Consider the following 288,358-nt stretch of genomic DNA (forward strand, 5'->3'; position numbering starts at 1 on the left):
ACAGATGTACCAGTCTGTTCGCTCTCTGCTTTATCCTGTTTAGGGTTTAAGTTTCTCAGATCTATGGGTTTGTATTTTTCATCAAACTTGGAAATTTTTATAGCCATTATTTCTTCACGTGTCTTTTCTGTTCTCTCATTCTGGTACTCCCATTACATTATGTTGGACAACTTGATATTGTCCCACAGGTAACCAAGTCATTGTTCTTTTTTTTTTCTTTTTTCAGTTTTTCTCTCTGCGCTTCATGAAGTAGTTTCTATTGCCCTCTTCAAATTCACTGGTCTTTTCTTACACAGTACCAAATTTGTTTTTAACCTTACACAGTCAATTCCTCTCTCCATATAGTATACGTTTCCTGTCTAGACCCCTCATTTGGCTCCTCTGCGTCATTTACGCCTCTCCTCTGGGAGTCATGTTTTCTTTACATTTCTGGAGCGTATTTATAACAGCTGTTTTGAAATCTTACCTGCTAACTTCATCATATCTACCATTTGTATCTGTTTTCATTGATAATTTTTTCTCCAAGTTATATTATTCCTGCTTCCTTGCATTTAACATGATTGGGTATTTCATATGTAAAATTTACATTGTTGGGTATAATTTACACTGTTTTATTTTAATAACGTTTACTATGACAGATAGTTACGTTACTTATGGATCAACTTTCAAGGCCTGTTTTTAACCCTTTTGAGGGCAAGTCTGGACTCCCCTTTATTCTAGGGCTAGTTCAGCTCTGCTGTAAGGCATGACTCTTCCAGAGTCTCCCATGAATGCCCTGGGCAGTTAACAAGGACCCTCCACTCCAGCTGACTGGAACTCTAGGATCTCCCAGCCCTGAGTGAATTCTGCAGGTTTTTTCAGTAAATTACTGAGTTTACACCATTCTGATCATTCTTTGCCTGGCTTCACAGAGTGTCATACTACACCTGGGGGCTCATTCAGCTAAAGACTAGGGGAACCCAAGGCTGAGTTCCGACATTCTTCCTCTGGGCAGCTTCTTCCTTTCAGATACTCTGCCGCTCAAATTAGTTGCATTAGCCTCTCCAAATTCCAAATTTTGTTTCCTCAACTCAGCGACACCGTCACACCCTGCTTGGATTCCTCCTCCCCACGCTGTGGTCCAGAAAGTGGCTCCAAGCAGTAAGTCAGCACAACCACTTCTCTCTTCTCAGGAGGCACAGCCTCGCACTGCCTGTCGTCCAACTGTCTTAGTCCATTCGTGCTACGATAACAAAAGGCCGGGCTAGGTGGCTGAGCAACAGCAGAAGTTTATCGCTCACGGTCTGGAAGCTGGGAGTCTGAGATCAGGGCAGCAGCGTGACCAGGTGGGGGCCTTCTTCCAGGTCATAGACTTCTTGGTGTACCCTCACGTGACAGGAGGGGCAAAAGATCTCTCTGGAGCCTTTTGTAAAAGCTCTAACCCCACCCATAAGGGTGCCCCCCTCATGACCTAATCACCTCCCTAAAGCCCTACTTCCGAATACCTTCCTAAGAATCATCATCTTTGGAAGTCTGGATTCAACATATGAATTTCGTGGGGGTCACAAACATTCAGACCGTAGCCGAATGTCTCAGAACCGTGGTCTCATATGTTTTGTTCACTTTCCTAGTTGTTTATGCTGGGAGTATAAATCTGGTCTCAGTTATTCCATCACTGTGTGAAGCGGAAGAACTCCCAATCTTGTTCGTCTGGAAGCAGACGCGCTCTAAAACTTGCACTCGTTGTGTTTTTTAAAATATACTTAAATCCTTTTTTATTTTTTCTGCATTAATTCCCCATTTCTAAGAGACCTACCTGCTATATATTTCCTTTGCAAAAACTGCTCTGGCTCCTCCTTTATGTTTGCTCTTCCACATAATCTTTAGGTCCATATGACCAACTTCCCCCAAGCTTGCCCTAGCATCTGATAGAGATGGAATTAAATATACAGATTAATTGGAGGAAACTGACATCCTGCCTAATACTGACCCTTCTCGTTTCTCTTACCCATATACGAAGTGTATCTCTCTGTTTACTGAAGTCTACTTAAGTAGCATTAATCAGTTTTCTTCAAACAAGTCCCATGTATCTTTTACATTTATTCCTCAACATTTTACATTCTTTTGTTTATTTTCTGAAAGGGAGCTTATTTTCCATGATCTCTTCTAACTAATTACAGTCCTTACAAAAGAAAGCTAGATATTTTTATGTTAATTTTGTACCCACCAAACTACTAGGCACTCTTATTAGTTCTAATGTGTTTTCGTGGATTCCCTTTGGTTTTCCCAGGTGGCAAATCATATTATCTGCAAATAATAATTTGGTCTCCTTTATAATATTTATATATTTTTTCATTATCTGGTCTGATTACAGGAAAATGTTAAATAATAGTAATGGTAGTGCACATACTGACTTTCTCTCCAACTTTAGAGAAAATACTCCAGTACTTCACCATTAAATAGGATTCTAACTCTTGATTTTAAGTTTTTTAATAATGTTAAGGAAATATACATCTGTATTATTAAGAGTCTTTATCAGGATGAATACTGAATTTCATAAAATCCTATTTCATCAAGTACTTTATCCTAACATATCATATGGCATATTAGTAGGCGTAGATATTATATTAATAGTTTTCTTAAAATTGAATTATCCCTATGTACCTAAATCCTATTTGGTAATTGGATTTTTTAATATATGACTGCATTTTATAAATTTATTATGATTTTATTTATGATTTTTGTATCTATACTCATTAGTAAGATTATAATTTACTTTCTTTTGGTATCTTTGTCAGAAATAGAATTATCCTAATTTAATAAAATGTATTACTTTTATAAACAGTAATAAAGTTATAAAAAATAAAGCCTAAAAATCACTAACAACTCTCCAAATGCCCACCACTTCTCTTTTAATTAAAAAAAATGTTTTTTAATGGGGTATAGTTGATTTAAACTGTGTTGCCACCACTTTTTAAACATTTATTTTTTCTTCCGATTCTGGAGCTGTCGTAATAAAATCTTGACAGGTCATTTTTCCACCCCACCCTACACTTTAGAGTACAGTTTAGATATATATTATACATACATTCCTGAACAGCTGCTTGTAAGACAAAATTCTATCTTTCAAATACCACTATCCCCAAAACTCACTTTGTAAAATCAGGAGACGTTTTAGATACTAGTGGCTTTTCTTTCTTGCAGGAATTCTCTTCCCCAAGTGTTTCTACAGCCCAATCCCTTAGGCTATTCAGGTCTAAACTAAAATGCCACCTCTTCAGAGAAGCCTTCCTTGTCCACCTAATTAAAATACCGCTACCAACTTTCCATCTCTCTCTAGCCCTGATTTATTCTTCATAACCACTCTGAAATACTTCATCCCCAGTGCCCAGAAAAGTAACTGACATTCAGTAAGTGGTCAACTAATGTTTGTTGAAGGAACAGATGAATGAAAGTAAGTGGGCACCCACTTACTTGGGTATAATTTGAAGAAAAAGTCCCCAAGAATAGTTTCCTCCTTTCTGGTGCCACACTTCCTAAAATGCCTATGACAACCTTATAAGGCTACTGCATAAATCATTAATCAATAATGCCCTGGTAAAATTATTTCATTTATCAGACTCTTTCTTCCATAATAATCAGTTCTTCAAGCCTTGAACACCTGGGGTTCCATGTAAATGAAGAAAAGTATAGAGTCTTCCAGAAACAAGCTCGTACTCTTTTTCTCATAATAGCAGTACCCAGTCAGCATATGGTAAATATATTCTGCCTACTGTTCTTAGCAGCTCCCCCCATAGAATTAAATACCAACGGAGTAAAACTATGGGGCAAAGAGAAAGTACTTGAAGAAGCAATAATTAGTCTGGGTGATAAAGGAGGGGACAGAAATCCCGAGTCCCTCATTTCTTTGGAGAATCATACCTGGAAGTAATCATACAGAAAGTGAATCTTTAAGAAAGAAGTAGAAATTGATTATGAGAATAAAACATGTTCTTTAGCTGTGGCTAAAGACTTTGAACCAGTTTTAGATTCAAATACAACACGAACATTTCAGTTACCAAGTCCACTGAAAACAAACCCACTGAATTTGCCCATAGCTATCCTGGAAGACTGCACAGACACCAAGCAAGCTAGAAGAAAAATCCAGATTCCAGAACACACAGCCTGACATCCTAACTTGTTTCTCAGTCATGGTACTAAGTACCAGTAAGAGCAGTATCTTCCACAGAATACAGAAAAAACGGATTTTTTAAATACAGTAAGCTCTCCATTTTCTCATCTTATCTCTGACCATTGTTGTGACATTGTTGTGACCATCTTATCTCTGACCAATATTTGTCCATTGTTGTGACGGCATTATTCCATTTTAATTTAGATACTTCCCAACAGTCGGTCTTTATTGAATGGTGGGAACAGAAGCCAGGCCCTGGAAGTCCATATATTTCTGGTACTGTTACTTTTCTACTCCCATCTCTTATTCTTTAATGTTATCAATAACAAAAAAAATAACCAAATATGCGAAAGTTGCAAAATTCTTCAAGTATAAAATTTCAAATACTGAACTTCCTTTCTGATTTACCAATTATCTAAATTCTTAAGTATAAATAACATGATTAAAACATGATGGATTCCCATTAGATGTAATTACTAATTACTGAATTAGATGTAATAACCAAAAGACAAAGGTAACAGCTAAAGGAGATACAAAATTCTAAATTAAGATGAATGTAACTTAGGTGTTTAGGTACAGTATATGCCTACACACTCTCAAATCCAAAACAATGGATTTTGTTAGGAATTTAAATCTCTCGACTAGTACTACAGTGTTCTTTCTTTCAATTTTTTCTCCCAGTTCATTCCAATATATGCAATGTTCCAACAACTCAGGCCCAGCAGTCCCTTCCTCAACCTTCTATTGCCTAATTACATGAGGACACATGACATACATACAGTCTCATGCATTGTACATTTCTCCTCTCAAATACCTGTTCCCCATTAAATTCAAAATCAGTTCATGCATTGATTTCTATGAACAAAACAGAAATGTAATACATTGGATGCCTAACCTCTTGATTTTCTACTCCACTGCTGGAAAGCTCCAAAACAGAACCTCCACTGTCAACTACTGCTGATGTCATTGTTTATTCCCTGAGGAAGCTTCAAACGCAATCAGTCGACGTAATTAAAGGTTCATGGGTGATTGCCAGGGTTACAGGTTTGCACTATCATGTTTTAAAAGTCAATAGAGAAGGAGTGGAGTAGATATCCAGAAATCCAGTCTTCTAAAGATGAATAACCAGAGAGCCTAAAAAGAGGAAGAATTGAAAAATTATTAAAAATACACAAAATGGATATAAAGCACAACCTACTTTGCATCTAATTTCTAACACTTTTGTAAACTAAAAGGAGATAGGCTTATACAGCCCTGTGTCAAAAGAGGGCAGTACTGAACATCCTGCTTAGAGCTGTCAAGTTCGTGAACAATCTGAAATAAGTTCTTACCAAGCTATTGCACATTGGTGACCTGATGACATTTACATTCTAAGAGATAAAATGTTATAACTTTCTCCCCTTATGAAGATGTACTATTATTCCTGAAATATTTTGGTAAAAATTCCTGAAATTAAAAAAAAATTTATGCACTGAAAACATAAAACGTGCTGGACCGAGACAACTTCCAAAATTATTCACCTATTTAACAAATTAAAAGATTTATTGGCTTGTAAATATTTCTTTTTTTTGACCGCGCCGCACACCGCGCAGCATGTAGGATCTTAGTTCACCGACCAGGGATCGAATCCGTGCCCGCCCCCTCCGCCCCGCCCCGCCGTTCAAAAGCACGGAGTCTGAACCACTGGACCACCAGGGAAGTCCCTGGTTTGTAAATGTTTCATTCGTCTTTGGCTCATTTGGTTTGTTTATATGAAAAATTAATTAGAATTATCTTTTTTTTGCTATGGTAGCAATCTCATTTTGTGTTCACATTTTGAATACTCATACAAGGTCTATAAAATAGATTAATTTGAGTAACTTATACTTTCAAACAAAGTAGTTTGAAAATAAGGTAGTGAAATGACTTGGAATGACTTTAATATACTTTATCATTCCTTCCTCAATAATTTTTTTGCTATTGGTTCAAAATGCAGTATAGCGAAGGGTTTCAAGAAAACATAATTAAAGTTTTTTTCCCCTACTAGAGATGAATATCGGTATGCACATCGCCTAGATTTATGCATTAGATTATTCTAATAATTCTAAAAAGTTACGTTTGATTTTGTGTATGTTAAATATTTCATAGAGAAATTACAGAATTTCTTTCTGACAGGATTTTTTCCCACAAAAATTTAAGAATGCAGAAAAATTAAGCATATTTAAAGAGAAAAGAATAACCGTTTCTAATTAATCATTCCATTAATATGTGGCCTATATTAAATTTGAACACTGGTACCATACAGATATGGAAATAAAATATTAAAGAATTTCCATAAACTTATACAATAAAAAGAAATACCTGAAAAAAAAGCAGAAATTTCACCTCACTACTTAAGACCCATTCAGTACTATTAGTCTCCTTTTTGATCTTATCAACAGAAAATGGGATAGAAAGTATTTGTATCTTAAGAATAAAAATTAAGAAAAATCCACAATCCCATCACACTAAAGCTTACTATTATCATACAAGGTAACAACTATTTTCAATTTCTGTTTTCTAATCATATAGATAGTAACAGCAGAAATAACTTTTACTTACAATTTGAATGTTAAGTAGTCTAAGCATCCTTCACTATTTTCACAAGTTGGCAAGAGTTAAAATATAAACCAGCAGTTCTCTGGAACTACTAGTGGGGGGAAAAAGACAGTATTAATATAATTCTATTAAAAAATATTTTGCCCAAAATAGGTGTGATTCTGACAGTAGGTACTTATTACAACAAACCATCTCCAAAGCCTGATGGTACACGTTTTATAATGAACATCATAAAGAAATTACTCCTGGGCTATTGAGGAATCAAAAGTTTTTATCAAACTGAAAATTTTAAGTCACCACTAGATACCAAGTATTGAGTAACGACAGATTCCAACATACATAGCCTAGACCCCACATCATGGGCTGCATTTCAATCAACCAACAGGATTTGAACACATGGCTGCAGGTATAACCCCAGATCCCCAGGAGTATAAAATCAAGTTTAAGAAGACTAACCCAATCAACTATACTTCAATAAAAAACAAATACGTTAGTTAATTAATTTTAAAGACCTAAAACATTTTAAAGTTTAGAAAAAAATGACTAACCCAGAAAACTACTGTTGAACGACGCTAATGATATATTATTGCTGATAACTTTCCTGCTATTCACTTTCTTGCTGCCTCACCCTCCAAACTTTGCACCCACACAAACCTAACACCCCGAGCCTCCTCAAGCAGCCCTCCTCCTCTCTGAAGCTCACCTGTGCACTGGGGCTTAGGCCGTGTTCCATCAACTATTCCCTCTTTTTCCTTAACCTTCTCTTCCTGAACATTGGGTTCTGTCCCTCAACGTCTAAACATTTATAAGACTCTCTCAACGTTTTTCTTTTTTTTTTTTAATTTCTTGGCCGTGCTGCGTGCAGCATGAGAGATCCTAATTCCCGGACCAGGGATGGAACCCGTGCCCCCTGCAGTGGAAACTGGAGTCTTAACCACCGGACCACCAGGGAAGTCCCAAGACTCTCTCATCGTAAACATGACTCCTCCATGACCCTGCATACCCCTCCAGCTACCACTCTAGTTCCTTCCTTTCTCAGATAAGGCTCTACCTAAAAAATCTTTTATACGCTGTCTCCACTTCCGGATTTCTCAGGTACTCCTTCTATGGGAGTTTGGCAGCCATCATCACCAACTGAAATTTTTACTAAATTCTGGTTATCGAATCCAATGGCTCCATTTCCGTCTTCACAGGACTTAATGTCTCTGAAGCATTTGACACTGTTGATCATTCCCTCCTTGAAACTCTATCTTGAATTTATCTTCTCCCTCTCTAGCACTTCCTTTTCAACTCCCTCTTGCAGGCCCACCCCTAGTTTTCAAGGAGCTTGAAGAGTACAAATGTCAGCCCGTATACCACATGCCTAAGTATTTTAAAGTTACAGACCAAACTAAAAAGCTAGTGAATTTTATTTTACTCTCCTATCTTGACACATACACTTTTATAACAACCTACAAGGCTAAGTTCTGATTTGGCATTCTCAGACTCAACATCTACGGCGGCGGGGGGGGGGGGCGGGTGGGAGGCCCGTGCTCCCCCATCTCCCTGCAGCCTGCCCCTTTTTCTCAGGCCACCTTTGGCTCCCCTCCAGCCTACAAGGAGCGTCACATGCACACACGTGGACATCCCAGACAACACGTCTAAGCTCTGGCCACACGCCTGCAAACAGCTGCCACTTGGCCATCCCTTAGGCCAAGGGAAGCCCATACATGTGGTATAGTTAACAGAGGAGAGAATCAGGGAAGAGACCTGTGAAGGGTTACATGGGCAGGGAATTCTGGGATTCAAATACTCTTAGCTTGATCTAGAAATGGGTACCAGATGGACTGGCCCCTCAAAATCCTCAACCTATCCTATCAGCAGGGGCTAGCTGCAGGAAGGCCAGATGAGGGAACCCAGAGCAGCGTTCCCGCTTGGATAACTAAGGACAGTGCAACTCTCTGGTCAATCCTGGTAGGTGTTTCCAGGACCCTATCCGAAGTCCTCTTCTGATTCTTCACTCTGTCTAAACCATCTCACGCACTGCCACGGCTTCACTCAAGTCTCTCTTCCAGTCTAAACCATTTTATGGGCTCCAGATTGTCTGCTAGATATTTTCTTGCCTGTACTTCCTTGTGAAATTAAATAGGGTATAAATAAATAGCAAGCATCTATTCCAGGATATCCCAAGGACTCCATTAATTAATTCAGTCATTCAACAAACACTAATTGAGCACCTTTTATATACGAGTAGTTTTCGGTCGCTAGAGGTACAGTGGTGAAAAAAGCAGAAGTCCTTGTTCTTATGTATCTTAAATCCCAGTGGGGAGAGATGAAAATAGCAAAATATGTTTAGCACCCATGTAGACGGTGATAAAGGCCAAGGAGGCAAATGAACCAAAAGGAGAAAATATTCGGCAAGGAAGAGGGCTGCAATTTCAAACTGGGTAATCAGAGAAGAATTCACTGAAAAAGTGACGTATGAGTGAAAACTCGGAAGTAGGAAGGAGCTGTGCCAGTGACGGGGGGCACGGGGAGAGCTCCCTCGTGAAAGGAAAGAGAACATTCAAGATCTTCAAGAGGGAATAAGCCTGAAAGTTCAAAGATCACCAAGGAGGCCAATACGGCTGGAGTGAAGTGAGCTAGAGGAAGGAAGAACAGACGCGATGACCAAGGGGTAAGGAAAGGGGTCACGTAAGCCCTCGATGAGGAGGACTCTGACCTTGACCCCGGGAGAAGGAGGGTATTGTGCAGAGAGATGATCTGATTATTCTAACAGTCATTCAGCTGCTGGGTTGAGAACAGACAAGGGGACAAGGCCAGAAGCAGGGAGATCAATTTGGAAGCCACTAGGATAACTAGGTGAGAAATGACACTGGCTAGGACTGAGTGGTGGGTTCTGGAGAGAGCGAACAGTGGTCAACTTTTAGAAATTTTTGTAGGTAAAATGGACAAAGTCTGATAGCAAACTGGACGCGGGGTGTAAATGAAAGAGAAGAGTCAAGAATGAATCCAGAGAAATCAGTCAGCGCACCTGGACTAGCCATGAAACGGGATGAATGACGGTGTGAAACAAGTCCCACATGTCCCAAACTCAACTGTTTCTCTGCTACCTCCCCCAAGGTATGAGCTCACCTACTGTGCTGAATTAGCCCCATAAGCTGCCCTGCCACCTACACAAGTTGCCTAAAGCAGCAGAGGCTGCAGTCGTCTGTGGCTCCTTCCCCATCAACACCATCATCCTCTCACTCCTGACTCGTGCCCAGTAATCTCATATCCTCTGCCTTAGTTGAGGCCCTTATTCTCATTTTTCTATAGTTGTAAGAGCCTCAGATTTTGCCTCCTGGCCTTTAATCTTCCCTCCCTTCCAGTCCATCTAACTGCACTGTCAGGGTGATCCAAGATGGGATAATGTCAGGCCCCTCTCAAAATTCTTCAGCAGTTCATCATCACCTGCAAGATGAAATTTCAACCTCTTTGCAAGCATACTGATTTAGTAGAAACGAGCAAGGGGTCTAGGTCTCTTTTTCAGAAGTTATGAAATGTTCATTCTGATATGCTCCGGTATGGAAGCCACAAATCTAATCCATGCTCACTGGCCCAGCCTCGTTCTCCTTTACTCCCTCCATCTTGGTTGTTTGCACCACAGCTGTTTACAGTTCTCTACATTCTTCTCTCTCTTGTCTTGACACCCTTCCCCTGTTTGCCCATTTGGCCAATTCCTAGCTGTCTCACAGGTCTCAGCTCTAAAGCAACCCCATCACTGAAGGGCTCAGTATCATTTTCTGTAATTCTCTTCCCCCAATCCACATTATATACTTCCCTCACAAAAACATCAGGGAAATAACAGCTTCCAGGTGCCCCCTCCCATCAACCACAGCAAGCCCAACACCTATGCCTTTCTTTAGTGCTCCCTAAAATCCTGCTTCACTTTACCTTCTTAATATTCTCACCTTCTTACCACTTTCTCAAAGCACCAAGTTTTAAACATCTGTGTATCCAGGTTTTAAAAATCTGCGGTTGATACCACCTAAACCACTGCCTTTCATATAGCAGATAAACAGTAAAGATGTGATGAATACGCGGATAAACAAACGTGTTCCGATCAGACAAATGTCTTCACTGTTCACTACACAGACCAGTGCTCATTCCCACCCCTCTCCCTCTGCTGGCTCCCTCCTCTCATCAGGGATGCCCTCGTCTTTGACTATTCAGATTCTATCCGCCCCTCACGGACAACTTTCCCCTATAATAACGTCACCTGTTTCCTCTCTCTTACTATACCAGTTCTTTCAATAACATTTATTAAGCACTTAACTGTATACCAAATACAGCACTATGCCAAGAACACAAAAACAAAGTTAGCACTCAGCCTGCAAACAGGTTAGAGTCCAGTAAGGAGAGGCACTTGAAGCAATTACCATAATGTAAACGCCATAAAGGAAACTACAAAGTACAGTGGAAACATTAAAAAAGGGAACACCCAGTCGGCCCGGGGCGGGGGGGGGGGGGGGGGGTGGATTTTAGGGGAAGATTCTAGAAAAGACTTCAGAAAGGAGCCACCGCTTGGTCTGGGGTTAGAAGAAGGGGTGGAAACTGGCATAACAATAAGTGAAACAATTCTGAATCATGAATACTAAGTGAACTGTCAGGACTGAAAAAAACTGCGAAATGAGAGCAAACCTAAGTATCAGTCAGAAGCAAATGCAGCTCAGACTATAACTTAGCTGCTTAGAATACAGACCACACTCTCATCAGAAACAGCTTACGTGTGTGACTTTATTTACATAAAGTACAAAACCAAGGAAAACTCAATCTGTGATACTCGAAATATGATACTACATTACAAAAGGCTGCTACCACTAATACATAAGGAATGCTTAAAATAGAGAATAAGGGACCAAAAAGGAAAACAAGAGAAAAATATGAAAAACTGTGGTACAAATAACTGTGGTATAAAAAATGTGAAAAACACGAACACACAATTCACAAAACCAGATACAAAAATAGCCCTTAAACATAAGAAAAGATGTTCAAATTCACTCGTAGAGAAAGGCAAGTTTTTAAAAATTGAAATACCATTTCTCTCATCTATCAGATTGGTGAAAATTAAAATGCATATAACATTATATTCTGTTGGTAAAACTGTGTACATTTATACACTGCTGGTGGGAAGCAAGGTGACCCAACACTTTGGGAGGAGAATTTGGCAATATCTAACAAAACTACATATGTACTTACCTCTTAAAACAGCTTTATTGAGATATAATTCACATATCACACAGTTCACCAACTTAAAGGGTTTAGTATATGAATGAAGTACCATCATCACCACAATCTAACTTTACAACATTCTCAGCACGTCACCCCCCAGAAAACCCTCACGTCCATCAGCGGTCACTCCCCACCCTCCCCCACCCTCACGTCCTCGGCGATGCTAATCTACTTCCTACCTCTAGAGATTTGCTGTTCCGGCCATTTCATATAAACAGAATTTTAAATACGTGGACTTTTGTGAAGGGTGTCTTTCACTCAGTACGTTTTCAGTATTCATCTATGTGTAACATGTATTAGTATTTCAATTCTGTTATTGCTGAATAATATTCCATTGCCTAGATATATTACATTTTATTTATCCATTCATCAGTCGGTGCAAAGTTGTTTCCACTTTTTGCCTATTATAAAATCATGCTGCTGGGGCTTCCCTGGTGGCGCGGTGGTTGAGAGTCCACCTGCCGATGCAGGGGACGCGGGTTCGTGCCCCGGTCTGGGAAGATCCCACGTGCCGCGGAGCGGCTGGGCCCGTGAGCCATGGCCGCTGAGCCTGTGCATCCGGAGCCTGTGCTCCGCAACGGGAGAGGTCACAACAGTGAGAGGCCCGTGTACCGCCAAAAAAAAATATATATATATATATATATATATGCTGCTATAAAAATTCATGTACAAGTTTTTGTGTAGACATATGTTTTCTTTTCTCTTAGTATATACTTAGGAATGGAATTGCTAGAACACATAGTAACTCTGTGCTTAATATTTTGAGAAAATGCCAAACTACATCATTTTATATTGTCATCAGCAGTGTATGAAGGTCCTAATTTCTCGACATCCCCATCAACCCATGTTGTAGGTAATCTGTTATGCAGCAATAGATAATTATTAACACATCATCTTGGTATATACAATAAAAATCACTTGATAAATTTTATAATTAAAAGAAAAAAGCAGAGCTTCCCTGGTGGCACAGTGGTTGAGAGTCCACCTGCTGATGCAGGGGACACGGGTTCGTGCCCCAGTCCGGGAAGATCCCACATGCCGCGGAGCGGCTGGGTCCGTGAGCCATGGCCGCTGCGCCTGTGCGTCCGGAGCCTGTGCTCCGCAATGGGAGAGGCCACAACAGTGAGAGGCCCACGTACCGCTAAAAAAAAAAAAAAAGAAAGGAAAAAGCAGCCAAGACTCAATGGCAAAATATTTAAAACTTTTCCCCAATACTGGGAACAGAGCAAATATACCTACAATTGCCACTTCAATTCAAAACCACACTGGCAATCCTGACCAGCAGAGTTTGATAAGGAAAAATTAAAAGGCATAAGAAACGGAAAGGAAGACGGACTTCCCTGGCAGCGCAGTGCTTAAGAATCCACCTGCCAATGCAGGGGACAGGGGTTCGATCTCTGGTCCAGGAAGATTCCCACATGCCGCAGAGCAACTAAGCCCGTGCACCACAACTACTGAGCCTGTGCTCTAGAGCCCATGAGCCACAACTATTGAGCCCACGCTCTGCAACTACTGAAGCCCACGCTCTCTAGGGCTCATATGCCACAACTACTGAGCCCACGTGCTGCAACTACTGAAGCCCACGCGCCTGGAGCCTATGCTCCGCAACAAGAGAAGCCACCGCAGTGAGAAGCCCGCGCACCACAACGAAGAGCAGCCCCTGCTCACTGTAACTAGAGAAAGCCCGCGTACAGCAACGAAGACGCAACGCAGCCAAAAAATAAGTAAAATTTAAAAAGAAAAAAGAAATGTAAAGGAAGAAATGAAGCTACCATTGTTTGTAGATGTTAAGACTCTCTACATAGAAAACCCAAAAGAACCTTCAGATATTAGAAGAAGAGGGTTTGCAAGATGTGTGGATACAGATGAATGCAGTAAGTCCCCTACATACGAAACTTCAAGCTGTGAACTTTCAAAGATGAGAAAGTGTGTTCACATGTCCAACCACATAAGTTAGTTCACGTGTCTGGCATACACTGTCACGTGCGTGCATCCTCTACAAGTGGCTGTGCTTTTGTGTACTTTACTGTACAGTGCTGCACAGAGTACAGTAGTACGGTATCTTTATTTCAAGCCCAGGACCCAAATGTAGAACGGTACACAAAGGTTGCAGCAGCCGTTCAGAACGCAATCCAGTGCTACCGTGTCATCTATGACGAGAAAAAAAGAGCTACCACCCAGACATCACTGGATCATTTTTTCAAGAGGGTAGATAGAATTGAATCTAGCAATGAACCGGAACCTGGGCCATCAGCGTCAGGCGTGAGTGGAATTGCAGCTTGCCCTCCGTCTCCTATTGCGGACGATCCTGATTCAGCTCTACCATCTCCCACCTCCTCTCCCTCCTCCAGTCCGGAACTCTCCTGGCCTGTTCACTCGATGCCAGCCCCTGGATGCCAGCTACTGTACTGTACTACTGTACTTTTCAGGGTACTGTACCGTAGGATTATAAAATGTTTTATTTTTTGTGTTTGTTTTTTATGTATTATTTATATGAAAAGTATTATAAACTATTACAGGAAAGTACTATACAGCCGATTGTGTTAGCTGAGTTCCTAGGCTAACTTTGCTGGACTAACGAACAAACTGGACTTACAAACGTGCGCTCGGAACGGAACTCGTTCGTATGTAGGGGACTTACCATATATAAAAATCAACTGTTTCTCTATGTACCCGCAACAAACAGAAAATGTAATTTTTTAAAAGGATATCGTTTACAATAACCACAAAAATATAAGACTCCTAAGACTTGGGAATTCCCCGGCAGTTAGGGAACTGCTGTGGTGAGGACTCAGCGCTTTCACTGCCGTGGCCTGGGTTCAATCCCTGATCAAGGAAAAAAAATCCCTCAAGCCACGTGAAGACACCTAAGACTCAATCTAACAAAGATCTCTACGGAGAAAATAAATAAATGTATTGAAAGAAATTAAAGAAATCTTGGGAATTCCCTGGCAGTCTTGGATAGGAAAGCTCAGTATCTTACAGATGTCAATGCTCAACAAATTCATCTAAGAAATTCAATATATGTCCAGTCAAAAATCCCACGACGGTTTTACAAAAACCTTGACAAAGATAGTTAAGAAAAAAAAAGGGGGGGGATGTACAAGAACAAAGGGCAAAAGTGAGCCAAAACCCTGTGGAGAAGAACTGCCCTACCTAGTCTAGTCTATGGTAATTAGACAGTAAGTAATGGTGTAGACATAACCAAATATACCAATGGAACAGAATACAGAGGCCAGAAAAAGACCCATGCATATTGGGAACTTAATGTAGGAAGAGGCAGTGTTAACATCAATGGGAGAAAAAGACTATTAAATGATGCTGAGACAAGTGATTATCCATACAAGACAAAAATTAAATCACCATCTCTCACCATTCACAAAATAAATTACAGGTGTACTAAAGACCCAAATATACAAATTTTTTTCAAAATTAGAAGGAAATATAGAATATCTTCATGAACTCATAGTTAAGGAAAAATTACTTAATACATTACTTAATTACTTAATACATTACTTAATACATTACTAAACTTGACTACACCAATTTTTTTAAAAAAATTCCTAACAATGCAAACCAAAAACAAAACCAAAAGACAAGACACTAGGAAAAGTAATTCCCCTCCCTCCAAAACAGGGGGAAAAAAGAACTCCTACTAATTAATAAGAAATATACACAACCAAAATCTATTAAGGATTTTAAAATAAATTATATTAAGTCATGCATGGCTAAATGTGATATAAATTCTTGTCAAGGTTCTAGTTCTCGGGAGTTCCCTGGTGGTCCAGTAGTTAGGACTCAGCGCTTTCACTGCCTGGGCCAGAGTCCAATCCCTGGTTAGGAAACTAAGACCCCTCCTGCAAACCGAGAGGCGCGGCCAAAAAAAACACAACAGCTCTAGTTCTCATGCTGAATGATGCACTCATGTGTGTTTATCACATTATTAAAAATAAACAAACAACAGCCATTACTGGGCAAATTATTTGTGTCATGAATCAAGGATTATGGTTCATCTAATTTTGTACAACTGGGGTCCAAGGAGAGGTTGAAAACTGATTTTATTAGTTTCCCATCTAAAGTGTGAAATCCATTCACATGCATTGGTTCTTTTTAAATATGTTGTGTAAATTGAATAATATTTACTAATCCTTTGACAAACTTATTTACAATTTTCCAACAGGCTGTGTTCATTTTTTGACTTAATTGCTTCTTAATGCAATTCTTAATTTGTAAGAAAGCTGTGTCAGCATAGGGGGTCACAGTTACCTTACCTGCTATTGCAGCAAATATATCTAAACAACCTAATGGATCAGAAAGAGGAACGGCAATTCCATTCACAGGACATTTCAAGAAAAAGTAAAACTATAGGAACAGAAAACAGATCAGTGGGAAGGCGTTATCTCAAAGGGCACAAGGAACTTTTGGGGGGTGATAGCAATGTTCTATATCTTGACTGCGGTGGTAACTGCATAATGACATGAATTTCTCAAAATCATGGAAATGTAAGGATGAATTTTACTACATGTAAACTAAACTTCAATAAATTTGACTTTAAAAGAAGGAGAGGACAATGCTGCAAATTAGAATTTAACCTATTAAAGAGATTCTTATTCAATATTAACATTATCATCATACTAAGAAGAACTGTAGCTTGTAATCTAAACTTATGTACAGTTTGACTCACAACTAGTACCTGCCTATGGAATCAGAAAATTCTCCCCCTAAAAAGCCTTATTATTCTTAGCCACTTTATTGGTAAAATTAAAGCTTTTAAATTTGGAACTCAATTCCTGAAATACTTCCGATTCATATTTTCATTGTTCTATTTTTTTAATTATCTACCAAGTCTGATAGGAATTATGTATGTAGTTTATAATGCTAATATAATAATAGTCTCAACGATGTATTCTTCTATTTCTATGTTACTGAATCAAGCATTTTTGTACATTGTCCTTTCACCCTTAAAATAACCCTGTGAAATAGGTATAATTATTCCCCCTATTACACGAGTACTATTTTAACAGTATGCTTTACATTTAAGAGCTAGTACGACTAACAGTTAAGAGCCTACTGACCACTGTATCCCCAGAATACAGTAGGTACTCAATAAATATTTGTTGAATGTTCGCTTTACCTATAACTACATAATCTTGGGCAGTTATTTATCTCTTTAAACTTCAATATCCTCATCCATAATAAGATAGTAAAACAACTCTATGAAGTCAGTGTGTTTAGTTCTTTTAATCCTTTGCATAAAGTGCCTGGCACACTGTGAGTATTGAATGAATGTAACTTTATTATTATTATGTCTTTTTTAGCATCAATCAGAGCTGTATGATATTGCCAAACCTTCCTATTAAGAGTAAAGCAGTAACAGATGATTATACCTAAAACCTAGCTGCTCCTCATGCAAAACTGAGATGTTCATTCTTCTAACTTGTTCAAACAAAAATTAGTACATTTTAAAGGGATAAAAAGTAAACTAATGAATCTTTTAAAGAAAGAATGCCCCTCTGAAAATGGAACTAAGTCTGAGCAGTATACAGTTGACAAATATTTGGGCCCACAGGTCAGGGCTGGAAATTATTTGGGCAGCAAGTGGTCATGTCATGGGACTTACTTTAGGGCAAGGTGATTGATCTAGATATTTTCAACTGCGTGCTAGAAATTTACAGTATAAGAGAAATTACATGAAATTACTGGAAGAGATCTTAGAGCTCATTTTATAGAAGAAATAGATTGAAGAGGCTAATTGGAAAATTAAGTAAAATATCGATAACTTGCCAACCATAAAACAATTCTGCATTTCAAGAGTCCCATACCATGGATAATAATATCTTAAAATCCTTATTTACTCACGGCCCTGAGTTCTGACACACAAAGTCACAGAATAACACATAGATAAGAAATGAACTTAGATAATCTGTGATTTCATCTAAGTTCTGTTTAAGGTATTTTGATGCTTTTCTTGCCAGGCATGTTTTGGTTGTTTTCTTCATCATCCAAAGAACTACAATGGCCAGGTTCCTGGGCGTAACCTCACAAATGCTGGTTTGTTCAATTTATTTTGTGATGGTGAAAATCTAAGAGGGAATTATCATCTTAAAATACTCTGAATAATCAAACATTAGAGTTATTTAAAGAACTGATGAGCAAAGAGATGGCAAGACAAAATCAACCTGACTGCGCTACCCACAATTACCACTGGAGCTAAAAATGATACTGCTGCCTAGCTATCTGTACTCCTTTAATATTTTGATCCTCCTAAACTCTGTTACCATTTCACACTGGCTCAAACTGTAGGGCCGTAATAATAAAGGCCATAATAAGTATATGGAGGAAGAGATCACATTAAGCACATCCTAGAATCCAACCTATCTTGAGGATGAAGATAAGCAACGAAGGTCTGATTTGATTTTTTTTTTTTTTGGCCACACTGCACAGCATGCATCAAACCCGCGCCCCCTGTAGCGGAAGCAGAGCCTTAACTACTGGACCACCAGGGAAGTCCCCAAAGGTCTCATTATTAATCAGTAACCCTAAACTTATATGAATATTCATTTCTAGACTTATTCTATGAACTATTTGTAAGAAATACTAAATGGTGGAAATAAACGTTTAGCCTGTATATTCTGTGAATAAGCACACTTCCAAATCAAGTAAGAACCAGACAGGAGAATATGTACTAGGAGGCTCGGTTAGGGAAAAAGTAGCAATCAAAGCCACCGGCTTATCCCCTGACCATTGCACAGACGTTCAAGAAGTCTCAAATATGGTCACAATAGCCTCTTGTACATGCAAAGAGAGACACATAAAAGACTTACAAGGCTTGTTTCAACTGGCTTAAGGTAGTCAAGCAACTGCTTTACAGGAAGCTGAAGCTAGAGGTGATCAGGGTATATGGCAGATTCCCAGTCATCAGGAAGCCTAAAATCTACTTAGGTTCTATTCAGCAAAGCAAACTGGGGAAAGTTTTCTTTTTGAAGGAGAGATAAATTGCCAATGCAGCAACTGCCATCCTCAAGACCCTAGTGCACGACTTCCCTGGTGGCGCAGTGGTTAAGAATCCGCCTGCCAATGCAGGGGACACGGGTTCAATCCCTGCTCCGGGAAGATGCCACATGCTGTGGAGCAACTAAGCCCATGTGCCACAACTACTGAGCCTGCGCTCTAGAGCCCGTGAGCTACAACTACTGAGCCCGCGCGCCTAGAGCCCGTGCTCTGCAACAAGAGAAGCCACCGCAATGAGAAGCCCGCACACCGCAACGAAGAGTAGCCCCCGCTCTCCGCAACTAGAGAAAGCCCGCGTGCAGCAACGAAGACCCAACGCAGACATAAATAAATAAATAAATTTATTTAAAAAAAAGACCCTAGTGCAGATAATTCTAAAACCTTCGCCAACTTCTTCACTACCGTGACTTAAAAGGAAGCAAAGAACTGCTCTTCACGACAACCTTTTTAAATATTCTGGTTTGACAGGATATGAATTCATTAATGTGAATTTATCCTAGAGGTAACTCGATAACTAGCTCAGCTTAGAGTATATTTTCTTCTTCTTCCAAACAATGAAGGGATAACAGTAGTTAACATTTATAGAGCACTTACTCTATGCCAACATTATTCTAAACTCACTACATGTATTAACCTATTTAATCTACACAATCCTACAAAACAGGTATAATTCCCCATTTTACATTTGGGGAAACTGAGGCACCAGGCGGTTTTTTTGTTTGTTTGTTTGTTTGTTTGTTTTGTTTTGTTTTTTTAAAGTAACTTACTCAAGGTCAAACAAACAAATGAGAAAGTCAGAATTTCAACCTAAGCCGTCTGGCTCCAGACTCTGTGCTCTTAAAGTTTTTCTGCCTCATGATTATACAAGTGTTTTTAACATTGAAACTGTGAATGAATCATATAGAACCTCTCCCACCCCACCCCTGGGAGATTTTTCTACCTACTTCCTTTATTGACTCATAACATGAGCTGATTAGAAGGCTTAAAATATGCTAAATGGGAATTACATCTACCTTATCTACATAAGCATACATATTTTTTTTCCCTTTCCAAAAAAAGGGGGTGGCGGGAGGAGGGAATTAATTATTTAACTCACAAATTCTCTCATATAAGTTCTGTAGGCCTTAGGGAGAAAGTGACAGTATCAGAAATTCTTTCTCCTTTGGCCTCTTTAGGGTTGAGCTTTTTTTTTTTTTAACATCTTTATTGGAGTATAATTGCTCTATAAGGGCGTTTTAGTTTCTGCTTTATAACAAAGTGAATCAGCTATACATATACACATATCCCCATATCCCCTCCCTCTTGCATCTCCCTCCCACCCTCCCTATCCCACCCCTCTAGGTGGTCACAAAGCACCGAGCTGATCTCCCTGTGCTATGTGGCTGCTTCCCACTAGCTATCTATTTTACATTTAGTAGTGTATATATGTCCATGCCACCCTCTCACTTCGTCCCAGTTTACCTTCCCCCTCCCCATGTCCTCAAGTCCATTCTCTATGTCTGCATCTTTATTCCTGTCCTGCTCCTAGGTTCTTCAGAACCATTTTTTTTTTGATTCCATATATATGTGTTAGCATATGGTATTTGTTTTTCTCTTTCTGACTTACTTCAGAGCTTATTTTTTATTTGTTTTTTAGAAAGAAATGTTGGCCTGTAATTCTATATTAGCAAGAAACAAAGATTCTCAGGTATAGACTTTATATGCTAATTAAGATTTACCCATATTTACCTGGAACCAAAATATAAACTTTCTCATAATGTTAAATAAAAAGGTCCCTGCAGAAGCAACTAGGGGAAAATGTGCACCCAGTCTCTCACTCTGAGGCCTAAACTATAACTATGTCCAAGATTACCTCCCTTTGCCTAATTAAGCCAAGGTTTATACCTTCCCCACAGGCTCTGGATCATGGGTGCTTACAGGGCCTGTAGAATGTATAATGAATACATCAGTGAACAAACGCATGCTTATTTTTATTTGAAGGACTAAATATCATCTTCTCCATTGTACCTGCGGCTCTAATCACTGGGCAAGAATCTCTGCCACTGCTATAACTGTACTACCAATTCAAAGTTTTACAGATAATGGGTTTTTGTCTTATTTTTAGATAGTTAAATTTCAAGGAAGAAGTTACTTTCCCTTCTATTCTTTACAAAGTTAAAATCATTCATAGAAAACCCTAGAAATATTTATTCACACTCAGAAGCTGTTAAACAATAAAATTATAGGACTTCTCTGGTGGCGCAGTGCTTAAGAATCCGTCTGCCAATGCAGGGGACACGGGTTCGATCCCTGGTCCGAGAAGATCCCACATGCCACAGATCAACCAAGCCCGTGCGCCGCAACTACTGAGCCTGTGCTCCAGAGCCCACACGCTGCAACTACTGAGCCTGAGTGCTGCAACTACTAAAGCCTGCACGCCTAGAGCCCATGCTCCGCAACATGAGAAGCTACCACAATGAGAAGCCTTCACGCTGCAAGAAAGAGTAGCCCCCGCTCGCCCCAACTAGAGAAAGCCCACACGCAGCAACGAAGACCAACACAGCCAAAAGTAAAAATAAAAAAAAGAATAAAATTATATACTGGGCTGTAAATTAACTCTTGCGTCAAGAATGAAGGTCGCTGCAATATTTTTCCACTGTTTTCCCACCACACTTAGAAAAAAATCTAAACTCTTTAACATGGTCTTTATAAAGATCAACCCAGGGGTAGCCCACCCCACCTCTCTGACCCCATTCATCCCTCATTTCTCTTTCACTGGCTTGCTGAGCTCCAGCCACACTGGCCCTATTCCTACAACACACCAAGCTTATTCTGCACCTCCTGTTCTCTAGGCTACAAGGGCCTTCCAGATCACCCACAGACTGAATGCTCCTCACACATCATGCAGATCTCACTTCAAATACCACCTCTTCAGAGAGACATTTCCTTCACGGCTCCCCTCCCCCAAATTATATCACATTTCCAGGTAGCTGCCCCATCATTCTCTATTTGAGATCGCATTACCCTTTTTTATTTGTTCACTGTATTTATCATTCTCTAAAATTATCTTGTTTTTATGTTTAATGCATGTCTCCTCTAACAGAATATAAGGTTCCATGAGAACAAGTACTGCATTTATCTTGTTTACTACAATCTCTCAAGGACCTAAAATGAATAATACTAAATGTACAGGCTCATATGAAGATTTTGACATCTTATAACCATTCTAACTCATTATATTGCTCTCTTAGGCTTCTTCCATTTTTTCCTACCAATTAGCACCCACCATGAGAGAATTAAGCAGCAAGAAATATGGACAAACAAGTAGACTTTATACTGTATGATCAGTTCAGGGAATGAACTAAGGTTTCAGAATTAATGGCTTGTCTTTCAAATTGTACACTGATCCTACTTTCCAATAAACACTAATAATTATAAGTAAATTGTTAATTGTGTTTGAAAAGAAACTATCAGATGAAATTTAGCATTTATGAGTAATATACTTTCATGCATATCATGAAATACAGATGAAAATATTGAATATAATTTAGAAATAAAGCAAACTCCATTTTAGGATTTAACACATAGTTTAGATATCATTTTCTATCTAAAATTTAATTTTATCTCTAAATACAGAAACCACGTTTAAAGAATTAAAGGAAAGTATGATAACTGTAACTCATATAACTCTTATCAATAAAGATACAGATATTATTTTAAAAAAGAATAAAATGGAAATCCTGGAGTTGAAAAGTATAACAATTCTAGAGCTGAAAAGTATTAAGAACCAAAATTTTAAATTCACTAGCAGAGTTCAAAAAGCAGATTGGAGATGACAGAAGAAAGAGCCAATGCACTTGAAGATATATCAATAGAAATTACCAATTCTGAAAATCAGAAAAGAATTTTTTAAAAAAACCTTTCAATGAACAGAGCCTCAGAGACTTAGGAATACCATCAAGCATGCCAACTTACATGTAATGAGAGTCCCAGAAGAAAAGGAAAGAGAGAAAAGGATAGAAAAAATACTTGAAGAAACTATAGTTAGAACTTACCAAATGTTTAAAATATGGTTCTCTCTACATTTAAGTTTACTGAATCCAAAGTAGGATTAACACACAGAGATCCACACCTAGACATACCACAGTAAAATTGTTGACTAGGGGCTTCCCTGGTGGCGCAGTGGTTGAGAGTCCACCTGCCGATGCAGGGGACAGGGGTTCGTGCCCTGGTCCGGGAAGATCCCACATGCCGCGGAGCAGCTAGGCCCGTGAGCCATGGCCGCTGAGCCTGCGCGTCCGGAGCCTGTGCTCCGCAACGGGAGAGGCCACAGCAGTGAGAGGCCCGCATACAGCAAAAAAAAAAAAAAAAAAAAAAATTGTTGACTAAAGACAGGAAATCTTGAATGCACAAAAAGAAAAATAACTCATCAGAAACAATGAAGGCCAGAAAGCAGGAGACGACATATTCAAAATGCTAAAAGTAAACAAACGTAACAAAGTATTCTATATCCAGCAAAACTATTCTTCAAAAATAAAGGCAAAATACAAACAATCCCAAAAAACAAAGACTGAGATAATTCATTAATAACAGACTTTCCTTACAAGAAATCCAAAAGGAAGTCCACCAGACTGAAAGGAATAACCAGCCCATAACTCAAATACATAAAAAGAAATAAAAATCACATAAACGGTAAATACATGGTAAATATTTTTTTTAAAAAAACCTTTTAAAATACTTGTTCTTCCCTTAACTATCTTTAAGACATACAGTTGCATTAAAATATTATAAAACTGTACTGTTGGGCTTCTAGAACATAAAACTTTAATATGCGTGACAATACTAACAGACAGGAGGGGGGGAGAAAATGGAGCAAATTTTCTATATTTTACTACAATTAAATTAGTCAATTCTGAAGTAAACTGTGATAAATTAAGACACACACTGTAATCCCTAAAGCAACCTAAGAAAATAACTAAAAAATCCAGTTAAGAAACTAACAAAGGAATTAAAATGATACCCTGGAAAATATCTAGTAACTCCAGAACAGGGAGTAGAAGACAATCAAAAAAATAAAAAAGAAATGAGATGTATGGAAAGTAACTAGCAAAACTGCATAAATCTGAATATCAACTATTACATTAAACGTGAACAGATTAAACCTTCCAATCAAAAGGCAGAAGTGGTCAAACTATTTTTTTAAATAGGCATTTGAACTATATACTGTAAGATACACTTTAGATTCAAAAACAAATAAGTTGAAAGTAAAAAGACAGAAAAAGATACAGAATGCAAACAGTAAGCACAAGAGAGCTGGATTAGCTACACTAACACCAGACGAAATACTACTATAAGGTGTATGTATGTGTATTATTATATATGTATATCATACCTAACACCAGTGCCCCAAAAATATGAAGCAAAAATTGACAGAACAGGCCTCCCCTGGTGGTGGAGTGGTTGAGAATCCGGCTGCCAATGCAGGGGACACGGGTTCGAGCCCTGGTCCGGGAAGATCCCACATGCTGCGGAGCAACTAAGCCCCGTGCACTACAACTACTGAGCCTGTGCTCTAGAGCCCGTGAGCCACAGCTACTGAGCCTGCGCTCTAGAGCCCGTGGGCCACAACTACTGAGCCCACGTGCTGCAACTACTGAAGCCCGCACGCCTAGAGCCTGTGCTCCGCCATAAGAGAAGCCACCACAATGAGAAGCCCACGCACCACAAGGAAGAGTAGCCCCCACTCACCACAACTAGAGAAACCCTGCACGCAGCAACGAAGACCCAATGCAGCCAAAGATAAATAAATAAATAACTTTATAAAAAAATTAGAACTGAAAGGAAAAATAGACACTTCAATAATAATAGAGATTTTAGAATCTCACTCTCAGTAATTAATAGAATAGCTAGACAGAAAATAAGCACAAAGAACCAACTTGACCTGACACCTATGAAACATTCCACCCAACAAAACCTTTCTAGCACACATAGAACATTCTTTTTTTTTTCTTTTCATTTTATTTATTTATTTTGGCTGCATCGGGTCTTAGTTGCAGCATGAGGGATCTTTCGTTGCCGTGCACAGGCTTCTCTAGCTGTGGTGCGCGGGCTTCTCTCTAGTGCGGCATGTGGGTTTTTTTCTCTAGTTGTGGTGCATGGGCTCCAGGGCGCATCGGCTCCATAGTTTGCGGCACACAGCCTCTCTTGTTGAGGCACAGGGGCTTAGTTGCCCTGCGGGCTTAGTTGCCCCACGGCATGTGGGATCTTAGTTCCACGACCAGGGATTGAACCTGTATCCCCTGCATTGGAAGACGGATTTTTTACCACTGGACTACCAGGGAAGTCCAGAACATTCTTCATAATAGATTACATACTAGGCCATAAGAATGTCTCAATAAATTTAAAATGAGAAAAATACAAAGTATATTCTCTTACTACAGGGGAATTAAATTAGAAATCAGCAACAATGAAATTTAGGGAATCCCCAAATAATTGGAAATTAAACAATACATTTCTAAATAACCCATGGGTCAAAGAAGAAATCACAGAGGAAATTAGGAAATATGAATGAAAATTTTAAAAAGCAGAACATATAAAAACATATGGCAGCTAACAACGTTTGGAAGGAAACGTAGGCCTATATCAGAAAAGAAGAAAGATCTCAAATCAACAACCTAAGCTTCTACCTTAAGAAACCAGAAAGAGAAAAGCAAACAAAATCTCAAGCAAGAAGGGAGGAAATTATAAAGATTAAAATGGAAATCAGTGAAGTAGAAAACAGAAAAACAACTGAGAAAAAAACAATTAAACCATAACTTTTTACTTTGAAAAGAGCAACAAAACTGACAAACCTTTAGCTAAAATGACCAAGTAAAAAAGAGAGAAGACACATGCTGCCAAAATTAGGAATGAAAAAGCAAAAGATACTACCTGTGCTTGCAAAATTAAAAGCATATATAGGAATATTATAAAGTGTATGCCAAAAATATTAAATAGCTTAGATGAAATAGACAAATCCCTAGAAACACAATTACCAAAACTAATAATTTAAAACTTAGCAAAAAATCTGAATAGATCTATAACAAGTAAAGAAACTGAATTAGTAGTTTAAAAATTTCCCAAAAAGAAAACTCGAGGCCCAGATGCCTTACTGGCGACTTCTATCAAATATATTCAAAGAGGCAGCAATACCAATCCTTCACAAACTCTTACAGAAAATAGAAGAGGGAACATTTCCGAATTTATTCTGGGATTAATATGTATTACTATATTACAAAATCCAAAAACATCACAAGAAAACTACAGACCAGTATCTTCCATAAATATAGACACAAAAATGTTCAATTAAACATTAGCAAACTAAATCCAGCAACATATAATAAGAATTATATACCATGACCAAGTGGGATTTATCCCAGGAATATAAGGCTGGTTTAGTTGCTAAAAATCAATTAATATTATACACTATATTAGTGGAATAAAGGACAGAAACCACATGATCATCTCAGACATTAAGGTGACCAACCATTCTGGTTTGTCTGGGACTGAAGGGTTTCCCAAGATGCAGGTCTTCCAGCACTAAAACCAGGACAGTCGTGAGCAAACCGCAACAGCTGGTCTTGCTAAGAGATGCAGAAAAAGCATCTGATAAAATCCAATACCCATTCATGATAAAAACTCTGAACAAAACAGAATTAAAAAGGACACTTCTACCATGTATAGAAATCTGCTATACAACACTCTGTTTATAGTTAGCAACACTGTACTGTATTCTTAAAAAGTTAAGAGGGTAGATCTCATGTTAAGTTTTCTTACCACAATAACATTTTTTTTTAATTTTTAAGTAAAAGATTTATACACTGAAAAGTTTAAAACATCACTTCGAAAAATTAAAGATCAATAAATTTTTTAAAAATTTCATGTTCATGTATTAGGAGACTCAATATTGTAAGATGGTAATTCATCCCAAACTGATCTACAGATTCAATGCATTCCCCATCAAAATTCCAAAACTTTTTTCACAGATACTGACAAGTCGATTTTAAAATTTTTATATATAACCCACAATAGCCACAATTTTCAAAAGTAAGAACAAAATTTAAGAGCTTACACTACCTGTTTTCATAAATTACCATAATGCACAGTAATCAAGACAGGGTGGTACTAGCCAAAGGACAGACATACAGATAACGAAACAGAACTGAAAGTCCAGAATTAAATATTTACAATTACAATCAATGGAGAAATGACAGTCTTTTCAACAAACGGTGCTAAGACAACCCATATATAACAGGTGAATTTAGACCCTTATTTCACACCATACACAAAAATTAACTCAAAATAGATCACAAATCTACATATAATAGCAAAATCTATAAAACATCTAGAAGAAAACAAAGGAGAAAATCCTCAAGATCTTGGATGAGGGAGAGTTCTTAAACAACAAAAGCATGATCCATAAAAGAAAAATTGGGAAATTAAGCTCCATCAAAATTAAAACTTTTGTGCTTCAAAAGACTCCAGTAAAAATGAAGAAAAGAAAAAAGCCACAAACTGGGAGAAAATATTTGTAAATCATGTATCTAAGAAAGGACTTACATCCAGAATGTATAAAAAACTCTTATAACTCAATTATAGTAAGACAACTGGCAAAAGATTTGAATAGCTATTTCACCCAAAAGGATATATGAATGAATATCATATGAAAAAATGCTTAACACCTTACATCTTTAGGAAAAATGCAAATTAAAATCACAATGACTTAAGCACTTCACACCCAGTACAATGGCTAAAATAAAACAGACAGACAATAACAAGTGTTGACAAAGGTGTGAAAAAACTAACTCTCACACATCGCTGTCAGGAATATAAAATGTAAGCCCACTTTCAAAAACAGTTTGGCAGCTTCTTAAAAAGTTAAACAGATGACCCAGCAATTCTATTCCTAGGCATCTACCCAAGAGAATGAAACCATATGTCCACATAAAGACTCACACTCAAACTTTCAAGCTTCATTATTTGCAACAGTCAAAAAACTGGAAACAATCCAAATGCCCATCAACTGGTCAACAGATAAACAAAATATGGTATAACCACAAATTAAAATACTATTCAGTAATAAAAAGGAACAAAATACTGACACATGCTACAATATGGATGACTCTCCAAAACACTATGCTAAGTGAAAGGAGCCAGACGCAAAAGACTACATACTGTACGTTTCCATTTATACGTAAGATAAAGGCAAATCTACAGAAACGAAACACAAAGCAGTGGTTGCCTGGGGCCAGGAGTGAGAATAAGGGTTAACAGCAAACAGGCTAGAGAGAATCTTCAGAAGTGATAACACGTTCTAAAATTGGCTTGTGGTGATAATTTAAGAACTCAATATATTTATTAAAAATCATTGAATTTTCACTCAGGATTAATTTTTTGGTATTAAATGATAACTCAAAAAGCTAATTTTTTAAAAAAGTGTATATATCCAAGAGAAATGAAAACATATCCACACAAAAACTTGTACACAAGTGTGCGTAGCAGCATTACTTGTAATAGCTAAAAAGTAGAAACTCAAATGTCCATCAACTAATTAATGGATACATAATATGTGGTATATCCATACAATGGAATATTACTCAGCAGTAAAAAGAAATGAAATAATGACACGTTACAATGTGGATGAACTCTGAACACATTATGCTAAATCAAAAAACGCAATTATGAAGATCACACATTGTAGGATTCCATTTATAGAAAATGTTCAGAGTAGGCAAATCTATAGAGACAGAAAGTAGTTAGCGGCTGCCTAGGGCTGGGGGTTCTGGGGGGAAATTGAGAGTGACAGCTAATGGGTATGAGGCTCCTTTTTGCGGGGTGATGAAAATGTTTTAAAATGGATGATGGTGATAGTTTCACAACTCTGTGAATATATTAAAAACCACTGAACTGTACACTTTAAATTGGTGAATCGAATGGTAGGTGAATTATATCCCAATAAAGCTGTTATCAACAACAGCAGCAATAAACCTCGGTGTACGATCTGTGAGCAGGTGAAGCCATCAGCGCTGGTAAGGCCCTACCACAGCTGCAGTTACCCACCTATCTACTTAGGACAGAAGAATCTCAAAGTTACAAATTCTTTCCAACCTACCTTGATTATTTTGTAAATGAATTTATGTGTCTGAAATTAAAAGCAATGATTCATCAAAGCAATTAGTTCAGTCACTAAGCTTAAAAAACAGATTGATATTAAATTTTCAAATTTCAAATGCCCAAGATATATCATTTTCTACTTCGTGTGTTTACTAGGAGATACCTCAATAATATTCATATGAGCTCACTGTGTAAACTGTATTACATCATATTTAAACTTTATTCCTAAACCCCTTTAAATGTAATTCAATAGTTTCCAGTCTTATATAAAGTCATTCTACCTTTGGAAGAAAGGAAGAAACTCTGAAGCTCAAATATCCAAACCTATCTTAGTAAAGCATACATTCTTCTGTGCATTCTGTCACTATTCTGTGATTATGGCACTAGACAAAGTACATCATTTACCTCTCGATATAGACCCACAGATAAAAAGAAAAAGCAAATCTGATTACCAAACACCAGATTACTGTTCTATCGTCACCGGATTAAAATTTAAACCACACGGCTGAAATAAATGTTCATGAAGACAAAAAAGGGGGTGAAATTCAGTTTTACAATAAAGTGTTCCCCTCTTACTCCTTTAATGAAGTACTAAGAACGTAAAGAAAGGCTATTCTGCACCGTAGCCAGCTCCTAGAAAAAAGAGTGCCCGGGACGCTGGCACATGGGAAACACTAGGAACTATGCAACCTGGATTACTCCTGGGGTACTGGAATATTTTCCTTTATTGACATGGAATAAAAATGCCCAAGTAGAGCAAGAGGGGACTCGGCTGCCCTGCTCGCAAAGCTCGCAAAGCTGCTCGGGCAGTCAGTACCAGCCCTGGCCGAGCCCTTACCGTCCTCCTCCCGCGTCCTCCCCCCCCACCCCACCCCGCCAGCATCCAGGAGCAAGGTCCCTGAGGGCCAGCTTCGCGAAGAGAGGATCCAGAAGGCGGTCACTGGACGCGCGTGTTACAGAGCCCGTTTTTGTTTTGTTTAAAAAGCAGATTCCTATCAGAGCCCAGCCTCCCCACTCCCGGGGGGATAGGGGGAAGTGGCAGCAGGGGGCCGGCGTGTAGAGCGAGAATAAAAGAATGACCGAGTACAACCTGCCGTGCCAGCTAACACCGGAGGGCAGGAAAGGTAAGAGGCGGCGATGAGGCCCGAAGGGGAAGGAAACTGGTCTCCAGTCCTCCACGCCACCCCACGCGGCCGGAGCCTCCCAGGTCCCGCCCCGGGCTCGCCGCCCTGCCCCGGCGCCGGCCGCAGCCTCCCGCCCTCCCCGACCCTCCCAGGACGCGCTTCCTCCGGAGCCGGACCCCCGCCCTGGCCTCCTCGCGGGATAAGGCGGGTCAGTTCAGTCCGCTTCTCGGCAGAGGTGACTCGCGCGGCGGTGTAAACACTGCGAGACCAGCTGCGCGCGGCCCATCCCCCCCGCCGGGGTCCGTAACCTCTTCGCGCAGCCCTGCCCGGCGCCCCGCGCTCTCCGCGGGCGGGCGCGCCGCCCGCCTTCCCCTTTCTCCAAGTCCCGCTCCCCGACCGCTGCCCGGGGGCACTCAGCCCCCTTCCCCAGCTCCCGGCCGGTGTCACCGCCACAGCCTCTGGAAAACCCTCCGCAAACCCCGGAGCCAACAACACAGGCGCGGGGCGGGGGCGCGGAGGGAGGCGGTGGCACTCGGGACGGCGAGCCTTTCTCGCCGCACCCTCCGCGCTCCCTCGCACCAGCCTCGGCGGCCCGCGCGCTCTTACCTGTTCTCCGCGTCGCCCGGGAAGACCGCCGCGTCGCCTTCCCTCCCGGCAGGGCCGCGGACTAGCCGCCGCCGCCGCCGCCGTTGGCCGGGCGTCCGGAGGGAGCCGGGGCCTCCCCGGCTGCCCGAGCCGCTCCACTGGGAGAGGAGGAGACAAAACAGCGGCGCGCCGCCCCGCGCAGAGCCCCCCGCCCGCGCCGCCCCGCCGAGCCCCCCCAACCGCCGAGGCGACGGCGGCGACACTGAGCCCGGCGCGGGGAGCAATGGTGGCCCCCGCCCTCGCCCCGCTCCCGGCCCCCTCCCTCCCTCCCTCCACCCCCCGCCTCGGCTCCTCCCCCTCGGCCTCCAGCCGCCGCCAACAGGACAGTCGAGTCCGCCTCCCCCACCCCGCCCGCTCAGAGCGCTCCTCCCCTCCCCACGCGGCGAGGGGGGGCGGCACCGCCAGTCAACGCCGCGCCTGTCAAACCCGGGCCGGCTATTTATACCCCGCGGGGACCCGCCGCCCTCGGCCCCCACCAGCCCGCCCACCAGGCCTCGATGGCTCTCTCGAATCTCGCCCGCCCTGTAGCCCCCAACTTCTCCCAAGCACGCCTTCTCAGGTAAAGACTCTCGCCACTTCTCCCGCTCCCTGCTCGGGGCTCCCCCATCCTGCTCCCGACTCCGGCCCCGGCCCGGGACTGGCGCGGGGGCTCCCAAGCGCGGGCAGGCGTGTAGGGGCGCGCGTGCACCTGCAGCGGCCGCCGGCCCGGAGCGCACGCACACACCCTCGCCACTCTCTGAGGTCCCACGCGGGCGCCGGCTGTCACCCCATCCCCAGCTCCGGACTCCCGCCCTTCTCCTCAAGGGATTGCTCTGCACTCAGGCAGCCTGACAGTCAGTGGGGGCCGGAGGTCGTTGAAACTCCTAGCCCGGGTCCCTCCCGTCTGGACTCCAAAGCCTGGGCTAAGTAGAAGGTGGGGCCGCGGGCGGTCCGGAGCGCGCCCCCGGCCCCGCCCCGGCCCGTGACGCTCGTGGAGCCCCGCCCCGGCCGCCTAGCGCCCCTTCGCGCCGCCGGCTCCTCCTCCTCCTCCTCCTCCTCCTCCTCCTCCTGCTCGCTTGCAAACGCCCGGCCTAGTACCCCCGCGGACCCCGCCCCATTCCCAGAAATTACCACCCGCCCAACGGCCGGGCCGCGCGGCGGTTGGTGCCCGCGTTAACTGACGGGCGGGCGGCGGGGCTCAGCGCGCAGCTGCGGAGCGCGGCGGGCGGTCCCTTGGCTCAGCCCCGAAAGCTGCGGGCGCCCGCCCCGGGCCATTGTCGCTGCTCGCTCGGTCGGCGACGGACGGAGAAGTACCCTAAGTCCGAGGATCGTCGGCGCGAGAATGAGGGAGTGGGTGAGCGCGGGAGGATTTTGGTGCCTGCGAATTCGAAAATGAAAACCCAGCTGTAGCCGCATGCTTCTGGTTTCCCCACTTTCACACAAAGGGGAACCTCTGAGCAGGGCACTCACGCGCCTTCAAGTGCACAAAAGCCAATGACACGGTGCCCGGGATTGTCCTGCATTTGGAGCGCCTCATTAATGATCTTTCTTACGCCCAGTTCTGCACACAAACGCCTCAATCTCTTCCCCCACCACTACAGTTGGCCGGCGCCGCATTGGCTTGTATTTGTTTAACAAAGAACAGTGACTGTCCCGGTGCGCGTGGGGACCGACTCTGGTCCCCTCTCGGGCTCCTGCAGCCGCCCTCCGGTGGACCTGGCGCAGTACTGATTCGCCAGGTTCGTTTCCCGGCTCCAGACTCACTCCTTTTGCGGCTCCACAGCCAGTCCTGAGCGTAGAAGAAACCCAGAGGAATACAAGTGGTATCTGTTCTTGAAAGTGACGTGGGAACCATGGAGATAACCCTAGAGTAGGGCTCAAACGTCAAAGGCCCTACTGATTGAAGTCCCTGAAGAGCCGAAGAATTTAATGATCTCTTTCTTTTTTTAAGCTAATAATGCCTGTTTATTTACCGGGGAGCGGAGGCGGGGGCGGGGGAGGGGGGGAAGAGGGGCATTCTTTCTCTCCTATCCTAAAAAGCAACTCTGGGTACTTCTTAAGAGATTTTTACTTTTAAACGTAGGGGAAATCTGGATAGCAAATAGGGTTAGTCAGAGAGATCCCCTGAACTCAGATGAAGTTTTATGGATTCCTGAGTTGTATGTAAAACATAGCGACTCTTGCCACTCTTTTGAGCTAAAGAATTTATAAAGCCTTATAACATTGAAACCTTTTATGCACATTAAACAGAACACTACAAACAGCACCCTTTCTAGGGCAGTATTCCTAATCCCCTATTTCCTGCTAAGAAACAAACAAACAAAAAACCTATCATTTAAGGGAACCATTGTCCACTTTGATATTTGTAAGGACTTAATGATCAGCACTACTGCATCTCCATGACCCTAGCATGGCATATTAAGGAGTATGCAACAACAACGCCTGATTTCTATAGTTAGGAACAGATCTCACCTGCTGGGGCAAATCATTCCTGTTTGCAGCTAACATGAGAAGAAATGTATCACCTCTACCGTCAGTTGGAAGTAAGCTGGAAAGTCCCAGGAAGAAACAGTGGTAAATAACATTAGTGTTCCCGATTTTTCACTGCTCCATGCGCGCCCTTTGAAATGTGGTTTTGTAGCTCCTCTCATTAGAGACAGACTGTTTCTGCACTCCACAGACGTTGGGCTTAGACCGTTCCACTTGCTTTTGGCCAAAGGAATATGGGTGATAGTGTGACAGTTCTGAGCCTGACCTTAGGAGGTATTGCATGTTGCTGCTTGCCTCTCTCACATGTGCCTTTCACAATATGAAGAACATGCCTGGGAAGTCTGCTAGTACAAGAAGAATGAGAGACATGGGGGGGGGGTCTAGAACCACCCCCAGCTTGAAGCCAGTGACCTGCAAAAAAAAAAAAGATTGTTATTTTAAGCACTGTGTTTTGGGGTGTTTTGCTACCGGAATTAGTGTTGCTCTCACTGACCGGTACAATAGGAAATGGAGCAATCTGCTGCTTTTTTTTTTTAATTTATTTTTGGCTGCGTTGGGTCTTCGTTGCTGCGCGCGGGCTTTCTCTAGTTGCGGCGAGCGTGGGGCTACTCTTTGTTGCGGTGCGCGGGCTTCTCATTGCGGTGGCTTCTCTTGTTGCAGAGCATGGGCTCCAGGTGCGGGCTCAGTACTTGTGGCTCGCGGGCTCTAGAGCACAGGCTCAGTAGTTGTGGCTCGCGGGCTCTAGAGTGCAGCAGGCTCAGTACTTGTGGCTCGCGGGCTCTAGAGCGCAGGCTCAGTAGTTGTGGCGCACGGGCTTAGTGGCTCTGCAGCATGTGGGATCTTCCCGGACCAGGGCTCGAACCCATGTCCCCTGCCTTAGCAGGCGGATTCTTAACCACTGCGCCACCAGGGAAGTCCCACAATCTGCTCTCTTGACCTTGAAGGTGCCAAATTTGATGTCTCTTTGACAGTGGGTCTTGGAAAGACACATCCCTTGTGGAAGCCAGTGAAGAAAGAAACCCAGAAAGTTTGTAGCAAAGCATTCTAAAGAATTCAGTAGGAAAGGGCTGATGTGGCCAGTAGTCCTAGAATAATCGCAGAATAGGAGAGCTCTACGTGGTAACTAGATTGCTGTTGCTTCTGTTTTTTATATTACACAGTTCACTTTTTAATTATACAAGTGATTCATTGATACATTCTCGTCATCAATTTTCAGATAATACAAAATAGACTTTCAAAAAAGCTAAGTCTCCTTTCCTTCCCTGCTTTCCTTTCCATGCCTCACCCTCCACACATACCCAGCCATCCCATACCGCCACTGTCCCACGGGTAACAACCATAAATGATAGTTTAGCGTTTAAGCTTCCAGACTTTTTTCTGTGCATTTATGTACATATACATGCATATATAGAGAGACCAAATATTAGTAAGATTATATAATACATGTACTAAGTTCAGTAATCTTGTACTTTTCTCTGTCTATTTCCCTTTTGTTTTCTCTAATTATCTAAGAAGGTCTCTTTTTAAGATCTTCCTAGGACTACTCAGCCTGTCTTCAGTATGATAGGCTAACCAAGGGAAGAGGTTGTCCCCACTTTTATATCAGAACGTTAAGTGGAAGAAGGACCCCTTAGCACCTGCCTTAAGGGGAGGAGTGATACTCAACACGAGGAATGAAGGAGAAGACTAAATTCTCTGAGTGGTAGCCAATAAATCATTTGTCCCTCCCAAACTGGAAATTCTCTTTCTGGGCAAATCCTTGAGCACTTTGAGTTATAGCTGATTAAATAAGGCTGTATTCCCTTAAAACATTTCAAAGCGGGTAACCCAAGAGAACAAAGAAATGCCATGCTGTCTTTTCTGACCAGCCTCGGGAGTCATGCACCATGACTCATGCCCTGTTCTACTGGTCATACAAACCATTCGTAACTCAGAGTGGGAGGGCACTGCACAAAGACACGGACACCTGAGGAGGAGGATCAGTAGGGCCGCGTTGGAAGCCGTGTGTCACACGAGCTGCTGCAGCTGTGAATTTTGAGTGACTGACACAGGCTTTAAACTTGTTGGATTCCCTGGGCTTCCCTGGTGGCACAGTGGTTGACAGTCCGCCTGCCGATGCAGGGGACACGGGTTCGTGCCCCGGTCCGGGAAGATCCCACATGCCGCGGAGCGGCTGCGCCCGTGAGCCATGGCCGCTGAGCGTGTGCGTCCGGAGCCTGTGCTCCGCAACGGGAGAAGCCACAACAGTGAGAGGCCCGCGTAAAAAAAAAAAAAAAAAAACTTGTTGGATTCCCTCACTGCAGGTGGGCAAATCCCAGATTACCAACAACCGTGTAGACTTTATAAGGACAGCCAGAAAAATCTCTTCTTTTGTCTCTCTTTAAAGAATAAGCGGTCTGGGCAACTATCCAGTTCTATTACGGTGTTAACCTACCTTATTTGTGAGCCACTGTATCCACACCTCTCACGGCCCCTTTCTGGGCGTCTCCAAAGATAATTATTCATAACTCTCCCATATTCTGGGTCTGCAAAAGAACCCAGTCCCCAAACTCATGTTTTGTTTTAGGTACCATCTTGCCTTTTACAAGTCAGAATCTCTTAAACACTGTATATTAAACAAGTTATAAGAGGCCTGCCTGAGAGAATGATGAAAACCAAAATAATTTTGGAGGAACGTGTGAAGTTTCCAGAATCCAATGAAACAATTCTTGAGAATGACATTTGTACCGTCAAATGCAATCAGGTAAAACAAGCAGAAAGTATAAAGTTTTTAATATAGAAGGGAAGCCAAATCATCATGAGTTGCAGGTGTAATTTTACCATGTAATGTTTTCTAGTAAAATAAGTACTTAATGTCATTTCATAATTTAAGTTCTTGATATATTTTAAAAGCAGTCGTCTCTTTAGAATAGTGCTTTAGTTGGAAGCATTGTATTAATTCCATCCACAAATAAATTACTTTTTAAAAAAATATAATAGTGTTTCTTTATTTTTACTTGTTGACAGTTTGCTTTATTTATTTATTTATGGCTGTGTTGGGTCTTCGTTTCCATGCGAGGGCTTTCTCTAGTTGTGGCGAGCGGGGGCCACTCTTCATCGCGGTGCGCGGGCCTCTCACTATCGCGGCCTCTCTCGTTGCGGAGCACAGGCTCCAGACGCGCAGGCTCAGTAATTGTGGCTCACGGGCCCAGTTGCTCCGCGGCATGTGGGATCTTCCCAGACCAGGGCTCGAACCCGTGTCCCCTGCATTGGCAGGCAGATTCTCAACCACTGCGCCACCAGGGAAGCCCCCCGGACTTTTAATTTTATAACAAAGATAAGGAGGCAAAATCTGCTTACAAAAATTGCTTTTGACATGGAAATTATTAGAAATCCTAACTAGAATAAAGTGTAATCCATCTTAAACACTTCAAATATTTTTAAAAAGCAATAAAATGTTCTTTTTAAAAAAAAAATATTTTTGGCTGCACCGTGTGGCATGTGGGATTCTAGTTCCCCAACCAGGGATGGAAACTGTGCCCCCAGCATTCAAAGTACGGCGTCCTAACCACTGGACCGCCAGGGCAGTCCCAAAATGTTCTTTAAAAGTAACTTATTTGTGGGCTTCCCTGGTGGCGCAGTGGTCTTCCCTGGTGGCGCAGTGGTTGAGAATCTGCCTGCCAATGCAGGGGACACGGATTCGAGCCCTGGTCTGGGAAGATCCCACATGACGCGGAGCAACTAGGCCCGTGAGCCACAACTACTGAGCCTGCGTGTCTGGAGCCTGTGCTCCGCAACAAGAGAGGCTGTGATAGTGAGAGGCCCGCGCACCGCGATGAAGAATGGCCCCCGCTTGCCACAACTAGAGAAAGCCCTCGCACAGAAATGAAGACCCAACACAGCAAAAATAAATACATAAATTAATAAACTCCTACCCCCAACATCTAAAAAAAAAAAAAAATTAAGTCCAAATGAAATGTACATGAAGACATTTTATTAGTGATTTAAGATTACATTACTCTTTAAATTTTCTGAATGAAATTGGTTTCTTAATAAAATTCAGGATAAATGCTATAGTAGTTAATTAAAACACAAAGGTAAATATCTTCCATGGGGAAAGATCCGAAATAAATTTCCATATCTGCAGGCTGACTAGTTTTCAAGGCCATTTAGCTGCTTCTTCCATGCTGCTAAGGCAAAATGAGTTAATTGAAATTTTCCTTTCCGTTCATTTCCCTAAAGATTAGAAAAGCACACCAAAAGCCTTGCTTTTCCCATTATTTATTTGCCTTCCTCTCTGGGGATTTTTCCTACTGGTCAGCTAATCAGAGTGGGCAGCATTATTTTAGCAGTAGTAAACAATAACAGCAATAATGACTATAATATTGGCCCCTATCAGTATACCACTGGATACTTTGGGTTCATTTATCTTATGAATTCTGGGACTTCCCTGGTGGTGCAGTGGTTAAGACCCCGAGCTCCCAATGCAGGGGGCCCGGGTTCGATCCTTGGTCAGGGAACTAGGTCCTACATGCATGCCGCACCTAAGAGTTCACGTGCCACAACTAAGGAGCCCACCTGCCACAACTAAGGAGCCCGCAAGCCGCAACTAAGACCCGGCACAACCAAATAAATAAATGTTAAAAAAAAAATCTTGGGCTTCCCTGGTGGCGCAGTGGTTGAGAGTCCGCCTGCCGATGCAGGGGACATGGGTTCGTGCCCCGGTCCGGGAAGATCCCACATGCCACGTAGTGGCTGGGTCCGTGAGCCATGGCCGCTGGGCCTGCGCGTCCGGAGCCTGTGCTCCGAAACGGGAGAGGCCACAACAGTGAGAGGCCCGCGTACCGCAAAAAAAAAATTTTTTTTAAAAATCTTATGAATTCTGTATAATTATCCCATCCTACAGTTCATGCTGAAGTTATGAGAGATTAAGCCACTTGTTCAAAGTTACACAGTAGACAGTGGAGTTGGAGATTGAATTCTCCAGAGCCTGTGCTCTTGACCACGTACATCTAAAATGCAGCCTTGTTTCAACTGTTCATGTCCAAACATCACGGATGAAAAGTATTGCCCTCTGATTCAGCCTTGACACCAGCTTCATGTCCCATTCCCCCCCCAGATTCATCGGGTACTGCTGCCACCTTGCAGCCCTATTCCCCTCTGTTTGGCATCCCTGTTCTGCCTGTGACAGAAGGCACTGCTGCAGATGGTTGAGTGTTTCTGGCCGCACTCCCTATCTGCCTCTCCAGACACTCCCTTTTCCTCTGGTTGCCGGCATGTTCCCTCTACTCCACCCTGTGGCTCCTGTATCCTGTTCTTCCTGTCTGCCGCATTGTGTCTGAGTAGGCTTTCCATATCTGCTGATGACACTGACTGCTAAGCAAAAAGAAAGAGAGAAATTTAAGGCCAGGACAAGAAGCCAATCAATATGGAGGATAAAAGGTCACAGGAGAACCATAATTAAAATGTGAATCCCAGACAGAAAAGAATGGAATAGATGGGAAGAGGAATTGAGAGTTTTAAAATACTGTGAACCTATAGGAAAGACTGGAAACTCCCATAACGTAAAGGAGAGAGGGAAATAAAAATAGTTCTGTGGTTCAAATTAATATTCAAGAGTCTATGAATAAGTACAGTAATTGCTAATATCCGTACTTACATGAGATCAGAGTCCTAAATACCAACAAAATGCTTGGGAAATCTGGCATCATCTTAATAGGTAGTGTTGATCAAACATGTATTTCCTTTTAATCTTTTTTTTTTTAATCATAACAACCCAGTCAGGAAGGTATTATCATCATTTTGCAGATTATGAAACTGAGGCAACTGAAAGGGTAGAACAACTTTTCCAAGACCACCAGCAAGTGAGTAGTGGAGCCAGGCAGGAAACCTAAGCGGGCTGGCTCCAGACTCCCTGCTCTCAACACTCCTCAGCCTGCCCAGATAAACTCTCCCTCACATGAAACCCCAGTCTGGGCCTTGCAGTAGGGACTGCTATCCGCCTTTCAAGGAGGAAAGCTGGCTTTCACAAATAGTACCTTCTCCACAGCATCTCCAAGGCCGAGGGCGAGGTCGGGCTGGCTTCTCCCTGTTCTGTGTTCTCCTGTGATTCGAGGTCGGCGAAGGAGCACAGTTCACAATTCAACAAGCCCGAAAGTGGCTTATATTCTACTAGAGAATCCCAGAGCCCACTTACAAAGGTTGCATTTTTATTTGGTTGCCTGAGTGGAGAAAGAAAATTAAAACATACTGTACTATTTTTAATTAATCAACTGTGTGACATGCCTCTAAAATAATTTTCTTAGGTTCATTGGCCACATACTCTCTTTTTTCTTCATGTGATGATTTTGCAATATTATTTTTATGGAGAGAATACAAAGAATTAATTTTCTTCTCTAGCTTAGAATATTAAAATTTGGTTGTTTTTTTGTTTTGTTTTGTTATGGGGTTTTTTTTTTGCGGTATGCGGGCCTCTCACTGCTGTGGCCTCTCCCGTTGCGGAGCACAGGCTCCGGACGCGCAGGCTCAGCGGCCATGGCTCACGGGCCCAGCCGCTCCGTGGCATGTGGGATCCTCCCAGACCGGGGCACGAACCCGAGTCCCCTGCATCGGCAGGCGGACTCTCAACCACTGCGCCACCAGGGAAGCCCCTCCATGAAGTTTTTCCTGAGTCAATGATGATTTGTCCTCAGTTTACCATCACTGTATACAGCAGCCTTACATCTTACACAGGAGTTAGGCTCCAAAGTCAGCGAGCAAGGACAAAAAATGTCATAGTGCAAAAGATCTCTCGAAATTTCCTAAGAAGGTGCCAATTTAGAGAGCAATTACTGCTCTCCCTAGGTCAAGGGCACTCTCCTTCAGCACTACAAAGCTAAAGTCAGCCGTGGCTTGGCGAAATGTCCAAGCTGTGAAAGACACAGGAACTGAGCAGGACAGTTCCTTTTTTTTTTTTTTTTTGGCGGTGCCACGAGGCTTGTGGGATCTTAGTTCCCCAAGCCAGGCCCGCAGCAGTGAAAGCACTGAGTCTTAACCGCTGGGCCGCCAGGCAGTTCCCAGGACAGCTCTTCATCTCCCATAACACAGTCCCTCCAAAGCGTGTGGCAGCTGAGAAGCGTGTGACTCCCCATTTAAATCCTTCCCTTAGTCTCAGTGCATATGGCTGACTTCCTGTAAATTAAATGCACAGGTGATAGGATTCTGATTTCTGGTCCCACCACTTACTAGATATGTAACCATGGCCAAGTTATTTAATCACTTATTTTCTCTACCCCTCAGTTTACATCTGCAAAGAGGAACAGTAATAAGGCCCAATTAATAAGCTTGTTGTAAGGGTTAAATTGTTGATAGTTAACCTGTAAAATAATACTATTTACCTTCTAGGCTTTCAATGAAAATTAGATGCACTTACATATGTAAAGCACTTAGAAAAGTGTCTTGGCATATGTTAGTGCTCAATAAATATTACCTACTTTTAAAAGTTTTTTTAAAATCTTATTGAGGTACAGTTGACTTACAATGTTGTGTTTAATTTCTGCTGTACAACAAAGTGACTCAGTTTACATACATATATATTCTTTTTCATATTCTTTTCCATTATGGTTTGTCACAGGATATTGACTATAGTTCCCTGTGCTCTACAGTAGGACCTTGTTGTTTATCCATCCTCTATATACTAGTTTGTACCTGCTAATCCCAATCTCCCAATCCTTCCTTCCCCCACTCTCCTGCCCTTTGGCAACCACAAGTCTGTTCTCTATAAATATTACCTGTTATTCTTCCTTATCTCTCTGTCTTACTTTCTTCTGCTGCTTGTAAAAGATTAGATGAGAAGCACTTTACTATCGCAGAGCAAGTACTCTGTAAGGGTTAGGTATTATCATTATCATTATTATCATTTCACTACTGTGTCCTCCGTATTGCGAGTTTCTTGGGGGCAGGGACATTATCTTTCACAGCTTTGTGTCCTTGCAGTGACTCAGAATAGTGCCCGGTGCATATGTCACTCAAAAGATAGTCGAAAATCAGATAATGTTTCCCCCCTCCAAATTCTTGTTACATGGATTTAATTTTTACAAGTTCATAAAGAAATAAACGCAGTGTGTATCCATGAATACCTGAATGGCTCTCCTACCCTCTGAAACCGTCTTTACCATCTTGGGCAGCACAACGCTTCATCGCAAGAACTCCCCCAGGGGGCGCTGAAGAACTTCCTGAATAAGGACTTATTCACGTACCAGAGTTGGAATGTGAATTACTTGGGGGTAAATGTTGACTTTGGCTTCTCCGAGTTTTACTGAGGACATTTGTACCATAAAAACTGATCTTTAAAGCTAGTAATTCATGATCTGTGGTTTGAAACCACCTTGGAAATGATTCCAGGACACCAAGAAATATATAATCCTAGATTTGTAACTGATTACAATTTTTTTTCTATCTTAGGTCTCCTGTCTTTTAAATAAAGATAATAATACCAACTGACCTCAAAACCTTGGTGACGAATAATAAACATGATGCTTAGGAAGTTAACGTGACGAGAGGACTAGAGTCTATTAGTTAAAAGACTCCATTGTCAATATGTGTTTATGTGTAGCTGATTCACTTTGCTGTACGGCAGAAACTAACACAATGTTGTAAATCAACTCCATTCCAGTAAAAATTAATTTAAAAATAAAAGACTCCATGATCAGAGATAATTCTTTCCATACGTGTACTTATTAGGAAGGTTTTTCCCTTTTTACAGCTCACATCTTTCAAAGGGACCACGTGGAGAGAGAGAAAGGGAGACTCTCAGACGGCAGCATCACCGAAATAACCTTTCCAGTGAATGAGATAGATGACAGAGGTGTCAGCCAGATAGAGCTCTGTGGACCCAGGTAGGTGTCAAATACTCCTCTGTCTTAGTTTAACAAATGGGAAAACATTATTCTCCTAGCAACTGGTGTGATCTTTTCTCTTAGGAATGAGACCCACCTCTGTTGGGTGAATTCCATGGCGAGCCTGCTTGGAAGCTGAGACCCAAGTGTGAGGAAGCACTGCCCAGCCTAGAACAAGGAGAGGGATTTGTTGACTGCAGTGGACAGGGCTTTGGGGAGGCTGAGCTGTTGAGATGACAGAAAGCTGGCTGTGCCCTGTGAGATGCATCCGTCCAGCGACCTCACAAACCCTTAGCAAAGTTATTACCCTCACGCAGTACTTGGCAGATAAGGAATTCAGTGGAAACAGTGAAGACAGTGCTCCTAACGTCCATCTTGGCCTAGGGCAGCGACACAGGGAGCCCTGAGGAAGCAAGCTTCCAGGGATTCACAGAAATCTCAAAACCGGATCCGGACTCTGACAGTCCATCAATTTACGTGGGTGCCAGCACAAAGTTTTCCTAAGTCTCTGAAGGTGGGAAGGCCCCAGTCCCATCTGGTTTACATTAGTAGTAATAGTAAGATAAAGGTAGCTTATTTACAACATTATGCATCTTTGAGCAAAATGGAGGGAAAATAAGAAAAAAACATTTTTAAGTACTTTTAAGTCAAACAGTAGAGCACTTTGCCTACAAAGCCAGGCAGACCACTTTTACTATGAGAGCAGAAATAAATGATAAGAAGGGAACTTCCTTGCTGTGTTAACAATTTTGAGCAAAGTGTGGGAAAATACTTTAAAGCAGAGATTGTTTTGCTTTATTCTAACACCTATCCAGAAATCAAGGGTCCTCAAACAGAGATTTGAATTTTATCCTTTCTTATCTGAAGATTTAGTTTTTTAGAATAAAGTTAGCTTTTTTCTTATTAGAAAAATAACACGTGGCTATTTTTAAAGTTTTAAAACACAAGAGGATAAATCCACACCTTTTAAAATTATTTTTTTAAAAACCCGAACTCCTGGGACTTCCCTGGTGGCGCAGTGGTTAAGAATCCACCTGCCAACGCAGGGGACGCGGAGCAACTTAGCCCATGCGCACAACTACTGAGCTTGCGCTCTAGAGCCCGTGAGCCACAACTACTGAGCCCATGTGCCACAACTACTGAAGCCCGTGCACCTAGATCCCGTGCTCCATAACAAAGACAAGCTACCTCATTGAGAAACCCGCGCACCACAATGAAGAGTAGCCGCTGCTCGCCGCAACTAGAGAAAGCCCGTGCGCAACAACAAAGACCCAACGATGAAGACCCAACGCAGCCATAAATAAATAAATTTTATTTAAAAAACCCAAAACAAAAACTAACAAACAAACAAAAAACCCAAACTCCCTCATGGTTTTCAGGGAAGTTTTTATTTGTTTATTATTTAGTTATTTGTTTGTTTGTTTTGGGCTGTGTTGGGTCTTCATTGCTGCGTGCGGGCTTTCTCTAGTCGCGGCGAGCGGGGGACTACTCTTCGTTGCGGTGCGCAGGCTTCTCACTGTGGTGGCTTCTCTTGTTGCGGAGCACGGGCTCTAGGTGCACGGGCTTCAGTAGCTGTGGCACATGGGCTTAGTTGCTCCGTGGCACGTGGGATCTTCCTAGACCAGGGCTCGAACCCGTGTCCCCTGCATTGGCAGGCGGATTCTTGACCACTGCACCACCAGGGAAGTCCACGCCTTTTTAAAATTATAAAGTTAATTGATCTCCAGCCTCCATGAAATGCAAAGATCATTCTCAGTATGGTAGGAATAGTGTATGCTGAGGGTGAGTTAGAGGTGAAGGTTATAGAACTGTCATTGTAGCTTCGGGAAAGAAGGTAAAAGGAGAAAGAACTTTTCACTTTACACATTGAATTAGCTGGACCCCTGGTGGCACATGACAGAAGCTGATTTGAGCCAGCTTAGCCAACTATGGCAACAAGTTTATTGGCTCACACGTCGAACTGTAGGACAGGGAAGGACAACTGTATCAAGACCTCTTACTTTCAGCAGGCTCCCCCCTCTCCATCTTCTCTGCTTCTCTTGCCAGTTTCACTTTATTCTCTCAAGCCAGCTGCTGCATGAGAGATACTGTGGCCTTCAGGCTCACATCTGCACTGTGTGCACGGGCCTCATAGATGAGAGAGTGCACGAATTCTTACCAATACCACGAGTGCTCTTTCCAGAAGAATAGAAAAATTTTGGAAGAAAAAACTTTTTCAGTATATCCTTTGCTGCCTTCCCTACCACATACACTAAAACACATACTCTTCTTCCCATACATACAATTCCAAAAATGTCCTTGTCTCGCCACTACGTAGCCACGTATATCCTTGTCCCAGCTCCAGGATCTTTATGTTATGTCAATTCACCATCAGGATGGATGAGGGGGCCTCGTTTCCTTATAACTTACAAATAAACAATAAACCTAGGTCTCCTCAATGCACCTAAATATACCATGGGTGGGGGAAAAAATAAGATAAACATTCTTTCGAAAGGAAGGAATGTTCAAAAGAGGGAAAACCGAGAAAGCAACACTCAGAGCACAGACCGCTTCTTCCTGGGCAGGGATAGCAAGTCTGTAGACTTAAAGCATTGAACTTTGGAGGGTGCTTTGTAGAGGGTACTACTAAGGCTCTCTGTGTCTACAAATATCCTAGTTGAATGGGCAGAATTGTAAGTTTATAGATAGGGTACAACTGCTGCTGTTTCCACGTGGTAAATTTCTGAGCCCAAAATTTTGCCAGGGCTGCTTGGACATTATTGAACTCAGTGGCATTTAAATTGAATGGAGAGTAGGAAAAGAAAGATGCAATATATACATATATCAAATCATTATGTAGTACACCTTAAGATTATACAATGTTATATGTCAATTATATTTCAATAAAACTGGAAAAAATAAAATTAAAAATAAATTTTAAAAAAGAAAAGAAAGGAGGGCTTCCCTGCTGGCGCAGTGGTTGAGAGTCTGCCTGCTGATACAGGGGACACGGGTTTGTGCCCCGGTCCGGGAAGGTCCCACCTGCCTCAGAGCGGCTGGGCCCGTGAGCTATGGTCGCTGAGCCTATGCGTCCAGAGCCTGTGCATCTGAGTAGAGGGTAAAGAAACTCCTAAAGGGAGAGTAGGATACCCTTCTCTTTACCGAGGGAAATCTTTAGCCAAAATTTTAAAAATCTTTATTTCTATGAAGTAACAAATATAAAAACTCATTGGTAAATATAAATATTGACAAAGAGAGCAAATCCATGAAATGGCCAGTGTCTAAAGATCATCTTAGAAAAAAAGGAGACGTGGTAACTTGGCAGCAAAGCCAAGCAGATGAACAGCCGTGCAGGAAATGATCTGGTTCTAGACTGACTTTTCTGGTATTCAGGTGTAAGTTCAGTAGGTTATTTCAAGCCAGCTGAGATAACGGGAGAACGTATTTAACCCAGCGACCCCGGCTGCGAAGTAACCAGGGCAGAAGAATCTGATGCGACCTGACTTCTAGGTGTGCCCAAAGGACTGGGGTGGGAGCGGGGGGCGGGGGCAACCACCAAAGTGTCCTCAGCAGACAAGCATGTTCAATCATTTCTTGTTTTGCTTCACCATTCTGAGTTCAAAGAATCCATAAAAACCGTAGTCATCTGTACAGAGCAACATGAGGTAGCAAAACTTACAGAGAGAGGGCTCAAAAATACAAAAGTTTGGGCTTCCCTGGTGGCGCAGTGGTTGAGAGCCCGCCTGCCGATGCAGGGAACGCGGGTTCGTGCCCTGGTCCAGGAAGATCCCACATGCCGCGGAGCGGCTGGGCCCGTGAGCCATGGCCGCTGAGCCTGCGCGTCCGGAGCCTGTGCTCCGCAACGGGAGAGGCCACAACGGTGAGAGGCCCGCGTACCGAAAAAAAAAAAAAAAAAAAATACAAAAGTTTTAGGAAAGTTAAGTTCATACAACTCAGACAATATAAAAGTTAAGTTTTTCCAGTAAGGGTTAATACCACATTATTCATATACAATTCACTCCGTTCTGAATGTAAAATTGTAGATGAAATGAAAAATAGAATTAAAACACTGTGTTCACTGGATCGTTTGAGTTATACTATTGTGAATATTCTAGTTTCATTTGTATTTAATTACTTAAGAAGAATAGAGGAAGCCCTATTAGTGAGAGAAATGTTGATCTTTATGGAGAAATGTAAGACCCATAATAGCATCATCAGTATAATTAAAATACTATTTCAATATTTACAAAACTAATATAAATTTTTTCCTTAATGTCTGTTTTTAGTCTAGAAAGCAGCTATTGTTCCTCAGATACCAGTCTCTTAGACTTTTCCCTTAGTGGTTTGTTTTTCTCATTTACTTTATTTTTTTTTTTTTAACATCTTTATTGGGGTATAATTGTTTTACAATGGTGTGTTAGTTTCTTCTTTCCCTTAGTGGTTTTGAGTTTGGTGTCTACGAGATTCTTAGGTAGTGGGGAAATGACTCCCCAAATTTGTGTTTCAAAAGTAGTTTAATAATTTTGTTGAAAATGAAAAAAAATATTACTTTCACACTGAAACTTTACTTTCTTGTTCTTATATGCACAGGAGGGGGAAAATTATGTAAACATTCTTTTTTAAAAAAATATCTGTTTATTTGCCTGCACGGTGCGGCACACCAGGGATCGAACCCCACGCCCTCTATGGAAAGTGCGAAGTCTTAACCCCTGGACCACCAGGGAAGCTCCCTATGTAAATGTTCTGAGTGAAAAACATATTTGGTATTCTAGTAACTGTGCAACAGATTATTTTAAAAGTTGAGGTAGACTGTACGTTTAAAACTAGTTAAATTTTACACTATGTTTATTTTACCACAAAAAAAATTGAAAAACATTAAGGTCGAATTAGACTTATAGATAGGCAGTGCGTTTTTTTTATATATAAAATTATATATTTATTTACTTTTGGCTGCGTTGAGTCTTCGTTGCTGTGCTCGGGCTCTCTCTAGTTGCAGCGAGCAGGGGCTACTCTTCGTTGCGGTGCGCGGGCTTCTCATTGCGGTGGCTTCTCTTGTTGTGGAGCACGGGCTCTAGGTGCGCGGGCTTCAGTAGTTGCAACACACAGGCTCAGCAGTCATGGCTCCAGGGCTCTAGAGCACAGGCTCAGTAGTTGTGCCGCACAGGCTTAGCTGCTGCGCTGCATGTGGTATCTTCCCGGACCAGGGATCAAACCTGTGTCCCGGATTCTTAACCACTGCGCCCCCAGGGAAGTCCTGGCAGTGCATCTTTTAGACACATTATTAAATTTGCCACTTCACGGATTGGTTGCTTATCTTTTCATGACCAAAAAATAATATGTTCCAGATCTGCACTATTCAGTACAGTAGCCACTAGCCACACGCAGCTCGTGAGCCTTTCACTGTGGCTCGTCCACACTGACATATGCCATAAGTGTAAAATACTCTGGATTTCAAAGACTTACACCAAAACAGTAAAAGAGCTCAGTAATAGGTTTTTTTACTGATGACATATTGACTTAATAATATTTTGGATATAATGAATTAAATAAAATATACTAAGACAATTCATTTCACCTGCTTCTTTTTCCTTTTTTTTTAATGTGGCTACTAAAACATTGAAAATTACACTCATAACTGGCACTATATTATCGATGGTCAGTACTGCTCTGGACAGACTTTCTTATAGCAGGAAGAGGTTAGTTAACCGTTTTCTGCACATCCTGGGGAGAGGCGGGTAAAGGACAATGTGGGCAATTTTCCCAGGAAAGGAAAACCTCCAACCTAAGAATCAAGAAATTATTCTTATGATGGGATACTGGGATATTTATCTTGAACTGTATGACTCCAATATCTGTTCCAAAGCCATCATTTTATGAAGTTTTCCTTTTTAGGTTTAACCAGAAAAGCTAAATCCTCTGACACTTCTCCCAATAATTTACCCAAAATATTTGAAAAGGAATGTTCCAACATGGACAAAAACAGTACAGTATTTTTTCCTTCTAGGATAGAATTTTACAAAATTTACAGAAACACTTCCATGTTAAAAATTTTTTTTAAATAGAGCTAATTTGGCAGTAAGACCAAAACTATGTGTTTCATCAGAGTCTAGCCTTTGTCATATGTACACAGTGAATACACAGACAGGATCTCTTCAATAACTTGTTTCCTTTGTTCACAGGTAGCATTTAGGTTCAGCACGCTATCTACCTCTTCCAGTCCTCTCAAGCCACCCTCTTCTCTTCTGAGTACCACGCACAAGACCTCAAGCCCCAAGCCTTGCACCAAATCCCTGTTGCTTTCTAGCATGAAAGAGAAATCACGTGAAGATTCACTTCCTTCCTGACTTGCAGCTGCAATTGGGCTTGATTATGAATCCCCATCAATCAGTTGTCCTTCCATCCTTCCGCTCCGGTTTTGTCCCTCTCCCTCCTCCACGCGCACCCCTCCTTCCCTCTCCCTCCTCCACGCGCGCCCCTCCTTCCCTCTCCTCCTCTCTCCGGCTCTCTTACATTTCTCGTGAGCGTGGTGTTGGATGCTCTCTGACCTAGTGCCCTCTTCTGTTTAAAACTTTCAGTGCGCATCCGAACAATTTACCTCGTTCTCAAAGAAAACCAGCTCTGGAAGAGCTTGACATTATTGGGAGCAAATCTAGTAGGTGTGTGTGCAGGTCGAAAATTTTGTAAACGGAAGCTTCTGAGAAATGCGGGGTCAACAAACAAATTCTAGAGGACTTTGTGAAAATTAGATTTGTCTCACTTTCCTTTCCCCAAATGATGTCTAATACCTTTTAAATTCCTAATATTTCTGATTTAGAGAACATCAACACTCTTTTAAAAGTCAACAAAACCAAGGTCGCTTGCTTTCTCAGTAGACAGGGTATATCCAACTCGCTAAGCTAATGTTGAGTTTTTTTAAGTTGTTTTAACAGAAGGGAATGTTTGTTTAAATATGTACCCTGTCCTTGATGACAGTTCCATTGCTTTCTTCTTTAGCTGCTGAAGGGGCAGAGAGGGACCAAGGATAACTTTCTGCATTCTAATCTGATTATAACTGGGTAGGAAGGGGAAAAATGCCAGTTAAGAAGCATTTGGGTGGACCTGGAGATTATCCTAAGCGAAGTAAGTCAGACAAAGAAAAATATCATATGATATCACTCATCTGTGGGATCTAATTGGAAAAAAAAATGACACAAACGAACTTATTTATAAAACAGACTTACAGATATCACGAACAAACTTGTTACCAAAGGGGAAACGTCGGGGCGGGCAGTGGGGGAGGGATAAATCAGAAGCTTGGGAGGAACATACACACACTACTATATATAAGACAGACAGCCAACAAGGACCTGCTGCAGAGCACAGGGAAGTCTGCTCGATATTCTCTGATAACCTATATATGAGAAGAGAATCTGAAAAAGAATGAATATATATACGTATATGTATAACTGAGTCACTTCACTGTACACCTGAAACTAACACAACACTGTAAATCAACTATACTCCAATAAAATTTTTTAGAAAAAGAAAAGAAAGCAGCATTTGGGACAGAGACACTCATAGAATGGAGAATGAGGGTCACATCAAGGCCACACTGGGAACGGCCACTCAGGGTTCTTTCCCAGCCTGACCCTCAACTTCAGCCCTGTTCCCTGTGACCCAGACTCAAATGGACAAAGCCCAGTCCCAGACTCCCAGATCCGACCTTCTGTACTGTGAGAAGTGAGGGTAAATTCGCCATCCCTTTACAAAAGTTTGTTTGTAAAGTGTCCTTGACCTTGACCCCAATTAAATTATATTGCGACCCGTGGAACACAGGTGTCTTAGTTATTTCTCATGTTCCCCAAACTGATAAGTTCCAGAGATATGATTCTCATGGTGAAGAGGGAAATTTGCTTCCTCACGAAATTGTGATTTTTACCAAAATATCAACTTTAAGGACGCCAAAATGAAAGTGAACCGGTACCTACTATGTTCATTACTTTCATAGCATAGAGCTCTGTCCTGGGAGTTTGGGGATCTAGGTTTCCATACTCAGATTTGCTAACTGGATTTGTGACTTATGACAAGCCACATATACTCTCTAAGCCTTAGTTTTCTCATCTGTGAAATGAAAACTATAATATCTACCTTATCTTCCCCGAAGTTTGTTGTTATGAGGATTGAATGAGATAACATATAAAAATGGTTGTAACCTAGAGAGCCAAAGGTGTTACTAACCAATGTAAAATTAAACCATCCCTTTTGGATTTGAAAATGAAACCATTTGGGAACCCAATTTCACGTTTGACATAGTAAAAAGCGTTCTGTTTGTTATAAAAGTTAAGCAGCAGTGTAACCACTATAACTGTCCCCGAGGGCTTAGAGACAGACACCTTATAAACCATCACGATCGAGACGTATAAGGAGAAAAGTTTCAGCTGCAGTGAAATCAAATGGTCCCCAGATCTGAACGGTCTATGTAAGATTTTTTTCTAATAATGTTTAAATTTTTAAATTGTGGTAATCAATACATAATAGAAAATCTACCATCTTAACTATTTTTAAGTGCACAGTTCAGTAGTGTTAAGTATTGATACATTCACATTGTGGTGCACAGACCTCCAGAACTTTTTCAACTAGCAAAACTGAAACTCTGTACCCATTCAACAACTTCCCCTCCCCACCAGCCCCTGACAACCACCCTCCTGCTTTGTGTTTCTGTGCGCGTGACTATTTTATATCCCTCACGTAAGTGAAATCCTACAGTACTTGTCTTTTTGTGACTGGCTCATCTCACTTGGTGTAACGTCCTCGTGGTTCATCCATGTTGTAGCCTGTGACAAGGTTTCCTTCCTTTTTAAGGCTGAATCGTATTCCACTCTATGTGTATACCACATTTGGTTTATCCTTTTCACCAGCCGATGGACATTCAGTCTGCTTCCACCTCGTCTATGTAAGACGTTTGTTATAACAGTAGGGTGCTCCGAATTGGTTCGCTTGTTTGAGATCGAAGGAACCCACACATGGATCACCTTCAACGAACGAGAAGACATGGTGTAAGCATGTGTGGGAACTTGTGGGGACAAGAAAGGAGGGTCCCTCTGGATACAGCCTCGCCCAGCTGCTTCTGCTTCGGGAGACTGGGTCAGAGGATCTACAGGAACCAGGACTCGTGCCCACAGCAGCGACCTTAGCTAAAATGACTCACCTTCTTTTGGGGATATCTAGCATTTATAGTTACCCAAAGAGAGATTTCATTTGAGCCAGTTTGTCACCACTTACGGTGGAGTATGACCCTGGGGCAGCGTGCTGGCCACGTGGCCGCAGAGGCAGGTCACCTCCTCATGGCTTTGGTCACTTCCTCCAGCTTGTTCTCCAGCCCTGGATGTTGTCTGCTGTGACTAGGAGAGCACGCTTAGCTTCTCCCAAAGCTCACACCACAGGCAGAAGAGCTCAGAGATGAGGCAACCGTTTAGTCTCTGACTTGGGGATGGAGCTGCCAGTGTTTGAGTCTATGCCTCATAGAGCACATACATACATCCAAACTTGAGTTCCATGTCTCCTCCATTCTTCCCCTTAGCACCTTTCATTCATTCATTTCTTCATTTCTTCATTCATTCATTCACTCTTTTAATTGTACTGTCATTCAACAAAAATGCATCAAATCCTTGGTGTCTAGTGCCTTCATCTGCCCCTCCCACCCCGCCTCTCAGAGGCCCTGAGGGTATCCTGTGCAGGCAGTATTCGTGCTCTGGACCTCTGCAGGCTTCTTCTCCACATCAAAAATTGGAGGCTCAATGCTTCAATCCTTCAGATCTCTGCTGTCTTAACTAATTAATTAACATGTTAATTAAAGTGACAAAATGTGTGTTAACTGGTGTTAATATGGTATGTATTTCAGGTAAATTATTCACTCTTAAAATAAAGCCCTTCTGGGTTTCCCTGGTGGCGCGGTGGTTGAGAGTCTGCCTGCCGATGTGGGATCTTCCCGGACCGGGGCACGAACCCGTGTCCCCTGCATCGGCAGGCGGACTCTCAACCACCGCACCACCAGGGAAGCCCGATATATATATACTTTTAAAATCATTTTTGTGAAAATATTTCTATGGGGGAAGGAAAAAAGAGGAAACAAATATATCAGAAACAGGCCTGACAGTCTGGAGAGGGAGAGAGAGCCTGAAGTTGCAGGTGTTGGGCTGCCTGACTGGTCACTGTTGAGCACAATGAGACGTGTTTCTTTGTTATCAGCACAGACCCATCCCCTGGGTTCAGAGGCATGCTCTGAAAATAACTTGGGGGACTTCCCTGGTGGTGCAGTAGTTAAGACTCCGTGCTCCCAATGCAGGGGGCCTGGGTTCGATCCCCAGGAACTAGATCCCACATGCATGCCACAACTAAAGAGCCGGCCTGCCACAACTAAGGAGCCCACATGCTGCAACAAAGACCTGACACAACCAAATAAATAAATAAATAAATATTAAATCAATAAATATTTAAAAATAAATAAATAAATATTAAAAAATAAATTAATTAAAAAAATAAGAATAACCTGGACCCCTGGGTGTAGAATGGACCTGACCAGTTACCTGGTCTAATTTCCCACCTGGATATACAACTTTCTACATCTCCTTTATCTCACCCCTTACTCAACCCCCGCCCATCCTGTTATCATAGACCAATGACTGTTAGAAAGTTTTCTTGTATTTAATATGAAAGCTACCTCCTTATAACCAATAGTGATTTATTCTAGTTCTTCTCTCAAGGGCATAATAGAAAACAAAATCAATTCCATCTTCCATATGCTAGCCCTCTGTTTGCCAGCTGCCATGTCCAACCTTCCTCTTCTCTTTCTGGAACCCAGGAAGCATCCTCATTCACCCGCCATGTGCTCCTACACTGTTTTAGTTGTTTTCCGATGGACTCAGTTTATCTGTTTTTAAATTGTGGCACTCTTTTTAGATGTGGTAATACTCTAGGTGTGGACTAAACAAAGTATGATGAACCGTACTTCTATTGTGCAACCTAAGATTATATGAACTTTTTAGCAGTCATATCATCCTGTTGGCTCTCAGTGAGTTTATCATCACCTGAAAGTTGAGGGTTGCTATCCAAGTAGTTTGTTTCCCTTCAGAAAAATTACAGTTTTGACTCTAAATGCAACCTATTCAGCTTGATGTTTCAGTCTATCAAACTCATATCTGCAAGAATGTAATGAACTTTGTAGGCTTCTTTCTTATTCCAAAAATTATTAATACGTATTCACTGTGATTTTTTTGGAAAACCCATATATATAAACAAAAGGAAGAAACTAAAAATTGCTGGTTAATTTATCATCCTGACCTTATGCTTAATATTTTGGTATAAAAATAAATATTTATATAAGTAAATCCACCTCCACTTCTTTCTATGCATAACAATATTTCTTCCTAATAATTGGATTGTATTCAGTATTTTATAACCTTGTTTTTTCACCTAATAATATGTTTATGACTCCTTTTCCATGTTAAATATCTTCCCACAGCACATTAAAAGACTGAGTTTCATCATTTATTTGTTCAATCTACCTTTATTTATTCAATCACATGAAACTGGATATTTGTTTCTAATTTTTTTTTTTTTTTTTTTTTTTTTTTGCGGTACGCGGGCCTCTCACTGCTGTGGCCTCTCCCGTTGCGGAGCACAGGCTCCGGACACACAGGCTCAGCGGCCATGGCTCACGGGCCCAGCCGCTCCGCGGCATGTGGGATCTTCCTGGACCGGGGCACGAACCCGTGTCCCCTGCATCGGCAGGCGGACTCAACCACTGCGCCACCAGGGAAGCCCTCTAATTTTTTTCATATTATAAATAGGACTGCATAGACTCTCCTTGAACTTACATTTTTGTGTATATTCATGATGATTTCTTTAGAGATTATTCCTAGAAGTAGAATTGTGTAAAAGATTAAGCATTTTTTTTTAAGTTTTGGTACCTGTATTAGTTTGCTCAGGCTACCATAACAAAATACCACAGACTGGGTGGCTTAAGCAACAGAACATTCTGGAGGTCAGAGGTCCATCACCAAGGTGGCAGCAAATGGGGTTTCTGGTGAGAGCTCTTCCTGGCTTTTAGATAGCTGCCTTCTCCCTGTGTCTTCACATGGCCTTTCCAGTTCTGCTGTCTCTTCCTCTTCTTGTAAAGACACCAGCTTTATTGGATTGCACCCCACCCTTATGACCTCATTTAACCTTAATTACCTCCTTATAGGCCCGTCTCCAAATACAGACACACTTGGGGGGTGGGGGGAAGGTGAGGGGTTCAACAGGAGACACAATTTACTCCATAGCAATGTTTTTGTCTTTCAGAAAGATTGTACAAATTTATACTCCCACTTGCAGGGCTTGAGAGTACCTACCCGGCACTCCCACCAGGAGTTTAACGTTTACAAATCTATATTCTATTTTGAAAATGGACTTTGCAAACCTCCAGAGTTGGATAAATGTTCATAACTGTACAAACAGGAGGCTCAACTAAGGCACTTAGGTCAGGACACACGTTTTGATATCAAAAAGGCTTTTTAGACTCTCAGATGCATTTCCTATAACACCTACAAACCTTGGTCCATCTTGGGCCAAGAGGCACCCAGATCTCAAAACTCAACAAATCTTACATGTGCATCTGCATACTTTGCTAAATCCTTGATGGAAGCAGTGCCTTAGTGCCAGGTTTAGAAAAGATGGGAACGAATTGCTGAGAAGGAGCTGGAAAGTTTTCTGGTAGATGACTTAGGTGCAATATTGAAAGAATGTGAAGGGAGGGGTCATCTTGAGTCATGGGATTGAGAAGAATTCTTTGATATTGAGTTCCATAGCCTTAGGGTACTTATTTGATCACAGCTGCTTTTCCAATCTAGTGGCAGTGAGCCTTAAGGAGCCCTTTTTGCACTGGACCAGGGAAATGATGACCCCTTTCTCTGTGTGTATCTCCTAGCCAGACAGGAATAGGCCATATATTCCCAACTTTCAGACAAGAAGAATACATGACACATTTTTGTGTATGTTGAAGTCCTATTATAGACGGCAGACTCAACTGCTTACAAGAGAGGAGAAAGTGCAGCTGTGCTCTAGTCTCTGCTTTCTCTTCATTTCTGGGTACAGTGATTTCAGACGTCTTCGCCAACAGAGCCCAGGTGGAAATGGCAGAGCAAAAAGTACTTGGAATTTATTGGATCATTTACATGTAAGAAAAGCTTTACTGTTTTTATTTTTATGCCCATTTTAACAAATTCAAATGCAGAAAAGTGTAAAGCACAAAGTGAAATAATCTAGTCACTTATTACTGAGAAAGCCATTGTCATAATCATAGATGTATAAAAATGATTTTTTTTTTTTTGCGGTACGCGGGCCTCTCGCTGTTGTGGCCTCTCCCGTTGCGGAGCACAGGCTCCGGACGTGCAGGCTCAGCGGCCATGGCTCACGGGCCCAGCCGCTCCGCGGCATGTGGGATCTTCCCGGACCGGGGCACGAACCCGTGTCCCCTGCATCGGCAGGCGGACTCTCAACCACTGCGCCACCAGGGGAGCCCTAAAAATGATCTTATGTAAACAAGCTTCTACATGTATTCTGTGACCTATTTTGCTCAGCCGTAAGCCTGAAATCTTTTCAAGTCAGTAAACATGGGGGATCACCATCATTATTAATGATTGCACAGTATTACCCTGAATGTATATATATCATAATTCACGTACCAGTTTCCAATTTGTGAAGCTATGTAAGCAGTGCTGAGATAAACACCCTTGTGCATATCTTTCAATACTTTTAGTTGTCTCTTTTTAAGTCTTTTGTCATTTACAGACAGTTCTGGGTGTACTCTGATGCTTTTGCAAAAATGTTCCTATAAAAAAGTTTCATCTTCAAGGAATTCATGGAAAAGACTCTGACAAGTACAGGTTTCTGGTAACTGACTATACTGCTGAACTGAATGAATAAGCATTTTCAGAACTCTAATGGAAAACTGATGAATTCATAAAAGTGCTAACAAAAGATCAAGATGAAAAAAAAATTACATGGGACTGAGGGAACTGATGAGGATGATTATAATTTTTGTGACTTTCTGTTTGAATAAAAAATAAAAAGGATATACCCTCAGACACACTATTGTTAATGTATTAAAAAGTCAAAGGCAAAGAGAAAATCCTGAAAGCAGCAAAAGAAAAACAAGTCATTATGTGTATGGGGGTTCCAGTAAGAAATGATATGACTTATTATCAGAAACAAGAGATTCCAGGAAGTAGTGGGACAAAATATTCAAAGTGATGAAAGTAAAAAATAAAACAAAAAACTGTCAAAAAAATAATAAAATAAATTTTTAAAAAAGAAAGTAGTTGTCTCTACCCTTCTGTAGAACACAATGACCTTGAAATGCTATAATTTTGATCACCCACCCCCATCCTGTCCCCTTTATCACCTGATATTGTGTTCAGAATTTGGGGCCTATCTTGTTATTTTTGTTATTGTTTTACTTTAATTATTTTAATTGAAAAATTTCAAGGGCACAGAAAAGTAAAAATATAATTCAAAGAACACCCGTATACATCTCACCTAATTTGATCAATTTTTACTATATTCTCTCTCTACTTTCTGTCTCTCCCTCTCTCTCTTTCCCTTGGAGATATTTCTCAGCTATGCATTTAAAGGAATATTTATTCTATTTTATTCAAAATTTCTAGGTATTACACAGCAAGAAGTTTTTCGTTATCCGGTTGTCTGAACTGCCAGAAATGGAAGTCCTGTATTTTATCAGTTTGTATTTTGCTTTTTTCACAGAACCCTACATAATTTTTTCATGGTTCCACAGAAATAATTGGCTGCAAATTTATTCTTTATAGTGATCTGAAAAATAATTTTAAATAATTGAAAATTATCCTTTTAAATCATTGTATGCAAATTTTTCCACATGTGACTTGTGTGGTAATACTGTCCTTCATTATTTTACATGTCTACTTATGCTCTCCCTCTACATTTCATTTTATTTTTATAAAGAAATGCTGCCCTCTGACCTACATTTTGCTTAATTTTAAAACGAAATCTAGAGTATGTTGAACAGGGAGAAAATAAACAAACGCCGGCTGCACTGTGCTGTATTTCTCAGACGTGGAGAGGATGCAAGAAGCATCCCAGACAGAGGAACTTGCACATGCAAAAGGCCTGTGAAAGAAAGAAGGCACATTTCCTAGGAACAGAAAGATGGCTACTGTGTTAGAGCATAACGAATGAAGAGTATGAGATTAGGCTGAAGAGGTAGTTGGGAGCGACCCTCAGGACCTTGAAAATGATGCTCACGATTTAACTGTGGCTTTTAAGAGAAATGCTAAGCTACTAGGGGTTTTAATTACACTTGTATTTGAAAAGATGTCTCTGAATGTAGTGGGAAGAAGAGTCTGGAAGCCACAAGAGTAGGTACGGGAAGACCAGTAGAGGTTACTGCAATAATCCTAGCAAGAAATAATGGCATGGAGTGGAGTGCTGGCAGTAGTGATGGAGAGAAGTAAAAGAGGAAGAGAAGAGTTAGGAAATGGATCTTGCTAAAGTGATGAGCGAAACATTTTCGAGGGTTCACTTGGTCTTCTAACTGATGGAAAGTCAGCTGACAGATAGAAATTTCCCTGCTGTGGAAGCCAAGGAGATTCCATACTTAGATCTCTTTTCAGGGAAGGACATCCTGTTCAGCTGCAAGGAATTATCCACCTCAGCTGTCTGGCTTACCCCACGATCCTCCTGGGCAGCCCCATCCGATGACTGTGCACGGCAGGGCAACCAAGTCTGATCATTTCCGCCCAAAGCTGAGCTCCTCTAACAGGCAATCTGCTCTGGACGGTCGGCTGACTCTTTATCAGATCTGTGTCGGCCTGAGGCTCTCTCTGCCCCATCCTGCTTCCTCCTCCGTTTCCTTTTACAAGCGTCAGATCTGCGTCATGATCTGAAGGCTCTCTCTGCCCAATCCTGTATCCTTTCCCTTTATCTTTCATAGGTTTTATTCACCAATAAATCTCCTAGCTCTGTCTCATTATCTGCTTTCCTTAGGACCTACTGACGCACCTGACAAGTAATGAGGTTAGGGATATCTGATGAAGGATATCTGATCAACTATGACATTATCTCCACAAAGGCCATAACTGCTAGGCGGTAATTCACTAAGTGTCTGCTAAAGTTTCTTAGAGTGTTAAGCAACTAGACTCGCCCATGCTTCCAAGGAGTCCTGCATTTTTTTTGGAGTAGCTGTTTGGAGACGCAGAATTCAGAGAAGAGTACAGAAGAAAGGTACAAGCCTAATCTTCTCTCAGACAGAAGGAAAGACTCTACAAAGAACTAACTTAGGGGCTTCCCTGGTGGCACAGTGGTTAAGAATCCGCCTGCCAATGCAGGGGACATGGGTTCCAGCCCTGGTGGGGGAAGATCCCACATGCCGCGGAGCAGCTAAGCCCGTGCATCACAGCTACTGAGCCTGCGCTCTAGAGCCTGCGAGCCACAACTACTGAGAATGCACGCCACAACTACCGAAGCCCATGCGCCTAGAGCCCGTGCTCCGCAACAAGAGAAGCCACCGCAGTGAGAAGCCCGCGCACCGCAACCAAGAGTAGCCCCCGCTCGCTGCAACTAGAGAAAGCCCACGCGCAGCAACAAAGACCCAACGCAGCCAAAAATAAATAAGTTTTAAAAATAAATAAATCAATCAAAAGGGCTAGGCTAGGCTTGATATAGTTCACTGTGAATTGTGTAATCAATTTGTTTACCACCCATGATATTGTTTAACACCACGTATATAACCCAAACTTTGGAAAATGTACTTTTGAACCGCACTGTAAGAGCCATAGCGCCAGGATTCCCACCTATATAGGAGGGTGGATTTTTCTCTGACAAACTATGTTCCCACTGTTGCTCAACTTGGGGGAAAGTCGGTTCAGGCGCAGAAGAAGCTGAGGACTTAGGAGAAGTGGGCTGTGGCGCAGAGGAGAGACGGTCTTCCTCTTCTCTCTGAGACTCAGCAGGGGCAGGCGGATTGTTGTGTCTGGGTTTCTGAGGCAGAGGCACGAGATTGGAGTGATGGAGCAAGTCTCGGGGTGACAGAGCGAGCTGTCTGAGATCAATTACAGTAGCCAGGCATGGAGCTGACCTGACCAGAGACCCCAGGGCAGATCCGGCATTGGGCTGTAGTAGTGAGGCATTTTCTGTGTTGCACTCCTTCCTTGAGCCTCCGGTGACTTAAATTGTGTTGTGGAGAATTAGTTAAAAGTTGGGCCCGCACTGGGGAGTTCCCTGGTGGCCTAGTGGTTAGGATTCTAGGCTTTCACTGCCATGGCCCGGGTTCAATCCCTGGTCAGGGAACTGAGATCCCGTAAACTGCCTGGCAAAAAAAAAAAAAAAAAATTGGGGTCAACATTTGGGCAAACCTATGAAAGAAGCGCAATGCCCAGGCTGTGTGCCCCTGTGAACTTCATCCACCACGCATGTCAGAATTGATGGGACCCAATGAATGATAGCTCTGTTTCCTGCCCAAATGTGGAACCGAGAGAGCAAGAGAGCAAGAGAGCGAAAGATCACCTGTGTTGCCATTATATATAGATTAGGTATATCGGCCAAGTGGCTTACCTAATAGCTCACCCTTGAATTGAACTTACCTACCTCCTCATAGATAGTACTGGATAACCACCTGGAAAGGCAGAGCAGACAGTGTGCACCCTGTGAGCAGACAAAACTCAAAGAAGAGAAGGAGGAAGAACTTGATCATGTTCAGCTTCTTCTCCCAAACTCGCCATTCAAATACCTCACTCCTCCCCTAGGGACCAGGCAGTGAACGGGGCTGAGAAAGGCCAGGTGTGTTAGACACGAAGTCAGAGCAAAGGAGGGTTCCCATTCCCCAAAACAGTATGAAACAGTGAACGTCAAGGCTAATCATTATAAAAATCTTGAAGATAACATCATAACTGATGATTTGCTAACATGAAGGCCAGAGAAATAAGTACATAAAAGTTTATGAATTATGATTGCCTTTATTTTGTACGCATCGATAGAGCACCCAGACATGCAGTGATAATTAAAATCATCTATCTTTAATATTTTGCCAATTTTTAGTCACAGTAAAAGACCTAGCTTTAAATAGATTTACCCATTTCCATTTTATTACTCTGAAGGTGTATTCCTCAAGGTTAGAGGATGGAATAGGTCTTATTACACAACTTGTCCACTTGATTGACAATCTGTATTTCTGGACATGTGGTATGTGAGCCTCCACTTGAATTCTTGTACTACTTCCCTGACTTAGCTTCAGTACTGACGTAGCCTCCGTGACTTTCAGCCCCTGTTGCAGCAAGAAATGCAGGGAGGGAGCCTGTTCTGGTGAGTTTACCACGTGGGAGTGCCTTGGGACTGACAGGGCTGTTAGAGGAGCAGACTTATTCCCAGCTTTTGTGGCAAAACAAACAACATGTGCGACATGGAACTTGGCCAGTTGCATGTGTCAGAACCGAGGGAATAGAGCATCTCCACACCCTACGATATCCAAGGAGTTCTCATCTAGCAGGCAGGACATGTCAACAGGCATCTCCTAGTGAGGGATGTTATGCCGAGTGAGGTGAATGGCAGCGTTGGGTGATTCTTCTAGACTCCAGCAGGACCTCAGATAAGCTATGGGGGATGGAGGCCCAGTCTAATCGCTTGGAAAGAAAAATGGCAAAGCCTAAGCGTCTTACAAGTATCCACATCCAATGTTAGTGGTCAGGAAAGATTTGACTTCTGGCAGAGGGTCCTGGTGTCTAAAGCAGACACCGCAGGAAGAGTTTCGACGCCCACGCCCTAGGCAAACACAGCAGATGATTCGGAAGGGTGCAGCGTAGAGGGTAGTGCTAGGTTTCCAGAGCTCACCCAGGAAGTGCAGAAGTGACAGTAATGCAGGGCTGATAACAGTAGAATTGATCTCAGACACGATCTTTGTGTGAAAACGGGCTCTAGATATATTGCCTGCCTTGATCAGGATTGTCTCCAAAACTGAGAAGTCCATGGTTTCCCGGGTGCTGGACCCATCAACAGTTGGCCACAGGGGAGCCATTTTTGACTACAAAGTCTTTGAGCATCCATCGCATACAACATGCCAATTACTCATTCCCTCAAAACATTAGTTCTGAGCAGAAACAAATAAATTCTGGTTCATATTTTTAATTTTTTTAAAAAAATATTTATTTGACTGCATCAGGTCTTGCTTGCGGCATGCGGGATTCTTCGTTGCGGTGCTTGGGCTTTTCTCTAGTTGTGGCACACAGGCTCAGTAGTTGCAGTGTGCAGGCTCTCCAGTTGTGGCGCACGGGCTCTAGGGTGCGTGGGCTTAGCTGCCTCGTGGCATATGGGATTCTAGCTCCCCGACCAGGGATAGAACCCTCAAGCCCCGCATTGGAAGGCTGATTCTTAACCACTGGACCACCAGGGAAGTCCCCTGGTTAATATTTTTTAAATACTCTGGTTGGAGGGATAGAAGTAGGGGATTGATGGGAAGACTTCAGCAACAGTCTTTGTCGTGAACTGAAAAGGCAGTACTGGAGAAGGAAGGAAGTGGGATGACTTCCTTCCTTACGAGAAGGGAAAGATGAGCAGAGGAGAAAGATGAGAAAATCACCAAGGCAACGTCATTGGGAGGAAGGGTGGGATAACAACAGAGCACAGGGAAGGGCTGGCTTGGACGTTTATTGTGGTAGGAACGAAGGCAGAAAACATGGAACGGAGGATGCATAAGATTTATTCAACTCCTACTGTGTGCCAGGACGTTCTAAGGAGTTCCACGCATCTTAATTCATTCAGTCCTCACAACAACCCCATGAGGCAGGTATGATTATCATCCTTATCTTACAGAAGAAAAAGAAACTCAGCCACTGAGCAGGTAACTTGCCCCATAACTAGGAAGCGGCAGACCTGAGATTTGAACTTGGGCAATTGGGCACCACACTTTGAACTCTTGATACTATACTAAATCCCTCCACATGGGGAGGCTGGTAGATTTGATGGCAGGAAGAACTGCGGGGAATGATAAATTATGCCTCCCAGGAAATTTGCTTTATAAGAGGTCCCTAATAAACAAAAAGGAAATATCTCTCACATGAAATCCCCAAAGGTAATGCCTCTCATTTAGGAGCATTTGAAGAATCTGAGATGTGTTCTGACTAGCAACAAACACAATATCCTTTTTTTCATCCTGGCCACTAGAGGGGAGAGTGGAATGTCAAAAAATTTAGATATCTTTCAGGGGTTCTCAATGGCTGATAAATGCTGTTAGTTCTTTCCCTAACATTGGTGGTACATAAAACTTCTTTGTATTTTTTACTTGAGAGAGATCATTTTCAAATAAAACTCATTAAGTATTCATAAACATTTTTCTTCACTTTCTGAAAATAAATGTACTACGCTAAGTGAAAGAAAGTAGACACAAGAGACCACATATTGTATGGTTCCATTTATATAAAATGTCCAGAAAAGGCAAAGCTCTAAACAGAGAATAGATTAGTATATATTTCCCTGGTTTGGGGCTCAGAGGAACAGGGGTTGACAGTAAATGTGTGTGAACCATCTTACTGAGTGATGGAAACGTTTTAAAACGCATGTATTGGGACTCCCCTGGTGGTCCAGTGGTTAAGACTCTGCGCTTCCACTGCAGGGGCTGAGGGTTCGATCCCTGGTTGGGGAACTAAGATCCCGCGTGCCACGAGGTGCGGCCAAAAATTAAAAAACAAACAAAGAAACAAAACCCCCACAAAATGCATATATGGTGATAGTTGCACATGTAAAATAGTAAAATAATTGTATTAAGAATCATTGAATTGTACATTTGAGTGAATTATGTGATATGTAAAATACACCTCAACAAAGTGGTTGAAAAAAAAAGTAACATTTTGTAAATTAAAGCCCCTCCAAAACCCTGTGCATTCAAAAAGACTGAAAATATAAGTTTACGTATACATAGAAATATCTAGGAGGATAGCCACTGTTTAGTGATTAAGACTAAGAAATTCTATTGTGGGAGAAAACTGGAAACTTTTTAATACTCTCTGTTTTTCTGTATTTTGGGGGGAAATAATTGACTTAAAAATTATTTTAAAACGTTTTTGAGAGATAAGAAGTTACAATGGGGCTTCCCTGGTGGCACAGTGGTTGGGAATCCGCCTGCCAATGCAGGGGACATGGGTTCGATCCCTGGTCCGGGAAGATCCCCACATGCCACGGAGCAACTAAGCCTGTGTGCCACAACTACTGAGCCTGTGCTCTAGAGCCCACGAGCCACAACTACTGAGCCCACGTGGTACAACTACTGAAGCCCATCTGCCTAGAGCCCGTGCTCCGCAACAAGAGAAGCCACCGCAATGAGAAGCCCACGCACCGCAAGAAAGAGCAGCCCCCGCTCGCCGCAACTAGAGAAAGCCCGCGCGCAGCAACGAAGACCCAACGCAGCCAAAATAATAATAATAATAATAAAAATTTTTAAAAAGTGAACATTAAAAAAAGAAAAAAAAAGAAGTTACAATGTATAAAATATAATGGCTTATATTCCTGTCTTTCTATGTTTATTTTGTAATTAAAAATGATTATATATTACTTTTACAGTAAAAAACGGGAAGAGCTTAATTTAAAATTAAAAACACAGGAAATATTCAAATAGCTTTTTAAAAAGTCACCTTTAGTAAAGTGTTTATTGTGTTTCATATATAATAGGAGATTCTTTAGCTCAGCAAATTCTGGTGCTTAGTTACTTAGGTTAAGAGAGGTAACATCTACTGGCATTTGAGCTTGGATGCTGTCTAGAGAAGCCGGAAGGTATTCCATTCTCATTTTTGTTTGCATCTACAAATTCATATAGGGATGGGAGGAAAAAAATACCTTTGTGAGATTAGAGATTGGGATGTAGAGCCTCCCTTTTAAAAAAGTTTCACATTTGTTAGCCCATATCTGATGGCGAAGATGGCTGTGGGCAGCCTGGTAGGAGTCAGACACTTAAAATGACAGTGGGAGAGGAAAAGCCTTGGGAGGAAATTGCTATAGGGAGGGGACAATATAGCTGATGATCCAAACTCTTCCGCAGCATCTGAATCACCCGAGGTAGGTGTCGACCTGCCGCACAATGTGAACTGAGGCAGGAACTTCTCCCTTACTAAATAGTACGGAATGCCTTGGGGGAAAAAATGCATGTAATCGGTCAGAAGCACCGTACTGAGAAGGCCACTCCTAAGAGTGACAGTGGAGCAAAGTGCCTGGAAGAAACACTGAATCCCAGCCATACTGGCAGATACCTATATCAGTAGCTACGGAAACAGAAAGCAGTGCACCAGAGCTAATAGACATGTACCTTAGCACGTTCAGTCTCTCGAAGACTAGGGTTTGTGTCCGTTTTGGTGTCTGTTTAGAACATTGCCTGACATGTAGTAGGCACTCAATAACTGTCAGTACTTATGGAAAGATGAATGATTGAAAGAATGAATGTATGAGTGGGCACCCAGCCAGACCCTTGGTTTGTGGAGCTGTCTGGGTTTCAGCACCACAACAGCTGTCCTGAGAGGGAGGCAAGGGCCCTGGAGGGCACGGCGAAGGGCAGGCGAGGGCTGGAAGTCAGCGATCTCTGAGTCAAGGGTGATTTCACGTAACAGGAAAGCTTTTTACAAGCTCTTTCTAGAAAGTCAAGAGTGAGGGTGTCGTGTCATCCCACTGGTGCCGAGGAATGATTTAACTCTCTCCCCGGTCGTGTGTGCCCTCGAAAATTGTGACTCCAGTCCAAGAGAGAGACCTTTCTGACAGGGTTCTCGACAGCGGTATGCCAAATTTCAGAAACAGAAATGATCCTTTGTGTGGTCCAGAAACACAGCTGTAATCTTGCTTAGAGTTTTGGGTTGTTTTTTTTTTAAGTGGAGTGGAAAGAGATGGGAAGAATGTCAGGAAATACCCTTTAAAATAATGATTTAAAAAAAAACCTATCTCTTAAATGGGTCATATTTAGAATTTAATGGTTAGGCTACAGATGTATGTATTATTCCTCCTGAGAAATGAAAATCTAAATTCAAAACATCTAATAAAATGCCTTATTATATATTTCTCTCTTCTGAACCAAGAAAATGCCCAAGAATGTCATAATTGTCATATGTTCTATTGCCTTAAAATAAAGGGAAACTTGTCGTGATTGAAAAGTTGTACAATGCAGCCCAGATGGGTTAACTGAGACAAAGAGTAGTCAATAAAATATTTGACTACTGGCAGAAAGAGTTGCCTCTAAGTACTGGTGTTCTGATTATATAACACCCACATTAAACTTTTTTTAAGTTCATGTGAAAGCATGCAAATGCTTTAGGCATGAAGGCAGCATTAACTGTGTAAAAGGACCAGGAAGACAATGATCCTGTCCAAACAGGTGCCCGCTCTGTGATGATCAGGGTTATATCCCTCCACGTTAGTGTTCCCGGAAGCACTGAGACTCATGCAGCATACACTGGCATCCACCCTAAATAGAACAGTAACAGTGCCCCCTACAGGAATCAAACGCAGATCCCAAACATTTTATTTTTTTATTTATTTTTTTATTTTTTTGCGGCACGCGGGCCTCTCACTGTTGCGGCTTCTCCCGCTGCGGAGCACAGGCTCCGGACGCGCAGGCTCAGCGGCCATGGCTCACGGGCCCAGCCGCTCCGCGGCACGTGGGATCTTCCCGGACCGGGGCACGAACCCGCGTCCCCTGCATCGGCAGGCGGACTCTCAACCACTGCGCCACCAGGGAAGCCCCCCAAACATTTTAGACTGAACGTTCACCCTTCTCCTGGAATGCCCGCTGACCCAAGTCTCCACTGGTTCATCCGGCTAACCCTACTCATCCTTCAAAGCTCAGGTGAGAAATCATCTTCGCCGGGAAGCCTTCTGTGCCACGATTCACTTCCCCACCCCTCCTATAGGCTCCCAGAGCTACGTTCACATTTCTGTGTCACGACACATTTTAGAGCCCATTTTGTCTTTCTCCCCGACCAGAACGTAAACGTCTCAGTATCCACGCACCTAGTACGATGCCAGTACCATCGTCGGCAGTTCAATAAATGCCCATTAGTAAATGTTATTCAGAGTCTTGAAAAGCAGTGAATTGATCTGACCGAATAAAAGAGGTTACACTTAGGAAACTCTACTAACAACAAGCCTTGATCCTGCAAAGTTTTCCACTGGTCATCAAAAGAAGAAAAACTTGACAAGCACTGTGCGGTTTTCTTTCAGTTTCTTCTCTCCCAGACGACACTATGAATTCTCTATGGCTCTCTTCTTACGCTCAGAAAAATCTAAGAATGAGGATAATCACCTTTCTTTCCATTTTCAGTAAGGGTTTTTGCTATATGATGGGGAAAATGACTGTCAAGAAATTATAACCGGGCTTCCCTGGTGGCGCAGTGGTTGAGAGTTCGCCTGCCGATGCAGGGGACACGGGTTCGTGCCCCGGTCCGGGAAGATCCCACATGCCGCGGAGCGGCTGGGCCCGTGAGCCATGGCCGCTGGGCCTTCGCGTCCGGAGCCTGTGCTCCGCAACGGGAGAGGCCACAACAGTGAGAGGCCCGCGTACCGCAAAAAAAAAAAAAAAAAAAAAATTATAACCAAGTATTGCTCTGGAGAATCTGGACCCTTTCTTCCTCTTCCAAGTTCAGGATGGTACATTCCCAATTCCCTGCTGACAACAAAAGATGGGAATCTAGCCTCAAATCTGCAACACCTATGGTGAAGGAGAAAAATTGCTCTTAAACTTCCATTTGACAGTGCAGAGGGGCATAACCACAGGTCTTTGATCAGTCAGCAAATTCCAGAAACCTGTAACAGATCCCAGGAAGGAACCATAGGAAAGTATTCAGTCCTATAGCCTGGGCAGCCTCAAAGTGAAGTTGGAAACATTTTCCATATTAATTGTAGGACAATCAAGTGTCAGATTTTAAGGTGTTTTTTTTTTTCAGTCCAGTCTCTTTTAACCAATTATAAACAACGGCAAGCGTGTACTTTTCTTGGGATATTTTAGATAGGGCCTTATATAAGCAGTATTTATTCTAAAGTCTGGTAGATCTTTCTTTATCCCCATCCCACATTTTACATTTTAAAAAAATAAAGCAGGAAATTACTCCAATAAAATGCCTGGAAGAAAATCAAAATATTTTCAAACCATTCAGAGGAAAGGATTTTTTTTTTAATTAAAACTTGCCAAAGGGGGAAAAAAAGCAAGTAATACCTAATTCTTAAAATCCCAAAGATGGGGGAAAAAAACAAACTATTATCCCTCTATCTGTGCCACCATAATTAGACACTCCTTCCATTTTGAGTTATTTATCATTTGTATCTGGGCCTCCACCGGGACTCTCTCTCACCTCCTACATTACAGGAGTCCGAAGGAGGGGAAAAGGCAACTTCTTGTCTACGTTTTTTTGGCTGTGGAGAACGTTTTGGCTGTCACTTGCAGCTCTGCTTCCAAGCCTGAAGTGACTGGGGAAGTGCCTAGCTGGTTTTATCTTTTCTTAGTGTGGGGAATGCGATAGGGAAATGCCATTTATTCATGTTTTCTGGGCCTCCTGCAGGGAGGCAGAAAAGGATTCTCTCTGTGACTTTTACTAAGTCCTAAGATTCTGTAAGTGGGACTCAGTCTCATCATAATTGAAGGTATTCTCATCACTGTATTTCTTTTCCATGTTAAAGAAATGTAATATTCATTCTCCTTTAAAATTACAAATGAAGTCAGTATAGTGAGTGGTTAACTTTGAGTGGAAAGTTTAAAGTACTAGAAGAGTTTGTATTCAATAAACTTATGAATCTATAAGTATTGCCTCTTCTTTCTACCTGTTTTTACATTTCTCTATATTAATTCTCACAGAGTATGAATGGGATTTGTTGCAAGTTACTGTAAACACCTTTGAAATCCAGGTAGGTAAATATTATAAGTAAATAACAAATATACAACTACATTTCCTTAATCGTCATGAACTAACTTTGAGTGAGTGTGTGTCCTGGCAGTGTTCTGTGTGCTGTGGAAGAAGGCTAATGAGGTATTTTGTGTCCTCATGTAGACCGTAACCCAGAAACTCGGATAAGGAGTGATATCCTATGATATCACTTACGATAATCCACTGTAAGTCAGGCATCACCTTTGTAACGTTTACCCAGTAGTTTGTGCTGCACCAACCACCTTCTCCTAAGTGAACCTTTCTTTGACTAATGGCGTATATTTTCTTGAACGTTTACAGTTGGGAATCTAGGTTTTGTTCTTGAACCGGAGCAGAGGTAACTAGAATACATGGGGTACTGATTCACAAGGCTCGCCTGATTTCCATCATTCTCTACCCAGTAATTACATCTACACAGAAAATGTAGAAGGGAGTCACGTACAGAGAGGAACATGTTTTCCAGTTTTCTTTGTGACAACTGTATATCACTGTGTGACACTAGGCTCTAATGAATTGACAAAGGTCAACTCAACAAATATACAATGCAATATATGATGATATATGATAAACATATAATGCAAGTTTATTTTCTTTGGGGGATAATACTGAAAAGAAGAACAGAAATAGATTAAAGGAAGAAAATAATTTGTTTTTAAATATACAGAATGTCCTGAAAAGGCCAAGAGACAGAAAGGGACTGGAAACTGTGGGAATGATTTTTTTTAAATAAGGGAACAAAAGTACCTGATGGAATCATAGACTGAATCAGCAAGAAATGATGAATAATGAAGGTCATTATCTAATAGGCTGGAGTCTACCGGTGGAAAATGATGGCGCTTGCAGTCAACACCTTTAACTTTATTTCGAAGGGCACTGTGGGATTTTTGAGGCCTAAGACAATAGATGTGGCATTTGAGAGAAGGATTTTTTTTTTTTTTTTTTTTTTTGCGGTACGCGGGCCTCTCCCCGCTGTGGCCTCTCCCGTTGCGGAGCACAGGCTCCAGACGCGCAGGCTCAGCGGCCATGGCTCACAGGACCAGCCGCTCCGCGGCATGTGGGATCTTCCGGACCGAGGCACGAACCCGTGTCCCCTGCATCGGCAGGCGGACTCCCAACCACTGCGCCACCAGGGAAGCCCGAGAGAAGGATTTTTAAGATTAGTAAGAAAAGGGCCCACCTAGAATCAACTAGATTGGTAAATAAGGGTAACTGTTTATAGCAGAAGAGCTACAAGAAGTTCAGAGAAAGTAAACGAGCCTTTTCAGTAGGACTCGAGGGCATTGTAGCATTGCAGAGTTCCGTTTGTTTGTTTGTTTTCCAAGCCAGACGAGGCCTGTGGGATCCTAGTTCCCCAACCAGGGATCAAACCCAGGCCCCGGGCAGTGAAAGAGCAGAGTCCTAACCACTGGATCGCCAGGGGATTCCCACATTATAGAGTTTTTAGATTAGATGCAGGGTCTGCCTTTAAGGCCAACAGGCGTTTTCAGTCTCCTGGCAGCCATTCATTTCAGAATAGGTCCTTAGGACAGCAAGGATTCTTTCTTCCATCTGGTCTCACAGGTACTGTGATAATCCCAAATTTTTAGTGTCAGAGGAAACTTAGAAGACATTCTAGTTCAATTTTCCCACTTATCGAGCGAGGTCTAGAGAGGGTATATGATTTGTTCAAGGACACACAGTTAGTTTAGTGCCAAAGAAGAGTAAAACCCAGGCTTCTAAGTTCGCCACCATGCTATAGGCCAGAGGCATCCTCTTTCCGTGTCAGAAGGGCCAGTTAGCTAATATTCTTCTAGCTTTGAAAAGAAGGATACAGTGCAACGTTAAGCGTAAAACAGTGAGGTTTTTCTGCCTCTTACCTAACATTTTAATTTCAAGATATTTCAAACACACAGAAAAGGATGGAGAATAGTATAATAAATACATAGCTACCCACCATCTCGCTTTGAAATATCATAACATTTTGCCATTTTTGCTTTACATCTTTTCTAAGAAATAAAGCCGCAAAAATATAAAATTCCCCTATGTAGCTTTCCCCTACCTCATTCCTCTCCCTCCCTCCTCAGAGATAAAAACTCTTCTGAAATATACATGCCTATATTTATACTTTTATAATATACATAGGCATCTATAAACAATAGACTATTTTTCTTATTTTTAAGTATATGGTATCATACACTACAGACAACTTGCCTTTTCCATTCAACATTATATTTTTGAGATTTATCCATGTTGATACGTGTAGTTTTATTTCTTTCATTTTCACTGCTATAATAGTATTCACAATCTTTTCCCCCCACTGCTTTTCTGCTTATACAAATATAAATGTATAATCCTCCATTTTAAAAATTCATTATTGATTAGAAGAGAAGTCGAAATAATAGATCCTAAATTTTAATGGCATTTAGTAAAAAATATTAAGAAGCTACTGAAACAAGAGATTTTGAGAACTTCAAGCACCACATTAACAAGTTATTCTTTCTTTGGAAAGAAATGTTAATATTAATATTATAGTTGCATACCAGTTACCAAAAATTTAAGTGAGCTCTATACAGTTTTGCTATCTTATCAACAGAAAACTGCTTTTCTAAGTTTGTTTACTAAAAATGGCAAAAAGAAAAAAAAACCTTTAAAAGTTTACTTGAGTGAGTCATTATTACATTGGTTAAAATGTTTGCTGTAGAAAATTATTTCTTTACTTTAAATTATACATGATGTTTGCATAGGAGGTTAATTTTGCTCAATAACTTTGTCATATTTAACCACAATCACCTGACTGATAATGTAAAACACTAAACTTTTTCTTTTTTTTTCTGGTCACGCTGAGTGGCTTGTGGGATCTCAGTTCCCTGACCAGGGATTGAACCCAGGCCACGCCAGTGAAATCCTAATCGCTAGGCCACCAGGGAACTCCCTAAACTTTTTATTAATGTGGAATATATAATTGATATATAAAGTATATATGATAGATAAGGGTATCCCTCTTTATAACTAAGTTGTTTTCTTAGAAAAATAATAAGGGACTCAAACAGATGAATATCCATGCAGAATCTCAATTTTCCAGGATACAATTTTACCAGCAAACCATAAATTATTTTTCCATTTTCTATTGAGATTCATTTAGGTTATTTTCCTCTTTTTTCACTATTACAGTGTTTCTGTGACCATTCTGGTACATATCACCGAGAGCACATGTGAGGGTTTCCATTTCTAAAAGATATACCTAGAAATAGAATTGTTGGGTCACAGGGTATGAGTATATTCATCTTTACTAGCTATTGTCAAATTCCTTTTCGAATTGGATCTACCAATAAACATTGAATATACAAACACATCACTTGGTGTTATTAGATTTTTGAAATTTTTGCAAATCTGATAGGTATGCATTTTTTGCATATTATTGTTTTTGTTTGCTTTTCATTGGTTACCAATAAAGCTGAGAATATTTTCATATATGTATTAGCTATTCAGCTTTTCTCATCTATGAATTTTTTTTTAATTAATTTATTTATTTTTGGCTGCGTTGGGTCTTTGTTGCTGCGCGTGGTCTTTCTCTTAGTTGCGGTGTGTGGGCTTCTCACTGCGGTGGCTTCTCTTGTTGTGGAGCACAGGCTCTAGGCGCACGGGCTTCAGTAGTTGTGGCGCACGGGCTTAGTTGCTCCACGGCATGTGGGATCTTCCTAGACCAGGGCTCAAACCTGTGTCCCCTGCATTGGCAGGCAGATTCTTAACCACTGCGCCACCAGGGAAGCCCCCATCTATGAATTCTCATCCTTTGTGAATTTCTACTTAGGCTGTTTCTCTTTTTGTTATTTATTGGTAAAAATTCTTGAAATAGTCTGGATCCTTATACTCTGCCAGTTTTACATCTTGTGGTTTATCTTTTCACTTTCATCATGGTTGTTTTTATTGTGTAGAGATTTTATACTAATGTAATCAAATTTATCAATCTTTTTCTTCTGTTTTGTAATTTTGTGTCTTGAGGTCTCCTTCCCTTTTCTGAAGTCAAATATTTCCTTCCAAAACTTTTAGAATTTTTCTTCTCACTTTTAAATTGTGAATCCATTTGGAATTTTTTGCGTGTACATTGTGAGGTAAGGGGCTAATTTTATTTTATTTTTCAATAAGGATACTCAGTAGTCCCTGTACCACTTACTAAAGAGTTCATCATTTCCTCACTGATTTCAAATCGGTCATAATACTCCTTTTCATATATGTTGGACTTATTTCTCAGCTGCCTAGTCTTTTCCATCGCTATTTGTTTATCATTCAGCTATACCAACGACTCTTTTAATTGCTATAGCTTTATAAGTCTTTATATCTAGGATAGTAAGTACCCCCCCCAAAAAAACTACCTTCATTTTTTAACCATACAAATTTAGCCATATATTTATATTACACTGAAAGCTATGGAAACTTGACTAGACAAAACTCATCCACACGAAGATATTCCACACAGTCCAGATGATGGCCAACTGTTTGCACTGACAAGAATATGAGAACTTCTGCTTCCAATTAATGCCAAGTTATGAGGAAATTGACTTTCAGGGAGAAGCAGAAAATATTACGGTAACCTAAATAGTCAATAGGTAAAAAAAAGAGTTAAGATGATACTGGGAACCCTGCTTCATTACTGCTGCTTTCACAGATAAATCTTTTGCAGTGAGTCGTCGTTGGACAAGAAATGTCTTTGCAAGAACTTATATAAACTCTCAGATCAACTTTATTATATTGACATGATTTGAATGAGTTTTAAGGAATATATGAAGATATTGGGTATTTCTGTTCAACTTCCCCCAAGAGAGAGACAGTCATTGTTTTATGAAGAGTCATGTTTAAATACTTGGGGAAAAAATCTCTTCAGGAACAGTGAAGCTAAAATAATGTGAGGTGACACATGTAATTGCACTGGAATCTGCCTGCAGCTACAGTTCTCATGTAAATTGATTAATGTGGTGATGCTTGTTCTAGAGCTGAAAAGGCTTCCCAGAGCACTATTGAACCAAAACCCTATGCTTGCCCTCTCTGGACCGTTAACAAAGGTATGAAGGGAAAAGGTCTGGATAGAAAACAGAGCAAGATATCTATAAACGTAATGCTTTCTAAAACAAATTAAAAATAAAAATAAAATGCAAATGGGAAGAAAATTCAGTTCAGAATGACAAGTGGATCTGGTACTAAGAGAAGAAAATATAGGCTGATTTCTTTTTGAAAAAAACACATTTATGTTTGGGAATTTCTTCCGTTGATTTTCCAAATAATCTGAGAAAATTCTGTGTTTATATTAGAAATTATGTCTTTTTTTGTTTGTTTGTTTGCCATAGCGCGTGGCACGTGGGACTTCACCAGGGATCAAACCCATGCCCCCTTCAATGGGAGTGCGGAGGCTTAACCACTGGAACACCAGGGAAGTGCAAAATTATAAGTATTTTAGTGACATTAGCAATCTGAACTTTTCTCAAGATTTACCTCTTGGAATATATTTAGGTTGAATTTTATAAACTTGCTGTTTTGGTAGGTCAAAAATGACCAGATACCAGCAGTTTCGTAGAGGTCAACTCTATAGAACAGGCCATAACTCCCTGAGGATCATAAATTCCTTCAACAAACACCTGTTGAGGGCCTTAACATGGTCTTTCTTCTCAGGCAACCCCCATTCTATTCAGAGATTCGAAACCATAAACAAGTAATTGAAAGACAGAACGATAAATGCAACAACAGAGTAAGGTGTAGAATGACACAAAGGAAGGTATGACAGCTTCAGCTCAGCTCAGTCAGGTGAGGAAAAGCATTGCAGAGCAAATAATGCTTGAGCTGAGTAATTAGAAAGAAGCTGAGCCAGCTGAGGGGTTGGGCGTGTCCTTCCAGATGGAGTGAACTACACGTACAAGATCTTTGAGGCATAAAACAGGATGGCAAGTTCAAGGCTGTGGGGTCACGGGAGGTGGCTGGAAGCCACAGGAAAATAGGAGTAAGGACCAAAAAAAAAAAAAAAAAAAAGATTGAAGAGAGAATGGACAGTTGTGGTTTGTGGAGGGCCCTGAATGTTGTACCATAAAATAAGAATTTTGACTGCAAAGCAATAACACATTCAAATCTCCTCAATCAGATATTGGTGGGCTACTGAAGAGTTTTAAACTGGGAGGTAACATGATCCACTAACTATTTTAGAAGGATAACAGTGAATTGAATGGTAAGGAGACTTGCTAAGAGACTGCTGGTGTGAGGAATTGAACTAAGGTAACAGTTTGGAGACAGTTTGGAGACGGAGAAGACCGGGAGCAGTGAGATGTGATGGTGGTAAATTCAAAATCTCAGTTCCAGAATATTTTGCTACTGTTTGAGTTCTTTAAAAAAATGTATTATTTTCCTTATTGAAAGTTCTGTACAGGGCTTCCCTGGGGGCACAGTGATTAAGAATCTGCCTGCCAATGCAGAGGACACGGGTTGGATCCCTGGTCCGGGAAGATCCCACATGCCGCGGAGCAACTAAGCACATGTGCCACAATTACTGAGCCCGCGTGCCACAACTACCGAAGCCCGTGCTCCGCAACAAGAGAAGCCACCGCAATGAGAAGCTCGTGCACCGCAACGAAGAGTAGCCCCCGCTCGCCGCAACTAGAGAAAGCCCGCGTGCAGCAATGAAGACCCAACGCAGCCAGAAAGAAAGAAAGGAAGAAAGTTCTGTATAAAAATCACTGCACGAGTATTTCAATCAGTTATCATCTAAAGATGAATTTTAAAAATCAGTTTAGTTGGTCATTCTATTTGGTTTCTGATTGAGACATAATAGATATAACCACAGTCCACGTAGAATCTTCCACTCCAAAGGAAGATTCTTTCCCTAGTTCTGAATGAAAGCATTTCTGATATGTGAGGAGGAATTCTCATTCTTAAAGGGGGTAAATAATGCCCACAATCTTCCCATCTTCATGTCACTTGATAAAGGAAAATACTAATTTTTTTTTCTTTTTTTTGTGGCCACGCTGCAAACCTTGTGGGATCTTAGTTCCCCAACCAGGGATTGAACCTGCACCCTCGACACTGAAAGCGTGGAGTCCTAACCACTGGACTGCCAGGGAATTCCCCCCAAATGCTAACTTTCTCTTTATTCTCATCCCACACCCCAGAAATCAATATCCATATGAAATAATCTCAGAAAATAAAGGTTAAGTTCTTATATTAGTTTAATCATTGATTGGGGCAATGAATACTTAAAATTATATATCCATGTGAAAAAGTCAAATAATAATGTTTAACTTTCTAAATTCCTCCAACTAATTCTCTAAAATCTTACCCCAAAAGTTAAATAAAATAAATACTTTTTTTTCTAGAAATTTCTTTAGAGGGTTTTTTAACTGAGAGAAAACATTATATGACGTGCTTTGTTATAAAGGACAGTGTTGCTTCTGGTCAACAGATGCTATCTGACAGGACAAACACTTGGCACAGAAATTACTAACACATTCAGAAACTAATCTTCCCTGAATCCAGCTGCAACTCTCAAAAGCTGGCGGTGGAACACACTGTACTTCATAATAAAAAATTCATGTTTTGAAAAACTGGACAGAGTAGTTACCTCAGACCCCTTGTTCAAGACTGCTCCAAACCTTTCTTTCAACAGTTAAAGTAATATGTAAATTTCATGGGCATGTCATTGATTAGAATGTGTTGTGTTTCTCTAAACTTATTCTTCCTTTATATCCCTGTCTTCATCAAAGAGAAGTAACCTGCTTGTCTGAGTCTGCTGCCAGTTTTTATCTTTTGCAATGGGGTTCCCATTCTAGGCCTCACACTCTATTTCTCCCATTTTGACTTTTTTCCCTCTAATATTTATTTATTTATTTATGGCTGCGTCAGGTCTTAGTTGCAGCGCACAGGCTCCTCTCTAGTTGTGGTGTACAGGCTCCAGAGTGCGCGGGCTCAGTAGCTGTGGCACATAGGCTCTCTAGTTGTGGTGCATGGGCTCAGTAGTTGCGGCGCACGGGCTCAGTTGCCCCATGGCATGTGGGATCTTAGCTCCATGACCAGGGATTGAACCCATGTCCCCTACATTGGCAGGCGGATTCTTAACCACTGGACCACAAGGGAAGTCCCTTGACTTTTTTTAACATATTTTTTATTCTATTAAAATCAGTCAGCGGTCTGATAATTCAATGCTGCTTATAGAATACTGTTGTTGAGTTTTCATTACACTGGTTGTTAAAGTCAGAAAAGGTTAATAAAATATAGGTTGCTTTTAGACTTGAAAAGGTTGTTTTCAATAAACATTGAATTGTAAAAGGAAAAAAAAATCTTCTGGGTACAGTCACACTTGGCATTTAGTAGTTCTAAAACATAAATTTCAGAAAAGGCAACAGTTGGTCAGGAGGTTAAGCCAGACAAATGCTGGATCTGCTGGGCATAGCTAGTTGTTTTTTCATCCCAGTTAAGGAATGTGAAATGCAACACACGAGAGCTGGGCCGCACCAAATTCAAAGTCTTATTTCCTAACTATCTTAACTAGACCTCTCTGCTTAAACTGCTGCAACTTCATGGCTTAATAATACACAACCATCTTCTTTGCTTACAATTTTGAGGACCAGCAGTTTGGTCTGTGTTCAGCTGTGTGGTTCTTATCTGGTCTTGCCTGGGTCACTGTGACAATTGCAGCCATCAGGCATGCCTGGTCTAGGACGGCCTCACTCACAGATCTGGGGCTGGTGCCAGTGGTAGGTGGGGCCTCTCTCTCCACGTGGTCGCTCATCTTCACAGACTAGCCCAAGCTTTTCCACTTGACGGTCCCAAGGTTCCAAGAGAGGGAGAACTCTCAAGAAGTCGCTTTCTCAGCATTCTACCAAGCAAAGTACAAGGCAAGCCTAAATTCAAGGAGGGGAAAAGTAGTCCTCATCTCTTGATGGGAAGAGATACAAAGTCACGCTTCACAGTAGTGTGCATACAGGGGAAGAATGTGTGCCTATTTGTTTCCCAATCTGCTACACTAATAATAGCTCAAAATTCAGCAACAATACAGAAAAAGATTGATCCATTTGATTACGTTAAAAACTAAAAATCTCTTATACTACAAAAACATTATAAGTAAATTAAGAAGATGAATGACAAACTTGAAAAAATATTTATGACTTACAGACAAAAGTTTACTATCTCGGGACTTCCCTTGTGGCGCAGTGGTTAAGAATCCGCCTGCCAGTGCAGGGGACATGGGTTCCAGACGTGGTCGGGGAAGATCCCACGTGCCGCGGAGCAGCTAAGCCCGTGCATCACAGCTACTGAGCCTGTGCTCTAGAGCCTGCAAGCCACAACTACTAAGAATGCATGCCACAACTACCGAAGCCCATGCGCCTAGAGCCCGTGCTCCGCAACAAGAGAAGCCACCGCAATGAGAAACCCGCGCACCGCAACGAAGAGTAGCCCCCGCTCGCCGCAACTAGAGAAAGCCCGTGTGCAACAACGAAGACGCAACGCAGCCAAAAATAAATTAAAAAAAAAAGTTTACTATCTCTATTATATAAAGAGCTTCTAAAAAAATGAAAAAAGGAGAGGATTGACAACACTATAGAAAATATACTAGAGATATGAACAGATAGTTTGCATAAAAAGAAATGTACATGGCCCTTAAACAAATGAAAAACTGTCCAACCTCCCTCTTAATAAAAGAAATGTAAATTAAGAGTACACTGAGATATTTTTTTATCTATCACATTTGACAATATACTCTCACAGGAAACAGGTACCCACATATATTGCTGTTTTGGAAATGCAAAATGGCATGACTGTCTACTTAAAGGCTTAGATACAGTGACCAACCCAGTAGCAATCAACATCCCTTAATCACCCAGATTATAGTTTAAATCCTTAAATCCTTAAGTACTACAGTCACATTAAAAAGCAGCAGGACTCCTAAAAGAAATAGCTGATTCCAGGTTTGGGGTAGGATATTTACATCTTATCATACCGGAAAGCAAGGAAGCTATCCAAGACTACTAGGTTTGAGGCAGAAAGACTCAGAAAGCACACTTGAAGACTCTCCCATTTGTCAGTGATGGGAAAATTGAGCATTAATAAGGGTAATAACTGCAATTGATTAAAGCATATAATTTATGTTTAAATCGCTGCGTTCATAATGATACTAAAAAAAAATGTCTTGGTCACTTATGGAGCATATGCTAGGGAGCCATCTCATCGTTTTGAAACCTGGAAATAAAAAGAGAGACCCGAGTATTTACTCTATCTTTCCTCTATGAGCTTTACCTCAATGTAATCAAACAGTTGGTGAAAGAAGTTCCCCTTTACAGAAGTAGTCCCGCTAATAAATCATGATAAACTTACAATAGCACCATTTTATAACTCCTAGTGAAATAATGGATCGATGACTTCCAACATCACAAAGAGAAAAACAATGAGTCATTGTGGGTCCCCATGGAAGTGTGAAGACCACCTATGAAGTATTCCTGTCCAAACAATAAGCCTAAATCTGATCCAACCTCTAGAGCTAAATGCCAACTTATAGGCAGTACAAGGGAGAGGAACATGTTAAAACAAACCCCAAAAATACATGTGGTGGCAATAAGCAAAACCCAGACTGAAACAAAGCTACAGAGCAAATGACCCAGTTTATTAAAAAAAAATAAATTGCAAGGAGGAACAAAAGGGAGATGAAAGGGAACCTATGGAAAAATAGACTTAAGGACATATTGACCAATGCAATTTGTGGACTTAGATTCTGAGCCAAAAACAAACTGAAGGGAGGAGAAAACCCTTTATGAGGCAGTTTAGGAAATTTGATTCCTGACTAGATAATTAGCAATACTAAAGAATTGTTATTGCTATTATTATTATTATTATTTTACGTACAGGCATTAGTAGTAGTAGAAGATTAAGCGGGTGGGACCACAAATACAAGATTTGCCAAGAGTTGATAATTGGTAAATCTGGGTGAGGGCACACGAAGATTCCTGACACCGTTCTCTCTACTTTTGTTTGAAATTTTCCACAATGTAACATTAAAAGGAAATATGTGTGTGTATGTGTGTATATATATATATATATATATATATATATATATATTTGTATATATTTGTTTTTTTTAAGATGAGGAAGTTTGTGTTTTTGAATGACCTTGAGTGGACATTAATCACGTGGCTTAGCTAGAATTATGGTGATTCATCCTGTGATCATGAGGAAAGTCCACCAAGGATAAAGCCAAAACATTCCTGATAGTATTGGGTTGGCCAAAAAGTTCGTTCGGTTAATGACCATGTTGTTCGATAAAGTTCTCGGTGACAATGACAAATGTGTCTTTTACTTACAACCGAATGAACTTTTGGGCCAACCCAATAGAACAGAATAGAAATAACCTGGTCCTTAACAACTGAGCCACAGAATAGACCAACCTGGCAGCTGCCTGACCTCTGGAGAGCTGGTTAGATAATAACTCTCTCTGTTGTTTAATCTCTTTTGAGTTGGTTTCTGTTATTTGCAGCAGAGAGCATCCTAACTAAAACAGTGGAGAAGAATGCATTTTTGTGTGTGTGTTGAGGTCGTAGAGTGGTACCGGGTAGTGTTTCTGCTCTATCTTACAGAATGTTTAGTGAAACAGCATCCCTTAATTGCAATGATTAAGTCCTTGCAGTTATTATTTCTTGCTAGCTCTCAAATTCCAGAGGGATTAAACCAGCCAGTTTATCATCTTGCACCTATATCCTACCCTAGTTTACCAGGGGTGAAAATCTTAGCAACCGCACTGCTACAGAAGGCCAGGGAATAGCAGTCCTCCACCTACCACCAGGGATGGGGTCCTCATGGCCATCCAGCTGGAGAGTGATACAATTCCAGAACCCTATTCTTAGGGTCTGCTTCCTGGGACCACATCCAGTACAATTATCTTAGGTGGAGTTCCTAGAAACAGAGCTTGAAACAGGAATTTGGAGGCAGGTGATTTATCAAAGGAGTGCTCCCAGGGGAATAGGAAGGAGGCAAGCGGGACAGAACAGGGGGAGAAAGCTAAGCAAGGATGTAATCTCAGCTGGAAACCAGCCTCGACTGGGAAGCTCTGCGTTGTCCCTCAGCGAAGGCCCCACCTTTTGTAACACCACGGTAGTCAGTCATCAACTGTGAGCTGCCTGGGGTGAGGTTGGGGGCGGGGTGTGTGTGTGACACTCAGAGCAGCTAGGATTAAATGTACTGGCCCAGTTAAAGGGATCTAGTCAGAGCATCCGTAGCATCCACTACCACTTCCCAACTTACCTGAGTAGCCGAAATCTTACTAGACCCTGCGTGCTCTAGCCCACCCTTGCATAACCATTCTTTCTCTCTGAAATCGTCTCCACCGCTCTCCCTCTTTTTCATTCCACTTTAGCCACACACTGGCCACCTTGCAATTCCTCAAATTCTCTAGCATATTCGTGCCTCAGATCCTTTACCCGTCTCAGTCCCCTCATCTGGGATGATTTTCCGCTGCTCTCCCAGCAGCCCCGCCCTGCCATGTCCTCATGACTAGGTCCCTTATACAACCTTCACGTTTATACCCACAAGACAGCTTCTTAGTAAGGTCTTCTCTGGCTGCCCTAACCAACACTTATAATCCCTTTACTTTCATTATTTTTCTTTTCAAATACTTATCAGTATCTAACATACTATATAGTTGTCTTATTTATCTTGTTTATTATTTATATTTGTTTAGAGTATTTATATATACCCTAGAACACGAGCTGGGAAGGGTAAGAATTTTTATCTGTTTTTTTTTAATCTCAACACTTAAAACAGTGCCTGGTAAATTACAGGTGCTCAGTTAACATTTGTTGACTATGGGAATGAATGAATGACCACTGCCAAAAAGTGCCAGGATAAATGCTGCTTGAAGAGAATTAAACTGAAATGGAAAACACTGGCACAGCCTGCCGTGTAATATAGATGGGAGAACGGATACATATATTGCCCTATGCAGAGTTCTCCCTAGATTATGTTTTCTTTGATAACGTTGCAATGTTCATGTGATGTTGTATGTGTATATATTAGTATATACTATTTATGCATATCAATATTAGTGAATAATAATAGAAGCACTAAAGATTTTCCAAATTTATTTAAATGAGTTCAAATCAAAACTCAAGTATCTAGATTTACATACATTAAAGAAAGGTAAAATTATAGCAAAATTAAAGTGAATGCAGGTTGTATAGATAGCTCCATTCCTATGATAGAAAATTTAAATCCACAGGTGAAACTCTTGAAGCTCTTTACATGTCATATTCTGATCCCAGAGAGTAGAAAACTATTCAGCACGCAAAATCTCCATTCTCTCGATCCTGAAATCTATCAGTAGATACCCCAAATCCTCAAGGCACACTAACATTTTCTAGAAAAGAAGCCTTTTTAAAATCTAAGGTTACTGAAACTACAAAAACACCTATCAGACCCTCTGTGGCATTTTTTGCCCACGTGTCAATCTGCATGAGATTAGCCTTGGGCTGAGGCGGCCTCAGAACAAACACTGGCTTCTTCCTGTAAATCAGCCCCAGCAGAGGATTCTGACTCAACTGGAGAATTTTCTTCCAGTTCAGCATATTCACCACAGCTTTCGTTCTCGGTTGTACCTTTATCACTATCGATGGCAACAGCTTCATCCCGAACTGCGCTGGTAACCTCTGACGTGGTTTCAGTGCTGACCTCTGCGGTTTCTCCCGTCCCCACATCTGTCACCTCTGACCCAGTTTCAGCACCAGCGGCAGCGGTCTCCTCGGCAGCAGCCTCCGCATCGTCTGGACAGGGGGAAGCCTCTTTGATGACGGCAACTGTAGCACTGGGAAGCTCTGCAGCGTCCACCACCGGAGCTTCCACTGAAGGTACTTCGGGGGCTTCTGAACTGGCTTCCTCGGCACCCACAAGGTTCTCTTTTTCACCTTTAAAATTTAGTCCATGAAGCAAAGTATTAATGTAAAGAGCATGGGAAGACGGTGAGACACTATGCAGTCATTTTAAAAAAGGAGACAGATCAATAAGTACTGATACGACATGGTCTTCAAGGTGGTCTGTTCAGTGAAAAAAAAGCAAGGAAACGAGCAATGTATACAGTATGGGACTATTTGTGTTAGGACAAAAGGAGGGTAACATAGACCTAGAGTTATATTTGTAGAGACCCTCTCCTGGAGGACACAAAGAAACTGGTGTTATTGGTTGCCTCTGGGGAGGTAAAATGAAAGGTCTGCTCTTCTGAAAACCCTTTTGAATCTGTTGAACTTAAGAAAATAATAATTTCATGTGATTATTTATTTTAAATACAAACCATGAAAATAAACAGGCAATGTGTCATGTGAAATAGCATGGAAAAGTAGCTAACTTACTAGCTGATGACTCAGAAAAGCCACTAGTCCTCCCTCAACCTCAGTTTTGTCATCTGTAAAATGGGGATATTAATAATACCTACCTCACGGAACTATTGGGAGGATTGACTACAATAATATGTATGAAGAGGAGTTTAAAACCAAGGAAGTGCTATGGAAATGCTGTATTTTATCATTATTACAATCAGCCATCTCATGATTATATTCAATAACATTTACTAATGATATTCTGTTTCTTATTGTTCTCATGACTAAAAGGTTAAAACTGGTCCATGAGCAGCTGTTTTCTTTGTCCCTAGATAGTGATCATGGTATTTGATAATAATGGCCTTATAGTTGAGATGGAAAAAAGTATGGTTTAAAGCAAGCAGTTTAGGCAACAAATATACATTAGGGTGAAAATGTCAAACTTCTGTTCTTACAAGTTGCCATTTTATCAGTCAGATCAACTGAGGGACTCAGTAGACATGACTGAATCTGCTAATGTCACTGCACACAGGTGGTCTTAGCCAAAACTGAAACAAAATTTCATGACTTAAAAAAAATTAACGAGAGAAATGAAAGGTCAGGCTGCTGAGAGAGACAGAGACTAAAATTATGCCTGCATGAATGGAAACCTGAGTAGGGGAAAAGTAATATTACCACACAAAGAAGTCAAAGCTGCTGGTCAGCAGATTAAATGTACAATGTTTTCATTTACCAAATGCTCTCGTCCAAAACCTCTAACAATATTCTTTAGGCTTTGGTTGGACTTTCCCTTCCTGAATGAACTTCTACCCAGAGTCATTTTGGATTAAGTTAGTAAAGAAGCCAAAAACAAATACTGTCCATTGCTAGACTAAGATAATGAAAATCAGTGCCTCAAGGAAAAAGAAAAGAGTAAATTCACTTTACCTGGAAGTGGATGTAACTCTGCGTTGGTTTTTTCTTTCAAATTCGTTATATGATCGCTGTGTTTGGCTTTCTCTGATGTGATTCTCTTGTAAGTCTGAAAGTAAATGTGTGCTTAAGTTTATCTCTTGAGCTCTAAGATTCATCATGCCAAGTTTAAAGCTACCTACAGTTCAAACAGGAGAAACCAATACACACCATCTACTCTTTTATTTCCCCTCTGGAAATCTTTGTCAATAAGTAGAATGCTTTAAAAAAGGAAAGAAACAAATGTTCTAACAGGGGTCAAAGATAACTGAAAACACACAAGGTGGATAGATAAAGACCAAGAAGAAAAAAAATTATGCTAGAATCAAAATATTCTGACAGGCATTTGCAAATATCCTGTGACATTTATCTCAGAGTAATGGAAATTTATATGCACACAAAAACCTGTACACAAATGTTCATGTAGCTTTATTTGTAATACAAAAACTGGACCCAGTCCAGACGTCCTATAACCGGTGAATCGTTACACAGACTGTGGTACGTCCAGGACATAGGACACTACTCAGCCATAAAAGGGATGAACTATAGATACAGGAAACAATTTGGATGAATCTCCAGGTAAATTATGCTGAGTGAAAAAAGCCAATCTCAAAAGGTTGCACACCTTAGGATTCCATTTATGTAACATTACTATTATTATTATTAATTTTTTTGGGTAATGTTCTTGAAATGACAAGAAATACAGAAATAGAGAACAGATAGGTAGTTGTCAGGAGGAAGGGAAGGGGAGAGCAGGCGGGAAGTGAGTACAATTACAAAAGAACAATACATGGGACCCTTGTGGTGATGGGACAGTCTTGTCTCTTGACTGTGGTGGTGAATACACGAATCTACACATGTGATGAAATTGCTTAGGACTAAATACATGCACTTGAGCGTACACACACACACACACACACACACACGCACAAGGGCATGTAAAGCTGGTGGAATCTGAATAAGGTCTATGGATCGTATCCATGTCAGTTTCCTGGCTGTGATATTGTTTTATAGTTAGCAAAGATGTTGTCACTGGGGGAAATGAGCTCTCTCTGTATTAGCTCTTATAACTGCAGGTGAAACTCAATTTTCCCACAATGAAAAGTTTTCCAAAAGTCTTCCAAAATGACCCATTTGTAGACCCCAATGAAGATTCCTTAAGTCAGCTAAGTTTAGTCATTAAAAGCAGTAATATGACTGACCCACAGGTTACTTGAGAAACAAAATTGGTAATAAAGCTATCTTAATCTTAGATACAATGTGCAGGCCTCCTTTCATTTCAAAATCAAGGAGTAATCTCTGGCGTATTCGTATTAGACAATGATATTTTAAAAATGAAAATCTCGGGCTTCCCTGGTGGCGCAGTGGTTGAGAGTCTGCCTGCCGATGCAGGGGACACGGGTTCATGCCCCGGTACGGGAAGATCCCACATGCCGCGGAGCGGCTGGGCCCGTGAGCCATGGCCGCTGAGCCTGCGCGTCTGGAGCCTGTGCTCCGCAACAGGAGAGGCCACAACAGTGAGAGGCCCGCGTACCACAAAAACAAAAAAGAAAATCCCACTAGATAATATTGTTCATATTATCTCAGCTTAAAAAAATGTTGGTAGATATTTCTCTCTTAGTGGCAAGTAGGATGACAGATTTTTAAAATTTGCATATTTATATGTAGTATTTTCTAAATCTTTAATCATTATAAACCATTGACCTCATTAAAAGTTATCCTATGCAAATTACAAACCATTTTATAGTATGTTAAAATTAGACTGTGAAAATGGAAAACTCCATAAGCTCGGGGGGTGGAAATGTTGCAAAAGTGGCCCTTGAACAAACTCTCAGGGTTTGGTGAATTCTGACTTGAATCATCTGGCTTTGAAACACACAGAGCAAACAGGATCAGCAGGAATGACAGTCAACATTTTTGTATAAAAGCAGGGAATATTTTCCTAGTGGGGTGGGAGCTCCTGACTTGTACACCGAGTCAGCACCCTCAGTTCTCAGTACAGTAAAGCTGAACCTGTGCCCAAGTTCATGTCCCTGAAATGGCCACCCCAGCAGCAACATCCCTAGGACATTAGTCTTATTGTTCAAGGGGCTAAAACACAATTTAGCTGCTAAAGCAGAATCAAAGAGATATAAGAATAATTCACACTCATGTGTAACCCAGAGGATCTAGCTTTTTCAAATCGAACATTATCAAGCACAGAGTAGAAGAAAGGTCTATTAGAAGAGAGAGTCTCCAAATTAGACTTTGAAGTTATTTCCAAATGATATTTTGTATTTATTAAACGTAAGCATCTAAAATCTACCACAGCTTTTAGAAACCAGTCTGGCATTTTGCTCTCCCAAGATACCCAGACCCTCAAAAAATGGAAGTGACCTGGGCCTTTCTCAGATTTTCAGAGGCTCTGGTAGTAGATTTTACTTGGAAATGAAAAAGTGCTCTTGCCTAGGGGGCATCTGTGGATTCAATTCAGATAAACCTAATATAGAATTTATTTTAGTGCAGGACAAGGAAAGGAAGGGGAGGGATAGAATATGGGTTTTTGAGTGCCTCAGGTTCTGTATTTCCTCCTCAAAGTAGCCTAAGATTCTTGGGAATGAAGGCTTCCAACATTCCAGATAAAAACTACATAATCTGGGCTTCCCTGGTGGCGCAGTGGTTGAGAGTTCACCTGCCGATGCAGGGGACACGGGTTCGTGCCCCGGTCCGGGAAGATCCCACGTGCCGCGGAGTGGCTGGGCCCGTGATCCATGGCCACTGAGCCTGCGCGTCTGGAGCCCGTGCTCCGCAACGGGAGAGGCCACAACAGTGAGAGGCCCGTGTACCGCAAAACAACAACAACAACAACAAAAAAACTACATAATCTTAGAGGTGGAAAGGGACTTAGAGATCATCACCTTGTCCAATTTCCACTCCCACTGTGAGAGAACAAGGCCAGAAAGAGCTCTCAGGCGTAGCCAGTTTCTAACCAGCCAGTTAAGATTGCTTTTGCAAAGGAGGATTTAGCGGACTGCAGAGGTTCACGTCTGGCACTGGTAAACATGATTAGGGGTGTAGCGATGTCCAGATGAAATTCAGTCTTCCAGCTTCCCACATAATCACATGGCCTAGTTTAATCTGTTTTCCAGTGGCCTATATCCAACTATAGCAGCCCTAGGCAGTGAATTCAATATTAAACAGTAGAAAGATGGTAAAGCAAAGGAATCTGGGTATGAGTGAAAGCGGGTAGATTAGTGGAAGACAATAATATAAGTGACATGTTTGAACTTTCCTGGCTTCTTGAGGCTTTCACGTTTCTGAAGAGTAGGATATGTATTTTGCTTCCATTACCTACATAGTCCTTTAAACTGCTCCTAGTTAAGACTAAAAATCTCTTTACGCATATTTCTGTAAGGTCAAACCAAAATGTAGTGATTGTGTAGTCTTATGGTTCCTAAAGAATATATACTTATTCTCATTTTATTCATAATAAAGATTAGGTTTCAGTTTAGAAAGTTTATGGCAAAAGGAGGAATGATTCAAATCAATAGGATTATTTATTTATTTATTTTTGGCCACACAGTGCAGCTTACGGGATCTTAGTTCCCCAATCAGGGATTGCACTGGGCCCACAGCAGGGAAAGCGCTGAGTCCCAACCCCTGGACCTCCAGGGAATTCCTAGAATTATCTTATTAACTCACAAATGTTTCTTTTTTTTTTTTAGCTCCAAAATCATACTATTAAAAGCTTTGTTTTACGGTAATTACTTGTGGGGAGTGGATAAGGAAGACCAGGGAGGAAAACATTCTTTTGATTTTATATATGTCTATTTTGAATTTTAAAAAAATATATAGATAAATACTACTTTTAAAAAATAAAAGTAAAGGGCTTCCCTGGTGGCACAGTGGTTGGGAGTCCGCCTGCCGATGCAGGGGACACGGGTTCGTGCCCCGGTCCGGGAAGATCCCACATGCCGCGGAGCGGCTGGGCCCGTGAGCCACGGCCGCTGAGCCTGCGTGTCCGGAGCCTGTGCTCCGCAACGGGAGAGGCCACAACAGTGAGAGGCCCGCGTACCGGAAAAAAAATAAAAATAAAAATAATAAATAAAAGTAAAGATGTAAAGCTAATAAAAAACTATGGAGACAGTTAAAAGACTAGGGGGAGAGAGGGAAGAATGAATGGTTGGAGCACAGGGGATTTTTAGGGCAATGAAACTATTCTGTGTGCTACTGTAATGGTGGATACATGTCAGTATATATTTCTTAAAACCCATATAATGTACAACACGGAGTGAAGCCTCATGTAAACTACAGCCTTTAGTCAATAATAATGTATCAGTGTTGACCCATCAGTTGTAACAAATGTATCTCACTAAAGCAAGGTTGTTGATTTGGGAAAGGGGGGCAGAGGGGTAAGAGGAAGTATATGGGAATTCTCTGTACTTTCTGCTTATTTTTCTGTAAACCTAAAACTGCTCCAAAAAATAAAGTCTATTAATTTATTTTTGGCCGTGTTGTGCAGCATGGGGAATCTCTGTTCCCTGACCAGGGATGGAACTCGCACCCCCTGCAGTAGAAGCGTGGAGTCTTAACCACTGGACCACCAGGGAAGTCCCATAAAGTCTGTTCATTTTTAAAACATTTCTCTCTCAAAACAGTTCTTGTCAAATGTTAATAATAGTACCTACCTTAAAGAATTGTTGTAATAATTAAATGAGCCATGAGTCTGTCACGTGGTAAACACTCGAATGTCAGCCATTAGTACTGTTAGTATTTATAATAACATTGTTTTTAATGAAAGTCATCCATAGTTAGTGGTATTAAGTACTTTATACTTAAAAATTTTTTTCATAATCTTGTATATTTAATTAATCCCATGTCTTGATCTTGACATTGCTTTGAGTTTTATCACAGGTTGTAAAATATATGAATTCCTGAGCACCAAGGTTATTAAAACACTTACATAATATCCACCAGCACTGACTGTGACACCTACAACCAGATAATAGATCATATTTGATCCGGATGATCCAGGGAATTTGTTAGATGACATCCAGCGAAGAGATGCTAGGAAAACAAGTTTAAACACAGTTAGCTCCACCACGGGCAAAACTATTTTAAATGATTACATCCAAAAAAATTTTTTACCCCTCAGTGAACCTAGAATCTATTAACATCAACTGATGTTAGCTTAAAGGAATACAGTATTACAAGGTAGGGTAATAATTCCACTTGACATTTTCTTAATCTAATTTGATAATTACTTATGAAACCTGTCATCCTGATGCTTCACATCATGCTTTACTTCGAAGGAATGCAGACGTGGGTGAGGAGAAATGACAAAGCGTTAAACAATTTAACAGTCAAACGAGATGCATGTGAGCAAAAGAAATCCATTTATTGTATATTCTACACCACAGGATTCAATGGAAAAGATATTTTTACAAAAAGTTAATTAAATACATCTGTGCTTAAAGTTTATATGTTAAATAAAACATTTATGTTGAAATCCAACACATTTCTATAAATCTATATTACAAATGTAGACATAGAAAGAAACTCTAATTCTTCTAATATAAAACCTTTAAAGACGGGCAGATAGAAGCTTTTTTAAAAATTTTTTAATTTATATTTTAACATCTTTATTGGAGTATAATTGCTTTACAATCGTGTGTTAGTTTTTGCTATATAACAAAGTGATTCAGCTATACATATACATATATCCCCATATCTCCTCCCTCTGTGTCTCCCTCCCACCCTCCCTTTCCCAGCCCTCTAGGTGGTCACAAAGCACTGAGCTGATCTCCCTGTGCTATGCGGCTGCTTCCCACTAGCTATCCATTTTACATTCGGTAGTGTATATATGTCTGTGCCACTCTCTCACTTCGTCCCAGCTTCCCCTTCCCCTTCCCCATGTCCTCAAGTCCATTCTCTACATCTGCATCTTTATTCCTGTCCTGCCCCTAGGTTCTTCAGAACCTTTTTTTTTTTTTTAGATTCCATATATATGTGTTAGCATATGGTATTTGTTTTTCTCTTTCTGACTTACTTCACTCTGTATGACAGTCTCCAGGTCCATCCACCTCACTACAAATAACTCAATTTTGTTTCTTTTTATGGCTGAGTAATATTCCATTGTATATATGTGTCACATCTTCTTTATTCATTCATCTGTCGATGGACACTTAGGTTGATTCTGTGTCCTGGCTATTGTAAATAGAGCTGCAGTGAACATTGTGGTACATGACTCTTTTTGAATTATGGTTTTCTCAGGGTATATGCCCAGTAGTGGGATTGCTGGGTTGTATGGTAGTTCTATTTTCAGTGTTTTAAGGAACCTCCATACTGTTCTCCATAGTGGCTATCAATTTACATTCCCACCAGATATAAGCTCTTTTAAGACAAATGTTGCCATAAGGTCATATCTAAAATAGAAGGGCAATTTTGTACAAACTAATAGAAATAGATTAAGGTACTGTATTATTCTATTTAAATATATTAACTCTATAGTGCTAGAATTTGTATATACCATATGCTATGGAATTGAAATTTTTATGATAGACTCAAAGCTAGAAGAAGCTTAAAGTTCATATAGCTCAAATTCTCTATTTTAAACATAAAGAGGGACTTCCCTGGTGGCTCAGTGGTTAAGAGTCCACCTGCCAATGCAGGGGACACAGGTTTGATCTCTGCTCTGGGAAGATCCCACATGCCTAGGAGCAACTAAGCCCGTGCACCGCAACTACTGAACCTGCATGCCACAACTACTGAAGCCCGTGCACCTAGAGCCTGTGTCCGCAACAAGAGAAGCCACTGCAATGAGAAGCCCGTGCACCGCAACGTAGAGTAGCCCCTGCTCGCCGCAACTAGAGAAAGCCCGTGCGCAGCAATGAAGACCCAACACAACCAAACATAAATAATAAATAAATAAATAAATTTATATTAAAAAAAAGATTATAACTGTAGGGACTTCCCTCGCCGTCCAGTGGTTAAGACTCCGCGCTTCCAATGCAGGGGGTGCAGGTTTGGTCCCTGGCTGGGGAACTAGGATCCCACACGCCGGAGGTGCAGCCAAAAAATAAAAATAAATAAATAAAACAAAATAATCTTTTAAAAAAAGACTATAACTGTATACACAACACACAAGGTCCCTAGCCTCAAAAAAGAGGGAAAAGATGTACAGGCGAATAATTGTAGACAAATAACTGCAATGCAGTGTGACAAATGCTGTAACAGATGAAAGCAGAAGCAATAATAGCATGAAAACGCAGTGAAAGGACTCAGCTAGCTGGCTCAAGGTAACTGCCACGATTGAAAAGACGTGACCTGAGCTTTGAAGGAAAGTAGGAGGTTGTCAGACAAACAGGGGGAGGGAAAATTGCATTGGAGGCAGAAGGCAGAGCGTGTGCAAAAGCATGAGACAGTGTTACTAGGAAAACTCAATGTATTTTGATGTGGCCTGACACAGAGAATAAGGGTGTAGGGACCTGGAAGAAGGTATGATTTGCACATAAAAAAGCGAATCTCAAGACATTTGCACAAACTACGAATCTCCGTAGTAGCAAAATTGGGAAGATTTTGTATATATAATTTTGTATATACAAAATTATATCTTAGTCTGGATATAAATGATCATCTCTTAGAAAAAAACAATTTTTCCCTACAAATGTGCCCTGAGAGGCTATGGTAAGAGGTTATGTCTTTGACTTCTAGTGGAGCTTTTGTTGGTTTAAAACTACAGCTGTGATTAAATAGGGAATATATAACTTTCATAGTTGGCAACCAGTAATAAATATCAAAAAGTTTTTTTAGGGCTTCCCTGGTGGCGCAGTGGTTGAGAGTCCGCCTGCCGATGCAGGGGACACGGGTTCGTGCCCCGGTCTGGGAAGATCCCACATGCCACGGAGAGGCTGGGCCCGTGAGCCACGGCCGCTGAGCCTGCGCGTCCGGAGCCTGTGCTCCGCAACGGGAGAGGCCACAACAGTGAGAGGCCCGCGTACCACAAAAAAAAAAAAACAAAAAAAAAGTTTTTTTAAATAGGAAGAAATAGAGAAAATTACAGAGGTTTAAGTAAAGACAAATACAATTATGGCAGAGTTATTTAAAAGAGCAATGAAATGGGAAATAAATATTTGGTAAAGATTAGACAAATTTTAGCATATTCATAAATGTGAAACAGATATTTTAATTTTTGCAGAAGACTGTCTACACAAGAAAATATTTACAATATATTAAGTGAAAAGTTATAGCAAAATAATCTTTACAGGACTATCCCAGATTACGTACATTGTGGAAGCAGTGTACATAAGAAAAAAAAATGCAGGAAGGCGGAAAAAAGGTCTGGAACACCACTTACACTAAAATGTAGATAAATAGTTGTATTCACTAAGTGGTAGAATTACAGGCGACTTCTAGTTTGTCTTTCTGAGTTTTTTCGGTGATCTACTGTAAACCTAATTTATTTATTCATTAAAATTTTACATTTTTAAAAGCAAAAACCAGAGAACAAAATTTGATGAGGCACGGTTAAAATTTTATCCTTCAATAAACTGAAACAATTTCATTTTTCATCCAAATTGGAAGTACCAATACAAGGTTAATGTCCATGACCGAAGCCAAATTTCCAGTCAATTACAGTTCAGAAAATACATAAATGAATCAACACTACAAAAAAGTAATTAGATGAAAATGAGGAAAAGACCAGTACTGCTACAACCAGTATTGCTAACTACCTGTTCAGAATTTTCAAACTTCTTTTCTTTTACCCCAAGTTGGGGAGGAAATTATTTGAAATATGTGCAGCTACCAAAAAAGGATGTGTATGCGTGTCCGTGAGGACGGTGAGGGTTGCGTTCAGAGAGCTCGAAAGGCCACCGTCAGGGCCTTTTCCATCTCCCCACCCCCAATCACAACAGCCCCGTTATCTTCTGAACTTTCAAAGGAATGGCTTCCCCCTATTTCACCAGCGAAAAGTCTGCTCTGTCTTACTCGGCATAGAGATCAAGGAAAACGAAGACTCTTTATTTCTGTTACTGGAGGCAACTTCTTCTCAGTAGCATTTTAAGAGAAAAATAAAGCTAGTTACACATACCCTCCTTCCCTCCCACCATCACCATCACCACCGAAGGCCTAATCAAAGTGGAAACAAATTGGCCATGGAATTTTCCGCGGGAGTCGTTCTCTTTCTCCCCGACTCCAATGCAAGCCTTAGCAAGTGGGGCAAAGTGAAGGGAGAACTAAGAACTTTCCACGAGGTTGTCTAAGAGCCAGCGCCCCAGTCAGGGACGGAAAAGAGAAGATGCACGACGACTAGGAAAGAGCCGGCTGGGGCAGAACTGCTCGCTTGCGCAAACCTGGGCGCAGGGCCGCCGGCGGCTGGCAGGGAAAATGCTCTCCTGCTCACACTTCAGCACCTACGATGGCCCAGGCCCTAGGCTAGGCGCGTTCGTGCGTATCAATTTTTATTTAATAAGCTTCCAGCTCGCACTGCCACTTCCCCTTCAGGAAATTCGCTCCCTTTCCCCGTGCTTTAGAAAATCTGCAGGTGATGGATACGGGGGGGGGGGACGCAGCCCAACAGCTGGAGGGCTCCAGATCTCTCTGCAGCCCCTGAGGAAAGCGTTTCGAAGCCCCTTCCTCACCGGGGATGCCACGGCCCAGGCTCGCGGCTGCCGAGTCCTGGACAGGTCTTGAGTCTATTTACTCAAGAGCGTTTACCCAACTTCTACGCGGCCGGCACTGCCTTCCGCGCACCCTGCCGAGCCCGCAGACCACGGTCCATCTTCCCACCCATTCCTCTGCTTCCTCGTGAAGTTGGAGAGCGCTTTGGGCCCTGTATTAAGACAAGGGGTAAGCTTTGCCGACTTTCGCCAGGCACTTTTCTAAGCGCTGTTAACTACATATTAACTCATTAAAACTCATTAGTGTCCCCATTTTGCAGATGAGGAAACTGAAGTGAAATCACTTGCCCAAGATCAAGATTCGAACCCAGGAAATCCAGTCCGGATCCAGAAGCCGCGCTGGAAAGGCACCCTACTTCCAAAGTCTCCAAGAATGTCGAGGTGATTTCCCGGCCACCCTCCCCCTTCTTCCCCGCCCCCCCCACTATCCCCATCCCTATCCCCAATCTCAGGCTTCTGCTGCCGGGGTTGGCTTTGGCCCACGAAGGGCAGGCGGGAACCGGCGCGCCCGCGCGATCTGTGCGCGAGGCACCTGTCCTCCTCAGGCTTGGACGCCGGGAGAGGCCCCCCGGGCCAGCGCCTGCGACTCACCGTCCTTCCGGAGCGGCGCGGGGCCTGGGGGCGCCCGCAGAGGCAGCGCCAGGGTCTTGGAGACCGCCCTGCGGAGGTACATCGCGCCCGGCTCCCTGCACGCCGCTGCCGCTGTAGCCCCGCGGTGCTGCGGAGCGCGGGGAGCCCTGGCGAGCCCCGCCCCGGGGAGGGGCGCTGACCCCTGCCCGCCCCGCCCCCGCGGCCCCGTGGGGTTTGTGCGCAGGGGTTGGTCGTGCGCACCGTCCTCCCTCAACCCAATCTGCAGGCTCTGTCGCCTTCGCCTGGGCCCGAGAAGCCGATGGTGGCATCTCGGAAAAGGGATGGAGAACCGAGAAGTCGCCGTCATCTGCCTGCCCTGTACTGTTCCAGTCAGTGGGACTCCTCAGAGCAGGATGAAATGTCTCGGGACTCGCATCCGAAATAAGACACAGACAGGATTCATCATTCCGTGTGCAAGCTGAACCCCCTTTCTCTCACGCACTCCGCTAGCTTTCCTAGGAGTGGAAAGGGCAGCTGGAAGCTCCCTGGAGATGGAGGAGGGGGGTAGCCTCAGCCTCCCATTAGTGCTCTGGGTGATGTTCAGAATCCTAAGAAAATTCCCGCTCAATGGCTGAATTTCTAGGCAATTCACGATTACAATGACTTTTAAATATAAACTCCAAAAATGCTGCATATTCCTCTATGGGAATGTGAAGCTAGTATCTCCAAATCAACTAAAAACACTGAATTATTAGTTTCTCCCTCCAGATTTCAATCACTTGCCTCATTGTGGCGACAAGAATCTGTCATGGTTTGAATATGGAAACCAATCATGTATGCTTATAACATTTTCTACGTGATTAATCTTTGGAAGGCACCATTTCCTACTACTATAACCCCTTAAGTATGTTTGGCACTTGACAGTTTATAAAGCACTTTCACATAATTTTCTCCTTTAATTTTTAGTTCATCGCTCTGAGGAAGGTGGCAATTACTCGGTTTAGCAAACGACCAGGTGGTGGGGAGGAATTTTCAAGGACCGATGGTTATGATTTTTTTTTTTTTAAAGGACATGAACATAGTGCTTCTAGTTCCAAGTTCTCTTGGCATGTTACAGGCAAACTACTTGCTCATTTGCTAGGTGAATAACTAAACACTCCTCAGAGGTTCTCGTTCTGAACCCAATTCTAATAATATTTAATATAGTCTCATTTAAGGAGTACAAGCCAATGATCAGAACTAGTTTTTTTTTTTTTTTTTTTCCGGTATGCGGGCCTCTCACTGTTGTGGCCTCTCCCGTTGCGGAGCACAGGCTCCAGACGCGCAGGCTCCGCGGCCATGGCTCACGGGCCCAGCCGCTCCGCGGCATGTGGGATCTTCCCGGACCGGGGCACGAACCCGTGTCCCCTGCATCGGCAGGCGGACTCTCAACCACTGCGCCACCAGGGAAGCCCCAGAACTAGTTTTTTGATGCTCAGTCACTAGCTATTCCTAGTGATTAAACCTTAAGAGCAAATAGGTAATCTGTGTTAATGAGAGGTCAGATTTAGACTTCCAAGCCCCAAAGAAGGGGCTAGACCCAGACCCTCCACCGAGAAGTTAGGTAGTCCTGAAAGTAACAAAATGCAGATTCGTACACTTGCTACCTTTGCCCAGCATCAAGTATACGTCCTAGGATGAACTGCTAGCAGCTAGTACAGACTGACAAATCAAATCAAATCTGTGGGGAGAGCTCCTAACCATTTCCAATTTAGTGCAGCTCAATTTAAAATTAAAAGAGAAAACAAATCTGTTTACCACTACAGCTCATTCCTTCTTTGGTCTACTTAGGGCTGAATTTTGACTTCGTTGCCAGGAGAGGAAATAGTCAAAGGCAGTAAATGCATTTTAATGAGTGTCCACATGAGTGAAATGTGGATAACTCCTCTATTGTGTTGCTGTCAGCTGTAAAGCACATTAGGTAGAAAACACGCTCAGCTAGCTGGAGAAGGCAGCGCTAGACTCTGACTTCCAGCCTGAGCCGAAGCTCCAGGCCCACTTACAATGTTCTGATGCGTCTCAGCGCGCACATGATAGGATCCATTATAGTCCACCATCTCATCTTATGGTAAGGTCCAGCGGGGAGTTTATCATGTCCTCTAGGTTGGATGTGGTCATCCCAGCTGGCAAAGGCAAGAACTGTGAGATAAGTAGTGCTACTTCTCCACATCCCTTTTCATCTTAGCTAAAAGCTCATGGCTCTTGGATCAAAGGGAATTTGCCACCTACTCTACTGCTCCTGTAGGATACGTGGCTTTCCATTTTGATGTCGAACTCTTCCCACATTTTGATGAAACACTTCCCAAGAAAGGACATGCCTGTGGGGTGTCAAATTCACTCTGTAGCAAGCTGTCTCTCCAGAACCCTGAGAGAATTTTAACAGCAGGTCTTCGCTATACAAGACTGTGTTAAGGCTGAGAGAGTAGTTTCCCGGCTGTTAGTCACACTGTTTATAATGCTGCCCTTGAGCACATCCTTGACATTTCTCTTGGTCTTGTTAGGAAAACAAGAACTTAGGGTTAGAGTTAACTTGGTTTATCTAAGATGATCTCCACCTAACTGTGATTGTTGACAAAGACAATATTAGTTTTGAAAACATATTGTAAGAGAGGGAGCTCACGAAGCTCCCTAACCACTGGCACTATTAGTCATACTTACTCAAGGCTTAAGTTCCATATAATTAAAGGCAATTCTCAAAGATTGAGTGATTTCCTAGGCTCCACAGAAAGCTAGAAACAGCTTTGTTTTTTTTTTTTAATATTAAATCCCTAAGCTATAACCTGTACTTTCAACAGATCAATACGGATATAAAGTGAAACAATTTAGAAGAGTATCTAGGAAGACAAATTGGAAAGCAATTTGAAAAAGTGCTGATAAGCACGCTTTTTTTTTAACATCTTAATTGGAGTATAATTGCTTTACAATGGTTAGTTTCTGCTGTATAACCAAGTGAATCAGCTATATGTATACATATATCCCCATATCCCCTCCCTCTTGCGTCTCCCTCCCACCCTCCCTATCCCACCGCTCTAGGTGGTCACAAAGCACTGAGCTGATCTCCCTGTGCTACGTGGCTGCTTCCCACTAGCTATCTGTTTTACATTTGGTATGCACGCTTTTGATGGCCTAAAATATTTCGATAAAATGAAGGAGAAAGGGCAATCAAGATGGTAAATTCTTAAACTATTCTTGGAGGTTCCTCAGTACTCTTCCCATCTATTCACTTTCTCTTCTGTAGTAAAATAAACATGACATTCCCTACCCCTTCCATATTTTCCTAAGGCTACCATAACAAATTACTACAGACTTGGATGGCTTAAAACAACAAACTTTATTCTCTCACAGTTCTGTAGGTTTGAAGTCTGAAGTCAAGGTGTGAAACATGCAGGCAAGAACCCTTCCAGCTTCTGACGTTTACCGGTAATCCTTGCTTTCCACATGCATCACTCCAGTCCCTGCCTCCATCATTCCTGTCTTCACCCTGTGTGTCTGTGTCTTTTCTCCTTAGAAACATACAAGTCACAGTGGGCGAAGGGCCCACTCTACTCCAGTATACTCATTTTAACTAATTATATCTGCAAATACCCTATTTCCAAATAAGGTTACATTCTGAGATAATGGGGGCTAGGACTTCAACGTATCTTTCTGGGGACCAAAATTTAACCCATAACAACTTCTTATACTTAAAACTGAGCTCCTATAGCTTGGTTTTTTTTCCTACGGCAACTTAAGAAACTAATTTAATGACTATCTCACAGACACTGAATCTGAAAAAAAAGGTCCAATTTTGATCTAATAAAAAACTTGACAACATTTGACATATGAATTTGTCTGTTCTTTTTTATGGAAATTCTTTTACATTATTGCTAAAGGAACCATCACTTGACCAAGTTCTTCTCAGGAGTTGTGTATCAGAACGATTCTTGTTCAGTCCAGCTAAAACATCTCAGTTTAAGAGACTCCTGACTGTAGCCCTCTCTTTACAATGTGGGCTGGGGAAGAGACGGTCTGTGTGCAAAGGAGATAAAGCACATAGGCAGGAAGCAGAGCCCAGAGCAAACGTCTGGATAACATTTGAATGCCAGGCCCCAGTCATTCCTGGGCTCAGGTGCATGCCTGTTACGGCAGTCTGTGAGTCACTCTGTATCCTCATAACCTTCTTTTAGTTTAATGTAATTTGAGTTAGGTTTCAATATTTAGTTTAGAAAGTGCCTCTCACCAGCGCCCCTGTGTGGCACAACTCTAGGAGGTGTTACTCAAGAGTAATCTGCATCTGTACTGTCCAATACGGCAGCCACCAGCCCCATGTGGCTATTTAATGAAAAGGAAATAAAACTAAAAAAAATGCAGTCACATTAATCGCATTCCAAATGCTCAGTAGCCACATGGGAGTAGTGGCCACTACGCTGGCTAGCACAGGCAGAACATGTCCATCACCGCAGAAAGTTCTTTAGGACAGCCCTAGTCTTCATGAATGGCTCCCCCTGGAGTTACAGGCACGATCAAGAATAAAGTCCACACAGGGCAGCTTTATATTCAAGGCCTGACATACAGTAAATCTTGCTTGTTAAAGCTGTATTTTATTTCCAACTAAGGTTATCAGTTTCCAGAATTTCAAGCGTCTTAGAGTTTTCTGTTCCCTTTAGGGATGTGAATTTTAAGTGTCTCTTTTAGGGTAAAGTTCCTTGAACTGGGAGTTGATACCTGACTTCTTGGTCCATTACCATGTGACAGTATTAGTTTCCTACTGCTGCTATAACAAACTTAGTGGTTTAAAACAACACAAATTTATTATCTTACATTTTTGTAGATGAGAAATCCGACATGGGTCTCACTGGGCTGAAGTTAAGGTGTCAGCAAGGCTGTTCCTTTCCGGAGGCTCCAGGGTAGAATTTCTTTGACTTCTCTGTCCCTTGGCTCTTGGCCCTCTTTCATCTTCAAAGCTAGCAATGGCCGGCTGAACCATCCTCATATCACACCACTCTGACACATACTGGTGCCTCCCTCTTCCACTTCTAAGGACCCTTGTGATTACATGAGGCCCAACCAGATAATCCAGGATAATCTCTCCATCTCAATGTCAGCTGATTAGCACACTTAATTCCATCTGCAACCTTAATTCCCCTTTGCCTAACCTAACCTAACATATATACAAATTCTGGGGAATAGGACATGGTCATCTTTAAGAGTCCATCATTCTACTTTCCAGTGATACTGGGCAAATGACTCTTTTCCTCTGGTTTTTGCATTTGTAAAATTATGCAACTGGTCTATATAACCCCCTAAGGTCCTTTCCAGTTCTACCACCTAGGACTCCGAATTGACAAAAGTTAATAGTTACTGTTTTATCTGGTCTTTCACTGAATTTGGATTAAATACTTATTCTGAGATAAGGTAACTCTGACTTTATGTTCAGAAGTGACTTCCAAAGGTATTGGGCCGTGAATCTCCCAGAGTAAGTGTTGGCCAGAGCCCAAAACACAAACAAAGCCATTTATAAGGCAATGAAACTTTCTATTTAACATCAGAATGGAGATACAAATAATACACTTTCAAATGTATAGTATTAATACATTAAGTGTTTAAATTATATGTTAATGAAGTGGCATATAAATAGGTGTTAACTGATTCACAAGAAAGGGTTTAAATGAGGGATAAATGAAGTGTTTTTTCATTTGTCTCTATTAGCTCTCACCAACTCCTTTTTTTGAATAGTCTGTTATTCATTGGATGAAAGTCGTATGAGCAAAAAGAGCCAACTGTGGCCATACTGGTGTTAAAAACAGTCACCCAAATGAAACTCATTCAAACTCAAGGAAATGGAGTCAGAAGAAACTCTGGTAAGAAGAAAATAGTATTTGGGTTCTTTTGTATTTTAAATAATAGAGTAGGAGTAGTTCTATCATCCTGATCACTAAATAAGTGTTCTGATTAGAAATCAGAAGTTGATAGAAGGACTAAATCCTCAGCAGTGATTTTTTTTTAAATCTATATCCTTAAAAAGTTTTCTTACCAATGACCCAATTATCAAACGGCACTTTCCACATTAAAATACTTCTAGTAATTTACGTTAGAATTGACATTTTATACACTGTCACAATGTACATAATCTGAAGAATACAGAAGTATTTTTTAATTTAATTATGTGAAACACAAATGCTGACTTGACATATGTTCACATGTAACTCTTTCTCTCAGTTTACAGCTCAACAGATTGGTGAATCCAGAGGAACTGCTATAAACACTAATACCTATAATGGAAAAAAAAGAAAACTGTAGCATTAACCAGCAGAAGTAATATTAAAATTAGACCATTCTGAACAATGCACCTTAAAGTATCAGGGGAAGTCTAAAAAAACAAATCCACAAAGAATATCAACTCCTCATTTTATCTAAATTTTAGCAAAAAAAAAAAATTTTTTTTAAATCTTAACTACAGGAGTAGCAAAAGCATCTGGTTTTGATTTAAAAAACTATTTCATTTTTATCTCTTGATTGACTGAAGTAGTGAAATGGGCAAGGTGATAATAATAGAACAAAATGTACATCTGTGATTACTATTTTATTCTCCAGCACATATAAGTTATCTACTTTAATCAACCTAATCCAAGAAAGCTGAGATTTATAAGGATGATTTTCCATTTTACAAAAGGATTAATATAGGATTTCTTTAAAAATATTTTCAGAAATATGGCACACATATACATATAAAATAAACTCACTCTTTTAAATAACAGACCATGCAGTGTATTCTATCTTATTCACAGCTAGGTTTTATCAGGAATTGTCCAACTGGGTGTTAGTTGTAATGACAATCATAATAAAATCGTCATGCAGTAAGAAGTTTAACAATTGAATGCCCTGTTCTCGTGGAATTTTACACTCATGTGTGGTATATGACAAACAGGTATTAAGAAATACATACACAAACAATGATAACTTGTCCTAAGTGCTATGAAGGTACTGTGTACAGATTTAGGGAAATATTAGATTTAGATTAGATTAGATTTAAGGAAATATGATTTAGATTAGATTTAAGGAAATATGATTTTGGTTTCATTCTTAAGCACAACTTCCTTTGAACACAGTCAAAGTGTAATGATTAAAAATGATTATGCTAAGAGATCCTTGAGCCAAGGTATTAATTCATAAATTAATTCATAAATTAATTCATAAATTTGTCACAGACAGGAATATAGGTGCTAAAAAGTATAAACCTAATGAAAAAAGTCAAAACACATTATTTAAAAGAGGTCAAATTAACTTGCATAGTCTATTCAATCCTAGAAAATCACATACTTACTGTATCAGTATTCCAAAAGTTTATTCCAACCCATTTCTTCTTTCATACTCTAAAACATCTTCATTATGTTGTTTGATGAGCTAGAAGTAGGTAAGAGTTAAAATTAGAAATGTAATCTTCCTGGCAACTTAAAGAGGAGAAGGAGAAGATCAACTAATGATATTTATATTTTGCAAGAGAAATAAGGATAGGTTAAAAGAATTACAACTATTCTAGTTAGAAATAAAAGGCTAAAGGATACAAAAGTCCAAAAGCTATGAATGATATGTACTTGTTCACCACAATCTGACATACTATAAATTTGAGAAGGCAACCCTTAAAAGTTTAAATCCAACTTCTGCAAATAAATTACTTCACTCAGTGGGTAATTAATGGAATGGAGAGCCTTACCACAGAGGGGCTAAAGCAACAGGACAGAGCAGAACCTGGTTATTAGATGGGGTTGGTGGATGTGTACTATACTTCTAACCTCAGAAGTATGATACTGTGAGTGAATGACCAACCCACAACCCCCAGTTATATATGTATTAATTAGATGTCACGGAGGACAGCCGCTTTCTCAGAACCACTGTCTGACAGAATATGCAACTAGAACGATGGCTGATATAGGGTGACATGTGTTGCAAAGATCCAATATCAATCAGAGCTCTCAGCAACAAGTTTCTTTTTAGGAAAACTTTAAGAACGTATAAAGTTACATTATAACAAACGTTATTTTGAAAGGATTAGTTACTAAGTTGTAAGTAACTTTCAACATCTCTTCCTCCTTTCCATGTCAAAGAGCTGAACCACTTTAATGAAAAAAATCCCAAATAAGAGATCTAAGAGTTGGAGGTGGGCGGCAGTGGAGGAAATTCCAAAACAAAAATTCAAATACTAATGTAACACAGATACTTTTAAAATTTTTATCTATGGAGAGACAGTATTTCACAGTGGTCTACAGTGTAGCCCTGAAGTCAGGGAGGACTTGGTTTGGCAAATTAACTTCTCCAAGTGTTTCCTACATCCGTAAGAGGTCAATAATAATAGTACTACCACATAGTGTTGTTGAAAAAATTAAACAAGTTTTTACAGGTAAAGCATTTGGCATACTGTAAACAAAGACCAAAAAAAAAAGAAAGAAAGAAAAAGGCTGCTACACACTAGGTACAATTTCCAACAATGTATTTACACAAACATTGTTAAAATCTTATATCTTGTAAGTCCAATGGGATTTAATTTGTATAGCTTGTTCATTTACGATCTGTCCCTATGGCATCTGAAAAAAGTGCCTTCATAAAACCCCAACCTGCCTCCATCTTTATTAAGAAATAAACTAAAGGATAATTAATATGTAGTAAAACTGCCATTCACGGCAAAGCCAGGCGAAGGGACAATGACAGAAATTTCGGCCTCATTATACTTTCTCGATGCCTCTGAAAATATTTTTTAGTCCTTGGAGAAATAGATTATTAGCCGTTACATAAATAACCTATGGTATGGGAGATTTGCTGCGCAACATTCCACCTCACACCGGTACTTGTCCTCTCCAGCGTGCTGGGGTAGCACGATTTAAGGGAGTATATACTTACATAGATCCACAAGAAAACGGAGGTGCCCAAGGTCAGTCCAACCTTCAGCCAGTCAGGGCTGCCTTGTGGCGGTTCCCGAATGTAGAACTTTGACCGCGCTGAAGCTGAAAGGGGACAAAAAGGGTCTCTAAATCTGTAACTTACCACCCTGTCGGGATAAACCTGACATTTACATGCGTATTGTCGCTTTTAATTCCCCCTTCTACTTCCTCATTTAAACAGCCACAGAAAGAGAGGTTCAGAGATGCCTAGTAACTCGCCCTGGGCCACCAGTAGGGCCAGACCGGGTAGCGCCTTCAAAGCCTCGTACACGGGCTTTGGCGACCCTCCGACGTCTCGGGGGTGGGCAGATAGAAGCGCCCCGGGGAGGGTCTCCTTCTCCCGCGTCTGCAGGAGAAGGGACTCAAAGTCCATTCGCCGAAACCCCGAGGGGTCGGACGGCCCTGGGAGGAGGGTGGGCAGCGGCTGACGGGGAGCCGAGAGGCGCGGGTGGAGGCGGACCGGCGAAGGTCACGGCCGGACAAGCCCGGGGCGCAGCCGCCTCCTGCCCCTTCGGGGCTGGGTTCGCCCTGGGAGCCGCAGGCTGGAAGGTCGGGGCGGCCTGCTCGAGGAGGGACACTTACAGCCGCTCAGCAGCCTGGCCGGGGCCAGCAGCTTGGAGAAAGGGCGCAATAAGGCAGACAGCGCCATCTTGCCGGGTTGGGCTCCGCCTCCTCCAGCCCCGCCGCTCTCGGGGGTCGGCGTCCGGTCGAGCGTCCCCTGGCGGGCGGAGGCGCGGAACCGCGGGCTCTGCGGCCGCGCCGCGTGCGGGCGCTAACCCCAAGAATTGGAGTTACCGCCTGGTACTCTAGCTCTTCTGGTCTCAGCCCTCAATCTGCACAGTGGGATTACGAAGGAGGTGATTACAAGGGGGAAAATGAAAGGTAGTTTAGCCGCGTCTCTGTCCTCGGAGAGTTTATTTCAGACCCCCACCCCAGGGACACTTACAAAGAGAGTTACCAAAATCTTCCTGCGTAAGCCGGGAAACTGCAAGTGAAGAGGGTTGAACAGTAGCATTTTGATCGAATTCGGTGTTTCAGGCACTGCGCCTTAATGCATCATTTGATTTACATGCACTATCATTTCACTTTCCCAACGGCCGCAGGACACGCCGTGATTATCATTCTCAATTTATAGATGAAGCTCAAAAGACAAGCTCTTCCTCCAAGGTGACATATTATATATACCTCATATTTGAAACGACCTCTTAACAGTTCCCAAAGTCTGTTTATACGCACTAGCACAGTAAAGTCTCACAACGCTGTGAGGAAAAGAGAATCCTAGTATTTGAGAAGTGCCCCGACCAGTTCAAGACCACACAGCTGGGGAAGTTGGGACTCGGACTTAGCCCACCCAACAGGGTTAGACAGTCCCCTGAGGCCATAAGCTGCAGAGCAGGCTCAAAGTGCCATGTTCAAAGCTCCATTCATGCTCACCTCTTTTTAGCTATATGATTTTTAGGCAAATTACTTAAGCTCTCCAGTTTTATATCTGGAACAAAACACCTACGCTATAGGGTCGTTGGGAAGCTTAGAGCATGTCTGGTGGTTTTAAACAACTTGCTTTTGCCTATCTCTTTGAAACCTATTGTACTGACCAATAGGTTTTATTTTTCACAATTGAACCAGATTTTTTGTGCATTTAATTCTCGATTCACACTGAGGTGTAAAGGCCATGTAAAAATATGTATATTTTTACATATTTTAATTAGGTTTAATCTTTTAAGCCTAATGTCATTTGGGTTCATTTTAAGGGCAAAATAAATGTTAGCAAATCTCTTTTTCTTTCTATACTTTCCTTAGCAATGTTATTGAAAAAAAATTGTTAACCAAAAGTTATTGACCAAAAAAGTAAAATAATCGTTCTATGTTTTCTGGTTCATTTTTACATGCAACTGATGGCTACATAGATTGCTAAACTGTGAGTCACTTTATAGTTTGTAACCTAGTTTGAGCCTCCTGGACTCATGCTCAAGTAAGCAAACCACGCAACTAACATGCTGAGTCAGTTGTTGGTTCTCAATTTCTTGGCTTCTTGTCCACTCAGCAACCTGTCAGTAGTATATCCTTTCTACCCCATCCCTTGGAAGTTTATCCTGACACAGCTTTTGCTAGAATCCAACAAGTTGGAACAGAAGCCACATTTAGTCAGAGCATACAGAACCATTAGGCAAATTACTAAACTTCACTACTGCTATTGGAAAAGCCTGTTTTGTTCTTTTGCCCCCTGTATCCTTTTACCAGTGTATATTTTGGGAAAGTGATGAAGTATAAGCACATTTCTCTCAGCATGTTGGAGCTGATGGAACCCTACACTTGGAGTAGGCAGCTGTAGGTGAAACTCCATCTTGAAAAGAATCCTGATGAAGCAATTTCAGCCAGGAGCTAATAGCTGTGATATTTTGGTAGACGTTGCTACGTGACATTCATTTAAGCATCCCCAGAAACTGAATGCTAACACCTTATTAATGACACAGGCAGAGGGTTCCCCCTTTCTAGTTAGCAGCTAGAAAATCAAATTTTTATTTTATTTTTACATATACATGTATCTATTCTTTTTCAAATTCTTTTCCCATTTAGGTTGTTACAGAATATTTAGAAGAGTTCCCTGTGCTATACAGTAGGTCCTTGTTGGTTATCTATTTTATTTTATTTATTTATTTTTTAAAAAATAAATTTACTTATTTAATTTATTTTTGGCTGCGCTGGGTCTTCCTTGCTGCGCGCGGGCTTTCTCTAGCTGCGGCGAGCGGGGCTACTCTTCATTGTGGTGCGCGGGCTTCTCATTGCGGTGGCTTCTCTTGTTGCAGAGCACGGACTCCAGGCATGCAGGCTTCAGTAGTTGTGGCTCACGGGCTTAGTTGCTCCGCGGCATGTGGGATCTTCCCCGACCAGGGCTCAAACCCGTGTTCCCTGCATAGGCAGGCAGATTCTTAACCACCGTGCCACCAGGGAAGCCCTGGTTATCTATTTTAAATATAGAGGTGTGTACATGTCAATCCCAAATTTCCAGTCTATCCCTGCCCCCCACCCTTCCTCCCTGGTAACCGTAGTTAAGTTCGTTCTCTAAATCTGTGAGTCTGTTTCTGTTTTGTAAGTAAGTTCATTTGTATAATTTTTTAAAAATATTCCACATATAAAGCATATCATATGATATTTGTCTTTCTCTGTCTGACTTATTTCACTTAGTATGATAATCTCCATCCATGTTGCTGGAAAATCAAATTTTTAGTCCCAGATTTTTCCACTGGGAAACATCTTACTCAACTCACATCTCCCGGGGAAGGGTTAAAGTAAAGCCAGAGTTGAAAACAGTATAAAAGGTAAAAGTGCTTCCTACATGTTTACTGATTTATGAAGCATGAGAATACTATACATCAAATTCAAATCTGGAGAGGGATAGCTGTATCTGAAAGTTTTTATTAAAAAAAAAAAGCAATCACAAAAGGTTAACATTTTGTAAATCTGGGTGGCAAATACATAGATTTCTTTTATGTTTGTTTCTAGAAAATGTAAAGATGTAAAGATGTAGAAGTGTCAATAGAGAACCTCTTACATATATGAAGATGGAGGAATTTCACTCTATGTACCCCTTTTGTAGAATTAAAGTTTCCAAAGTTATTTCTTTATGGTGAATTTATCACAAAAGTGATATGCAAACACATGGTATAAGATGAATGAAATAACTACCACCACCACCATCACCATCATCACACCTAGCCTTGGATATGTTAACTCCCTGCATAGCTGTCATTCAAAGCATAAGCCGTTACATGGGCTCGCTATTTGTCAAATAGTGGTACCTATCAGAGTAGACATTTTATTGAGTTCAGGCTATCAAATCACTGACTGTGTGGTCCAACTATCTGTAGGTGCATTTTAACTAGGATGTTTATAACTCACATAAATGTTGAATCAGACTAGTATTCACTGAGTCTTAAAGATTGTTATTTATTTGTCATTAGCCAAAAGGAACATATTTGCCAAACTATCTTGCTAGCTCATCTATTCAGTTACTCAGCTTCTGGTAGAAACTACAATTTGTTTCAAAGACCGGAAATTTTCTTCCCCCAAGGTGAAAATAGAATATTATTTACAGGAGAAATTTAGAAAAACATAGCAAATAATATTGCCAGAAGGACTTTTGGATATGAAGCTAGAGATTTGGAAACCCAAGTTAGTAGCTAAGCTAAAATTATCACCTTAAGTGAGACAATTTTTCTACTTTTTAATAGTTCAGAGAGTTGAAAGACCTGTTGGGGGCGGTGAAGTTTGAAGGTTACTAGTAAATAACAGCCGTTTTATGAATTCTAAATTTGTTCTTAGTTTTTTTTTTTTAAAGCTAAAGTTAAAAAACTGGCCGTATTTCGAAACTCAAAAATGGTTTCTTGTACATACAATTTTCTGAATGAAACTTTTAAAGAGACATCACCGAATTTGAAGAAATTCCAGGATCTGACTTCTAAAATCTTACTTATGCCCCAGGCAAAAGGAGAGGGCGTGCAAGATAGCAGCTAGAAAATCCAAGTTTTAGTCGCAGATTTTTCCACTGGGAAACATCTTACTCAACTCACACCTTCCATGGAGGATTAAAGAGCAAGCCGAAAACAGTAAAACATCTGTGTAACTATGATTAAAAAATCAAAGCTACTGCATATATTGTATAATGATTCATGATGCACAGAATGCGACTACTGATGGAATTCAGGATCTGGAGAGAGATAATCAAAAACAATCAAGGATAAAAATGGCTCATACGATGTGAAAATTTGTAGTCATCAACAGAATGCCACTTTTAAAATAGTTTTACTGTCGAGTTTTAGTGAAATGGCTTGAAGAGACTCTATTAGGTATCAGTCTGACCTTGCTTACTGCAGTAGTTCTCTAGTATCCTTGCCAGATACTCTTCGGCTTCCTAAGATCTAAGGATTTCTAATGACGGGGAGTCACAGTATTAAGCACTAGCTTGAAGCGAGTTCCAGGGGAGTCAGTGACCTTGAATTCTTCACAACCCAAGGTGAGTCATACAGTCCTCAACACTGCATTGCATGAACTCGGCGATGAAATAAAAACACACACTTTAACCTTCAGATGTTTCTTTGGCAGTGCAAACATGGTACTTCGGATCTGGCTGACTACCTTTCCAGGGTCCTCTTAAAGTAATAAAAGTAAATCACTGATGCCCCAGCCAGGCCCATTTACTTGGTTAACTCTTTCACGCTTTTCAGACTCCGGTAAGCCCCATCCTCTCTGGATCTATTTACAAGTCCCCACTGTGGTGAAACTTTCATTTCCCCTCCGCCTCTGCTGCTTGATTAGGCACTTGGTCCACGATCAAACACACCGCTTTTTGGACACCGGGATTTTAGCACTTCAGGCTCAAACTATGATTATACAGACTGGAAGAGTCTACCCAATGAATGAAAAGCCAATCTAGCAAAAAGTAGTGGAATCGCTACTTTTGATGCGGAGGGGGTCGGAACCGCAGTTAGCCACTCTCCCCTCGCTCCCCCGGCGCCTCGGAGACAAGAAACCGAAAGGATGGGCGGGGCCTGCCGCGACCCTCGCGGCCTGCGCGGACCTGGGCGGGCCTCCAGGTTTCCCAGCAAGCTCCAGGACTGAGGAGGTGGGGAAAGGAGGTCATCGCGCCTGCGTGTTAGGAGGTGTGACCCGGGTGGGAAAGCTCTCCACGTCCGCCATTTTGGCTGCCTTCTGTCGGTCTGTTCAGTTACCACGTGAACCGCCGACGGAGACCCGTGGGGGGGGGGAGGCGGCGGCAGTGTTAAGTGAGAAGGGAAAAAAGACTACGAGGGGAAGGGGGTGTCTGGGTTGGGCGACGCGGTGACACCCGAGGCCCGGTGGCGGCGGTGGATCGGGGCAATCAAGGCTGAAGCAGCCAGGGAACGACGGCGGCGGCGGCGGCGGTCGGACAAACAGACTGACCGAGCCCGGCGGTGGCGGGAGCAGCGGGAGGAGCCGGAACGATGCCGGCCGTGAGCCTCCCGCCCAAGGAGAACGCGCTCTTCAAGCGGATCTTGGTAAGTGGGAGGCTCCGGACCAGCAGTGAGGAGGATTTAGCCGGTGCACGGGCCTGTCACCCCTAACCTCGGTCCAGGGGCACCCGGCCACCGCCGCCCGGGACCCCGCCTTCGTGCTCCTAGTCAGGCCGAATGCAATGCCTCGTCCCCTTCTCGGGGTTCTCACTTGGGCCCGCGCGCCAGGGGCCACGGGCTTCCTCCTCCCGTCCCCACGCTCCGGAGGCCGTTGTTCCGGAGTAGGCCCCATTCTCCTGGCTTCGAAGCGGCCGGTTTTCATGCGCCCTGAGCGAAGGGGACAGAGGCCTGGCCTTCAGCGGGGAAGCGGGCGACACGGGTAGGAGAGGTGGCCCGGGTGGTTTGGGAAGCCTGCCGGCAGGCCGGGGTGGCACGCTTGGAAGGAACAGGTGGTGCGGATGCGGCACAGCTCATTCATTGCCCAAGCGCGGCTCTCCCTCCATCGTCCGTCCCTCCCTCTTCCTCTCCTCTTGGGAGTCACCTGTCCCCGCCCGGCTCGGGGTCACTGAATGACCTGGGAGGAGGGAAGGAAGAAAGGCGTTCAGAAGAGGAGAGGAAGGCTTCTAAACGACAGCGTCGATGGAGTCAGTAGGAATGCTGAGATCTGCAGCTTCTCGGCCTCTTTACCTCCTTTCAGGAGTAGGGGAGACACATTTATTTCTTAGCTTCCGAGCGGGAAACATCACCCTCCTTGGGAGGTGGGGCCCATTGCGAGGGGGCGGTCCAGTAGGAAGTGGAAAGTTAAGAGCTTTCAGCGGAGAAGTTCTGGACACAGATTTTCTTGTAGACCGAAGTGTATTAACACTGACGCAAGAAGTGATTAGCAGAGAAAAGAGAATATAAGGACTTGTGAAATGGATCTTTTTGACGCTAGCTCAGGCTCGATAATTCCCTGCATTTCACTTTGCCGTTTGCATTTTTTTTTTTAATAACCGTAAATGCGATGATGTTTGGAGGGGCTGTTTACACTGTAACATCTGCTTTGTAGCTTTGGTGCTATAATTAATACTTTGTAGCACGTTTTTTGTTTGGCATCTAGTGTGTGGGTTGCCACTTTCGTGCAGACACTTCTTTATGAAAGGATTAACTGCATTTCCCAGACTTAAGACTTCCAATTTGGAGTGTGTGTACGAAAGTGTTAGTTCTTTCCTCTTGTAATTTAAATGTATTTCATTTGTTTGAAACGTGTGACAGCTCTGAGGATCCGGGTTTTCTAGAGAAAGGAAAGTAACCCATGCTGAACTAACTTTGATTTTACAAAAATATCCATATGCCTACAGATTTAGTCAGTTCGTGTGGAAACATATAGGAAAGTTGCATCCAATACGGTGTTAACTCTTAGTTACTTTGAAGTCCTTATTGCCATTTTTTTTGGTTTCAAGACTAATTGGAGTGTAGGTAGGACTGTAGCACCTTTCTACCACAGCAATTTATTTACTTTTACAACTTTTAAAGGAGTAGTTGTTCTCTCCATTATGATAGCCGTTAGCCACATGTGGCTCTTGTACACTTGAAATATGGCTAGTGTGATTGAGAAATTGAATTCTTAATTTTAATTAATTTAATTTAGTCCCAAGGTGTCTCAAGATTAAGGAACACCCTGAGATTAAGGCTAACAGCTAGTGTAAGGGTCAGGAATGCAACTTTTTTTCGGCTGCGTTGGGTCTTCGTTGCTGCACGCGGGCTTTCTCTAGTTGCGGCGAGCGGGGGCTGCTCTTCGTTGCGGTGCGCGGGCTTCTCATTGCGGTGGCTTCTCTTGTTGCGGAGCACGGGCTCTAGGCGTGCGGGCTTCAGTAGTTGTGGCACGAGGGCTCAGTAGTTGTGGCTCACGGGCTCTAGAGCGCAGGCTCAGTAGTTGTGGCGCATGGGCTTAGTTGCTCCACGGCATGTGGGATCTTCCCGGACCAGGGCTCGAACCCGTGTCCCCTGCATGGGCAGACGGGTTCTTAACCACTGCACCACCAGGGAAGTCCTGAAACTTTTTTTTTTCCACGGCACTTAAACCACACCTGCCTAGTTCTTTGTTAGGTAAAAGGAGTTGTAGTAATTGTTAGGTGGCTACACATATTGTCGGTACCTACAAATGTTGTAGGTAAATTATTTCATGTTATTTATTGCTTTTGGAAAAAGTGCTGTTTCTACAGTTAATGATACTTAGGTTGGACTTAGTTGCAGATGAAATTAAAATTAGGAATTGTTAACAAGTAGATTTCCATATGTGCATAGGAAGGTCAGCTGACTTTAGTTTCTATGTGACAATAATAGTTTTGCAGCTGAGTAAGGAAAGTGACCTTGAAATTGGTCTTAATATACTTTTACGCATACTGCATGTGTTTAGAATATAACAAAGAAAAAATAAAAAATGGAAACAAAGTTTTACCTGCTCTGAAGTCCCCTTTCTTCTGTATACAGTAGGTAATCAAATGTTTGAACTAGAATAAATTTGTTTAAAAGTGAATTAGAGGGACTTCCCTGGCAGTCCAGTGGTTGAGACTTCGCCTTCCAGTGCAGGGGGTGTGGGTTCGATCCCTGGTCAGGGGTGCTAGGATCCCACAGGCCTCGCGGCCAGGAAGCAAAGGCATAAAGCAGAGGCAGTGTTGTAGCACATTCAATAAAGACTTTAAAAAAAAAAAGGTCCACATCAAAAAAAATCTTAATAAAAAAAGAAGTGAATTAGAAAACAAAATGCAATTTTGATATAATGTAAATACACTACATTCTTATGAAACTCACAAAATACTTTTTTTTAAAAGTCTGTAAAGAATCTTATGAGAATAAAAATCTGATAATGTGGCAAATTCACTGATTTGTTTGTTTTGTTTTAGATTTCTATCCTAAATCCTTTCTGGAATGGATATAGTATGAACGAACACAGAAGTATATGTTTTTATATAAATTGACAAAGGATATATATTTTTAAATGCTTTATTGTGTTAGAAACCTGAAATGTTCAAGACATGATTCTTTTAGGTTAAAAGTAGATTAAAATACTTGTTTGTGCAGATTATTTCTAGAATAGAATATTCTGGTAAAAAAAAAATGAATGACTACAGTTTAGTTTTCACTTGTAATAGACAACATGATATGTGCAGAGAAGCAGACAAAAGCTAATAGGGAACTGAATTTAACGTTTGATTATGCAAGTATTTCAAAGCCTTGCAGTCTTGGCCATTATTGGGGATTACACAAACTAAGTTATTTGATGGTATAGAGTTGCCATCCCAAGTATTACTTTGAAGACTGGTTAAAAGCAGTTTCCACAGAGGCAGACGTGGTGCCCTGTATGATTGGTGGACAGGAGAGCTACTGGCCAACCAGCTTTAACAGAAGGGATCTCTTTGTTTAGTGTGCATTCTAATTTCCTTTAGTATTTCTGCTTCTGATAATGCATTTCTTAGCATTGATTCAAATATATTTTCTTTGTTCAAAAAAGTGCTTTTGGACATAAAAAGCTAGGTTATAGAAGGGATCATATGCAAAGGACTGTTTGTTCAGAATTTTCTCCCCCAGATAACGGCATAGTTCATTTCTTCTCTTATTTCTTTTAGAATTCTGCTCAGATGTCCTCTAAATGTTATATTGAGGTCTTCCTTGACCAGAAGTCCTCTTCAGCTCAACCTTCTTACTTTCTTCCTCGCTTTATTTTTCTCATCACTTATCATCATCTGACATATGTATACAAGTAATTTATCACATGTCTACCATAATTAAAACGTAGGTTTTATGAGGATAGGGATTTTGTTCTGTTAATTGCTATACCCCCATGAGTTAGAATAACGTACCATGATACGTATTCAAGAAATATTTTTGCATAAAATCAGTGTTAAGACAGTGACTATAGGGCAGGAAAGAGAAATTGTAATCTTTGGATTTTGTGCTTGCATAAAGACGTTTGGAGAAGGGAGTTAGTTAAGCTGGGCCTTGGCATTGTAGAATACATTGTTATATGAGGTAATTGTAGGGTATCAGGCAGAACCTGTATTACCCGGTGAGACCTTGGAAGTTTCATTTATTAATGAATCATGGTATTAGGTTTGTTTACATGGTCTTTTTCCCATCACAGAAGCATAAGAGGAAATTTTTATTGTTTCTTTTTTGGTTGTGTTAGAATTGGAGGAGAAATGGTATCTGGATTAAACGAGGCTGTTTGTCATGAGGAGCCTGTTGTATCAGGCAGTAAAGCTCAGTCATCTGTAGTTTCATACAGCTCTAAAACTGATTCTGACACAAAGTCAGGGGTGAGGACCAGTGTATATGATATGATGAGACAGGAATATAACATGTTAGAAGGGAGAACATTTGTAATTTAGAGTTGCTTTGTGAGTGTTTTTTAGAAAATTTAAAGATCAAATTGAATTCTTGGAATTTGGGAAAGGTGTGCTGGGAAGCTGGTGTTGCAGAGCAAGCCACTTAACTAATCAGTGACTGTAGCCAACCCTCAGCAGCCACATCTAAATACAACTTTGCTCTCTATTTGTAGGCAGTAGCCCTATTGAAGAGAGAAAAACTTAAGATTCTTAGTGAAAAATGGTTTTAGAAATAATGTCAGTTGCCAGTGCTGATGGTAAGAAGGACAAGTGAAGAGATTTAAAAGAGTGATGGTTGTTAGTATATATATTAGGATGTGGAGGGGAGGCAATTTTTGCTGTGACTGTATTCTTTTTTCCTTAATTAATTTTATTTATTTATTTTTGGCTGCGTTGGGTCTTCATTGCTGCGCGGGGGCTTTCTCTAGTTGCGACGAGCAGGGGCTACTCTTCATTGCGGTGCGTGGGCTTCTCTTGTTGCGGAGCACGGGCTCTAGGTGCACAGGCTTTAATAGTAGTGGCACGCGGGCTCAGTAGTTGTGGCTTGCAGCCTCTAGAGCGCAGGCTCGGTAGTTGTGGACACCAGGGAAGTCCTGTGACTGTATTCTTGACTTCTGGGAATTTCCCTGGAATGTTGGCTGTACATTTACATTTAAGCTGTTTTATGATGCACGCTGTACAAACTTGTATTGAAGTTGTAACATAAAAAAAAACGAGTTTAACTTGTTGCATGTGGTTTTTCCCCTTTAGGTAAGATATGAATTGTATCTTTACTACTTAATTTGGAACTAAAATAATTCCATAAAATTTTAATTTAATAAAAGCAATCTTTTTGTCTATTTAAAAGTGAAATATAAATTGCGATATAGAAATAAATGATGGAGAGGTTAATGTTTTTGTTATCTGATATGCTCTATTCCACTGAGATTTTCTTTGGTAAGTATAATAGGAACACATTTTCAGTTGAGATCATTTGAAATTTCTACTAAAACCTACTGGGGAAATTATAATCTTATTTGAAGCGAGTGATATATATATATATATTTTTTTTCCTGCAGTATGCGGGCCTCTCACTGTTGTGGCCTCTCCCGTTGTGGAGCACAGGCTCCGGACGCACAGGCCCAGCGGCCATGGCTCACTGGCCTAGCCGCTTCGCAGCATGTGGGATCTTCCCGGACCGGGGCACGAACCCGTGTCCCCTGCATCGGCAGGTGGACTCTCAACCACTGCTCCACCAGGGAAGCCCTCAGTGATAATTTTAATCTTAAAGATTGTTTGTTTTTATTATAGAGGAGATTATATAAGCATTTCTCTGTGTAATCTGTAAGAGTTGTTTTATCTGATCGTGTATAAAAGGAGAGATGAAAGTTTGCTTTTAAGAATATAGACCTAAGAGACTTACCTGGTGGCGCAGTGGTTAAGAGTCCGCCTGCCCATGCAGGGAACACGGTTTCGATCCCTGGTCTGGGAAGATCCCACATGCCGCAGAGCAGCTAAGCCCGTGAGCCACAACTACTGAAGCCCACGCTCCTAGAGCCCATGCTCCGCAACAAGAGAAGCCACCACAATGAGAAGCCCGCGCACCACAACTAGAGAAAGCATGAGCGCAGCCAAAAAAAAAAAAAAGTATGCCCATGTGTTTAAAAAAAAAGAATATAGACCTAGGGGGAAAAAAACCCCTCCAGGCTGGTTGTGTACTTCCACACATGGTGGTGGTTCTGATTTAAGAAAAAAAATGTTTCCCCTTATGTTAATGGCTTTCACTTAATATATGGTACCCTTTTTTTCAGAGAGATCTCATTGAAGATTACAAGATCACCTTTGGTTATCAGTGCTTGGGAACTGAGTCAGAATCTTTAAGAAGAGGGAAATGAAGTAAACTGATGTTTATTGATTGTCTATTTTGAGCCAGATTCTATGTCAGGCTTTTTTTCCACACTAGCTGATATAAACCTTGCATTACTCCTTTGAGGAAATGGTAATAAGTATAGGCAATACTTATGATTACATTGTCTAAAGTATATTTCTGATTGCTTTATATGCAGTCAGTTGTGCTATATCAGAACATACGGGTTCCTAAAAGTCAGTGCACTATGCAAAATCAGGTAATAAAACCCACAGGGCTTGTGGGGAAAGTGGAGTCGGCACAACACTTAAAAACTTCATTGATGCCAAATTAGGAACCAAGGTAAGAACCTAATAGAAATGATAGCACAGTTTTACATATGTAAAATGGCTAACCAATATGGAAATACTCTAATGTAAATACTGCCTTTTACCTTGGAAAAGACCTGAAGTTTGCTTGTAGAGGTAGGTGTCAGAAGGATTGCAGCTGGTGAATTATTATGAAGTGATGGAAGGAAAGTTATCTTAAATCTGAGAGAAAGTTGTAACACCTCATAACCCACAAGGTGAACTGAGGGAGTTTTGATGTTTGAGGTGTGTGTCTGTGTTGTGCGTGCCTATGCAGCTCGTTTCAGCTGGGTGCAGTTTTCTGTGTTCATCTAGTATTTCTGGTGGACAGATCCCACAGAAGCAAACTTGAAATTTAGTATGTTCAAAATGTCAAATTATCAATCGTGTGGGAGCAAATATGTGTTTTCAAAACTAGTATTGTAGGGAACTGGCCATACCTGAACTTACTTAGAGGTCAAACAGCCTGGGTCTGGGTAGCTCTTCCCTCACTCTGAAGTGTGTCTGTTATTATTTTCTTAAATTTTGGTTGCACCAGGTCTTAGTTACAGCAGGTGGGCTCCTTAGTTCCAGCTCCAGGGCTCCTTAGTTGTGGCACGTGGACTCCTTAGTTGTGGCATGCATGTGGGATCTAGTTCCCTGACCAGGGATCCAGCCTGGGCCCCCTGCATTGGGAGTGCAGAGTCTTATGCACTGCGCCACCAGGGAAGTCCCCTGAAGTGTGTCTAATCTTGCATCTAGTATCTGAGATAGTGTCACATTCTTTGGCAACTTAGTTGCCACTGCCATTAAGGAGACTTAAACTTCAAACATTTTCTTTGTTAGAAGAAGCTTTGTACCCAGAGTATCAAAAGTTTCAGACTAATTCATTCTAAAGATTTTTGTGGGGTGGCTAAGTAACACTTTTAAAGCAGGAAATAAAATATTATACGTTTCTTCAATTTGTATTTTGAAACAGTTTTGATGCTCAATGGGGGAAGCCTGGTGTGGAAAGAAAAATAGATGATGGGTTTTAATCCTGACTTTGCTTTACTTTATCTTTCATGTTTTTTAAGCCTTAGTTTGTAAATTTGAGTAAAGAGAGAAACAGTACTTTTCTGACCTACCTCACTGGTCAGGTAGTGAGATATGTATAAAAGTCCTTGGTAAATGGTAAAGCATATGTATTAGTAAACATCTGTTACAGGTGTAGTCTGTTAAGGACGTTAGCTTTTTCATTGAATTGATCTCATCTTGGTTTTATGTTATGCTTTGTATTCTGTTTAATATTATTATTTAGCTTTTGTATATTTTTTGTTATTTAGGAAGGTTTATATTTTTGTTTTAATCAGTTTTATGTTTTATAAACTTTTATGTTTATACCTTTAAAAATTCCTGGGAATTCCCCGGAGGTCCAGTGGTTAGGATTCGGCGCTTTTACTGCCGTGGGCCCGGGTTTGATCCCCGGTCAGGGAACTAAGATGCTTCAAGCCACGTGGCGTGGCCAAAAAAAATTCCTTTAGTCCTCTTTTTTTCTTACTTAGGGTGTGGAGGGGAGGGAATTTTATGCTGTGATTGTGAATTTTATGCTATTATTTTATTTGTCACCTATAAAATAATCCATTTTCTTTTCCCCCCCCATTTTTAAAAATTATGGTGAAATATGCATAATATGAAATTTACCATCTTAGCCATTTTTTAAGTGTTCAGTTCAGTGGCATTAATAAGCACATTCACATCATTGTGCAACCATCAACCCCGTCCATCTCCAGAACTTTTTCATCTTCCCAAACTGAAGCTCTGCACCCATTGAACAACTCCCCCATCACCACCTCTCCTCCAGCCCCTGGCACCCACCATCTGCTTTCTGTCTCTGTGGGTTTGGCTCCTCTAGGAACTGCATGGGAGTGGGATCATACAGCATGTGTCTTTATGTGACGGGCTTATGTCACTCAGCACAGTATCCTCAAGGTTCATCCATGTTGTAGCAGGTGTCAGAATTTCCTTCTTTTTTAAGGCTGAATAAAGTTCTGTTGTATTTATATACCACTTTTTGTTTATCTATTCATCTTTCAATGGACATTTGGGTTACCTCCACATTTTAGCCATTGGGAATAATGCTGCTATGAACATGGGTGTACAAATCTCTCTTCAAGACCCTGCTTTCCGTGCCTTTGGGTATATACCAAGAAGCAGATTGCTGGGTCATATGGTAATTCTTGAGGCATACCATACCGTTTTCCATAGTGGTTCCCAGCAATGCACAGGGGTTCCAGTTTCTCTACATTCTTGCCAACACTACTGTTTTCGTTTTTGTTTCATAATAGCCATACTAGTGACCATGAAATAGTATCCTATCGCAATTTTGATTTTCGTTTTCCTAATGATTAGTGATGTTGATTGTCTTTTCATGTGCTTATTGGCCATCTGTATGCTGTCTTTGGAGAAATGTCTAATTAAGTCCTTGCTCATTTTTTAATTGGGTTGTTTGTTGTTGAGTTGTAAGATTTCTCTCTATTTACTGGCTATCGAATGACTTGCAGCTATTTTCTTCCATCTGTGTGTAGTCTTTTTTTCCCCCCAGGCCTGTTTGTTCGTTTGTTTATTTATTTATTTACTGCACCGCATAGGCATGCGGGATCCTGGTTCCCCAACCAGGGATCGAACCCATGCTCCGTGCATTGGGAGCGTGGAGTTTTAACCACCGGACCACCAGGGAAGTCCCTGTGTGTCATCTTTTGCTGCACAAAATTTTTAAATTTTCATGAAGTCTACTTTTTCTCTTTTTTCTTTTGTTTTCTGTGCCTTTGGAGTCACATCTAAGAAATCACTGCCAAATTCAATGTCATGAAGCTTTTTTTTTTTTTTTTTGGCTGTGTTGGGTCTTCATTGCTGTAAGCGGGTTTTCTCTAGTTGTGGCGAGCGGGGGCTACTCTTCATTGCAGTGCACAGACTTCTCATGGCGGTGGCTTCTCTTGTTGCGGAGCACGGGATCAAGGCACGCAGGCTTCAATAGTTATGGGTTATGGGCTCTAGAGTGCAGGCTCTGTAGTTGTGACTCACGGGCTTAGTTGGTCTGCAGCATGTGGGATCTTCCTGGACCAGGGATCAAACCTGTGTCCCCTGCATTGGCAGGCGGTAAATCCATTTTCTTATGTGTGAGGCAGTGAATGAGCTTATTCTACTTAATTTTTTTTCTAGTCTCTTTTCCTCTGACTTTTTGAAGTTATTTTTACTTTGTGAGAGCATGCCATTTTATGTACTATTCTACCCGCATCAATACCTTTGTTTTAGATTTAATTCTACAATAAATGTAGTTAATATTAAACAGCAGACCTTTTTCTGAAGTTTTCCCAGTCATCTCTTGGTTGGATGAAGCTTATCGTCTAGTATAGATTCCTCAACAGTCCTTGTGGAAATCTCTTAAGGTCTTAGATGTTAAAAGTGTTTTCCTAGTGTCTTGATGTTTGAAGGACAGCTTGGCTGGGTTTAAAATCCTTGATTCACATCTTCTTATATTTCTTGAAAATAATTGCCCCCCTGTTGTCTTGCTTATATGTTGCTGATGCCAACCTGATTTTCTTTTCTTTGTTGATGACTTGGTCTTTCTTTTCGAAGACTTGAATTTTTCTTATCTGTAAAATTGAATTGTTTTACTGAGGTATGTCTCTGTGTTGACTATTGTGGGTAAATTTTCCCTTGTGGTTTCAGATTGTAGATTGATGTTTTCTTTTGAGTCAAGAATTACAGTTTTGAATATTAGTTCTGGTCAGTTGTTTCATTCTTCAGTGATCTTTGCATCTCTTTTATATTATGTTTCCTTCAATTCTTTTCTCTGTTATTCATTTGCTTGAGAAATCTTATTTTCTATCTTTTTAGATCATACATCTTGTAATTTAGTCTTCATTTCTGTGATGATTTTGTTTCTTTTCTGTTTCTTTAGTTTGTTCCTATTTTAAAACTTGTTTGCTCTTTAAAATTTTGAATATTGGATTTGAGGTGTTCTTTTATGTCTTCATTTGTTATTTATTTCTAATTTGTGATGGAGTGTTGAATCTTTCCTCTGTGTTATCGCTTTGGTTTTTGGTGTGTTTTCATCTGCCCAAATCTTTCACTTTTAAAAATACTATGTAAGTAACTTGGCATGAACGCTGGGTTCTTTTTTCTGTTCAGGTTATTTGTGATGGGTTTTACTGCACCAGCAATATAGACAATTTTATTTTGGGGTGAGGCTGGGTGGTTTCTTCAGTCTCTTAGTTCAAGAGTACCCTCTTTGTTGCTACAGTCAAATGCAGTTTTTAAAATAAGTCCCCTGTACCACATTGCTCTGTATTGGTTCAATAAGGCCTTGATCTTCAGTGCTGCCCTCTCCATCAAACCTTCAAGTGATACTTTCTCCTTCTAAGGTGTCTCCTTCTCCAAAGCTATGCCTTACTAAAACTGCCACCTTTGGTCTTAAAGACTTTCTGAGCCGCTACATTTTGACTCCCCAGTAGCCATTGCTCTCGTCCATCATGTTTCTCAGTACTTCCTTTTGACCTCTGGCTTGGGTGAACTTGGATGAATCCTGAATATTACCCATTCACTCACCACGAGGACGCTGCTGTATTCTTCTTTTGGACAGTTCCCATTGGAACATGGGACTTCTGGTCTTCAGTGTTTATGCAATTACATGTAAATTAGAGTTTTTAGTTGTCTTATCTCTTTGTAATGCTCTGGGTGATTTTATTTGCTTCCTTTCTTGGCCTGTATGGTTTTTTGTTTTCTTTTTTAAAATTAACTTATTTATTTATTTATTTAGGTTGAGTTAGATCTTTCTTGCTGCACGCGGGCTTTCTCTAGCTGAGGAGAGCGGGGGCTACTCTTCGTTGAGGTGCGCGGGCTTCTCATTGCAGTGGCTTCTCGTTGCAGAGCATGGGCTCTAGGCGCGCAGGTTCAGTAGTTGTGGCACACGGGCTTAGTTGCTCTGCGGCAAGTGGGATCTTCCCGGACCAGGGCTAGAACCTGTGTCCCTTGCATTGGCAGGTGGATCCTTAACCACTGCACCACCAGGGAAGCCCCAACCTGTTTTTCTGAGGATATGTGTAATGTTTAGAAATTAGGGGGCAGCCATTATCCTGTAAATAATTCATTTCTGGTTTTATGTGTTATGCTTGAAAATAATAGTGCTTGCTTTAAGATAATTTGCAGTTCAGGTTTTATATAATTGGGTAATTGCTTATACTTTTGTTGCTGTGTCCCCATGACCACTCCATTGTTTTCTTTAAACTCTTTGGGATTATTTATCATTGAAATAATTATGAGGTTCTATTAAATAGCTGACTCTCAATCATATGTATATACCTTGAGTTTTATTGAATTTTGTCCTATCCCTAAGCAATCAGAGTTCATAGCAGAGTTCTACTCATATTAAGCAGGAATCCTAAATTTTCCTTCACTTTTCTTTTCTCAAGTGACATAATTTAATGCTGGGGGGGAAAAAAAAGAAAGGTAAGAGAAGTCTGGCACGTTTTATAATGCATTAACAGGATTTTAGTATCCAGAAAGCAGATGGTGATTGTCACATTCAGTTCTGTGGCTAGTAAGACCTCATCTGTAATTTTAGCTTCTGGACCCAAAACTAGGAGAGATAAAGACCAACGACTCCGTAATGCTGGCACACCTCAAAAATACTGGTGTAAAATTCCCACAGACCTTTCTTGTCTTTTGTTCTGAGACTATGTACTTGTTACTTTAAATTTTTGAAGTGCCTTTTGTTTTGTGAAATACTGACAGATTTTAAAAAGATTGTTTATTTTGAAAAATAAAAATTAAGCAACCCCGTTTTTAAAATAAATTTACTTATTTATATTTTGGCTGCGTTGGGTCTTTGTTGCTGTGCACTGCCTTTCTCTAGTTGCAGCAAGCGGGAGCTACTCTTTGTTGCGGTGCGAGGGCTTCTCATTGCAGTGGCTTCTCTTGTTGTGGAGCACGGGCTCTAGGCGTGCGGGCTCAGTAGTTGTGGCCCACGGGCTCTAGAGTGCAGGCTCAGTAGTTGTGGCGCACAGGCTTAGTTGCTCCGCGGCATGTGGGATCTTCCCGGACCAGGGATTGAACTCGTGTCCCCTGCATTGGCAGGTGGCTTCTTAATCACTGCGCCACCAGGGAAGTCCCCAACCCCATTTAAATTGTCTAAGTTTTTTGAAATTTTACTAGTTTTATAAAATATACAAGTATGGGAACAATACTGTATCGACTTCTGAGGGTGGCACAAAAGGTCAAAGGACTTAAAACTTTCATATAAGGAACAGCTAAAATTACAAAGATGCTTAGCTTGAATAAGAGAAAACTGAAGTCTTAAGAGCTAGAATCAGTAAACAGAAATTAGAGGGTGATAGAGTTTGGCTCAATATAGCTAAAAACATTTCAGTAGAGCGAACTGGTACCAACAAGAGCTGTGTGACCCCTTGCACCAGATGATGTTTACTATAGAATTAAGACAAACTTATTTTTTTTAAATAGTATAAAACTAGGAGGGGGAAAAATCATTCTTAAGATTTGTTTTCATGGTTGTAATAGTTTGACAGAAATTGTATGATATAAAAGGCTAGCATATTGTCTGCAAATGGAAGCTCCAACTAAAAGAATTAAAGGAAAGGGAGGATAAAGGTAGTTTTTCAGCATTCCTATGTTTTCTTCTCAAAAAACATTTAAAAATTTAAAGTATAATTACCTACAGTGAAATGCACACGTTTTGAGTGTACTGTTCTATTAGTTGTCTTGAGCATACTGTTCTTTTAATTTTGACAAGTCATAAAGCAGTACAGCCTATGCCCCTTTTAAGATGTAGAACATTTACACCATCTCAGAATAGACACCTTGTTCCTCTTGATTGTATATTTTAATTCAGTTTCTGCTTTCAGGTTTCTCTATAATCAGTCAAACTGTGTTGGGTCTAAATATTTTAAGCTGTAACTGTTACCGTGGTGCTTTGTTTAGCTTGCTCAGGTTCTTTATATACATTTGTATTTAATTCTCACCTTAACCCTGCAAGGTTGTTAATGTCCACATTTTGCAGGTGACACAGTTGAGGCTCTAATAAGTTTAATTAAGCCAGTGATGCAAACCTGTCTAAGGGTTTTCTAAGATTTGAACTGTAGACTCTAGAGCAGCGTTGTCCAATAGAATTTCTTGTGATGATGGAAACGTTCTGCATCTGAATTTCCATATGTTAGCCATTAGTCACATGTGGCTATTGAACACCTGAGATGTGGGTAGTGTGACTGAGGAGCTTTACTGAAGAATTTTAAATTTTATTTAATATTAGCTAATTAAAACGTTAAATAGCTATAGCTCTGAGTCTAAAGACTGTAGGTGCCCTTTCTCCATACCTGTCTGCTCTACAGAAGTAGGACTGCTAAAAGTAGTTCCAGTACACTGGCACTACTAAGTGCTAGCCAGGCTCCTAGTAAGTTAATAAATTTTTTTTTTTGGCGGTACGCGGGCCTCTCACTGTTGTGGCCTCTCCCGTTGTGGAGCACAGGCCATGGCTCATGGGCCCACCTGCTCCGTGGCATGAGGGATCCTCCCGGACCGGGGCACGAACCCGTGTCCCCTGCATTGGCAGGCGGACTCTCAACCACTTCGCCACCAGGGAAGCCCTATCAGTTTTATTGATCTTCTCAAAGAACCAGATTTTGGTTTCACTGATTTCCTTTATTTTTCTCTTTTCTATTTCATTGTTTGTTTTTTCTTTTGTTTCTCCTGCTTATGTTGAGTTTAATTTGCTCTTATTTTTCTACTTTCTTAAGGTGGAAGCTGATATGATAATTGGAGACCTTTTAGAATACAGGCTTTTTTCTGACTACTTTTATAATTTTCTCTTTTGTCCTTATTTTTTAGCATTTGGATTGTGATGTGCCTCTTTTTTTGTTTGCTGTTTTGTTTTGTTGTTTTCTTTTTTTTTTAGTTGATCCTGCTTGGAGTTTGTTGAGATTCTTGGTTCTGTGGGTTTAATAGTTTCCATTTCTCTATTGAGATTTCCTGTTTGTTTTCTGATTATTTCATGTTTTCCTTTCAATCTTTTAAAATTACTTAATAGTTACTGTTTTAAAGTCTGTCTGCTACTTCTGTCATTATTTCTGAATCTGTTTTTGTTGATTACTTTTTTCCGTAGGTCATGGGTCGCAATTTCCTGTTTCTTCACATTTCTAATTTTGTTTTTCTGTAATGTGTATTATGGACACTAGGATATTGAGTATCTGGATCTCGTTGTCCTTTGTAATAGAGTTTTGTTTTGGCAGATGGTTAATTTGCTTGTGCATCAGCTTGTTCTTGTTTTTAAGCTTTAATAAAAGTGGCTCTAGATTATCCTTATTCCCAAGGTGTGGCATTTCTGGGTCTCGGATGAATCCTGGAGTGTTTAATGAAGTCTCTAACTGGATGTTTGGAACTCAGATATCTCCCAGCCATGTACAAGCATCCATAGTTGTTCAGCTCCTGCTACTTGGTAGTTGTTCTTGGCCAACTTGAGTAGAATTCTGCAGTGTACCTGATCAGTTTAATATTTGACCAAAACTCTTGTACAGATTTCTGAAATTTCATCTCTGTACAGTTCTTTCTAATACCCTGCTCCATAAATGTCAGCTCTTCATGCATTTTCTGTCTCAGATATCTGTTTAGGTCAGTAAGAGTGGCATGTTCTACTTGTGTTCCTCCTCTCTATTCTGCAGTCTGGAAAATGCCTGTAGGCAAAAAAAAAAAAGATTTTCTTGGGATTTACCTTGTTTCCCTTCTGAGAGCACAGTCCTGTGTTGGCTCTTGTCCAATGGCTGAAAATAATTATTTCATATTTACTTAACCAGTTTTATGCTTGGCAGGAGCACGAGCTGGTGTCAGTTATTCCTAGACATTTTAGAAGCAGGAGTCTCAGTGTATGGTGCCAGCGTTTAGCACACAGGATTTGAACAGTTCATTCTGTTTGAGTTACATCCTGTTTTGCTTTACTGTTTCTGTAGCACACTGTTAATATTTTAAAATTTAGCTGCTAATGAAAGCTAACAGTCTACAATATTCTAATATTTTTGAAACTATTATGTTTAATCTTGAATTAACATTTGTTCATGTTACAGGCAAGATGACAAACAGAATACTATGGCATTCATTCCATACCAAGGGAACCATTTATTTATAATTCTGAAATTTCAAGAACTCCCCAAATACAAGAATTTCAGAGATGGGATTATAGACATGTATTTTTATTTAATTTTATGATTCTACTATGGAGAACTTAACATGTCTGCCCACAATGTTGTTTTACAAAGCCTGTTTTAAATGAATTGATGTGAAACCTTTGCTCAAAGTATACTGTATGTAGTATTTGCATCTCTCTTAACCTAAATAAAAGTAAATTCTCTAAAACTTTTCTTTAAGTCTACGGGTTTGATTAAAGCAGCATTAAGTATCTTATGGTTTAAAAAAAAAAAGAGGGCTTCCCTGGTGGCGCAGTGGTTGGGAGTCCACCTGCCAATGCAGGGGACACGGGTTTGTGCCCCGGTCCGGTCCGGGAGGATCCCGCATGCCACGGAGCGGCTGGGCCCGTGAGCCATGGCTGCTGGGCCTGCGCGTCCGGAGCCGCAAAACAAAAAACAAAACAAAACAAAACAAAAAAAAGAATCTTATCATGGTAGCTTTATTCCCATGATTCTGTAGAATGAACTTCAGTGATAGCGTTACATGGGAGTTTTAAAAACAAGCAAATTATTTTTTTCATTTTGTACATTTACGCCTTTTGAATGGTTCAAAACAGGACTCCTTATGATTATATCTTCTGTTATACTTTAAGACTGCTTTTATAAGATTCCATTTTGATTAGACATAAACCTGTGTTAAAGCTGAATTATACATAGATCTGGCCTTTTATGTTTGGAGGAAAGAAATTGTTGAATATGATACACTACTTCCTATTTTTCTTGTAAACCCTGTATGCTACTAGAGTTTATCTTTGGGCAAGAGCAGAAGTGTCAAGGAAATTTTTTGGGGTAAAGTAAATTGAATGTTTGCTGTTACTTTTTCCATTAAACTGTGAGAATACTACTCTCATTTGTTATGAGTGACCTGTTGTAGGAGTAGTGCTTTTAGGGAAAAAAGAGATTGAGGTCTGTTTCCTTAAATGCACACTGAATGGTATGCCATTCTCAATTATTTTTATGGGTCACCTTGACAGAAGATAATTGGGTTAGTGGCATTGAGTATAATTTCAATATGGGCAGCCGCCAGATTTCATTAATTAGGAGCATAATCATTAGGAACTGAAACTTAATTACTTTTCTGAAGTTTGATAAAATAAAAAACTCAGTGCTATAGTATTATTATCTCATTAAAAGAAAGTGGAGTTCGGTTTTTCATTTTCATTTGGTAAACTCAGTTATTTGGGGGAATTATCAAATTGGTTAATCTGTGTGTGTTCATTTTTGTCACCTTATTTTTGGCATTTTTATTGCCTATTTAATTATAGTACTGAGTAAGCAAAGGAACAAAAGATGAGATAAAAGTTGAATTTGTTGGTTAGAAAATCTGTTAAAAGATGAAAACTCTTGGCTTTAATAATATTTATGTTAATAAAATGTAATAAAATTTCTGTATGTGATGGAAAGAGCTCTTAACTGGGACTCAGAGGACCTAGACTGTTAGGCCCGCCAACACTGACTAGGAATGTTGCCACTAACTAGGTTTGTAATCTCTGGCAACAGATGCGCAAGGACCCCATGCAGATTTTTGGATGTCTTTCTCTGAATAGTTCCATCACTTGCAGTACTCTGCCTTGCAGAGTACCTCAGCCTCCTTGACCTTCAATCTTTGTTTCTTCAACTCTGTGGACTGTTGTGCTCTGCTTCGGATCCTTCTCCCTGTGCTATAATCTGTAAAACAGTGACATTACCAAGTGTATCATGTCCCCTCAACCCATGGTTCACAATCCTGCACTGCCTGTTGTCCAGTGTCTGGCAACAGTTATTTTATACATTTTATCCAGTTTTGTTGTTTATGTTAGAAGGACAAGTTCAGCCTCACTCCATCATGGCTAAAAGTGGAAGTTCCCTTACTACGTTTTTACAGAAATAAATTTTTAGAAAGCAAATTGAGGGTTTTAAGAATAGTGTACTTAGGGGGCTTCCCTGGTGGTGCAGTTGTTAAGAATCCGCCTGCCAATGCAGGAGACATGTGTTCGAGCCCTGGTCTGGGAAGATCCCACATGCCGCAGAGCAACTAAGCCTGTGCCCCACAACTACTGAGCCTGTGCTCTAGAGCCCGCGAGCCACAACTACTGAAGCCTGCGTGCCACAACTACTGAAGCCTGCGTGCCTAGTGCCTGTGCTCTGCAACAAGAGAAGCCACTACAATGAGAAGCCCGCACACCGCAACAAAGAGTAGCCCCTGCTCACTGCAACTAGAGAGAGCCTGCGTGCAGCAACAAAGACCCAGTGCAGCCAAAAATAATAAATAAATAAATTTATTTTAAAAAAAAAGAGCAGGATACTTAAACTGTTCTTTGTATGTATGTAGTTCCTGGAAAACAGTGACAAGTTAGGAGTGTCACTTTTAATTAGCCTAGTCTTTACATCATATTAACAAATTAAGGAATAAAAACCATATGATCATCTCAGTAGATGCAGAAAAAGCTTCTGACAAAATTCAACACCCATTTATGATAAAAACTCCAGAATGTGGGCATAGAGGGAACCTACCTCAACATAAGGAAGGCCATATATGACAAACTCATGGCAAACATCATACTCAATGGTGAAAAACTGAAAGCATTTCCACTAATATCAGGAACAAGACAAGGGTGTCCACTCTCACCACTCTTATTCAACATAGTTTTGGAAATCCTAGCCACAGCAATCAGAGAAGAAAAAGAAATAAAAGAAATACAAATTGGAAAAAAAGAAGTAAAACTATCACTGTTTGCAGATGCCATGATACTATACATAGAAATTCCTAAAGATGCCACCAGAAAACTCCTAAAACCAACCAATGAATTTGGTAAGGTTGCAGGATACAAAATTAATGCACAGAAATCTCTGGCATTCCTATACACTAACAACGAAAAATCAGAAAGAGAAATTAAGGAAACAATCCCATTTACCATAGCAACAGAAAGAATAAAATACCTAGGAATAAACCTACCTAAGGAGGTGAAAGACTTATACTTACAAAACTATACAGCACTGATGAAAGAAGTCAAAGATGACATAAACAGATGGAGAAATACACCATGTTCTTGGATTGGAAGAATCAATATTATGAAAATGACTATACCAACCAAAGCACTCTACAGATTCAGTGCAATCCCTATCAAACTACCAATGGCATTCTTCACAGAATTAGAGCAAAAAATTTTGCAATTCGTATGGAAACACAAAGGATCCCGAATAGCCAAAGCAATCTTGAGAAAAAAAATGGAACTGGAGGAATCAGGCTCCCCGACTTCAAACTATACTACAAAGCTACAGTAATCAAGACAGTGTGGTACTGGCACAAAAACAGAAATATAGATCAGTGGTACAGGATAGAAAGCCCAGAGATAAACCCACGCACATATGGTCACCTAATTTATGACAGAGGAGGCAAGAACATACCATGGAGAAAAGACAGCCTCTTCAAAAAGTGGTGCTTGGAAAACTGGACAGCTACATGTAAAAGAATGAAATTAGAACACTACCTAACACCATACACAAAAATAAACTCCAAATGGATTAAAGAGCTAAATGTAAGACCAGACACTATAAAACTCTTAGAGGAAAACATAGGAAAAACACAGGAAAAACACTCTTTGACATAAACCACAGCAAGATCTTTTGTGACCCACCTCCTAGAGTAATGGAAATAAAAACAAAAATAAACAGATGGGACCTAATTAAACTTAAAAGCTTTTGCACAACAAGGGAAACCATAAACAAGACGAAAAGCAACCCTCAGAATGGGAGAAAGTATTTGCAAATGAAACAACAGGCAAAGGATTAATCTCCAAAATACAAAAACAGCTCATGGAGCTCAATATCAAAAAAACAACAGTTCAATTAAAAAATGGGCAGAAGACCTAAGTAGACATTTCACCAAAGAAGGCATACAGATGGCTAAGAGGCACATGAAAAGATGCTCAAACTCACTAATTATTAGAGAAGTGCAAATCAGAACTACAATGAGGTATCACCTCACACCAGTCAGAATGGCCATTATCAAAAAATCTAGAAACAATAAATGCTGGAAAGGGTGTGGTGAAAAGGGAACCCTCCTGCATTGTTGGTGGGAATGTAAATTGATAGAACCACTATGGAGAACAGTATGGAGGGTCCTTAAAAAATTAAAAATAGAACTACCATATGACCCAGCAATCCCACTACTGGGCATATACCCTGAGAAAACCGTAATTCAAAAAGAGACATGTACCAAAATGTTCATTGCAGCTCTATTTACAATAGCCAGGAGGTGGAAGCAACCTAAGTGTCCATCATCAGATGAATGGATAAAGAAGATGTGGCACATATATACAGTGGAATATTACTCAGCCATAAAACAAAATGAAATTGAGTTACTTGTAGTGAGGTGGATGGACCTAGAGTCTGTCGTACAGAGTGAAGTAAGTCATAAAGAGAAAAACAAATACTGTATGCTAACACATATATATGGAATCTAAGAAAAAAAAATGTCATGAAGAACCTAGGGGCAAGACGGGAATAAAGACACAGATCTACTAGAGAATGGACTTGAGGATACGGGGAGGGGGAAGGGTAAGCTGGGACAAAGTGAGAGAGTGGCATGGACATATATACACTACCAAACATAAAATAGATAGCTAATGGGAAGCAGCTGCATAGCACAGGGAGATCAGCTCGGTGCTTTGTGACCACTTAGAGGGGTGGGATAGGGAGGGTGGGGGGGAGGGAGACACAAGAGGGAAGAGATACGGGAACATATGTATATGTATAGCTGATTCACTTTGTTATAAAGCAGAAACTAACACACCATTGTAAAGCAATTATGCTCCAATAAAGATGTTCAAAAAAATATAGACATGTACCACAGTGTTCATTGCAGCAGTATTTACAATAGCCAGGACGTGGAATCAACCTTAATGTCCATTGACAGATGAATGGATAAAGATGTGGCACGTGTATACAATGGAATATTACTCAGCCATAAAAAGAATGAAATTGAGTTATTTGTAGTGAGGTGAATGGACCTAGAGTCTGTCGCACAGAGTGAAGTAAGCCAGAAAGAGAAAAACAAATACTGTATGCTAACACATATATATGGAATCTAAAAAAAAAAGGTAGGCATAGAGAATGGACTTGATGACTTTGGGTGGTAGGGGGAAGCTGGGGCGAAGTGAGAGTAGCGTGAACAAATATACACTACCGAATGTAAAATAGTTAGCTAGTGGGAAGCAGCAGCATAGCACAGGGAGATCAGCTCAGTGCTCTGCGATGACCTGGAGAGGAGGGATAGGGAGGGTGGGAGGGAGGGAGGCTCAAAAGGGAGGGTATGTGGGGATATATGTATGCATATGGCTGATTCCCTTTGTTGTACAACAGAAACTAACACAGTATTGTGAAGCAATTATACTCCAGTAATGATCTATTAAAAAAAATAGTGTGCTTAAACTATTCTTTGTATGTATGTAGTTCCTGGAAAACAGTGACAAGTTAGGAGTGTCACTTTTAATTAGCCTAGTCTTTATGTCATAGCTTCCTGTAATGCTTTTTACTGTTATTTTAATTATTATAAGAAAAATTATTTTTAGGCTTTCTGCTAAGTAAATAGGAACACTAAATTTAGTTGCTTAGTCGGATGTTTCTTTGTCTGCATATGGTTACGTTACTGCTTCTGCTCTCCCCTCCCTCCTATCCCCCAGATCACTTTGCCTGTTGGTTGTGGGAAGGGCTGAGAGGAAGCTATTGCTGACAAAGTAGGACTGATGGATCTACTAGAGAATGGAAGTGTCAGGGAAGGAAAGCACAGAGGATAATTAGGTTTTTTGCTTCATCATCTGAGTGAGGGTGAGTTGAGGGAAGGGCATCTCTTGAGATGGTGAAGACTTGGTGAATAGATTCTGGGGGAAAAATCAGTTGTGTTTTGGATGGTGTATTAGGTTTGAGATGTGAACAAAATAGAGATGGTGAGTACATAGTTGATCATAGGACAGCTCTGTAGTTGGCTGTAGCATTGAGCCTTAAGCAGTTGATTTCATGGTGCTGAATGTAAAATTTTACATTTTTGTTTCTCCACGTTTTTCTATGATTTTATTATCATTTGCATTAACTACCCCTCCCAGATTTTGAATGTATTGTTTTAAAAATTGTGAGTAAAATTTGTTTAAACTTATGACAGTGAAATCTGTCATAGAGTACCATATCTTTAAGATGTTTTCTGTAATGAATACAGTGCTTTAAAAATAATTATTGCTCTAAAAGCACATGGTGATAGTTAAAAGTCAGATAGCACTAAAAGGTTTATGATGAAAAAGAATTTGTCAACTCAGCCCCCCTCCCCATCCCCTCCATACCTTCCCACACCAGAATCAAGCACCCTCAGTCCTTCTAGCCATTTTCTCTGGTATTTGCTTTTCTGTTGCTTAGTAATATAACATTATTTCTTTCTTCTTTTTAAAAATATTTATTTATTTGGCTGTGCCAGGTCTTAGGTTGTGGCACCCAGGATCTTTGTTGCGGCACGCGGGATCTTTAGTTGCGGCACGTGGGATCTTTAGTTGCGGCATGCGAATTCTTAGTTGTGGCATGTGGGATCTAGTTTCCTGACCAGGGATCAAACTCGGGCCCCCTGCATTGGGAGCATGGAGTCTTAGCCACTGGACCACCAGGGAAGTCCCTATAACAGTATTTCCTGATACATGACTTTTAGACATTTGTTGACTTCTGTTTATGGAAAATGAGGACTTGGAACTTCATCATTCACACATTTGCTCACTTGTCTTTCTCTCTTTATACTTATATCACAATATTTTGATAAACTGGTATTAAATATTTACATTTTTATAACTATACATGTATTTTTTGTTGTTGAGCCAAATATTATGCTAAGACCACTAAGACCACCACACTCTCTTATATAAGCCTTTATTTCTCCTGGAGTTAATACCTATCTTACTTATTCAGTTACCTGGTTTTCTATAGACCCATTGCTCATTTTCCCTAAATGTGCCTGTATTTCTGTCAGGTGTTTATAAATAAAATTTCCATTTTTGTCTTTGATAGAAACCTATTCCATGGTGGCCTTTGGCATCCTGTTTTATTTTGGAGTGGTTGTTCTCTAGTTCTTTTTTCTGCATTAGATTACTTATTTACTAAGTCCCATGTTATCTTTTTTGTTTGTTTTGATTCCTTTTAATAGCTTCCTAAGGAAGAGTGCAGAGAGATAAAATTTTAACTTTCTGAGAAGCTTTAAACTGTCATTTTACTTATATATACTTGATTGACAGTTTAGCTAGGTAAGGTATTCTGAATTTTGCAGGCTGTGTGTAGTTTTATAGCTTTTAGCAATATTCCATTGTTACTTTGGAGTAAAAGTTCAGTGCTATTCTGATTACAGATCTTTTTTATGTGACTTGTTTTTTTCTCTCTGGAAGTTTTTTTTTTTTAATTAATTAATTTATTTTTGGCTGTGTTGGGTCTTCGTTGCTGCGCATGGGCTTTCTGTAGTTGCGGTGAGCGGGGACTACTCTTCTTTGCGTTGCACGGGCTTCTTATTGTGGTGGCTTCTCGTTGCAGAACACGGGCTCTAGGCGCGCAGGCTACAGTAGTTGTGGCACGTGGGCTCTAGAGCTCAGGCTCAGTAGTGGCGCATGGGCTTAGTTGCTTTGCAGCATGTGGGATCTTCCTGGGCCAGGGCTCGAACCCTTGTCCCCTGCATTGGCAGGTGGATTCTTAACCACTGCGCCACCAGAGAAGCCCCTCTTTCCAGAAGTTTTTAAGGACCATTATTTCCAGGCTTTGAATTTTCATTATGGTGTGCCATAGTGTGGGTCTTTTCTCCCCTTTGTTAATTTGCATGCACTTGTTTGTCCCTTGTGGCTTCAGAGACTTGTTTCCTTCAGCAAAAAGAAAATGTTATTTTAAAATATCATTTCTACACCTTTCCTTTTTTTTCAGTTTTCACATTATTAACACTTGTTGGACCTTTTAGAGTAAGCTAATGATTTTCTTATTTTTTCTAATGTATATTTTGTCCCTTTGTCTTGATTTTACTTTCTGTTTTTGAACTTTCCTTTTTCTTTTTCTTTTTTTTTTTTTTTAAATTTTGGCTGCACGGTGTGGCTTGCAGTATCCCGTTCTCTGAGCAGGGATTGAACCCCGGTCACTGCAGTGAAAGTGCCAAATCTTAACCACTAAGCCAACAGAGAACTCCCTGTATTTATTTTTTTTAACTGTGTTTTAGTGGGATTTAGGAGAATATGGAAATAACGTGATCATTTTGTTGTATTTAACAGAATCAAAAATTTAGCACCGAATTTCAAATTGTTTGCATTTCTTGCTAAACTTAAATTTTTCTCTTTTGTTTTGACAGAGATGTTATGAACATAAACAGTACAGAAATGGATTGAAATTCTGTAAACAAATCCTCTCTAACCCCAAATTTGCTGAGCATGGAGGTAAGTGTAAATACTGTACACTTGCTTGTAAGCATAAGTAGGTAAGGCTTTGCTTACTTATCTGGTTTCACTTATTTGGGTTCTGTTAATCCCAGCTGCCTAGACTGTTTTCCAGAGAGAATGGACCTTCTTATCCTTGACTCCTGTGAGATGTTTAATACTGATACTTTGAATTTATTGTCGAGAAACTGATAACACAATCTACTTGAGTTCTGATTTATTCCTATTTTGAATATTAGCACCATAGGAAAGGCAAAAGAACCTAGTAAGACAAATATGCTAATTTAAGCTTAATAAATAGGTTTATTTAAAATGTTACAAGAAAATTTTGCTTGAGAACTTTGGTTGAGCTAGATAAAGTTTATTTCTTACAATAAACTTATTCAGAAAGTATCCATTTGGGTCTTTGCTCATGAACCAGCACCTTCTTATTTAGCATTGTATCTTAATTAGTTTTTCAAGACAGTCATGGTTAAGACTTGATTTTGAAAGTTTACATAGCTTTTGCCTGTGTGAGGGTAGAAAATTGGACAGTGAGATGTTTGTAGGATAAACTTGTAAAGAAGCAAAGGAAAAATAAGCTTTCACAGGTCTGATTTGTAGTTAGGAAACATGGCTCTTTGTTAATTAATTTGATAATGTTCTCTTAGTATTGAAGAGGGAGAGAGCAATAGTTCCGTTAGCTATCTTTACTCTCGTGTACTTTCACTCTAGTGATAAAATTGTTTAAAGATGGAAAGCAGTGGGAATAAAGTATCTAAAATTTTCTCTCTCCATTTCCTTGTTAAAAAATAGTTTTGCTAGCCAGTTGGATATTAGGTTGTTTTATATTCATTCCAAAAGTATGCATAATGGTAATGTAACTCTTAGTCGTATAATCACCATAGAGTTTCAGTACAGCAGAGTACCAACTTTCATTGTGTCTAAAATGCAATGTCCCTTCATACTTTAACATATCTGAAATCGGGTTGCATATGAAGTGTCATAATTTAATTGAAAATACTTTTTAACAGTACATAAGTTATGATTTGTTCTAAACTTACTGACAACCTGGGTTTTCATTAATTAAGACACTTGAAGTTGTTTCTTGCAAGAATAGATTTTTACCTGTTTAACAACAAAGTGTTACTTTCTACAGTACCTTGCTAATTCGGCTACTTGCCAAATATATTTTGTTTGTTTGCTTCCTTTTTCTTTAAATTTATGCATGATTTATGATGATTTTGTACACATTTTTTTCCTTCTTTTTTTTTGCTTCCATTTCTTTCTTTTTCTTCTTCTTATTTTTTTTGTGGTACGCGGGCCTCTCACTGTTGTGGCCTCTCCCATTATGGAGCACAGGCTCCGGACGCGCAGGCTCAGCGGCCATGGCTCACGGGCCCAGCCGCTCCGCAGCATGCAGGATCTTCCTGGACCGGGGCACGAACCCGTGTCCCCCGCATCGGCAGGTGGACTCTCAACCACTGCGCCACCAGGGAAGCCCGCTTCCATTTCTTTATCTATGTTTTACTATAAATGTTGACTTTTCCTCAGGATAATGTGTTTAATCCTTATCTTTTATTCCTAATTTTTCTATAAATTTTAAGTTGTAGTCCTAAAAGACAAATTAATCATAATGAATATTTTATATTCATTTGTGTTTCATAGAATATACATTGTGAAATTAGAAATATTGTTTTTCCCTTTCTGAAAATTAATATTTTCCTCAACTCTTTTGTTTTTTTTTTTAATTTTTATTTTGCGGTACGCGGGCCTCTCACTGTTGTGGCCTCTCCTGCCGCGGAGCACAGGCTCCGGACGCGCATGCCCAGTGGCCGTTGCTCACGGGTCCAGCCGCTCCGCGGCATGTGGGATCCTCCCGGACCGGGGCACGAACCCACGTCCCCTGCATCAGCAGGCGGACTCTCAACCACTGCGCCACCAGGGAAGCCCTCAATTCTTTTTTAATCTGTGGATTGTGAATGACAGGTGTCTGACATCTTCTTTTACTTGTGTATTTAATAGTAATCCCAAATAACCGTTTTAAAATAAATGTATGAAAACCAGAAATGTAATTTATGTGTATATTTAAATAGTTGAACAGTGAATTTAACCTTTGTGTAACTTGGGTTCACAGAGATAGTCTGTTTCAAGATAAAGTTTTTCATACTTTAAAGGAGTAATTTAATAAGGTCATGGAATTCCCCTGAACAGTAGAAAAATCATTTTATCTTGTTAGCATATGGATTACCAGATATTCATGCATTTTTGTATCTTTTTATCTAAAAAAAAAAAATCTAGGGAGGCCTACATTATAGAAATGTGTAGTTACTTCATTTGTCAATTTAACAAATATTTTAATTCTGTAAAAACCTGGACGTTTTCCCAGGAATCTCCTTGAAGTTTTAAATATTAAGGATAATGTAACATTTGTTTTTGAGATTATGGTTACCGTTTTTGTTGTTGTTAGTTATCTTTAAATTCTTTTTCTTTTTTTCTTCCTTTTCTTCTTTTTCTTTTTTTTTTAAATAGAAACCCTGGCTATGAAAGGATTAACATTGAACTGTTTGGGAAAAAAGGAAGAAGCTTATGAATTGGTTCGTAGAGGTTTGAGAAATGACTTGAAGAGTCATGTGTGTATCCTTTTTGTATATTTAAGGGTTGGATTGTGGTGTCTTGAGCTAAGGCAGCAATTTGGGAGTCAGAAGTTTTAGATGTCTCTTACTGTGTAACTGCAGAGGAGATGGTTCTTTCTTCAATTGAGTAATAGCAACTGCCTTCATTCAGGAAACATGTTTATATACCTACCATGTTCTACTGTTGTATCTAGTTACAGATAAATGGGACTTGCCTTTTAAAATATCTACCCTGCAGATATTTGCCTTTTAAAAGAGGTACCCTGCAGATTTCATCATAGCATGAATTTAGAGAAGGATATACAATAAGGAGTATTAGAAGGCAGTATAGTATACTGATTGAGAGCCCAGGGTTTGGAGTGTGCTTCACTTTGGTTTGAGTCTCAGCGCAGCTTCTTTCTAGCTGTGATCTTAGGGCTTAGTTTCCTTATGTGTTAAATGAGAATACTCATACCCACTTCACTGTGGTGGTGTAAAGATTTAATAATGCTTAACATAGTCCCTGATAATGCCGTACTGCATGAGGTGAATTTTATTTTATTTTATTTTATTAAGGGAAGTGTGAGAATAGGATCAAGTACAAATGTCTGAGGGAAGATCGAGAAAAAATTGTGGGTTACTGTTTTTTAAATAGTTTTTGACAAATATTTCTTTACCCATTTTGTTGGCTAACACAATGAAGTGCTGAAACACTTAGCAAATTTTCAAGTGTTAGTCTGGAATAATACAGACTAAGAAAAGATATGGATTTTGCTGTCAAAGATCTTATAGTCTAGTGAAGGAAGATACTTGGTAGAAGCTTAACACTTCTGAGTATTACATAAAATGTTATAATTTGTTCAACAATTATCACTAATCCAGTAAAGCAGAAGTGAGTGAGTTGAGAGTAACCAGAAACTGAAAAGGTAAGCAAAGGATTAATTAATAAGATCTTATAGATATCTTTTCATCATTTTAATGTTGGTGCGGTGTTCTGTATGTACTTGCCATGCTTTATTCAAAACTGGGTTCCTCTTGATGAACATGAATTTCTTTAAATTTTTAGCAGTGTTAAACTCCTTGCGGATAGATTTTTAGAAGAAGATTCAAGGCAGTTAAAAGGTGTTGCAGTGCTCAAGAGAGTTGATCAAGTCCTGAGATGGGGGTGCGGGGATAGGAAGGTAGGTAATGGGCGCCAGATTACGAAGGCTGGTGTATCTCAGGCTTTTAAAACCATGTTCCAACCAACTGAGAAGATTTGTCAACCTTTACTTTGTCATTTGCATTATGAAAATGAAGATTATTTTTCAAATAAAATTTATAACATTATGTATTTTCAGTTATACATGTCACCCTAGAAATTCTGTATTTACTGACTCTGTTAAGGAGTGTAGAAGTTGTTAGATTGAAAAGTTGGAATCTGATCTGAGAGAGAAACATTACTCATTTCTGGAAAGGGAAGTAGACTTTTTTCTTTTGATTGTGTGTGTTTTGAAAGGTTACTCTGGCAGGTGAGAGTAAAAGCAGAGAGACTGAAGGCAGGAGGATGGGTGACTTGCAGTAATCAAGATCTAAAGTGAAAAAGACCTGTTTTAGGGAGTGAGATTATTTCCATATTTTCCCCCTTTGGAGCACAATTTTACAACCTACTGTAATTTTGCTTACTTATCTGTACCCCTTACTAGACTTGAAGTTCCTTGGATAGGAGACTGTACACTTTGGCCACCTGCACCCTAAATTTAAGTGGTTGATTTTTAGGAACTTTATACTGCACTAAGGGTCTGTCCCAAGCACCTTGTTAGCTAAGGAAAAGAAAATACACTTGATTTAAAACAATTACATGTCATGGATACCCATTCCCTCTTTTTCCTTTTAAAAGTAAAGATAATTCTTAATATTTATTGAGCATTTATTTTTGTGCAAGCCAGTGAACACTTTATATGTTATTCCATTTTGTCACCAAACTGCTGTGCTTTGCTGTATAGACTCTCTATTTATTTATATTTTATAATTGAGGAAACATAAGATTAAATTAACTTGTTAAGGTCACAGAGCTAATAAGCCAGGCTGGACCTGTTTTCTCTGGCTCGAAGAGCTGTGCTTTTCTTCCCCACTGTATCAAACTACCTTCTGTCTTTATATTCTCTCTGTTTTTTAAGCTTGTAATTTTATAAACAGATGCAGTTTTCTGAGTTTCATAGAGAATATTATTGGAACTTTATTTCTTGACCTGGAGGTTGTATCCTTAACTAAATCCTTTAGGTTGGCATGTTTATGGCCTTCTCCAGAGGTCAGATAAGAAATACGATGAAGCCATTAAGTGTTACAGAAATGCGCTAAAATGGGATAAAGACAATCTTCAGATCTTAAGGGACCTTTCTTTACTACAGATTCAAATGCGAGATCTTGAGGGTTACAGGGTAAGTAGAGAATTTTTTTATTCTAAGGAAGAAATATTGTTTAAATATTTAAAACTCTTTGAGTACTTTCTGATAACAAGTTTTCCATTAAAAAAAATTTTTTAATTGAATCTTGCTCTCTTCTCCCAGTAGTGATTGTGTTTATGACTGGACTAATCAGATTTAAAAACTATTTTACTGTGAGGCAGAGTTGGATTACTGTATAAGATTGAGTTAATCAATTCAGTGAAAAATTAACATTTATATATATATTTTTATTTGTTTGTTTGTTTGTTTATTCTTTTTACCTCCATAGAGACTAATACTCTGTCTTGGTAGCTACCATTGTGTGTGCGGATGGGGGGGCTTCCTTCCAGTTTTATTCAAATATAATTGACATACAGCACTGTATAAGTTTAAGGTGTACAGCATAATGATTTTGTTTACATGAAATGTTACCACACTGTTTAGTAAGCATTCATCATCTTATATAGATACAAAGTAATAGAAGAAGGAAAAATTATATTTGTTCCTGGTGCTGAGAACTATTAGGGTTTACTTTTCTAACAGTTTCCACATATATCATACAGAAGTGTTAATTATATTAATCATATTGTACATTACACCCCTAGTACTTAATTTATCTTACAATTGGATGTGTGTGCCTTTGACCACCTTCATTTAATACCCCGTACTCCCCACCGCACTCCCATTCCCACCTCTGGTAACCACAAATCTGATTTCTTTTTCTCTGAGTTTGGTTGGTTGGTTGGAGTTTTTGAAGTTTAATTGCCCTATGATGCTATATTAGTTCCTGGTGCACAACATAGTGTTCTATATTTTTCTGCATTACAAAGTGATCACCACTGTAGCTATATTTTAACGCTTAAATCAGTCTATTAAGTCAGATTTATTTAGTCCCTCTTTTTTTTTTTTTTTTTTTCCATGTAGTACCTGTTGAGTTGTCTTCTATGGATCTTACCTCAGTGGTTGGGCACTGTATTAAAAAAAAGTGGGTTTTTTCCTTTGTACTATTTTTTTTTTAATTTAATTTAATTTTTTTTTTATACAGCAGGTTCTTATTAGTAATCAATTTTATACACATCAGTGTCTACATGTCAATCACAATTGCCCAATTCAGCACACCACCATCCCCACCCCCCCCGCGGCTTTCCCCCCTTGGTGTCCATACATTTGTTCTCTACATCTGTGTCTCAACCTCTGCCCTGCAAACCAGTTCATCTGTACCATTCTTCTAGGTGCCACATACATGCATTAATATACGATATTTGTTTTTCTCTTTCTGACTTACTTCACTCTGTATGACAGTCTCTAGATCCATCCACGTCTCAACAAATGACTCAATTTCATTCCTTTTCATGGCTGAGTAATATTCCATTGTAGATACGTACCACAACTTTTTTATCCATTCGTCTGTCGATGGGCATTTAGGTTGCTTCCACGACCTGGCTATTGTAAATAGTGCTGCAGTGAATATTGGGGTGCATGTGTCTTTTTGAATTATGGTTTTCTCAGGGTATATGCCCAGTAGTGGGATTGCTGGATCATATGGTAATTCTATTTTTAGTTTTATAAGGAACCTCCATACTGTTCTCCATAGTGGCTGTATCAGTTTACATTCCCACCAACAGTGCAAGAGGGTTCCCTTTTCTCCACACCCTCTCCAGCATTTGTTGTCTGTAGATTTTCTGATGATGCCCATTCTAACTGGTGTGAGGAGATACCTCATTGTAGTTTTGATTTGCATTTCTCTAATAATTAGTGATGTTGAGCAGCTTTTCATGTGCTTCTTGGCCATCTGTATGTCTTTGGAGAAATGTCTATTTAGGTCTTCTGCCCATTTTTGGAGTGGGTTGTTTGTTTCTTTAATATTGAGCTGCATGAACTGTTAATATATTTTGGAGATTAATCCTTTGTCCATTGATTCGTTTGCAAATACTTTCTCCCATTCTGAGGGTTGTCTTTTCGTCTTGTTTATGGTTTCCTTTGCTGTGCAAAAGCTTTTAAGTTTCATTAGGTCCCATTTCTTTATTTTTGTTTTTATTTCCATTACTCTAGGAGGTGGCTCAAAAAAGATCTTGCTGTGATTTATGTCAAAGAGTGTTCTTCCTATGTTTTCCTCTAAGAGTTTTATAATGTCTTGTCTTACATTTAGTTGTCTAATCCATTTTGAGTTTATTTTTGTGTATGATGTTAGGGAGTGTTCTAATTTCATTCTTTTACATGTAGCTGTCCAGTTTTCCCAGCACCATTTATTGAAGAGACTGTCTTTTCTCCATTGCATATCCTTGCCTCCTTTGTCATAGATTAGTTGACCATAGGTGCATGGGTTTATCTCTGGGCTTTCTATCTTGTTCCATTGATCTATTTTTCTGTTTTTGTGCCAGTACCATATTGTCTTGATTACTGTCGCTTTGTAGTATAGTCTGAAGTCAGGGAGTCTGATTTCTCCAGCTCCGTTTTTTCCCCTCAAGACTGCTTTGGCTATTCGGGGTCTTTTGTGCCTCCATATAAACTTTAAGGTTTTTTGTTCTAGTTCCGTAAAAAAAGCCATTGGTAATTTGATAGGGATTGCATTGAATCTGTAGATTGCTTTGGGTAGTATAGTCATTTCACAATATTGATTCTTCCAATCCAAGAACATGGTATATCTCTCCATCTGTTGGTATCATCTTTAATTTCTTTCATCAGTGTCTTACAGTTTTCTGCATACAGGTCTTTTGTCTCCTGTATGTAGGTAGGTTTAATCCTAGGTATTTTATTCTTTTTGTTGCATTGGTAAATGGGAGTGTTTCCTTAATTTCTCTTTCAGATTTATTATCATTAGCGTATAGGAATGCAAGAGATTTCTGTGCATTAATTTTGTATCCTGCAACTTTACCAAATTCATTGATTAGTAGTTTTCTGGTAGCATCTTTAGGATTCTCTATGTATAGTATCATGTCATCTGCACACAGTGACAGCTTTACTTCTTCTTTTCCAATTTGTATTCCTTTTATTTCTTTTTCTTCTCTGATTGCCGTGGCTAGGACTTCCAAAACTGAGTTGAATAAGAGTGGTGAGAGCGGACATCCTTGTCTTGTTCCTGATCTTAGAGGAAATGCTTTCAGTTTTTCACCATTGAGAATGATGTTTGCTGTGGGTTTGTCATATATGGCCTTTATTATGTTGAGGTAGGTGCCCTCTATGCCCACTTTCTGGAGAGTTTTTATCATAAATGGGTGTTGAATCTTGTCAGAAGCTTTTTCTGCATCTATTGAGATGATCATATGGTTTTTATTCTTCAATTTGTTAATGTGGTGTATCACATTGATTGATTTGCATATATTGAAGAATCCTTGCATCCCTGGGATAAATCTCACTTGATCATGGTGTATGGTCCCTTTAATGTGTTGGATTCTGTTTGCTAGTATTTTGTTGAGGATTTTTGCATCTACATTCATCAGTGACATCAGTCTGTAATTCTCTTTTTTTGTAGTATCTTTGTCTGGTTTTGGTATCAGGGTGATGGTGGCCTCATAGAATGAGTTTGGGAGTGTTCCTTCCTCTGTAATTTTTTGGAAGAGTTTGAGAAGGATGGGTGTTAGCTCTTCTCTAAATGTTTGATAGAATTCACCTGTGAAGCCATCTGGTCCTGGACTTTTGTTTGTCCGAAGATTTTTTTTTTTTTTTTTTTTTGCGGTACGCGGGCCTCTCTCTGTTGTGGCCTCTCCTGTTACGGGGCACAGTCTCCAGACGCGCAGGCTCAGCGGCCATGGCTCACGCGCCCAGCTGCTCCACGGCATGTGGTATCTTCCTGGACTGGGGCACGAGCCCGTGTCCTCTGCATAGGCAGGCGGACTCTCAACCACTGCACCACCAGGGAAGCCCTGTCGGAAGACTTTTAATCACAGTTTCAATTTCATTACTTGTGGTTGGTCTGTTCATATTTTCTATTTCTTCCTGGTTCAGTCTTGGAAGGATATACCTTTCTAAGAATTTGTCCATTTCTTCCAGGTTGTCCATTTTGTTGGCATAGAGTTGCTTGTAGTAGTCTCTTAGGATGCTTTGTATTTCTGAGGTGTCTGTTGTAACGTCTCCTTTTTCATTTCTGATTTTATTGATTTGAGTCCTCTCTCTCTTTTTCTTGATGAGTCTGGCTAATGGTTTATCCATTTTGTTTATCTTTTCAAAGAACCAGCTTTTAGTTTTATTGATCTTTGCTATTGTTTTCTTTGTTTCTATTTCATTTATTTCTGCTCTGATCTTTATCATTTCTTTCCTTCTGCTAACTTTGGGTTTTGTTTGTTCTTCTTTCTCTAGTTCCTTTAGGTGTAAGGTTAGATCGTTTATTTGAGATTTTTCTTGTTTCTTGAGGTAAGCTTGTATTGCTGTAAACTTCCCTCTTAGAACTGCTTTTGCTGCATCCCATAGGTTTTGGTTTTTTTTTTAACATCTTTATTGGAGTGTAATTGCTTTACAGTGGTGTGTTAGCTTCTGCTGTATGACAAAGTGAATCAGCTATACATATACATATATCCCCATATCTCCTCCCTCTTGAGTCTCCCTCCCAACCTCCCTATCCCACCCCTCTAGGTGGTCACAAAGCACCGAGCTGATCTCCCTGTGCTATGCAGCTGCTTCCCACTAGCTATCTATTTTACATTTGGTAGTGTATATATGTCCATGCCACTCTCTCACTTCGTCCCAGCTTACCCTTCCCCCTCCCCATGTCCTCTTTTCTTAGAGTAAGTAGATCAGTAAGTAATAAAGGGTACCAGGTCTTAACCTTTTAAAAAATTACAAGATTATCTTGGAAGTTTCATTGTGCTTCTTAAGAAATATGTTTTTGCTTCTGTAAAGCTACACAATATGGATGTTTGAAACTATTTTCTGTTAATGATTTCCATCCTTGGTTACAGATTGCTCAGTGTTTTGGGGTAAAGGAACATCATCTTTCTAAGAAGCATTTACTTTCATTGTAAAACTAAAAAGTGTTTTTTTTCCCCTCTTAAAGGAAACGAGGTATCAATTACTCCAGCTTCGACCTGCACAGAGAGCATCGTGGATTGGTTATGCTATTGCTTACCATTTATTAGAAGATTATGAAATGGCGGCAAAGATTTTAGAAGAATTTAGGAAAACCCAACAGGTAACAACCAGAAGTCATACCTAGTAAACTAGGTCTTATTCTTAATATAGCTAAAAGAAGTGTATAGAGCCTTACTAACTTTTTGTTTGAAATAGTTTCAAACTTACAGAGAAGTTGCAAGAAGAGTACAAAGAACTCCATATAGAAGTTCACTCACATTAACTAGTGGTTAATATTTGATACATTTACTTAGTCTCTGTATTTACTTAGCTATCTAACTTTTCCCTGACACATTTGAGAGTAGCTGTGGATACCACGCTCCTCTACTCCTCAGTGCTTCAGTGTGGTGTTTCCTAAGAATAACTCGGTAGCTGTCAGGTGTATACATACTGCTGTATAGATGATCAAAAACTTAGGAAATTTAACATTGATAGGCTGTTATTATCTAATCCACAATGCATATTCAAAATTTACTAATCGACCTGTTTATATCCTTTTTAGGACTTTTTTTTCCATTTCAGCATCCAGTTTAGAATCATAACTTACATTTAGTTGTCATTTCTCTTCATTCTCTTTTAATCTGGAAGTTTCAAAGGCTTTCTCTGTATTTCATGACATTGGTAGTTTTGAAGAGTCATGGCAGTGCTTTCGTAGAACATCCATCAATTTGGATTTATTTGATGTTTCCTCATTATTAGCTATTGTTATGCATTTTGGGCAGGAAACTACAGAAGTGATTTCAAGCCCTTCTTAGTTCACCACATTGAGTCACATGGTGTCTGTTCCGTTTGATTACTTGGTTAAGGTGGTGTCTGCCAGGTTTCTTCACTATAAACTTGTTATTTTTTTCTCTTTGTATTTAATAAACAATTTGAGACTTTATGAATAGTCTTGTTCCTCATCAAACTTTCACCACTAGTTTTAGCATTCATTGATTATGATTCTTGCCTGAGTCAACTGTTCCTATGATAGTTTCAAAATGGTGATTTTTCTGTCTTATTCCTTCTAGATTTATTTGACATTCTATTCTTAAGTAAGAGCTTTCCTTTCTCCCCTATTTATTTATTATATGTAAGGACTTAATGGATTATTTTATTCAGTGGGTTATAAGTTAATATTGACATTATTTACTTAGTTGCTCCCTAGAAAGATATTTAGGAATTTTAAAAAATGAATTTTGTTCATCATATATTATCCTTTGACTTTTTATATGTATTTGAGTGTGTGAACAATTTTCTAATATGAAAGCAAAATTCTTACTGTTAGTATTCCTTATATCCATATATAGACATCCCCTGATAAAGTGGATTATGAATATAGTGAACTCCTTTTATATCAGAATCAAGTTCTTCGGGAAGCAGGTCTCTATAGAGAAGCTCTGGAACATCTTTGTACCTATGAAAAGCAGATTTGTGATAAACTTGCTGTAGAAGAAACCAAAGGTATTTTTTTTAAAGAGTGTAATTTATTCTGGTATTTAATTATGACAAAGAGCAAAACTGAAAAATCTAGTTGCTACTGATAGTTGCATATAACACAACTTCTTGATTTGATGTCAAAATCTATTTCTTACTCATGCACTTTGAATAATTTGTAACGTGGGAAAATACACATTCAAACAATGGATATTGTTATAGGGAAAAAAATTGTGAACAATAAATCATTGAATGAAGTGACTCAGTACAATATTTTCTCTTTAAGTATCTTTGATCTGAAAATACTGTAGAGTTTGATTAAGACACTGGAGGCAATTGCTCAATTTTATGAGACAGAGGATTTTCTTAGAAACTGCTTATTGGCAAAACTGGATGTGTACAACACATTTCTGTATTGTCAGTAATATATATTGATAAATCAATCTTTACTAAAGTGCTTATGGGACATTCCTAGGGTTCTTTATGGTTTATCTGAATGTCTCTCTGAACATAGAACATGAATTGAAACCAGAGATTCGGCTTTATATGTGTGGATTAGGGTAGGAGGATGGGTAGATCCTTAAATAAAGATCTCCGGTTCTGCCGTTTATTAGAGGGTTGAGAAGGAGTCTTTGTAGTTTTAAAAGTTGAGGAACTGATTATGGAAAGTGAAAGAAAAATAACAAGTAATTGAGAATATGAGTACTAAGAATTGCCGTCTGAAATATTCCTTTACCTTTGTGACACCAGGCGACTGAAGTTCGTTGGTTTCAGATTTCTTTGGCTTCCCTTGAAGTTGAACACTAGAAAGTGTGGTATCTGTATGCGGAGTGGGTATAGCCACCATTTGCTTGATGAACTTTTCAGCAGAGGATAATGCTGCTGGCAAGAAAAGAATGGAAGTCTAAGGCGTCTGGTGCTCATTTGTGAGCTGTAGACCCAAGACAGCCCTCTCGCGTTTGAGTTGATCATCCCTTAGCAGTCTGTTAGTTATAAAGGAGGAGGTTTCTGACTTACTGGAAAGATCACGAGGTTGAGAAAACTAGTTTGAATTCCTTCATTGGCTACTAACCAGCTAAATGATGAGGGGCAAGACTTGAGCCTCAGTTTCTCTACGGAAATATGTGACATTGTTCAAAATACTCTTAAGTACATTGTTTTGTTTTATTATTTTTATAACTTTCTTAGTGAGGAAGAATGACAGCTGAAGCTGAGGACTCAGAATTGACCCATGGATTTAGCAGTTTGGAAGTTACTGATGACCTTAACAAAAAAACATTCTGAACATTTGGAAGGAGGGTAGTAAAAGCCCAAACAGATCAAGTAGATTTAAATGAGATTTGAGTAGAGGAATTGAAGATAGCATGCATAAATGATGCATACAAGTAGTTTTGCTGTATAGGAAACACCTATAGGGTAGTGGTGGATGGAATGGGTTATAGGATCAAAAGAAGATTTGTACAGCATTTGCTTATGCTCACTGGGAACTAAGAGTAGAGTCATCAATCGTCGGATATTCCAGTAATAAAAGGCATTGATGTTAGTGGTGGGTAGTCAGGATAATTTAGGAATTTCCTGGCGTGGGTGAGTGGGCATAGTTAGGCAGAAAGTTTCATTGTTAATTCTTATACCATCAGTTTCTTCTACAAGGGAAAGGTGGGTAAAGATTACGGGAAGGAAATGTGGATGGGTGTAGCGTAGGGGAGAAAAGTTGCAGAATATTATTTGTTTTTAGTGAAGTAGGCTTTTGGTTAGTGTAGAGCTGACCGTTAACTTTGGTGCTGTTGACATTTTGGGACCAAGGTGTTGGAGGTGGAAGTTTCCTGTATGTTGTGTAATGTTTAGCAGCATTGGTAGCTTCTACCTATCAGATACCATAGCACCTGCTCCCCGTATTACTGTGACACCAAAAATGTCTCCAGATCTTGCTAAATGTCTCATGGATGGCAAAAATGCACCTGGTTGAGAACCACTGAGGGTATAAACATTAAGAATATGGGCTCATTTAGCCAAATTGCTTGGGTTCAGATCCTGACTCTTAACAGTTAACTATCTGAAAGACCCTTGACAAGTTTACTTATGTTCTCTGCTTTACAATGACACAAATAATAGTAACCTATCTCATAGAGCTTTGAGAATTGAATTAAGTAATGCAAGTGAAACATTTAAAAGTCACTTTCACTCTCAGTAAGTGTTCATTTTTATTATCTGATAATAGAAAGGGTGCAAGAGTGAAGTCCTGGTTTGAAAATAATACGTTTGGTGAATGGGAGCCCATCAAGGTAGGGAAAAGGATTCCCGAGTAGTGTTTGAGGCTTGTGTGAGTTTGGAGCTCATATATTTCTAGTGAAACCGGTGCCTCAGTCCATTCATCTGCTGACTTCTTTTATGCGAAGGTGTACAGCAAGCAAGCAGTCGGGGTGATCCAGGCCTTAAAATTGGTAAATGAGGGAGCCTAGGTTTTGAGATTAGTTTTCATATTTGGGGCTGCTAATGTCATTCAGGGATGAGATTGGTCATGCAACCCAGAGAAGACAAGCAGTGAGCCTACAGGTTGCTGAAAGGCGTGAAGAAAAGGGAACAGTTTTCCTCTAGGGTTGGAGGGTTGGATTAGTGAGACAAGAAGAAGAAAGTCAAGATAGTTAAGTTTAAAGCAAGATGCATATTTGGTAGTTGGAAGAGAGAAAAATCAGTTGTGGGAAGAGAGACAATGTGGCCATGCTTATGGGCTGCTAGAGCACAATCGTTTCTTAGTTGATTAGGGCATCATAAGGTTAGGGTATTGGATTGGGGCATTAATTTGGATTTTGAAATTGTCCATATGTTGTCAGGAATACTTGAGTAGTAGATGATGGCTTGGTGACTGTGTTCAGTGACCTTGAGAGAGTAGCCTGGAGTTAGAAAAATACCTGAATAAATTGAGGATGTGAAGAGGATGGCATTTCTACACATGAACTTTCAAAAAGGAGGGACAATAAAGTAACATGGTAAATAGTCTTGTTGAGGGGAATTGAGAACTCAGGAGGATACCAAATCTACCCACTTCCCAATATTGAAGAGGTTTTAAGAGAAAGTTTGGGGAAAACTTAAAGTTACAATCAGAAGATACTTAATTTGTTTTTTATCAGGGGAACTTCTGTTGCAATTATGTCGTTTGGAAGATGCAGCTGATGTTTACAGAGGATTACAAGAGAGAAATCCTGAAAACTGGGCCTATTACAAAGGCTTGGAAAAGGCACTCAAGCCAGGTAGCATTGGTTAAAACTTACTCTCTAAGTTTTAATTGCTTCTTTTGTTAATATATATTGTGTTAACTCAGTGAAAATCATAACTAGAAGAACTGGTTAAGAATTGGTTCAGGGACTTCCTTGCTGGTCCAGTGGGTAAGACTCTGCGCTCCCAATGCAGGGGGTCCGGGTTCAATCCCTGTTCGGGGAACTAGATGCTACATGCATGCCACAACTAAGAAGTCCGCATGCTACAACTAAACATGCCTCAACGAAGATCCCGTGTGCCTCAACTAAGACCTGGCACAGCCTAAATAAATAAATAAATATTTTAAAAAGAGAAAGGTTAACAGGAGAAAAACTAATTAAAATAAAGAATTGGTTCAAAATCTGAATATAGAAGTACATTTGTGAACTTCCATTTAATATGGTAGACTAAGTGTTTTCTGAAACCTCTCTTCTACTACAAATTCAAAGAAAGAGTTGTGAAAATAATTTTAGAAACAAGTTTGAAAAATTTACAAATGCATAGCAGCATCAGAAACGTGAAAGGGAAAAGTAGAAATGGAGATGTCTCCCCAAAGGAAAGACTTCTGTGATAACCTGTGGCTACAGCAGAGTGGCCTGCCAGGGGCAAGTGAATGTTGCCAAGCTGAAAGGGAAGTACTGTTTCCTATGTGGGAAGAAGGACTCAAATAAACTTGGTCCAGAGACACTCTTCTCCCCAACCATTCTCTCCCATGAATAGGACCTGCTTGTGAGGACAAACCCAGAAACATGTCATCTACAAAAAGGCAGAGTCTTTAGCCAGGATGATCTAATTTGAAGCGAAGTTTCCCACAAGACTGATAGTGAACTATTCCTGGTACATTGATAAATGTGAAAGAAACCTTGTACAAAGAATGTCATCCTCTGTAGTAACACCAGCATTGGAAAGGTAATCATCAGTGCCAGCCAAAGGGAGAGTAGAGATCGTAGAGAAGCCTAAGATGAAAAGAGGCAATGAAATATGCACAGTTAAGAGAAAGTGCCTGTTAGGAATCTGGGAAATGAAAAACATACTTCTTGATGTGACATGAAAATCTTAATAGATTAAATATAAGGGGCCACAGCTGAGGGAAGTTAGTGACGTGGAAGACTGAACAAGGAAAGTTCTTACCTGAGAGTAAAAGAAAATATAAAAGAAATATGGAGAAATGGAAGATAGAGGATAAATCCAGAAGCTCCAAGATAAATCAAAGGAGAGGAGTTAGAGGAGAGGCTGAAAAGAATACTGGAGAAGCCATAGGTGGAAACATAATAACCGAGCCTTTCTTGGAACTGCAGTAGAGCAGGCAGATTTTGAAAGGCCACCTAAAGCAGAGCAGGATAAGGAAAATTATGTATTTTATATGATTATAGATTGAAATATGAAAATATTAGAAGTATTCTAAAATGATTGTTGATATATTTAGGTGGTTAGATTATGAATAATTTTTCCCATGTTCAAATTTTCTGTTTAATATGGTAATTTTTATATATTTTCAGAAATTTGTAATTTTCTAGAAAAATATGTTTTAATTACATATGAAAAATAATTTTTGTTTTGATTTGCAGCTAATATGTTAGAACGACTAAAAATTTATGAGGAGGCCTGGACTAAGTATCCCAGGGGATTGGTGCCAAGAAGACTGCCGTTAAACTTTTTATCTGGTAAGTGAGAATAATTGTGAAGGAATGAAAATGGTGTGATGATATACAGTATCTTTCCTTGGTTTTAAATATATGAGTATGCATGTTAAGGTTTTAATGTGTGCATTTTTAGAGTTGTCTGGGTACATGTAAGTCAACAGGATTTTTTTCTTCCAAGGTGAGAAGTTTAAAGAATGTTTGGATAAGTTCCTAAGGATGAACTTCAGCAAGGGTTGTCCACCAGTCTTCAATACTTTGAGGTCTCTATACAAAGATAAAGAAAAGGTAAAGCAAAATACAATGGTTTGGTTTGGTTTTGTGTTTTGACTATCATTTCTTTGCTCAGTATTTGGAATAATTGGTTCTTGGCTACCTGTGCACATAGTATACGCAGTGTGAATCTGCTAACAGTCTTCCTAGCTTGCAGTTTAAATGCTTCTGTGCCTCATTTCCTTTTCATCCTCCGCTCTCTAGCTGAATAAATTACTGCTTATTTGTTCTGTCTTTTGTTTCTGATATGTACTTTTTAATGAGTCGGTACAGGGATGAAAAGTTGGTAAGGTAGTGATTTCTTCAGTATTTTCTCTAATTCCTGCTCATGGGGAAACCCAGAAGTAATTTTTTTTTTTTGAACTAAGTTGAAGCTTAGTAATATTTCTCCTTTTTATTTGGTAGAAAAAAAATTCTGTCAGAAGAGTTTGTTTGCTGTCCCAGTAAGTCAGCTTACTCTTTCAGCTACGTATTACAACATTCAAAACGCTGGTTAAAGGGTGTTTTAATCTTTTTTCTTTGGCCGCACTGCATGGCGTGGGATATCTTGGTTCCCCAACCAGGGATCGAACCCATGCCCCCTGCAATGGAAGCATGGATTCTTATCCACTGGACCACCAGGGAAGTCCCAAGGGTGTTTTAATCCTGGTTTAGATTATTTTGTTTATAAGTACAGTGGCATCAGACATGTTGGCTGGGTTTAAAAAAAAACACCTTAAAGGTGGGAAAGATTAAATGTGCTAAACATTTAAACCTAAAGTATATAAAGGGCACTTACTCTGACAGTCTTTTGTTGAAAGGTCCAAGATATGGGCTTTATTGATGACTGTTTCACCTTTTTTCCCCCTTGATTAAATCACATTGATAGAATATGGTATTTTACTTCTAGTTTTGGTACAGTGAGAACGTGATGCTTGTGAAGCAATCTTGATTGTAGAATCATATATATTGTTACGAGTTTTCCCTTTATGGTTATCTTTTTAAACCTAAATTGGTAAAAAATGTCTAATTTGTCTGTGAGTCTTTCCATGGTATTTGACTTAATAGAAGCAGTTCTTTCTTTTTGTTCTCATTTCTTAAGTTTACATAATATTGAATTAAATTCTGCAATGATGATAATGAATGCAACTAATTCAAACAGGTTGGGAAAACAAACCTCTTAGTAAGCATGTAGCTCACCTTGTGGGAGAAGAACATGGGCGCAGCAGAATAACCTGGCTGTGGCCATTCAGTCCTCACAATTTTCTGAGGTGATGGAGAGAGCTGGTGTTAACCTGTTGAGTCAGTTAAGTTGAGGTCATTTAAGAGAGCTTCTGTAGTAACAAATTCATTATAGATGGATTAAGCAAAGAAGGGAATTAATAAATTAAAAGTATTCACAGATCTCTTACGAAGCCAGGAGTAAGTAGTACAGTCATGACTCAGGAGAGACCAGAACTGGGACAGCCACTCACTCTCCTGGATCTCAGAAACCCACCTACGGTGCCATGCTTCTCTGTTACTGATGCTTTCCCCACGGTGATGAAATTGAGAGTGGATGCTGTCATATGCTTGTGGAATTTCTCTTTTTACACAGTATTTAATTCTTGATTCCTAAAGTGCAAATGTTAATTGTGTTATTTATGTGAATTGAGGTAACAATGAACCAAGATAAAAATCATCCCTAACACTACCTCTTTCTGTCCAGCCTTTTCCTGATTTCTAGTTCAGCTTGATGCTTTATTTTATAGCAGGGAAAGGAGTTGCCAGTAAGTTTTTTGGAAAGTTTTGCCTTAAAACACACCTTCATAAATGTATGGTTTTAAATTTTTATCCATAGGTTAAGAGATTTATAAAAAGGTGTGTGCGTGTGTATGAGAGGGAGAGAGAGAGAGAGAGAGAGGTGGAGGGGGGAATCGGAATGTTTATTTAGCCCTCTAGTAGTAAATAACACATTTTGCACAAGCATAGTAACTATATATTTATTTATTTTTATTAAAGTGTGCTTGTGTGTTTGTACTCCAGGTGGCAATCATAGAAGAATTAGTAGTAGGTTATGAAACATCTCTAAAAAGCTGCCGGTTATTTAACCCCAGTGGTAAGTGCTCAAGTTTTATGTTTTAAAAAAATCTTGAAAATCTTAATATGTTGCGAAATTCTTGATCAGAAGGTCAGTATTGTTCATTATTTAGTCAGTAAGCTTAGTATATTTAAACTTTTTTTCCCTTTAAGATGAAGGTGCATTAATGTACACATTGTGTGAAATGTACATTGGTAAGAAGATAATCAGTAGCTTATTGAAAAAAATTTTATGTAAAATTTAAAACACCTGCAAAACTAGATGTACTAGTATGATGACACTCCATTTACCCGCCACTCAACTTCAGTAGTTTTTACCTCATGGCCAAAGTTATTTCATCTGTATCCTTACCTACTTCCCTTAATCCCATGTTATTCTAAAACAGATCCCAAACATCACATCATTTCATCCATGAATATTTCAGTATTCTAAAGATTATAACCATAATAGCGTCACCATACTTGAACATTAATACTTTCTTAATATCAAAGAAAAAAGTCCATGCTTACATTTCCAGGTATCTTGGAAATAGCATTTTTTCTCTTTGTTTTTGAAGTTTGTTTGAATGAAGATCCAGGTGAAATCTATACTTTGAGTTTGTTTGATATGTCTCTTAGCCCTTTTTTATAAATCTGTAGGTTTTCCCTCTTTCTTCCTGCAATTTATTTATTAAAGAAGTTAGTTTTTTTCCCTTGAGTTTTTCTGTAGTATGGATTTTGCTGAATATACCCATATCGTGTTGCTTAACATGTTATTTCTCTGTCCTCTGGATTTGTTACAAATTGGTAGCTGGATACACAGCTGTGCTGTCTAGTATGGTAGCCATTAGCCACATGGGGCTATTAAAATGTTTTCAATTAAATAAAAAATTTAATTAGTTGCACTAGCCACATTTCAAGCGCTGCTCAATAGCTAGTGCAAATCGAATGCCTGCCCTATTAGACAGGGCAGATCCAGAACATTTCCATCATTACGGAAACTTCTCACGGAAAGGTCTGACTGCAGGTTTGATGAGATTTGATTTGATTTTTTTTTTTCCTTTTTGTTTTAAAGACAAAGGGATGAGCAAGATTATTTCAAGATGGTGGTGTGTTCTTTGATCAAGAGGCATGAAGTATTTGTTTCATATGTTAAGAACTGTTAAGAATTACAAGCTAGTGATATTCTACCATTCATTTTTTTATTATCTTAAAGAGATACTATCTGTCATCTGCTTATGCAGTATTTCAGTTTGTATAGAAAAAGCAAGATAAATGCTGCTTTTTCTCCCCTGCCTAGCCTACTTTTTTGTTCTTTACCAGTTTTCAAAATAATGAATTGGTTTAGTAGCATTCTTCAAAGATGGCCAATACATGTTTTAAAGGTATTATTATGAATTCATGACTTTAACCATATTTGCAGTTTCAAATGGTTTAAACCTTCACATACTAGGATAGTAGTTGATAGCTTCCTTGCAGTTTGGTATGACAAAATATTGTAGCTCACCTTGTATACTGCCCACAGCAGATGTGTAATCAGTTGTTTTTCCCAAGGAGCCCTGTTTCCTGCAGTGGGAAAGCCCAGTATGGGACCTGGGGTGCTTATTGCTATTGAGTTGATCACTGTTTCTAGGTCTCAGATGAATTTAAATAGTACTTTTTAGAAGGCGTTACCATGGTTTCATCGGTTAATCATCATGATGTTCCTTTGATTATCAGCATTTTCCTACATATTTTACAAATGTGGAAGAGGTTCAATGACATGCCCAAGAATATGCAGCACTTTAGTTGCAGATCTATCAGAACGGGAGTTGGTGAGTTCCACTCCTATTGTTTGTCCACTGAGCCATCCTACTTCTACTAGGATAAAAATAAGCACTCTGTTGCTTTCTTTGAAAGCAAATAACAGTTCTTAGATTTTAGAAATTTGTATTAAAAAATCATTTTTTAATGTGTGGGTTGTATATTTAACTTGCACACTTTCTTGTGAGTATATAAAAATAAAATTATGAACTAAAATACAGAATAAGTATTTTTACTCATCTCATTTTTTGGGTATAATTTTTATTTAACCTAAATTATGCATTGTTGCATATTCAGAATAATATTAAAATATGTTAAGAATCTTATAATCACCAAAATTCAAAATAACCACATCACAAGTATATTTATGTATAGTTTGGTACATTAGCTAGAAACCCAATTGAGCAGTCATGCCTTTCTTCTTTCTTTTTCTTTTTTTACCGTCACATTAATGGAAATTTTCTCTTTATTTATTTATTTTTTTTCCCTCATACATAACATCCTGATCAGTATACTCGTAGTTCTAGTACAACTTGTCGTGTCCTCTCCCCCCGAACCCTCCCCTTCCCCTCCCTCCCCTCAGTTTTCTTTTTAGGTAATTTGTTATAGCTTTGATCTCATTCATCTGCCATGTTAACTATATGAAGTTATTACTATGCAAGGCATTGTGCTAGGAGCTATAATGATACAGAGCAGAAAGCGTGGTCCCTTCCAAAGATTTTATAGGGTTAGAGCTAGTTGCATAACTAGATGCATAAATCACATGGTTTGAGCTGCTTCCCTTGTTAATAAAGATAGAGCCACTTTGCGGTGGCTAGTCTGTTACTAATATCTCTAATGACTAAGCTTGCTTTCTTTCCTCCCCCGCCCCCCCACTTTTCAAAGACGATGGGAAGGAAGAACCGCCAACCACGTTACTTTGGGTCCAGTACTACTTGGCACAGCACTACGACAGGACTGGGCAGCCGTCTGTTGCTCTGGGGTACATAAATACCGCTATTGAAAGTACACCCACGTTGATAGAACTCTTTCTTGTGAAAGCTAAAATCTATAAGGTAAAAATCTTTTCTCCTCTTTTGTTATGAGGCAGTGAAACACAAATTAAGAAAACACATGCTGTAGAGTCTGAATGCGGTAAGAGAAATGGCATATTTGATAGCTCGCAAAACATGGAGCAGCAAATATAGTCCATTTCTCAGTCTGATTACTTTGAGACTTGTCATGGTCATGCTCATTTGCTCACCCATCTATATCTGTTTATGTACAAACACAAGTATACATATATACGTACGGTCATTCATATATATGGTTGTTCATACACATACCTGGTTATTTTCTTGGTTTTAAGTAGCAAGACTATAGATAATAAATAATTACATTTGCTGCGAAATGTTTGTTTCTATTAACATTTCCGTAAGATCATATATATCAGTATCTGTTAATCTTAAAACGAAACTGAAGATGTCTACTATGAATTCTACGTATTACCTCCTTGCCGTTTCAACTCCTGGGTCTTGCTTGAGAAAAATCATCTTAAAGTTGCCGCTTTACTATCTTAATACAAATATAATTTAGTAATAAAAGCTCTTGGGGAAGAGATTGTAAACCAATAATTCATTTACCAAAAAATTATGAAATTAAGTAATTTTTTTTTGAAATTAATTAATTTATTTTTGGCTGCGTTGGGTCTTTGTTGCTGTGCGTGGGCTTTCTCTAGTTGCGCCAAGCGGGGGCTACTCTTCGTTGCGGTGCACAGGCTTCTCATTGCGGTGGTTTCTCTTGCTGCGGAGCCTGGGCTCTAGGCGCATGGGCTTCAGTAGTTGTGGCACGTGGGCTCAGTAGTTGTGGCTCACGGGCTCTAGAGCACAGGCTTGGTAGTTGTGGTGCACAGGCTTAGTTGCTCCGCAGCATGTGGGATCTTCCCAGACCAGGGCTTGAACCCGTGTCCCCTGCATTGGCAGGTGGATTCTTAACCACTGCACCACGAGGAAGTCCCCCAAGTAATGTTTTAAAAGCACTTTTTTAAAGCCAAGTAAGGCTCATTAGTTTTGTGACCTTCCCAAATGGACTAGTTAGACGAAGTAGAATGAGGATCATTGTGGAATGTCCACCAGTGGTCCTAATTGTAATGTTTCCATGGTTCTTTTGGAGTAGAAATTTGACCATCCGTTTGCCTTTTATGACCTTTACAGTAAACTTTGTTGTTCTGGCTTAAAGATTTTGATTATTATCTATTCTTTGATTCAGTGATTATTTTTGAGTATTCACTATGTGCCAGGCACTGTTGTAGTGTGTAGTCAATGAGGTTATAACAGTAGACAAAATTTTTAAAACAAATCTTTACTATCAGAGAGCTTATATTCTGCATCGCCAGAAAGGTATCAGAACTTATATTTCTGTAGAATGTATGCATCTACGTTGATTAGGGTTGTAAGAGACAGAAGATTACTGTTTCTTCCATTTGTGTTTTAGTTATTTATGAACAGGAAACTAATTACTTGCATAGTGAAATTAGCATACTCTGACTGGTTTATTTTGCTTTTGTACCCTGTTATTATTAGCATGCTGGGAATATTAAAGAAGCTGCGAGGTGGATGGATGAGGCCCAGGCCTTGGACACAGCAGACAGATTTATCAACTCCAAGTGTGCAAAATACATGCTAAAAGCCAATCTGATAAAAGAGGCTGAAGAAATGTGCTCGAAGTTTACAAGGGTTTGTACAGCTAGTTTTCTTGCTTGTGAATAAATAGTTCATACTTGTATACCTTGTTTATTTTTCAAAATTTACGTCTGATATTTTTAATATCAACACAGGATTTTAATTGAATTGCCTTATCAGAAAAAACTGAAATCAATATTAGTATAAAACATCATTTTTTAAATATGGTTGTACAGTGGGTTTTTAAACTCTGATTTATATTGATGTATGTTCAGTTGAAATTTTTAAGGGCGAAGGGAACTAATACTAATTGAACATCTGCCGTGTGTTACTGTTCTGTTTCTTATGTTACTTTCCATCCCCAATTATGTAGACCTTTTGATTAATCATTTACAAGGGTGTATGTGTATATTTTTTTAGTGGTTAGAAATACAATTCTAATTTCTTTCACATATTAACTATTCCCTCTTACCCTGAGAATGGTTTAAAAAATTAGAAAATTATTTTGAAAGAATTCAAATCAATTGACCATCTTTCCTTTTTAAATCCTGTGGTGGAATAATGTATTTGATAAGAAATTGTCTTTGAGTGTGTGTGCTTTTCATATAGGAAGGAACATCAGCGGTTGAGAATTTAAATGAAATGCAATGCATGTGGTTCCAGACAGAATGTGCCCAAGCTTATAAGGCAATGAATAAATTTGGTGAAGCACTTAAGAAATGTCATGAGATTGAGAGAGTAAGTACCACATACATAAAAGTTTCTCATTTCATTTTGTTACACATTGAAAGTTTTGAGGAAATCCTATAGTTTTTTTCTCTTCTCTCACCTTATAATGTATAGTAAGTGATTTCTAAAAACCAGTGTTCATATTTTTCAAGTTTTATAATGGAAATAATATAGACTATATTAAGCAAACTTCCCCATTGTCTACTCTTCCTGCCAGAATTTATGTAAGAAACTTAAGGGAAAGTTTGTATCTTGGCTGCGTTTTCATTGATTTCTGAATGTTTCTGCTACATTAATACATACAAAGCTCATCAAGCTATCCCAGAAACGTGTTTGTTGTGGGGTTGATTGGTGGTGCCTTATGCCCTGATACATATTATTTATAAGCTTTGAAGCCTTTTCACAGTACTTCTGTAACCTATGTAATTCCTCACGTTCTGATAAATTTATTCTTTTCTTAGTCCTTTTCACTTCTGAGTCATTTCTATCACTAGTATTTGGCTTTCATTTTTTATGATTTTCATATATAAAAATAATTTATATAATTTCATGCTTGTTCTGTTATTGAGTCGAGAACCCCAGAGCTTAGTTGAAATGTGTTAGCTTCCGGTTGCTTGACTTACTCACTGATTGATTTCTCACCGACGTACCAGCATTTCATTGCATAGGATTCAGATTTGTATTCTCAGAAAAATTACCAAATACTGCAGTATTAAAATCCTTTGCAAATTGTTCTAAAGACTGAATGTTTAACATGTAAATCTACTGTACTGCACTATTATGTATGCTAATAAATTCTGTTGGATTTGTCCTGATAGCTTTATTTAAGTATGATTAAGGAAGGAATAAATATATGTATTTTAAAGCATTGTGTTTCCTTTCATTCAACAAGTAATTCAGTGCCTAAAGTACGCCATTATACTATGCTAGGTGATGGCCAATTATATTTGCTTATTTGATATGCAAAGTATTTAAATTGAATTGTCATTTTTAATATTTTTAAATTTTACTGATTTTTTTTCATGCCTGAGAAACAAGTAATTCCAAGGCTTTCATTTTTGTAGTTTCTTTGCTATTGCTAACTTCACTGTAATAAAAAAGATAATTTTGTTAGCATTTTATAGAAATCACTGATGACCAGTTTGACTTTCATACATACTGTATGAGGAAGATTACCCTTAGATCATATGTGGACTTATTAAAACTAGAAGATGTACTTCGACAGCATCCATTTTACTTCAAGGCAGCAAGAATTGCTATAGAGATCTATTTGAAGCTTCATGACAACCCCCTTACAGATGAGAATAAAGAACATGAAGCTGACACAGGTATAATAATCAAAGAGTTCTTATTGTTTCTGTGGTGTGTATGTGTGTACTTATGTTTTTGTGTAATGTAGATTTTTCCTGAGCTTTTTTTTTTTTTTTTGCTGTGTTGGGTCTTTGTTGCTGCACACAGGCTTTCTCTAGTTGCGGCGAGCGAGGGCTACTCTTCGTTGAGGTGCGCGGGCTTCTCATTGCAGTGGCTTCTCTTGTTGCAGAGCACAGGCTCTAGGCTCGTGGGCTTCATAGTTGTGGCTCACGAGCTCTAGAGCGCAGGCTCAGTAGTTGTGGAGCACATGTGGGATCTTAGTTGCTCCACGGCATGTGGGATCTTCCTGGACCAGAGCTCGAACCCGTGTCCCCTGCATTGGCAGGCAGATTCTTAACCACTAAGCCACCAGGGAAGTCCCTTTCCTGAGCTTTTTATTAAGCACCTTGTGGGACAGTGTTATACATGCTTTAGAAAATGGTGATGACCATTTTGTGAATTTTTCTAAGCAACAAAAGAAAAATACCGTTTACGTTAGTCTTTCAAAAGTTAAGCAAGCGGGCTTCCCTGGTGGCACAGTGGTTGAGAGTCCGCCTGCCGATGCAGGTGACACGGGTTCGTGCCCCGGTCTGGGAGGATCCCACATGCCGCGGGGCGGCTGGGCCCGTGAGCCATGGCCGCTGAGCCTGCGCCTCCGGAGCCTGTGCTCCACAACGGTAGAGGCCACAACAGTGAGAGGCCTGCGTACTGCCAAAAAAAAAAAAAAAAGTTAAGCAGGAATTTAATTTGTAACTGATCACTAGCTTTTAAGGAGTTGAATTTCATGAACTTTACATTTAATATCTGGTTTACCCAATACTATAAATTGTAAAGTACAATACTATTTTTATATTAGTGTTGGAACTCCACATTAGTGTTGGCCGTCAGTATATCTAGTTATTTCTCCTTTTAGTAATAATTTATAATTAACCTACTAAAAGGTAAATATTGCTTGAACACTAAAACCCAGCTTAGAATTAAGCCAGTAAAATTGCTCAATGATTTACCATTTGACCAGTTTTAACATGCCATTTTTATAGCAAGATGTCAGGATGTGTAGGGAGAAATCTTCCTTAATTATTTGGGAAAGGATCTCAGCATAAAAGTGACATAGGAATGTAGAAAGATAAAAATTAATTGTTCATCCAAATATTTTGTGACATTTTCATGGCAAAAATGTTACAGGAGTTGGGACATAAAAACTGTCAGATTTTTTTTCTTCAGTCCTGAGTTTATGCCTCTCCTGATGTTATGGTTGGTTACTTTCTATACTTCCTCCTTCTAAAGTCCTTTGGATCTTTCTGTTAATTTGTTATTAAATTATATTTCCTGTTGCCTAAGAACAATTTAGAACTTTCTGAGGTCACATATAGAAACCCTTGTACAGATTTCACTTGAATCTCTATCTGTCGTTGCTTCTTCAACTGGCAAGAAGATACCAGTGAGAATCTACAGGACAATTTATCATTGAAGCTGAGAGCAGTGATCCTCTGGCTTCTTTTGTTTACCTTCCTTTTTTAAAATAAATAAACTTATTTATTTATTTATGGCTGCGTTGGGTCTTGGTTGCTGCGCGCTGGCTTTCTCTAGTTGCGGTGAGTGGGGGCTACTCTTCCTTGCGGTGCGCGGGCTTCTCATTGTGGTGGCTTCTCTTGTTGTGGAGCACGGGCGCTAGGCACGTGAGCTTCAGTAGTTGTGGCACGCGGGCTCAATAGTTGTTGTGGCTTGCAGGCTCCAGAGCGCAGGCTCAGTAGTTGTGGCTCTTGGGCTTAGTTGCTCCGTGGCACGTGGGATCTTACTGGACCAGCGCTCGAACCCGTGTCCCCTGCGTTGGCAGGCGGATTCTTAACCACTGCGCCACCAGGGAAGTCCCTGTTTACCTTCCTGTTCACTCTTCCTGCCTTCCACCTGTTCTTCAAATTATGCAAATAATGTACAATTAACTCAACATACAAAGTTGAAACAACTTAGAAAAATAACTAGCAAATGTGAAAATCCCCTTTCCCTTTTCTCCTACCCACAGGCTGTCTTCTTTCAGAGGGCTACCCCTATGAAACGTTCAATTTCCTTTGTGCACAATTACCATTTTCAGAGCTTGATGTGCACACATGCTCTACACACACCTTTCAGGGTAGTTCTTGTGGTTGTTTGTTCATTTTATTTTTATAGCCCATAAATGGGATGATATGATTCATAGTGTTTTGAAATTTATACTTTTTCCCCTTCATTTTATAGTATAGTTCCATGTCTGGGCACAGCTAATATCATCGTCAGTCATTTTAATGGCTCTGTGGGAATCCACGTGGGTCCCCCCCAGCCCCTTACAGTGTTACAGTAAATGTCCTGTAGGTCATCATTATGCACGTATTTTATTATGGATTGTTAGGGGTGGAAATTGCTAGGTCAAAGAGTATGAGAAATGCATAAAGCTGCCTTCCATGAAACGTTTTTATTGCCACCAACAGTGGACTGATATTTTATTTTATTGCTAACACTGAAAATTGTCCATCCTTTACATTTTTGTTACTTTGGGAAGAAAATCTAATTTATAATTCCTAGATTTTTAAGAGTGGAACCCCTGCATACGTTTTCATGTGGCCTTTAGGCTTCTTATGTGAATTGCCTGTTCATATCTTTTGCCCATTTTATTTTGAAACTTCTTGGTTCGTAGGAGTTCTGTACATTCTCAGGACTGTAATCCTTATTTATGTGTTGCAAATATTTTCTTCCTGTCACTTAGGTCTTACGTTTGTTTACAGTGGGTGTCTTTCTTTATGTAAAAGCTTTAATTTTTCTGAAATCAAAGTTGTTTAGTCTTTTATGGTTTCTGGGTCTTGCTTAGAAAGGCTTTTCTCCTTCAAAATGTAAAATATATTTATAAATATCTTCTATGTTTTCTTATATTATTAGCTTTGTTATTTCTACATTTGTCTGTTTAATCATCTGGAGATAATTTTTATATGTGATGTGAGGTGCAGGGTAGCTTTTTTTATCCCCACATAAAAGACTGCTGACTCCTAAATGGTGCTTACTGAATAGGTTGTCCATATTCCCCACTCTTTTAAAATGCCACTTTTATCCTGAAGTAAGCTCTGAAAAAATACTTTGGTGGGTTGTGGGCATGGTGTCTTGTTCTCACATATATTAAAACTTAGTGTGAAGACACAGTAAAACTATGTTGTATTGACATCAGTACACGGGTTTCTCTTCTTATCCATTTTTCTCTTCTTAATCTAACACTATGTCTTTCGATTTTTCTTGGTTTTACATGTTAATTTTTGCTTATGTAAGAACTGTAGAGTTAATTGATCTTCCAGAAAGTTTCTTTTGGAGCTTTAATTTGAATTGCATTTAACATATAGGTTACTGTTTGGGGATCAGGAGATCTTAAACAACATCAAGTCTTCGCATACTAGAATGCATGTATCTCCTATTTATATTTTAGTGTAATTGTTGTGTTATAACTTTAGCAAATTTACTCTTAGCATTATCCTTACATGTCCCCCTTTCCCATTACAGTATTCCAAATGAATATTGTTATAGTTTTTGTATGTTGCTATCCTTATTGAACGTTGATACTAGGTTTAGTAGATTTTTCAGTTGATTTAAAAAATTTTTCTACGTAGGCCGTTATATTAATCTGTAATCAGTTTAAGTATTCATACCTCTTTTTTTCCCCCATGCCTTATTGCATTGGTTAGTGTTGCTGAAATAGTGCTGATTAATAGGGACAATAGTTTGCTTGCTGCCATTTTTTTCCTTAGACACAGTGCTTTCTAATGGTTCACCAAAAAGCTTGACATTTATAGCAAAGATCTGGTAGGTACCCTTTATTTGCTTGAGAAGTTATCTTTTGCTTCTCATGTTTTTACCCCTTCAGTAAACTTAAGAGTCTTCATATGGCCAGATTTCTTTTATTTTGCATTCTTATGTGTATGTTAGTTTGGCTGGGTAGAGAGTCTAGATTCAGATGGTATTTTCCGTGTATACACATATACGTGCATATGTGCACATATACACAAACACAAATTTTTTTAAAAAAGATAATGCAATATTCTAGCGTAGTAGAATTTTCCTTTGGCTCCTCCTAAGCTAAAATTTTGAGTCTCTATTAAGTTCACACAAGTACTAGCTAATTTATGTAAACTTGAGATAGTGCCTATCCAGATAATTAGCACTAAATTAAGTGAAACAGGATTTGGACTCTTAATGTCTATATTAATTTCCTGTGTAGATTCCTTTCTCTATCGTGGTGTGGCAATTATTGTGAACTGACGAGTCCTCTTAAGGCAGTGAGAGGCATTACAGAATAGGGTCACGAACTAGCCTGTGGGCCAAATCCATACTGCGGTTTGTTTTGGTACATGAAGTTTTATTGGGACCTAGCCAAGCCCATTCATTTACATACTATCTGTTGCTCTTTTTGTGCTATGACAGCTGAGTTTAGTTGCAACAGAGACCTGTGGCTTGCAAAGCGAAAAGTATTTAGTATCTCGCCTGTTGAAGAAAAAGTTTGCTGACCCCTGTTGTAGCATAGTGGAAAGAGAGAGTTTAGACTGGGGGCAAAGTGAAGTGGATTTACATCCTTGCTCTGTCTTTTACTATCACTCTGAGTCATTATTTTTCTTCTGAAAGCTCAGTTTTCTGATACATAAAATAATATTATGAGGTTGTTGAGATTGTTAAATAAAATAATGTGTGTATTGTGTCTAGTCTTGCAGTAAGGATGCAAGTGGTAGCAATTATTTCACAAATCATTAAAAGGCCAGAATTTATGTGGCCACTCACGCAGTCTTGTGTTTCTAGGATGTAATGTTTAGTTCTTGTTTGAAATTTTCTTTTCTAGTAGTAAGGAATTCTTTACCAGGAAAAAGAGAAACAGGTATAAATTTGTTTTTATCTATTGCTGCATAATAAATTACCCCCAAATTTACCATCTTGAACCAACCATTTCCATAGGTCAGGAATTCAGAAGCATCTAGGTGGTTCAGGCTCAGGGTCTCTTAGGAAGTTGTAGTTAAGATATTGGCTAGAGCTGTAGTCATCTGAAGGTTTGGCTGGGGCTGGAGGATCCATTTCCCAGATGGCTTACTCGCATGGCTCTTGGCAGGAGGCCTTAATTCCTTAGTCTCTCCAGAGGGTGTCTTGAGTTCCTCAAGACATGGTAGCTGGCCACGCTAGAGAGCAAGGAGGAAGCCATAACACCTTTAATGTTCTCTTCTCTTGACATAACACCCTGCCACTTCCTTTACATTTTAATTTGTTGAGTGGGTCACCAGGTACAACCTATACTTGAGTGGGAAGGAGAAATCAAAGAATTTGTGGACATATTTTTAACTGCCACGTTCTGCATTCTGGACACAAATTACTTACATTCTTAATGCAAAATATACTTGCCCCTCTCAAGGCCTCTGTAAGTCTCATCCCATTACAGCATTAGCTCAAAGTCCAGATCGTTATCTTGTGAATGAGGTGCAGATGTTGATGAGGTTTTTTGAATATGGTTCTTTAGTGTAGCTCTTCAAGTAGAGTTCTTGATATGAAATCCTGTGAATTAAGAGTTCTTGATAAGAAATCCTGTGAACCAGTATAAAGTGGTGAGAGAGAGGCTAGGCGCCCACTGTAGACACAAAGGGGTGGTGAGGGGGGAACGGGAGGCACATTGGAGTTACTGGTTCATGTCAATTCTCAAGTCCAGTTGGGTCCAGGTTAGCAGTTCTTTGATGAGGACTCGAGACCTAGGAATAATTCTTTATGGATCTTGGCTCTGCCCTCTGGGTTCCTGGTTCTACCTTCTGAATCCTTCTTTTTTCTTGAAAGTTAGCATTTGTCTGCAGCTAAGTAGTTTCTTAATCCGCTTCCAAAATTTGGGGGTGGGGTGTCTGAAGACCTCTTTTCATTTTATGCTATGTTCCTTTCAGTCCAAGTTTCCGTGTTTCTACCGTTATAATTCTCTTTTAAACTTCATGAATCTTGTGTGAATCTCATTGAAATCCACATGCACAAGTATCTTTGTCTACTTTGAGATCTTGCTGAGAGGACAAAACTTCTAAGTTTCTTAGAAGGTCTGCTGTGTGATTGAGAGGATCTGTGGATCACACCCTTAAAATTTTTAAGAGAACCTTTGTTTGACTAGTAACTGAGACACCATTTTTCTGAATTCTGAATCTTAACAAAAGATTTTAAAGCCAAATTCTCTGCTCTCCCTTTTGACCTGTTTTCCTGGCAGTGCCCTGTGTTTGATCTTTGCTCAGCAGTCATTTCTGGAGAGGTTGAGAATTTTCAAAAACCTCAAGTCCCTGCTCCTTCCTTTAGTTTCTTTCTCTTGCATTTTTGCTAGAAGCAGCAAGAAGAATCAGGTACCATCTTCAAACCTCTTCTCCCCCCCACCCCCCCATGTTTTGGGGCCTAGAAATCCACCTAACGGGATCATCCGGTTCACTTGATGCATTTTATAAGTGTTGCTAAGCCGTCTGCCTCTATGTGATTATAAGTGTTCCTCACTTCACTTTAGCCCTCGCTTGCATCCTCTTCGAAATCTAGATATCTATTAATAGTCTAAGGCTCTTAAGCTTACATTAATTCTCTTTTCCAAGTCTTCTCACCTTTGGCCACTCTCTGGTCCCAGAGCCACTCCCCACATTTTAGGGTTTTATTGCAGCAGCATCGCACTTCCAGGGACCAAAATATGTTGGTTGTCTATCGCTACATAACAAATTGCTTAGCAGATTTAAACAACAAACATTTATTTCCCAGAGGTACTGGGGGCCAGGAATTCAAAAGTCACTTAGCTGTATGATTGGAAAGACTTATGGTCTCTCAGGAGGTTGAAGTCGAGATGTCAGCCAAGGCACCTGAAGGATTGGAGAATCTGCTTCCAAGATGGCATGGCCAGAGGACTGTTCTTGGCCACACGGGTCTTTACATAAGGTGGTTTGGGTTTCTTCACAACGTGACAGCTGGCTTCCTCTGAGTGATCCAAGGGAAAGCAAGGAGGAATCCACAGTGCTTTTATGTCCTAATCTTGGATGTCATACACTTTCATTTCTAGTACATTCTATTAGTGAGAAGTGAGTCACTAAGTATAGCCCACATTTAAGGGAAAGGGAAATAGACTCCACTTTTTTAAGGGAAGAATTTTGGGGCATATTTAAAAATCACCACGGTGGTGGCGTATTTTAGAATGAATTTTTTCATTTCTCATTATTAACAAGTATTTTCCAAATAAATACTGATTGTACACGTAGCTTTCAGATTTATTGCTTTAAGTCTAAACAGTACAGATTTTCCACTTTATTATGGCATGTTTATCAGTGATTTCCAGTCTTTCTTTGAAACATTCTATAGTTGTACCTCAAGGGATATTGTTAATTTTTAATGTCAAATTTTAAATTTACTGTGTAGTTATTCATTATTCCTTCAACAAATATTTGAGTGTTTTCTCTGTTTTGGTATGCTGCTAGGCCCTGTCAATACAAAGATTATGAGTAAAACAAGGTCTCTTCCACCAAGGAACTGACGGTCTAAAAGAGAAATAGATGTATAAACAAAGTATTATGACAAGCAGAATATGTGAGGCACAGTGGCAGCACTGTTTGACAGGATTAGAGACGGCATAACTAAGAAGGCATGGGACCGTGCCACAGAGTTATGAACCAGCTTGTCACATTCCTAGAATTGCAAGTGGTTTACTGTCGCTAGAGGAGCTCACGTGCTTTTGAGTTTTGCTATGGTTGCCACGATAGGGTGGGTCTCGCAAGTTTTTTGAGGAGGTTAGTGTTCTTTAGCAAATGTGGCACTATTAAAAGGTACACATAGGCATATGAACATGTGTAACATGAAAGATTTTTAGTGGGAGTTTATATGGGAATATTACATAGTAATTCATCATTTCTAATCTGATTAACACGTTGATAATTTTATTAACACTTGCTGCTTACAGCAAACATGTCTGACAAAGAGCTAAAGAAGCTACGTAATAAGCAAAGAAGAGCTCAAAAGAAAGCCCAGATAGAGGAAGAGAAAAAAAATGCAGAAAAAGAAAAGCAGCAGAGAAATCAGAAAAAGAAGAAGGACGATGATGATGAGGAAATTGGAGGTCCAAAAGAAGAACTTATTCCCGAGAAACTGGCCAAGGTACTTAAGAATAGTGTTTGGCACAATTGAGTGAATTTCATGACCACCTATTGTCATTTTATGTGGTCTTATTCAGCCAATTTGATTATAGATTTTAGAGTAAAAAAATCACTTTAATTTTTAGCTTGCTTTCCCTTCCTTCCTTCCTTCCTTCCTTTCTTTTCTTCCTTCCTTCCTTCCTTCCTTCTTTCCTTCCTTCCTTCCTTCCTTCCTTCCTTCCTTCCTTCCTTCCTTCCTTCCTTCCTTCCTTCCTTCCTTCCTTCCTTTTCTTCTCTCTCTCTTTTGTTCTGATTGTATCTCACATTTAGAACTTGAAGTAATGATTCTGATCCAGAGTAATCCAGTATATGGTATATTGGAGAGTTTTGGCTTTTGAGTCATTCTGATCTGGGACCACATATTAGCTCTTACACTTCTTTGTGTATCTTGGACATTTTGTCTAACCTCTCTGATGGTTTTCTCAAATATAAAATGGGACTCGGAAAAATCCCTACTAGGCAGAAATGTTAGGACTAGAAAAAATGTATGTGTAAAGAATGTAGTGTCTGTTGTAAGTGGTAACATTGAACTTTTTATATCTAGCCTAAATTGAGCTTTTTAAAAAGTGAATTCTGTATGTCTCTCTCTCACTCATGTTGTCAGTTTACACTATTTCTTTATTGTATTTACTATTTGTACCTAATATCTTAAAAGTCCTCAAATATTTTCCCCAAGCCAAAATCTTATCTGCCATTTTTAAACTATTAAGCTGAAACCAAGGCATTCGTTGTCCTGTGAATCATTTTCATCAGTAACGTACATACGCACTTTTCTTCTGGCCCTCGACACCCTCCTACTCCACGTGCAGATAATTGCATGATTTACTACGTTAAAGCAATAACATAAGCATATTGCCCTAGAGTTCAGTTTAGCCTTACTAGTAACTAAAAATTCAAAGTCATTGATTGCTTTATAACTAAGGAAAATTATAATACCTAATGAATAGAGTTGGAAAATATTTTTAGAATTATATCAGAGCAGATGGACAGTAATATCTCATGGCAATATTACTGTTTAAGAACCATAGATAAATGTAGCTTGGATTTCACAAAGCTGTATGTACAAATAATTGTGTGCTTTCTAAGAACAAAGATACTGCCTTTTTATTATTGTTGTTGGGAGCTTACTGGAAGAATATACAGGGACGTGAAGAGCACCGAAAATTGACCTTTTAGGCCCCATGGAAAACTACAGAGTTACTCGGGGATAATACCAACTTTAGGGGCTTTTCATCTTTATGCCTCAGCATTTTTTCTTGCTACCACTTTTACCACCATCACTGACTGCCTGCCACTGTCATTCTTTCCACTTGCTTTCTCTGTGTCCCACAACTTTATTTAATGACTTTTTTCTTGTAACTCTTTATGTCTCGCATCATGGCTCTTAAAGAGGGGATCTGTTTGGATTTAGTAAGTGTCTAATGAGGAGTACCCACAGGGCAGGATTCTTGTACCAGACCTCCTTATACACTCTTCCATTTTCTTTGTGTTTCACCTATAATGGCTGCTTTGGGGCCAGATGTCAAGTTGTAGTCTAAACATTTGTAGCTAGACGGTTGTAGTCTCACAACAAAATAATGCCTACATAAAGTGCTTCTGACTGCTTTATTTGAAAGGAGCCTAGTGGAAGGCACCCACCTTCATGGACTGCTCTTCAGTATATGCCGTTCTTACCTGTTAGGCGCATAACACCTTTCTCTTCCAAGGATGGCTGCCTCCAAGATGCCCCCGTCTGATAGCATCCACAGTCACCCATATTGCAGTGCGGTGGCAAGGCCAGATTACACCAAGCCCTCATAATCGGGAGGGACGCTGTAGGCTATTTAAAAAACTGCCTGCCAATTCTGGGTCTCTAATCTGTAGTTGCCTTTTTTGGGAAGGGGGGTTATATTTCATCATTCTTCCAGGTAGTAAATGATAAATCCAGTTCACCAGTTCAGGATAATTTAAATAAAATAAAAGCATTGTTAAATTGCAGTTATTCCAGTGAAGAAGGAGAGAAGGAAAATAGGAAGAGGTTTAGTTAATGAGTTTAATATTGAATTAACTGAGTATACATCTGAAAGCTTGGTGGAATCTGTATTGCTTGTTTAGCCGGGGTATGATGAGCAGTAGGTGGTAGTTGGTATTCATGAGTTCTCTCCTGTACTATGCATCCTATGCTCCTCCGTGCCTTTGGCCGGCATTCATCTCAACTGGATTTTTTTTCCTTCTGTGCACACACACGTTCCTTATAAGGGTAATAAGTCTTTAGCACTCTGTCTGTATAGTGTTTATTTTTAAACTTCAGTTTTAAGCTAGCATACGGTGTTAGACTTTGTGTCGCTGTGCTGCGAGTATAGGGAGATACACTCCTATACAACATATTTTAACACTCGGATTAGAGTTCAGGCCAGTTTATAAATTTTAAAATTTCACGTTAAAAAAAATGCCCTTGCAAATGTCTTAAATGGCCCATCAACACAGTGCAGTCCCTTTCTATTTAACTCAGGTAAATTCAAATCTTGACGGGATGTAACTTTTTTTCGAGACAGAGACAGAAAAGAGTATGCATGATGCTGGCAATTCCATCCAATACTTCTCTCAGTGGACATAGGACCCCACCTGAGTTTGAGGTTGGGGAGGTATGACTGCCGTCTCAGTTCTTGTGCTTCTCAGAGTGTGACTATCTTGCTACAGTGATTGCGATTTTGGTACTTAAATGTGTGGTTTTCATACATACAATGCAAACTAGTGATATTATATATCTATATCTATGTGTCTGTCTCAACAACTTCAGGGATTTTCAAGGGTGGTTTTGACTTTTTTTTTTTTTTTTTTTTTGCGGTACGCGGGCCTCTCACTGCTGTAGCCTCTCCCGTTGCGGAGCACAGGCTCCGGACGCGCAGGCTCAGCGGCCATGGCTCACGGGCCCAGCCGCTCCGCGGCATGTGGGATCTTCCTGGACCGGGGCACAAACCCTTGTCCCCTGCATCGGCAGGCGGACTCTCAACCACTGCGCCACCAGGGAAGCCCTGACTTTTTTTTTTTAATCTTAAAGCACTGATTATAGAGCATCATCCCTATTTTATATGCTTTTGTTTATACCACCCTCTACTGCACTGTATATATGTAAATGTAGGAATGCAGTTAGCTTTATTTTGGTTATGCACCTATATTTATTGTTTAGATTTAGCTTGACAAAATCTTCCCTGTGCGAGGCACACAGGAGCATGTGGGGACAAGAGACCCACATCTCCTTTGGGGGCGTATGTTTTCATTTCTGAGAACTGCAGACAGAATTCATTCCTCTCTTTTTCCTTTCCAAATCAGACACTTGGTTTCAGTCAGTGTAATGCTTGTCAAATGCTTGATTCCACTTCCCAATATCCTTTTTTGTTTCTATTTTATAATAATAACAGCTATATCTCCCTGGAGTAAATTATCGTGGTCAATACAGTGACCCTCATTTCCATCTGTACCTCTTGAGGAATGAAAAGCTTGATGTACCTGGGTGGCAGTTTCAGTTTCCAGCTCTCTACCTTTCCCTGGTAACTATTTCTCCCCTGTATACCACAGATTCTAACTCAGTAGAGCATAGAGTCATGGGAATAGGAAGCCAAATATTTACAAATGTGAGAAAGGCATACTTATGAGGGCCCTTGTTTTCTCCTCTGTCTCTTGATATCTACAACTATTAGAGTGATGCTGTCATATATTGATTTCTGGCATATATCCTTAAGAATAACGGCTAGTGCTTTACATACTAGTACAAGGTAAATCCTATAGACACCGTTTATGGCTTGACTTGGTTTTGTTTGTTTGTTTTGTTTTGTTTTGAATGCTATTAAATAATTTCCTTGGCCAGAAAATGTATTGGTGAAATCACAATTTACTGTACTGGCAGAAGCATGTTGGACAGATATGGCATATCCGAATTCCATTGAGGGTAAATTGTTATTGCCTCTGTGATGAGAGAAGGTGAATATAGGACCCAGATGTTCAGTGCCCTTCTGATAAATACAGTGTTGTTACCTACCTCCACCCCAGTCTACAGAGAATAGTCTTGTCTCCGTACTCAGTCTAGGAGTAGAGTAGCACAATTATCTAGTAAGCATTATACTTGCCCGGTAATATCACAGATATGTAATTAGTACATTTATATAATTAATGAAGGGTGGTAGAGACAGAGTTCTAGAAATATAAATCTTTTCCAATGACATCTCACCAATAGTATGGCATTTGAATAAATGTGGATTTCTATAGAATTTATAGTGGAACAAAGCAACAGAGTGGATACTGTACTATTTTTTGATAGCTTGATTATACTCAGCATTCACTCATTCTTCAATGTTCTCTACAGTTTTTAAGCCCTTTTCATCCTATTTCACTTCCCTTCTCTGTCTTTTTTTTCTCCCTTGGCTATCTTACCTGTTTCTCATACTGTCTTTCTTTTCCTGGTTTTGGTTCTATTTAATCTTCTTCTTTACTTGTTGGATAGTTTCTATCCAGAGATGATGTATAATCTCAACAGTTAAAAACCAGTGAGGAGTTCAAAATCCGCTTCCTTTAGATTATGGGTGGGTGAAATATGACACTGTATTTCTGGGTGACTGGTAAGTGATTTTTAGCAAAAAAGTGTTTTTGATAGAAAGAGTAAATTCACATCCCCCCAGAATCTTGCTTCCATTTGTATAATATCTTTTATTTTTGTTAGGTTGAAACTCCATTGGAAGAAGCTATTAAATTTTTAACTCCGTTGAAGAACTTGGTGAAGAACAAGATAGAAACTCATCTTTTTGCCTTTGAGATTTACTTTAGGAAAGGTAGGCAATTAGGGTACAGCGGCCCTGGTAAGGTCGATCACGGAATTTCTTAGCCACAGTCACCCAGCTCTGGTAGCCTCACCACTGTAGGGTGTTTTGGCAAATGCCAGTGCGACCTCCTCACAGAAATGCCTCCTGTTTACAACATGCTGTGGAGAAGTATGATGATGTGATTATATCTTCTAGGACATTAGCATGAAAAATAGATGTATAATATATAACCAGGATTAAGGTGAAATATAGGCATTATCATGTTCATACGTGGATAAAATTTAGTAAATACATAATACACATAGATCTTAGAATAGTGTTTGATACACAGTAAGCATTAAATAAATGTCAGCTATTAGCCATTGTTATAAATAGAAGATGTGATGTTTGAGGTGTATCTTGAAGAATGTACCATACTTCTAAAAGAAAAGATGCACAGAAGGGAAGAGTATCCATGAAGAAAACACAAGTGTGTGTAAGTAATGTTGAGGTTATCTATATTGCCTGAGCTACATAAAGGAGAAATGGAGGATCTTGGTTACCAGATTTAGAATTCTTATAGGCTATACGTAGTAGATACTAAGAAGATTTTACAGTATTGAATTAATGTAATCCAAGTGGTTCATTGAAAAAAAGTTTATCACTGAGGTGACACATATTGAAGGAAAGAGAAACTGGTTAGTAACATCTGATAAAAAGTTACTGCTCCAAACAGTGTAACTGTCCTGCTAAACAAGATAGAATAAAATGGTACCTCTATAGAGTACCCATGCTGGGACTTCCCTGGTGGTCTAGTGGGTAAGGCTCCATGCTCCCAGTGCAGGGGGCCTGGGTTCCATCCCTGGTCAGGGAACTAGATCCCACATGCATGCCACAACTAAGAAGTCCGCATGCTGCAATGAAGGTCCGGTGTGTTGTAACTAAGACCCAGTGCAGCCAAAATAAATAAATATTTTAAAATAAATAAAATAAATTTTAAAAATCATGTTTATCAAATGCCAGGAAAAGGTGCTATATAACGTTGTTTCAAAATAAGATTCAGAACTAGCTATAGTTTGATTTTAATCTTTATTAAGATATTTATATGAGTATGTAAAATAGAAAAGTAGCCGGGAAGAAAATAGATCAAAAGATAAGAGATTGTCTCTTGATGGAATTTGAGTGATTAAAATATTTTTTTATATTTTCTATTTTCCACAATGATTTTGTTATAATCTGGAAAATTAGTTTAATAAATAGTCAAGTAATTTAAAAACTTTTAACAGTTAACACAACTTTTTTTTTTTTTTTTTTTTTTTGCGGTACGTGGGCCTCTCACTGTTGTGGCCTCTCCCGTTGCGGAGCGCAGGCTCAGCGGCCATGGCTCACGGGCCTAGCCGCTCCGCGGCATGTGGGATCTTCCCAGACCGAGGCACGAACCCGTGTCTCCTGCATCGGCAGGCGGACTCTCTACCACTGCGCCACCAGGGAAGCCCAACACAACTGTCTTTTAAACAAATTCTTGCATGGAACCCCAAAGTGTAAAATACAAAAGCTGTTCTGCTTTAATTGGTGAAAGGCAATCTAAATTCCATTCAGTTGGCTTCTTTGCTGTGTACTAACCTCTGAATCACTCTCCAGCGTTGCAACAGTGTGAAATGGGTGATGACAAAGGACATAGCAGTATTTTTAGCTTTCTGAGTGTAGGGGGTAAGGGAAAAGGAATTGTCAGAATTCAGGGGTTTGAATTTTGATATTTGGAGAATGATACCAAACTAGGGAAGTCTTAACACAGAGGTGTTTATGGATGAGACTTGGAAGTGTGGTGAGTATCGGGTGCAATTTTCCATTCATCAGGTGGAAACACTACTGAAGCTTGGAGAACATGGGGGATGGGGTGGGAGGAGATAGCATTGAGAAAGATTAGAAAATGACTAAGGACATAACGTTGTTGAATACTATACCTTTTGAGGGGGAAGAGAAGCCAGGGATTGACAGGGGAGGAACAGTCAGGTAGAAGGGAAACCATTTCATGTGTCACAAAACACAAGAAAGGCATAAACAATATTAGTTTCAAGCGTAAACAATGAAGTTTTCTAAGTAATGGGAAAAATTCGTTTATTTGACTACAAAAAAGAGGTTAGGGAATGAAATGGCTTCAAAATTTTCTTGTTTATATGGCATTAGTTCAAGTAATGTTGAATGCTATCTAAATTTTTTATACTTAATAAAACCTTTTTTTCTTAAAGAATGTTGTGTGGAAAATATTAGCTAATGTTGCTAATCTGAGGAAATCATTTGCTTTAGTCATATGTTTCAGTTCAGATGTGATTGACTCTAAATGAGTTTTTCTATTTGTAAGAAATTAGTCCTCCAAAGGAGGACATCTCTTTTTATCAAATGATCAAAATATATCTTTTTCTTTTTATAGAAAAGTTTCTTTTGATGCTACAATCAGTAAAGAGGGCATTTGCTATTGATTCTAGTCATCCCTGGCTTCATGAATGTATGATTCGACTCTTTAGTACTGGTATGTTTTTGTTTTCCATTACTTAAGTATTTGACTGCAGTAGTTGATAGTGACTGTATAAGTGATTTGTACAAGTTTATCATAAACTCAATCATTTTAAGGCTGCTGTGTATTAAATTAGCTGAGGGGGAAAAAAAAGTGTCCTTTTCTTTGTGGTAAAGGTCTTTATTTTCAGGCTAGAAATGTTACCTGATTTTGACATAGAATCATTCAGTCCAAATATTTGAGAATCACCTTTATTTCTGTTTCTAAAAAGTTAATAAGTTGAATTTTTGAGTCATATTTCATTATGTAAAACTTCTTAGTAAATTGTTCTAAAATTAAAGTAGCTCTTTGAAATTGATCAGTTATCTCATTTATCTCTGTCTTTAGCACAGTTATTTGAGTCATAAAATCTTTGTCATTAAATGCAGGTTAAAAAGAACTTTAAAACAGTTGTCGCACTTTTCAAATGTTTAGACAGTAAGATCCGTACGTTATAGTTTTAATGCTAAGTAAAGCTACAGAATTCTAGAGGACGAAAGGTGGAATTTTATGCTAATTATCTCTCCTTTTATAGTTGAGAAACCTGGGACCCTAAAAGACTAAATTACTTATTCAAGATAACATCAGTAATTAGTAATGAAGCAGGGACGAGGGCCCAGGTCTTCATATTCTTCTTTCTACTACAGGAGCCTTAAGTTTAGAATGAAGTACTCCTGTGGTCAAGTAGTGTTGTTTTTGTTTTTCTTTTTAAGTGACTGGATAAGGAGAAATTGAATCTTTAATGTAACAGTCTGCAGAATTTGGAAATACTATTAAATTAGCTATCTCATTACTGAATACTTAGCCCCATGTGAACCCATACATCATATAAAAATAATGAGATTAAACCAAGCATCCCAGTCATTCTTTTGAAAAATGCTAAATTGTCCCAATTAAGAACATTGTTTTGACTTCTAAGAAAAAGTAAAGCCTTGTTTAAATCATATTTATGCTTGTCAAAAAAATGATTCCTGTTATAGAAACTGAATCATAGAAAAATTTTCCTCAATTTTTAAAAATTCTGAAGTAATAAATAACGTAACCACATTATAGAAAATAGAAGAAATAATTGCTGTATTTAGAGAAAATAAGGGAGTTTCTTTTTAGTCTCTTTTTTTTGTATTAAAAATAACTTTTAAGGCTAGAAAGAAGTCTTAATTCATTCTCAGTTAAAATGGAGTGCGTTTAAACTATTTTCAATATATACATACTTTGTTTTTATATAGTCAGTTCTTTCCTGAAAGGTAATAAAATAATACCTATAAATTTTATGGAGTTAGACATTCCTTTGAAATACAAATTAAAAGTGGCATATTTAGATGGATTTGCTTGTAATGAGTGTGTGGATTGATGAACATAATGACCATTTTCTTGCAACAGTTGTTTCAGAAAATTAAAATGCTTATGGACTTCAGAGGAAGAAGGCAGAATGGTCCTGGCATTCAAAGTTAGAATGACTGAGCGGAGTTAATGTTAGCTGTGCCCATTGCTCCAGGCATTCAGCCGACATCACTGTCAGGAAGAGATTTACAAAGTCATCCTTATTTTCCCTAGATTTAGGCATCTTCGTTACTATAACCCACAGGGTTCCTTTAACTAATATATTTGGTTCTTGAGAAAAAGATTTGATTTTGAAGTAACTTTTCAGGAACACATTTGTCATGTTAAGTTATATTGTAGTAACTTCTTTACAAAGAAATCCTCACAAGTAACACCTTTCCAGAGAGCATGGAGGTAAAAACAGTGCCTCCACACTTGTTTTATCAGTTGTAGAGACTTCTCTAAGTGAATGTTCATTTTAGCATGGTTACGGGCACCTTCCAAATCTCCAGAACGTTGTTGTGCTACCAACGTAAATAATACCTGCTACACGGAGTCACTATATAGGGTATTCCCTCCCCCGTTTTTAATTAGGAGGATGATATTACCACTTTTAAGTTTTTCACTTTTTTTTTTTAAGTTGTAGAATTTAAAGCAATTTTAATTATATTTCTGGTCAGTTCTAAGTAAAACATAGGAGCTTAGGTATTCAGTTGTTTTAATATTGCCTTATATGCTTAAATTCCCTTAAATGCTTTTAAAATTAGTATTATTTGATCACTTTGATCTACCGTGAATCTTACATCATTTTCCTCTCTCATTTGTACAAACTCATTTCTTCCTTTTCCCTGCAGATTATTTTTCTTCCATACTTATGTATTCCCCCCACCCAAAAAAAACCCCACCTTGCTTAATTAATGCTCTCATTTATTTATTTTGTCATTTTGAGTAGTGAGTCACTTGTGCTATAACCTAGTAGTGAGTAGTCATTATCTCACACAAAATATGAACATACTCTACGCAATTAGCCAAAAATGCTGGCTAGCCTGGGAACCCAGGGAAACTCCTTTTGCTAAGAATCAACCCCTTCCTCAGTGTGACTTTTAACTATTGGTGATTACTAGGTTTATTTAATCTGCTGATAAGTTAGTAGCATGAACCAAACATGATTTTAATTTTAGGATATCTGAGGACTCAAATCATAAACCTCTTAGCAAAGGTTTTATTCCCCTACCCGCAGTTATTACTTTTTCTTGATTCATTCACAGGACTTATTATTGTATCATGGAAGATAATTAGGTAGTCTGAGATTTTTTACTTTCTTGAGACCTCAGTATTTTTTGGTTAGTTTTTATCAATTTCGAAGGATTTTTAGATTGACTCCCCGCCCTTCATTAGTCTTCAGCCATAAAAGCTTATGTAATAAATCTTCGGCATTTGAGGCTGCCCCTTTTCTTAAAGGTACAGGTGGAACTTCCTTATATAGAATTCCATAGGACATTCTAAATTTTACTACAGGGACTTCTGGTGGTCCAGTGGTTAAGACGCTGAGCTCCCAGTGCAGGGGGCCCGGGTTCGGTCCCTGGTCAGGGAACTAGATCCTGCATGCTGCGACTAAAAGATCCCACACGCGGCAACAAAAAGATTCCGCATGCTGCAACTAAGACCCAGCGCAGCCAGCTAGCTAGCTAGCTAAATAAAGAAATAAATAAATAAATTCATTCCTCACCTCACTGGTGTATAATGTTAAAAAAAAATTTTTTTTGCTACAGTAGAGTTGATTGGTTGCTTGGTTGATTGATTGTAATTAATATCTTTCTGGAAATTACAGTTCCAATCTACATGATTTAGGGGAGAAAATTGAGTTGGCCAGAAACAATTTGTGAACTAGTAAGGAAATGTTTTTGGAAACATTCCTTTTGTCTGTTAAACAAAGAATTGCTTTATTAATACAAACTATTAATACCCCCCAAAAAGGAAACAGCTGTTAGTCGATGTTGGGATTTATTAAATATTTCCTCTTTGATACATCTCAAGAGATACATATTTATGTATTTTTTTAAATTGTATGAGTTGTTTTTTGTTTTTTAAAGCAGTTTTGATTTTTCTGCGGAGATGTTTAATCTGAAGACAACAGGTTAATGAAAGTAATGAAAAACATGAAAAGTGTAGTTTCCAACTATACTGTAAACTATACAATTACTTTCCTATCTGCATATAAAGTATCCTGAAAGCATTTCAAGCAAACCAATAAGGCCCATGGAAATTACATATTTTATAGATGACCCCTGTTTGTTGACATAATGTTCACTGTAATTGGCTATAACCTATTTTAACAGTTTTTCTGCTGGTTCTCTCTGTACTCCTGTGCCAGTTCCTCTCCGAAAGACGGATATTGATAAATTGCCAAATCCAAGTTGCAAATACAGCCATAATGGAGGTTAAGCTAAATTATTTAATTAGTAGCTCATTTATTTGAACTACGCAGTTCTGTACAATGATAGAAGAAATGCTGTTCAACCAACAAAGGGCATATATCAATCAATCATTCAGTTACTAATTATGTGTAGAATATTTCACTTGGATGTTTGCTATTCAAGAGTTCAGTGTTCTTTAAACTTAGCGTAATGATCCATTAGTGAGACCATGAAAGAAGTTTAGTGGGTCATTTTCAGCATTTGAAAACCTAAAATAAAAATAGAGTGGAAGATCCAAGCATGTGTTGCACAAATTAAGGGTCAGTGTTCTGTGAAACTTTCATTTCCCATAATAAGGTATGTATATAGGATACATGTTCATCAGAGTACAGGTACTTAGTTGTAGCCAGAGTTTGAAAGCCACCAACAGTAGTTCCTAATCGTAAGGGAAAATCTATTTATCTTTTCTTCAATCTATGACAAAAATAGTACCTTGGAATGGAATACCTATTACATCATTAGCTATTTTGTTCGTAGCTTTTCTTTACTGTGATCCTTCTGGGTTAGATATCACCTCAGTTTCACAGATCAAGAAAGAGGTTCAGAGAGGTTATGATTTGTCCAAGCCTAGATTCATACCCAGGTCTGTCTGGCTCAAAGCTCCAGACTGTCTCTCTATACCAAAATAATAATGAAACAAAACTAAACTAGGATTCAACCCAGGGAGGTTGGGGGCCAGTTTTTCCATCTCTGAATGCCAAAGCCTGGGAATATGATGAATACGGTGTATTCATTACAGGAAAATACTTTGGCGGTCCTTCAGAATTTATTACACAGTGATAGCTCAATTCACGTAATCACTGAAAATAAAGGTCAATGACCACTTCTTTTAATTGGTAAATTTGTAATGGCTTACTTGGGTATAGAAGAAGATGGAGAGGGTGAGGAAGATTCTGTTGTCTTCTGCACTGTGTATTTGCTGTGACACCACCTGCCAGGTAGGTGCCATCGAGCCCCTATTTTGTAAACTCCCTTTAAAGCTGAGGGGGCAGCTGCTAGGGGCTTAGAAGGCTGTGGTGCTTCGTCTTGCAGCATCTATATTGTTTTCAGTACAGAATTCTTTTCTGGAAACGAATCATCTGTCAATGAAATGTCTTTGGTAGCCTTATAGAAAATCATTAGACTATTCTGCTGATACACATTCTTTAAATTTATATAGATTTAGCTCTTTAAATGTTGACTTATCAGTAGGTTTATCTAGTCTTTGTACATAATTGCTTTGTTTCATTGGCCTCATCAGGTAGATGATTTTTTAATTCCTACAAACTTTATCAGTATCTGCTAATAGAGTTTGTTTTAAATTTGTTCAGCAGTGTGTGAAAGTAAAGATTTACCTGATACAGTTAGAACAGTATTAAAACAAGAAATGAATCGTCTTTTTGGAGCAACGAATCCAAAGAATTTTAACGAAACTTTTCTGAAAAGGAATTCTGATTCATTGCCACACAGATTATCAGGTAATCACTTTATTTTGTCCTTATCTTAGACTCTAAAACAACTTCAGTTTTTATCATGATGGATCAAGTACAAGGTTACAAATGTTTTTGCAGGGAAGAGGCAAACGCGTACATGTCACATTTTATTCCCATGAAAACAGGCAGCTTAAATATGCCTCATAAATTTTTAAATTTCTTAGATAAAATTTTTACTATGAATCAAGGCCAGTAGTTTCTCCTGGTTCTGCATCGGCATTACAGAGAAGCAAGTATAAACTGAATTTAGCTATCCGTTCCGTACAGTGAGGGAGGATCTTTCTGGTTATTTTCTTTCCGTCATCAACATGCCCTTAAAATTCACTTGGATACAACCCATCGCCTTTCATTTCTGATGCTTATAAGATATCAGACTTGACAGTGCTACACTCCTGCAACCATCTCGCGGGCAAGGGTCGTTTGGCAAGGGTCTGTGCTAACAAGCCAAAGTCTGGCCTTGATGGGACCGATGGGTAGCGCTTTGGTGCTGTGCTTTTAAATACCTGGCTAAGAAGCCCGGCAGCTTTGTATATGCCTTTGTGGAATTCTGAATTCAGCTTTTTTGGCTCGTGCCATCAAGGTCGGGTATCTCCCACGCCCCTACCCCTCAAACACACACGCACGCACGCGCGCGCGCACGCACACACGCACACACGCACACACACTCTGAAGTATTCTCCTCAACCCCAAATTATGCTCATTTTAGAAAGAAGAAAACTATCCATGGTCCCACCACACAAAGACAACTATTATTAGAATATTTGTATTTCTTCATAGTCTCTCTTACCTTAATCATTCTCCTAGTTTGGGCACTTAGACTGTTTCTGGTCTACTGTCTCAGGAATTTTTTTTTTAATAACAATATTTCAAATGGTTATTCCCATTTTTCTAATAAAGTGCCACACTCTGTGTGCACATGTACCTTGCTTTTCTTTTTTTTTTTGGCCACACCGCACGGCATGTGGGATCTTAGTTCCCCAACCAGGGATTGAACCTGCGCCCGCTGCAGTGGAAGTGCAGAATCTTAACTCCAGGACCCCTACCTTGCATTTTATAGTTGAATGGATAGAAGATAAAATGCTGGTTTTATCTTGAAATAAAACAAGTTTCCTTTTTCCTTCTCATTTAGCTGCCAAAATGGTATATTATTTAGATCCATCTAGTCAGAAGCGAGCTATAGAGTTGGCAACAACACTTGATGAATCCCTCACTAACAGAAACCTCCAGGTAAAGACTTTTTCATAATCTCTCTGTAAGAGTACCGGACTACTTTTTGTTTCTCCTTTCACCAAGAGAATAATTTTCACCAAATAGTTTTTTTGTTATTTATGGATACTGTTCTCCAAACTATTATGAATCCATCTCAGAAACTGAGCTTCTCTTAAATTTATTTAAGATTGTATATGTGTGCACACACATACAGCAGGCTACTTGGCATACAGTAACTAGTTTCACATCTAGTTGAATAATAAGAATAATCATTTTGAATAATATTTTTAAGAAATTTGTTTTGGTAAAGTTTTACACACTAATTTAGTTAATTAATTTTGGATCTCAGTTCGTATCTATACATTTCTGAGCAAGCAGTGGTTTTAATGACGATTCTGATGTATTTAAGATGTATTTACCAGGAATTAAATTAAAATGCTCATTTTACAGCTTGCAGTATACATGTAATTGAGTAGAGTAAAAGATAACATGGGTGTGTTGCAAAATACAGATTCTACTTTGGGCCGAAAACAAAGAACAGCTACTTTGTGATAATTGGCCAGATAAAAAAGCACTTGCTGAAAGACAGTTTAATATATTCCTTTAATAGCAAATGAAGTAAATATGTTTAAGAAAGAAAGTTTTTACTTCTCGCCTGCTAATGAACGTGTCATTTAGGTTAGAACCTTTCTAGGCTGTCAGAGTTTGTGGGGTACTACATATATCCAGAAACTGTAGTATTTTCCAAGTGAAAAGGTAAAGGAAGAAAACATGAGAAATGCAAGTCAACGTGAATCATTTAAAAATATAAGCAGACCTACGTAAGGGTTTGGTTGAAAGAATTATCAGTTTTCATGAACAGATTTTTCTTGCGTACATACCCTTTGTGTTTCTGAGACTCTCTTCCCTGCTTCGTCATTGGACATACCTTACGGTTCTCTTTAATTTGAATGCAGGGTTGAAAAACAATGTTTGATTTTGCCAGCTGGCTCTAAGCCTCTGAAAAGTTTAAAGTAATTGATAATGGCATGTAAATGTCAACATTTATACACAGAGCCAGGTAGGCTGAGGCAAGGTTGCCAGCGGTTCCTTGCTGAGAGTGAGTGTCTTTAGATGTAGCACCCCACTCACCTTGCTTGTCCCACCTTAGTCCTGGCCCTGTTTAAACAGCCATCCTTTCATATAAACCCTGCAGTTCTGAAGAAGCTAATTCTAATGGAAGGCAGAGCGGGAGTAAATGCTTTTGTGTATCTTAAATATGTACGTTCACCTCTTATTTTGGAAATCTTTTGATACTGAAATGTCTCATAAGTTCACAGTAAAATCTCTCTTGTTTTTGTGACAAGTTATAACATGACCTTTCTTCTTTCTTTAGACGTGTGTGGAGGTATTAGGAGCCTTGTGTGCTGGTAGCCTAGGGGACTGTCAAGAAGCTGCTGAAGTTTACCGAGCGAATTGTCATAAGCTTTTCCCTTACGCTTTGGCTTTCATGCCTCCTGGGTGTGAAGAGGACATGAAGGTCACAGTTAACGGAGAGAGCTCTGCAGAAACCGAAGACCTGGCCAATGAAATCTGAACATCATTAAACAAGCAAATGCAATGACTTTGGACCATATCTAGTGTATAATATTTTTGTCACGCACCTGCTGCATTGCTCTAACTTACACACAATGAGAAGAGTAAATGTTCTTGCCTTCAAATAGTGTTTTACGTTTTTTATCCTGCTGAAAAGTATATATAAAATATCTAACATATTACAGGATATAGGTTCAGTTTCTTAAAAAATTAAAAGCTGCTAAAATTGAGGGGTTAAAAAAAGATACCTTATCCTATTCCTACCTACCCACCCATGTTTTTAAACTAATTTATATAAAATCTGGAGGCTGTTACAGCTAACAAAGCAGGTGTGTGGCAGAAATATTACTTTAAATCTGTCTTGTGAGATTTTACTATATCTCAGACAGCAGAAATGCTGTTGTAGCACTGGATTCTTTCACTGAGCACAAAGAGGTGTTGGGGCTTTAGCATCTGACTGATTTTGTTACAAGGTTGATTCTGACCATAGGAAGTATGCAGTGTGAATCGCCATTTACAGAGAAGCCTGCAACAGATGCTTGATGTTGTAGAAGCTGGGACATAGAGTTACCAAGCAGAATTATAAGAAACCTAGAGGGTGTTCAATACACTTGTTGTGTTTCCAAAATTCACTGTACATGATCAGTTTGGTGTTCTTGTACCACAGTTTTTAACTGGAGGAACCAGTTGGAACAATCTCAATTCTAACTAAAACTTGAAGAACTAAAATAACAATGCAAACCTTTCAGCATTGTTTTGGCCAAACTTGTTAAAACTGTAATGCAAGAACCAAATGCACTGTGATGTGGCACCAACTAATTAGCAAGCATGAACTTTTTCACCCAAGAGTGAAAAAAGAAAATCTACCATGGCTCGGAGTTAAAGAGCAGAACTCCTGACTACCATTCTATGACCGATCAAGAGACTACCAGTTAAAAACCTCAGCAGGCCTTGTTCACGATATGCAGAAAAAAAAGTGCTGCAGTTTAGATACCTCTGGAATTTTTCCACAGTGTCACAGGTTTGTAATACTTGAAGCCCTACATTTCTAAGAATATATTTCTTGCTCAGTTGTTTCAGGCAAGCCCAAGACTTTGTAATTTTTAAAGGGCCCAAGATTTTTTTTTTTCAATAACAGACCAGCTTCTTTTTCCTGCAGTTACAGATGTAATTTCCTTTTTGTTGTCAAACATAAGGTACCAAATATGATGCAATAAATTGTTTTGAAAAACAGTTGTGTGAATATTTCAACTAATATGTGTTGGGCTTCTGTGAAAATACACAGGTGGAAACAGAGGTGCAAGCCTGAGGCAGTGTAATGTGCTGTAAGGCTAGTGCAGAGGGGAGCTTTTTAGATCGGGCTTAGTGTTGGTGTCAAAAAATTACATAATGCAAGTGTAGTGGTGTTCCTGCATTAAGATTTCATTGAGGGCCAGGATGGCAGCAGGTACTATGAATGTAATGAGTAATTTGAAAGGAAAACTGAGAACTGCTATTTTGATTGAGAAAATGAGCCTTAAAATGTTAACCCTGCACACTGAGAACTACGGCCAGAGGCTTAACACGCTCGTTGCATCTGCAGGATCTCAGCAAATAAGGAGATTAAGTAAAATGAATCGATTGTATATATAACTGACCTTTTGTGGTACTTTTTAGTTTATAGAAAGTATATTCTAAAGGGAATTTTCAGGAGACCTGATCCTTTTACTGATTGAACAGGTGTGCTAAACTCAGCGTTTCATAGTACGTGACCTGCATTCCACATCCCGGTCTAACGATTTAGTGATGTAAAGACAAGTACAGACTGAACTCCAGTGCTTTGTTATGTTTTATTAACTGGCCCTGTCTCAGGAACATCTTAACAGATGGCAAAACAAAACAAAACCTTTTCCAGCTTCTCCTGTGAGTGGCAACTGAAGTTCTTGGTGGTGGTGGAGGGAGAACAGTGGTGTTCCCTCTACCACCAGTGAGGTCATGGGAGGAGGCACCAGCCACGTGATAGGGGATGTATGTGTGACTTATGTTTAAACGCTACTGTATATGGAAATGAAATTCATATATTTGTCCTGACAATGTTCAAATGATGTAGATTGTCTTAGAATGAATATTCATAAGTACTAAGAACTCCTGATGCAGATGCCACCCACGAGGAGCTAAATTCCTAACCTGTATATTGTATTCCAACCCAATTTTACTGGAACTATTAAATAAATATTTTATTTTCTTTCAGGTTTACTTGATAGTGGATACATTGTCTGGTGTCAGAGGACATTGACAAGGGTTCATTTTATGTCCAGACGTCACCCCTAAAACATTGTACTGTACTATCTTGCTCTGGGTAGTATCAACTGGATCATCTCACATTTGCCTCATTCACTCTATTCCAAATGATACTGTGGGGAAAACAGGGTTAGAAAAAAAAAAAGTGGGAAGAAAATGCAGTGACGTTGTAATCTAAACAAGTGCCTTATGTCTATTGCTAAGAACTGGTGTTATCAACCCTTTTGAGAAGAAAGGGTCCCTTGACCTGTATTAACATAGGAGAAGTAAAGTTCTTTTTGTTTTTCTTTATATTTACTACTCTTGTCATTTCTCATTTAAAAACTAAAATCTGACTAGGTTAGTTTTTCTCAGCTTTAATTAGATAGTTGAGTCATAACATTTTCAACATTTTTCTGTATCTATTTATTATGCACAAGAATAAAGTGATCTAATAGCATGACTAAAAGTAGTCCCGACATTAGTGAATAGCTTTTCTGTGGGTTTCATCAAGCCCTTGTTTTTCACAGTGTTGTTTGTACTCCGTGGTATATTGCTGTTAGGGGTGTGAAACGAAAGCTGTGATTGTAAGAAGAGGCCAGAAAAGTGTGGTCTGGATTCAGGTAGGTTGTGATAAATTCAGGGAAGTCTGTCTTCTACACCATTTCCAGGAATATTTCAGTTGCCACGTGTAGCATCTGTTTGGAAAAAGTTTAAAAGTGAAGTGTTGGATTTTCTTACCAGATACGTCTATACTTGTCTTAGTAACTACCAGCCTTAAATTTTGACGTTACTCTTAACTAAGAGGATTCAAAGGAAGACGGATCCTTCAGATGGAAAGTGGTCTTCCTCTTCTAGCTCGTGCTCCACCTCTTGGGGTTACAGGCAAAGTTTCCTGGTACCGTTCTGCTGTCATCTGAACTTTGCTGGGTCCACTGCCAAACCTACATTAAAAACAGTCCCATGAAGTGGCAGGGCTGAAACCTTAAGTTTTGTTCCAATTTTGATGGTTGGAAACCTCACAACTTGTAGCAGTAAAGCATTTTTGGAAAAGGTTATTACTCTCTGTCGAGCTGCGCTTGCGGCTTTCAGTGTGCATCCTGCGAGGCGGATGTTGGTAGTGTGCAGGACGCTCTGCAGAAGAGTGCTGTCACTCCGATAACCAGAGGATTACCTGTTGCGTACTCTAGGTTACCCACGCGGCCTGTTTGGCCTGTTGGCGCGGCTGCCTCCATCAGGACACGCCCCTCTTAGGGTGATGTAAAAATGGGCAGAAGGGAAGGGAGGCTGTGTGTTGTAGGAGGGAGGGTCTAAGGGTTCCAGCCTCTTGGTCTATCCAGTTGGCCTCTGAAGCGATGCCAGCCTGGGATTATAGCCAGAAGAAAGAAAAATTGGTACTATTTAAATTAGAATTTACTGAACTGTCAACTCTAGATAAACTTGGAATTTTAATCCTCAGTGCTCCTTGTAGGGTTCTGTGCGCCAAAAGCAGAATACAGATTTTGTTTCAAGGCTCCTTGTAGCAAAAGCAAAGTTGACACTTGGCAATCTAACAAGACTGTAATTTAGTTCTTACATTTTTATATGCATTTTTTGGTGTCTATTTTGAGGGTCTGTATTATTTCATGCAAGTGGTACCGTTCTTCCTAACTGAAAAAAAAAATTGATGGTGATGAAAACATGATGGGAAATTTCCTATCTGTGATATAAAGATTTCTGCTGTCGCTAAATCTTCATCTGGGCCTCAATAAGTATAAATTTTAGAAACAACATAGGAGGGAAGAGATTTTTGGGATATATTCTGGATCCCATGGCTTGCTTTCAGCTAATAATTAAATTTGCCTCCTCTATTTAGTTGCCTGTGCATTGTCTAACAACCAGAAAGCCTGTCTCCATACCATTCTATGGCTATCTTTCCAACCTACCATAGCTTCCTAGTACTGAGCTTTGATAAACCTGCCACTTGTTTGCCTTGATCCGCAAGTTTATCAAATCCATTGTCTAGTGCCTGATGCCTTACCACCACTGGTCTAGATACTGGGTTTTCTAAAGTGTTCTAAAACTCTGGTGTTTCTTAATTAATAGTGAATAACTAAGCTAACCACTTATCTGTCGAACTATTTGACTTCGAGTAGTCTTACTGTTGGCTGATACATTCCATATCTCATAGCATTGTTCATTGACCTGCTAGGATGCTTTAATTTTAGAGAACTATCTAATTGCAATGTGAAGTTAAATGATTAATGCTTCGGTTCAGACTCATGAAAATCCATTTCTAATGTGATGTATGAAATCTTAAAGGATTTACACTGGGTAATTTTAGTATAAAGGTACAGTGATTAGGACAGTACATAGTAGATATTCAAATCCTTGTTAAATTTGCTGTGAATATTAATATTGCCCTATAGATTGTAGAAAATAGCAATAAAGTACTATTAACTTTCAGGTCACCTGCAAAGGCTCATAGATTTTTTATCTCTTGGTGTAGAGTATTCCCAGTTATCTTCCCCTTGTCCCTCTCTGTTGGTCTTCAGGAATTTCCTCAAAATACCACAGATCCGTTATTTATGTTGAATGAATGTCTCGCATCTAATTTTTGGTTTTTTCCTATAGTTTGTCAGAGGAACAGTTGTGACTGGCCTTGTAGGAAGCAGGTGACCGGAGCGCCATCCTCTGCTTTCGCAGCTGCCTGTTCCTTGTGGCCTGAGTGGCCAGTGAATCTACTCATCCTTCATGTCTTTAGCAACCAGCCACCCAGGTAACAGTCATGTCCAGTGGAATTAAGTTAACTGCGAAGATGGCCACTCGGTCGTTGTTTTTCTTTCACCTTTCAAACAGTATAAGGGGACTGGTAACACACAAACCACTTACCTGTAAGGCTTTATTTTCTGCAGCCTAGCATCTTGCCTTTTAATCGTTACAAGTACGGAGACACTAGGTGGGGATCTGCACGGGTTATTTCTAGACACTTGACCTATATATAGCCAGTGTGCATCACAACCAAAGCTGCGGTCCACAGTTGATCTTCTCTACTTAGGACTGGCAGTTGGATCTTTTTAAGTCATAAACTTAATCCTGGTTGTATATTAGAATCCCAGGAGGACTTTTTAAAAGCCACAGACCTCATTGCCCAGGCCCACCTGCAAAGTTCTGATTTAAATTATCTGGAGCCAGGCCTGGACATTGGTCTTGTCTTTTCCTTCCCTTCCTTTCTCCCTTCCTCCCATCCTGCTTCTCTCCCTCTCTCCCTTTCTTCTTGCCTTACCTCTTTTTTTCAACACTACCCCAGTGATTCTAAGGGATACTGTCTATTTTGAGGAAGAAGTTTAAAATATTTTATAGTATTTGGTTTTTTCCTCAAAAAGCTCAAAGGGCAAGCAACTATGTAAGTGCGAAAAGATTAACTTTCCCCTGTCTTACATTAAAGGGAAGAATTTGTAGTTGAACTTTCTGTCAAAAGGTCTGTCAGGTTATTTTCAAAGTCCTTGCTTTTTCCCTGCTTAAATCATGCTGCTGGGACTTCCCTGGCAGTGCAGTGGTTAAGACTCCACGCTCCCAACGCAGGGGACACAGGTTCGATCCCTGCTCGGGGAACAAAGATCCCTCATGCTGCTGCTCTACTACATGAGATGCTTGTATTCAAAGAAAAAAGTCACCTCTACATAGTTTTGTTAGATGTCATGGTAACTTGGCTCCACTGAAGCAGTAATTGCCATAGATGCTTGAGGTTTTGAATGCACGAGCACCAGAGCAAAGCACGGAGCCTGCAGGCTTTTTTTTTTTTTTTAATCTTATTTATTATCATTTATTTTTGGCTGCATTGGGTCTTCATTGCTGCGCGCGGGCTTTCTCTAGTTGTGGCGACCAGGGGTTACTCGTTCGGGTGTGCATGTTTCTCATTGCGGTGGCTTCTCTTGTTGCGGAGCACGGGCTCTAGGCACGCGGGCTTCAGTAGTTGTGGCACGTGGGCTCAGTAGTTGTGGCTCGCGGACTCTAGAGCACAGGCTCAGTATTTATGGCGCTTGGGCTTAGTTGCTCCGTGGCATGTGGGATCTTCCCAGAGCAGGGCTCGAACCCGTGTCCCCTGCATTGGCAGGCAGATTCTTAACCACTGCGCCATCAGGGGAAGCCCCCACAGGCTTTTAAATAAGGATAGGTGGTAGGTATTAATCCCTGAAAATTCATATACTCCCTGAAAATTCATATAGTCCTAATATACATACCTAATCTCAAATCAAATACATATGGGGTTTTTCTCCCTAAAGGACTGCATTTTCTATAAATGAGTGAATTGCTATTACAAATCTCAGATGTGAAAGGAACCCTGATTCCAGGACAGACGGAATTCAAACCAAAATGTGGCTTGCTGGTATAGAACCTGGAAAGGAGATTTACGTGCTACAGAATTATGTATCAAATTACAACTTAGTTTATGAGATAACATTCTGGATAGATCTCCCAAATTTATCCAGTCTAGTATTTTTCTTTAACAAAATAGGAATTGTTTTATAGACCAACCCTCAAGTCTATCTAGTTTGTTCTTGACTGGTTAAAGATTTTTTTTTTTTTTTTTTTTTTTTGCGGTGCGTGGGCCTCTCACTGTTGTGGCCTCTCCCGTTGCGGAGCACAGGCTCCGGACGCGCAGGCCCAGCGGCCGTGGCTCACAGGCCCAGCCGCTACGCGGCATGTGGGATCTTCCCGGACCAGGGCACGAACCCGTGTCCCCTGCATCGGCAGGTGGACTCTCAACCACTGCACCACGAGGGAAGCCCAGGTTAAAGATTTTGATAAATGAAACTGGTTGATACTGTTCATTGCCATTTTTGAGTTTATAGACATGGATGATTTTCCTTCACCTTTGCAAACTGGGAGGTCAAATTGTTTTAATCTCTTCACATGGAAGGCTTACTTTATACTTTAGTTACTTTTCTCTGATCCTTGTGACTAAATGTCAAATTTCTGGCATAAACACCTTGTGGCTTGGTCCAACAATAGTATAATATAGTTAAAACAAGCTTTTAGATCAGAAAGAACTAAGTGGGTGGGTTTTTTTTGATTAATTTATATTTGGCTGCGTTGGGTCTTCGTTGCTGTGCGTGGGCTTTCTCTAGTTGCAGCGAGCGGGGGCTACTCTTCATTGCGGTGCGCGGGCTTCTCATCACGGTGGCTTCTCTTGTTGCGGAGCATGGGCTCTAGGCAGGTGGGCTCAGTAGTTGTGGCTCGCAGGCTCTAGAGCACAGGCTCAGTAGTTGTGGCACACAGGTTTAGTTGCCCCGCGGCATGTGGGATCTTCCCAGACCAGGGCTGGAACCCGTGTCTCCTGCATTGGCAGGCGGATTCTTGACCACTGCGCCACCAGGGAACTCCCAGACAGAACTAAGTTTAAATCCTGGCTCAGGTACCTTAGGCAAGATACTAAGAATTTCTACTTCATATAGTTGTTGGAAGGGTTAAGTAACATACTGTATCTAAAGTGATTACCACAAAGCCTGACACATAGTAAGCATTCATTATAAATATTAGTAAAACAATAAATATTGCAAAACAATGTTGTTTACTTGTCAGTGTTCTACTTGAATATCTTTGTTTGTCTCTTGTAGTACATTGGGCCAGCGCACTCAGGAAATAGTTCATAATCTTTTCCTAGATAATAACAGCTCAAGTTTTGCTTTTTTTTTTCCCACTGGTGTTTTACTTTACATGTACTAGCACTTTACATATTCTGCCTTTTCACACAGTAGAGAAAATGACCTCCATCATTTTGACATTCATGAAAACTTTAGTGAACTTGGCAGATTTCTTGATGCTGCTGTTTAAAATTATTTAGAAGATATGAAATAAGGCCAGTCCCAGTGTCGTTCCTTCCATCCATTCAGTAGTTAGTGAATGCCTACCAGCTCCAGGAACTATGCTTCATACTGGGGATATATGACATATATGACTATATGACATAGTCCTTGCTCTCAGAGTTTTCTTAGGCTAGTGAAGGAGACAAGCAAATCAAGAAATGATTGCAGCAGCAATATATAAACCCCTCAGAGTCAGTACTGATTTCTGTTTGTATGGACTAGGAAAAGCTTAACAGAGGATGTTCCTTGAGTTTGGAAAGATAAAGATGAATTTCCTATACAGACAAAAGATAGAATGTGCCTAAAGGTACAGATACATGAAACAAGATAATGTATTCAGGAACTGTATGTAAAATATCCTGACAGAATCTGGGAAATGAGCCTGGGGCTGAGATTAAAGAGAGACTTAGATGACTTACTAAAAGACTGGATTTGGCTTCGTGTAAGCAAAGGTCAGTTATTGAAGAATTAGGGAAGGATGATAAGTATTTGAGAGAATTCTGCTAGCACTGTGATGGTGGGAATGGGGAGCAATATTGGAGGCACAACAGCTCATCAGAAGACTCAAGCTGAGCTAGTGAATAGTAGCTGTAAGAACTCACTGAGTTCTTACTATATGCCAGGCAGTGTAGTAAGCATTTTGTACCCATTAGCTCATTTAATCCTTCAAAAAACCATGATGAGGTGGGTATCGTTCCCACTTAACAGAAGACTTGAGGATCATAATTTTCCTGTGGTCACATAGCTTGTAAGTGATTAAAAATCCTCGTTCAAGCCCAGGTATGTCTAACAAAGTGCTTGCTTCTGATCAATATAACATCTGGTAAGAAGCAGTAAGGGCAACAACAGCTCATTATGAAGAGAGCCAAGGATACAAGAGATGTGAAGAGGTAGGACCTCAATCAGCTGGCTCTGTTGGAGGGAAGAGAGCGGTGCATGGAGAAGTAAAAGCTAGCAGTGATGCCCAGGGTTTTGGCATGCAACACTGTCTTTAACAGTGTCATTAAAAACAGTCAAGTATTAGGAAGAAGAAACTGAGGGGAAAGGAGGTCTTTTCAGACATGAATTTTAGGCATGTTTCCCATAAGCTGTGTAATAGGCAGCTAGGTATATAGGTCTGAAACTCAGAAGGGAGGTGACTTAAAAGAGTGAGCTGTGACAGAGTGAGGTAAGTCAGAAAGAGAAAAACAAATACCATATGCTAACACATATATATGGAATCTAAAAATAAAAAATGGTTCTGAAGAACCTAGGGGCAGGACAGGAATAAAGACACAGACCTACTAGAGAATGGACTTGAGGACATGGGGAGGGGGAAGGGTAAGCTGGGACGAAGTGAGAGGGTGTCATGGACTTATATATACACTACCAACTGTAAAATAGATAGCTAGTGGGAAGCAGCTGCATAGCACAGGGAGATCAGCTCGGTGCTTTGTGACCACCTAGAGAGGTGGGATAGGGAGGATGGGAGGGAGACGCAAGAGGGAGGAGATATGGGGATATATGTGTATGTATAGCTGATTTACTTTGTTATAAAGCAGAAACTAACACACCATTGTAAAGCAATTATTCTTCAATAAAGATGTTAAACAAACAAAACAAAGTAGGAATAAACCTACCTAAGGAGACAAAAGACCTGTATGCAGAAAACTATGACACTGATGAAAGAAATTAAAGATCATACAGACAGATGGAGAGATATACCATGTTCTTGGATTGGAAGAATCAACATTGTGAAAATGACTGTACTACCCAAAGCAATCTACAGATTCAGTGCTATCCCTATCAAACTACCAATGGCATCTTTCACAGAACTAGAACAAAAAATTTCACAATTTGTATGGAAACACAAAAGACCCCGAATAGCCAAAGCAATCTTGAGAAAGAAAAACGGAGCTGGAGGAATCAGGCTACTGGACTTCAGACTATACTACAAAGCTACAGTAATCAAGACAGTGTGGTACTGGCACAAGAACAGAAATATAGATCAGTGGAACAGGATAGAAAGCCCAGAGATAAACCCACGCACATATGGTCACCTTATTTTTGATAAAGGAGGCAAGAATATACAATGGAGAAAAGACAGCCTCTTCAGTAAATGGTGCTGGGAAAACTGGACAGCTACATGTAGAGGAATAAAATTAGAACACTCCCAAACACCACACACAGAAATAAACTCCAAATGGATTAAGGAGCTAAATGTAAGACCAGACACTATAAAACTCTTAGAGGAAAACATAGGCAGAACACTCTATGACATAGATCACAGCAAGATCCTTTTTGACCCACCTCCTAGAGAAATGGAAATAAAAAATAAACAAATGGGACCTAATGAAACTTAAAAGCTTTTGCACAGCAAAGGAAACCATAAACAAGACGAAAAGACAACCCTCAGAATGGGAGAACATAGTTGCAAATGAAGCAACTTACAAAGGATTAACCTCCAAAATTTACAAGCAGCTCATGCAGCTCAATATCACAAAAACAGCCCAATCCAAAAATGGGCAGAAGACCTAAATAAACAGTTCTCCAAAGGAGATACACAGATTGCCAACAAACACATGAAAGTATGCTCAACATCAGTAATCATTAGAGAAATGCAAATCAAAACTACAGTGAGGTATCACCTCACAGCAGTCAGAATGGCCATCATCAAAAATATCTACAAACAGTAAATGCTGGAGAGGGTGTGGAGAAAAGGGAACCCTCTTGCACTGTTAGTGGGAATGTAAATTGATACAGCCACTATGGAGAACAGTATGGAGGTTCCTTAAAAAACTAACAATAGAACAACCATATGACCCAGCAATCCCACTACCAGGCATATACCCTGAGAAAACCATAATTCAAAGAGAGTCATGTACCACAATGCTCATTGCAACTTTATTTACAATAACCAGGACATGGAAGCAACCTAAGTGTCCATCGACAGATGAATGGATAAAGAAGATGTGGCACATATATACAATGGAATATTACTCAGCCATAAAAAGAAATGAAACTGAGTTATTTGTGGTGAGGTGGATGGACCAAGAGACTGTCATACAGAGTGAAGTAAGTCAGAAAAAGAAAAACAAATACCATATGCTAACACATATATATGGAATCTAAAAAAAAAAAAAAAAGTGGTCAGAAGAACCTAGGGGCAAGACAGGAATAAAGATGCAGACCTACTAGAGAATGGACCTGAGGATACGGGGAGGGGGAAGGGTAAGCTGGGACAAAGTGAGAGAGTGGCATGGACATATATACACTACCAAATGTAAAATAGCTAGTGGGAAGCAGCCGCATAGCACAGGGAGATCAGCTCGGTGCTTTGTGACCACCTAGAGGGGTGGGATAGGGAGAGTGGGAGGGAGGGAGATGCAAGAGGGAAGAGATATGGGGACATATGTATATGCATAACTGATTCACTTTGTTATAAAGCAGAAACTAACACACCATTGTAAAGCAGTTGTACTCCAATAAAGATGTTTAAAAAAAAAAAAAAAGATGACTTACAAATACTGAGAGAAAAGGGGGTTGAGAAAGAGAAGCTAGCCAAAGAGACCAAGAAGTAGTAGTCAGAAAGCTAGGAGAAGCAGAAGATAATAGTGCTGAAGAGTCAAAATTTTTTAAGGATTGGGGTCCAAAGGTTCAAAATCAAGATGTGATCATTCACATCCATCTAGTCGGTAACATTTTAGAAGTCTGAATGTCAATGCTGGCAGAGATGTTGAAAAACAGCACAGGAACTCTCAGGTGTACTGTCTTTGGGAGTATAAATTGGTATAATCATTATGAGGGCAATTGGCAATATTTATTTACTAAAATCAAACGTGTGGGGCTTCCCTGGTGGCGCAGTGGTTGAGAGTCCGCCTGCCGATGCAGGGGACACGGGTTCGTGCCCCGGTCCGGGAAGATCCCACATGCCGCGGAGCGGCTGGGCCCGTGAGCTATGGCCGCCGAGCCTGCGCGTCCGGGGCCTGTGCTCCGCAACGGGAGAGGCCACAGCGGTGAGAGGCCCGGGTACCACAAAACCAAAAACAAAACGTGTGTAAACCAGCAATTCCTCTAGGATATCTATATATATCTATATATACCTGTGTGTATATACATATATGTGTGTCTGTGTATATGTGTGTGTGTGTATATATATATGTATATATATACACACACACACACACACACACATATGCCCTATAAACATTCCCACGCATTTGCCAGAGAGACGTGCAAGAATGTTCATCACAGTATTGTTTATAATAATGAAATTTGGAAATAAAATGTAACATAAACAAATTTTACTATATTCATTTAATGAAATGCTGTACAGTTAATACAAATAAGCTAGCATTAGGTGAATCAAGGATTGCTCTCTAAAACAGTAGTGATCAAAAAAGTTAAATGGCATTGTATTATGTTTCTTATATGTAAATTTTTTATGTGAGATAAGACTAAGTATCATTTATGGATATATTCACATAAAGTAAAAGTTTAAAAATAGGTTTGGGAATTATACACTGTCCAGAACCACTGTCCTGAATTCTGGACAGTGGTTCTCTTGAAAGGAGGGAGAGCCACATAGGGGATCTAGTTTTTATTTCTTAAAAAACATGTTTGAGATAAATATGGCAAAATGTTAACATTAGGTGTTTTTGTTGATTTGGGGTCTATGTGGGATACTTCGTACAAAGTTGAAAAACAACAACAACAATTTTTTTATTCCCCATTGAAAAAGTGGGTGGACAAGAATAGACTAATACTGAGATAATACTATAACTCACTCAGAAAGTAGGGAAAAAGTCAACAATTGAAACAAATGCTTCTTTGGTTTCTATACTCTCCCAGAAGGTTAAGGGTACTTTTACTGATTTATCAAGAGTGATGAGAAAAGTAGGAGGAAGGGTTACCATGATGTGTAACATAATTTTTCAGGAAGAAAGGAGGCTCAAATAATACCTAAAACGTTATTGCCCTTTGTAATTTCCAAAGTGTTTATATGTAGGTACTATTATCCTTCCTTTACAGATGGAGGTATGTTACATGACTTGCTAAAAGGTGCCCAGCTAGTAGTGGAGAGCTGGGTCAAAGGACCCGTGTACATCTTTCCCTGTGTTCCTTCTTGCCTTATCAGCTGGGTGTTCAAGTTCACAAAACTAGATGTTAGAGCAGGAACTTGAACCCAGGTTTTCGTTTCAAGACAAACTAAACTATGCTATGTTCCTGGACCACATACATTTGCTTAAAGAGCTATTACTGAAGTTAAATGCCTTGTGCTGTTTAGAACTGCCTTAGAAGAAAGAATTGTTGAAATTTTTAAAAAATGAGTATTTTCTAAACTATGCATTTTTACACAGTATTTGTTTACCCTTTTTGATATATATGACACTGCTTTATGTTTCAAACTTATCTCTTTTTTCCCTATAACCTCCTGTTATGCTGGTGTTTGGATTTCCTTTTACAATGGGGAAGTGGATTTTTAAGATGGTGAAGGTAAGTGTCATAAGATCATTTACCAGTTCTGTGAATTGGAAACTACCATCCTTTATCCCTTAAGTGAAATGCAGTGTTTTGCAAAAGAGACCACTCCAGTGGCTAAGATGCCCGTGGTAATGTGGCCGAGAGCTGTATGTTATAGACGTATTGATTATTAGAGATTGCCAGGCTGTCTTGCTAAAGTATTATAATTAAAACCCAAGATGACAGGGTCTATTCTGTACCTTACCTTTCACCCCGACTACAATATTATACTTCAGGCCAAAGAGTGACTCTTCCTGAGTGCAGTGGGGGGAAAACATTACCATTAGTGAAAACTATCATAAACTCACAAATACTAGTTTTTATTAGATCTTGCAGTTAGGAAGTCCTTCATAAACTTAGCAGAACTGGATTCCACAGGGTAGTGGGAATTGAAGCCAGGGAACCGAGGTGAGCAGTGCGTGGAGGTGAGGACATACAGGTTTCAGGAGAGGCCGCTCTGTCAGAAACCTTTGAATGAGATAGAAAGGGAAGACGGAGGGCAGAAACAACAAGAAGATAAAGGGGTAAAAAGAAGGGTCATGATAGTTGAGAGATTTGAGCATGATTATAATTAGAAGGAAAGGAACTTGTAGAGGAGGGAGAAAATTGATGGAGTTAGGTCCCAAAGGACGTAGGCCTTGAAAAAGACACCCTTTCTTGGAAACAAAAAGGAAGTAAGAGAATGGTGTAAGCAAATTTATAGCTGTGAGAGAAGAGGTTTATACTAGATGGTCTCAATATTTTTTGTGAGGTGGAAAGTGTGCTATTTGTGAAGTAGGAGGGGGTAAAAGGTTAGTTTGGGGAGGGATTTGAAGAGAGAATGGAGGGAGTTTGGAATATTCAGCTGACTAAAGAAAAAAGCATTAATGAACAGTGTTAACCACTGAATTGAGTTTGGAAATCATGAAAGCATAGTGGTTTTTATGATTGCTTCTAGTACCTCAGCTGAATGGCTTATAGAACCAGGCATATTACAGGACTGACCCAGAATTGTGAGCTGGATGACGACGGATGAAGGAGAAAGACGAGGATGAAGGGAAGGAGGTTGAGGCGTTGGTGCCTGGCAGAATATGACACTGTTCTAGACATGTGTGTTGGAAGAGAGACACCAGGGAAGGAAAAACATGGAGGGAGATTGAAAGCACTGGTGAGAGAAGAGGCCATATGACCAATTAAGAGATCCAGGCCAGATATGGAAAGACATGGGACCAAGAATAAACTGGAAGAAAAGGCAGCATCACAGGAATGAAGGTCTTTTTGTGTGTTTTTTTTTTTTTTTTTAGGAATGAAGGTCTTGATGCAATTGTGGCATCAGGCATACTGAGGATGCTATCTGTGGATGGAAGGATAAGGGTATTGAAATCACTCAGAACTACTCCATAATAAAGCAGAGAGTGTGGCAGTGGCCCTGGAACTGTGAGGCTTGGGTGTTTAACAGACCATCCACACGAATATTGAAATCGCCTAGGAAGCGATGAAATGAATTGGGGTTTAAAGGAATAAAATGATCCAGGTATAATGTTACTGTGGAGAATGATCTGGAGATAAATGGCTGTTAGGGACAAAGCAAGGTCAAGGGTGACAAAATCGGATGGAATAAACCTCAAAGGAATGAAAGTTTTTACAGGAGAGTGAAGTGCTTTAGACGAGGCTACAGGACAAAAAAGGGTAATACCAATTCTGAGCCTCTTGGTACATGCAGTTTGAGGAAACTGCAAAGGAAGTAGTATCTTTGAGAAAGGAGTCAAGGACATTCATCAGAAAAGCTGTACGTGTATCGGTGAGTTTGTTTATAGTGGAATAGGTGGCCAAGGCCCGCACTGGAAGGGGCTAAGGGAGGATTTTTGTTGGAAAAGTAGAGATGAGGGGTCAAGAGGGTGTGCTGTCAGGTACACAGCAGTTTGGAGCCAGAGACGAGAAGTGAGAGGAAGCTGATCGATGGCTGAGGAGTCTGCCTTCTGAGCAGGGACCAGGAATGACAACTATTTGGATGGAACTATAGTTTCTCAGCTTTCTGTCTAGTTGCTTTGACCCTGGTTAACCGAGGGCCCCAGCAGTGTTGAGCCTTGTCTCTGTAGGAGTGTGTCTAGATCCATGGTGGGGTGGTTATTGCTGGATCCTCGCGGGGGCTACTGTGCAGAAGGCTGCGCGTGGTAGTATTTGGCCTGGTCTCTGCTGGACTTCCTTATGGTTTAAAACAAGCAGCCGTGGATTTGCCACACTCTGGTAGGCATGCAGCAGACATCCCAGAGGACAGAACCCAAGGACTTTCTCTATGGACTGCACCCTCTTTAGTATAAGGGTCATTATCTGTGCTTTACATGAGATGTAATCCCTTTTTTCCTGCTTTTGAGAAAGATTTCATTCACCAGTCTTTTGGAGGGAGTATGATAGAGTGGAAAAAGCATGGACTCATATCAAAGTCTTACTGAAGACTATCTGCCAGGCTCTGTGCTAGGTTCTGGGAATTCAGTGATGAATATGACGTGATTCTTGCCTGAAAGATCCTTACAGCTTAGTAGAAGGAGAAACAAAGATAAATATGTTCAGTGACAAATGAGGGGTGCCTTGATAGATGCAGAGGTGAGAAAGAGTGGGAGCCCGAGGGAGCAGCAGTGAGTTCTGCCAGCTTGAGGTCGAGTGAGAAGGCTTCTCAGTTTTCTCTGCTCATCATCCTTCCATTCTGTGTGCACGTCTGTTTTCATCATTAGCTTTCTTCATTCGTTAGTAGCATCATATCTTGCCTAAACTAATCTGTTCTCCATACTGCAGCCAGAATATTATTTCTAAATTACAAATCTAATTCCTTGGCTTAGAATCCTTCAACAGCTTCCTGTTGCTTCTAGAATAAAATAGTTCACAGGCCACTGCGGAGTCTCATCTTCCTGACCTCTCTAAACCTCAGTATTTCATCACTTTTCTTCTCTTACTCATTGCTTTCATTTTAGATAAACTTCTTCCCACCTGTGGCCCCTAAACCCCCAACTGCCCCCTGGTGCTCTTTTGAGCTGACACAGTTTCTGTACGGGCACACCTCAGAGCTACTGCAGGTCGCTTCCAGACCACCGCAATGAAGTATCACAATAAAGCAAGTCACACAAACTTTTTGGCTTCCCAGTGCGTATAATAGTTATGTTTACACTATACTGAAGTCTATTAAGTGTACAATAAATAGCATTATGTCTAAAAAAACAATATATATCTTAATTTTAAAATACTTCATAGCTAAAATATGCTAACCATTATCTGAGCCTTCAGCAAGTCATAATCTTTTTGCAATAGTAACGTCAAAGATCACGGATCACATGTCAGCATAACAAATATAATAATAATGAAAAAGTTTGAAATATTGGGAGAATTGCCAAAATGTGACACAGACATGAAGTGAGCAAATGCTGTCGAGAAAATGGTGCCGACAGACTAGCTCGCTCGACGCAGGGTTGCCACAAGCCTTCAATTTGTAAACATAATTTCTGCAGAGAGCGATAAAGCGAAGCAAGGTGGGACAGGCTGCGCCCGTGCTTCTGCTCTCATGGCGCCTACTGCATCGTATTGAAACGCCCAGTTGTTGGTGTCCCTGACTAGACTAATCTCCTCAGGGCAGGGATCAAGTTGTTTGTTTTGCTTGGGGTGTGTGTGTGTCACACAGAAGAGCCTCGAGCATGAAGGAGTCAGAGAATACACGGCCACCTGCCCTGTACTTACGGTGGCAGTGTAACCACACTGTGGCAGTCACAGTCACACCCTTAGGCAGGTAATTTAATTGGTTGGGGCCTTCTGTATGTTCCTTGAGTAGCTACGTACAAGAGAAATTGAACACTGTCAAGAATATGTCAACAATATACTCAGTATCCAACAACTCGATGGCAATGTTGTTTCTACCTCTAAGTGGAGAAGTTGATTAAAGTTAAATTTTCTCTGTCAATGAATGGTCTGTTTTTACATTATTGCATGAGGTAGTAACAGGACTGTTTATTCCATTATCTACTTATGTTCTGAATTTAAATATTCCTTAGTATTTATTCCCTAATAAAGTTGAGCAATTGCAGTCTATAGAAATAAAATATAGTAGACCACTTTACTTCATCATTTAACTATGATAGCCTATACCTAACCATATAAGTGCTTTTGTCTTCATGATTATCTTATCTGGTTCAGAAATTAAAACACACACACACACAGATCTCTACACTAATCTTTTACTCAGATTTGACATAAAATGGTATAAAGATGAAGTTGGTGGTCCTCAAACGGAAGTGTGTCTTTTAAAAAGTTTTATTGAGGTATAGTTTACATACAGTAAACAGTAAACTCCTCATTTTTTTGTTTGTTTGTTTTTTTGCGGTACGCGGGCCTCTCACTGTTGTGGCCTCTCCCGTTGCGGAGCACAGGCTCCGGACGCGCAGGCTCAGCAGCCATGGCTCACGGGCCCAGCCGCTCCGCGGCATGTGGGATCTTCCCGGACCGGGGCACGAACCCGTGTCCCCTGCATCGGCAGGCGGACTCTCAACCACTGCGCCACCAGGGAAGCCCGACTCCTCATATTTAAAATGTACAACTGACACATGTACACACCCATGAAATCATCACCACAAAGTACTAAACATATATCCATTACCCCAGAAGGTTTTCTCAGGGCCTTCTGTCATCCTTCCCTGCTACCCTTCTCAGCCCCCAGCCTCAGCTTTCTTTATCTATAAATTAGTTTGCATTTTCTAGACTTTTATATAAAAGAGATCATCATACAGTATTTACTTTTTTAATCCGGTTTCTTTCACTCAGCGTAACTGTTTTGTGAACCATCTGTGTTGTTGCATGTATCGGTGGTTAATTCCCTTTCAGTGTTGAGTAATATCCCCCTAGCGATGCTCTGGAGAAAACAACTTTGAGCTTTCTCCTGTTAGAAGAAGAAATTATCATGAAGCCTTGGGACTTCTATTTTTTTAAACATTTAAATGAACCTTTCTGACTAAAAGAGTCTGACATGAATCTACATTAATATTGTGCCTTTTGCGCTCTTTCATTGTTGCTCATGAAAATCTCAGGGTTAGCTTTTTGTGTGGTCAAGAGGACCACACTGGCGGCTTACTGAAAATATTACCTTTGAAAGAAAAAAGAAAGGGCCACTTGCATTGCTGTACAGTGTCTTTCCCAGGTGTCAGCCCATCATAATTAAAAAACTGGAAATCTGCTGTCCGTTAACCTGTGAACAAACAAGTTAACAACTAGGTTATTCACGGTTCTGCAAACGTGCCTAATGCTTTCCCACGCCAAGTCTTCTTTCATACTTCTCACTCTTGCTGAAATGTTCTTTCCTCAATTGCCAACTGAGCAAATTCTGCCCATTCTTTCAGGTTTTTCTCAGCAGAGTTGAATTTCTTCCTTCTCTGATCTTTCATAGCACATTCCATCTTTCTTTTATTCATCTTTATATGTAGTATTAACTTAAAGTTTTTTGAGTGTCTTATTTGTATACTATTGCAAGCTCTTTAAGGGCAGAAGTCCTGTTTATTCATCTTTAAATCCCTCAAAGTGTAGACTAAACGCCTGGTACCTAGGTGGTACTCAATCAGTGGTTGCGTGAGTGAATATATCTACCAATAAGCTGGAAAGTCATAAGCAGTTCCGTGATGAACCTGCTTGAGAATACTGCTGAGACTCCAAAGGGAGCATCCACTGAACACTTCAATACATTCGGAGCCGTGGGAGCTTTATACAGCATTCCTCACCAACATTACAAATAGTGAATCGTTGCCATGATACTGTATTCCACCATGTTCCAGGCTTGTGGTCTAAGCATTAGAATGGGCACTTTTGATACGGCAGGGACATCTAAGATGAAGAAAGAAATTCATCCAACATAAGATGATTCTTTATAGTTGCACACAACATCTGTTATTGACAGCAGGCATAGGCTAGCTTCCTCTTACCTTTGCAATCTGATTTTCCACAACTGCCCTGGTCAAAACTCCCAGCCAAACTGACTCACACACCAAGCTTTAAAACTGAAGCTTTTCCTTGTTCCATTCTTCTGGCATGGAATTCGCTTCGCCGTGCAATTCCTATTCCTTTCCAAGTACAGCACATCTCCCACTTTCTCTGTGATGCATCCCTGGCCATTTTAACCCACAGTGATGCTCCCCTCCTGGAAATTCAGCTTTACTGTCCTTTCTGCTCATATCAGAACATCTGATAGTTGTGTCGGCTCAAACTTATTTCGTTCTTGATTATTTGACATTTTTATTTATAAAATAAATAACAATGTTTCCAAACTGTTTTCCAGTTTCCCCCAAACTGGATTGGGACCTGGGACCATGGATTTTACTTTGTTATGTCCCTCACTACCCCAGCCATAAAGCCGTGCACAAAGGAAATGCTCACTCAGTGTTTACTAAGTGGATGAATTTTATCTCACCTGGAAATGCAATAATTGTGAAGACATTATATATGCCCCTAACTTGATTAGCAAAAGTTGGACGATTTTCACCATCAAAATCAACCTGCAGGGCTTCCCTGGTGGCGCGGTGGTTGAGAGTCCGCCTGCCGATGCAGGGAACACGGGTTCGTGTCCCGGTCCGGGAGGATCCCGCGTGCCGTGGAGCGGCTGGGCCCGTGAGCCATGGCCGCTGAGCCTGCGCGTCCGGAGCCTCTGCTCCGCACCGGGAGAGGCCACAACACTGAGAGGCCCGTGTACCGAAAAAAAAAAAAAAAAATCAACCTGCAAAAGACAGACCAAAAAATAAATAAATTTATTTCCATATGACCTGTAGTGGTTTATGAGTTTGCATATGGCCAGCTAGTGGATTGCTTAAGTAGTGGCATATAATGGTAGACAGCAGGGTTGGGCCTGATTGGCAGCTAAACACAGGTTTAGGAACTCTGTTTTAAAAGTTTATCCACTGGTAATAAAGCTCTGAGGGATCAGTTTACGTAAACCGCTGAATAAATTAGACTGCCAACTTAAATGTATTAACTTCCCATGAGAAAGGTCATCATACAGGATGACCAATCCACTTTAAACCAGTCATAGGTTAAAAGATGGCTCAGTGAGCCAGAAGAAGAAACCAGAAGGTGCTCAAAAGAGATTACTTGTCACTTCAACTTGCACTTGGGGCTATAGGAACCTTACTGCTAGAGCTTAGCACCTGTGAACTCTAACAGTTCATGGGAGGTAAGAAATTAGGTAAATTATAAAAGAAAAAGCTAATGCTTTTTAGCATTTGCCAAAAAACCAAGTATACCATGGACTGAGATTAAATCAATAGTGTAGGTATTGCTCTAAACCAGGCATTTAATTGATAAGACCCCATTCCTACTTGCAGTTACTGTTTGCCATGAGCTGTGGATTATATAACCTAGAGGAAACCCAGCGCTTGCTAAGTAGTAGTATCAGCAGCATACGTGGTGTTTCTGTATTCTGCAAGGTAGAGGTGTCACTTGTTGTTTTCGTTTTGAATGTCGTAGTTGTGAGAGAAATTCAGACGCCATTGGTTAGGTCCAGTGAAAATTTTCAAGCAATACATGGTCATAGGATCTTTTCAAAATAAGCACTTTTACTATTGTTTTCAAATCCTTTTAGACAACCCTAATTCTTCTGTTATGCAATAGCCATTGCTTAGAAATGGTCAAATTTGATAACTGAGTTAAAACCTCGAGGGCCAGATGTAGTACATGACAGGGCTCTGAAAGATTAATCCAGTATGATTACGGAAGCACTCAAAATTCTATTTTGAGGAACTGTAAGAGCAGAGGGAGATTCAACAAAGTCCTTAAGGACAAGTAGACTTTCTGGACAGTTCTGAGAGTCCCTCTAAAGTTGCTGTTATAAGTTTACAGTGGCATCAATTCATCGATCTCTAGGAGTTCCGAGGCAGCCATCGATTATTCTGCGTGTCTGCTACTGTCTCCTCGTGGGAAAACTGTTCCTTCCTTGATTCTGTCATCTAGCTCTAATGGAAGCTACTGACTCAAGTACCTTGTCTAGTTATAAGTGATCGGTCTGCGAGTGAACACCTGACCTAAGCTAGGTCAGAGCCCTCCCTTGGGATTTTCTGATCTATAATAAGAGGAAACAGCAACTTTCTAGGAACCACAGGATAGGACGCTTGAGACTCTTCCTTGTCATGTGGAGAAAACCAGTACATTGAGAGAAGCAGAAAAGACGGAGTGAGTCCCAGCAGCAGGCGCCTCTAGTTCCAGCTGTCTTGGAGCCCCAGCTGTACTCTTGACACATGAGCTACTCTGGTAGCTCCATTAAACTCTCCTTTTCTCTAAACTATCTTGCACTGATTTTCATCACAACCAACCAAAAGAGTCCTAGCCCAGACAAGTACTCAGAAGCCTGGGTATAGGGTTGAAAAGTAAATGCTTATAGTGTCCCCAGGCTGCATCTGAGCCAGGTAAACGAGGGTACAAGGTAGTGAGGACGTTTGTGAAAAGCTGGGCCATGAAAAGCTGAGCCACGCATCTAGGCTGATTAAGAACTGAAGTGGCAGGACGGGACTTCGTAAGAAAATTAATGTGCTAACGGAATGGAAGATACTGAAATCCAGGATTTAGGAGGTAGAGCCGTTCCTGGCGACAAACCTAAGTGCAGTCACGGAGTAGATCAAGTGTAGTGTGTTAAAGGTCATCAGATTGAGAGGGTTCAAGGACATAGAAGATAGGGCTGTCCAAATGGACAAGCGAATGATCCCAGATGACGGTGGGACTCACGTGGAGATAAAGACCATAAACTAGAGAAAAGAAGAACTAGGAAGTTAGTAGATGGCAGTAAACAGCAGGAGGAGAGAGGTAGATGGTTGAAAACTATAATTCTGAAAGGAGAGGCTTCTCCATGAGGGTGAGACAGATTAACAATCTCCACCCCAGATGGTAGTAGAAAGAGTCGTTTCCTAAAGGGAAACCAGGTTTCTGCTTAAGGCCAGGAGGTGGGAGGAGTATTTTGTTATAAGGATGAGACTATAGGTGAGTTTGTTTTGAATAGGCAGGAGTTCCAGAGGACACAGGGCAGAGGACAGAGCCAGAAGAGGAAGGGTTTGGGAGGATTGCAGAGCGGAATGGGAGAGGATAGCTTCCTGGAGAGCCTTGTATTTGACGAAGGGCTGAGTGTGATGGGAAAGTGAGAAGTAACTGGCCTTGGGTGTCTCAGGAAATTCTTAGGAAAAGATGTTTCAGAATGGGCCCAAGCAAAGGCTTAGGAGGCATCAGAATTCTGAGGGAGGGGACAGTTGGCATCTAGGTCTAGGGGTGCATTTTTTCCTACTCTATGTCAGTAGAGACATATGGTACTAACAGCCTTTATTCAAGGTTCTTTTTTTTTTTTTTTTTGGTGATATGCGGGCCTCTCGCTGTTGCGGCTTCTCCTGCTGCGGAGCACAGGCTCCGGACGCGCAGGCCCAGCGGCCATGGCTCACGGGCCCAGCCGCTCCGCGGCATGTGGGATCTTCCCGCACTGGGGCACGAACCCGTGTCCCCTGCGTTGGCAGGCGGACTCTCAACCACTGCACCACCAGGGAAACCCCAGGGTTCTTTGATTTACTCAAATATGTTGAGTATCTCTTTTGTGCCAGGCACTGGGCTAGATTCTGGGGATGGGGTTACAATGGCAAGAGAAAGGCACGGCCACTTTCCGCAGGAAACAAAATACAGCGTGAGCCGTAGGCCTATTGGATGGTCTGAATGTTTGTGTTCCCCCAAAATGCTTATGTTGAAATCCTAGCCCCCAGGGTGATGGTACGAGGAAGTGAGACATTTGGGAGGTGATTGGGTCACGCGTGAGAGCAGAGCACTTATGAATGGGATTGGTGCCCTTATAAAAGAGGCCCCAGAGAGAGCTTGCTTACCCCTACCACCATGTGAGGACACAGCGGGAAGTCTGCAGCCCGAAAGAGGGTCCTCACCTGACCATGCTGGCACCCTGATGTTAGACTTTCAGCCTCCAGAATTGTTAGACATAAATTTCTGTTGTTTTTGAGTTACCCAGCCTGTGATGTTTTGTTATAGCAGCCTGAACAGACTAAGACACCAGTAAATAGACAGTTATAATGTTTTATATCATGATGGGGGAGTACAGGGTGTGATAGGAATACGGACGGTAGGGGTGGGACACGTAACCCAGATTAGGAATATCAAGGACTGCTTCCTGGAGGAAGTGCTGTATAAGCTGAGACCTACATTGTGGTGTGAACTATGAGGAGGAGATAGAGAGCAAGGGAAGCCAGAGTGAGGGCGCTTCGGGCAAGAAGAGCACGAGCAGTGTCCCAGAGGCAGAGACATTGAAAGGGGCCTGTTTCCTATCTTATAGGGTCGTCGTGAGATCTAGCTCTTAGAATAGTGTCTTCTGGCACAGAGTAGGTATCCCATAAATATCAGAAATGATTACTACGGGACTTCCCTGGCCGTCCAGTGAGTAAGACTCCGCGCTTCCACTGCAGGGGGCGTGGGTTCCATCCCTGGTCGGGGAAGTGAGATCCCACATGCCGTGCGGCGTAGCCAAACAATAAAAAGGAAGAAATTATTACTAAGTCTGGAGCACAGAATTAAGCGTGAGGGTGAAGAGAGATGAGAAGTAAGGCTACCCAAGTAAGCAGACGCCGAACTCTTAAGTCCTGGACCAGGCATTTGGGCTTAATCCAGGAGTCACTGGCAAACCACTCACAGATTGTCAGTAGTGACGTAAATTCCATGCATTTTAGAAGGATCGGCTGAGACTAGCAGCAGGGAGACGAGGCAGAAGACTGTTGTAATCAGGGTCTGAACTAGATGGGGAGGATGATGATGGAAAAACGTGGACGGATTTCAAGATATTTAGAAGATAGATGTATTAGTTTCCTAGGACTACCATAACAAATTACTACGAACTTGGGGAAGAAAACAACAGAAATTCATTCTTTCAGTTTTGGAGGCCAGAAGTCTGAAATCACGGCGTCCGCAGGGTTGGCAATCCTTGTTGTTCCTGTAGCAACGTAGCTCCAGAGCCTCCCTCCATCTTCACAGGGGTCTTCCCATGGCCCCCTCCCCTGTGCCTGCGTATCAAATCTGCCTCTCCCTCTTCCTCTCCTTTCTCTCATAAGGACACCAGACATTGGATTTAGGGCCCATCCGAAATCCAGGATGCTCTCATCTCGAGATCCTTAACTTAATAATCATACCTGCAAAGATCCTGTTTCCAAATAAGGTCACATTCAAAGACGCCAGGAGTTAGGACCTGGATATATCTTTCGGGGGGTAGGGGTGGGGCAAGAGTTTGACCCAATATAGCAGAATTAACGGGACCCTACTGATTGGCTGGATGGGGGTGAGGGGCTTTGAAGGAGAAGAGAAACCAAGGGTAGCTTCCGCGAACAACTGGTGGATGATTGTGCGATTCTCTAAAATAAGTAACACCGGAGGAGAGACAAGTTAGGAGAGAGAAGATGACATCTCGATGGTGAGGTGCTTGTGGAAATCCAGGTGGGGATCAAGTAGGCAGTAGGTCATATAAATTGTGAGCCTAGTAGATGGAGATGAGGGCTGGGCATACAGATTTGGGTGGTAACCGAAACCATGGGCATGGGTAAGATTGCCAAGGGAGAATCTGCAGAATAAGGAGAACCCTGATCTGAACTCAGATACACAGAATTTTAGGGAGGGACAGGAAGAGTAGCAGTCAGGGAAGTAGGAGAAAGCATGAAGAGAGTAATGTCCTGGAAAAGCTCAGGGAAGAGAACTATTAAAGCAGGAGTGAGCTGTTTCTAAGGAGTTTCAGAGAAACCAGAATGGATGGAGAGGTGAGGAATGCAAAGAGGATAAAGAAGTATTTCAAGAAGTTTGGCTGTGAAGAGCAGGAGAGATTGGCAGGTGACAAGAGATGCAGACAGAGGATTTTCTTTTGATTTTTTTTTTTTTTTTTTTTTGCAGTACGCGGGCCTCTCACTGCTGTGGCCTCTCCCGTTACAGAGCACAGGCTCCGAACGCGCAGGCTCAGCGGCCATGGCTCACGGGCCCAGCCGCTCCGCGGCATGTGGGATCCTCCCGGACCGGGGCACGAACCCGTGTGCCCTGCATCGGCAGGCGGACTCCCAACCACTGCGCCACCAGGGAAGCCCTTGATTTTTATTTAAGATGGGAGAGACTTGTGCCTGCTAGAAAGAGAATTCTGCAGGTGGGAGAGGTGAATGTAAAGGCTAAGTCAAGGTCATTGAGGAGGCAGCATAGGTGAGACATTAACCTCAGACAAGAAGAAAAACATCTCTTGTACTTAAAGGAGGAAGAGGGGAAAGGATGGCTATAGAAGGAGGCAAGTTTGCTGACTTGATGGCAGGAAGCTAAACGTTTTTTTATTCATTCCACAAATATATTTTTTTAACAAATAGTTTGGAATGCCTGGCACATGCCAGGCTCTGTTCTAGATGCTAGTGATACAAAGAGAATAAAACACAGTCTCCATCTCCACAGAACTTACATTTCAAGTGAGAAGACGGAGAAATATATATGTATGTATGTATTTTTCAATGCCAAGGTAGTTGGTAGACGCTACGAGAAAAAATAAAGAAGCTTAAGGAGAGAGAGTTTTGGAAGAGTATCTGTTTAAATGGGGCGCCTAGGTTCAGCCTCTCTGAGGTAGGCAATGAAAAGGCAAGGCATTAAAGATCTAGGAGGAGCATTCCAGGCAGAGGGAACAACAGATATACAGGTCCTGAGGCAGGTATATGGTTGGCAGCAGCAAAGAATAATAGCAAGGAGGCCCCCTGAAACTAATATAATATTGTAAGTCAATTCTACTTCAGTTGTTTTTTAAAAAGTAAGGAGGCCAGTGCAGCTGCAGCAGAGCAAGATAGGAGAGAGGTATGAGAATGGTAGGCAGGGTTCCGGTCACAGAGGTTTAGTAGTCTTTGGTGAAGACTTTAGATTTTTAGTCTAAGAGTGATGGGGACCTCTTGGAAGGTTTTGAATAGAGAAGTGACGTAATTTGTGAACAAATAATTTGGCTGCATGTGCAGAATAGATGGTAGGGAGCAAGAAAGGAAGTAGGGAGTCCAGTTAGGAAGTTACTGCACCAGTCAGATGAGAGATGATGGTGGCTTGGACAGGCATGGTAGCTGTGGAGGGGTTAAAAAAAAAAAAAAGTCGAATTGAGCATCTATCCTGAAAGTGATGCCCACAGGACTTACTGACAGACTGAAGATGGGATGTGAAAGAAAAAAAGGAAAGAGACTCAAACACCTCAGCCAGGCTGAGGCAGAACTGATTCCTTCAAAGAAACCCTAGCCCGGGTGTATGAAGGACGTTTGGATGAGATAAGTACATAACACAGGGAGAAGGGAAGGAAGTGTGTATCTGCTAGAGGCCTGTATGTCATTTTCATGTGTCATCTCATTGAATCCTCTCCACCACCTTTGGTGATATTATTATCCTTAATTTTAGAGGTAAGAAAAAATTGCAATTTAAGTTAAATTTAATAATTTACTCAAGCCATAGCTTATACGTGAATTTTAACTCGAGGCTGTCTAACAACTATGTTCTTTTCGCTAGCTTAGAAAAATAACACTTTTACAGCACTAGTACAAATTAAAAGATTTAATTTATTTTGAAGCACACTTGTACTTAAGAAAAGTCAGCTTTAACTAGATGATAGTTCAAAAGCACGTATTCATTTTGGGAACAATTCTGAAAGACTTTTTAGGTTCTCAAGGGCTACAGAGGCTAATCGCGCTAGTCATTTCCCATTTCTAATTTCACTTTCAAAAGATTTATCCCTAGTACAATTTTTGCACTTATTAGCAGTTATGCCATTTGTGTTTGATGCATGAAGATAGATCCAGAGCTAGAGACGATTCTCCCTAAGAATTTGGGCAAGGGCTAGAAGAGAGAGGGGAAGAAGTACACGAACAACTGCATATAGTGATGGTAACTCTTCAGCTCTGGTCAATGAAAACTTAAGGGGAGAACATAGCATGTGGAAAACTGGAGCAGGGAACCCAGGGAAGCCTATCCATGGTCCCAAGTCTCTAATATTCCTTCGGATCTGGACACTGGAACAATTCAAAGTAAGTCTGTTTCCATCTGGACAAGATTCTTAAAAGGAGCTGGGGGTAAAACCACTTCGTTTCTTTATATTTCTCTCCATAAATGTTTACACTCTCTTTTCAACCTGGAGGAACATAACGCTGGGCATATTTAAGAGTTTTCACCAAAAGCACGGAAGGAAGAGGCAGTGGGATATAATGGAAAGGGCAAGGGCAATTCAGAGACTAAGGTGGCACCGTCGCGGAGGTTCAGGAAAGGGTTGTGGACCTCAGAATGCCTGCTCTACCCCGAGTGTGCAGCCTCGGGTGGGTCATTTTCTGTGAGCCTCAGGATCCTCATTGGTTAAACAGGGATAGATGAGAGTAAAAATAGGAACTACGTCATATGTTCCCATGAGAATAAAATGAGACAGTCTATATAAAGTACTTAGCAAAAGGGCTTAACAAGAGTTTGTTACTATTAATAAGTTTCACGAACAGTGTGACTCTAGACAAATGGCTTAAACGTTTTTGCCTTTTATTTTCTCAGCCATAAAATGATGGCTAGAACTAGGTAATACTGCAGATTTCTTTACAACCTTATAGTTATGATGTGATGTGTGTTGTTTCTTAAGGTGATAGAAAAGAAACGATATCTGTCAGTGGTAGCCACCAGGTGGCAATAGTGAAGAGTTTAACTGCCATCCTATTTGGGGGGAAACTTCCTAATTTTTTCAGTATACAAATTCAAAAAACAACAAAAAGCTTTAATCATTTGTAATCCTTATTCCCAAGGAACTACCATTAAAATTTTCATGTATAATCTTCCATCCAGGTTATTTCTTCACATATATATATATATATATATATATATATATAATTATTTTTCAATTTTATAAGAAATGAGGATAACAGATGTATTGTTTTGTAATCAGTTTTTTTAACACAAAAATGTATGGTGAACACTTCCATAGCAATTAATGTAGTTCTACACTATCATTCTTAAAAGCTCCATGGTATTCCACAGGTATTTGTTTAATTGAACCATCCTCTACTTAGCAAACACTGACTGGAAAAATTTCCAGAATTGGAATGCCTGGGCTATGCACCTTTTTTTTTTTTTTTTAAGGCTTTGATACATACCACAAATTTGTCTTTTCCTATATTTTTTGGTTTTGTGTCTGGTAGAGCAAGGTCCCTTATCAGTGCCTTCCTTCAGAATTTAATTGACTATCTAAAGCCTTTATTCTTCCTGATGAAATTTTAAATCTTTTAATCAAATTTTGCCTCTCTGTCTCCCCTAAAAATTTTGCTGGAATTTTGATTGATACTGTGTTAAATTTATAGGTTAATTTGGGGGGAATTTTCATCATTACAATATTATGTCTTTCCATCCAGCAATATGGTACACTTCACTATTCATTCAATTCTGTCAGTAAAATTTCCACATTATTTAGTTTCCATCTAGTTTACTTCTGGATATTTTATATTTTTTGTTGCTGTTAATAAATATTATCTTTTAAAATATTCTTCTGAAGGCTTTTGCTGGTATATAGGAACACTATTAATTTTAGGATTATTGATTTTGTAATTGGCCATGATACTGAACTCACTTAATGGGTCTAATATTCTTATCTATCCATTCATTCATTCTGTAAATATTCAGGCACTATTCTGGGTCCTGGAAATAAGCAGTTAAAAAAAAAAATAATCTGTTCTCAAGATCTTTACATTCTACTGAGAAGAAATACTAAACAAGTAAATATATGACAGGTGGTGATAAGTGCTAAGAAGGTGGGGGAAGCATAGTAAGAGGGTGGAAAGTGACCACAGAAAATACTACTTCAGTTAACATGTTCAAATAAGGCCCCTCTGATAAGCTGAAGTTTGAGGAGAGACCTAAAATGATGTCGTTTTTCTTGGGTTTTCCCAGTAGGTATATATACATCATTACACACTTCCCACCCACAGCAGGATTTCCATGCTCCTGGAAGATTGCCTGTCCAGTGGCAGCAACACCAAAGATTTAGTCTATAAAGGACGCTTCGAGGGTTTTCAGTGTTCTGGATTTAAAGAATGGCTCCACAAGTCCTTCCAGCCACAACACAACAAAGTGAATCAGCTATATGTATACTTATATCCCCATATCCCCTCCCTCTTGCATCTCCCTCCCTCCCACCCTCCCTCTCCCACCCCTCCAGGTGGTCACAAAGCACCGAGCTGATTTCCCTGTGCTACGCGATGCTCCCCACTAGCTATCTGTTTTACATTTGGTAGTGTATATATGTCCATGCCACTCTCTCACTTTGTCCCAGCTTACCCTTCCCCCTCCCTGTGTCCTCAAGTCCTTTCTCTATGTCTGTGTCTTTATTCCTGTCCTGCCTCTAGGGTTCATCGGAACCATTTTTTTAGATTCCATATATATATGTGTTAGCATACGGTATTTGTTTTTCTCTTTCTGACTTATTTCACTCTGTATGACAGAGTCTAGGTCCATCCACCTCACTACAAATAACTCAATTTCATTCTTTTATGGCTGAATAATATTCCACTGTATATATGTGCCACATCTTCTTCATCCATTCCTCTGTCAATGGACACTGAGGTTGCTTCCATGTCCTGGCTGTTGTAGATAGTGCTGCAGTGAACACTGTGGTGCATGTCTCTTTTTGAACTCATCATATAGATTCTTAACCCCATAATGCTTTGCTCTAATCTAGCCTGACCCTTTCATTGTGCTGTCCTGAGTCAAATCCCCTGTTGCCCTTAACAACTCTTCTAACCTTTCCCTCTATCTTCTTACTCTAACCAAAAACCTGGCCGTCTCCTTGCTTCCTTGCAATACTCTCAAGTTGTAGGTGTTTTGTCTTGTTTTGGTTTAAATCCTTCGAGTCCTGCTTGCTCTCCATTGCCAAACCCAAACCCTTCCCCTTCCTTCCAAAATCCTAGTTCCCTTGAGATGCACACCATTACACTACTGCCTGAACCCACCCAGGCTGATTGCCTGCTAAAACCAAAATATCAACATTCTGGATAGAATTTAAACAATACACAGAGTTTCAAAACAGAACAGTCGGAGCAGCGTGAAGAAGAGGTGAGAGCGACCCCTGGACCAGCCAAAGCCGCGCGCCACTGCGTGCCCGTGTCCAGCGCCCACGTCCCGCCGCCGTCGCCACCACGCCCAAGAGAAAGGCTGAAGGGGATGCTAAAGGAGATAAAACCAAGGTGAAGGACGAACCACAGAGAAGATCTGCAAGGTCATCTGCTAAACCTGCTCCTCCAAAGCCAGAGCCCAAGCCTAAAAAGGCCCCTGCAAAGAAGGGAGAGAAGGTACCCAAAGGGAAAAAGGGGGAAAGCTGATACAGGCAAGGATGGGGATAACCCTGCAGAAAACGGAGATGCCGAAACAGACCAGGCCCAGAAAGCTGAGGGTGCAGGAGATGCCAAGTGAAGTGTGTGCCTTCTTGATAACTGTGCGCTTCTGCTGACTGTACAGTTTGAAGTACTATTTTCTATCACGTTTTATAAAAATGCAGAATTTTGTTTTACTTTTTTTTTTTAAGCTATGTTGTTAGCGTCCGGAACACTTCATTATTGTTTTTTGGGGGAAGAGCACATGTCACTAATAGGTCTCCAAAGCTGGATTGACATGGGATAAAGAACACCTTTCCCGTCTGGTTGTGAGAGACTTCCTCTTGGTTCCCAGGAAGGAGGGGCTCCTTGATGTTGACACACAGTAGCCACCTTGGCACAAATGCCTTGTGGTGTGGAAAAACTAAATTTAGTTTTTATGTCCTCTTCTCCCTCACCACCTTCAGCCTAGACTTGACTCCCTTAAACCTAGAGACCTGTTGGAACCTGACCCCTCAAAATTGGTTACCAGTATGTCAGGCAATCTGGACTTTCCAGTGTGACCACTGAGATGGCGTCCCTCAAAAGAGCAGCGGTTCCTTTTTTAGGTTGTGGACCTTCCGATTGATACTTCTGCCATTTTCATTTCCATTTCCTGAAAGTCAGGGTCGGCTTGTGAAAAGTTGTTAAACAACATGCTAAATGTGAAATGTCAACCCTCACTCTAAACTTTCCCTGTTCAGAGCATCACAAGAAGACTTCATTGGGTTTTATAGTGGCTTTCAGATTTTGGTAGCCCACTGAAAAAGGGAGTTTGAAAGTTGTTGTATACTGTTAACGATTGTCTGCCCACGTCCTGCCTGAAATACCATGATTGTTTATGAAAAGTATCTTTAATAAAGCTGGATACAGTTTGAAAAAGAAAACAGAACAGTCAAAATATCCAGGATACAATCAAAATTACTAAGCATACAAAGAACCAGGAAAAATCTCAATTCACATGGGAAAAAAAGATGTCAATGCTGAGAGAACACAGATAGTGGAGGTATCTGAAAAAGGCTTTGAAGCAGCTATTTGTTGAGAGACAATTCTCCATTGATCTCATGTATTTCTGTATGTCTTTTGGGCAAGGGCATTAACAGCTTTTTTCCTGGACTATCTTTTCAGGGATTTTTGTATAGCAAACATCCTTGGAACACAGAGATAATGTCTTCCTCTGGGGCCAAGGGCAGATTTGTTTGCTGTCTAGAATAAAAGAGATAATGTCTCTCTCCAGGGCACAGTTGGATAGGTTTGCTAGTCCCTCATTACAAATTGGAGTTTCCCATCAAGTTCCTCTCCTATAATGAAACTCACTGCATGTGCAGGTATCACCTGGTCCTCCTGGCATTACTTGATGGGACCTGGGGCTCAGGAAACTGGCATAAATGTTGATATTCTACTTCCTGCTACTGCTCTAGGCAACAAATGGTCCTTTGTCTCTGACCCAGGAGACTCACAACTTCTGCCACTATCCATTAAACTGGCAGCCCAACGTGTTAACTTGCAAGTAAGGTAAAATCCCAGGCCCTTCAAAGTTCTCAAGGCTATTATAAAAATTATCTTAACAAGCAATCAAAAGCACTTTTGAAACCAATGGAAAAATATATAGTATCAGCAAAGAAATAGAAAATATAAAGAAGAAACATATGTTTAGTTTGGAATTGAAAAATATAGTAGCCAAAATTATAAAAATTCATTGGATGGTCTCAGTAGCCAAGAAGATGACAGAGAAAAGTATCAGTGAAGTTGAAAACAGATCAATACAAATTATCCAACCTGAACAACAGAGAAAAAAAAATTGGATAAACAATGAATAGAATCTCAGGGACCTGCGGGATAATAACAAAAGGTGTTGAAAATTTTTTGAATAAATAATGAATGAAGAGTCTCAAGTTTGGCAAAAGACACGAACCTACAGATTCAAAAAGCTCAACAAAGTCCAAACATAATGAACATAAAGAAGTCTGTGCCCAGAAACATCATCATCAAAATGCTGAAAAATAAAGACAAAGAAAAAAATCTTGAAAGCAGCCAGAGAAATGCAATATATTACCTACAGAATAACAACAATTTGAGTTACCATGCAGTCTGGAAGGAAGGGACACAACATTTTTAAAGTGCTGAAAGAAAAGAATGGTCAACACGTAATAGCATATGCAGTAAAAATATCTTTCAGAAATTAAGGTGAAATAATGGCATTCTCAGGTGAAGAAAAAATAAAAGAACTCACTGCCAGCAGGTCTGTTCTAAAAGAATTGCTAAAAGAAATTCTTTAGACAGAAGAGAAATGATACTAGAAGGAAACTGGAACATCAGGAATGAAGAAAGAGCACCAGGAATGGTAAATACCTGTATGAATATGGTAGACTATTCTCCTCTTGAATTCATAAAATATGTTTGATGTTAAAGGCAAAAATTACAACATTGTCTGAGGGGGGTTTTGACACATGTAGATGTAATTGATGACAACTAGAACATAAAGGGGAGAGGATAAATGGGCCTATGTGGTGGTAAGCGTTCTATATTTCACTTGAAATGGGGAAAAAAATTGATTCTAAGCAGATTTAAAAAGTTTAAATATTTGCATTCCTTGAACCTTGTTTTTGCCTCTAGGACTTTGCAGTTGCTTTTCCCTTTGCCTGAAAAACCATTTCCCCATATATACTGTCAGCCCTCCCTATCTGAGGGTTCTGCATCCATGGAGTCAACCAATCTCAGATGGAAAATATTTGGAAAAAAATTCCAGAAAGTTCCAAAAAGCAAAACTTGAATTTGTCATGTGCTAACAACTATTTACATAGGATTTACATTGTATTAGGTATTATACATAATCTGGAGATGATTTAAAGTATATGGGAGGATGTGTGTAAGTTATATGCAAATACTACCCCATTTTATATAAGGTCTCTGATCATTTATGGATTTTGGTATCCTCAGGGGTCCTGGAACAAATTCCCAGAGGAACTGAGTGTTTTATACATGGCATCTAGCTAGGTTTTTCTTTTTATTTCAATTTCTATGTTTTAACTGGTAGTTTTAATACATATATATTTATTTTGATTTTCGATGTATTTGAACTTATTCCAACATCGTTTTTGTTTATGTTTACCTTGCTTTTTCGGAGCCACTTTTTCACCCTTTTGGAGGTATTTTTTTAAAAATTAACTTTTGTTCAGAGTTTCAAAATTCCATTTCTCCCTTTATTTGGAATTCGTACACTATATTTGTACTTTCTAGAAGTTTTCTTGTACCCCTAACTTAACAAAATGTAAACAGTATATTAACCCATCTTCTAAACAAAATGACTACTCCTCCTCTCAATGCCTACATGCTAGTGTTATTCAAGGTATTAGTTCTGTACATTTTTTTAAACCTCACAAATCAGACATTTTTTTAGACAATGTTTAGTTGACAAGTTTGTTTACCTTTTGATTCACTCACCATTCTATCTTGCACCTCAGACCATTCTTCTAGGATAATTTCTTTGTAAAATTTTTTAAAAAGCTCTCACTTACAAAGCACTTACTTTATGCCAGGTTTTAAGTTCTATTTTCTTTTTTTAATTTGGATTATGGTATTATTACGGGTTTTTAAAAAATATTTATTTGGTTGCACTGTGTCTTACTTGCGGCAGACGGGCTCCTTAATTGTGGCACGGGAACTCTTAGTTGCAGCATGCATGTGAGATCTAGTTCCCTGACCAGCGATCAAACCCGGGCCCCCTGCATTGGGAGCGTGGTGTCTTATCCACTGGGCCACCAGGGAAGTCCCTAACTTCTACTTTCTACTAATTCATCTAATCCTCATAACAATTCCATGAGGTATATACTATTATTGTCAACATTTTATTTATTTATTTATTTTTAACATCTTTATTGGCGTATAATTGCTTTACAGTGGTGTGTTGTTTTCTGCTTTACAACAAAGTGAATCAGCTGCACATATTGTCAACATTTTACAAACGAGAAAACTAAAGCACAGAGATGTTAACTCACTTGCCTAATATCCCACAACCAGCAAATGGCAGAACAGGGATTCAAACCAAGCAGACTTTAAATATTCTTAACCTGTTTGAAATACTGCTTCTCATATATCATTTAGGAGTTCCTTTAATGCAGGTCTCTGAGGTAAACTCTCAGTTCTCATTTAACTTAAATGTTTCTTTTTTACTCTTGTTCTTGAACAATAGTTTGGGTGAGTACACAATTCTAGCTCACTTTCAGCACTTGAAAGATATTATTCCATTAACTTTTGGCTTCTATTGATGCTGATGAGAAATCCGTCGTCATTTTAATTGTTCTGATCTGTTCTTTCTCTTTGGCTGCTTTTATGATCTTTTGCTGTGAGTTCTTAGGTTTCTTTACTATGTGTCATTATGCATTTCTTTTTATTTACCCTGCTTTGGTTATGTTGTGATTCTTTTTTTAAAAAAAAAATACTTTTTCTAGTTCTTTTTTTAAATTTGTATTTATTTTATTTATTTTTGGCTGCATTGGGTCTTCATTGCTGCACGGCGGCTTTCTCTAGTTGCGGCACTTCGTTGTGGAGCACAGGCTCTATGCGTGTGGCCTTCAGTAGTTGTGGCTCACGGGCTCAGTATTTGTGGCGCATGGGCTTAGTTGCTCAGCGGCATGTGGGATCTTCCCGGACCAGAGATCGAACTTGTGTCCTCTGCATTGGTAGGTGGATTCTTAATGACTGCGCCGCCAGGGAAGTCTGGTTATGTTGTGATTCTTAAAACTGCAGGTACCTGTTTTTCATCCTTTCTGCAAAAGTCATAGTACTATTTCTTTAAATATTGCATCTCATTTAGAACATTTGTAATCAGTGGGAGGTAAGGGGCAGGGACTGACTGACTGACAAGAGGCATGAGGGAACTTTCTGGGGTGATGGATATGTTCTATTTTTTTATAGGAGTTTGTGTTATACCCATATATGCACTTGTAAAAACTCACTGAATGATGCATTTAAGATTTGTGCATTTTACTGTATGTAAATTTTACCTAGGTGGGAAAAAAGAACTATAAAACAGTATTGAACACTAGTTAATGGAAACGCCTTGAAATCTTTAGAGGTGAGGTCTACAACTTACTCTAAAATGCATCAAAAAAAGAGAATGCATTGATGGATGGGTAAAAGAATGGACAGATAAGTGATATAGCAAATGTAACAAAATGTTAATTCTAGAATTTAGTTGGGGATGAGTGTTCACTCCACAATTCTTTCAACTTTTCTGTATGTTTAAAATGTTTTATAAAATGTTGGGGGAGAATATTGCTTCTCCTTTATTCTATTCTGTCCTTCTGAGATTACAATTACTTATATGACAGGCTCTCTCATCCTAGTGTCCATCTCTTAATTATCTCTTTCATATTTTTAGTTCCTTGCCTCTCTGTAGTATACCCTAGATAATTTCTTCAGATAAATCTTCTTATTTATTAACTTTCTTTTCATTTGCATCTCATTTTTTCTTTAATCTTTGCACTGAGTTTTGTCATTACAACAATTACACTTCTCATGTGTAGAAAGTCTACCCTCTCCCACCTGCCTCCCCCTCTGCCTATTCATTAGGCCTTGCTCATCTTTTGTCATTACATCCTTTACTTTATTTTTAACATTTGGAGTATAGTTGTTCTACACGCTATCAGCTCCACTACTATGGTCCTTGGAGTTCTGTATCTGTTGAATATTATTTCTGCAGATACTCACAGAAGTTTGGCTTCTTGGTGCTTGTAGTTCTTTGACTGTGAGCTCATTGCCTGACCTTAATCTTGGGAGTCCTCTTGACCTAAATTGGGGATGTTTCCTTCCAGAGAAGTTTTGCTTCTGTTTCTGCTCATAGGCGGGGAGCAACACAGACTTAAAATTAATTCAGCTCTCCCATAGGGAGTCTTGTTTCAGGGAGGGAGTCCCATGCACGGCTTTCCACTTGGCAACTGGTCCAGGGCTGTGTATCAAGATTGCGGCTGCGGACAGGACTTATCCTGATATGTCCTCCTATCTGCTTGCTGATCAGCCTGGGCTAAGGGTTTGTGCCTTATAGAGCATATCTCGTGTAGATTATACCCATTCTGCCAGAGCAGGACCTCTCAAAGAGCCTTACCAGCCATGCTTCTGGAAGAAGATATTCGATGTTCTTTATTTGTAAAGGAAGTATCCTATTCCTAATTTACCAAAGATTTTTAAATTAAAAATGGATGTTAAATTTTGTATCAAATGCCTTTTCAGTATCTGTAGAGATGATGACAGATAAGATTTTTCTCCTTTAAGCAATTTATTAAGAATTCTTTTCTCTCCTAGATTCATTGCCTGTTCTAAAACGGGAACTGTGCTCTTTGAATATTTTTCCTTTGCCAGATGGCACAACGTTATGTCAGTAGAAAGTGCTGGAAAGACTTTTCCTTCTTAGTTCTTGCTTGCTTTCTTGCCTGACACTTGACACACACATAGCTTCTCTTGCACCCCCCGTCCTGCAGTGCTTTGCCTTTCCCTGGCTGCTGCACTACAGATAGCTTCTCAGTGCCTGGCTCCAACGGTGAAGGGGCTTCCCCAGCACCAGGCTCCTGCATTCTGGGCAATTTCCCAGCACCCAGCAGCTTCCCCAGATCCACCTTCAGACTTCTGGAGCAGAGTGGCTCCCACAAGACACCGACCCATGAACAGCTTTCTCTGGTACCCTGGAGGGTAAATTTTCAGTAAATTCCAGAAGGTGGATTTCTAGCATGCTTCACTGGCACACAACCGAAGCAAATTCCCTGCCAGTCAGTAAGCCATGGCCTTGCCCTCTCTAACGAGATCTAGATCTCAGGCTGCAGCTGGGGGCAGGGCCTGGGGTACCTTGGGGAATCTATCTCAGCCCTAGGGGTAGTAATTGCTTCTTATATCTGATATTCCTATATTTACAGTTCTCTTCGCTTTCTACTAGCTAACCCCTTGTTGCCCCAATCCCATCATAGTTGGTAATTCTCTATATTAAACGTTGCATGGTCGGATCACTGTGGTTTCTATTTTCTGATTGACCTTGGCTGATACTTTCAGTCATTTCTAAATTTACTGAGAATTTTCAGAACTATCTCCCAGGTTTTGGTCTATGTTGGTGAATGTTCCATATGCATTTTGAAATAAATGTGTACTCTGCCACTGTTTGATGTAGTGCTCTGTGAATATCAAGTAGGTCAAGTTGGTTGATAAAATTGTTCGAGTCCTCTATATCGTTGCTGATTTTTTTTTGCCGTATGCGGGCCTCTCACTGTTGTGGCCTCTCCCGTTGCAGAGCACAGGCTCCGGATGCGCAGGCCCAGCGGCCATGGCTCACGGGCCCAGCCCCTCCGCGGCATGTGGGATCTTCCCGGACTGGGGCACGAACCCGCGTCCCCTGCATCGGCAGGCGGACTCTCAACCACTGCGCCACCAGGGAAGCCCAGAGCACTTCGTATTTATTGTTCCCCAGGAAACTGAAACTCTTTTTTTCTGTGTGCTATAATTTGAATAGCTTCTGTTGCTGCTTTCAAGTCCAGCAATTATTTTAAAAATAGGTCTTTACTGGAGTATAATTGCTTCACCATACCATGTTAGTTTCTGTTGCACAGCAAAGCGAATCAGCCATATGCATACACATATCCCCATATCCCTTCCCTCTAGGTCATCGCAAAGCACAGAGCTGATCTCCCTGTGCTATGCTGCTGCTTCCCACCAGCCAACGATTTTACATTCAGTAGTGTATGTATGCTGATGCTACTCTCACTTTGCCCCTGCTTCGCCCTTTCACCTCAGGTCATCAAGTCCACTCTCTATGTCTACTTCTTTATTCCTGCCCTGCAACTAGGTTCATTAGTACCTTTTTTTTTTCTTAGATTCCATATATATGTGTTAGCATACAGTATCTGTTTTTCTCTTTCTGACTTAACTTCGCTCAGTATGACAGACTCTAGGTCCATCCACCTCACCACAAATAACTCAGTTTCATTTCTTTTTATGGCTGAGTAATATTCCATTGTATATATGTGCCACATCTTCTTTATCCATTCATCTGTCGATGGACACTTAGGTTGCTTCCATGTCCTGGCTATTGTAAATAGAGCTGCAATGAACATTGTGGTACATGACTCTTTTATTATTTTTTAAAATTTATTTTATTTTATTTTTGGCTGCATTGGGTCTTTGTTGCTGTGCATGGGCTTTCTCTAGTTGCGGTGAGCGGGGGCTACTCTTCGTTGCGGTGTGTGGGCTTCTCATTGCAGTGGCTTCTCTTGTTGCGGAGCATGGGTTCTAGGCACAGGCTTCAGTAGTTGTGCCATGCGGGCTCAGTAGTTGTGGCTAACGGGCTCTAGAGCACAGGCTCAGTAGTTGTGGCGCATGGGCTTAGCTGCTCTGTGGCATGTGGGATCTTCCCGGACCAGGGCTCGAATCCATGTCCCCTGCACTGGCAGGCGGATTCTTAACCACTGCACCACCAGGGAAGCCCCTACATGTCTCTTTTTGAATTATGGTTTTCTCAGGGTATACGCCCAGTAGTGGGATTGCTGGGTCATACGGTAGTTCTATTTTTAGTTTTTTAAGGAACTTCCATACTGTTTTACATAGTGGTTGTATCAATTTACATTCCCACCAACAGTGTAGGAGGGTTCCCTTTTCACCACATGCTTTCCAGCATTTACTGTCTCTAGCTTTTTTGATAATGGCCATTCTAATCAGAGTGAGGTGATACCTCATTGTAGTTTTGATATGCATTTCTAATAATTAGTGATGTTGAGCATCTTTTCGTGTGCCTCTTGGCCATCTGTATGTCTTCCTTGGTGAAATGTCTATTTAGGTCTTCCACCCATTTTTTAGCTGGCTCGTTTGTTTCTTTGATACTGAGCTCCATGACCTGTTTGTATATTTTGGAGATTAATCCTTTGTTGTTTCATTTGCAAGTATTTTCCCCCATTCTGAGGGTTGTCTTTTTGTCTTGTTTATGGTTTCTTTTGCTGTGCAAAAGCTTTTAAGTTTAATTAAGTCCCATTTATTTTTGTTTTTATTTCTGTTACTCTAGAAGCTGGGTCAAAAAAGATCTTGCTGTCGTTTATGTCAAGGAGTGATTTTCCTATGTTTTCCTCTAAACGTTTTATAGTGTCTGGTCTTACATTTAAGTCTTTAATCCATTTGGAGTTTATTTTTGTGTATGGTGTTAGGGAGTGTTATTTCATTCTTTTACATGTAGCTGTCTAGTTTTCCCAGCACCACTTATTGAAGAGGCTGACTTTTCTACATTGTATGTTCTTGCCTCCTTTGTCTTAAATTAGGTGCCCATATGTTCGTGGGCTTATCTCTGGGCATTCTGTCCTATACCACTGATCTATATGTCTGTTTTTGTGTCAGTACCACACTGTCTTGATTACTGTAGCTTTGTGGTATAGTTTGAAGTCAGTGAGCCTGATTACCCCAACTCAGTTTTTCCTTCTCAAGATTGCTTTGGCTATTCGGGATCTTTTGTGTTTCCATACAAATTGTAAAATTTTTTGTTCTAATTCTATGAAGAATGCCATTAGTAGTTTGATAGGGATTGCACTGAATCTGTAGATTGCTTTGGGTAGTACAGTCATTTCCACAATATTGCTTCTTCCAATCCAAGAACATGGTATATTTCTCCATTTGTTTATGTCATCTTTGATTTCTTTCATCAGTGTTTTATAGTTTTCTGAGTAAGTCTTTTGCCTCCTTAGGCTGGTTATTCCTAGGTATTTTACTCTTTTTGTTGCTATGGTAAATGCGAGTGTTTCCTTAATTTCTCTTTCTGATTTTTTGTTGTTGGTGTATAGGAATGCCAGAGATTTCTGTGCATGAATTATGTATCCTGAAACCTTGCCAAATTCATTGATTAGTTCTAGTAGTTTTCTCTCTCCTGATCTCCCCAGCCTCAGGGGCGCTGATCTTGTCTGGCTTCCACTTCTCCTCTCCCCTCAGCCCCCCTACGTCCTATCAGTTCACTCTGGGGTTCCTCCCATCTCCTTGGGCATCAGAGTCCCCCAACAGCGGCTGGCAGGCGCCCTAGTTGTGGGGAGATGCTAACTCCACGTCTTCCCACAGCGCCATCTTGACTCACTCTCCCACCAGTCTTCTACAGTGTCCGATTTGCTGTTAAGCTTCTACATTGATTTTTTAAATTTTCAGATACTGTATTTTTCATCTCCAGAAGTTGCATTTCATTCATTTACATATCTCCCATTTTTATCATAATGTTCACATTTGCTTGTCAGCCCTTTTTAAAGGTCCTATTGCTAATTCTTTGATCTCTGTCATCGTTGGTCTGTTAACTGATTTTTCTCCCAGTTATGGATCAGATTTTGCTGAAGTTTCACATATCTAGTAATTTTTTATTGTATATTGGTCATTGTGAACATTATATTGCTGACTGTCTTAATTTTGTGTGTGTGTATTTAAGTATTGAGTCTTGTTTTGGCAGGAAGTTAAGTTATTGGGGATCAGCTTTAACCTTTCAAGGCTTGTTTTTAAACGTTGTTAGGTTAAACCGAGAGTAGCTTTTAATCTAGGGCTAGGGTAGCCCTATTACTAAAGGCATAAGCCTTCAGGTGTCTCTACTGAATTCCTCAGATGTTCAATGAGGTCTTTACTCCAGCTGGTAACTCTGAAGTTGTTCAGTCCATTATGAGCTCTGGGAATTTTTCAGTTTACAGCTCCCGGGTAATTGTTCTTTCCTTGGTAGTTGATCTTTGCTTGGCCTTGTGGAGTATTACTCTACACATGCTCAGATTAGCAGTCAGCCAAAGACTCAAGATTTCTGTAAATCTTCTTGGAGTAAATTCCTTCTTCTCTGGTATCCTGTCAAGCAAATTCCACAAATTGCATCTTTTTGCTAACCACCGTATCCTTAGTGACATGTACAGGGCCTGCCTGTTATGTGGTAGGTGCGCAATAAAATATTTCTATGAATACGTGGACTTACACATAGTATTCGCTCATATTTAAAATTCCCTTTGTATCTGAATATATCTCCTTTTTAATTTCTAACATCATCTCTCCTGTTTAAAAATCTTTGCTATTTTTATTTTGCCATATTTATTTTATTGATCATTTCAAACAACCAGCTCTTTCCTTTTTTGATCTGTATTTCTGGATTCTAATTCATTGCTTTATTAATTATTTTACCTGCTTTTCCTTAAAACTTTATGTGTTTTTCTCATTTAAGGTAAGAGGCAGTATAGTGTAGTGGTTCAAAGATTGGGTTTGATTATCGACTTTATCACTTATTAGCTGAATAAACTTCAGAAAGACACTTAACCTCTCTGAGCTTTGGTTCTTTATATGTAAAAGAGGGAAAATATTACTTGCTTCATAGGTATATTGTGAAGATTAAATGAGTAAATTTTTTCAGAACACAACATTGTCTGACACATTAAGTACTGTATAAGTGATAGGTAGACCATTTGGTATATTTTAATTCATTCTATATTGGTTAATATTAAAATACTGATCTGTGATTTTCTTTTATATACTACTTCAGCTGAATCTTTATGTTTCAATTTTACTGTTCTCATTGTCATTAATTTCTAAATACTTTGTAAATCAGCAACTGTGATTTTCTCCTTGAACGAGAATTATATAAGAGATTTTCCTCTTAGCTTCCAAGTACAGTAGATGGATTTTTTCATCCTTTTACTTAAAATTTAAAAAAAAAAAAAAAACCCTTATGTTTTCATTGCTCTGGTATCAGAGAGTATAACTTAAAATTGAGATTCTTCTGTGATTTATTTTAAAAATAAAGTTTTATAAACATGCACATTAAAAAAGTACCTTCTCTACCTGCAAGTTAGAAAGTTTAATATTTAAATCTCCTACTTTAGATCCTCTTAAAAATTACTGTCTGTAGCTTGCCTTTGATATGTCAAATACTGGGAATGCTATATAATCAAACATTCTAAAGGTGAGGAGGGAGAAAGAGAATGAGAAAGGAAACAACAGAGGCCACTGCGACTGCACTTTGCACATATATCAAATATTTGTAAGTCTTGCTTACTCATAATTTGAGTTTATTATCTAGAATGCCACTACCAGAGGCACACTCATCTCTACTGTCCACTACAAGAAGGCCTTCCATCCTAGCTCCTAGTCTGCCTCCACACTTGAACACATCTAGAATTTTTGAAGTCTTCTCCCCTGCCCCAATCACTAGCACAGTGCTATTTACATAATACATAGTTAACTTTCATAAATCCTCAATGACCCTACTTATGAAGATATGACTTGAAGAATTCTGAAACTCAGTAAACTTACCTATAGAATGTTGATGGTAATTTGCTGTTTAGGTACTAAAATTAAAGTCCTTGTTATTTATAATGTAGTATCTCTCGTAAGATATTTGGGCTTACCATTAACCAGTGATACGGTAACCTGGTGGAGGCCAACAAGACCAAAGCTGTTCTTCTCTGGGGAACTGGAGTTCTGTATTTAAGGGAGAGATGATTCCTGCTGTCAAATGGGATGGACAGGAAACCAGAATTGTCAGAAGAGCCCTTATATAGGCCAGTGATTCTCAATGAAAGGGGACATAATTTTACCCCCCCAGGGGCATCTGGCAATGTTTAGAGATGGTTTGGGTTGTTACAACTAGGGGTGGAGTACTGCTGGCAGGTAGTGGGTAGAAGCCAAGTATGCTACTAAACATCTTACAATGCACAGCACAGCTGCCCACAACAAAGAATTACGTGTCTGGCTTACAGAAAAAGACAAATACTATATGATATCACTTATATGTGGAATCTAAAAATTAATACAAATGACTGTATATCCAAAACAGAAAGAGACTCACAGATACAGAAAACAAACCTGTGGATACCAAAAGGGAGAGGGAGAAATTAGAGGTATGGATTAACAAACTACTATGTATAAAATAGATAAGCAAGACGGATAGACTGTATAGCACAGGAAATTATAGCTATTACCTTGCAATAACCTATAATGGAGTTCAATCTGCAAAAATACTGAATCACTATGCTATACACCTGAAACTAACATAATAATGTAAATCAACTGTACTTCAATTAAAAAAAAAAGAATTATCTGGCTCAAAATGTTAGTAGTGCCAAGGTTGAAAAACCCTTTTATAGGCAAGCAAATGAACTCTCCTGTCCTCTGTGCTCAGGCCAGAACTTAAAGAGTGAAGCTGTCTAGGAGCTATTCCTTGGGAAGACCAGTTTAAAAATTGCCTTTGCCACAGGGAGGTGGCATCTCTGTAGTAAACAAAAGTTGAACGTGAGTAGTTATATTTTGTACATAAAATTACCCTTATTTTATGTTTTTAATATCCATTCAGTTTTTTCTATTAGAAAAATACTTTTAAATACCCATCTTACCCTAAACTATGTATAATATTCCAGTTGTACTGCTAAAGGATCCAAATTCAGTCTCTCCTCAGCTTTGAAGTAAAGTATTAAGGAAAGAAGGGTTAACATGCTTATACTTTGAGGCCAAGCGGTAGTGGCAGCAAGTAGTGAGAAACTCCAAGAACAAAGTGAATTCTCAGAAAACAGGGCTGCATAATCCATCCACTCTTCCCAACAGCAGACTCTCCTTCAAGCATCAAACCTGGTGGTTCTGGGGTTATTCAGTTAAGAAGAGTGACATACACTTTAGTCACACATGTAGCCTCTCAAACTGCAGATTGAAAATATAAAACTCTTCATAACAATGTCAAGTGTCTACAATGATTTTTCCACCTAAGTGGTGCTGAACTGTGTATAACTGGCAAAGGGTTCAAATTGACAAGGCTTACACAAGAAATTTCTCACTCATTTATTCATCGTTTGCTGAGTAACAACGAGCTCTCAGTCAGTAGTCAAGAGTTGACAATCTAGTTGGAAGGCACAGCACATAACCATGAAACTTAAACAGCAAAGACAGTATTCCAAAGCCCAATGAGCAATACCCCAAAAAGCGTATTAGATTTAGAATAAATCAAGAACATTCTGAGCTGAAGTAAGCAGGAAAAGCTTCCCAGAGATGAGACTTTTGAGCTAGGATGTGAAATATGAAAAGGATCGGATAAATAGACAAGGAAAATAATTTCTAAGGCAGTTTAGCACGAGCTAAACCAAAAAAGCCAGAATACAACAAAGAGAGAGCAAGGGTCTTGGGATGCAGAGACATTGATGCTTTTATTCACCATCCTTAGAAATTAACCTGATTATCCAGCTTGGAATGCTTCAACTGCTTTTTGTTATTAAATCTTCAGATGCTATCCTTTAAATGGGATAGGTAGAATAGGTCAGATGAATATATTCCAAGGGCCTCTAATAGTTTCTGGGATGATTACTCTTCATGGAAATAATGTCACAGGTAAACAATGAGGATTTTCCAGGCCATGTTCTGGTTTTGTAACAGGAAACTGAATAAATATAATTGGCAAACACATTCAACCAGGTGTGTAAACTTTTTCCCCCGGCTAACATAAGTTGGTACATCAGCAACTGTATTTTTCTATTGCAACGGAAATTATTGTATATTAAAGGCTTTTGCAAATTCCTGGCAACTTGGCATGCTCAGGTTCTACCACAAATTCTCTCTGACCACATTTTCATTTTATCTATTGAAATAAGCACTTTAGGGGCTTCCCTGGGGGCACAGTGGTTAAGAATCCGCCTGCCAATGCAGGGGACACGGGTTCGAGCCCTGGTCCGGGAAGATCCCACATGCCGCGGAGCAACTAAGCCCATGTACCACAGCTACTGAGCCTGCACTCTAGAGCCCGGGAGCCACAACTACTAAGCCCACGTGCCACAACTACTGAAGCCCGCGTGCCTAGAGCCCGTGCTCTGCAACAGGAGAAGCCACTGCAACGAGAAGCCCGCGCACCGCAACAAAGACCCAACAACGAAGACTCAATGCAGCCAAAAATAAATAAATAAATTTAAGAAATAAGCAGTCTGTCTCCTTCCCTAGGGCTTTCAGTGCTCTACTGTTGCCCTCATTCTATTTAAGGCATGCCTGTCCTCCTCTCCACAGTCCCTGAATTTCCAAACGGCATAACTATGTGCTCAAACAGAAAAAACAAAACACCCCCAAACCCCAGTCGTGGCTTGCAAAACAAAACTTCTCACAAAAAGCGATATGGTTGCACATTTTGGACCTTTTCTATGACTTAATGTAGGTGTCCTCAGAAGAGTCTCAGTGATCCAGAGACTCTTCTTTAATGCTGGGTGGTCGCGCCTATTACCATTTTCCTCGGATATATGTATCTAGAGAACTTCTGTGTGCGCTCAGTAATATTTAATGGCTCCGCTACCGTCACCCAGGCACGAAGGCACAACTAGGGCACAGTGGATTTTTTTTGTTTGTTTGTTTTGTTTTTACGGTATGCGGGCCTCTCACTGTTGTGGCCTCTCCCGTTGCGGAGCACAGGCTCCGGACGCGCAGGCTCAGCGGCCATGGCTCACGGGCCCAGCCGCTCCGCGGCATGTGGGATATTCCCGGACCGGGGCACGAACCCGCGTCCCCTGCATCGGCAGGCGGACTCTCAACCACTGGGCCAACAGGAAAGCCCAAGGCACAGTGGATTTTACTCTCACCAGAGACGCCGTCTAGTACCAGCTCCCGGGTTCAATGCCGCCAAAGGGTCCACCTGCTCTACCTCTTGGGCCGGTGCCCCGCGCCTAACGAAAGCCTCCGCGCGGAAGCGGCGGGCGGCCTCCAACTCCCGCCCGCTCACTGACAGCCATGCTCCTGCCAAGACTCAAGCTCCGCGCGGCCCGACGCTCGCTTCTAACGGCTTCCCGCGCCCGGCGGGCCTCCGGCGGAGCCTCACACCCCCCAGCCCTCCACCTCCCCAGCCCCTGTCACTGTCCCAACGCCCGCGGTCCCGAGAGCCCGGAGGAGGCAGGGAGAGCAGCCGGCCCCCAGCTGCAAGCCAAGGGAACCCGCCTCCACCTCCAGGTCCGGGGAAGCCCCACCGATACGTCGGTGAGAGCGCCGAACGCGACGCCCGAAGCTTCCGGAGACCTTACACGTCCTCAGCAGGCACACGCCCCCGCCGAAACGGCTCTTCGGCCCTCTCGCGAGAGAGTGCCTGGTGGCACCTCCTTCCCTTCAGCAGTCTTTCTCTCCCCGCCCCCAGAGTGCTCGCGCGGCTTCCTCCGGGGGGCGGGAGCCTTGGACGTGGCGGGGCCCGGCCAGCCAGGGTGCCGGGCCTGGGGCGCTCTGCTCGGCCTCTCGGCAGCTGGCCCTCCGCGCCACCTTCAAGCCCCCGACAGGCGCCGTCCCTTCCCAGGTAGACGGCGCAGGCCTAAGTGACGCCGCGGTGGAGCCGCGGGCCGGGCGGGAGGGTCGGCGAGGCTGGTCTGGGGGGACGCCACACCTGCGCGGGGCGGGGTGGGGCGGGAAGGTGCGCACGCGCGCTGGCGGCCCGGAGGGCGGTGGCTCCCGGAACGTTGAGCGACGGAGCCCGCGGACTGGGCGAGCTCGCCGACGGTGGCGTAATCTCCCAGCCTCTCTGCGTCTCCTTTCCTCCGCCTCGGTTTGGGGCGGGGCAGGAGAATGGCTTCGGAGATGGAGTCGTCGCTCGAGGCGAGCTTCTCATCCAGCGGTGCGATGTCAGGGGCTTCAGGGTTTCTGCCTCCGGCTCGCTCCCGCATCTTCAAGATCATCGTGATTGGCGACTCCAATGTGGGCAAGACGTGCCTGACCTACCGCTTCTGCGCCGGCCGCTTCCCCGACCGCACCGAGGCTACTATCGGGGTGGATTTCCGAGAACGAGCGGTGGAGATTGATGGGGAGCGTATCAAGGTGAGCGGATGACAGACTGTCAAGGAGGAAGGCTGTCCCGGGGATGACAAGGGTCCCAACCGCTGCGTGGGTTAATTGCTGGCCCGGTGCGGGGCGTGCGCTCCATCTTTTCAGACGCTGGTGTGGAGATGGGAGTTGGGGATTGGAAGGATCTGTATATAGCAAACTTCTAAAGCAGTGCTTCTCCAACTTTGATGTGCATGAGATTTGCCTGGGGATTTTTTTTTTTAAGTAAATACAAATGCTAATTCGGTCATGTCTCAGGTGTTGCAGATGCAGCTAGTCTGTGGACGACACATTGAGTAGCCAGAGTGTAGGGCGTATCCACTGACTCATGGGCTGTGTCTCACATGCTGGGAGTTAGTGAAGTAAAACCGAAGGAAAAACAGTGAAATTTCTCAAGCATGGGAAGTTCATTTAGGAAATACTATTTGTTAAACATTCATGTTAGCACTGCCCTAGGTACTGTGGAAGTAATGCCCCTTTGCCTTTGAGGAAGTACTTAGATCTTCTTTTGCATACAGTTTTGTTACAGTAGTTTTGGTATGACACTGAGTTGTTGAGAAGAACCTGTTTTCCTGCAGAAACATTCTGTAATTTGTACTTGGTTTCTACTTGGGTTGCCAGAGCACATTCTCAGTGCCACCCGCTTTCAAGTCTTCTTTAAGTCTTATTGGTGGTTCCCGAGACTGGAGACACAGTAACAATGGAGAAGGTAGTAAGCCCAAGGCCAAGCCTGGGGTTCTGAGGGGTTGCAATGGGGACGTTGGAGAATAAGGATCAGTGACAGGGCTGAGGCCTCCTGATGATGTAATCCTTAGACACACTTCTTGAGTCTGAGCCACCACTAACCCCTCAGCTACCTGCTGATACCATCCCTTAAAACACGTGGACCCGAGGAACTGCTCTGCCTTCCTTATACTGCATTTATTTTTTCACTTTAAATTAGGATGTTCATCTTTACCTCAGTCCCCCATGGGGAAAAAATAGGCTCACTTCATTCCCATCCTCACATCCTTGAGGCACAAACAATTTATTTTTTAGTTGCCTAACCTCTGCCTCACCTTCCCACCCCCAAAGGGGTTTTACTGCTAATGATAGTAAAGGAGAAATAGGGTTGAAAAGACGTCAGTCTTCTGTAGGCCCTTTTGCCTTTTAATCTTTTTTTTTTTTCTTTTGCGGTACGCGGGCCTCTCACTGCTGTGGCCTCTCCCGTTGCGGAGCACAGGCTCCGGACGCGCAGGCTCAGCGGCCATGGCTCACGGGCCCAGCCGCTCCGCGGCATGTGGGATCTTCCCGGACCGGGGCACGAACCCGTGTCCCCTGCATCGGCAGGCGGACCCTCAACCACTGCACCACCAGGGAAGCCCCTGCCTTTTAATCTTCACTTTAATTTTTCATTGTCCCATTCAAGCTGTGAGTGGTGGTCCTTTGGGTGCACCGTATTAGTGAGTTAAGAAAGATTTGTATACATTGCAAAGAAAAAGCAGAATAAGAGGCTTTTAACATCAGAATTAAGTTGGGCCCAGGAACCTTTAGGGGAGGAAAGTAGTGGGACTTCTTTCTGAGGTTTGAGAGGGAGTTTGTTTGGGAGAAGAAGGAGTTCTGAGAAAAAGTGCATGGGCTTTGGCGCCCAACTGACCTGGCTCAAATCTGAACCTATGAAAGGGCTGTGTGTCCTTAGTAGATGATCAGCTTTGCCCCAAACTATCCCAATTTTAAAAGTGAAGTCCCACATTCCCAGGAGCTCCCTCCGTCTCGGGCAAACCGGGGTGGTTGGTTACTCTAGTCGCTAGGCAGTTTCCTTAATCTTTCGGAGACTGTTTTCTCATCTGAAAAATTGGGATAATAGTACCACATCAGGCTAATATGAGGGATAGATGAGAACGTATATAAGGCACCTGGCTCCATAGTTGGTCATCTTAAGAAGATTCTTCTTCCCTGGTGGTTTAACATCACTTTTTCTCTTTGGCACCATCAGTTCTGCAGCTGCACAACCAGAGAGTGAAACAGAGATAGAGCAGGGCATAGGCACACAGCTGAAGGGAAGAGAAATTCCCCTCACATGGAAGCAGGATAATAACAAAATAGAGGGGATGGAGGCACGGGAGGAGTTGGGGTTCAGTGGCCCTTTACCTGCCTCCGGGTTGCCATTTATACTTTAAGATCACAAATGAATCAGGTGCAAATTTAAGAAATACTTACAGCATATTAAAAGTATATAAAATATGTCCAGTGCGTAACATCGAAGGCTTAGCTACTGGTATAGCTAAGTGAGATACTGTGTTAAATGTTTTGTGGCCTGGAAATTTTTCAGAGAGCATGTTACAGCAGTGCTATTTCAGAATCACTTAAAATGTTTTACGAAATGTAATTAAGTCTATATGTGTTAGTCTGTCCTAAGTGCAATATATGTATAATTGAAAGAGTAAGATCTTGTTTGCAGAATTTTGGAAGTTAAATAAAATTATAAAATTAATTCCTTCAATAAAAATACATTTGATTTTCAAATCGAGGCTCTAATCCTTATGCTCCTTCCTTGTGTGTGTATCCTCATAGCCGTACCCCTTTCGTATCAGCGTGTGACGACGGCAGACACCAACAGAACAATTAAAGCCTAGTGTTGGATTTAATCTCTTTCTCAACTAGGGATCTTCAGTTCCTATTTGAACTTTGAGATAGCTTACTTGTTATTTGTAGGGATATGCAATTTTCCCACGTTAATATTAACTAAAGGAAAGCAACCAGGACTTCCTGCCCCATTGGTCAAACATTTAATGAGTAATTGTTGGAAAGAAGACATTTTGTTAGGCACAAAGTATTATGATTCAGTGCAGGAATCAGCAAACCATGCTTGAGGGCTAAATACGGTCTGCTCCCTGTTTTTTTAATTTGTTTTTCTGTTAGTTTTTTTGAAGTTGGAATATGGTTGACGTACAATATTATGTTAGTTTCAGGTGTACTACACAGTGATTTGATATTTGCATACTTTATGAAATGATCACCACAATAAGTCCAGTAACCATCTGTGCACCGCTGCCTGTTTTTATATGGCCTGCAAGCTAAGAATGATTTTTACATTTAAAAAAAATAAACTGATTTATTTGGCTGCGCCAGGTCTTAGTTGCAGCACGCGGGATCTTCTAGTTGCGGCATGCGGGAGGAGCTTTTAGTTACGGCCTGAGAACTCTTAGTTGCGGCATGCGGGATCTAGTTCCCTGACCAGGCCCCCTGCATTGGGAGCACGGAGTCTTAGCCACTGGACCACCAAGGAAGTCCCGATTTTTACATTTTTAAATGGTTGGGGGGGAAAAAATCGAAGGAATAAGATTTCATGACAAGTGAAAATGTTATGAAATTTAAATTTCAGTGCCCCTAAATAAAGTTGTACTGAAACACAGCTCGGCTCATTTGTCTACATATCGTGCTTGCTTTTGCACAACAGTGGCAGGGTTGAGCAGTGGTTGTGGTAGAGACTGTTAGGCCTGCAAAGCTAAGACACACAGAAAAAGTTTGCTGACCCTGATATGCTCCGTAGATGATTCGCTGTCCTAGATAGGGGTAAGATTTATATACCTAAAAAGATGACTAGCAGGGCTTCCCTGGTGGCGCAGTGGTTGAGAGTCCACCTGCCGATGCAGGGGACTCGGGTTCGTGCCCCGGTCCGGGAGGATCCCACGTGCCACGGAGCGGCTGGGCCCGTGAGCCATGGCCGCTGAGCCTGCGCGTCCGGAGCCTGGGCTCCGCAACGGGAGAGGCCACAACAGCGAGAGGCCCGCATACCGCAAAAAAGAAAAAAAAGATGACTGGCAAAATCAGGCAGTAGGTGAGCGCCAAGTTATTGGTTTGGTTGTCGGTGGAAGAATCGTTCTCACTTGGAGGGAGATTTTGATGGGGAACGCCAGCAGGATGCTCCAGCAGGGTTAAAGGTTCCCGTGGGAAAGTGGCAAGTGAGAAGACTGTGAAGGTTTTGGTAGCAACGTTTCTGAAGAGTTTGGAAAACAGCTAGGATGTAGCTTGATTTTGTGTGTGTGGCAAAATCGTCCAAGTGTTCTAGGAAGATAAATGTGGCAGCGATTGAGGATGAATCCTGAGAGAGACTCGCTCTGCCCCGTGACCGTTTTTCTATCTACATCCTCTCCTTTGGAAGTCTCTTGACTCTGCCTGTCACTTCTATGAGGATAACTTCCAAATCTTTGTTTGGCCCAGACCTCTCTCCTCCTCTGTCATTCTGCGTTTCCTGTTGTTTTGTAGACGTGGCTATTTGGATAATCGCTCCCTCCCCTCAAAGTTCCGAAGTGAGTTCCTCGTCCGTGTCAAATCTGCCTCTGCTGTTTCTTCTCGACGTGACCTAGGTGGTCCTGGTGTTACCCTCATCCCGGAGGCCTCGCCTCTCTCCTTTGCTCCCTAAATCCACTTAGTTTTCTACCTGGATGATTTCTCTCATTCACCCTTCCTTCGGAATCCTAGTTCATCTTTTCTACCCTCTGCTGTGTTGCAGCGGCTCAACTTCACCCAACCCCAGTCCTCAATTAATCTGTTTGGAACATTGTTGCCAAATGCCAGCTGAGTGTAGCACTTTGGGGAGAGTAATCTCCCCTGCCTCAGATGCTCTGAGTTTCTCCATTATTTCGTAAAGTTCCAACTTTTAAAATGAACATAAGGCCTTCCTTCTCTTGCTCCAGACTTCTTTGCTAACTTAACATTTTTTCCCCATTAATTTCCTTCAAGTACCCTATAGTCCAGCCAATTATTTCCTGATCCCTATGTTTTCCTCTTACATTTCCCACTATTTGCCTGGAATATCCCCCCTTCCCATATTTCACCACTTGTAATTCTTCCTTATTCAACTCAGTGTGTCTGTATTAGGAATCTCCCTGCCTCTCATTCTCAATTCTATTTCTTCCTTCTATCAGCTTCCTTTAGCACCTTACCTGCGCCTTTAAACTCTCTCTCTTTCCTCATTGTTCTATATATGCATCCACCTCTTTTTTTTTTTTTTTTTTTTGCGGTACGCGGGCCTCTCACTGTTGTGGCCTCTCCCGTTGTGGAGCACAGGCTCCAGACGCGCAGGCTCAGTGGCCATGGCTCATGGGCCCAGCCGCTCCGCGGCATGTGGGATCTTCCTGGACCGGGACACGAACCCGTGTCCCCTGCATCGGCAGACGGACTCTTAATCACTGAGCCACCAGAGAAGCCCTCCACCTCTTCTATTAGGTCTACTCCGTCTTGCTCAGGACAGGGCGTGTGTCTGATAACCCCGTAGACGTCTTCCAGTGTGTGGCTCAGTTTCTAAACTATGCAGGACTTGGATAAGTGCTGCCTACTTGGTGGCAGCAGATCCATTGGTAGGCTGCTCTGGAAATCCGACTCGGCGTGTATAAGGGAAGCTAGTGAAGGAAGAGGCGGTAAGAGAGGCATTTTGATGATAAAGCCAAAGGCTTCAGTAACTGGCTTTTGGTGATGAAAGGACTCACATGGCTGAGGGTGTGGGTCTGGTTGACTGAAGGTAGGTATGCCTTCAGTAGAGATGAGAAATACAATGTGGAAGATGGAATTTTGAGAGGCTCCGTAAAAAGTTTTTTCCTAGTCATTTCTTTGTTGAGATGAAATGGAAATGTCACATTCGCAGCTAGAAGTGTGGAATTGGAGGAGATAATCATGAATATGAAGTTGAAGCTGGAGAGCATAGATAGATGAGAACGAAATGCCCGATTTGGTTAACACGCACAGGGAGCGGAGTAGAGCTTTGTGTCATGGCGCGATGAAGATGATACGCAGTGAATGCTGAAGCCAAAGGTACATCAGATTATTTCCGCTTCTCCATTGTTCTGTCGTGATCTTTATTAAAAGTAATCTAATGTTTATAAGTCAAAGCATATTGTATAAGACATCATCTCATACCTTACCTTACTAGAATTAAATTGATAATTCATCTTCAAGCGTGGTGATGGGGCGTCTCTGGTGGCGCAGTGGTTGAGAGTCCACCTGCCGATGCAGGGGACACGGGTTTGTGCCCCGGTCCGGGAAGATCCCACATGCCGCGGAGCGGCTGGGCCCGTGAGCCATGGCCGCTGAGCCTGTGCTCCGCAATGGGAGAAGCCACAACAGTGAGAGGCCCGCGTAAAAAAAAAAACAAAAACAAAAAACGTGGTGATGGTGGTTAGGGAGATACCAAATTGGTCCTCTTGATTTGATTTGCATTGGAATTCGGAGAATGAGAGTATTAACTGTTGGGGTACCCTAAAAAGAACCTTAATTTGTGACTCCTTAGCTCAGAAAACTTTAGGAGGTTTGGGTCTAGTCTGACAGAGATTCTGTATTGCAGTGGTTTGGTGAGGCCTGTATGGTACAAGCAATATTCATTTTCACAGACCCAAGCCGTTCTACTGTCTGAAGTGTCCCTGGAACCAGGCCGGAGGCCCATTCTCCTTCCAGCCTGATTGCAAAAGCCTGTGGTTCTTGTACCTCGTCTTTGAAGGCGGCAGCGTTGGTGTGTGTACTCAGGTGGTGAGATGTGATAGAATTATTTACTTTCCAGGAATCTTTAATCAGTAATCAAGATCTTTTGCTTTAGAGTCTGTGTCAGAACTCTACTCAAAGTAACAAAGCAAAATGAAAATTTATTGTTTCACATAACTGGAATCCCGGAAGTAAAGTTCTCTTTCTGCCAGTTCCAACACCAATTCTAAAATGGAGACTCCGTGGTTCTGATTGGGGATTGTGACACATGCCCATCCCTAAACTGTGGTGGTGATGTGGAGACGGCAGTGCTGGAATTTACAACCCAGGGCTCCCAGCTCTTGCTTCCTTTCTCTCCCTGCTTACTCTCTTCCTATTCCTTTCATTAGGCTATAATTCAGTTCTTCCCTTGAAGTATTCCTTTCAAATAGTCACACAAAATTTGTTACTTCTCCTTGTTAGGGAAGCTAAAAACCCCTAAAATTTAAAATAAATTTTAAAATTTGCCATTTGGATCTATACATCAGATATACATATTTCTACTCTGTATACCCAAAGCAAAAAGAGTTCTCTTGAAATGTTACTTACACTCCTTATGATGTTGATTTACATCATCAAGTTGTTAATAGAAGCTTTTATGTAATTACCAGATGATCTTTTATATAGGCTGCTTAGAAGCAAAAATAATAAAAACGTGTTCTTTGAAAGAACAGGGGAAGAGGAAATTTGATAGCTGATCCAACAAAGAAAGGTCATCTGGGCTAATACCTTCATCCTTTTCAGTCAAGCAAAAAAAGCATTAAATCAGTTTAGCCAGGTCGTTTCTCATTTTGGTCATAAAACTACTAAAAAGAGCTTTCATGAACAGTAAGAATCTGCTCTTTGGGACTTCCCTGGTGGCGCAGTGGTTAAGAATCTGCCTGCCAATGCAGGGGACACAGGTTCGAGCCCTGGTCCAGGAAGATCCCACATGCCGCGGAGCAACTAAGCCTGCGAGCCACAACTACTGAGACTGCGTGCCACAACTACTGAAGCCCGCATGCCTAGAGCCCGTGCTCCGCAACGAGAGAAGTCACCGCAGTGAGAAGCCTGCACACGGCAACGAAGAGTAGCCCCCGCTCACCGCAACTAGAGAAAGCTTGCGCGCAGCAACGAAGACCCAATGCAGCCAAAAATAAATAAATTTATTAAAAAAAAAAAAAAAAGAAAGAAAGAAAATAAGAGGACAACCTACAGAATGGGAGCAAATATTTACAAATCATATACCTGACAAGGGTCTAGTGTCCAGAATCTATATGTGTACATGCACACGCACACACACACACTTTATCAATAATAAAAAGAAATAATTAAAACTGGGCAAAGCATTGAATAGACATTAAAAAAAAAAAGACTCTGCCCTTAGTATTTAGCAATTAGGTTGTCATTTTTGTTGGAGCTTGATATTGGAATTTAAAGTAGAGATTCATGAAATATTATTAATGTATATTTTATATTACCTTTATGATGTTTAAAATGGGAGTAATATCTTGTAGAACCACCTATGAGCCATTTTCTTTCTTAAGATATTATTAAACTGGGAAAAATTGCTTTGAAAATACTTCCTAACTTAATATTTCCCAGGACGAAAGCATGTCACTTCCTTAGGTTCCAGAGTGTCATTTTCTCTTTTTTTTTAAGCGTTGTGAACTACTCCACTCATAGCTAACGCTCAAGATGTTTCTAGGTTATCGTGAGGTTTGTTCCCCACTGGGTATCTATATGTGTCTCTCTCTTTCAGTCAAAGCTTTCTCTAGCCTTCTGTGGCTGACAGTTTTTATTAGTTGTCCTGTCCTTTCTTTGCCGTGTCTCTCATTGCTCCTTCTGCAGCCCGCTTGCCCTCACCTCAGTGTCCTGTGCAGACCTGAAAGGCAGCAGGCAGCATAACAGTGTGTCTGTGTCCTATGCCTTCACTGGTTCTAGCAATTCGGTGAGTGAAATTTTGAAGCTTCCTTTTAGATACACTCGGCCCTCCAGGGGCAAATATATCCATGGGGAAATAGTTGAGGAAAAAAAATTCCGGAAAGTTCCAGAAAGCAAACCTTGAATTTGCCCACTGCTGGCAAGTATTTACATAGCATTTACTTTGCATTAGGTATTATAAGTAATTTAGAGATGACTTAGAGTATTCGGATGTGTGTAGGTTAAATGCCAGCACTACGCCGTTTTATATAAAGGACTTGAGCAGCCGTGGATTTTGGTATTGGGGGGGTGCTGGAACCAATCCCCCATGGACACTGAGAGACAGCTGTACTTCTTTGTGAGTGCCTCACTTAACATAGTATTTACTTTTACGGTTCTCCGATAAAGTGTGCAGAGTTATTATTTACGACTTCTTGTTTCCTGGGAGTCTTGATATGGTTAGAATGTTTTGAGCAGGACTGATGGGAAGAGGGTTACGTTGAGTCAATCCTAGCCTAAAACAAGCAAGTGGTTTTCTTAGGGATAAACATCCTAATCGTCACCACTTGCATTTATTGAGGACTTCTATGGTTCTTTGAGGCAGGTCTAAATTCAGCATAATTTTTTTTTAAACTTTAGTTTGTTAAAACAAATAGAAAAAATGTATGTTTGTTGTGGAAAACAGAGAAAAGTAGAAATAAAGGGGGAAATTGCCTTAAAGACAACCATTGTTAATGTTTTGGTATATTTCCTTTTTGTATGTTATTTATTATTCTTTTAACTTAAAAATATACTCTGCTTAAAACATTATAAATCATTCTTCATCGATGAAATGATTTTTTAAAATTAATTTTTATTGGCATATGGTTGATTTATAATGTTGTGTTAGTTTCTGCTGTACAGCAAAGTGAATCTATTATACGTGTATCCACTCTTCTTTAGATCCTATTCCCATATAGTCATTCCAGAGCATTGAGTAGAGTTCCCTGTGCTATACAGTAGGTTCTTATTAGTTATCTTTTTATATATAGTAGTGTGTCTGTTTCAGCCCAAATCTCCCAATTTATCCCTCCCCCCCCACCCCCCACTTTCCTCCTTAGTAACCAAAGTTTGTTTTCTATTATACATCTGTCATCTGTGACTCTATTTCTGTTTTGTATATAGGTTCATTTGTATCCATCGATGAAATGATTTTTGAATACCTGAGCTGCAAGAATGTTACTAAAAGGGAAAAGATCTGTTCCAATTTCTCTGGACAGCTTTTATGTAGGTCATCCAAATTATTCCCCAAATCTCTTTCTGAATGTTAAAGAGACGGTTTGAAGTGGGTTTTGTTTTCTCATTCTAAAAAACTGAGATATTTAAGATTTGAAAATATACGATTCAGTGGTTTTTAGTATATTCACAAGCCTGGGTAACATCATCACTGTCTAACTCCAGAACGTTTCATCACCCCAGAAAGAAACCCTATACCCATGATCAGTCACTCCCCATTCCTCCCGTTCCCTCAGACCCTGGCAACCACTAGTCTACTTACTGTCTCGAGGGACTTGCCGTATAGTGGACATTTCATATACATGGAATCTTACAGTGTGTGGCCTTTTGTGTCTTGGCTTCTTTGGCTCAGCATAATGTTTTCAAGATTCATCCATGTTGTGGCATGTGTCAGTACTTCATTCCTTACTATGGCTGAATAATGTTGCATTATATGGACATACATTTCATTGATCCATTCATAAGGTGGTGGACATTTGGGTTGGTTCCACCTTTTAGCTATTATGAATAATGCTGCTATGAACATTTGTGTACAGGTTTTTGTGTGAACATATCTTTTCGGTTCTCTTGGATATACGCCGAGGAGTGGAATTGCTGGGTCCTATGGCAACTGTCTCTCTCTCTCTCTCTCTCTTTTTCTCCCCTAATTTGTTGAAGTGAAACTCAAATAACATCAGAGTAACTATTTTAAAGTTTAATGTTGTACAACCACCACCTTTATCTAGTTTCAAAATATTGCCATCACTCCAAGTAAGAGCCCTCACCCATTAACGTTTCTCCCCATTCCCCAGCCTCTGGCAACGACCAGTCTGTATTCTGTCTTTATGGGTTTGTCTATGTCGGATGTTTCATATAAGTGGAAGCATAGAAATGTGACCTTTTGTGTCTGGTTTCTTCTCAGCATACTTTGGAGGCTCATCCCTGTTGTAGCAGGTGTCAGTACTTCATTCCTTTTTTTTTTTTTTTAAGGTCTTTATTGAATTTGTTACAATATTGCTTCTGTTTTATGTTTTTTGGTTTTTTTGGCCACGAGGCATGTGGGATCTTAGCTCCCCAACCAGGGATCAAACTCGCACCCCTTGCATTGGAAGGCGAAGTCTCAACCACTGGACCGCCAGGGAAGTCCCTTCATTCCTTTTATGGCTAAGTAAAATTCTGTTTAACTTGCTGAGGAACTGCCAAACTTTTCTAAAGTGGCTGCACTTACATCCCCACCGGCAACGCATGAGAGTTCCACTTTTCCACGTTTCTGCAAACACTTGTTATCGGTTTGCATTTGTGTGATGGCTAATGATGTCGAGCGGCTTTTCGTGTACTTATTGAACATTTGTATATTTTCTTTGGAGAAACATCTGTTCACATCCTTTGCCGATGTTTTTAATTGGGTTATGTGTCTTTTTATTATTGAGTTGTAAGAGGTCTTAAATATTTTGAATACTAGACCCCTAACACATGTATTATTTACAGATATTTTCTCCCATTCTTTGAGCTGTCTTTTCACTTTCATGATAATGCCCTTTGAAGCACATTTTTAATTTCGATGAAGTCCAGTTTATCTATTTTTTTCTTTTGTTGGTTCTGCTTTAGGTGTCATGGCTGAGAAACCATTGCCTAATCTAAGGTCACAAATATTTACCCCTATGTTTTCTTCTAAGATTTTTATGGTTTTAACTTAAATTTAGATCTTTCATCCATTTTGAATAAATTTTTGTATATGGTGTGAGGTAGGGGTCCAGCTTCATTTTTTGCATGTTGGCCCAGCCCCGTTCATTGAAACGTCTGTGCTTTCCCTCACTGACTTGTCCTGGCACTCGTGTAGAAAATCAATTGGCCATAGATGATATGGATTTATTTCTGGACTCTAAGTTCTGTTCCACTGATCTGTATTTCTAATCGTATGCTGATAGTACACCGTGTAGCTTTGCAATAAATTCTGACATCTATAGCTTGAAACAGTTTTAGTTGTATGCTGAGTGTTTTTATTCTTAACATGTTAATTGGGATTAAAAAAAAGTATTTTTCTTAAAAAGGAAAGTTGTATTTTTAAAAAATTATAATTTAGGGCTTCCCTGGTGGCGCAGTGGTTGAGAGTCCGCCTGCCGATACAGGGGACATGAGTTCGTGCCCCGGTCCGGGAAGATCCCACATGCCACGGAGCGGCTGCGCCCGTGAGCCATGGCCGCTGAGCCTGCGCGTTCGGAGCCTGTGCTCCGCAACGGGAGAGGCCACAATGGTGAGAGGCCCGCGTTACGCAAAAAAAAAAAAAAAAAAAAAAAAAAAATTATAATTTACTTTATCAGTTCTTTGCGTAGTTAGTGTAGCTAGTCTATGAATGCTTATTTTATAGGGTCTGAAACTAAATTTTACTTTTACTGTTGAGGAGGCAAAGGCCTAGTGGTGTAAGTAACCTACGGGTGGATACACAGTAGGTATTTAATAAATTTTTCTTGATTTAAATAGTCTTAGATGTTATTAGTTCTTAATTTGCTGACAACTGTTTGCTTCTACCTCTGATTTATTTGATACTGAGTCTTTATGGCCCATCTGTCAACTGTGTTGCTTACATCACAAAGTGGGTATTTTTTAACAACGTACTTTGTGAAGTGGTCTCTAGGAGTGCATCAAGGCAGAACCTGTACTTTCCTGAGTAAATGCGACTGTAAGCGGTAAAGGTTTTAAACAGTGTACATAGCAAATAATTTTAGGATAGCACTGAGCTACATGTAAGAGAAATTCAACTATGGTGATTTAACCATGTAAGGTTTTATTTTTCTCACGTAATAAGGAGACCAGGGGCAGCAGCCTGTATGGTGGTACGCCGTCAGCAGTATTCTATCTATGCTAGACTTCTGCTCTGTCATTCTTGTGTGTGGCTTTCTTCTTTATGCTTACAAAGTGGCTGCTGAGCCTCCCAGCATGATATTCCATTCCAGGCAGAACGGGTGTGGTGAGAGAAGTGCAAAAGGCACGTGTCAAATGCTCTGTCTTTTTTTTTTTTTTAAGATTTTTTTTAATGCCAAGAAATTCCCATGTATTTTTATTTATTTATTTATTTTATTTGCGGTACGCGGGCCTCTCACTGTTGTGGCCTCTCCCGTTGCGGAGCACAGGCTCCGGACGCGCAGGCTCAGCGGCCATGGCTCACGGGTCCAGCCGCTCCGCGGCATGTGGGATCCTCCCGGACCGGGGCACGAATCCGTGTCCCCTGCATCGGCAGGTGGACTCTCAACCTCTGCGCCACCAGGGAAGCCCTGCTCTGTCTTTTTTTAAAAAAATCACAAAGCAGTTTATTTTTCTAGAAACCCCCACTGAAAAAACTATTTACAAATTATTAGCCAGAACTGTGTCACTTGTCCCCCTAGTTCCAAGAGAGCCTGAGAAATCAAGTTTCTACGGGCATATCTTGTTTTACTACACTTGCAGATGGTGCAGTTTTTACAAATTGAAGTTTTGTGGCAACCCTGACTTGTCAGATGATGGTGAGCATTCTTTAGCAATAAATCATTTTATTTTTATTTTTAACATCTTTATTGGGGTATAATTGCTTTACAATGGTGTGTTAGTTTCCGCTTTATAACAAAGGGAATCAGTTATACATATACATATGTTCCCATATCTCTTCCCTCTTGCGTCTCCCAATCATTTTTAAATTAAGGTATGTACTCTGTTTTTTTAGGTAAATACCATCGCACACTTAATTAACTACCATATAGTGTAAACATAACTTTTATATGCAGTGGGAAACCCAAAAATTCGTGTGACTCGATTTATTGTGATATTTGCTTTATTGCAGTGGTCTGGAACCAAACCTGCAATATCTCCAGGATATGCCTGTGTAGTATTTTATATTTCCACCTGGAACAAAGTTAGATTTATGTTAATTTGGAAGAAAGGGAGAATATTTCAAAGATGGAGAAATTTGGACTAAAAAGAGCTACCACCAAAAAAAGATGAAAAAAATCAGAACTGCTAAAAACTAAGGTAGCATGAAAGAGTGGTGATCAATATTTCCATCTCTAATCACATTTTTAAATATATTTATTCATTCATTACATCTTAATTGAACACTTACCATATACCACCGTGTTCTCAGCGCTTCCTGTCTTACATCCTACTTACTCTGGGTGTCATCTACAGTCTCCCCTCAATTTCCCTCTCCTTCGGTATTGCTCTAGAGAAATCACCAGTTTAGGCTATCTAAGCAAATCTGCCTCTAGTGTTTTCCATTGTGACCAGTACCCTCATCATTTAACATTTTTTAGGAACCAAACAAAGGCAGGATAAATTCAGTGTTTTAAGAGAATCATAACACATGACTTGTATTTAACTTTATTTATTTATCTATTAATAAATTTACTTATTTATTTATTTTTGGCTGCGTTGGGTCTTCATTGCTGCGCGCGGGCTTTCTCTAGTTGCGGCGAGCGCGGGCTACTCTTCATTGCGGTGCGCAGGCTTCTCATTGTGGTGGCTTCTCTCATTACAGAGCACGGGCTCTAGGCACGTGGGCTTCAGTAGTTGTGGCTCCCGGGCTCTAGAGTTCAGGCTCAGTAGTTGTGGCACACGGGCTTAGTTGCTCCACGGCACGTGGTATCTTCCCGGACCAGGGCTGGAACCCGTGTCCCCCGCATTGGTAGGTGGATTCTTAACCACTGCGCCACCAGGGAAGTCCTGTATTTAGTTTCAGATATCATTTTCCCCAACTCCCCCATATTTCCATTAGGAGGTATTGGAATATTTTTATTGGTAGAGATGTTTAGGATAGATAAGTGATTTCCTATTCATTTAAAATTTTCAAAGGGGCCTGGATTTTATAGGATGTATGTATGTATATATATATATATATATATTGATTTGGGGGCTAGATCTCATGACTTTTCACATCTATCCTAAGTCTACTATTTTAAATTAGATGAGTGAAATGTAGGGAAGGGCATATTGTAACCAAATTTGCAGGAATTAGACACTTCACATGTTTGTTAAAACCTGGTATCTGTTTCTCTTAGCGTTTTAAAATCAATTTTTTTTTTTTTTTTTTTTTTTTTTTTGCGGTACGCGGGCCTCTCACTGTTGTGGCCTCTCCCGTTGCGGAGCACAGGCTCCGGACGCGCAGGCTCAGCGGCCATGGCTCACGGGCCCAGCCCCTCCGCGGCATGTGGGATATTCCCGGACTGGGGCACAAACCCGTGTCCCCTGCATCGGCAGGCGGACTCTCAACCACTGCGCCACCAGGGAAGCCCTAAAATCAATTTTTGAGGTATAATTTTTCTAAACAAACTTGATTTACTGAAATTAAAGTGCTAGATTGAAGTCTTTGTTCTGACACTTGCATTAATGATGAGGTAACGAGACTAGTATCATGACATTTGGATCCCTTAAATAACACTGAAAAGGCATCATGGAAGGGAGCAAAGTAGTATAAGTGAAGAAGTAGGAAAGACCATGCAAAGGTGGTTAAAGTTTTCTGTATGTATAATTGGAATGAAACTTTCAGTTTTCCTCTTTTTTTCCCCCACTTCCAGATCCAGTTATGGGACACAGCAGGACAAGAACGATTCAGAAAGAGCATGGTCCAGCACTACTACAGAAACGTACATGCTGTTGTCTTCGTGTACGATATGACCAACATGGCGAGTTTTCATAGCCTGCCATCTTGGATAGAAGAATGCAAACAGCATTTGCTAGCCAGCGATATTCCACGGATTCTCGTTGGAAATAAATGTGACTTGAGGAGTGCCATTCAGGTACCCACAGACTTGGCACAAAAATTTGCTGACACGTACAGTATGCCTTTGTTTGAAACCTCTGCTAAAAACCCCAATGATAATGACCATGTGGAAGCTATATTTATGACCTTGGCTCATAAGCTGAAGAGCCATAAACCGTTAATGCTTAGTCAACCCCCTGATAACGGAATTTCCCTGAAGCCTGAACCAAAGCCTGCAGTGACGTGCTGGTGCTAAATCACAGTCTTTATTGTACAATCTAATTTTGACTAAAGAAATACTTTTGAAGTGTGACAGTGATAAGTCATAGAATTTAATCTCAGATATCATGGAGCATCCTGACACTTTACTGTTTATCATCGTCATGCTTATTTTTGTATTTTGTATCTACTTCATCAAGTTTGTCACTGCGACAACACAAGGGAAAAGTTAGTTTTCAGAGGTTGAAGTGAAGCAGAGTTAGGATGAATCAGAACATCTTTCCATTGAGAGCCCCATGAGGAGGCTTCAAATGAGAGTATGATGGGATTTTAAGAGTCAGTGATTGTTTAATCCTGTGTTCCTGCAATTGAAAAAATATAGTAAGGGTTTAGTATACTTACTCGTATGTGCTTTGAATGGGAAGTGTTCTCAATGGGATAAAAACTGGTATTTGCCTCTCCCTAGAGTTCTTTCTTTGTATTATTAATGTACTTAAATGCATTATTATTGGTACATTTTAGAGCCAAGACTTTAGTTCCAGTGGAAGGAGAGAGCCTAGAATGTTTTCTGGTTCTCAGTCCATAAAGAATGACCTTTCCAACAGTTCTAGATGCTTAATATTTCAAATCACTATCAATCAGGTCTACAAATAAAAAAATCATTGTTATTTTTAAAAGAGTAATTTGAATTGTTTTCTTACTAAACTCTACACATTATGCAAAAGTAAATCAGATAGTAAGGTGCTTTATACTTTATTTTGATACCTTTAAACATTGAAAAACTAATTGAAAGATTTGAGGAGATGTAATTTGGGGGAAAATAGCTAAACATGGTTCCTGGCTACCACAAAAGACCTATTCCTGGCTTTTGGTCAAGCTGTGTGTCAGACATAGTATCTCTTGCTCTCCCCCGGCCCCCAATCAATTTAATGCCTAAAGGCTGAATAAACAAATCATCTTCCATTTGGATTGTAACTCTGAGGGCATACCTGTAATTGCTCTGAGTCTACATTTTATTTCTGTAATAGTACATTACAGTACTTCTGTTGTTTAAATCTTTAAATTTTTATGGTCACAACAAACTGCTCCTCCTCAGTATAAAAAATAAATTAGATATTGAAAAATATCTAGTCTATCCCTTGGTGGTAGAAAGAATATTTCAGAAAGTTTTTTTAGCCTAATTACTTTTATTTTGAATTTAAGACTTTGCACATAGGAAATAGTAAGCTTGCATGTGAAGCTATTATGTGAACGGAATGTAAGCCATGAACTTTATCTGAAGTGTGCACATTGACTAATTCTGAAAGATTGCTGAACTTAATAATTTTAGAGGAAATTAAGCCAAAAGATGATTATACTTAAAATATTTTTAGAATGTGGGAAACCATTTAAATATGTGATGTAATCTAGTTTAGGATTTTTTGTGTAATCATGATGGTGGTCCTGACTGGATAATTTACTTATGAAAACAAGATAATTCTATTAAATGAACTAATGGAAAGTAATAATTACAGGAAATAATTATTCTGTTTTAAACATTAGAGCTTAAGGAAAAACAAATTGGCTTTGTTTGCTTTTAAGAAGATTAATCCATTTTTCTTATCATGGTAGAATTAAAAATGGTTTGACTTTGTCTAAATTAGTGTTGATTTGCAACTATTTTTATAGTAAAACAATGACAGCTGTTATAATTGTCATGGGCGGAACAGTTTTTTAAAGAAGGGAATCTGTTTATTGCTTATCAAAACATTTTCTAAAGTGGGGGAAGAAAGTTTACAGACTTTCCAAGCACTTTTTTTTTCAGTGCTGTTATTACTCATGTTTTTAAAAAGGTAATTTAACTTTATTTCTTTTTGTAAGAAGTTAGTAGTAAGTATCCTTTAAAGTTCTGTAAAAGGACTTATTTTTTCACTTTAATATTTATTTTAAAATATTTGTATCCCATTTGTAGTGATTTATTGTTTTAATTTTTTCTACATTTGTTTTTACTTTTAAAAAGAACATACTGATCAGTTGAATGGGGTAAAGCTTTTAGATATTTTCCAGAATATTTATAAAACACAGACTATTGAGAAATCACTTACAAAATGGTGGCTATCAAACAACTAATTATTAATTTTTAAAGCACAAATCACACATTTTGTAACTCCTGTATGAATTTATTTTAACTGTGACCTTTAGTTGAAAACCTCAGCTATGTTTTGGAAAAGTCATAATTTGAGAACACCAAAAGAAACGAATCAGATTCTAGTGACGTTAGCTATTCGTGACAATGCTGTATTGACAGTGTATTGCTAGTACATTTCCTCATGAAATCTAAACTAGAGTTAAATAATTTTCTTATGGAATAGCATCACTGTAACTTTACCCTCACGAAGTTCAATAAACCAGCTTTGGCATAAAGACATTGTGGTTTATTTTCGTTTGGTTACTAGGTTGAGCATAAAATAAAACAAACAAACAAATCTCTGGTTTTCCTCTGGCTTCCAGGTAGTATGTAATCCATTAGAATCAGACGGACAAAAACTAACCCATTTGGAAATACATTCAAGGTTAAAGAACTTTTCGGGAAAAAACCCTAAGTATTAAAATTAGCTGATAGGGTAGCTTTTTTATTTGTAAGGCTGAGTAATCCAACTTGTTTAAGAACAAACACTTCAGTGCAAACGGCACATATCACAAGAGCGGTCGGCATCTGTATATTTAAAGGTTGAAGAATTTAGCAGGATGAACAACTGTAAAAAGTGAGAAGGAAGAGAAGGGAGTAGGTGACAGGTATAAGATTACAGTTTCTGCATTCAGATTTCTGATTTAGTCAGGCTCTTTCGGAGAATGTTTTGTTTTTAGAGACTTTTTTTTGGCTGCATTGGGTCTTCGTTGCTGTGCGCGGGCTTTCTCTAGTTGCGGTGAGTGGGGGCTACTCTTCGTTGCGATACCAGGCTTCTCATTGGGGTGACTTCTCTCGTTGCGGAGCATGGGCTGTAGGCTCGTAGGCTTCAGTAGTTGCAGCACACAGGCTCAGTAGTTGTGGCTTGCGGCTCTAGAGCGCAGGCTCAGTAGTTGTGGCGCACGGGCTTAGTTGCTCCGTGGCATGTGGGATCTTACCGGACCAGGGCTTGAACCCATGTTCCCTGCATTGGATTAGGGTTAGGGACTCTGAAGTTCGTGCTGCTTTCCCTGGTCAGTTTATTTCATATATGTTACTCTTCTGTTCACAAACACAAAATTACATTATTCATGAAAGATTGCTTTTTAAATAATCAGACAATAGGTTGGTCAAATCTTTTGGGGGGCAGACTTGCTAGAGCCTGTGTGGCAAATACTAATTCACTTCATTTGTTGGAATAACCTGGTTTATCAAACATTTGTGTTAGGCAGTGAGCTACGTAGGTGAATAAGACTGTCCTTGAAGAACTTACAACGTAATATATAAACAAATAGGAATTCTACAGTGTACTGTGGTAAATGTAACTAAAGAGGCAAATATAAAGGATGATAAGCACAGAGACTGGCGTGATCAGGTGGCTTCGATGCAGAGGAGGGAGTGTCCGGTGAGATGAAGGGGTGGTCAGAACACTGGGTGATGAAGCCAGCAAGGCAGGTTGTGACTGAACCGCCAAGTCGCCATATGCAGTGGAATTAGGACTGACTTAGGTGCAGGTATCAGGAACTCAGGTCACATCCGTCTACAAGGGGGGATTTATTGTCAGGAGTCTGACTTGTCTGACGTTAGACTCCAGGACAAGGATGCAACTAGACCCAAAGAAGAGCTGGGATTGAGGACTCGGTCTCCTACCTCTGGGCTCAGCTTTGCTGCCCACCTTCATTCTCTCTCTCTCTTATAATTGGATTTCTCCACTCTTCTGGTTCACTTGGCAGAAAACATGGCCAGTAACCGCTTCTGAGCTTTTGCACGCTGCAGGCATCCAAAGAGAAATCGACCGAGTGTCAGTCCCAAGTCAAAATGTCTAGGGTGGCCTGGCCAGAGTCAGGTGCCCGGCCCAAGGTCAATAGCCAAGAAAAGGTCAATTACGGAATTTCCACATTTGGGGGGAGAAGGAATTTGGGGGAAGGGAAACAAAAACGAGAATAGCCACACAAAAACATTTGAGCTTTACTCTTTAGACAGTGGGTAACTAGTGAAAGCATTTAAGCAAGGTAGTGAGTGAGACCGTCAGATTTATGCCTAAAATTCCAGTGGTGAGGGGAAGGCTATGTGGGAATGGAGCCATGGTGGCCAGTTTACTGTTATAGCCTAGAAGAAGGAACTTTCAGTGGGAAGTTGACAGAAGAATAATGCCATACAGCACTTTTCTTCTTCTGTCTGGCTTATTTCACTTCGCATGATGCCCTCCAGATTCATCCACGTTGTCACAGATGGCAGGATTTCCGTCTTTTTAAGACAATAGGGACTTCCCTGGTGGTGCAGTGGATAAGACTCCAACCTCCCAATGCAGGGGGACCTGGGTTTGATCCCTGGTCCGGGAACTAGATCCCACATTGCATGCCGCAACGAAGAGTTTGCATGCCACCATTAAGGATCCCGCCTGCCACAACTAAATAATGACTAAATATTTTTAAATGAATGGATATAAAAAAACAGTAATATTCCTCTGTGTGTGTGTGTGTGTGTGTGTGTGTGCACGCGCGCGCACACGTGTGTATCACATTTTCTTTATCCGTTTATTTGTCAGTGGGCACTTAGGTTGTTTCCATACCTTGGCTATTGTGAATAAAGGCTGCAATGAATATGGTAGTACAGATATCTCTTTGAGATAATGATTTTGTTTCCTTTGTACGCCCAGCAGTGGGGTTGTTGGATCATATGGTAATTCTATGTTTAATTTCTTGAGGTATCCCATACTGTTTTCCATGGTAGCTGTACCAGTTTACATTCCCAGCAAGAGTGTACAAGGGTTCCCTTTTCTCCACATCCTTGCCAGCATTTGCTGTCTCTTGCCTTTTTGTTTTTGTTTTTTTGCGGTACGTGGGCCTCTCACTGCTGTGGCCTCTCCCGCTGCGGAGCACAGGCTCCGGATGCGCAGGCTCAGCGGCCATGGCTCACGGGCTCAGTCGCTCCGCGGCACGTGGGATCCTCCCGGACCGGGGCACGAACCCGCGTCCCCTGCATCGGCAGGCGGACTCTCAACCACTGCGCCACCAGGGAAGCCCTTGCCTTTTTGATAATAGCGATCCTAACAGGTGTGAGGAGATGTCTCACTGTGGTTTTGATTTGCATTTCCCTGATGATCAGTGGTGTTGAGCACATTTTCATGTACCTGTCGGCCATTGGTATTTCTTCTTTGGAAAAATGTCTATTCAGGCTCTTTTCCTATTTTTAAATTATTTATTTATTTACTTTTGCTATTGAGTTGCATGAATTCCCTGTATATTTTGGATATTAACTCCTTATTGGACATGTGGCTTGCAAATTTGCTGGGATTCCATAGGTTGCCTTTTAATTTTGTTGATGGTTTCCTTTGCTGTGCAGAAGCTTTTTAGTTTCATGTGGTCCCACTTGTTTATTTTTGCTTTTGTTGCCTTTGCTTTTGGTGTCATGTAATCATTTTCTTAAAGAAGGTCCACCATGTGAAAAAGATGTCAAGTCTCCCCAAACCCGGATATTCATCTGAAATGAATATATTCATTCTGTGGGATACCTGAGATCCACAAGTGGTTTATTAGTGTTCCCAGCATTTATTTCTGCCAGTCTCTGTGCCATCGCATCTGCTCTAGGTTTGGCTTATTGACAGAACATCCAGTTTCTCAAGGCAGTAATTCATAAACTTCTTATGCAAGTGTAAGATTAGTAAATGTTGTCTGCTTTGTGGAATCTGTTATCTCATTGTATATCCACAGACATTATAGCACACATTTAAAAATTCTGAAAACTCTGGGAGCTTAATCACAAATGGTCACGTGTACCATAAACTAAACAAGGAGGCGCTCCCTAAGCCTTTGTCCTTCTTCCTCTTCTCTTCTGGCTGAACACCCTTTCCCTTTATGATCTCATCTTCAGAAGGCACTTGATTCCAGAACGCACTTCCGGGGCCTGGACTTTGCCCCCGGATTCCTGTGGGCCATCTTCCTTTGTGGGTACCAGTGACACACCCAACTAAACAATATCCAAACTCATAATCCTCCTCCCTAAACTTACTTCGTTTCCTGTGTTTCTTCAAAACCTCCAGGCTCTATTTGGCTTCCTTTCCTTCACCTCCCATATCTCGTCTTCCACCAGGATCTACTGTTTCCACTGCTTCTGATCCTTGCATTTGCGCTTTTCTTTCTGAGAGGCCACAGTCACTGCACATAGACTCTGAGGTCCGGCCATGTGGGGACTGAATCCCAGATGTTCTAACAGAGTTGAAACCTCTCAAGGCTTCAATGTCCTCTCATTTTTATTTATTTATTTATTTTTTGTTGGCGGTATGCGGGCCTCTCACTGTTGTGACCTCTGCCGTTGCGGAGCACAGGCTCCGGACGCCCAGGCTCAGCGGCCATGGCTCACGGGCCCAGCCGCTCCGCGGCATGTGGGATCTTCCCGGACCGGGGCACGAACCCGTGTCCCCTGCATTGGCAGGCAGACTCTCAACCACTGCGCCACCAGGGAAACCCTGCCCTCTCATTTTTAAAGGGGGCTGACGATAACTCATGGGGTTATTGTGAGAATTAAATGAGTTGATATACGTGTAATATCTAGTGTTGTGTAACAGATTTCTCCAAAGCTTGGTAGATAAAACCACACTTGTGTTATCTCTCACTGTTGCAGTGGGTCAGCAGTGGAGGTGCTGTCCGGCAAGGCAGTTCTGGCTTGGGTCTCTCATGAGGCTGCAGTCATCTAACAGCTGGGGTTAGAACAGCTGGCACTCCTCCCGATCTCCTTCTGTCTGGTATCTGAACATGGTGGCCTCAGGGTAGCCAGACTTCTCCTACGATGGCTGGAGGTGCCCAGAGCAGAGGCCCAAGATACACCTACAGAAGCCCCAGGGTCTTTTCTCACTTAGCTTATAAGTCCTGCTCTATTGGTCTTGAATGGTGATCACAAAACCCTGCCGGGGTTGAAGAGCAGGAGACATAAACTCCAGGTGTGCGTGGAGGCCTGTCAGAACACTTGCGGACCTTTTTTAAAACCATCAGAGAGTGACCATAGAAATGTTTTGTACCATTCAGATGACTCACTGCTTATCTCATGGCAGAGTCGTTAAAAGATGAACTGAAAGGTGTGCTGCACATTCTTCTTTCACAAAAAGACATGATGCACAGTATTGACCATTTCTATAATGACAAGTGTCTAGAATATATTTCATACTAAGGAATATGCTAACTTAATAGTTATTTTTAGGAAAACAAACACACTTTGTCTCTTCCTGGTGGGTGTTGGAAATGTTTCCATCTGATACTCTTTTCTTTCTAAAGTCTGTGTCACCTATAAGAATTCTCCTGTGCAAAGAAATAGAAAATATGAACAGACCGGTCACAAGTAATGAAATTGAAAGTGTGATTAAAAATCTTCCAACAAACAAAAGTCCAGGACCAGATGGCCTCACAGGTGAATTCTATCAAGCATTTAGGGAAGAGCTAACACCCATCCTTCTCAAACTCTTCCAAAAAATTGCAAAGGAAGGAACACTCCCAAACTCATTCTATGAGGCTGCCATCACCCTGATACCAAAACCGGACAAAGATACCACAGAAAAAGAAAATTACAGGCCAGTATCACTGATGAATATAGATTCAAAAATCCTCAACAAAATACTAGCAAACAATCCAACAACACATTAAAAGGATCATACACCATGATCAAGTGGGATTTATCCCAGGGATGCAAGGATTCTTCAATATATGCAAATCAATCAGTGTGATACACCATATTAACAAATTGAAGAATAAAAACCATATGATCATCTCAATAGATGCAGAAAAAGCTTTTGACAAAATTCAACACCCATTTATGATAAAAACTCTCCAGCAAGTGGGCATAGAGGGAACCTGCCTCAAAATAATAAAGGCCATATATGACAAACCCACAGCAAACATCATTCTCAATGGTGAAAAACTGAAAGCATTTCGTCTAAGATCAGGAATAAGACAAGGATGTCCACTCTTGCCACTATTATTCAACGTAGTTTTGGAAGTCCTAGCCACGGCAATCAGAGAAGAAAAAGAAATAAAAGGAATACAAATTGGAATAGAAGAAGTAAAACTGTCACTGTTTGCAGATGCCATGATGCTATACATAGAGAATCCTAAAGATGCTACCAGAAAACTACTAGAGCTAATCAATGAATTTGGTAAAGTTGCAGGATACAAAATTAATGCACAAAATCTCTTGCATTCCTATACACTAACAACAAAAGATCAGAAAGAGAAATTAAGGAAACAGTCCCATTCACCATTGCAGCAAAAAGAATAAAATACCTAGGAATAAACCTTCTAAGGAGGTAAAAGACCTGTACTCAGAAAACTATAAGACACTGATGAAAGAAATCAAAGATGACACACACAGATGGAGAGATATACCATGTTCTTGGATTGGAAGAATCAATATTGTGAAAATGACTATACAACCCAAAGCAATCTACAGATTCAATGCAATCCCCATCAAATTACCAGTGGCATTTTTTTTACAAAACTAGAACAAAATATCTTAAAATTTGTGCAGGGACACAAAAGACCCCAAATAGCCAAAGCAGTCTTGAGGGAAAAAAATGGAGCTAGAGGAATTAGACTCCCTGACTTCAGACTATACTACAAAGCTACAGTAATCAAGACAATGTGGTACTGGCACAAAAACAGAAATATTGATCAATGGAACAGGATAGGAAGCTCAGAGATAAACCCACGCACCTATGGTCAACTAATCTATGACAAAGGCAGCAAGGATATACAATGGAGAAAAGACAGCCTCTTCAATAAGTGGTGCTGGGAAAACTGGACAGCTACATGTAAAAGAATGAAATTAGGACACTCCCTAACACCATACAAAAAAAATAAACTCAGAATTGATTAGAGACCTAAATGTAAGACTGGACACTATAAAACTCTTAGAGGAAAACATAGGAAGAACACTCTTTGACATAAATCACAGCAAGATCTCTTTGATCCACCTTCTAGAGTAACGGAAATAAAAACAAAAATAAACAAATGGGACCTAATGAAACTTAAAACCTTTTGCAAAGCAAAGGAAAACATAAGACAAGAAGACAACCCTCAGAACGGGAGAAAATATTTGCAAACGAATCAATGGACAAAGGATTAATCTACAAAATATATAAACAGCTCATTCAGCTCAATATTAAAAAAACAAACAACCCAATCCAAAAATGGGCAGAAGACCTAAATAGACATTTCTCCAAAGAAGACATACAGATGGCCAAGAAGCACATGAAAAGCACTCAACATCACTAAGTATTAGAGAAATGCAAATCAAAACTACAATGAGGTATCACCTCACACCAGTTAGAATGGGCATCATCAGAAACTCTACAAACAACAAATGCTGGAGAGGGTGTGGAGAAAAGGGAACCCTCTTGCACAGTTGGTGGGAATGTAAATTGATACAGCCAATATGGAGAACAGTATGGAGGTTCCTAAAAAAACTAAAAACAGAATTACCATATGACCCAGCAATCCCACTACTGGGCATATACCCAGAGAAAACCACAATTCAAAAGACACATGCACCCCAGTGTTCACTGCAGTGCTATTTACAATAGCCAGGTCATGGAATCAACCTAAATGCACATCGACAGATGAATGGTTAAAGAAGTTGTGGTACATATATACAATGGAATATTACTCAGCCATAAAAAGGATCGAAATTGGTCATTTGTAGAGACGTGGATGGATCTAGAGACTGTCATACAGAGTGAAGTAAGTCAGAAAGAGAAAAACAAATATCATATATTAACGCATATATGTGGAACCTAGAAAAATGGTACAGATGAACCAGTTTGCAGGGCAGAAATAGAGACACAGACGTAGAGAACAAATGTATGGACACCAAGGAGGGAAAGTGGCGGGGTGGGGGTGGTGGTGGGATGAATTGGGAGATTGGGATTGACATATATACACTAATATGTATAAAATAGATAACTAATAAGAAAAAATTATGTCTTTAATTAAACTGAAATATAATTCTGACAAAAAAAAAAGAGACCATTATCCTCTAGCACAGTAGGTTTCTAAAATGACAGACATCTGTAATGTTCCCAAAATTATCTGTAAAGCCCTTTGTTTCTCAGTTTTAAAAAGTAAAAAAAAAAAAAAATTCTCCGGTCTGAGCATGTTGAAGGTTAGAATTTTTCATTCTGTTTAAAATTTTTCCAAATTAAAACTTACACTAGACTTTGGATCCATTTGTTAAAATGCAGCAGTTAGTTTGCAAGAACGAATTGGGGAGATGGATTTCTAGCAAATGATTTCCAGTAAAAAACCTTTGCATATCTGGTGGGTGGAACTGAGAACTCAGCATCAGGGCCTAATAAGGCTGGTGGATGACCTTCTTCTTCTATTTGGACCCAAGGATCTTTGTGAGGTTTGTTTTTTTCTTCTTAACTTCAGTAGTCATTAAATGCAGGTATCAACGTAAGCTGGATTTATAAGTAGACCTTCGCCTTGCTCTATCATGAGGTGTTAAACCAAGGTTTTCAAAATAATGAAGCATATTTAATCCCACCACTTTCACTGAAAAATATTATCAGCTAACTAGGCCTATGTGTGTGTGAGAGAGAGAATAAAAGACTTTTTAGGACTATGTGAAAAGAAATAATTATTTAAAACTATTAAAACTACTTCATCTGATCCCTTAAATTTCTGTCTTGTGTATGTTAATCTACTTAATGTTACCAGTACAGATTGTGACTATAGTTTTAGATGAACCAATGAACATGTACTGGAAGTGTTACTGCACCAAACTTGGGTCCACTCACCTGTGTGCAGTAAAGCCAAGCTACTGACACCAGCTTGTGGTGAAGGAAAGTGCAGCGTTTATTGCAGACGCCAAGCAAGGAGTCCAGGCAGCTAGTGGTTAAAAGACCCGAACTCCCTGAAGCCTTTCAGGGAAACGTTTTTAATGACAGGGTGAGGGAGAGGGGTTGTGGGCTGTGTGGTCAGCTCGTGGACATTCTTCTGATTGGTTGGTGGTGAGGTAACTGGGAGTCAACATCATCAACCTTCTGGTTCCAACGGTCTGGGGTCTACAGTGCTTCTTCTGGGGTCAGCTAACGTCTTCCACCTGGTGGAGGTTTCGGGATCTGCAAAACAGCTCAAAGGACATGACTCAGAATATTATCTATAGCCCCTGAGGAGGAACTAAAGGTCCTTGACTTTGTTGAATGGCTAAAGTATTATTATTTTGTCTGGCTTGAGTGTTTTCCTTTTTTTCTGCATTTTCTCACTTCTCTGATTAAATTTATTCTTTGACTAAAGTGTTTATACAAGCAAAAGGCAGGTGGAGGACGTGGGCGGGGATCTGTTTGGGGAAGGCCTCGTGGGGTCCTGCTGGGTCACAGGAGTGCTGGTCACACACTTTTTCTGATAAGGGCATCTGGTCTGAAGAGCTTGAAGACCACTGAGGTACACACTTCCGTCAGCGTGTGTGAAGTGGCCTGAGCCGATGGCACATGTGTCCTCTTCAGCTTCGTGGCTTTGTGGCTACGTGTCTCTTTGCCACGTGGGAAGAGGCAGAGGCAGGAGCTTGGGGGTTCGTGCTAGGCATTCTCCCCTCGATTCATCCCTCCCTAGGTTATTACAGGGGGAAGGAGGAGGAACTACTTTCAGTAATTCCGCTGATGGTAGTCTTGAGTACGTGTGATAATCTCCACATCTTCGCAGTATCTAGTCTTTGAATGTCATTTGTTTCTTCCACAGTTACCCTCTTTTCCCAAAGTGTTCGCCATTTGAAAATCTCTCATATCCCTAAGTGATTCCTCTTGATTCGTTGATGATTTGGTTCCAAGGGCTTTCAAGAGGAAAGTTATTCCTGATGTGATGTTTGACACCTGCTTGGTGAAATGAGCAATTCATGCCCAGCACGATGCTAGAGCAATACTGCATTAAGACTTTGGTGAGAACATGTGTCTTCTGGGAATTTTGTTACATGAAGTCACTCTGCTTTTAACTCCTTTGCTAAGCTTTAAAAAAAACCAAAGCAGCCTTTCTTAATTTCAATGAACTTAAAATACCGAAGTCCTCATCTTTTTCTCTTGTATCTGATGGCAAGCAAGCTTGGGTTCCGCCAGCTGAACCTGGACAAGACCCCTACAAGCCATGTTACATCTCCCCCAGCCTCAGTTTCTCCATCTGCAAAATGGGGCCAATAATGGGCCTATAATAATACCTGCTCCCTTTTATGCCTTAACACAGTTATTATTAAATTGATTTATGCTAGTGAAATTCTCTTAGAAGAGCGAGACTTCTTTCTTTTTCCATTGACGAAATCGTTTCTAATACGGGAACCATCATCCCTGCATTTCCCACAGCCAGAATCGTTTTTGGCCTTATGAATTGAATTCAGATACGCTACTCCTGATGTCGGATATCCTCCACTGCAGAAACAAAACAAACAAAAATCCCTCAGACTCTTCCAAACTGGTTGTGTCAGTTTGGAGTTTCTGACCAGCGCAGAGAGCCTTGCTCAGGTTACATCTCGTTACTGTCTTACAGGTTGTTTCCCTCGGAGGTGACCCATTAACACTGGGTTGCACAGGCAAGACACTCTCACCCTTGCTTCCCCTGGGGTCTCAGGACTTCTTACTTCAGCCCAGTTTTTGGAACTTGGGCAACAGCAGCTTCCTCTGGAAGGGGGAGGTCCCGGGCTTAAGTGGGTTTCTACTGTGGAGGCCCTTCTCTGGGTCACCCTCTCCTATCTCCTGCCCCCAGCAAGCTCTCTTTACCCTTTAGGCGGCTGCTACACAGAGCCCAGGACGAAGGAGCTTTCTGAAGCCCCATGAAAAATTTTGAGACAAAAAAAAAAAAAAAAAAGGATTGACCCCAAAATATGAAAATAAAACAAAATTAAGAATAATTTAATTTGGACTTCCCTGGTGGCGCAGTGGTTAAGAATCCACCTGCCAATGCAGGGGACACGGGTTCGAGCCCTGGTCCAGGAAGATCCCACATACCACAGAGGAAAGAGGAATAGGGTTGAAAAGACATCAGTCTTCTGTAGGCCCTTTTGCCTTTTAATCTTTTTTTCTGTGGCCTCTCCCGTTGTGGAGCACAGGCTCCGGACGCGCAGGCTCAGCAGCCATGGCTCACGGGCCCAGCCGCTCCGCCGCATGTGGGATCCTCCCGGACCGGGGCACGAACCCGTGTCCCCTGCATCGGCAGGCGGACTCCCAACCACTGCGCCACCAGGGAAGCCCATCCATTCACCTTTTGAAGGATATCTTGATTGCTTCCAAATTTTAGCAAGTATGAATAAAGCTGCTAGAAACATCCATATTGCAGGTTTTCGTGTGGACATAAGTTTCCAATACATTTGAGTAAATATCAAAGAGCACATTTGCCGTGTGGTATGGTAAGAGTACGCTTCGCATGATGAGAAACTGCTACTGTCTTCCAAAGTGGCTGCACCATTTTGCGTTCCCACCAGCAATAAATGAGAGTTACTGTTGTTCCACATTCTCACCAGCTTTGGTGTTGTCATTGGGCTGGGTTTTGGCCATTTTAACAAGTGTGTAGTGGTATCTCATTATTTGAGCCATTTCTTTACTTTCACACAAAGAATTTATGAGCTAGCTGCCTCTGATATATCCAGAAAGCCCTGAAGTTGGATTTTTACAAGAGCAACCAGATATAAAGAACCGTGGAAAGTCAACAAAAAATAAGCACTTTACCTATGTCTAAGCTTGGTATTTACAAAACATTTTGTTTTCTTGTTATTTTGTGTGGTTTTTTTTTTGCGGTACGCGGGCCTCTCACTGTTGTGGCCTCTCCCGTTGCGGAGCACAGGCTCTGGACGCGCAGGCTCAGTGGCCATGGCTCACGGGCCCAGCCGCTCCGCGGCATGTGGGATCTTCCACAGACCGGAGCACGAACCCGTGTCCCCTGCATCGGCAGGCGGACTCTCAACCACTGCGCCACCAGGGAAGCCCTTTACAAAGCATTTTCATGATTATTGTATCTCTTCATTATTAACTCTGCTATATTCAAAACTGGGAGTTGTGTCCATTTTGACTGGAAAACAGAAGCCAAACCAATGCACCTGTGCAAGCTCTCCTGACATTTTTATTGCTCTTTTGTGACTGGGTCAATAGGCTATGAAATTAACTTATCTTTCCTTAAAATTTTGTATTAAGTGAAGGGTAAAGCAAATTTACTAACATATGCCAAGTTCTGCTCCAGGCTTTAGAGACATAGAGCTGAATACGTCCCTCAAGGAGCGTTCGACCCGACAAAAAGGCGTAAAGACTAGGCCAGTGGAACCTCAGGATAAAACAGACCAGGACTTTTACCCTGGAGATGGCGGAGGGGGCGGGGGGGGGCTTGGTCTGGTGAAAAGACACCCAGACACGTCTGACCGTTATCCGAAAAGGAACAAAAATAAGCCTGTAAGGGGCTTCCCTGCTGGCTCAGGGGTTAAGAATCCGCCTACCAGTGCAGAGGACACGTGTTCGAGCCCTGGTCCGGGACGGATCCCACACGCCGCGGACCAACTAAGCCCGTGTGCCACAACTACTGGCCTGTGCTCTAGAGCCCGCATGCCACAACTACTGAAGCCCGTGTGCCTAGAACCCGTTCTCCGCAACAAGAGAAGCCACCGCAATGAGAAGCCCGCGCAACCGCAACAAAGAACAGCCCCCGCTCGCCTCAACTAGAGAAAGACCTGCACGCAGCAATGGAAACCCAACGCAGCCTAAAATAAAATAAAAATATATTTTTTTAAAAAAAAAGAGGAAGGAAAATAAGCCAGTAAGACATTAGGGAGGGGTCCAGTCGTGGTAGTAAACAGGATGGGGCTATCAGCGATGGACCAGGAATGTCACATACTTTGAGTACATTATTACGTAGGGCTGTCCCCGTTTACTGTAGGAAGACAGCGTTGACATCTTCAAAAGATGGAAACCCTTTAAGAGAACCCCTTTAGGAGGAGGGAGCACCAGAAGGGCTCACCTCCAAAGCCAGGGTAGCGGCCAGGCTCAGCACGAGGGTGAAGCGAGAGGGGCAATATGAGACTGCGCGCGTACGCGCGTGGGGTAGCCGCTAGGCGCACCACAAGGGTGAAAGGGGAGGGGGATAAGGGAGTTCGTGCGTGCGCGTCCGCGCGTGCGTGGGTAGCGGAGGCGAGCAGCACAGGGTGAAGGGGGAGGGGGATAAGAGAGCTCGTGCATTCACGTCCGCGCGGGCGTGGGTAGCGGAGGGCCGCAGCGTGGAGGAGTAGGAGGAGGGGAGGAAAAGGGAGAGCGTGCGCGCGCGCGTGGGTGTGGGTGTGTGCGCGCGCGGCCGTGGTAGAGCGGATTGCGTCGCCCTCTATTGACGTGCGCGCGCCCGCACCTAGTTCTACCAGCGGCGTGACCGTAAAGAGGCACGGCCGTGTCGTGAAAGGGGCCGCAACACGCAGGGCGCTGGTTGACGGCCGCGACTCCATTTTGTCCTCCGGTTCGTTGCTCGTAAGTCGCTTGTTTCCGTGGCTTCTGTGAGGCTAAAAGTTTAAAAGGGGTAAAAGTTTTAAAGAATATTCTGGAAGTGTGTTGGTAAGCATAGCGAGTCTCCATTTTCTCTCTGCAGCCGACTTGTGTCCTGCGGTTCCGGAATAGCGGGGGAAGATGCGGCCCTTGGACATCGTGGAGCTGGCAGAGCCGGAGGAGGTGGAGGTGCTGGAGCCCGAGGAGGACTTCGAGCAGTTCCTGCTCCCGGTCATCAACGAGATGCGCGAGGACATCGCGGCGCTGAGCCGCGAGCACGGGAGAGCCTACCTGCGGAACCGGAGCAAGCTGTGGGAGATGGATAGTATGCTCATCCAGATCAAGACGCAGGTGGAGGCCTCGGAGGAGAGCGCGCTCAACCATCTGCAGAACGCGGACGACGGAGTCGAGGGCAGAGGGACCAAACGGTGCGAGAAGGCGGAGGAGAAGGCCAAGGAGATCGCGAAGATGGCAGAGATGCTGGTGGAGCTGGTCCGGCGGATAGAGAAGAGCGAGTCGTCCTGAAGGAGGGTCGGCGGTAAGGCGGGGACCGGCGGGAGCCGCACGGAGGTCCCAGGCGTTGCCCGACGCTTGGGTCAGCTTCGGGGACATTTATTTACTAATGATCCGCGGGGGATGGGAGTTGGGAGAAGAGAATAAAAGCGTGCTCAGTTTTCATTTTAGGAGGTGTTAGTAGGTACCGTTTATTTATTTTTGTTACGTCTCTGGTAATTGGGGGGAACACTTTGGTTGGTTGGTTGGTTTTGACTTGTACGTGTTTGGTTGAAACCAAAGGTCACGATCAGTAGGATAACTGTAGGGTAATAACAAAATCACGGTACAGGCCATTGAGCAAAGGGGGGTAGAAATACAGAATTGTCAGAGGGAAGGCCATTATTGGACGCTTCCAGATTTTGCTGGAAGACTGGAAGGGGTCAGGTGGCACGCAGAAGAGGTGGTGTCCTGCGAGGCTGAGTTTTGAGCGTTTTCTCGCTTCCTAATGATGCGTTTCTCCCAATTGCACTTCAGTTTACAGCCAGTGGATTCTGGTCAACTGATGGAGATTGGCTGACACCCTGGAGAAGCTGAAACCAGAGAGCCTTTTGTTTTCTCTTTTTTTCTCTGTCTACGCTCTGTCCTCACACTACGTTTCTGCTATGGTCTGTGGTTAATGACCTCAGTATGAGTTTTGACTGTTAAATGTTTTCGTTTGGGGAGGTACCTTTGATTTGGAAAATGCTCTCACGAGAATTAGGGCCTAGATTGTAAGCTGTCGCAGCAGTCACATTTGTTCCTGGGCTTTCGTTATTTCTAAATTTTTGAGGTGCTTTGCTCTTCCTTGTGTGACCTGACAGCTCCCTGGAACTTTGGGTCTGTGTGTAACAGATGAGACTCAGTTGGAGTTCTCCGGCTCTGAAGGCGTTGAAGGAAAGGCATTATTTCTGGAAGACGACTCCATGCAGCGATTGCCAGCGAAGCTGAAGAACGGACCAGACTTCAATTGGGAATGAGGAGGGGGCTGACCTGGCTGGGACTGATGAACCAAAAGAAGGGCTGCGGGATGGTGGTGTGTTTGGGGACTTTAATTTCTATGTGAGACCAAAGGAGGAGAGATGTATTTTGTTCAAATTTTAGGTTTTATGCGGCACACTGATGTAACTTGTCTGGTCAGATTGTTTGGACAGCGTAACCCAGCTTTATGTGACATGGAACCTAGACTAGGAGACGAGATAGGTCTTGGTATTCTGTGTAATCGATGTAATATCCTGATGCATTTCAGGGGATTCTGGACATAAAATGAAAGCGATATTTGCAAAGGCCCTTGAGGGTCTGGGGAAGAAAAGCAAGGGCTGTCTGTTTTGGACCCTAAACTGCACAGGGACTAGGTGTCTTCAAGATTCATAAGTTGTCTAGCTGTAAGTTCATTTCAGTAGCAGACCTGACAAGTATTTGAGGTCAAAACCCTACCGTGTGTTTAAAAAAAATTTTACCATGTTAATAAAAGTATTCATTTGCTTGAAAAGACAAGGCTTAAAAGGTTATTGACTGAGAAATATTGTTTCTTTAAAAATGAAATTTTTCTCCTTGAATGTTATCTTCGTTAAATGGGGGGTGAATTTCTTATGGTTTTGGAGGCGCTCAGTAAGCCTTGATCATAGGGAAGGTTCATCTCTCGTGCTGCTGTGGAAACTGGCTGAGGAAAGAGCATGCAGTTGTCCCTCCTATCAGCAGTGGGTTGGTTCCAGGACCCGCCCCCTTCCCACAGATACCAAAATCCAGGGCTGCTCAAGTTCGTTATGTCAGATGACATAGTACAGTCGGCCCTCCAGTCCTCTGTGTCTACAGTTGAGCATCCCTCAGAACTTAACCTGTATGCTAGTTTTCACCATAAAGTCTGCTTCCTGGGAATCCAGCTGCTAGCAAGTGTGAAACAATAGTAACCATGTGTCTGTCCCAAGCTGGATACCATGTCTTAGAGCACTGAGTGGGGGAAGGCAAGGAAAGTATTTCAGAGCAAGTAACTGGTGACCTTGGCCTTGAAGGATGGGTACAGCTTCCAAGGAGGAGGAGAGAATGGGGGACATCCCACACATAGGGAACAGTAGGAGAAAAAGCCAGCAGTGGGGAGGAGTGGATATGATGAATAAAGAACCAGGAAAAACAACCACCAAAAAAGCTACATTTGCCAAAAGTAGGACCTGTGCTAAGTAGACTACACTTCGTTCTTATTTCACTAGTTTTCCAGTAATTCTTTTTTTCTGTCTCAGGATCCTACATTTCATTTGGTAATTTATTTTTAAAAGATGTAATACAAATGGCACAGAATTCAAAAGAAAAAAAAGTGATCCCGGGCTTCCCTGGTGGCGCAGTGGTTGAGAATCCGCGGACACGGGTTCGAGCCCTGGTCTGGGAGGATCGCAAATGCCGCGGAGCAACTAGGCCTGTGAGCCACAAGTACTGAGCCTGCGCGTCTGGAGCCTGTGCTCCGCAACAAGAGAGGGCGCGACAGTGAGAGGCCCGCGTACCGCGATGAAGAGTGGCCCCCGCTCGCCGCAACTAGAGAAAGCCCTCGCACAGAAACAAAGACCCAACACGCAAAAATTAATTAATTAATTAATAAACTACCCCCAACATCTTCTTAAAAAAAAAAGTGATCCCCTCTTCTCCCTAGCATCCTAGGAAGACAGCCATTCACCAGTGTCTTGTATATCCTTGCAAATACTGTGTGTTTGCACATGTACATATATAACTCTCCAATCTTTTTTGTACGTAAGTAGAAACACACCTGTGAATGTTCTTTTTTTTTTCCCCCACTTAAAACTATAGTTTGCAAGTTAACCCTAGCCGAACATCCAGACCCGCATTCTTTTTTTTACTGGCTGCATGTCCTTCATTGTACTATAAGTTTTCAGAGGTGATTCTTACACACCCGGAAGTTTTTGAGGACTATCGTCCTAGATTATTTTCACTCCTTAATTCCTCTTCCTTGTGATTTCAGTAACAATTGCAATGCAGCCAACAATGCCCAATTTCCCCTGCTCCTGAAATCAGTCTCGGCTTGCTAGCAGCTGGAGGAGCGACTGAATCTTGTGTTTTCTAAGCAGAGAATGTGGTAAGGATCCATTCTGAGAGGCAGTCTTACCGGGCTGTATAATATTAAATTGAGTCTAGCTAGAGTTGCCAGGATTTTTATTACAGACCCATATGTCCCTCATGGGCCCCAGGCTCTCTCCGTGTCCTGGCTGTTCAGAGGTAGGTCATGGAAAGCTGTGCAGAAAGGCCTGTTGCGGTTCTTGGACAGGTTCCTGACACAGCAGAGGCCCCATGAAGCTGAGGTCTATCTTTGCTCCGATGTGACAAGTGTCCTCTTGCATCAAAGCGCTATTACAGAAAGAAGCACGGGGGCTGTGGGAGCGTGGAGGTCTGGGGAGGCACTCAGGAAGAGAGAAAGCAGGTATTATGTAACAACCTCTGAAGAGATACGGATGGAGGCAAAGTGTGCGGAATGCTCAAAATCTGCCGGTCCCCCCGCTTGATCAGAATCAGGCCCGGGAGTTCACAAAGTAGTGCTAAAGAGACTTCTGCGTCTGGTTTCATCAGCTGAGATGACCCCTGGGAAGAAAGCCGATTTAACTCTAGTGGACACTACAGTAGGACTGGCAACAGCCACGGACGCATTCACCTCTGGGGCCGGGGGCGTGGGAAGCATTAGTGAAAGTCTGACTCCAGGTGAAGGGAGGTGAGTCTAAAGTGTTTTTAACCTTGCCAGAGATAAAGCCTCGGGAGTCCAGGGGGCTGGGAAACAGGAGACCTGGCCCCCAGGCAGCCTGCTCTCTGTGTGATCTTGGGCAGGTACTGGCTTGTCTCTGAGGTTCATTTCCATCCCTGGCATTCTGTATGACTTCTAGATAAAGCTCATCTGCGGTAAAAATGCCGTAGGTATCGTGAGTGCTGTTCACCAAATAAATTCCAATTCCTCATCTTTCACACGTCTAGTCAGATTGTACTCCCTTGCCCCCCAGTGGTGGTGGTGGTGGTGGTGGTGGTGGTGTGTGTGTGTGTGTGTGTGTGTGTGTGTCAGTCATTCTAGCCGTGAATTGTGAGGGAAAGTAACATACAGTCACATCCAAGCCACAGCCTCCAACATGAGACCCTCCAAGGTTCTCTTCTGACACAGGGACCAACAACCTTCAAGATGGTGGTGCTCCTTGCCAACCAATGCTGAACAGGCAGCACCAACAAGGAAGAACCTGCGTTGTTTTAAGTCACTGAGATCTGGGTATTTTTTGTTAGGATGACACAACCGAGACTGAGATGACTGGTACTTTCATCCTTTTCCTATCCTGTGTTTGGATGAAAGGCTTGTCCTTCTCTCTGAGGCCTATATCCTCACTTTTCATCACATGTCCCACTAGCTCAGGGCATTGTCTGAAAAATGATCTTTCTTACTCATTCATTCGTAGCTGTTTGCTCTCCTCTGCCCTCTTTTTTTTTTTTTTTTTTTGGTGGCCGCGCCGCATGTCAAGTGGGATCTTAGTTCCCCGACCAGGGATCAAACCCGAGCCCCTTGCATTGGAAGTACGGAGGACCACCAGGGAAGCCCCTCCTCTGCCCGCTAATGACTCCAAGGCAAAAGAAAGCCCAACTTCACCCTCCCCCTTCCAGGCAGCAGATAAACACGAGATCCCACCATCTTCCAGAGATAAGTGGGGATTTGTTATCTGCTTAACACTGTAGCCAGGTAACTATAAATGCAAACAGGGCTTGCTTCAGTCGCTGCCCAAAGTAAGACCCTCCCCTGGTCACTTCTGTTTTCCCCTTCTCTGATCCCCGTAGGGCTCTGTAGTTCCTTTCTCCTGATTTATATCCCTATTCCTCCTTCCTTCAAACTCTCTGTGATTCACAAATCCTCCCATTCTGTTATTCCCAAACTCGCCTGTATTTTTTGCCTCTTCAAAGAACGTTTCTTTACCACCTATAACAGTTGAGACTGGACTCCCCCAAGCCTTGGACTTTCCTGCAGTCTCACTGGTGATGGTCCCTAGCAACACCCAAATGATCAAGGGCTGCATTTTTTTTAAACATCTTTATTGGAGCATAATTGCTTTACAATGGTGTGTTAGTTTCTGCTTTATAACAAAGTGAGTCAGTTATACATATACATATGTTCCCATATCTCCTCCCTCTTGCGTCTCCCTCCCTCCCACCCTTCCTATCCGGCCCCTCTAGGTGGTCACAAAGCACGGAGCTGATCTCCCTGTGCTATGCGGCTGCTTCCCACTAGCTATCTATTTTATGTTTGGTAGTGTATATATGTCCATGCCACTCTCTCACTTCGTCCCAGCTTACCATTCTCCCTCCCCGTGTCCTCAAGTCCATTCTCTACGTCTTTGTCTTTATTCCTGTCCTGCCCCTAGGTTCTTCAGAACCACTTGTTTTTTTTTTTTAGATTCCATAATATGTGTTAGCGTACGGTATTTGTTTTTCTCTTTCTTAATTCACTCTGTATGACAGACTCTAGGTCCATCCACCTCACTACAAATAACTCAATTTCGTTTCTTTTTATGGCTGAGTAATATTCCATTGTATATATGTGCCACATATTCTTTATCCATTCGTCTGTCGATGGACACTTAGGTTGCTTCCATGTCCTGGCTATTGTAAATAGAGCTGCAATGAACATTGTGGTACATGACTCTTTTTGAATTACGGTTTTCTTAGGGTATATGCCCAGTAGTGGGATTGCTGGGTCGTATGGTACTTCTATTTGTAGTTTTTTAAGGAACCTCCATACTGTTCTCCATAGTGGCTGTACCAATTCACATTCCCACCAGCAGTGCAAGAGGGTTCCCTTTTCTCCACACCCTCTCCAGCATTTATTGTTTGTAGATTTTTTGATGATGGCCATTCTGACAGGTGTGAGGTGATACCTTATTGTAGTTTTTAGTTTTTTGTTTTTTTCTGCGGTACGCGGGCCTCTCACTGCTGTGGCCTCTCCCATTGCGGAGCACTGGCTCTGGACGCACATGGCTCAGCCGCCATGGCTCACGGGCCCAGCCGCTCCGTGGCATGTGGGATCCTCCCAGACCGGGGCACGAACTCATGTCCCCTGCATCGGCAGGTGGACTCTCAACCACTGCGCCACCAGGGAAGCCCTCTCATTGTAGTTTTGATTTTCACTTCTCTAATGATTAGTGATGTTGAGCATCCTTTCATGTGTTTGTTGGCAGTCTGTATATCTTCTTTGGAGAAATGTCTACTTAGGTGTTCTGCCCATATTTGGATTGGGTTGTTTGTTTTTTTGATATTGAGTTGCATGAGCTGCTTGTATATTTTGGAGATTAATCCTTTGTCAGTTGATTTGTTTGCAAATATTTTCTCCTATTCTGAGGGTTGTCTTTTCATCTTGTTTATGGCCTCCTTTGCTGTGCAAAAGCTTTTAAATTTCATTAGGTCCCATTTGTTTATTTTTGTAAGGGCTGCATTTTTGACAGAGAGGAGTGGAGGGGAAATAAAAGGAAACAGGAGTAAGAGGTTGGGGTTGTGTTGAGGGCGTTATTGCAGCCATGACCGTGCACAGTGAGTGGATGCTGGGGACGTGCAGAGCAGGGGAGCTGCAGGAGAAAGCCGTTCAAGGGAGCTGAGGGCCCAGTGAGGTTTTAAAAAGGGTGCCGGGCTTCCCTGGTGGCGCAGTGGTTGAGTCCGCCTGCCAGTGCAGGGGACACGGATTCGTGCCCCGGTCCGGGAGGATCCCACATGCCGCGGAGCGGCTAGGCCTGGGAGCCACAACTACTGAGTCTGCGCGTCTGGAGCCTGTGCTCCGCAACGGGAGAGGCCGTGACAGTGAGAGGCCCGCACACCGCGATGAAGCGTGGCCCCCGCTCGCCACGACTGGAGAAAGCCCACGCACAGAAACAAAGACCCAACACAGCCAAAAATAAATAAATACATTTACAAAAGGTGCCAGGGGCTGCCCTGGTGGTGCAGTGGTTAAGAATCCACCTGCCAATGCAGGGGACACGGGTTCGAGCCCTGGTCTGGGAAGAACCCACATGCCGCGGAGCAACTAAGTCTGTGCACCACAACTACTGAACCTGCGCTCTAGAGCCCGCGAACCACAACTACCGAGCCCACGTGCCACAACTACTGAAGCCCGCGCACCTAGAGCCCGTGCTCCGCAACAAGAGAAGCCACTTCACTGAGAAGCACGTGCACCACAACGAAGAGTAGCTGCCGCTCGCCGCAACTAGAGAAAGCCTGCACGCGGCAACGAAGACCCAGCATAGCCAAAAATAAATAAATAAATTTATAAATAAATATACTTATTTAAAAAATAAAAAGGGTGGTTGCGACTGCAGTGAAAGCGATGGAAGGATGGGGTCAGAAAAGAGGAGGGCCGAGCAGGTACTGAGCAGATTGGGGGCAGTAACAAGCCCTAAGTCACCCTTGGGAATGAGTGGCCAAGGGGCATGGAGTTGCTTATTGGATATGAAGAGGCCAAGGACCTGGGGGCCCAGGTGTGGAATGGTGGCCGTGTGAGCGTGGAACTCACCTAGGATGATGGCGGCAGGATATGGGGCGGGAGGAGAGCCAGGAGCCAGCTGGGAAAGCCTGCAATGAACGAGGGGAATCCAGTGGGTTGGGGGAGGGGGGTTGGAGGATGACAAAGGAAGAGGGCGTTCAGATGAGCAGCAAGGCTCCAAAGGCATGTCACATTAGACAAGAGGGGGGACAAGGTAGTGTAGCCACTGCCAGGGGAGGAGGCTGGCCCCAACTCCTGAGCATACGTGAGGAACGCAGGGAAATGAGCAGCTTTCCCTCCACAGGCCTGAGTACAAAGTTGGCCTAATTCTCCGTGGACAGTCCAGCAAGCAGCAAGGTGGGGTGGAGGGCGGGAAGCCGGGCACACGCTAGCAATGGCTCACTAGCTCCTACAGGCCCAGGAGAGGGCTTGGGGGTGGAGAGCGTTATGGAAACTTGTCGTGAGATTTAGCACCCTAGGCTCTTACTTGCTTCATCCACGGGAGAAACAGGAGTGACAGGCACTGTAAGTTTAGTCCTGAACTTAGACTCTGAAGGAGGATGGGCATGGCCTTGGCACGAACACCATGATTGAGCCAAAGAAGCAGCAGCTGAAGGTCGTCGCTCAACTGTGCTTCCTGAGTAGCTTCTTTGAAGGAGGTCAAAGAGGCCGCCACTACTGGTCATTTGGGGTTGAAAATGGCAAGGATGTCTGCACCCCAACCTGAAACAGTTATAAGAGACGGCTCCAGAAGAAACTGTCTTCCAGTTGAGATGAGACCGAGGCCCCAAGATCTTTTTCAAGCATCTCCTTTAAAGGTTCTTTCCCAGACAGTGAATGCCAGCCAAGCAGCAAAGACCAGATGATAACTGTCACCTTCCTATCAAAGCCACTTGTTCACATGGACACCACTGAGCTGAAAGAACCAGGAAGGACAGGGCACAGAGACCACTGAACAGAAAACCAGAGTCTTCATGAGATTTTTGCCTGTGATTACCGCACATTGGAGCTAACTGAAAGTAAAGAGACAGGAATCATCGTAGGGTATTGAAGAAATTACATTGCCAAAGGAATTCCAGGCCAGGTGTGGCAAATCCTGCAGTCGTCCAGCGTCTGGAGGAACTCCTGAGTCTGGCGCTTGCAGCAGCAGGAAGCAGGCTTCCAGAGCTGCATTACCGGGACTTCCTTGGTGGTGCAGTGGTTAGGAATCCGCCTGCCAGGGCAGAGGACACGGGTTCAACCCCTGGTTCAGGAAGGTCCCACGTGCCACGGAGCAACTAAGCCCGTGCGCCACAACTACTGAGCCCACGTGCTGCAACTACTGAAGCCTGCGCACCTAGAGCCCGCGCTCCGCAACAAGAGAAGCCACCACAATGAGAAACCCGCGCACCGCAATGAAGAGTAACCCCCGCTGGCTGCAACTAGAGAAAGCCCACGCGCAGCAACAAAGACCCAACGCAGCCCCCAAAATTAAATAAATAAAATGAATAAATAAAAAAGTCTTCTAAAAAAAAAAAAAAAGCTGTGTTACCCCAAACAGGTGCACTTCCCAGGGCATATTTCATACATGGCCTGGGAAGATGAGAGACAAGGAAGAGACTCCCTTAGATGAAGCATGGGAAGCAAAAGCCTCCTGAGGTTCTTAGTCTAGTTATGTTATAAAGTTGAGAGTGGCCCTGTGTGCTGGAATGCTTAAACAGGTCAGCTGCCGTCACCCCATTTTTTCACACAGTGCCCAGGAGACAGGCTTCCAACAGGCCACTCTGAAGCCAACCTTCTTTGGCAGACAGGGAGTCTGTGAAGTCCCAGGCATTTAGGGCTGCGTGGGTGGGACTGGGACAAGGTGGTGGTTAGGGGTGGACAAGTGGACGAGGCTCGGGGCCCGGTCCGCCCACCCCCAGCTTTAATCAGAGCAGTCCAGTATTTATCTGTTTCTAGGTAGTAGCTGTGTGGCCTGGGGCCGCAGCACGTTCCTGTGTGCCAGATACCACAAGTTCTTGAGATGTATTGGTCATTTAATCCTCACACAATCTAGGAGGTAGACAGATAGTATCCCTGTTTTAGAGATGAGCTCAGGTAATTTGCTCACGATCACAGAGTGACAAAGCCAGGACACAACTGCGCAACTCGAGTCCGAGCCCAAGTCCTTAATCTCTACCGGTTTGCCTCCCAACTGACATGGGGTTGCTCACACCCTCTCCTTTTCTCTTTTCCTTCTATTTATCTCCCACGTTGGCCTCTGCACTTCCCCTCTGGCCCTCTCCAGTTCATTCTCCACAGAGCGGCTGAGTGATCATGAAGTACACATCTTAGCATGTCAGTCCCCTGCTTAAAAACCTCAGTGGCCCCCATTTCTCTTGGGATAAAGGCCAAGGTCCTTACCCTGCTCCCTTCTCATCTCGGGCCACTCTCCTGTTTCTTCTCTGCTGTCAGCCACTCCGGTCTAGTTCAGGCCCTCAGGTGCTCTGTGCCCTGTCCCGCCCTGGGGTCTTTGCACACGCTGTGCCTCTGCTTGGACAGCTCCACGCCGTCCTTCCCCTACCCCTACCCCTGTCTTAGGCGACTCCCGTTCATGCTTCAGAACGTAAATGTCTCTTCATGGAGAAACGTCACCTACTACTGTCTGAGAACATCAAGCCCCCAGGGGATATCCTCTCACAGATTGCCATGACTTTTTACAGTAAACAGCATTTATCATGGTCTATGATGATTTATTTGTGGGATTATTTGATTAATATTTGCCTTTATGCTAGACTGTGAGTTCCTTGGGTTAAGGAGCTTCTCTGTCTTGTTAACAGTGTATTTCAAGCACATTGTCTGGTTTATATTAGATGCTCAATAAATATTTGGAGAATGAAAAAAAAAAAAAAAGGAAGAGCCTCCCTGAGTAGTTCCCCTTAGAGAGCAAAAGCAGGAGGTGCTGCATGGGCTGAGCTGGGTCTTTGCCCTCCCGCCTGTGGACTTTAAGGGCTCCTGTCAGCTAGAGGTGCCATGTGCCTCCCATTCTTCCGTTTTCTGAATGCAAGTCGTATACAGATGTCTTGTACCAACTCCTAGGCAGGTGGTTTCCCCTAAAGGGAGCGATCCAAGAGAGACAGAGAAAGCACAGGTGAAAGCTGTAATCTTTTTTTTTTTTTTTTAATTGCACCAAGGGGCTTGTGGGATTTTAGTTCCCCGACCAGGGATTGAACCCGCGCCCTGGGCAGTGAGAGCGCAGAGTCTCACCACTGGATCGCCAGGGAATTCCTGAAAAGCTGCAGTCTTTTGACAACTGGGTATTACAAGTGAAACGTACCATCACTTCTTCTGTATCCCTTCAGCAAGTCGGGCCCACGCTCCAAGGAAGGGGAATCAAGTTCCCCCACCTGGGACTTCCCTGGCAGTCCATTGGTTAGGACCGGACGCTTCCACTGTAGGGCGTGTGGTTTCCATCTCTGGTCAGGGAACTAAGATCCCGCATGCTGCATGGCCCCAAAAAAAAAATAAGTTCCACCTCTGGACAAGGGAAGTAGCAAAGAATTTGCGGACATATTTTTAAAACCACCACTGATATTATCATTACATTCCAATGTAATGTTTTTGAAACATCATAGATTTGAAAGAATCTAAAGATAAATTATCAGCATTACTAGTAGAGGTTAGCAAGTTTTCTAGAAACAAAATCAATACCTAAAAGTCAGTAGTGTTTCTATTCACCAGAGGAAATATATTTTCTTTTGTTTTCTTTTTCTTTTCTTTTTTTTTTTTGGCTGCGCCGCGCAGGGATCGTAGTCCCCCACCAGGGATTTAAGCCGGGCCCTCGGCAGTGAAGCCTTGGAGTTCTAACCACTGGACTGCCAGGGAATTCCCCAAAGAAATATATTTTCTAAAAGCTATCACTTGTAATACCCAAAAAGATTTTTTTATTTTTTCACTGAGGTAGAGTTGAGGTATAATACTGTGTTCGTTTCAGGTGTATAGCAAAGTGATTCGGTTACATATATATTTTTCAGATTCTTTTTCATTATAGGTTATTAAAACATATTAAATAGAGTTCCCTGTGCTATCCAGTAAATCCTTGTTGCTTATCTATTTTATATAATATATAATGGTGTGTATCTGTTAATCCCATACTCCTAATTTATCCCCCAACCCCACTTTTCCCCTTTGGTAACCATAAGTTGGTTTTCTACGTCTGTGGGTCTATTTCTGTTTTGTAAATAAATTCACTTATATTATTTTTTACATTCCACATATAAGTGATATCATTTGGTATTTGTCTTTCTCTGTCTGACTTACTTCTGAGTAAGTCTGGCTGAGTAGTATGCCATTGTGTATATGTGCCACATCTTCTGTATCCATTCTTCCGTCGATGGACATTTAGGTTGCTTCCTCGTCTTGGCTATTGTAAATAGTGCTGCTATGAACATTGGGGTGCATGTACCTTTTTTGTATTAGAGTTTTTCTCCTTATATATGCCCAGGAATGGGATTGCTGGGTCATATGGTAACTCTACTTTTAGTTTTTTAAGGAACCTCCATACTGTTCTCCATAGTGGCTATACCAATCTACATTCCCACTAACAGTGTAGGAGGGGTCCTTTTTCTCCACACCCTCTCCAGTATTTGTTATTTGTAGACTTCTTGATGATGGCCATTCTGACTGGTGTGAAGTGATACCTCATTGTAGTTTTGATTTGCATTTCTCTAATAATTAGCAATGTTGACCATCTTTTCATGTGAGTGTTGGCCATCTGTATGCCTTCTTCAGAGAAATGTCTATCTATGTCTTCTACCCATTTTTTGATTGGGTTGTTTGGTTTTTTGATCTTGAGCTGTATGAGCTGTTTGTATATTTTGGAAATTAATACCTTGACGGTTGCTTCATTTGCAAATATTTTCTCCCATTCTGTAGGTTGTCTTTTAGTTTTGCTTATGGTTTCCTTTGCTGTGCAAAAGCTTCTAAGTTTGATAAGGTCCCATTTGTTTATTCAAAAAAAAATTTTTAATGGTGGATTATTTTCCTATGGATACCATAATTGCCACAAACTGGGTGGCTTAGAATAATAGAAATTGATTCTCTCACAGTCCTGCAAGGTACTAGTCAGAAATAAAGGTGTTGGCAGGACCATGTTCCTCTGAAGCCTCTAGGAGAGAATCTTTTCTTGCCTCTTCCAGCTTCTGGTGATTGTTGGCAGTCCTTGGCCTTCCTTGACTTGTGGCTACATTAGTCCAATCTTTGTCTCTGTTGTCACACGACCATCTTCCCTGTGTTTCTGCATCTTTGCTTGGCCTTCACGTAAGGACACCCATCATGGATTTAGAGCCCACCCTAATCCAGTATGATCTCATCTTAACTAATTACATCTGCAAAGACCTATTTTCAATAAGGTCACATTCTGAGGGTCAGAGTGGACATGTATTTGGGGAAAGATCACTATTCAATGCAATACAAATGGTAAGTATGAAATTTTAACAAAACGGATGTAAAATCTTTATGCATAAAATTATAAAATTCTATTAAAACACAATGAGGAACAACTAAGTAGACTGAATTAGTATTGTACTTCTTCTCGAAATTGGTCCAATAAATCAATTCAATCCCCCAAAAATCTCATCAGGTGAGTCTGTTTGATCATTTGGGTCAAAATTCAAAAATTGATTCAAATTTTAGATGAACGACAAGCAAAAAAGTCAGGACATTTCTGAAGAAGATCCAGGAAGGGAATCTGCCCTATTTAACCAGATATCAATACTTACTATAAAGCTAATTTAGTAATTGTCAGTGTGATCATAGCCCAGAGATAAAGACCAATGGAACAAATACAGACACAAGGAAAAATAGAGACTTGATACATGACAGATGTTACAATGCAGACCAGAGGGAATGGATATTCAGTAAACAGGGCTAGGCTAACTAGCTATACATGTGGAGAAAATTGCAATTAGATTCCTGCCTCAAACCTCATTTCCAGATGGATTATCCATAAATAAGAAAAACCAAACACTAAATATTTTAGAAGAAAATATAAACAAACATTTTTATGACTTCAGGGTAGAGAAGGATTTCTTAAAATAAGACCCAAAGAAAGCATAAAAGGAAAGCTTTATATTTTGTCTTCATCAAAATTAAAATATTAACTTCTACAAGAATGTTTAGGGCAGCATTATTCATAATAGCCAAAAGATGGAAACAACCCAAATGGCCATCAATGGGGGAATGGGTAAACAAATTGTGGTATATCCATGAAATATTATTCAGCCATAAGAAGGAATGAAGTACTGATACATGCGATAACTTGGATGAAACACGAAAATATTATCTTAACTGAAAGAAGACAGCCACAAAAGGCCACATATTGTATGATTCCTTTTATATGAAATGACCAAAGTAGACTGAATTGTGTCCCCTAAAATTCATATGTTTATACATAAATCTGTTGCACTTCTTTACACTAACAATGAAATATCAGAAAGGGAAAGTAAAAAAAAAAAATCCCTTTTAAAATTGCATCAAAAAAGTAAAATACTTAGGAATAAACCTAACCAAAGAGGGGAAAGATGCTGAGAACTTGATAAAGGATTGATCAACATTGATAAAGGAAATTGAAGATGATTGAAAGAAATAGAAAGATATCCCATGCTCTTGGATTGCAAGATTTAATATTATTAAAATAGCCATACTACCCAAAACAATTTACAGATTTAAAGTGATCCCTATCAAATTACCCATGACATATTTCACAGAACTAGAACAAATAATCCTAAAATTTATATGGAACCACAGAAGACCCAGCAATAGTGAGGAAAAAGAACAAAACTGGAGGTATAACCCTCCCAGACTTCAGACAATACTACAAAGCTACAGTAATAAAAACAGCATGGCATTGGCACCAGAACAGACATGTGGATCAATGGAACAGAATAGAGAGACCAGAAATAAACCCACACACCTACAGTCAATTAATCTTAGACAAAGGTGGCAAGAATATACAATGGAGAAAAGACAGTCTCTTCAGCAAGTGGTGTTGAGAAAGCTGAACAGCTACATGTAAATCAATGAAGTTAGAACACTCCTTCACACCATACACAAAAATAAACTCAAAATGGCTTAAAGGCTTAAATATGAGACATGATACCATAAAAATCCTAGAAGACAACATAGGGAAAACATTCTCTGACATAAATCATAGCAATGTTTTCTTAGGTCAGTCTCCCAAGGCAATAAAATTAAAGTAAAAATAAACAAATAGGACCTTATGAAACTTAAAAGCTTATGCACAGCAGAGGAAACCATACACAAAACAAAAACAACCTACAGACTGGGAGAAAATATTTGCAAACACTGTAACTGACAAGGGGCTAATTTCCAAAATATACAAACAGCTTATACAACTCAATATCCAAAAAAAAAAAAAACCCAAATGAAAAATGGACAGAAGACCTAAATAGACATTTCTCCAAAGAAGACATACAGATGGCCAACAGGCACATGAAAAAATGCTTAACATCGCTAATTATTAGAGAAAAGCAATTGAAAACTACAATGAGGTTATCACCTCACACTGGTCAGAATGGCATCATAAAAAGTCTACAAATAAAGAATGCTGAAGAGGCTGTGGAGAAAAAGGGACCTTCCTACACTGTTAGTGGGAATGCAAATTGGTTCAGCCACTATGGAAAATGGTATGGAGGTTTCTTAAAAACACAAAAAATAGAGCTACCATATGATCCAGCAATCCCACTCCTAGGCATATATCCAGACAAAACTCTAATTCAAAAAATACATTCACCCCAATGTTCATAGCAGCACTATTTACAATAGCCAAGACATGGAAACAACCTAAATGTCCATTGACAGATGAATGGATAAAGAAGTTGTGGTACATATATACAATGGAATATTACTCAGCCATAAAAAAGAATGAAATAATGCCATTTGCAGCAACATGGATGGACCTAGAGATTATCATACTGAGTGAAGTAAGTCAGACAGAGAAAGACAAATATCATGTGATATCATTTATATGTGGAATCTAAAAAAATGATACAAATGAACATATTTACAAAACAGAAACAGGGACTTCCCTGGTGGTCCAGTGGTTAAGACTCCGTGCTTCCACCTCAAGGGGCACAGTTTCGATCCCTAGAGGGGGAACTAAGATCCCACATGCCACGTGGCATGGCCAAAAAAAAACCAGAAACAAACTCACAGACTTAGAAAACCAATTTATGGTTACCTGAGGGGAAAAGCGGGGAGGGATAAACTAGGAGTTTGGGATTAACAAGTACAAACTGTTTTATATAAAATAGAAAAACAACAAGGTCCTGCTGTATAGCACAGGGAAATATATGCAATATCTTGTAATAAACTATAATGGAAAAGCATCTGAAAAATAAATAAATAAATAAAATTCATATGTTGAAACTGTAATCCCAAATGTGACTAAGACTTTGTCTAACATTTGGGCTGTTATAACAAAATACCACAGACTGGGTAGCTTATAAACAGCAGAAGTTTATTTCTCACAGTTCACAGATTTGAAAGAATCTAAAGCTAAATTTTCAGCATCAGTAGCAGCGTTTATCTAGGGTTCTAGAAATAAAATTGGATCAAAGTCCAAGATCAAGGTGCTAGCATGGTCAAGTTCTGCTGAGAGCTCTCTTCCTAGTTTATAGCCAATGTCTTCTCACTGAGTCCTCACATGGTGGAAAGGGCTAGAGAGTCCTGAGGGGTCTCATTGATAATAGCATTAATCCCATTTATGGGGACTCCACCCTGCCAACTTTGACAATATAATAGCCAGTTATTTTATGAGCAAAACTGAGTTTATTGAGGAATAACCAGAGGAATTGCATTTGGTGTACCACAGGCAAATCCAGAGAACAAGGAAGAGGAACTTGCTTTTATAGGGAAAGAGGGATATTTGGGAGGGGCTATAATAACTAAAGAGTCCAGCGGAGGAGTTGGGAGTCCAATCCAAAGTATGGAGGCTTCTCATTGGTTGGGCTGCTATAGTCTCTGGTTGGCTGGGCTGTCATCTGGTGGAGAGAAGTTTTCTTCCTGCTGGATAGTAAAGTAGGCAACACCTTCCTGTCTGAGATGTAGGCATTGGTCTCTTCCTGTTTGGAGTTGTTGACAATGCATGGCCTGTCCTGACTCCAATTTCAGCTGAGGGTTCTTTAATGAATTCCACAACCCTCAAAGCCTTTACCTCCCAAAGGCTCACCTCCTAACACCATCACGTTGGAAGTTAAGACTTCAACATATGAATTTTGAGGAAGACACAAACATTCAGACCATAGTAGCCTTTAAAGAGGTAACTGAGGTTAAATGAGGTTGTAAGGGTGGGATCCTAATCAAACATGACTGGTGTCCTCATAAGAAGAAGAAGAGATACCAAGCATGGTCATGCACAGAGAAAGGCCATGTGAGGACACAGGGAGAAGACGGCCATCTACAAGCCGAGGAGAGAGGACCCAGAGAAACCAACCTGTCCTCACCTTGATCTTGGACTGCCAGCTGCCAGAACTGTGAGAACATAAATTTCTGCCATTTAAACCATCCGTTCTGTACTATTCCATCGTGGCGGCCCCAGCAGACTAATACACACAATATATCCAGAATAGGTAAATCGATAGTGACAGAAAACAAATTAGTGACTTCCAGGGGATGAGGGGAAGGGGAGTGTGGAGTGATTACTTAATGGGTAATGGGTGTTTTTCTGGGGTGATGAAAAAGCTTTAAAACTAGAGAGCTGTTGGTCACACAACATTGTGGATACACTAAACGTCACTGAATTCCACACTTTAAAGTGATTAATTGCATGCTACATGAATTTCACCTCAAGTTTTTTTAAAGCTAAAGCATTAAAATTCACAGACTTTACTGGTGGCGCAGTGGTTAAAGATCCGCCTGCCAATGCAGGGGACACGGGTTCAAGCCCTGGTCCGGGAAGATCCCACATGCCGCGGCGAAACTAAGCCCGCGAGCCACAACTACTGAGCCCGCGCGCCTAGAGCCCGTGCTCTGCAACAAGAGAAGCCGCTGCAATGAGAGGCCCGCACACCGCAACGAAGAGTAGCCCCCGCTCGCGGCAACTAGAGAAAGCCCGCGTGCAGCAACGAAGACCCAACGCAGCCAAAAATTAATTAATTAATTAAAAAAAATTCACAGACACAGAAAGCAGAATGGTGGCTGCCAGTGATTGGGGGAGGGGAATGGGGCGTTATTGGTTGACAGGCAGAGTTTCAAGTTGGAAAGATGAAAAGTTCTGGAGATTGACGGTAGTAATGGTTGCACAACAATGTGAATATACTTAATGCCACTGAACTGCACACTTTTAAACGGTTAAAATGGTAGATTTTATGGTAGCCATACGTTACCATAATTGTTTTCTAATGTTAAACTACAATCTTGTGTTTATCAAAGAAACCTTCATCAAAGGGAAAAGTTGAACCACATACTCTCTACTATCTTCTCAACTTTTCTGTAAAACAAAGTGTTCTAAAAAATAAAGTCTATTTTGAAAAAACAGTCAAGTCTCAATTGGGAGAAGATACTTGCAACACACATCTTAGCAAAAAAAGAGAGAGGGACTTCCCTGGTGATGCAGTGGATAAAATGCCACACTCCCAATGCAGGGGTCCAGGTTTAATACCTGGTCAGGGAACTAGATCCCACATGCAAGCCTCAACTGAGAGTTCACACGCCACAACTAAGGAGCCTGCCTGCCACAACGAGGACCTGGTGCAACTAACTAAATAAATAAATAAAAAGAGAGAGACACACACAGACAAAGAGAGACACAGAGAGAGTCCAAAATGAATGAAAAGAGAGGTCAGAGGGGAATTCCCTGGTGGTCCAGTGGTTAGGACTCAGCACTTCCATTGCTGTGGGCCTGAGTTCAATCTCTGGTTGGGGAACTATGATCCCACAAGCCGCTCAGTGCAGCCAAGAAAAAAAAGAAGAAGAAAGAAAAAAGAGAAAGAGGTCAGAGGAGAATAAGGCATGGGGATGGGTCTTTATTCCCTTTCCCCCACCCTTAGGCTCATGATCAACTTTCTTCCAACTTTCTATAAATGTTCTGCAGACTAGACTTCAAGCCCCACTTCCAACCAGACCCCTCCTGCACTAGTTTTCTATTGCTACTGTAACAAACTACCACAATTTTAGCAGTTCAAAACAACAAAGTTTATTATCACAGTTCTGAAAGCCAGGAGTCCCAGTCAGCTTAGCAGGTTTCTCTGCTTTGGGTCTGACAAGGTCAAAAGCAAAGTGTTAGCTGACTGGCATCTTATCAGGAGGCTCTGGGAAGATTCTGCTTCCAGGCTCATTCAGGGTGTTGGCAGAATCTAGTTCCTAGGGGATGTAGGACTGAGGTCCCCATGTCTTTGCTGGCTGTCGGCTGGGGGTCACCCTCAGTTCCTAGAGGCCTCTCTCTTGTCCTTTTTAAACTCTCAGATTTTCAGTAATGGGCATTTTGGGACTTCCCTGCTGGCCAAGTGGTTAAGAATCTGCCTGCAAATGCAGCGGACACGGGTTCAATCCCTAGTCCTGGAAGATCCCACATGCCACAGAGCAATTAAGCCTGTGCGCCACAACTACTGAGCCTGTGCTCTAGAGCCTGAGAGCCACAACTACTGAGCCCACGTGCCACAACTACTGAAGCCTGCGCGCCTAGAGCCGGTGCTCCACAACAAGAGAAGCCACTGCAATGAGAAGCCCACGCACCACAATGAACAGTAGCCCCCGCTTACCACAACTAGAGAAAGCCCGTGCACAGCAGCAAAGACCCAACACAGCCAGAAAAAACAAAAAAACAAAAAGACACATGCACCCCAATGTTCACTGCAGCACTATTTACAATAGCCAGGTCATGGAGGCAACCTAAACGCCCTTTGGCAGACGAATGGATAAAGAAGATGTGGTACATATATACAATGGAATATTACTCAGCTATAAAAAGGAATGAAATTGGGTCATTTTTAGACACGTGGATGGATCTATAGACTGTCATGCCAAGTAAAGTAAGTCAGGAAGAGAAAAACAAATATCGTATATTAACGCATATATGTGGAACCTAGAAAAATGGTACAGATGAACCGGTTTCCAGGGCAGAAATAGAGACACAGATGTAGAGAACAAACGTATGGACACCAAAGGGGGAAGTGGCAGGGGGTGGTGGTGGTGGTGGGATGAATTGGGAGATTGGGATTGACATGTATACACTAATATGTATAAAATGGATAACTAGTAAGAACCTGCTGTATAAAAAAATTAAATAAAACTAAAAAATTCAAAAAAAAAAAAAAGAGTTGTGAGTTCAGTTTTATTTGGGGACCTTACTGAGGACTATAGCCTGGGAAACAGTCTCTCAGACGGCTCTTAAGGATCTGCTCCAAAGAGGCAACAGAGGAGCCAGGCTATATACGAATTATTTTCCTGGAAAAAAAACATGTTTCAAATATCAAAAGATTACCACTAATCACAAAGAAAGAGACATCTCAAGTTAATGACTTCAGTGCTTTTCTGTGCATGGGAAGATGCAAGAATCTGAGGTGAATGAAATTTTTCCTTAGATACGTATCTGAACTATCTCGGGGCTGGTATGTCCAAAGCACAAAATCCTTTCTATTTTTCCATCCCGAATTCCTCTCAGGGCACACCACAGTGAGGTGAGGGGGCAACCACAGTGGCTAATGACTTGATCCTTGTATTAACAGAACTGGAATGGCAGACAATATTTTTTTTTGTTTACATGATCCACCGGAAAACTGAGGCCCAAGTCCACAGCACTTGTGCAAGCAGGGCACACACACACACACACACACACATACACACACACACACACACACAGAATCTTTTTTTTTAATGGATCATAAATTTTATTTCAAAATGTAAACGTCGCTAAACACGCATATACGTTAAAACAATAAAATTTACAATTTAGTTAATATTTTTTCTTTTTGCACAGGACATCATTACAATTTAGAATCTATGCCTTACAAAATACATACAAAGTTTTATCCGAGCAAGCCAAGGCCAGACTGGGAATAGTACAACTGTAATACTTCACTGTAGCGATCCAGGATAGACGAAACATGGCCTTCTGAAGCATGGTGTGGTGCTGCTTAAAAAACAACAACAAAAAGTTCCTACAGAAAAGGAAAACGTGTGCTGGATGCAAATGGTCTTGGACCCTTGGATTCTACCTTGGGATTTTGGCAAACAATTCCAGAGAAGCTCCATCAATGGCTTTGAGAGGAGGAGGGGCCCTTTGTGCAGAGTCCTGGGGCGGCCGAGACCCCGCGTGCACCCAGCCCACGCACACAGCCATCCCCGGCCCCCCAGGAGCCACAGCGGCCCGCGCCCGACAACCCCCAGCTGCTCAGGACAGTGACGCCTCCACCCCTCAGGGTCCTGGGCACTTGGCGCAAGGGACTCCCCAAGGCAAGGCGAGGCGAGGCGAGGGAGCAAAGCCTCCCACCCACACACCCAGACGGGCACCCGGACCCAGGAATGGACGCCTGCCCCCGGGTGTCTGAGCCACACTGGGAAGTGGCCCCAGGAGGGCAGGCTAGGGAGGGAGGGGTACGGCCTGGGACAGGTGCCCCAGGGCTGAGTGGGAGAGACGGCCTCCACCCAGATCTGTGGTTGCCCGGCAGGCATTCAGCTTGGTTCCCAAACGAGCACGTGCAGCAGCCTGTCGCCACGTCACTAGGAAGACGGCCCGAGCCCTGGGAGAAAGCTGCTCGTGCGGCCCCGCCGGCCTCCAGGCGTCCTGTGTCCCCGACAGGGAATGCGTGGGCACACGATCTTTAGTGTTACCGTGTCTAGGGGCCACGGGGCGAGAACACGAACTTATCACTCATCCCTGACACACAGGGTGCTTAGAGCTCTCCTCGCAGACATTAGTTTGGTAACGATTTCGTTTTAATAAACTCTCCCTGAGGACCCGCTCCGTGCCAGGTGGCTAGGGCTGAGGCGCCAAATCAACCTTTGCTTTGGGGAGTTCAGGGAGGTGGGGAAGGCGGGTAGCCGGGGGCTTCGCAGCCCCTGGTCACAGTGTCTGGTGTAAGTACTTCTAGCGTGGAAAAATCACTATCACAACTCAAGAGTTAAAACCCATGCCCTCAAAACGCAAGGGAAAGGCCGTGACCGGGAAACGAGAAGGGCGGCGACAACAGCACAACCGCCCCCTCCCGCGGGCACACGCCAGCTCAGTGTTTCCACCCGGGGCGTGGCCGTAAAGGGGTCCCGGCGTGTCGTGAAAGGGGCTGCAAAGCAACAGAGCGTCGGTACACGGGGCGGGGGCCATTTTGGGTGTGGCTTTCGCGGCTTTCAGGCGAAAAGCAAAGCTTTATCAAAAACAAACAAAACTCAAAAACCTGTTGCCCGCTACAGCGGCGCTTCGCGGAGCTCAACCCCGCGCCCAGAGCTCGCTGTCGGCCGGCCGCCTTCCCGGGGGCGGTGAGCGGGCCCCGAGGCCGCGGGGCGGTGGCGGCGCGAGGCGGCCCGTAGACGGGAAGCTGGAACGTGCGCCCGACGACGCCTGGGAGAGGTTCCCAGGCCCCGCGCTCCACGCCTCCCGCCTGCCCGCCGGGGCGTCGCCGTCCGCGAGCGCGAGCACGTGCGCGCGCATCTGAAGGCGCGCCGGCTGCAGGAGAGGGAGGTGGGGGTCTCGGAGGCCCGCGCCCGGGACCCCGCCCGCAGTGCGGCGCCACGGCGGAAGAGAGGGTGATAAGCCTGTGCGAGGAGGTGGAGGAGGCGGAGGCGGCGGAGGCCGCGCTGACGGCGAGGAGGGCCGCGGACTGCACCGGCGGATGCACGGGAGCGGGTGTGACTGACGACGCGGGGACGGGTGGGCACCAGCCCGCGGGGGGGAGGGGAGCCCGGCTCGCCCGGCATCGCAGCCTCCGTGCTAGGCGGCGGGGGCAGAACGAGGATAATACCCCGCTCAGCTTCTCGCTTAGATATCGTTTTATTTTTTTAACGTTGGCAATTAGAAGAAAATGATTTGATATGTTGTTGTGAACCGTAAAGATCCCTTCTAGTAAAATATTTGCAGAATGTGGACCAGCTCAGTCGCTGGGGTGAAAACCCCGGCCGTAGGGCCAAAAAAAGAAGAGGGGGCGCCTTAGAGACCGGCTGCGATGCGCCTGCACCGTCTCAGATGACCTTAGGGCAAGTGGTCGCATTTTGCACGGGTGGTTTCTTGTTTGCCTCCTCGGTATGAGAGTCTTAGAATTTACGTCGTGTTAATGAACTTCCCCCGCTCGTACTCTCGATTATCAGCTGATGGACTCCGTTCAGCTGGTAAGGAGGATGACTGCTTGGAGAGGCCGAAACCAAGAGTCTTTCGTTTTCTCTCCCTACGTTTCTTTCTGCGTTTTCGCCCTGTTGGACACTAAATCTCCAGTACCAGTATGGTAGATGGTTTCAGTATTATATTGTCATATGTGGATTTTGATTGTTAGGTGCATTCAGCTTGGAAAAGACAGCTTTTAAGTAAATGCCGTTACGTAAAGGAACAGGAACAGGGCCTAGATTGTAAACTGCTGTGTGGTCCTATTTTTGTTACTGTGATTTTATTGTATTTTTAAAGTTTGAAAGTGTACTGTTGTGCTTTGCTATTTTTTAATGCTTCCTGGAATTTGGGAGCCAAGAAAGAGACTTGAAGTCAGAGTTCTGCAAGAAAGAATGGGGCTTCCCTGGTGGTGCAGTGGTTGAGAGTCCGCCTGCCGAGGCAGGGGACGCGGGTTCGTGCCCCGGTCCGGGAAGATCCCACATGCCGCGGAGCGGCTGGGCCCGGGAGCCATGGCCGCTGAGCCTGCGCGTCCGGAGCCTGCGCTCCGCAACGGGGGAGGCCACAACAGTGAGAGGCCCGCGTACCGCAAAAAAAAAAAAAAAAGAAAAAGGAAGGAAGACACTACTTGGCTGCAGCTGCCGAAGCAAGAACCCAAACCCCAATCAAGGGTGTGGATGCCGCTACTTCGGATAAGATTGAGAAGGCCCAGAGGGCTGTTGGGCACGTCGAGTGGTGGCGTGTGAATTTTGGGATTTTGCAGTCCAGCACATCAGCGGAGGGGAGCTGTGTTGCTTTGGTTTTGTTTGTTTGGTTTTTCAGAATTATAATTTTTCTGTGGCATGTTAACTGGTGTACATCTTGTAACCTGTCTGGTGAGTAACCTGAAATGGGGGATGAGTTCTAGGTACTACATGTGTTTGCTGACTTGGGGCTAAAATTATTTCATATAGTATAATTATGGTTTGAGGGGCTCCTCTGCAGAAGCCTGGCAGGGTTGGGGAGGAAAGCATGCAGCTGGCCACGGTAGGCCCCAAACTGATAGTAGGAGGCATCTTCCAGGTTTAGGTGATGTCCAGGCTAGGTCATCAGAGCAGACATCACAGGGATTGAGGTCAGAGCTCTAGCTTGTCATGATGAAGTTCATTGGCTCGGAAAAACAAATGCTGAAAGCCAGTTTTTAGAGTCTTTGTGCAAATGACCAAAGCCACTGAGTTGGTCAAGAAAAGTTGAGATATATAAACTTTTTTCAGAATGAAAGTGTCTCCTTGATTGTTGTCATTGTCAAAAGGAGGTCAGATACTTCTGATTTGGGAAATGTGTTCAAATTGAGTGTCCCCAGGTACTGGGGAACATCAGGGAACAAAGTGCTTGTACCCTTGGACCTCACATTCATAAGAAACTTAGAACAGTGCCTGACTGTAGTAAGGCAGGGGGAGAAATAACACTGATAGTGGTAAGTTCTGTAGAAAAAGCAAGAAGGGGGCTCTGGAAGATAGGGTGCTGGGGCCGCACTGCTGTCTTATAGAGGATGGTCAGGTGACATCTCTGATATAGTGACATCTGGGCAAAGATGGGTGTGTGGAATATACACAGGGCTATCTAGGGAAAGGACACTCCAGGCAGGCGGACAAGCAGGGCAGAGAGGCGAGGAACAGCCTGAGCCCCGAGTGCTGTGGGACAAGGCAGTAGACGGTGGGCAGAAGGAGCACTTTGGGAAGCAGTTTGAGGGTTTAACCAGAGGAGTGACAGGATCTGACCACATGCGCAGAGGCTGTCCAGCTGCCGTGTTGAAAATTGATCACTGTGAGTAGAGCAAGGATGAGAGTGAGGGAAGCAGCCCGCGGAGAGCTGGGGCCCTTGGGGGCCGAGTGGTCGCTGCGGCGCGGGCACGTGTGTGGACTGCATCCCGAAGGCGGTGCAGATGGGATACGCTGAGGGCCTGGGTGTGGATGTGCGAGGATTCGACCATGGTTCTGGGCCTCATGGCCTGAGCGCCTGTTTAGGGCGGTCATGTCATTTGTCAAACCGAGGCAGTTTTGAAAGTGAAAGGTGTTGGGAACTCCCTGGCAGGCCAGTGGTTAGGGCTCCGAGCTTTCACTGCAGAAAGCACGAGTTTGATCCCTGGTTGGGGAACTAAGACCCCACAGGCCGCGAGGCACAGTGAAAAATGGGGAAAAAAGAAAAGAAAACAAAAGAGAGTGAAGGGTGGCCCTAGTAGTAATTAGTGTGGGATCATAAGTGTAAACCAGGACAGCTGAAGGCATCGAAGAGGTTTGGATACCCCGTGTTTATGCTGCGGTGGGAGCACTGAGGAGAGAGTCACCTGAGCATCGGGGAGTCTGAGGGAAAAAGCTTTCAGACCCAAGGACTCTTGGTCTGGGCCTGGAAGCATAGGCACAACTGCCCAGGCCCAGGGACTAAGGGTACAGTACGGACCCTGGGGTCCATAGGCAGGTAGAAGCGTGGCATGGTGGGGAGGGCTTTGGGGTGTTGTGAGAGAACAGGGAGGCAATGAGGGACATAGGAAGTGTGGCTGTGGAGGTCTTCGTACGGCTTTGAAGAGTTTAAACTTGATTCTGTGTGTGTCCATGCTTCTCCACCTGGGGTCTTGTGTTCTGCGCTGTACCTAGATGCGCTGTAGGGTACCTGTTGCCAAGGAATGTATTGATGCATTCTGAATAGTCAACTTACTTGAATGTTTGACAGAAAAAGTATTTTTTTAGTTTTTAAAATGACACACCACTGGCTAAGGAAGTTTCCCACTTGGAGCTGCTTCTTGCCCTGTCCTGAGCCTCTGGAGCAATGCTGATATTCAAACTTAAAGTGCATCTGAACCCCTGGGGCCTTGTTAAAATGCAGCTTCTAATCCTGTGGTTAAGGACCTGACTTAGGCATTTCTCACAAGCTCCCAAGTAATGGCATTGCTGCTGGTTCAGGTACCATGCTTCGGGTAGCAAGGCCTTCTGAAGTTAAGGGTGGTTTGCTGAAAACTTTTGAAAAGCAGAGTAATGGAGACCCATGGAAAGGTTTGAGTAGGTCAACAACACTTTCCTGTTTGTGGTTTAGAAAATGCAAATATGGTCACAGAAAATGGACAGGGCGGGGGTGTGCAGTGAAGGTGGAGGTGTCACTGCGGTAATTGCACAGAAGGGAAATGAGGGCCTGACCCACCTCCCTTCCCTAACTTCCTGTACCTACTTGTGATGTCTGTCAGAATTGGAACTGCAGCCACCAGTTTCAGATCCATCCCGCCGCCCAAGTCTGTCATCCTTGCTTAGTGAAAGGGTGATTGTGTCTGGTGCCATGGGTTACCCAGTGAATAATACCCGGGACCATTGTGAACACAGCCAAACAGGGCGGGGGGTGCTAGAGTTGAGGACTGAGGGTCTGCACGTGCCCTCTCTAGGGGGGGACCCTACCCTCCATGGTCCCTGTCCTGGCCAGACAGTGGATGACGGTGCAGCAGTGTCAAGTGGAAAAGGGCAGCTGGTGGAAATACGGGGAATTCTTTGTGAGTCCCTATATTTGATATGGTGTCTGTTGAGGCAAACATGCTTTTAATTCAAAGAAATACTTTTCTTTTCTTTTCTTTTCTTTTCTTTTTTTTTTTGCGGTACGCGGGCCTCTCACTGTTGTGGCCTCTCCCGTTGCGGAGCACAGACTCCGGACGCGCAGGCTCAGCGGCCGTGGCTCACGGGCCCAGCCGCTCCGCGGCATGTGGGATCTTCCCGGACCGGGGCACGAACCCGTGTCCCCTGCATCGGCAGGCGGACTCTCAACCACTGCGCCACCAGGGAAGCCCCATTTCCTTTCTTTAATAAGTGGTAATTGGGATTGTTACCTTTGCTTTCAGCAAACTCATGAAGGGGGAAATCAGTCTTAGGATATGAGTGGCATGGGATAGGTCAAATTCGAAGATCACTCAAGGGGCCAAAAGTGAAAACAGCATTGATCCTGTTTCTGCTGTTACCCCCCGAGCTGAGTTCCTATACCTGCTGGCCAATAACAGGATATCGGGTGTGTGAAATGAGAAGCAAAAGTCTGTCTGAACAAGAATCTACTTGGGATCAGGCACTTAACACACTTACCTCATTTTCACACATTTCAGGTGTCATTTTATTATCATTGTTCGGGTGGGGAAACTCGGGCTGAAAAAACTCTCAGGAGCTTGCCCGGGAGCATTGAACTGACTGACGCCAGAGCTATTTCCATAACATCAGCTGGCACCTGGCGCACCTCTGCCTCTTGTCTCAGCAACCTGGTCTTCAGCAGTTTTCAACAGCAGTCCACGATGCTGAGCGCTCTATAGAGGGATGCAGCAGTGAGCACGGGCTGGCCTCGAGGATGTTGGGAATAGACTGTGATGGACCCTGTCTAGGCTGAGGAGGAGTGTGAGGAATCCCTGGGGCTCGGTGGGATTAGGGAGCCCAAATGCAGGCGTCCCTCCTTCTACTGAGGTCCCACGTTCCAGGTGTCTGCTGAGTCTCCAGCAGACACTGACC

General features: G+C 41.1%; 6 protein-coding genes and 3 pseudogenes across 13 annotated transcripts in view; 4 read left to right on the forward strand and 5 right to left on the reverse strand.

Annotated features, from left to right (window-relative positions):
• LOC309821798 (large ribosomal subunit protein uL4-like) overlaps nt 1-107 on the reverse strand; it is a 1,698-nt pseudogene extending 1,591 nt beyond the window's left edge. The window contains exon 1 of the transcript in view: nt 11-107. The product of the transcript in view is annotated as a large ribosomal subunit protein uL4-like (transcript). The remainder of the gene's footprint in view (nt 1-10) is intronic.
• The window catches only part of ELF2 (E74 like ETS transcription factor 2), a 94,001-nt gene extending 63,021 nt beyond the window's left edge, over nt 1-30,980 (reverse strand). For all 4 annotated transcript variants that reach the window (XM_082652762.1, XM_082652760.1, XM_082652761.1 and 1 more), the window contains exons 1-3: nt 30,853-30,980; nt 6,731-6,818; nt 5,046-5,284 (exon numbers count right to left, since the gene is read on the reverse strand). In XM_082652762.1, coding sequence (XP_082508888.1) covers nt 5,046-5,117 — 72 coding nt within the window. In that variant the 5' untranslated portion in view covers nt 5,118-5,284; nt 6,731-6,818; nt 30,853-30,980. The remainder of the gene's footprint in view (nt 1-5,045; nt 5,285-6,730; nt 6,819-30,852) is intronic.
• Nucleotides 30,981-81,296: 50,316 nt separating this feature from the next.
• On the reverse strand, nt 81,297-93,739 carry MGARP (mitochondria localized glutamic acid rich protein). The gene is made up of 4 exons (XM_082652952.1): nt 93,633-93,739; nt 88,325-88,428; nt 83,359-83,452; nt 81,297-82,023 (listed from the first exon to the last, which is right to left on the reverse strand). The coding sequence occupies exons 1-4, from the start codon at nt 93,712-93,714 to the stop codon at nt 81,581-81,583; spliced, it is 723 nt and encodes a 240-aa protein (XP_082509078.1). The 5' UTR covers nt 93,715-93,739; the 3' UTR covers nt 81,297-81,580.
• A 6,022-nt stretch (nt 93,740-99,761) lies between these two features.
• Nucleotides 99,762-103,258, reverse strand: NDUFC1 (NADH:ubiquinone oxidoreductase subunit C1). Its single transcript, XM_082653256.1, has 4 exons — nt 103,148-103,258; nt 102,525-102,628; nt 100,954-101,033; nt 99,762-99,901 (listed from the first exon to the last, which is right to left on the reverse strand). The coding sequence occupies exons 1-3, from the start codon at nt 103,212-103,214 to the stop codon at nt 100,974-100,976; spliced, it is 231 nt and encodes a 76-aa protein (XP_082509382.1). The 5' UTR covers nt 103,215-103,258; the 3' UTR covers nt 99,762-99,901; nt 100,954-100,973.
• Nucleotides 103,259-108,263: 5,005 nt separating this feature from the next.
• NAA15 (N-alpha-acetyltransferase 15, NatA auxiliary subunit) lies at nt 108,264-182,777 on the forward strand. Of its 2 annotated transcripts, none has more exons than XM_082652829.1 (20): nt 108,264-108,600; nt 132,657-132,741; nt 135,253-135,357; nt 137,598-137,755; nt 142,752-142,886; nt 144,115-144,268; nt 147,370-147,489; nt 149,065-149,160; nt 149,318-149,424; nt 151,414-151,486; nt 154,135-154,304; nt 155,811-155,963; nt 156,519-156,647; nt 157,753-157,966; nt 165,931-166,124; nt 170,859-170,967; nt 173,369-173,467; nt 178,599-178,745; nt 179,890-179,987; nt 181,345-182,777. In XM_082652829.1, the coding sequence occupies exons 1-20, from the start codon at nt 108,547-108,549 to the stop codon at nt 181,543-181,545; spliced, it is 2,601 nt and encodes an 866-aa protein (XP_082508955.1). In that variant the 5' UTR covers nt 108,264-108,546; the 3' UTR covers nt 181,546-182,777. The 2 variants fall into 2 exon arrangements, with proteins under 2 accessions (XP_082508955.1, XP_082508956.1); XM_082652830.1 differs by having other exon boundaries at nt 178,602-178,745.
• A 1,550-nt stretch (nt 182,778-184,327) lies between these two features.
• Nucleotides 184,328-203,032, reverse strand: LOC309822325 (annotated as a pseudogene). Its single transcript has 4 exons — nt 202,989-203,032; nt 201,570-201,694; nt 200,256-200,314; nt 184,328-184,501 (listed from the first exon to the last, which is right to left on the reverse strand). The product of its transcript is annotated as an uncharacterized misc_RNA (transcript).
• Nucleotides 203,033-204,213: 1,181 nt separating this feature from the next.
• LOC309822326 (non-histone chromosomal protein HMG-17-like) lies at nt 204,214-212,593 on the forward strand (annotated as a pseudogene). Its single transcript has 2 exons — nt 204,214-204,275; nt 212,232-212,593. The product of its transcript is annotated as a non-histone chromosomal protein HMG-17-like (transcript).
• A 16,360-nt stretch (nt 212,594-228,953) lies between these two features.
• Nucleotides 228,954-247,318, forward strand: RAB33B (RAB33B, member RAS oncogene family). Its single transcript, XM_082653561.1, has 2 exons — nt 228,954-229,311; nt 244,512-247,318. Exons 1-2 carry the CDS (start codon nt 229,063-229,065, stop codon nt 244,950-244,952), a joined length of 690 nt encoding a protein of 229 aa, XP_082509687.1. The 5' UTR covers nt 228,954-229,062; the 3' UTR covers nt 244,953-247,318.
• Nucleotides 247,319-260,409: 13,091 nt separating this feature from the next.
• Nucleotides 260,410-262,566, forward strand: LOC309821547 (MORF4 family-associated protein 1). The gene is made up of 3 exons (XM_082652945.1): nt 260,410-260,529; nt 260,648-261,082; nt 261,574-262,566. The coding sequence occupies exon 2, from the start codon at nt 260,686-260,688 to the stop codon at nt 261,067-261,069; it is 384 nt and encodes a 127-aa protein (XP_082509071.1). The 5' UTR covers nt 260,410-260,529; nt 260,648-260,685; the 3' UTR covers nt 261,070-261,082; nt 261,574-262,566.
• The last annotated feature ends 25,792 nt before the right edge of the window (nt 262,567-288,358 follow it).

Source organism: Grampus griseus (genome assembly GCF_964374135.1).
Source record: "Grampus griseus genome assembly, chromosome: 4".
Classification (NCBI taxonomy): domain Eukaryota; kingdom Metazoa; phylum Chordata; class Mammalia; order Artiodactyla; family Delphinidae; genus Grampus; species Grampus griseus.

Excerpts from the sequence above, each read along its gene's own strand:
- NAA15 (XM_082652829.1), top strand. The coding sequence starts at position 108,547 with ATGCCGGCCGTGAGCCTCCCGCCCAAGGAGAACGCGCTCTTCAAGCGG. Across the intron at positions 147,490-149,064 it reads GGAAAAGGCACTCAAGCCAG|CTAATATGTTAGAACGACTA; the intron begins GTAGCATTGGTT and ends TTTGATTTGCAG. Across the intron at positions 166,125-170,858 it reads TTCCCGAGAAACTGGCCAAG|GTTGAAACTCCATTGGAAGA; the intron begins GTACTTAAGAAT and ends TATTTTTGTTAG.
- RAB33B (XM_082653561.1), top strand. The coding sequence starts at position 229,063 with ATGGCTTCGGAGATGGAGTCGTCGCTCGAGGCGAGCTTCTCATCCAGC. Across the intron at positions 229,312-244,511 it reads TTGATGGGGAGCGTATCAAG|ATCCAGTTATGGGACACAGC; the intron begins GTGAGCGGATGA and ends CCCCACTTCCAG.
- LOC309821547 (XM_082652945.1), top strand. The coding sequence starts at position 260,686 with ATGCGGCCCTTGGACATCGTGGAGCTGGCAGAGCCGGAGGAGGTGGAG.
- MGARP (XM_082652952.1), bottom strand. The coding sequence starts at position 93,714 with ATGTACCTCCGCAGGGCGGTCTCCAAGACCCTGGCGCTGCCTCTGCGG. Across the intron at positions 83,453-88,324 it reads TCAGTGCTGGTGGATATTAT|ACTTACAAGAGAATCACATC; the intron begins GTAAGTGTTTTA and ends ATTTACTTTCAG. Across the intron at positions 82,024-83,358 it reads AGAGTTACATCCACTTCCAG|GTGAAAAAGAGAACCTTGTG; the intron begins GTAAAGTGAATT and ends TAAATTTTAAAG.
- NDUFC1 (XM_082653256.1), bottom strand. The coding sequence starts at position 103,214 with ATGGCGCTGTCTGCCTTATTGCGCCCTTTCTCCAAGCTGCTGGCCCCG. Across the intron at positions 102,629-103,147 it reads GGCCAGGCTGCTGAGCGGCT|CTTCAGCGCGGTCAAAGTTC; the intron begins GTAAGTGTCCCT and ends GTCCCCTTTCAG. Across the intron at positions 101,034-102,524 it reads CCGTTTTCTTGTGGATCTAT|CTCATCAAACAACATAATGA; the intron begins GTAAGTATATAC and ends ACCTACTTCTAG.